Source organism: Harpia harpyja, chromosome 21 (assembly GCF_026419915.1).
Source record: "Harpia harpyja isolate bHarHar1 chromosome 21, bHarHar1 primary haplotype, whole genome shotgun sequence".
NCBI classification, from domain to species: Eukaryota; Metazoa; Chordata; class Aves; order Accipitriformes; family Accipitridae; genus Harpia; species Harpia harpyja.
Window position 1 is genome coordinate 4313249 of NC_068960.1, and position 208752 is coordinate 4522000.

A 208752-nucleotide genomic window follows, 5' to 3' on the forward strand; every position below is an offset into this window, starting at 1 on the left:
AGTGTTTTAAAAAAAAAAAAAAAAAAATGGAGCCAAGGCAGCTGGTCTCCCTGTAGAGCTAGTGGGGGAGAAGTGATGCCAAGAGAGAGACTCTGAGCAGGAGTTTAACTGACTTGCTCTGAACTGATTCCTGGAGATGCCTAATCCTCCCCACTGAGGTTAAAGGGAACATCATCCTCCCAGGGTAAAGCTGGCCATTGTTAATAGTCCCCTAAGTGAAGTGCTCAGAATTAGAGAGAATGGTGGTAGCCAGAACTGGGACTGCAGCCTGTGTCTTATCTAAGCCTAATGCCATAACCAGTCCATTATTCCCTTATATGGAGCTCTGTTGATGATACCTGGCCCAGCCTGGAGTGATGACCTCCTAGTATAACAGAGAGTACAACCAAGCTGCTATTGTGATCACACCTTGAGGGTTCAGAAAGGACCTCGATTCTGAATGTTGTCCCCAGAGTTGGTTCCCTGGAAGCAGTACACTGGTGCTAATTACAATCTTGGGTGATCCAACAGGGGTGGTGTGTGTGTGAGTGCAGACTGTGTCCCAAGAGCAGAATCTAACCTGCGATTTCAAGTGCATCAGAGTGAAAGCACTGCTAGAAATAAGAAAAGTGGAACTGGTGCTGGAAGACACTACAAGAGATCATTCACTAGGAATCAAGGGGCTTATGATTTGCAGAGTTTTTTAACATCAAACCAGTACTTACCCTGAAGGGCCTTGTTCTCCTTCTTCATAGATTCCAGGTGCTCCAAGGATTATTCGTAGGCACTTTTAAGCTCAAAATTTTCAGTTGTGTACATTCCTTCTGGGAACTATACACTTCCACCTGCAGTAATTTGCATTTTTTGTTGCCATTCTGCTAGCATCTTATCAAAGGCTCTCTGCTTCTTGTCCAGGGCAGCACAAGCAGCACTGGCCTAGAAAGATAAAGCCAAGCATTCACCGGACACAAGTTTTCTTTACACTTCGCTTCTCTGCATGTCCTGCCAGCTAGTCACAGTTAAATTGGCAGCCACTCTAATGACTGGCAGAGTTTCTCTTGGTCACTGTGAATGGATGATTAAAATGTTTACGATGCTTTCTTTCCTCACCATTAGGAATTTAACAAGATCACCCAGTTCCCATCAGTGTGATAGTCTTCCTTGCTCCTGCGGCTATATAATGATGCTGCTGTGGAGCAAATGTTTTCCACTTCAGATATTCCTTGTGCAGATGTGCTGTTAGTAATTGCCTGGGTTGATGAGTGTGACTCTTTCTATTTCAAAGATGATTTGGTTACAAACAAGATGTTATTCAAGACTATTTTAGACTGTGTTTAACTGCTTGTCATGAAGGGAAAGAATAAAGGTAAATTTTTCTTTCCTAGGAGCTTTTAATCACAAATATTCTACATATCCTTATGATCCACACATGTGTTCAGATACCATGGTGACAAGCACACCACAGGAACCATAGAATAAAGAACTGCTTCATTAAAGAAAGTGATGGTGAAACAGATTTTTTTCAGCCCAGTAACGTAATGCTGTATGTGGGATTTTCAGCTCTTGAGACCTGTTCTAAAGCTGACTGCAGTCACTGGCAGATACCCAAGGACTTCAGTGGATTTGGAGCAGCCTTTGTGCCTATTTTAAGTAACATTTTTATTCAAATGTCCCACAGTTGCACTACTATTCATGCTCTTACACTAACACTAGCAAGAGTAGAAATACTAATTTAATGAAGGAACATTCATTGCTAGTGTTTAAACTACATGTTGTTTAGATCTGCTTTGAGTATGGTAGTTAATAACCAGTGGTCAACCCACTGGTACTGCAACACTGAAAAGTTCAAAGCAGTATATCATTATCCTTAAAAAGAAGATGAATACCTTGCCTTGCAGTAAAGGGCTTTTGCTTTAGCTGTACTCTTGTTTCTGGAAGTCAGCTAATGAGCTTATGAGAAGCATGCTGTGTGCTCCTAGGAATTAGCTGCGGCTCTCATCTGGGTTTTCTCTTGATGTGATAAATCTTAGCCTTGCTTCTCATGGCTATACAGATTACTTGACATTTAATAGAGAGATCTTAAAATCTTAAGAAATAAGGGACTAGTCCAAAGCCAACCTGAGTTAACAGAATGACTCGAGGGCTTCTGGTACCAGGTCTTAATCTTGCTGGTCAGGCTTGTGCTGGATGCACTCTTGAATGGCTGGATTTCTTGCCTTCTCAAGGTCAACAGTGAGGTCTTTGTTCTGAAGCCTCTGCTTAGTTTTCTTTGTGTTGGCAACCCAGGCTTGGACTGATTCAGCTGTTACCTCTGCTTCTTGGAGCTTCACAGCCAACTTTGTCCTGAGGGAAGGAGGGCAGAAATATCCTGGTTCATGGAATGAGGATTGGTAGGAGTCAGCAGCACTCTTCTCCTAGAGCACCATCACTGTTTTCACCAGTGAAAAGGTGAAATCCTGGCAGCAGTCTCAGAAAAGGGACTGTAAAACCATTAGTAGGATGTGGCTGGTTCTTCCCCTCCACTGGTAGATATGGCATATTGGGCTGCAGCTCAGGTCTTTATTGCTGCATTCTTACCTGGTGACAGACACTTCAACCTTCCATTCAGGTAGGATATTGTCTAAGAGCAAAGTAGCCTTGCTCCCTTGTGAATATCTCTGGGTCTCAGTACAAAGTCATGCAGAGATGTAGTAGCTTATTCCATTTGTCTCAACTTGTTCAGGTGCAGAGTGAAACCCTCCAGATGCCTTAACTTTTGTTGCTATTATGTGAAAGCGCCTTTATGTTACCTCTGTTAGAGAGACTGCTGCAAAGATTGGCTCAACTTCTAGCCTGTAATACCAGATTCTAAGGGGTTTAATCTGGTTTGGTGCTTGCTTTATTCTTAGGAAATGCTAGTGGCTTTTGTAGGGCTGCTGGAAGAGTAAAGTCCTTGTTGGAATAAAGAAACGCTATCCAAATTCAAGCTTTTATCAGAAAGGATCAGTGTTGGTTTTCTGTTGTCAGTGTACAAGTGTTGGTTCTCAATAGTCTCTGTTTATTATTGCAAGTATTATTTTCTTTCTCTTGGCTGGAGTCCTTTGCTTTCTCTCTGTCTTACCAAATTGAGTCCTAGTAGGTCACATCTATAAGCTGTGACTCAGCAGCCAAACTAAATAATGAGACTGCCATAAGTCCCATCCCAGACTCCCCGAAAGCCGAGTGCTCACTTGGTTTCTTCCAGCTCTTTCAGTGGCATCAGTCCTGCATTTAGTCCTCCAGATTGTGACTTCCGTATTGAGTTTAGAGACCAGGCACTGCAGTTCAGCTTTGCTCTCCTCCTCTTCCTCCAACTAGTCTTTCATCGGGTCCAAATCATGCTTGGTGTTGGCCAGGCTCGCTACAGCAGCAGTGCAAGAGGTAACACAGCCATTACTATGCATCCGTCCTATTGAAAGTATGAATACACTGATCTCACTCCCCAGAGCTGGAGTGCTCCACTTGAACAACTCAGTTCTGGACCAGCTAGAAACATCTCAGGCTTCAAAATATCTTCCTGGTCAGGAGCCAAGTTTCTGTTCTCTGTACCTGTTCTTTGCTGTACTGCAGTGAATTGAATTGAGCTCATACAACTGAAAACAGACTTGGCTTGTTGTCATCGCTGTTTTCTCTCAGTCTTTCAAAAGAATTATGACAGCAAACCCATTTGGTGATTATTCTGGACACAGAGAGAATTCTTGCCAGACTTTTGATATACAGGTGCAGCACTAGAATTACTTTTTGGAGGTAAGCGGAAATTTCCAAGACAGAGGTGTCAGACAGAGAGCTGAAATACTGGTATATTTTGAGCCAAACTTGTGTGATCTAGGCAAATAAACTGATGTATGATCCATTGAATGGACAGTGGACTGAGAATCAAAGGTGTGTGTTCTGCTCTTTGCTGCTGACTCGTGGGAGATTCTGCATCTTATTTTCATATCCATACAAGGCTCGTGTCCCCCACACTGCCTCCAAGATCAGCTGGTAACAAGCCCAGAGATTAATTTGGATGAGAAAGTTTTCCTTTGTGAGAGCTAACACAAAAGATCTGTTACTCTGAAGTGGACAGCATGCAAAAGAGCAGGCATTGCATGTCCCATGACAGCAGCAACCTCTGTAGGCAGTTGGTGTTCCCCAGTACCTGTGACTCTTCATTCAGGTGCTTCTTGAAATCATCTGCTTGCAAGGGGAGAGAAATCTTCATGTGGACAGTCTGGTTAAGCCTGCTCCGAGCTTCCTTGTGCTCCCGACTCAGCTGGCTGTTTTCGGCTGTGGGAAAACTGCATAAAGAAGTAGGAAAGGAACTAATTCAACCTGACTGGAGAGAGAGAGAGAAGTGAAGGCTAGAAGGATTGGGCAGATTTGCTAGAGGAGACAGGGCAGGGCTGCCAGAGCTGGATGAAATGTAGGGGAAGAGGAGGATCAGAGGGAGGTAACATTGCACAAAGCTGTCAAGAAATTTACCTTGGAGCCTGATGGCATTAATTTCAGCCTGGCTCTTTTCCACCTCAGCCAACTGGGCATTGGCTTCAGGCAGGTTATCTTCTAGCTTGTGAACGTGAGCATCTGAGTTCAGCTGTAAGAGAGAGGTCGGTCATATGATGCTGAGTAAGGCTTGAAGGGCTAAAATAGCCTCCCTCTCTTGCAAATTCAGTTTATTCCCGTTGGTTGTAATTACAATGGGATGACCGTAATAGCCAGGGGGAGTGCAGAGTGTCCTGACCTTTAGCGAGGGGGATGCCCGCTCCATCAGCCAGGACGGGCAGTGTTCAGCACCACCTGCAAACAGCTGCTCTCTGGTATCAGTGAGCTCCCAGTGCAGAGGGCCGAATTCTGCCTTGTACTGCACCCTTGGCTGCATTGGGGGTTTGTTGAGGCCCTGGATTGGGCAGCTTGGATTTCTGCAGAGACTCCGTGCTTGCGCTGAGGTCATCCATCTCTGCTTTCATGACCTGTTTGTCCATCTCCAGCTTCACTTTCACTCTGGGGCTTCTGCGCGAGCTCTGCCATCTCAGCCATGGCAACTGTGTGCTTCCTGAGCAGGGTAGAGCCCGTGGCCTGGATCTGCAGGGCTGCCTCCTCTAGCTCACAGAGCAGCTTCAGCAGCCCAGCTTCCTGGGAGAAGGGGCCAAGAAGGTGTTGTCAGCTGGGATCTGGCAGCCCTGGAGTCTCGATAAGGCCCTCAGGGATGCTTTATAAGAAAGGCTTCTGGAAGCCTGTTATTTAGCTTTAATAGTCTCTGTATTTGGGACAAATCCTATCTTTGGTATTAATCCATTAGAAGGTCGGTGGCTGGTATCTTCCAGAAAGATTAACCATCTCTAGGCCTCCTTTCTAAAGCTCAGAGTAATTCTCTGGACTGAAGGCCATGTATTTTCCTTGCAAAACAATAGAAAATACACATAACAGTTCTGCCTCCTCTTTTGACTGTGTGCTTCTGAATTAGCAACTTTCTAATGAATCTCTGATCACCTTCCACTCCAACACAACAGGAAGAGCAAAGCTCACAGTGAACTTCATGGAACCTTGGTGCTTTACCGCTTCCAAGGTCTGCAGTGTGAGGGGTAGGTTGGGTAAGGTCTGCAGGATCTGGCCTGCTTACGAGCTCAGAGAAGCTGCTGAAGAAGCTACTCCTTTGGAAAGTCCAAGTGACGTTTCTCATTCTCTGAGGAAAGAGACAAGATGCTCAGATGCTAGGAAGGTGTCTGACCTGAGCTGTTGTTGCAACACCAGCTTCTTCCAGGCAATCTTCCTTGTTTCTCCACCTAGTGGGAAAGAGGGGAAGAAATTCTTATTTCATGCCAAAGAGCCTGTGTATACTTAGAAGCATAACCATTTTGGAAACAATGGTAGCAAGCGTGAGGCATACTCAGAGAGGGAATAGGAATTCCCAAATGCTATGCTCTGCTTTAACTGACATTGCTGCTTTTTCTGTCACTGGACAAGTTCCTTCACCTGTGTTTTCTCACCTGTGCAAGGTGTCTAACAACACTGACCTATCTCCTGATACGGTTGAAAATTAATTAGCTAGCATTTCTAAAGTGAATTGAAATGGAAATGTTACTTATTATTGATGCTATCCGTTTGTACTAGTCATTAGAATGTGTTCAGAGTATTCTATTAAAATATAACCTTTTCGGGACTAAATTATCTTCAGGCTTTTCCATTGTTAATGAAGCTGATTATATATTTAAGAACTGCATCCTGGCAATTTACATAAGATTTATTAGAGTAGATCCATCCATCACTACAGAACTATAAAAAGTGGGTGGAGTGATTTGATAGCTGAAGCATAGGACAGAGAAATGCCCATTTTCCCTGACCTGCTACTCTCTTCCTCTGTGGAGGACTGTCTCATCAGTAGCTGGCTTCTTCAGAGGTTTCTGTGAAAGGAGTAGCATGTGCAATTTATAACAGTGAGTTTGCATAGGCTAAAACTAGAGTTCAAGATGGTTGTCCATCTTATTACTCCTTCATGAGGAATTTTTTTTTAATTAGTAGTTTAATGTTGTTAGGGGTTTTCAGAGGTGTAATCACTCCCCTGAGGCGTTTTTTTCCTCCTTAGATACTGTTACCTGTGTTCTTATAGGATGCTCAGCTTCCAGGTCTTCTTCCAACTCTTTGATACAGGGGCCTGGAGGGTGCACACAAGCACAGCAGTGTCTTTGAGCAAGAGATGTGAGAGAAATTTGTGGAAGTACAAACAAGAATCTTAATTTCTTCACTCCCTTCTCTATATGTTTGTCAGGTCTACTGGATTTTCTTTCCTGGGAGAGATCTACAGCTGGGAATACTGAGCCGAAAACACAGCAAAGACCTGGCCAGGTGTCTCAGTAGACAACTGATGTTATCTGCAGCATGGTTAGCTTCCTGTACCATGTTGGAATTTGGCCTTCAGGAATATAATCGAGCTGATTGGGTTACTTGAGGAAACTAGAGGCTTGTTCATAGAAAAAGCTACGATTTAGGTTTGTGGGTCATATTGTTGTTGAAATGCTGAGTTTTTAGTTAAGTATTTGGGCACTGAAATACCTTGGATGAAAGAAATATTTGAATTCAGAATGGTAACACTGTGCATCCTGTGAGCTGTGGCTTTACTTCTGGCTTTATTTACCACCTTTCCTTCCATAGTGAGAAGGAGAGTGCCTTGCAGGAGCCTTTGGCATTAATGTGGATGAAAAGGCCTATCAGCTGTCTTTGCTGGCTGCCTACAAGCAGAAGAGGAGGTCCCTGCAGCAGATCACCTTTGTTCTGGCCATAGCAGCATGGCAGGACATCTGCAGTGAGCATACGGTTCCCCAGACTTCAAAGAAAGTGGAGTTTAGAGTGAGTGGATAATATACAGGACAAGCTGAATCTCAGAGCTGGCTGAACTATTGATTCACTGGAAGCTAAAAAGGTAAATGTTGCCAAGCTGAGGGGTTTCACAAGCTCATAGAGAAGTAGTCAGAATCTACTGTAGAAAAAAAAGTCAAAATTCACCTAGGGAAAAATAAATACTAGCTCTCGGCTGGTTCTGTTATTTAAGGGTTTAAAGACGGATAGGCTCCAGACTCCATTTTAACAGGGTAGGTTTAAAAGGTCTGTATTAATCTTTTACGCCAACTCAGTCTTACAAAAAGACAAAGCTGCGCAAGCAGGCTACTGTGGGGTAAGAAAAGGTAGGATATTACAGAAAATGAGTTAAGCCAAGTAAGTGTTTCTGCCCTGTGGCAAACAGGTTAATCTTTGTTGAAAGTGGGTTGAGATCTAGTGTCCCGTCTCCTTAGTGGGACTGGCAGGGCACTTAAGTCCCTTTTTCCTTTGTTGAAGCTTCTCCTTACCCTATCATTAACTAGTCTGCAAGTAAAGGCACAAGCACCCCAGGAAGTTGAGTTGTCTGTTTGCAGCTCTGAAGGACCAACACCAGCATTTAATTTTTCTTCTGTCACTTAAGCATCCCAGTGGCCTTGCTCTGAAGCACAAGTATCTTGTACTCCCTGTGGAGCGCTGTGTTAGAATTTGAATTAGCAAAGCTTGCCAGTATTTATTAATGATTGTACACATTGCCTTAGCTACTTAGCTCTTTAACTAGGTAAATTAGTGGTTTGGATAATGTAGAGTTGGCTATTTGTATTCTGGGAAGTTAATTTCTAATGGGAGGTTTGTCAGAGAAGTGCTGGCAGACCCATCACTAAAGTAGTCAATAGTAACGCTGAAATAAAGTTCTAATTTGTGATAATATTTTGCATTTCTAAAACCGTTTTTGTCTGAGGATCATAAGGCCTTACATAAACATGAATCATTTAAGCCTCATAACTTCCCGGTGATTATACACATTTTATATGTGGGTGAGTGTGGAAGATGAATTACAAATATCAGACAATGAGTCAGAAAAAGACTTAGGAAACAAAATCCTGTATTTCTGATTCTGCTTGCCTGAACTACTGAATTGGACTTCTGCTTGTCATTAGGTTAATACTGAAGAGATCAGGGTATGACTGTGGGTTTTCCCAGTGACTTTATGATCAAGCGACTTTTCAGGTGTAGCTAATACTGTCAGAACTATGATGTAGCACAACTGCAGCCAGTAGGGTCCTGTACCCTGGAAAATTCTGTTACAATTGATACTTACTTCCTTAGAACATCATCCAAGTTTGGCTCATTTCATCTCATTGAGGTTTGCAATTATCATTTCGAGGTCATTCTCTGCTTTACGATGAGCCTTTTCCATCTTGCTGTGGATCTTTGTTTCTTGTTCCCAGTTCTCCTAGGAAAAAGTTCTCCTTTTTTCACCGGCTAGTTGAAAAAAGTGGCATCAGTGTGAAAAAGAACTTTGTAACAAACATACAGGTGGTGTTCATCAGAAGGGCCCAAGATGTCAAAAACAGACCGAAGAGAGACATCTAAAATATAGACCGTAGTGCAACTGCACCTCACCTCATGCATCTGAGTTGTAGGTTTGCCGTTGTTCTTGGTCAGGTGGTTCACATTGTTCTCCTCGCCTTGCAGTTTTCTAGGAAGGGAGGGACTAAGCCTAGTGCACAGAGTTGGGTGAGAAACTAACTACCCTGCCCTGGCAACAGACTGAAAACCCAAAGAATAGATTCATCTGAGGTGCTTCCTGAAAGCATTATGCGCTTTGTGCATTTTCAATAGGCCCAGAGAGTCTTGGTCCAGCATTGAGTCTTACAGAAGAATCCTGCTTGCCCTCAGCAATTCATAAAGCTCTTTTGGGCAGTGGCAGAAATTGGCAACACTTCACTGTGCTGCCATGAGTTAATACCTAGAAACACACAGCCCCCTTCGTGTTTGTGCAGCGCACTGTAGTCTCGCAGTATTTAAACAAGCAGACAATGTTTTTTTTTCCTTTTCCCCAGACTGGGAGAATGAGAATGAGAGAGAGTAAAGAAAAATGGAACAGTTATTTCTGCCTGATGAACTTCCTCCAAAGCCCTCCTCTTTTGGAATTTAGTGACTGAGTCATTCTGAACAGAGAGATCTGAAGTCAGAGTTTGAACTCTGTGGTCTAATGCCTGCAGACAGGAAAGGGAACATCATGCAGGTTTTGTGGATCACACAAGCCAATAGCAGCATCAGGACAAAATGTCACTGGAAACTTGTATTTCTTGAGAAGGAATCTGAGATTCAGTTAATAAATTCTGAGACATATGAGGCATCTGTGAGTTTAACATCCTGTGGATGTTAACACTGACTTCAGAAGAAGCAGCAGACAGCCACATGGCTGCTACAGTACGGATTTAAAACTTCTCCAATTACATTAAATAAAAAACAGTTCAGGTGCAGGAGAGGGAGAAGTATTCCCCAAGGCTAGGTGGAAAGGCATTGCATGGCTGCGGAAGGGAGCATTTTATAAGTAGAGGCCTACCAGCATTGCCATGTAAAAGTGGGTATAATTAATAAAGAACGTAGAGGAGATGCAGATGTCTTTGTGTAGAGGGGTCTCTAGAAATTGCTGTGAAATGACTATTACTCTGGGGTGGAAGAGGGAAGTGTTGAATTAAATCCATCCCAGGTTATATGAGATGCTGGAAGACAATATAAGAAACTGTGGGGGAGATCAGCTGAGTGAATCTGAGCATCCCAAAGGGTGCTCTGACTGGAGGAGCTGTAATGGTTGTCAGAGTTCATTTCCCTGAAGAATAAGGCAGAAAAAACCTCTCTATCATGCTTCATACCTGCTTTTCCTTCTCAGTTTTATGCAAGGTAGTCTCCAGCCCTTCCAAGTCACATTTAAAGTCGCTGAACTAATCCTCCAGCATCTGCTTGCTGGCACTCATGTCAGCTCCTTCATATCCAGGATCTGGCTCAGTAGGTCCATCTTTGATTATTTGGGCCAGGCACTCCTCAGCATCCAACAAGTCCTCTTGTTCCTAATGAAGAGGTGGGAATCCAGTGTTCATCCTATGAAAGGCTGCTAAAACTCCTGCCTCTTATGGCAGCAAACTTCCTTTTGCAAGAAATGCAAGATTTTGCCTCTTCTGCAGAGTTTAGTAAGATTCCTTTAACATACCTGTTGTTATAGCTGATCTGAATTTCCATGACTCAGGCCATAGCTTCTTAAAGTTAAGCATCAAAAAATCTGTTTGTTTGTACACACACAGATCCTTTAAGAGGAGTTTGCATTTTAAAAAGATGCCACCCTGACTTGCTGTAGATCATACTGAGCATCAGTGGTTGACCGGGAAGTGAACTCGGGACTTGTGACAACAGCTCCTTTGCTTTAGCCGTGAGGCCTTTCAGTCTCCTCTGTTTTCTAAGGACTTGACTTTACTAAAGGTACAGCCAGGCTGTCTGTGAATCTCATGCATCATCCCCATATGCTCTTTATTCGTTTCATATTCTGAAAAGGAGCCTCTTATGAGTCATTTGAGAAAGCCGATGCTCTGCCTTTAACCATCCCCTATTGATAACACTCAGCCTGCAGTTGGATGGGGAGGTCATTCTTCCCCTCACTGAGGGTGGCTGGCTGCTCCTCTGCTCTTTTCTGTGTTCTGTGAGCTCCCAAGTCTTTGACATGATGCTTCTCGTGTCCAATTCCTTCAGTTGTATTTCCTCGTCCTGCTGGGCCACATTCAGCAACAGTTTCACCTGCAAGTAAGGAGTTCAAGCAATGATGTTCCCAAAACAAGACTTTTCTATTATAATGGTTCCTGAAAGCCTTGAGGTGATCCTTTTATTATCAGATCCTAGTATTTTTTGCTTACCAGTGGGAGGCCTGGTGTTTCCTGAAATGCCTGTTTAGTACAGAGGGTTTCATATCTATAGCGTGAGCAATACAACTCCGAGAAAAGGTTGTTATTCTGCACAGTAGCAGATCTGCGTGCCAGCATAGAAATCAGGACTGTATTCCAGATTCTGAACTGATATAAATGCAGAGTGATTCTTATAATGATCTAGATTCATACCAGTTGAAATGGGACCAGAACCCTTTGAAAGCTCTTTCTTTCTAAGGCTATGGAAGTTCATTTGGTTTGCACTGGAGTTGGGAAGGTGTGTCCCCAGGTAAAAAGGCAGATTTTTTTTCATCTATATGTAGAAAATTGGCTTTGATATAGTTTTGTTTCACTTAAGCTTGAGTGTCTTGGTCAATGCTTTCTTTCCTCTCTTACCAGAAAACCAACTGACTTACCCATCCTGGGACTAAGTGAAGAGAATCTGAGCTGGAGCTGCCCCTTCATGCTGACAATGGGGTCCTGCTTAAGAGAAGCGAACCAAGCAGCTTTGTTTCAGCTTTTAAATGTTAATGAATTGTGAAATTTTGTATTCCCATCCTCATAATCTCACCACTTCTCTCTATGCTATTTTGAGAAGTGGGAAGTCCAGGTCTTGAATTTCTAAGACTCTCTCTTTCCACTCCCTGGAGGTAGCAGACTTAGACTCAGATTTCAGGGCTTTCTCCATTTACTAACTTTTCTGGCATTGATTTGGAAAGAAGTAATTCAGGCCCCTTGCCCTATTAATAATTAACAAAGTCACTAGCTTTCTCAGTGTCTTTACTTAAGTGAACATGGCCGTTATTTTTTCTCCCAGCCCTTATCTTCCCTGCCCAGACATCCCAAGGTTCTCAGTGCCTGTAATTGCCACTGTTTAATTCTGCAGAAGAGGACAACCTCAGAGTATTTTCCTCACCCTAATGTACAATTTCCACCTTCCCCAGAAAAGCAGCTGCAGAAGCTTCTGGACATTCCTCTGAATTGCCATCAGACCTAGCTTGTAGCAAACAGAACATGTGGGGCTCAGAAACAACTGTGTTTCCAGGCAATGTATGTAGGGGGACTCCTGAGTGTTCACGCTCAATCATAGGCAGCAGAATGCTGGAGTCAGTAGGTAGTCTCAGTCAAATGGGGTAGGCCTCGATGCCCCACAATTTTTTGGCATGCCAGAAGAGTCATAGCAGTTTGCTGACGTAGGAAAAAGGACAACAGAATTAAAATTCTTTAAAAAATGCTACTGTGGATGTAGAAATTGAAGCTTTTGTGCACTAAAAGAAACAAATACTGCTGGAAATATGCAAATAAAAATACACAAATATAGAAATAAACTGGAAGCTAATTGAAAGGGTGTTTTTTGCCTCCTGTCTTCCTTCTCCTCTATCCTGCAGCCACAGATACCATAGGCAGTGACAGAAAAAGTGCACAGATCGAAAGCAAAATCTTGTGACTCGAACACATGTATTGTGGTTGAGTTCCAGGAGACTCACAGCATCACCATGTGAGTTAGGGTTTCTTGACAGTGATAGTTCTTACTACCAAATTACAGAGATCCTCCAGCTGTTGGTCTTTGGAATGGATGCACAGGAGGTAACAGAGCTACCCAGCTGTCCAGCTGCAATATTGTTCTACTGCATGGAGCCATGTGGAAAAAGCAGGAAAGCTTTATTGCTTTGCTGTGTACTGGGATGTAGAACTTGGAAGTCCCAGTTTCATTTCATGGTTCTTGCTAGTAAATTGATTACATTGGTGGTTGGTTTCTAATGCTGCCTTGGAGTCACAGAATAGTTTCTAGTTTTTTTCCCCCAAGGAAAACTTCTTTCCAGCATCTTTTTGTACTCAGTCCTCATCAGGAAGCCATGAGCATGACATTGCAGCACAGTCATGATATTTGCAAGAGGTTCGTGTCTCATGTCTTCCAGTGTGGCCAGGATCCCACCACAGAAATATATCTTGGAAGGCAGGAGACTGTTAGAACCTGGAGTTCTAGGTCGCCTTTGGGACTATGAAACTCGGGACGTGCCATGTGTTAGCACTCAGAAATTAGGATATTTTACTTCTTTGGTCTTTACATGTCAATTTATCCCATTGTGATCTTGTCTGGTTCTCTGCTTACATTTTAAAAAAGGATAAAGTTTAGGGAGGTTATGGGAATGGAAGACTAATATTTAGGAATCTGATTCCTTTCACCTTTAGCATGGATTTGCCCAGAGTTCTTTAGCCTTTTCTGTGCCCAAGGTGTCTAGCTATAAAAAATAACATCAGGATCATCGTAAGATCTAGCTAAGTGGTATATAGTAAAGCAGGGGTGGAAATCTTTTCCTTGATGAAACCCAAATATACCTTGTGCTCTCCTGTGACAGGAAACGCACTAAGTAGTTTCAGTCACAATTAAAAAATAATAGTAGTAATCTTGTGGCTGTTGGCTTTAAAAGTAAGATCAGGGCAGTGTCTGGCGCACTTTAACCTCCATCCGTAAGTTGAAATTTAAGGATAGAATAGGCTGGAGGAGTCATGACTATTGTGTAATTATTATGAAAGTTGGGACATGCAGATTTTGGGTTCATGCAAAGAACAGAATGCTCCCTTTTGCATGACTGTTACAACAGCTACTTTCATTATGTTATGACAAAAACATATGTGCAAAATTAATGATATATGCTGCTAATATTAGACAGCTACAACAGTCTCTCTCCGTTTTCCTTTCCAGTCTTAAATTGGATAAATGATCAGTTAGTAGGATTTTTGCCTGACTAAGGAATAGTAAAGAGCAAGTGAGATTTATCGCATAGCTGAAGGTGTACTTCATTTGCATTATATTAACTTGCTGTCTGATTAAAAGTCAGTTTGGGGAGCATGTGTAAGAGAGATCATTATATGCATGAGGAAGTGGGTTGCTGTAGAAACTCTAACTCTGCAGCTATATCTACACCAAAGGCATGCTGAGTCATAACTGCCATCAATTTATTTAGCTCGATTTGGTAGGAGTAAACAGTACCTTGTTATATCCAATTCTGTACTCCTTTTCCCCCAGGTCAATAGAGCCAAGCAGCAACTCTGATGCCTTCTTATTGTCCGCAAACCCTGGAGGGATTATGCTGGGATTCAGGCTTTGGTATCTAAAATGAGAAAGACAGGTATAATGATATAAGAGCTACAGTTAGCGGCAGTGCAGAAAGGCTAATCATTGCTTAATATCTTCTCTGGTTTAGCTTCCTAGCCCCATGGGCATGGCACTGAAATACTGGTGGTAAGGAAGTTTGTGGACATTTCTGCCTGTCTGTGCAAAGTGGAAGTTCTCGGAGGGGGATGCAGAAGCACTAGAAGTAGGCATTCATACCCACTCCCTCTCTGATTTCTCATGGATAAGATCACTGCACAGGATGCATACCTCTGTCACCTGAAAGTGGAAGATGTGCATTCAGTAACAGTGTTGGGATTCAAACAACATGAGTAACTGCCTATTCATAGCAGATTTGTTTGCTGTTCACTGCTTTCCATTACTTGCCCTTCCACTTTATTATAGATCATAGGTGAAAACTTATGTGGCTCTTCCCCTCTTCAACTCACTCTGTGGTCGATCCTGCAAAAAAAGGATTGCAGGAGGGAATGCAGCCTAATAAATAATGGTGCCAATTTGTCTAGTTCCAGGTTGTGTATTTCCTAATTCTTTGTGCTTCTCTCACGAAATGAGAGGTTTATTAGACATCCTGTCTCTAGCCCTGGCGCTTGGAAGCATCTCTCAGACTAACATTCCCTTGAAGGGGTACAAGGTAGTCTGTGAAGTGATGACCCAACTTCTTTCATTCCTGAATAAAGATCTGTTGTTGAGCCAGCCACAGCTTGCGCTGAAGGCACTGTGTGGCTTTGCCTGAGGATTGCTTTACCAGACTGAATTCATTTGGAACAATGCAGTGGATGAAATGCGGGGACGTGCTGTGCAAAGCGGTCATCAGCTAGTTCAGCTGCTCCTGGAATGAGACAAAGAGGAATGGAGTGAAAAAACTTAACAGGAGTTACCAAGGCTGGAGAGAGAAAACGAAAACTTTCTGGTTTATACAGTCATTTGTGTTTCACAGCTGGGGAGAAAAAACCCAAACAAAAGAACCCCACACAGTAGGAAGTGAGCCTGGTCCTACGTGGCCTAGGGGAACAAACTTACATGTATGGACACAACCTTGGGCATGGTGTGAACCTGAAACAATTTCAGGTAAATGTTGTTCATGATTCTGGCTTATGGTGTTATATAACTATTCCTTCAGGGATTACCGTCGTACAAAGAGTTAACAATGAAAAGACCTGCTCTCCACTAGCAAGCCTAGAGGAATAGCTCCATGAACTGATAACAGCAATTGGCTTTTATTTGCTGGGTGGACCAGCCCCTAGAGACAGAAGCGTGCTAGAGAGGACAGGCAACACGCAGTAATCTCTTTCAGGCTTCTGTGGACACCCCTGCATGGCTGTCAGCAATCAAGAGTGGGTGAAATGGCAGCACGGTGCATGATAAAAACAAACAAGGATGTCTGAAAGGATTGGATTGAACTCGTCCATAACCATATCAGCTGGCATTCAGCTTTGAATACCACAGAAACAGTAGCACAGGACTTTCACTATAATGTATTTCCCCTCTTCATTTGTGACTTTCAAGGCAAAATACTAACAAGCTTCTGTAGACCTTTCTTGTCCTGTTTCTAGCACTCATGACAGCTAAGGTAAGTAAGTACTGTGACACCAGCCTCAGAAAGATGTACTCCAGGTGCTGGCCTGCATCTCAAAGAGACTGGGATGTAATTCTCTGCTCTGCCATATCCTCCCCGTGTCACCCTGCAAGCCTGTTGGAGGGTTTTCAGTTGCCTAAATGTAATGACATTTTAGATGCATTCATGTATCACCAGCCATCGCTCCAGAAGAACACAGGTCTCTTCTAAGTCCTGTGTTGTATCTTTTTGCCCTTTGTGGATGTCCCAGATACCCAAGGGCATTTTAAATTACACCAATGCCACTAGATGCCAAAGTTTCAGTTAACTGAACGCCACCCTTCTCTCTTTTAGTTCTGCTTTAGTAAAATCAGGGTAACGGCATTAGCTAGCCTTGGCCAGGGTTGAACATAAACTAGGGGGACTAGGCTGCTGGTGGAATACAAAGGCATTGATGGCAGTTTATGTACAAAGGCATGGATGATCTTTTACCCTGTAGAAGTTGGAGGCAGTCACAAAAGAGGACCCTCTTTCCTGCCTCTTGCTGCCACCAGCTAAAATCAGTATCATTGCACAGAATACATGAGAGATGATCTTGAAAAGGAGTCACACTGAAGTAGTATACTGTAGCCTCCAACGTAAATCTGTCTTAACTGACTTAAGTGAGCAGTTCAGTGCTGTCTGGATAAACTACTAACAAAAAAAAAAAAAGCATCATTTTAACTGCATTCTGCTTTGGTTTAGAGGTTGTTCTTTCATTGTTTACTAGTCTAAAGAAATCCTCAAACCAGAAGTGAACATAGGCCTTGGAAAAGAAGAGACTCTGCATTCACAGTATGTTGGCCTACAGTTTTTTGCACTCTACATCAGTCTCCTCTCTCTTACGCTGGTGCCGCTTTACCAGTTTAGCATAGGCTGAGATGGAGTTGCACATGCAGGTAGTAGAAGTAAGATTTGACCCTGTCTATTTGGTAGCTCGAAATCTGAAAAGCAGTTTCCTAAACTGTTTCCCATTCACCTTTCAACTGCAGAGTCCTGGGCTGGGCTGATGACAACCCTAGTAGGCAGCAAGTTTTTCTGGTTGATAGAAACCTGACATTTGTCTGGGCAGCAGAAGGCCACTGACTGCCAGGAGGGGATTTTGTAGCCTGTCATTAAGCCGGGACTGCGCTCACACTCCCATCTGTGCAAGCATGTTTCTGCAGCAGTGCTCGGTAGTGCCTTCAGTGAGCAAAGTGAACACAGTGTGTACTGTCTGCCTCTCGTAGTGCTGGAGGGACAGAATTTTCAAGGACAGGGCTAGATTGTCTTTCAGCATGGAAGAGAAGTATGCAGAGGCAGACACAGGCTGTTACCTGGATGAAGAGAGTGTTACAATGACAGGCTTAATCCTTTCCGCAAAAGAACTATGGGGAAGCACTGGGCACCAGAACTGATGACATTTGCTTGCCGACACATTGAGCTGACTGTATTGATTGTACTGCATAATGTTCACTCCACCTGCAGCCTCCTCCTCTTTAAAGAGGACCCAGAGCAGGGGCATGCTGGATTTCTGGAGCAAGCCCACCACTGCTTCATTCTGGGGATCCTTGTTCTTCTGTAGCCAGCCTGTGATACGGTGTCACACCTGGAAAGGAGCAGGGGAGAAAAGGCATGACCAGTTCAGATACAGTGAGAGAATAGCCCAGTAGCAGTGCATGAGAAAGCAGATTTCTGATTGTTAACCTGCAGAGAGGGAGACACAAATCCTCTGTGGGTCTAGGGAAAGGAAGCGATTTAATGCTGGCATGGAAATAGCATTAATGCACTCCCTAGAGTCTTGGGACTCATGGGGGGCCCTTACCATGGAAAGACCATTTGCCCTGAATAAATGATTCTGCAGGTCTGCCAAAGGAAAGGATGTTGCAGAGAGATTATATTTTTACCTTTTAGGCTCATACTTTGATATGCTGAGAGAGGGGACAATGTGGCTTATAGATTGGTATAACCAAGCACAAACAGAACATATTTTGGCACAGTCAAATGTCACTTTCAAAAACCTGCTTGGTAGCAAAGAGAGGAAATAGTTGCTGAGTGTAAAAAAGATAGAGCAAAAGGCCTGTGATTCATGCTCTGATCATGTTCTGTCAGTATGTCTGTGCAGTGGAGTATATGAATAACTGGTGGAGTTTGATAATATGCTTAAATACTGTTCCCGCTGCTAAGCATTAGCATGGCTGCTTGACAACAAAGCAGAGAGGCAAGTCACATACACCAGGAAAGGCTAGACAAGCTGCAGTGAACTGCAGGCCTCTGGCTCTTCCAGCAACACGTAAGCAACAGAAGCAAAAATGAATTTAATCCTTTGGCTGATGTCTCTTTTGGGTAGCTTTCCTAGAACTTTGTGTTACTAGAAACAAGCCTTGGCTTGAGTTTGGGGGGTTTTGTTCCTTTTCAGAATATCTATAAGGATTATATTTTTAATCAAGGCCAGTGGCAACATGTTGAAGAGTCATGAAACAGCCTTGCTGTTCTTTCTACGTTAAAATGTTCAACTGTTGCGTCACTGGACAGACATTTGCATAATCCGTGTTTTCAATGAATTGTTACTGGAAGGGATTTCTGAGGTGCACATTTCTGTGTGGCAGAGCCAATCTCTGGCTGCGGTACTTCTTTAAGGCAACAGAGACACATTAATTTGCACCGCAAAGTACTTTTCCCAGTGTTGCTGAACGTTAAAACCTATGGAAGTTTGATCTGTTCATGCAGAGGGTTTGGCCTCTACGTCTTGGCCTCACGTCTGACCTCGGTAAATGCATGTTCCAGCTTACTCAGGGTTAGCGACAGGGCTGTGGCAGAAACAGCACCAGTCTGTCCTTACTGTGCCAATGTAATGCACCGCGGTGCTCAAAGCGAGCTTCTTCCCCGTTGCCTTTGCCTCCCTTGGGCTTGAGGGAGTTGGGTGATTTGCCCAGATGGTTGTTACAGTGGCAGCCTTCAATGGCCATCAGTGGCCTTGGGGAACGTGCACACTGGCCAAATCCCTAGTTCTGGCACTGTAGTGCTGAGAGGATTCCCTTCTGCTCCAGCTTGTTCCCTGTTTTCACCCTGGGACTGGTGATGGTCCCTCTGGAGCTCTCCAGACTTCAGACTCATGAACTGAGTAACTTTGTCAGCCACTATTGGAGGGAAAATTAAGATGTTAATCTGAGTAACAGGAAGAAAATCACTCATTGTCCCCATCCCCTTGCTGCATACTCAGAAAAATGGTTACGAGCTCTGCTTTCAGGGGCCGGCAAGCTCTCCAGCCCTGCCGGGAACTCCCTGGGAAGGACAGAAGGGAAGCAGGTCTCAGCTCTGTCCCTTCACACACACACTGTTCAGCAGAGCTTGCTGGATGGAGCAGAGGCAATAATACACACCTCAAACAAGGTGTCTGGGCTCCCACATGCTCTGGGAGGTATGCGCGTGTTTGCTCCACCATGGCTTCAAAAACACCTGCAAAGCAGGGCTCTTCAACAAAGAAGGATCAAGTCCTTAGCTGACAGCTCAGCCATCTGGCTAGGCCTGCTGCCCTGTGGCAGCTGTGAATGCCAGCTCTGACTCTCAATAGCACATCTGTTCATTTAAAAAAAAAAAAAAATCAGTGTGTTGTTTAAGGTCACTTTATATTCCCTGGAAACGAGTCTGGTTTTAGCGGCTTTTTCAATCTTAACGAACTGGCTGAGCTCTTAGCATGCTGGCTTTATCCTGGTTTGCTGTCACCAAGCGTAAGATCTCAACTTACCTCTGTGTTCTCCACCTCTGCCTGCTCCTCTCTTGGCTTCTGCTTGAACTTCATAGTGCCCAAGTGCATGATACCCCTAGTCAGCTTGTAAACACAGATCCTCTCTTCTGGACAGGAGCCCAGGACATCAAAGGCCACCTGGCAGGAGGGACACAGACCCACACAAGGGAATTCTTAATCTGCGCCATAAGCTAGAAGCCAGCCCATAGTGCTAAACATCTAAAATAATTTTCCAGCCCATTGAAATTTGACCAGCCAGGTTCCTTCAGACTAGCATGGGACAGAGTAGCTTAATGTTGCTGTAAACCAGGACTCTGCTTTTCTTTCGTATACTGATTTATGCTAGCTAAGAACCATGTGCTTTGACAGCAGTTGTTCTAAGTGTCTCTGATACCGTGAGCAAAATGCAACGTATCATGTGGGATATCAGCTCATTCCACTCTTCACCATGCTTTTTAAAATCAGCAGGACGTGAGCAGCAACATCCCCTTATAGCAATTATCCCACATCTCAGCTAGCACAGATAGGGAGGAAGCGTAGCTCTGCTGGGAACATTGTGCTTTGCTCTCACAGCATGCCCAGAGAAGGGAGAGCGCACAACTCTGAGCATGCCAGAGAATCTTGCATTGTGTTACTCATGAGCCATGATTTGGGACTGCCTGTCTTAGTGGCTGTGAAAATCATATCTGCTTTGTACAAAAGGCTTGTTTGCAATGTACAAATCCTGGAAGCTGTAAAATACCAACGGCTGCTAGAAAGGGCACTGTAAGTTCAGCAGCTGGAGACTGTTTGATCTCTCTGTAGCTCAAGTCCTGCTTATAATAATAGTCTCAGGAGCCAGCAGATATTCCCAATAAGCTCTTTTCAGTAACAGATACTCTTCAAAATGATATTAAAAAGGAAAATGTGTGTAAAAACTAGACAAAGGGTCAAGTCTTCCTCTTACAAAAGCTGCTCCTTGAGATTACATATATGTGCGCGAGATGAGCAGGTTTTAACCCATGGTCTCTGCCACAGCATTCAGATCTGTCAGTTTTCAGGCTTCAAACAAACCCTATAACTAGCTCGTTTGAAGTCCTGCAAACCCCAGGCTTTTGAATGTTAACCAGAAACTCCTACGTCAAGTTCATTTGCTCTGGAGTAGATCTTTTAGATTCAGGCTTCAGCTCACAGACAATTGAACAAATCTTTAGGCTATCTCTAGCTGCTCTTTCAGTAGCTTATTTATCCCCAGGTTGAAGAAGCTGAATTTTATTCCTAGGGGAACTTAGGCTGGGGGGGCAGCATGCTGTTTGCTGTATTTTCAGTTTCACTGATGTTTCTCTGGACTCACATTAGTGAGAAGTGGCTCTTCCCCATCATCCGTGTTGTCTGCTGCGATCACACCTTGATGCACCCAGTGGTAATGATTAGGCTTGGGCAGAAGCAGCAGTTTCTGCAGCAAGAGACAGACCAAGAGGTGATTACACCAAATGCCATCACTACAATCAAGGCATAACGTGAGCTTTAGGACTGGAGAGTGAGGATTCTTCTAGGTTTCAATTCCTGAGCACGTTTTGAGTGTATCACTTAAGAAAAAAGCCTTTTGTGGGATGAGTTGCTTAGGCTACCTAGGAGATTTTGACATAGCAGCCACGTCAAAGTAAGTGGGATTGAACGCCCAAACCTTTTCAACAGTATTGAAAAACTTGTCCTGGCTGTCTTTCCTGTCCTGGGGATACGTAAGCAATTGACATGAAGCAGCTCAACACTTCAGTTTGAAAATGATCATTTTTACCTTAGTGGCAGCCCTGCCAGATCAAGCGGGACCTCACCATGCATTGATCAAGATAAGAGAAGACAGCTTTCTTTTCTCACTCTGGCCTGCCTAAGGAAAAGTCACTTGCAATCCTCTTCTTCCTGGATAATTAGTAACGAACCCCCACTGCAGAGAACCTATTTCAATCTCTAGCCAAGTACAGTTCTGGTGAGTAGGTTTCTTATTCTAGAAACAGAGGATTGAGCAGGGATGTGTGCATTAAAGGGAGTGAATAACACACAGAAAGTGCCATACCAGTAAGTTCCAAGTTTCTTCTTGGAGAGAATCTGGTGGAAGATATGATAATCTCTCTCAGCTCTTCCTGGGAAATGACAGGTGACTTCTCTAGACCTGAAACAGAGGGAAACACATCCAGGTGCAGGTGGCAGCCAGAGATTGAAAAATCATGGCCCTGTGAATGTCAGTGAGAATTTTGCTTTTGATATCAGTGAAACCAGCATTTCTCCAATGTCCCTTGGAAGTCCTGTGAGTGCAGCAAGAACCATAGTGTCCTTCAGTGATGCTCTCAAAGCATGCTTTTAAGCTTCACAACATTCCCACTGGCCCAAGTTTTAGTACAGCTATTTTGGCAGCTGGAGGCAAAGATGCCATCACTTGTCCAGTTATGGGTTCAGGAACAGATCTCCAGACTAACTCATCCCACTTCTAAGCAGCCTCTGAATTGTCAGTGCATGGTTTGTAAGATTGACCCGTGAAATGTGTCCTTCTACTGCCCTTTCTTTCTGAGAAGAGCTCTGGAAAAGATGTTTTGTACCCTGTAATCACTCTGTCCATACCTCCTGTCAGGCACTAACGTGCTTAGTTTGGCTTCTGGCCTCCACAAAAAATATCCTCCTGTAGACCTCACTGTATCAATTCATTCAGCTGTACCAAATCACCAGACCTTGCTGGCCGTCCCGACTGGGCATTTTTCATCCTTGCCTCTCAGCTGAAGTCTTCTGTCCATATAGCTCTGCTGGTGAATGGCATCATGTGAGTTCTTCAGACAAATTTGGGTTGACTCAAACCACCTTTATTGTCAATTTTAGTTAGTCCAGGTGACTTCAGGGAGCACTCATACAATCCCGTCTGCCAGCAGAGCTCCAGCGAGGGTACAGAAGGACCTTGTGCCAGTGCTGCTGCTTGCACATGAAGGTCTGTCCATGCCCGTGCTCTCCAGGCCAGGCTGGAAGAAGCTGCAACCTGCCAGTAAACAACCTGAAACTTGCCTTGGCCCACTGTCCGGAGAGGCAAATCCAACATATGGTCTCTGGGTGTGATGCAAATCTGGGATGAGTTGAAAGTAGGAGGGATGCAGACAATCCCACATTAATGAATAACCGGTCCATATGTTTCCTCTCTCCTTTTTCTGCATGCTAAAGGGCTTTAGTCAGGAAACATGGTGGGGTCTTTTTACCTTGAGAGCTGGGATTTGTGATTCTCAATTTAGTCTTGGATGCACGTGTGCAAACAAAGAACAATGCACCTTCCCTGGATAGCTATTTTTAGGGTCTTGGTTGCAAGACAATTATAGTGTTGTGCTGATGAATGTGAGTAATGGTTGCAATATAATTGTAGAATGAAAAGTGTACAGCTTTTGGGGGAGGCATTGTGCCGTTTATGTGCTCACAGAGTCTCATAGGCAACTGAAGAAGGAAGAAATAAATTTGTCATCATCTAAAGCACGTAACTTCACTGTGGAAGTAGGGGCAGATTTTGGGTTTATTTACAGCAGCGCAGATCCCGCAAGTTAACAGAATTCATTTCAGATTTGCACGTGTCTGATGTAATCGGAACAGGTTCCATTCAACACAAGAAAAAATCCAAAGCAAAATTAATATAAAGAATTATGTGCTTGCTTACTTACAACTCGCAGTGTTAGCCCAAGCCAGCTCGCCTGTGCTACCAAAGTGAATTCAGATAAATTTGCCCTAGATGAGAAAATAAAAAATGAGTCTGTTAATCAAGATTGCAATATCTGTAGGAAAACAGAAAGTGGCTGGGAGGTTCTGAGTGTTCATCAGGGACAGACAGCATTGCCTGTAGGGGCAAATTTGCAAGTCAGTGAGAGGAAATTTAATCTTTTCAAAGATCAGATCTATAAAAAACCTCTTTCTTCTTGGATTCTGTATTAGAGCTTAAAGAAATCCTCCTTTCTCTGCAGCATATGGCAGAAGCATGTAGCACACAGAAAGAGAGGAATGAGACTTCAGTTGAAAACCCCAACGTTTTACATTTTCACTGACAATTTCAAAATTAAAAATGATCTGCCAAAAATGAAAGCATTTTGAATCTTTGTAGAAGTAAACAGTTGAAAGGGCATTGATTTGGGGTTGATCAAAACTATTTTTTTCTTTTGACATATAAAAATATGAAGTCAACACAAAATCGACCGACAAACTTGGTTCAAGAAAATGGGAACCAATAATGTTTCATGTGAAATGTTAGTAAATATAAACTAACTGTAATGCTTAAGGAAGCATTTTAAAATAATTTTTATTTTTATTTCTTCTGAGGGAGCATCTTTGTATGACCTACCAGTGACCTATCAGTGAAGGTACTTACAAAACGGGAGGAGTTGTTCTTCCTCGTAGTTTTAGCATTACCAAGGGTCTCCAGAACAGGATTCACCTGGATGATTTGATCTTCCAGGGATTCTTACAAAAAGAAGATAAAAGTCAGCATCGGCAGGATGCTCAACACTAAAGACTTAGGCTTTGAGCACAGCTACTCCTCACCATCCAAAGCAACCCAGTAAATACATTTTCTGTCAGTCAGCTCCCACAGAAAGCTGAATTACTGCTGCGAGCAGTAGTTCCTTTTCAGGTTCAGCCCTACCAAAGGCTCTCCACAGAGGTCCAGCCTTGTGGATTTGGAGCAGGCAGGAGTCTGGCTAATCTCCTGAGTTCCAAGAAGGAACACCCAATGCAAAGTGTAATGCAGTTTTCAGTGCTTAGTACTTCAGTCTTCCAGAAAAGACATTTGGGGACGTGCCAGGATTGAGACCCACGGGGGAATGGTAGGGCAATGCTGGGGTCTGCAGGCAGAAAGCTAGGAAAGAAGAGTGAGGTTTATTGCTTGTAGGAAGAGGAAGGTTATTCCAAGGATAGAGGGCAGCATAAGACAGGCTAGGAATACGTGTAGGGTAGGGACAGCCTCGCAGGGAGAAGTTGTGGAGGAGGAAACAGGCGCAGAGGTACAAGCTGGGACATGACAATCCAGAGCTCTGGTGGTGAGGAAGTTGGAAGGAGAAATAGGAAGCCACCGAAGGAATCCCACAAGGCTAGAATAACAGGATTTTTGCTGCAAGACCAAATGTAGCTGCTATGTATGTCTTTAAATTCCGAATTGTTTTACTGACCCCCAGAGCCGAGTCAGAGGGGAGAGGAAAAAGAAAAAGAAGAAGAAGAAGAAAAAGAAGAAGAGAAAAAGAAAAAGAAAAAGAAGAAAGAAGAGAAAGAAGAGAAGAGAGAAGGGGAAAAGAGAAACCACTGCTCTCAGCCTTACAAGCTGCAATGCCTCTGCATGCTGAAGCAGCCAGTAGCATGGAGGGCTTCTTTCTGTTTGCTACCAAACAACATACTTCATTGCTATCATGAGAAAAAAAAACAGGTCTCCCTCCCTGATTGTTGATGCTTACGTCTCTTTTATTATTTGGATAACGTGCTCTTCACAATGTTTTACCCAGATAAAACACTTTTTACTGTGTTTTGGTTTTGCAGGTGGCAGGAAATAAAGTGCTGGGAAATCCCACCTGGCCGAGGATCCCTGAGGCTGCTCTACAGCACTGTTTTCTCAAGAATCTCCATGCTCTCTGCAAACACTGTGATTATTCCTCCCACTGCTATTTATTTTAGTTTCCAGACCACCTGCAAGCCCCCAGAGCTCTGTGTGAGGGTAGATTCATTGCAGCCACAGATCAGTATCACCCCCTGTTTTATGAATGGGAAAAAAGAAAGACAGGGAATTAATTTGAAGACAGGGCAGAGCAAAGCAGAGAACTCAAATGTCCTGGTGCTTTGCCATTTGCTTTTAACAAGTGACAGACAGGCAGGGAAAAGGGGCTTGGATATGAGCTGACATCGGAAGATTTAAGTCACACACACACACAATTTTCCACAGCACAGGCTGGCCCTCTGAGTCGGGACGGGTTCCTGTCCTGCCATTACCCCACGCTGCTTTGTCATTCCCCTCTGCCCTTTCAAATCATAGATCCTCGTTTGGGTGTAGTGCTGACATAGGTTGTCCGGGACGCTGGCCTCATTCAGGAAGGTCATGTTTGCCATGTCATCGATCTGGCTGAACTCGGGTGGGTTCATCATCCACCATTCCATCCATCTGCTGGACATTCTTCACTGTGATGGTCTGCAGCGTTGGGGAAGAGGAAGTAGGTGATGTTATCCCAGATGGGTCTCCGTGGACCACGTGGGAAGACACTCTCTTGGACATGTTTCCACTCCAAGTCTGGTTCTAGCAGCCACTGCCCCTGGCTGGTGGCCTCAGGAAAGGTGTCCCACAAATTGGCTGACCCACAGAGCAAAACAGGTCTGGACTCAGACGTCATTGCACTTCCTCTGGGGGCAGCAGGCTACAGCTTTCCTGTTGAACCCATAAAGTAGAGCTTAGCTGGTTGATTACTGTCTTCACCATGGCTTTGTCGTCCTTTTCAGACTGGATCTCCCCAGCAAGGAAACCCCCTTTCCCATCCTTCACCCAGCAGGTTGTCTTGATGTCATAGGGCTTGTTCATGGCCTCAGTTTTCTCTTTCTCAGGAGGACCCAGGAACTGCATGGGGTCAGTGTCATCCACACATTCTTCCTTATAACCATCAGACATCTTGGCTTCTCTTTTAGGCAGAAGGTAAAACTAGAAGGAAAGGAGAGGGGGAACAGTGCTTCCCACGTTGCTGAGAAAGCAGACTGAAGAAGCCTGGAATCTCCTGTGGTGCTGTCCTGTTCACACCAACAATACCTTCCAGTTCTATAGGAACCTGCAGCAGAAGGAACAGGCAAGTCAACATCCCAAACCTGGGTGGTAGTTCCTAAGAGGGGCCAGAAAGTGAGAGATGAACTGAGGAGACATAGGGAGAATATTCCCACTTTCTCTTCAGCCTTCCTCACTGTCCAGTGCCGGGCCACCGGCAACCTGCCTATGGCTGAGAAGGAGGGTATTTCTTCCATCTTTTGCTCCTGAACACCACAAGACCCTAAGGCCCAATTCTGGTGAGGGCAGTTCTTGGATGGGGGGTGCCAGTGGGATTTCAGGAGTACCGAGGGTGTTGGTGGTTTTCTGTGGTTCCCAGAGAAACCCCTGAAGTGGCTGTAAGTCAGGGCAACCACAGAGCTTCTCACTCGCTCCCTGGGGTAAGGTAACTCCCATGCAGATGCCTCCTGTGCAGTATGGGCATAAACCCTCTTATGCAGTATGGGCATAAACCCCCACACTCCTTTCTGCTGTGAAAGGTTACAGCAGTGCACAAAATAGCAGAAATGCAGGCACAGCTGTAAAAGGGGTTCAGAGGAACCTGAAAGGGAGGACCTGGTTTATCAGCTCCTGTCCTCAGGCATCAAAAACCACCAGGGTCACCCACAAGAGTCCACGGCACATCCACTTCACGTGCCCCTTGGTGGTTTTCACCCCTGTCACAACCTGAGACCATACCTGTGGCAAAGCCATTCCACAAGAGGGAACAGGGGAGTTCAAGGACATGACTCATGTCCCAGGGCTTTGCATTTTTGGGGACCTGTTCCTTGTTGGGAGCAGACTATGTCCCACACTCCAAGCAGTCTTCCTTCCCCCACCCACACATCTGAACTAGCTTTAATGTTGTCAAGGCAACAGTCAAACTGCTGATAGTGAGTAGTCTTCATTAGTGTCCAGCTACCTAAAGACATGCTTCCTTGGGACCTACGATACCTGCTCAACTTGTTGCTCCCTGCAGAGGCAAAGCTGATTTCATCACTACTATGCATTACTTAGATTAAAGGGAACACGGGCTACGCTCTGGCTTTGTTTCACAGTGCGGACACACTGCCCAGGCCGAGGGCTGCTCTCCGTTCCACCTCTGCAGCCCCCGTGATGACAGCCCCAAGCAATGCTTCGCGCCAGTCTTGTGAGTCACAGCCAGCTGCCCCGGAGTTAGTCTGGGGTAACTGGGGTGGGCGGGGGGGGGGACTGTTTGCCAGCAGGGTTTGGTTTCAGAGGCTACTGCTTGGGCTGAAATCAGAATAGCTCGGCACTGGTTAGAGATGATGACGGCGCTGGCCCTTCTGGTGATCTCATTTTCGCCACCATCCTCCTGAAAACCTTGGTGGTCTAAAAATATACGCGTGCAAGGACTCCAAGGCAGCAGTGCCGCACCTTCGGAAACCAGTTTTAGGGCTCAAGGAGGTCCTGGTGTAACAGCGTCAATTGTGATCTGCTGCTCTGGGATGAATTTCATCCATAAAAAAGGAAGGAGAAACTTTTCCTCTGTCCATTTCCACTTCTGATCAGGCAGCAATCATTTCCCCTCTCAATCTATACAGTTAAATCTGTAGACTTGCCGGTGTTAGATGCCCAGATTGGCAATGTATATTTGAGACTTGATGCAGGTCTACACTTTATCTGTCACCTTCCTGAAATACATGGACTTGCATGGTCTCTGAAACAGATCAATGAAATGTTAAACCAAACACCTACAGAAGATAAATGCATGTGACTGAAAATAGTTCATACTTGCATCAAACAGAGTTTCTTGGGTGCAGGTCTCAGACCTTAATGGAACTTTACATTCTTTATGCCTCACCATGCTTTTACAGCTGAGGAAACTGAGGCACAGCATGAAAACTTAAATCTTCAGAGTTGTCCACTCGTTGTCAGTCCAGTCTTTGGCAGACTAAGTACCTATAAAAAGTCTATTTTATTCTGGCCTTTCACTCTAAAGTCAGTAGGAGTGACTGGTGTTTAGCTTCTCTAAAGGCAGCCCTCAACTGTGTTGTTTAGGTACCCAGAGGCAATATATGTTTTTAAAAGCTTAGGTGTAAATGTAGTTCCAAAAGCCATAGGTCAAGTGGTAAGGCCATGCCAACAATTGGGGGTGAGTTAAAATTCTGAAATTTCACTTCCCCCAAATCACACGGAACTTAATAAACTTATGGTTAAAATACCTGTGAGTTCAAGTCTATCTGTTATAAAACAGGGTGAATATAGATCCAGACGGGCTTCATGTACACCTGCGGGCGCTGTGCTTCTCTCTTTCTGCCTCTGCTTGCGATTTCTGCCACGTGGTCCTTCCTGATCTCCACCCCACACTCTGCAAGTACCTACCTGGCTAAACCCACGATCCTGGAAGATGTGTGTTTACAAGGGCTGGCCAGGCTCTTTCACAGCTGCCCAAAGGGCCTGAGCCAGCACTTACATTTTAAAAGAGACAACACATTCCTTATCCATAAGTTCAGCGGACTGTAGCGCTGGGAGCCCGATTGGGAAAGCTGTGGTCCCTCAGGAGGGATCAGATAATGCTTCGTTTCGTGGGGATTTCTCCTTGTCTTTCCTTTCCTTATAGGGTGTTTTATGAACCCGGCTGCTGGAGTATAGGGACAAGAGGCTGAAATAGAAAGACCGTCTAATAAAGCCTTCGTTCAAAGTCACGTCTTTGGCTGTGCCCTTCTTGCCAAGGCGGACTGGCGGATTTCATCGGTGAGAGGAGCTGATCTTTGGCAGACAAACCTCAGGCTGAAGCTTTGGCAGGAGCAGCCTTGTTGGTGATAGAATTAAAGTTTCATTTTTAAATCATTTCTAGGCCTCATGTTTATGATGAATAAATTCTGTGTGTTTCCTACAAGCAGAGAGGATAAAGGCTGTTGTCATGTTATGGTCTTGTTTCAGTTGCTTAGGGGATGTGAACTGCCCTGAAAGGCAACTGCTTCTGTATCAGCTTTAAGTATTTCTCTGCTATATTTGCCTCAGCTGGAGTGTCTGGGATGTGGTTTCTCTGCAAGTATTGCCATTGTGGGTGTTTCGGGTGAATACGCTTGGGATAGAGTTTCCAAGCAGGAAGATTCAGATAAACAGCCGCTTTGAGGTGAAAATTAGAGTTCATGTTACACCCACCTCTTGAATTTGTAACTGACTATTCACCCTGAAAATCTGATTCTAAGAACTCAGCATGTCCCATCAGGAGCAGGATAATACCACAGAAACTGTGGCCAGCTCGAGTCTTGAATATTGAGAATTGTGATTAACGTCTCAGGAATGTATCCGCAGCAAGTCATATTTTCTGGGCTTTTTTAGGTCATTATTTCAAACCCTGAATCTGTGAATGGAGATCGTAAACAGTTCTCGGACAAACATCTTAGAGAAAGACGTGAAATGCAGCAAATAAATAATGGGTTCTGACCTGTTCACTCATGTGTAACGTGCATAAATGTCTGTTCTGAGCGCATAGGAGGAGTGAGCTGCAAAGGGAGCAATCGGATCTCTCTATGAAGTGATACAGGTCAAAATGGCAAACCTTAAATAGCTACAAGCTCACTCAGCCCATGGACAGATCAGCAACGACTAGAACTCAGCCAAATTGCTTCCTGAGTAACTAGGATGCCTCTTGCTGAGTTTAATGAAATGTCATTGCAGTTTCTATAGCACAGACCCCGTCCTGTATCATCCCTGGCCACGCTGTTCTCCAGCACATCACCGCCCTCTGTAAATCCCACTGTGACAGCCCGCGTTGGGCTGTAGCTGGTTCATCCAGCCACATCCCGTTACAATGATTACATGATCTGGTAAGGAGGTTTTTGAAGGTTCTCTTAGAAAATGAAGGAGACGTTGTGCAGTAACGTGGCCTGATAGCGCTGCACAGCAAGCTCTGCGGCCAACAGATCACGGGGAGGGAGTTGTCTGCTAAGCAGGATGTTTGCCTTCGGTGTGGGCTCAGTTTCTTGCCCTGACACAGATTTCTTCATCATGTTAAGGTGAAACTGAGAGTCCAGCCTTCTTGCCCGAAGGGATGAGGAGCATAACTGTGTTTTAGATTGGAAAACGGTCTTCAGATAATGGGCAAACCAGCCCATATAATACTGACCAAGTGGAAGAAAGGCTCTGGTCTCTCCCTCTTAGTGCTGCCAGGGATCCCAGGCTAAACACAGTAGCCCAGGTGTCCATAGTGACATTCCCAGTTACAAAGGAGGAGGTTGTAAATGGAGGAGGGCAGGGTGAGGAACAGAAAATACAAAATCGCTTTTGACGGCTCACTCTAGAGCCTCAGCCTTTGTGCTGTAGTGACGAGCCTTGGAGTAACAAGGAACTCGGTTCAGATGCTGCCTTTTGGGATTGCGTTTCAGTAGCAGCAGCAGCAGCAAACTGATTTCTGGTGGTTAGGGGAGGAACGGTATCCGGACCAGAAAGCCCTGCTGAAGGATCACTGGGTTATATAAAGATCTGGCCCAGGAGACTGCAAGATGTTTTTGCATTTATTAGTCATTTAAAAAATAATGCTGGTTCTGTAATGAAAGCTGTATCCTCATTCTCAGCTGTCGTCTGTTGCTTGCTTGGGGAGGATCAGTGTATTCCTGTGAGGGCTGGAGGGGCATTGGCTGTACGGAGACAAGACCAGTCTCTAACCAAACAAGGGCAGATCGCTGCTCGTGAGGCATGGAGGGTCTGGTGGGGACAATGCCAAGCAAGTACTTTCAAATCCCACTAGGTGCTCAGTGAGTCACGGGTCCTGCAGAAGACAGTCTGCAGTAATACGATCAAAAACTCTACGGGGAGGTGTATGCACATGAAAGCGAAGTTCAAGTCTCTCTTTCTGGTGTCTTCACTTTTCAGTGCTCAGCTTTTCAGTTGTAGCACTCTTTTAATGCAAGGAGTTATGGAGGCAAAACAAACAGCCCCAAAATTTCTGAAGGGTTTTTTTAAAGGAAAAAGAGGGGAAAAAATCCCCTGAAACCTCTGGCATGTGGCGTCAAATTGACCCCACACAGACCGTTGGCAAGGTTGGGAATTTTTAATCCATAGCACAGACTTTGGCCATTTGAGCTCATGGAGAGACATAGAGCTCTGCCGAGAGTCTCTGCCCTAGGTGGACCAGCTGTACAGAGGGCTAAGCCAACTGTTCCACCAGGGTTTAGCTGTGTCTGCCAACAGCAGAGGAGCGTTAAGTCAGAAAACAGGTCTCTGCCCAGATCTGGAAAGGAGCGGGGACTAACAGCTCGTGCACCTGCCCATGCCTTCCTGTCTGTCCTACCTTAGTTCTCCAAATGTTCCTGACACAGAGGTCAGGAATAGCCAAAACCCTCAGAGCCCACCCTAAACCTGAAGCAGGTCTATCAGTTAGTCCTCACCTAACCCCAACCGTCAGCCTCAGGGCTCTATGTCTGGTTCTGGCCAAGGACCACCACCAACCAAATCCTTATGCTTAGCCAGAGGCCATCGGGAGCCCCAACCTCATCCCGGAGAGGGACCGTCTCCCAGCCCCCAGCAGTGGGACTGGGCCAGCCCCAACCCACAAAATGGCCCCGAATCCCAGCCCCGTCCTGGGACTGTCCCTGGGTCCATCCCTTCCAGCACAGACCTGGGGCTTCTTTCCACCCCATCTCTGACTGGCCCACCATCCACAGCCCTGGACGAGGACACCAGTAAAACCACAGCCCTAGTCCTCACCATGAGCTATGATTGCCGGGGTCTCAACATAAGCCATCAGCAGCTTCGTTAGCAGGTCTGCAGGGCTTTCACTGTCTGTGTTTGGGAGATCACCTGCTGGAACGCTCCGTTTGTGGTGTGGGCACCTCCTGTTCACTTCACTCTGTAACACTGAGGAGCAGAAAAGACAAGACAGAGCAGGCAGGAGAGGGCTCTGCCATTCCTCCTCCCCTTGTTGCCCTTTTTCCCAAGGAGTTGTGTGCCTCAGCCTCAGAAAAATGGACCACGCCGATTACCTGCCCACTTGGAGCGACATGCAGAATTTGAGTACATATTTTTACGTATCTAATCCCCTAATACAAGCCACTCCAGTTAAAACAAATCTGCTTGGAGGATCACACCAGCTGGATGGTGCTGCCCAGGGGCTGTGCCGGTGCGGACGGACCTGCTCCCACCAGCTTGTCCAGGACAAACCTCTGAGCCGTGGAGTGGCAGGAAGGAGATGGCACGGTGAGATGTAATTACTGCCCCCCCCCCCCAAAAGCTCATTACCAAATCAGTGTGTGTACGAGATGTGAAGCAGTAGAAACAGAGACGAATATTGCCCCTGGGCTTAGCAAAAAATTATCTTCAGCTTCTGGGATCAGGTGGAATATGCATGTTGAATCCTCTTTTTAGCATTTCCTAAGCATGGCTTTCAAGGAAAGGCCCCTAAATACACATTTTAAATGAAGACAGTAATTTCTGTTGAAATGCTGTGATAATCAGAGGCATGGGAGCAAGGTGAACAGCCATCTGGCAGCCCTCCCCGCCGAGGAAAACCGCAGGACCAGCACTGTGTGCACAGGAGAACGGGAAAGCTCATCTCATCTAATTAAGCTGCATGTGGGCTCCCTGACAGCAACGTGGCATCCAGAAGCTCAAGACCCCATGATTTATGTGGGTTTTCTGGGGTTTTCATGGGGTTTCTCTCCCCTACGTGATTTACAAGGTACTCCACTCCTTAGCCTTTCTCCTGCTAGGTGCCATGGAGCAAGGCCACACATGAGTTATACAAAATTATGTGTTTTTTCATGAAGTCCAAGGTTTCTCCATCACTCTGTTGTGCCTCATCCCCAAATTCACCATAGATTTCTCTGTTTCAGTTCCTTGAGTTACAGAGTCAGGGACTAAAGGAATAATTATTACTGGGCTCCGTTAGGAAAAAAAAAAAAAAAGTAAGACTTTTGGCCATAGGTGATTATAGTTTCTGCAGCTGAATAAATCAGTGTCCCATAACTGACAGAGGATAATGGATTTAATAAATAGCTATGATTAAGTCTGATGTTATTTTTAAATAATTTCAAAAACTGTTACTCTAATCCCTCCGTGGCTGGCAGAAAGGATGCTGCTTAGAAGTTAAAATTAGTTCCTTAACGTTCAGCCTGGTGTGGAGTTACAGGCCCTCCAGGGCTGTGCTGGTTTTCTGGGGCATCCGCTTACACCGTCTGCCTAATGGACATTAACAACTGCATTTGGCAAGTGGGAAAGGGCTCCCACAACTCACACCATTAGCTGTGCTCCTTCCCCAGGCTCAGTTAGCTCCGCAGCAGCTCCCACCGACTCCAGCCCAGCTGATGGGATAATCGACTGGTGTTACGCTTCCCGGCGTTACCCGCTTTACAAGCTGTCTTCCCGCACAGCAATTCCCTTCTCCTTAATTCCTAGGGAATTCCCAGCTCTGCCAGGCTTCTTTGTCAATAAGTATAGATCTCTCCTGTATAACAGCAATGTGACTTTTTTTTAATTTTTTTTTTTAAGCACCTACATTCCTGAGTTTCTGGGCTGGAAAAAGGCACTGAAGAACACTTTGCCTTAAAAAGCACCACACAGAGGGACAAGTTTTCTGGTCCGTATAACCTCATAGAAGTGTTAGGCGTGAACAGTCTATTTGCTCAACCCCATAAAAACTCCTGGCAAACTTGAACTAGGATCGCGGGAGTGGAGATGTCCCACAGCACAGCGGGCGACCACGGCAGAGTTGGTATTTATCAAAACCGCTTAAATGGGCCAAATTCCCAGGTATCTGGGAGAAAATTAAGCTGCGTTTAAGACAGGCTTCCCTCCTCTTGGTGTCACCCCATCGCACAGCCCTGGTACGTTCCTGTACCGACCGCAGGGACGAGGCACTGGACTGGGGACCAGTTTGCCCTGACCTGCCGTAACTGCTGGCAATGCAAGATGCGATGCTGCGCTGCTGCCTGCCCTCGGGGACACCTCTCCTCCTTGTCCACCAGCTCTAACGATCCCATGGCTACAGCAGGAGCTGTTTCAACCAAACTGATGGAAAACCATACTTCTTTCTTTATTTTCGTGGGTTGCTTTCCCTGCAAATGAGCTGTCTGAACTGACGCATCCCCATGGCTCCCCGGCTGCAGAGGAGCAGGGGGAGAAAAGCCAGGGAGGGGGAGAAAAGCAGGACCACTTTTTTGAGGCTGCTACACTAAATTAGGGGAAACAACAAGCTGCACCTTGAGCCTCAGAAAATCCAGCTGCGGAGCTCAGCTTTGCCTCTGGCTCAGCAGTAAGACGAGGATAACAATAAATCCCTTCTCCCACCTTCTGCATGTCCTGATTAGATAGACTGTAACGGACAGGGGCTGTCACTTATTATGTGCTTGTTTAGTGCCTGGCACAATGCGGCTCTGATCTCGACACAAACCCGTGGCTGCTGCACGAACAATAGGACTGAAATGAATCTAATGCCTGGCGGTGGGGAGGTCACTGGCTGCCTGACGTCTGCCTCCCCGGGGGGAACCGGTACAGGCTGCAGAGTTAGCACTGCCTCCCTCCGGGATCGTGTGCCGGGAGGATGCATCCCAACCGAAAAAGGAGGAATTTCCAGGCTCCATCCCTGCCACGCTTGGGAATTGCCCCGCATCCACCAGCAGTTACCTCGGCAGCTGGTTCAGGAACCCAAATGGATTATTTCCTTGGTGTTACTGTAACTAATAAGTAAAATTAATTTGTTGATATTAACTTAATGGACTACATTAGAGCTGATGGAGAAAATACGCTGTCTGAGAGCAGACGTTCAGGGGATTGGCAGGAATCCCTACCTTTGCTCGCTCTCTGCCAGGTGAGGTTCTCCTTTCACAGAGGGATTGCTCCGACCAGCTGCTGTGGCCATGCAACCTCCTGTGATGGAGCCCGGGCTGTTCCTGCCTCTTCTAACCCTGCTGCGGAGATGCCACACACCGATATTTTTCCTGACCAGTACCTTACTCCGCATGCAGTCAGGGTAAACCTATTAAAGAAACATGAAAAAACAGAGAAGGAAAAATCAGTGCTTTCATCTCAGGGCTTAAAACTGGTATTTTCCGATCTACCACCAGTCCCAGTCTAACTAACCTGCAGTGCCGTGGTGGGAGCGCAGGGCGAAGGGTGGCAGGGTGGGAGAGAGCAGCCCCAAAGAAAACCTCTAAACTAGAACTGCAGCTTTTCATACCTGTCATGATGTGGATTTTCAGCTTGAGCACACAAGGCTGAGCTCAGGGGACACTGTCATGTAGATTTAGGGTTTTATCTCCTTTCTTCTCCATTAGCCGTGATACCCTCTTATTATGCTGAAAACCAAAACGTTTTTTTTTTTCCCTCCAGCGGTTGTTCCCTTTCCCGTTGGGCAAATATTGATCTGCCCGCGTCCGCAGCACGGGTTGAAATCAGCCCCGCTCATCCTCTGCCTGCTCCTGGGGCCGAGCGCTCGGCGATGCCACCTCTCATGCCATCAGTGACTGAAGCGAAGGCTGGGAAGGGGGGCTGCTAATCAATTTGCCCGTGTTTTTCTCTCCCCATCCTCTCCCTCCCCTTGCTGGCAGTGACGGAGCAACTGAACGGGATGGGTCTGATTGCACGTGGCAGGTGGAGATGGAATGGAAAGGGCAGAGAGGGAAAGAGCAGCCCAGGATAACGATAAACTTCTCCGCAGCCTTGTTGCACAGCCGTATCCTGCAGCACCTTGGGCAAGAGAGCTCTCCAGGCAGAGGAGCAAATGCTGAGGGCTGGCCTATGCAGGAGCCTGCCCCCACTTATCTTGGGGCGTGATTTTAAGCCAATTTAATTAAACTGCTTGGCAAGGTTGTGAGGACTCATCTATTTCAGCTTGAACCAGGCCTGTTTTGATTTAGCGTTGGCTGATTAGGAATTAGCGGAAACAAACGGCTCAGAAAACAAAATTAGAGGGTGCACACTAACTTTTGCACCAGATTAAGCTGAATTAAAAAGCAATTGAAATGTAATTTTCCTGTCTCAAGCAGCCAAGAAACAAGATAATGCAACCGGTGGCACTTGAAGCTTAAAAATATAGCATCTAGGATTAGCACAACTGTCTTTTTAATGCCCACAAACAACAGATTTATCTGAAGGTCTTCTCTCAACACCCCCCACATCATCTTCCGCACAAAGCTTTGTACAACTTGTTTCATTTGCCTTGAAAGGGAGAATTGGTATGACCCCAGGATTTGAATCCATGACTTAAAGCCGCTTGGGTATTGCACAGCGTATTTCCATAGGTATTTCCATGCTGGAAATAGCCACACAGTGAACTAGTTGTTCCCTGTAACTCATATAACTTAGTTTGAAATGGCTCCTGTGTGCGTGGCTGGCAGGGTACGAAGGCCCAGGCTGTGTTCCCGGGGTGCGGAGGGTGCAGACCCCGGCGGTGGGTGCTGCTCCCCCCTGCCTCCCAGCACCATCTCATTCCCACCCTCCTGCAGCGAGCCCAGGCGCCCGCTCTGAATTACTGTGCTCCCCATCTCCCTCGCTGAAAAAGATGTCAAGTAATTTAAAATCAGGTTTTAATTAAATATTTTAATAGTTGCTTTCCCTACCCATTTGGCAAACGCTGCTCCTTCTTTCCCCATCAGCTGGACCGGGCTGGCACCTCTGCACGCGTGGAAGTGTACGGAGTGAGTTTTACAGGGCTTTGCTAAAAAAGGCGATGGCTCGGAGGGCTTGCAAAACCAGGATGCCTTCAGCACTTCAGAGTCCCCAAAACTGCCCGTGGTGCTGTAGCCAAACCCCGCTGCGAGTGGTTATTTTGAGGGTTATTTTTGTTAGCCCTGTTGGCCACAGCGGTGGCACAGGCAGGAGGACAAGCTGTGCAAGCAGCCCGAGCATCAGCGTGTAACTGGTGTTAGGGCACCGCAAAAGCAAACAATTTCTTGACTAAAGCTGATGGAGACTGTGATAGGCACGTAATGTAGTGTGATAAGAGCTGCCCAGCAGCTCCTCGCCAAAATCTAAAGGACTTACGAAGATAATAGGTTCCTGCTGGGTTTCTCTCTATGCTACCTCCTGCTGCAGCCCTGCCGGGCTCCCGCCTGTGCCAGCCAGCAGCTCAGCGCCTGCTGCGGCTCCAAGTTTTTTAATCCTGTCTTAGCCCACTTGCAAGCTCTTTGCGGCCAATTCCCCTCAGCTACCACCTGGCTGTATAGTCCTGGTCCCCGCTAACAGAAGGCGGCTGCTCTCCTGGCTTGCATGCCCGCTCACAAGGACCTTCCAGCTACCTGGACAAAAAAGGGGCATCCCCAGACCGCCCGTCCCCTGCACTCCCCCTGACCCGCACGGCGATGGGGAGGCAGCACCCGGATTGTCCCCTGCGTCACAAGATATTGCATGGGTGCAGGCTGGCATCTCCCATGAAGGGTCTGGCCACAGACAAGGCCAAAATGGGCAAAGCCTAAAAGTATGGAGGAGGTGGGTGGGAGAGGTGAGCGGGGCAGCTCAGGAGGGAAGGCATCACCATCCATCCTCCTCCAGGTGCATCCAGGTGGCCATGGTAAAGGAGCAGCTGGAGATAACGGGGAGGCTGTCCTGGGAAGAGCCAATCCTGGGGGAGAACCGGGGGGTATGTGGCTCCATGGGGGCAATAAAAGAGGCAGTCTGAGGGTGATGGGGTATGAGAGAGAGCTAGGGTAAGTGTTTTTTTTCCATCTTTGGTGTGTTGGGTGTCTGAGTGTTTTCTTTCATCCTATGATGAGTATGGGGCTGCTGGTTGGACTCTGCTGGGTCTTTGGGGCTGTGCTGGGTCTCCTGCTTGGCTGGTGTCAGGGTGGGGGAAGGTCCCCCAAAAGAAGAGGCCTTTTGGGGGGTTACTGTTCTCCTCTGTTGGAGGGGAAAACAGAGGAAGGGACGCTGAAGCAGTTCTTGAAGTTTGACTGTTGGGTTTAAGGCTATGGGGTGTAATTGGCTTGAGCCAAGAGGTGGCTCATCCTGGTCCCTCCAGGAGCTGGGGGATGTCTGTGGCTTGGTGGCTGGCTGCTGTGTTGGGGTAAAGAGCTGATGCTGCTGGTATCTAACCTTGGTTCCTGGGGCAGGAAATAGGGAGAAAGGATTAAAAAAAAAAAAAACAAACCCCAAACCCTTGAACTTGGAAAGATGAAGTAAGGAGAGTTCTTGGAGGCTGGTCTGAGCCCCAGGTGTTGGCTGTAAGCCTGGAGGGGAGGTGAAGATGTACCACCTGTGGGTGTTTATGCCCAGCCTGGCTTTGGGGGGCCCTTGGTGGTGTCTGGCTGCTCTGAAAACACCACTGCTTCTGCTGGGTGGAAGCCTTGCTTTTTCTGACAAAAACTGTCTGAAGGCCTGCTCTCAGTCTTATTTGTGGGTATGTCTGTGGTTCTCTCACTAGAAGAATTTTAGAAATGGTTTTACCTGTCCCTATTTAATGTTTTTCACCTGGAAGTCCTTACTAGTAGCTGGGTTTCCAGCAGAACTCTTTGCCTAGTTGAACTTGGTCACTTAGTGCCACTGTATGTGACCTTGTGTCTTTCCTAGTGGGGGGACCCTTGTATAGGAAGCCAAGCTGAGCTGTGTGGTGGGGTGAGAGGGTAGGCTTGGATGTGGCTACTCGTCCTTAAATCAGATCTTAAGCTGATCCTTTTGGAGGCAAAAGGCCTTGCCAGGCTTGGGCTCTGTGTCCAAGTAAAACTAAAAGCCCTGGGACCAGACCAGGAGGAAGGTGGTGTTACTATAACAATGAGAAGTGGTGTGTCCAGCTCCCTCCTGGGATTACAGCAGCAGCTGTAAATTTTGTAGCCTGGTATTAAGTGGTAGTTTGTGCTTGCATTTATTTCAGTGGCTCAGCTGCAGTGTGTGAGGATCCTGCTGAGCCCTGCTTAGGGCAGGGGGACCCCCAGCATCTCCTTGTGCTGGGGAGGTGGGGGAGAAAATGTGTGGCATAAGCTATTGGTGGGAGTAGGGGACCCCTCTGTGGATGGGGGTGGATGTTGCTGGTGTGGTTGTGACCTGACCCTGCTCTGTTCTGAACCCCAAAAGCACGTAAAGGCTTTCGGCTGGCACTTCTCTCAAACCTGCCAAGATGCCAGTTGTGAATGAGCACAGTGAGCGGATGAGGAAGTTCAAGAACAAGGGCAAGGATGCAGCTGTAAGTACCCACCTCCACCACCCGCCTGTGCCATCCTCTTTGGACGATGGCAGAGCCCACAGTGGCTTTGCCTGTTGGCAGGAGCTGACGTGAAGGCTTCTGAAGGGCAATTGTCCCCAAATCTACCTGTACGGGGTAGCAAATGGGGGTGGGAGGGTGGCTCTGCCAGCAGGGATGGTCACTTAGCTTTTGAGAGGTGGTGAGGAGTGTGGTGGCACAGGCAAGGGGGACGTGAGTTTTGGGTGGGTGACTCTGAGCTGCACCAGTGAATGTGCTGGGGAAGGGAGATGGTTCAGCCCCAGCCCGCTGAGCTCTCAGCAGCAGTTATCCCTGCGGAGAGGAGGCTGGTATGGGATGTCAGACCATGGGATCTGTCAGCTTGCTTTAAACCAGTGGAGGAGATGAGGGTTTGCCTTTCAGGTTCAGCAAATCTACTTTTAAAAACACCCACTGGTTGCTGGTTCATCCAGCAGCCCATGTCCTTGGGAGGCACAAAGTGAGAGGCTTTACTCTGTCCCATCTCCTACACAACCCTCCAGGCCATAGCAAAGGAGCTGCAGGAGAGCAGTTGCTGGCTCTCTGCACTCCTCATGTAGGGAACTTGGGGCAGAGGGTTACACAGCTGAGCAGAGATGAGCTCCTCGGGGGAATGGGGTGATGCAGACACCGGTGGGATGGTGTCCTTCTCCTCCCCTCCAGGCCCTGCGGAGGCAGAGAGTGGAGGTGAACATTGAGCTGCGAAAGGCCAAGAAGGATGAGCAGATCCTCAAGCGCAGAAGTATTTCATTCAGTTTAATGGATGAGAATATCTCTCCAGTAGAAGACAAAAGAAATGAGGTGAGTGCTGGGTGCTCTGCACCTGGGCAGGATCAGTGCTGCAGCCTGTGCAGTTGGTATCATCTACTTGGACCACTACCAAGTCTGGCTCGGGTGACCTGGGTTAAATAGCCAGTGCCATTCCTGATCACCATGCCCAGTGCTGGGGAGTGTTTTAGACTGCCTAGACTTTTTCAGCGTTGCTTTGCATGGAGATGATGTCCCATGTGGCTTCCCTCGATGGCAGGTAGAACTGGCTGGTGCTGCAGCTAGCTGGGAGCTGGCAAAGCTCCTTGTCTGGCTCCCTGTGCAGCGAGGGGTAATTACTGAGTTTGTAGGCCCATTACGGTGTGTCAGTGACTCTTTCTGTGCTTGATTATAAGGATTAGTTGCCTCGAAGGCTTTTGTGGATTCTCTTCCTCTGCCTCATCTCGAAACTGCATTGCATAAAGAATAGACATTGCTTAGATATGAAGTGGTGACTGACTCGGGTCTAGACAGCTGATTGACTGCAGAGATTAAACTGGAGGGAGTCCTGGCTTGCCATCTGACTCTGAATCATTCCCTGTGACACAGATTATTCAGCTGTCCTTGGAGGAAATCGCTGAAGCTGTGAATGGGAGCAACACTGAGCTGCAGCTGCAGGCTACGCAGGCCACCAGGTATGCTGCCCGGCTGCTCTGCGCTGGGAGGGAGGTGGCTGATGGAGCTGTGGTGGGTCCTGTTGGCAGAAGGCATTTCTTCCTGTTAGAAGAGCTCTCTGAAGAGCTGATGAAGGGGGAAGGAGCCTGGTAACCTGAACTGCCCTGAGGAACCTCAGCTGGTGCCTGTTTTGTGCCCTGGATGCCTTGCTTGGCTCTGCTGTGGTCCTGGGCAGTGCTTGTGGCAGGGACCTGTGTGGTTGTTGGACCTAACCAAGGGTTTGGCTGTGGCCCCTGGAGCTGCCCCCCACTCACTGTCCCTGTGCTGGGGCAGGGATCGTGTTGGTTCCTACAAGAAATCAAGTGCCAAAGGCTTGGGCAGGACAAGGGCTGGGGAGCCTGGCTCTGTAAGGGTCAAAGCTGAGCAAGGTTGTCCCCAGCTGGGGGTGGGTAGGAGGGATCACAGGGTGCCATCACCCAGCTGGCAGCAGGGATGTCTCCTGGGGGTCCAGGAGAGGCTGCATTGCTGCTGGTGCTTCCTTGGCTGGCTTGACCTGCCACATCAGTGCTCTGCCCCCATGCTGGGGGACCAGCACTGTTCCCGATGGCTGTGAGGGTGTCTGCTCGTGGTGAGCAGATCATAAGCTTTCCTCCCAAGATGTTAACTGGGGGCTGGCCAGAGCAGACCCTTCCTGAAGGCGCATGTCATGACTAACTCCCTAATCTGCTGTGCAGCACAGAGCTGGCTGCCTGCCTGCCCAAACCAAGCCTGCCTGCACCCAGGGTGCCCTGACAGCCCACCGAGCCATGGTGGGGTACCAGTGGCAGCACTAATGCAGCTCTGAGCTGTGGGTTCACACCTCCCTGCTACCCTCTGCCAGCACTTGTGAACTGGGCTGGAAAGCAGATCTGGCTGAAAGCATTTTTTTTTCTGGCTTTCTTTGACTTGATCAATGCCCTGATCCCATCTCCCTGGCAGCTCCACATGATTCTGTGCTGGTGTGAGGCAGAACAGCAGCAGGGAGTTGCTGATTCTGGTTTTCAGCTGGAAAAGCAGTCTGTGGAAAATCATTTAAAATGTGAGCTCTGGTCTGTGTGGGGCTGGCCAGTGCTCCTGGGCTGGGGAGCAGCAGAGGCAGGCTTGCAGGCTGTAAGAGAACAAATTGCAGGTATTGATTTTTTTTTTCACTGTCTCAAACCCCTGCAAGGTGGGGAGCACGGAATAATGCTGTCATGGTCCCAAAAGGATGTGTGAAGTATTGCACTCTAACACACACTGCTGTTGCTTCAGCATCTTAGATGTGTCTCCTGCAGAAGCCTCTATGGCAACTCCTCTGCCAGAGGGTTTGGTGACATGGGATGCTGAACAAGCATCTCTTAACAGGGGCTGCTTCCCTCGCAGGCCACACGCAGCCTTGTACGTGGCCGCAGGATTATGGTCTGTCACGGCACCACATGGCTTCTCATGGCAGGCTGTGCGCTCTCCTCTCTTGCAGAAGAATGCTGTCCAGGCAGAAGGACCCTCCTATCAATCAGATCATCGAGCTGGGGATCATCCCCAGGCTGGTTGAATTCCTGACCCATGCTGACAATGCTCCTTTGCAGTTCGAAGCAGCCTGGGCACTGACTAACATTGCCTCTGGCACCTCTGACCACACCAGGGCGGTGGTGGAAGGAGGTGCCATCCCAGCCTTCATCTCCCTCCTGTCCTCCCCGCACATGCACATCAGCGAGCAGGCTGTGTGGGCACTGGGCAATGTCGCAGGTAAGCAGAGGTCTCCAGGACTGGGCTTAGGGATGTGCAGAGGGGTCACTGCCCAAGCCAGTGCTGGGGAGCTAAAAATATTGGTGCTCCTCAAGATAGCCATGTCTCCCTGCAGCTTTGTCTCCAAGATGCTGCCCCTATTGAAACCCTTAGCCCTTCAGTCCCTTCATGTGGCCTGGCAGCCTTTGAGACCCCGTGTTGGTTCTGCAAGAGGATTTTGGCCAAAGCCAAGTGCAAGACTCCATCCTGCTGGGATGGTCTAACCCACTAGTATTGTTGGTAGGGAGAACAGAATGGGTCATGTCTGGTTAGCCTGCCACAAGCTAGCCATGATGGCACTCCAGTCTACCTGGAAAATCCTCCCCACCTGAAAATATTTAATGGTGTGTGGCTGGTGAGTGAGCCCAGATACCCAGCCCTGGCCTGTGCCTGCAGGTCTGATTGCTATTTGATGTTGACTGTCTTGTGACTTGGGCAGATGCAATAAACAACCCTTTTTCATCTCTACAGGTGATGGTCCTCTGTACAGGGATGCTCTTATCAATTGCAATGTGATTCCTCCCTTGCTGGCTCTGGTGTCACCTGTGACTCCAGTAAATAACCTTCATTTTCTTGACTTAACAGCTCTTAATCACTTGGGTAATGGGTGAATGGTGGTCTATCATCTGCCTTATAAACCACAAGCTGTTTGTATAATTGAATGAGACCCTGTCCTAACTGCTTTTAATGACCCTGCCTCTCAGCTATATACAAAGCCGGGGATGCCAAGCAGACAGTCTTCGAGTCAATGTGATGTCTTCTAGTCTTAGCTTTCCTATCCAGCTTTGGCCACCTCAAGCTGGGAATAAGATGAAACTGGTGCAAGGTAGACTTGCATATGCATGTGGAAGGGCTGAACTTGCCCTTCAAGCTTCTTCCTGCTGCTTTTTGGGTAGCTCTAAACTGTTGGGTTTGTGGCTTATCTCTGCCCTTCTGCAATGTTGCCTGCCCCACTGCTTTCTTGGTCTCTGGGGGAGAAGGACCTTCTCAGAGAAGCATAAGGTGGACTGAGAAGCTCTCAGGCTGTAACAGCAGTACCAATGCCTCCAGATTTCCCACCCCTGGGTGCGGTGGAAGCTGTAGCCTTTAGGCATAACTAGGGCCTTTCAGGCTAGCATTAAGAAAACACCCTCTAGGCCTTCTGTGAGTTTACATTGCAAGATGTTTTTAAAAATAATCAACTTTTCTCACTGCTCTGTTCCTAGCCCAGCTCACCCTTGCCTCCTCTTAGGGAGCCATGTGGAAGAAACATGACAAAGCACCAGTTCATATATACACACACGCCTTGGTAGCTGCAATGCTTTCGATGTAGCTCCACTGCTCTCCTGGGAGCATCCTTATTGGGATGAACTGTCTGAATGATGCAACTTAATCAAATCCTTGAGGGGCCCTACTCTAGAACAATGAGCTGCTAATATTTAATAATGCTAGTATTAAAAAACAAATTCCTGATTGTGTCTGAAGAATGCTCTGTAACTTGTCCCAGGGACCCAGCAAGTAAGCTGTTTGGCACCTTTTTTTAGTCATAGTAGCTTGTCACACCACTAGAGCTGAAGTTATTGGAACTTAGTATTGGGGAGGGAGGGAGGGGGTGAATCTACTGTTTTAGTCACCTGTTTTGTGTCCCTTCAGCTTCTGGCTACTGGATAACATCTCTGAGCTGTAGGGACCAGGGTGCTACCTCTTCCTCACTTGTTACTGCAGTGAGAGTCTTACAGCTCCCTTGTGTTTCAGGTTGGATTCCTGAGGAACATCACATGGACACTGTCAAACCTCTGTAGGAACAAGAACCCCTACCCTTGCCTGGATGCGGTGAAGAAGATGCTGCCAGTCCTCACCTGCCTCATGGAACATGAGGACAAGGAAATAATTTCTGACTCCTGCTGGGCTGTTTCCTATCTGACAGATGGCTCCAACGATCGCATCCAAATTGTGGTGGATACAGGGATTCTCCCAAGGCTAGTGGGACTCATGGCCAGCCCAGAATTGATTGTTATGGTAAGAAACAATCAGCAATCTCCAGCCTCTGGTCCCTTCATGGAGGAACATCTGAAGAGAGGGAAGGCATGTGTCTGTACTATAAGTGGCTAGTGTGGTCTGCTGTCTCCTCAGATGGCAGTACTACTTGGTTGTTGGTCAAGCCACAGCTCTGTTCCAGCTTGCTGTGGCTGGCAGACTGGATGGAGACTGTAAAGCAGCTTAGAGCAAAATAGGAGGACAATAGATCTGTAAATACAACAGTAATCACCCACAATGCTTTCCTTATTTGAAGGATCAAGCACTTAGTGAGGGATCTCACTGGACTTTCTGGCATGTATCCCTTGAGGTAAGGATTCTCCTCATCTCCTTTTAATCTCTGTCTAGACTCCAGCTCTCCGTGCCATTGGGAATGTAGTCACAGGGACTGATGAGCAGACCCAGGCAGCTATTGATGCTGGTGTCTTGGCTGTCCTGCCCAGTCTCCTGCGACATGCAAAGCCAACTATACAGAAGGAAGCCGCGTGGACACTCAGTAACATTGCAGCAGGTCCTTGCCGGCAGATCCAGCAACTCATCACCTGTGGGTTATTGCCACCTCTGGTGGAGCTGCTCGATAAGGTAAGGGATGGGTGCGGAGCTGCATGTCCAGCTGCTGCAGAAGCAATGCTGAGGTTCGTGAGGTCCATGATGCCTCGTTTGTGAAGCACTTGGCGTGTGCCCACCTGAGCAATCTGCTTCAAGGCTGTTGAGAGCCTGGGCACTCAGACTTGTGAGTACGCCTGTGTGAAAGCATGGCTTGGAGCTGTTCTTGTAGCTCTGCTAGGTGTCCACCCATCACTCAGTGCTGGGAAAGGTGGGTCAGCCCAAGCTGAATAAAAGGGAAATAGCTATCCTCACCTCACACTGATCTCAGAGGGATGCTAAAGCTTGGGAGTGCCTTCACTGTGCTGCTCTTCCAGGGGGACTTCAAAGCTCAGAAGGAGGCTGTGTGGGCAGTGGCCAACTTCACGACAGGAGGTACTGTGGAGCAGGTGGTGGAGCTGGTCCAGTCTGGGGTCCTCAAACCTCTGCTCAACCTGCTCTTGGCCAAAGACAGCAAAACTATCCTGGTCATCCTGGATACCATTTCAAATCTCTTCCTGGTAAGATCTCCCATCTCTTGGCATTCCTTCTCCAAAAGAGCAGCAAGGTGTGAGCTGAATGCTTACATTGTGTGGTTAGAACAGCAGCTGCTGATCTTGCAGGAGTAAGAGGTAGACTTCATGTTGTCTAACTTGTTCTTGAACACTCTTGGGTTGTCCAAAGGGCCTGACAAGATTAAGTTCCCAAAGTGTTTGTCTTCCCCTTTTGTGACTTTAGTCTCCTTCTGGAAAGGAAAAGAGGTTATGTGTTAAGCCCTGAGCTGGACAGAGGTGAAGGTCTTGCAGAAATGCAGCTGCAGAGAAATCAAGTGGTCCTGGGGGCATCTCAGCTTGGCTCCCTGCCAGCTGATGTATATGTGCCTCTCGCTTGAAAGCCTGTTTCTTGTAGCACCTTTGAACCAGTGAAATGGCTTTTGCAAATGAAATTCTGGGTGGCAGGTCACACCTGCTCCTTCTCAGTGTGTGGATGTGACTGAGTAGGGTTTGGCTAACTTGTTTGGTTGGCAGTCAAGCCACTGTGCAGTAATCCCAGCAGGGACTGATGTTTCATATACATAGTAGTCATATCCCTGGGATCAGGTAGGGACTGTGGTCCTTTGACTTGTAGATCAGGGTCTTACAGTAAAGACCTTCTCAGACCTGTTACTGATGTAAGGTTGTATTTTCCTGCTTGGTTATCTGATGGTACAGGCAGCTGAGAAGCTGGGAGAGACAGAAAAGTTGTGTCTGCTGGTGGAAGAGTTTGATGGTCTGGAGAAAATTGAAGCCTTGCAGACTCATGAAAACAACATGGTCTACCAAGCTGCACTGAATATCATAGAGAAATACTTTTCTGGTGAGGTATGTGAGCTCTTGCTGTTTCTCCTCTGCAAACATGAAGCTATTACACACTGGAATGAAGCACAGACTTTAAGGGTGCTGAAACAGGCTATTGGAAGGAGACCTCTACATGACTAGAGTAGTCCCTGTAGCTTGTTCCAGTTGCTTTTAAAGGTCTGTAAAAGCTCTGAGTTGTCAGCTGATGAGTTGCACAACAGATATGGATGCCTTGATAGCATCTTGCTGCTGGAATTTAAACTGGCATCAGCTGGAGTTACTGCAGTTGCTGATATGAATACCAAATGTGGAGAAGTTTCCTCCTTTGGAGCTGAGCTAGCTTGTCACTATGAATGGAAGCCTCCTACTCAGCTGATAACCGTGCTCAGGTTGCATTTGGATTACTTGACCCTTCTCATGCTAATGAACTTATGGAAAAAGAGGATAGGACACCAGCTAGCAGTTGCAAGAGTCCCATGACTGTCACAGATGCCATGCTTGGTCCTAGCCTTAGTCTCACAGATGAGGAAACATCAGGGAAGAGGCTTAGCAGTTTGGCAGGTCTTGGAGCCGCGGCTCAGTCTAGATGTGAACTGCAGCAGCAGGGAGCAAATGTCTGTTGTAGTCCTTTGCCCAGAACAGGGTCTGTAGGATGTCCCTGCGAAAGGGTGTGGAGGATGCTCTCCTACACACCGGCACCTGCCTGAGGGGCTGGATGCCAGGGGGAATATCTCTCCAAAGCAGTCCTGGCTTGTTGCTGTTCCAAGCAGGCTATTTAATTGGAGTGAGTTCTGCCACTCCAGCCGCTCTTTTCTTCTACCTCTGGTGTCTGAGCCTGTAATCTTGGCTGCTTTTTGTGTGCGAGATGCAGGGATGCTGCAAAGTGTGCTGTAAAGGACAAGAGGATCTGATCTGGTCTCCAAGGGTCCTGTTAGAGTCAAGCTGATCTTAACAGCTTGTTACAGCAGCAGAGTTTTTTTAAAACAAGAATAAAATGGTAAGCTGCTGTAAAAAAAGCTTCAGGCAAATGCTAGTGCAAAAAGCTTAGGTTTATTAAGATGCAGAATGTTTAACTGATGGCTATCAACCTCCTCCTAGGAAAATCCAGATCTGCAGCCTGGGACTGGCCAAGATGGACTATATGATTTCTCAGTGGAGAAGCAAGACTTCAACTTCTGAAGATGAAGCACTACACAGCTCTGGTGGGTGGAGGTGTCTTGGTAGAGCTCAGACATCTAAACCAAGAGGAGCAAACATGCTGAGTCTTTTTACTTTTGAAACTTGTCAATAAATTGCACTTCTGGCTTTGTAATTCTTGCCTTTTTTTTTTCCCCCTTATAAGCTGCTGTTGCAAATAGTATAGACTTTTTTCCATAGTGTCTTAAGGCCCTGCAGAAGTGTTTTGGAGTCCTGGCCATGTTTTCTGGGTGGAAAGCACAGCCAGAAACTCCCTAACTGCATTAAGCTGCTGGAGAGCAGGGTGTTACCACCAAATTCAGTTGGTCTTGGTGCTTGTGCTGAAACTTCTAGGCTTGACTTGGAGTGGCTGAAGCAGCTCTGAAAAGCTATTCAGAAGGTGTTTCCACCCTTCTGCAGGTGAAACCACTTCTGTGAGAGGACATCCTTCTAGCAGAGAAGGATAATTGGCCAGGGGAAGGTGGGTCACTGTCACCCCTATGTGTGCTGCTCCACTCCCTGTGGAATTATTGGGGTCTGGACACAGGAGCTGCTGAACAAATGCTGGTTCTTTAGCAGGAAGGCTGTGTCGGAGGCAACTATTGCAGTAGGAGAAAGAAACTCGCTTCCCACTGCAGCTTCCCAGATGCTATCCACTAGCCTGGAGCCCATTGATCTAGAGCTGCCCTTTAATATTGAGGACCTGTATTTCAGGTTTCCATGGCATGTCAGTCACTGCCCCTTGCTGAGAGGAGTCCTCCCTCTCCAAGCCCTCCAACTTTGGCCTCTATCTGCAGGCTGAACTGAAGGCAAGGATGGAGTTGATGTGGCTCTTGAGTCCAGCTTGCAGCAAGCTCCGGTGCCCTGCATCCATCCCTGCAGCTATATGCACCGCTCTGCTAGCAGATGCGTTGCACAAATGTTATGTGTTGCAGGTTCACAACAAGCTGCTGGATACTGCTCCATCTTTGTAGTGCTGATGGATTGTGGAAGGTTCTGCTTAGTACCTTTCAGTCCCCAGAGTTTGAAGCTATCTCAGGGGCTTTGCTCAACACAAGATGGGGGTGGCAGCTTCCTTCTCCTTGCTCTGGGGGGGGGTTGACTCTTCAAAATGACCCTGGCTGGGTTCAGGGCTTTGCTTCCTCAGATGCAGTGGGAGGTGATGTGACAGGTAACTTAATCTGAAGGGAAAACCTCTCCAGGAAGCAGAACTTCTTCCTCCACCCTGGATCTTTTCATCAGAGGATTTATGCATTTCTCCTCCAGGCCACCTAGGAAAAAGGGAGTTGGTAGTTAAAGCCTGGTTGCGTTCTGTGCCCTGTAAGGAGGGGTGCAGCCCTGATGGTGTGTGCCAGAGCTGGGTATCGCTTATTTAATACTAAAATGCTGGAACTGATGAATCGCAAAGTGCTGCTTGGTTTTTATTTCTTGGATCCAAAACTATGTACTTAAAACTGCAATAAAGCAATGCCCGAACATGCAACTGAAACAAGTGCCTGTGAAAATCTTTTACTTGTGCCCATGGGTTAACACAAAGGGCTCTGGCTCAGCTGTGTGTGCTTTCCTGTAGCATGCTGCTGCTGACAAGGCTGATATGGCATCTGGAAATGGTCAGATTTCACCAGGTAAAACGAATCTGAGGCAGGTGCTTCCTCAGTGTAAATGGAGACGCAGACCGGAGCTGGGGTCCGTGCGGCCGCCCTGACTTTGGATCGTGGTCCAGCACTGGGCATCCCACGTGGCTTTTCCTACAGTTGAGCAGGGCTGTCCCTTACGGGTGCTTGGGCACCAGGGTTGCTGTTTGCTGATGCTCTGCTGACTAAAAGCAAGCTAAAAAGAAAAAGGGCAGAGCTATTTGACTTTTTTCCCGCTCTCCTGCATGTGCTGGACATAAGCCTGCGGTAGATGGTGTTACGCAGAGCCCTGGGACCAAGGACCAAAGCTGCTCGCTTCCACTCTCGCATCCTTAAGGTGCAATAAAATAGTGTCCCTGTAGCCCTGAATGCAACGGAGGGAAAAACATGCCCCTTTTCTTAAGAGTATAGGTATGTGCTTACCGTCCTGCGCCGCAGGGCAAGCAAAGCGGAGGAGGTGTTTGGGGCGGCACCGCCGCTGTCATCCCACGGCGGCCAGAGAACCGGGACCGATGCCCGCTGGAACGGCGAGGCCGCTGGGCTGTACCTGCCTGTTGCTGCGTCCTGGGCGTGTGAGAGACCTACAGGCGTCTGCTTGCCTGGTTAATTGGAGCTGCTCTCCTCTGATCACTGCTGGCCCTGGCTCTCCTGCCCGGGGCGCAGGCAGCAGCCGCCGAGGCAATTTTGGCTTCGGTGCTTTGCTCCGGGGGATTGGAGCCACCCACTACTCCTGGTGGGATGGGATGGGGCATCTGTGGGGACCAGCGAGGGGGAGATGCTGCTGTGCTGCTTCCCCAGGGCAGCTCAACCTCCCTCTAGAGATGCACAAAAAAGGTAGTTTTTCTAATTAAACATCCTGCATCCTAACCCCAGAGGAGCACGGTGATGGCTGCTCGGTCCCCACGTTGCTGGAGAGCTGGAAAAGGTGCTGCCAGTGCCAGCGGTGGCCTGTTTGCCCCAAATTAGGACCCAATTAATTTATGCATATGAAGCAGGGTCTCTTCTAAAGCACTTTTATGCCTAATTGTTCGTTTCCTACCACCACGGGTGCACCCCGCAGCCTCCTCAGCACCGTGCAGACTTGTTACCTGGGTCTGGCTTTGCAGAAGGGGGTTTCTGTGGCTGTCCCTGAGGCTGCAAACCCAGAGCCCGTGGGTGCCAGTTTGGGGAGCTACGTGAGCCAAAAACTGATGGTTGGTGAGAAGGAAGAGGAGGTGGGAGAGATAGATGGCTTTGGGCACGTTCGGCTGGGCAGGAGGCAGGGGTCTGCCTGGGATGGGCAGCATCCCGGTGTGGGGACCAAGCCAGGTTAGTGCTGCAGGGCAGGGGAAGGCTGGGGAGGGGGATTTTAAGGAAGAATTTGGATGGTGAAAAGCACCACCTGAGCTTCCAGGTCTGCTGCTGCACCTGATGCTTGGCCATAAATCCTTGAGGCTTTCCCCTCTTTTCCATTGCTATTTTGCTTTCTCCCTGGAAATTACGGGGAAAGGCTTTTTCCTCCTCTTGCCCCTGGGAAGGGGGTGGGGAGAGCAAAGAAATAAAAGCCAGGTATTTAGTACTTGTGCCGGGCCGCGGGTACCCTCGGCATGCACCGGAGCAGACAGCCCAGCCCAGCCTCAGCTGCTCGGCGTGAAGCAAGGCTGGCCCCAAGGTTCGCCTCCATATGGGGAGCCGGGATGATGCTCGTGCCTCTGGAGGGGTTCTGGATTTAGGGATTCTTCCATTGAATATCATTTCATTTCTGGTGGGAGTGGGAGGGCTGGTTTATGGGATACTTTGAGGGTTTTTTTGGCAGTTCATAAATCAATAGCTGGGGTTGGGTCATGAGAAGGATGGAGGGATGGGGCACGGTGGAGCTGGCGGGCAGCAGCACCTGAAGTTGTGGCCGTTATCCTGCAAGGTGGGGGACATGGGGACCATCCAGAGCGGGGCCTGGGGACTGCGCCGGTGGTCCCAGCTGCCCAGGGCTGTGGGCGTTGATGCGCACGCATTCATACCCCTTCCCTGCCACCGCCAGGTCACCCCATGCCATCTTCCATGGCACCCCTCTTCACCCTCCATGCCACCCTGAGTGCCACGTCACCCCACGCGCTCCTATACACCCACCACGCCACCCCGAAGTACCCCCACGCACCTCTATCACCCTCCATGCCACTCCAACGACACCCTGCATGTTGCCCCCCCCCATGCACCCCTAAATACCCTCCGTGCCACAGCTATGTCACCCCTATGCCACCTTCCATGCCAGCCCTGTACGCCCCCCCCCGTGCACCCCTGGGACCGCTGATACACCCTCCATTCCACCCCCAGGCCCCCTTATTCACCCTCCATGCCACCCCCGTGCCCCCCCATTCACCCTCTGTCACCCCCCTCCGCCATGTCACCCCAACCCCCTCCCCCCCCCCGCCTCCAGGGGGCGCTACACCCCCCAAAGCGTGATCCTCCTGCGCATGCGTCCCACCCACCCTCCGACCTTCCCATGATGGCGGCTCGGTGTAGCCGCGCCGCGCCGCGCGCTGACGTCACCACCCTCCCGGCGTACGCTGGGCGGGGGGTGTGGGCGTGGCCAGCGCGCTTCTCCGCGGCCGGGCCGGGCCGGGCGGGCGCGTCGGTCTGTGGCGGCGGCGGTGGCGACGACGACGGTGACTGAGGCGAGCGGCGGAACGGGGAGGCCGGAGATTAACGGCATCGAAACGAACGGGCTGGTCCGCATGGGGAGGTCGGTGCTTAGGGCTGCCGGTTGATCTCGGCGTTGCCGCCGTTTCCCGGCGCGATGTCGAATCCCGGTACACGCCGGAACGGTTCCAGCATCAAGATCCGCCTCACAGGTAACGGGGCGGCGGCGACGTTGGGTGTATCCGTGGGCCCCCCCCCACCTCTCCTGGGGCCCGGTCTCCCCTCCCCTCACGCCGTCAGGCCGGGGAGGGGGCGGCAGCCCCCTCCCCGGCCTGACGGCGTGAGGGGAGGGGAGACCGGGCCCAAGGCGGAGGGGGGGGGAGGCCGCGACCGACCTCCGATCGTTACTTAACTTTTATCCGCCGGTTTTGTGGGTTTTTTTCAGTCCCGCTTCCACCTCCGTGGCCCGGTGGAGCCTTTCTTAATTCTTACTTATTTATATTTTTTTCTCTCCCCCCCCCCCCCCCCCCCAAGTGTGAACTCCACCAGCTGCTTTGGCCCTCTTGGGCTGACATAAATTTGGGGGGGGGGGGGGCTTTTTGAGGAGGGGGTGTCCCTGTCCCCCCCTCTCCTTCCAGCAGGCCGGGGCACCCTGTCCCTTCTGGGGTCTCTTCTGCACCTTCCCCCATGGGGGGGGTCCCTGTGACACACACACATCCGCCCCCCCCAGCACCATGCCCCTTCCTGGGGTCTCTTCTGCACCTTCCCCGTGGGGGGTGATCCTTGTGTCCCCCCCTTCCAGCAAGCCAGAGCACCTCGCCCCTTCCTGGGGTCTTTTCTGCACCTTCCACTTTGGGGGGGGGGGTCCCTGTGTAAACCCCCACCCACCCCATTCCAGCAAGCCAGGCCACCCTGCCCCTTCCTGGGGTCTCCTCAACACCCCTTCCCCAGGAGGGTTTCCAGGGCCACCTCTCCCACAGACTGGCTTTCAGCGAAGCCTTTCGTAATTTGCCTTGCTTCGCTTTAGTTAATAAACCCCCCCAGCCTCCCATGTACCACAGACGACTCGGTTGCTAATGGCAAAACGTGCATTTAGTTGCTTTTTTAGTGTTTTGGGTTTTTTTTTTTTTTTTTTCCTCCTTCCTTGCAACTTGGTCTCGCCTGGCAAATCGTGCATTCAACTTTTGAAGTTCCTTCCCCGAGCGAGAGGTGACACCAGAAGCGGTGCGCGTTGTGCCTCCTTACGAGGCCTCTGCGAGGGTGTACGTGTGGATAAGCCAACTTATGCTGCACCCTCAAAGATCTGGCTTAAGTCTTCTGGAAGCTGCTCCGGTCGATGCCGAGACTGCTTCTTTAATGGGAAGAGACACAGTTTCTGCTTCTTGAGACTGCTGTGTGAATTATTAATAAATAAGGTCCAGTCCAGCCTTTCAAAGGCAACAGGTGGATGCTTGAAGGTCTCTGGGGCTGAAGGAGCCACGGTGCTACTCCGAGTCACTGGCATTGATCTATATAGAGCTGTTTCTGTGGGTGCATAAAACATTGTCAAATAATCAGAAAACGGCCCTAGTTAAACTTCACTTACAGGTTAACTTGCTTCTGGCATACAACGCAATCAATCAGAATCAGCTCTTCAGAAAAAATCCTGGTTTTCTTTTAATCCTGTTTTTGATTCTGCACTGCTTGTGCTTTAGAGGACCAAAGTTTGTGAGGATAATGTAAATCTGAAAATCCTTTTCTTGGACGTGAGAAGGCTGAAAATATTTTTAGGTTGTATGGATGATGTTTGATCTGAAATTAGTTTTGTGGTGATGTATACTAAATGTCAACTCAGTCATTAATGTGGCTTATTTTTATGCAAGTCAGTCAATAAAAATGTTGTGAGTTAAGTAACTTACGCCGTGGTCATAGCCCTTATTCTGAGCTGGAGGATATAATTTAAATAACAGAGAGAAGCTGTTAGTTTTAATTTTAAAGGATGAACGCTGCATCAAAATGCTTTTTTACTTTTAGCATGCACTGTCTTCTCTCCTAGCTGAGAACATTTTCTGGAAGAGACTGAAGTTTCAGTTTATTGAGCAACTTCATGGATTTTTTTTTTTTCCCCTCTTCTTTTTTAACTATATTGAAGAAATATCCTGCTTGCTCAAACACATCTTCTGTTTTTACAAGCAGGAAACCTGGGTGGTGTGACAAAAATTGCTGTATTTCATCAAAAAATAAATTGCTTTGGGAGAGGTTTAGCTTTAGAATCATTAGGCAATGCTGTATTCCTGGCTTCACTGGAGACTAGTGTGCTGACTTACCTGTTTCAAATAGCTGTAGCTAGCGTGGCTTTGTTTCCTCATCTGTTTTGCTGTTGAGAGATTTGAGCAGATTTAAATCAAGACAGAGGACCTCTTCTGTTATGATTTACTACCTGCATTGTGTTTCCTATGATTAGAAACCATTTACATTTTGCACTACTGAAAATAGCTGTGTAAATACCACTTAGTCTGAAGATGCCTGTGAGCGTTACTTTGTAAATGGGAAGCAAATGGTGGTAGAATCTTTCATGCTTAAAGACACAATTTTTTTCTTGTATGCTGGAAAGGTATTTGTATTAGCAGCGTGTTGGGATTATTTTATTTACGTGAATATATCTAAAAGTTCTGCATCCTGTGATGATTATCAGAAATGATCTTCCAGCTTATACAGAATGGTGTCGCTCCTATTCTGATACAAATCGTAATGAACTAAAAAGGCAAATAACGCATCCTGTTTAAAAATACATTAAAAAGCCCAATATCAGCAAGTAAGTTGGATGGTGGGTTAAAATGACTTTGTGTCCGATGGATCTCAAACATGCTAATCTCTCGTCGTATCTCAGTTTCTCCAAAAGCCCATTCCTCTTATTTCCATTGGCGCTTTCACCACTGCTGGTGATGTAGGAGCTGGAGATATTCATGGCCTTGTCTCTTGCCGGTTGGAGCAGTTCTAGGCAAAGTAAGGTAAAACCTATTGTTAAGTCTAACACAGACTCTTTGTATCCGTACCGTCATCGGGGTAGTGCAACAGTGGTGGAATTGTCAAAACAGGGATGGAAATAATAAAGTGATATTGTGAGTACAGGTGCTCGAAAAGTCCGCTCGGGATCTGCTGGGTCAGGGAGGAACACAATCCACAGGCCAGGGGACCTTTGCAGAGCACGTGTCCCTTTTTTTACTGATGTACTTCTCTGAAACCTTTGTCTGCTGCTGCAGTTGCTGCTCCCTGGGGAAGTTCCAAAGGGTTCATCATCTCCAAGGCTTACACGCGTCTTGCTCATACTGTTATATCACCCAGAAGTACTCGTGAAAACTGCAGTCTCACTGTGCTCGGTATCGGAGATGTTCCTATTCCAGGTAGCTTGCAGGCGAAGGTTGCAGATGGAATTGGAAAGGCTGTGAAGAAGTGGACTAAACATGTAACTTTTCTACCAAAAAAAGCTGCAAGTTGTGTTCTGGCTTCATCGGTACTGGCTTTTTCAGCAGTGTCTCAGCTGAGGTGTTAAAAGCTGGCTGGCTTCTGGTACCATTGTGGAACTGAGAAAAGATTGGGAAGGAAAACACATTAGTTTAAACTTTATGGATCACTTCATAGATGGAGCAGGAAGGGGGAACAATCTCATGTATAAGGTCAGATGGCTGTGTCAAGGGCTGATGGCAAAACCAGTTTCTTTAACAGAAAAGCAGGAGTTGGTATAACAGGAGAATACAAATAATCGTCTCCAAGCATCTTGCTTAGCGAGGTTCAGAGTACTCAAGAGTATAAAAATGTTTTTCTCTTTGGCAGACGTGGCCTGGGAAGATGCTGGGCTGCTGGTGGTTGTTGTTGCAGTTTTGGAGGGAGGGTATAGGTGAGAGTCCTCCCAGGCGTGAGGGGGAGGAAAGTGCAGCGTTGGAAGCATGGGGAGGAGTGAGGAAGATGATGAGGAAGCGGGCGGTTTCTGTGAGGTGAGGGGAAGAGTCAGAGGGGATTTGTAGGTGACAAATTTGATTCCTGTAGGAAAGGTGGCAGTGCTTAGCAGTGGCAAAGAAAGGGAAAGAGGTGATGCAGACAAGTATCCTGAACGCCACTTTCAGTTCACTGTAGTCAGCACGGTTTAGGGAAGTCCCATCTACAAAACCTGACCACTTAGTAGCTGGTGAATGGGTGGCTTCGGGTCTTTTTGCAGATATGCATTTGTAATTTAAGGAATACATAAAAGAAGACAGCGACTTCAAGTAGAAAACAAAATACTACGTTACCTTAAGAGCAGTGTTCGCATAGGATTGTTACAAAGGCACAGGTTAAAATGTGTCACAAACGTCAGTATGTTTTGCTTCCCTTTGCTGCGTTGATCAATACATTGGTCATGAAAGTTAACTGACTGATCAATAGCAACACTAATATTGGTGACCTGGGCAGTTTTATGTCCAGTGTTCAGAAACAATGAATATCTGTGTAAGGATCTCTATATCAGACAGACATCGTAAATACTTCATAGGCTGTCTGTAGGTTTATGGTCATACATTAGAAAGACTACGGGTTGCAGGCTAAGAGCGCTGGAGCAAGAAGGCAGAAACGGCTGGCCGCTCAGCCCAGCCCGCCGTGGCATTTGGAATTTAACATTGAGCCGGTTTTGTGCAATGGGGGGAACACAGTGGGAAGTGGCAGTTTAGTAGCTCCAAATTTATTTTGCACGGTAATCTGGGAGTATGTCGAAATCTATGTCTCGTTATTTTCTTCTCATAAGGATTTTCTCTACTCCACGTCTTCTGGGAGCGGGTTGCCTGGTTGTGGTTCGAGCGCTGGGCTGGAACTCGACGCTGAGCTTTGCCGCAGATTTCCTGTGCGATGCTGAGCAAGGCGCTTAATGTCTCTCTGCCTCTCTTCCTCATTTGTGTTATGAAGTAGTAGCGTTTTCATGAAGGTAGATTTGTGGCTGTTCGGAGCCCCTTGGATAGGGATGGCAAAGAGGCTTGGGGCATATAACTATGGGGACTTTAACAAAAAAAAAAAAAAATCATGCTTTCATGGGGGGAAGTGGAGAGCACAGCCTTTGCAGGCGGCCAGCTGGCATCTTTGGGCTGCCAGAGTGGGAATCCAAAGAGCAATCTTTTCCTCTGGGCAGGCTATGGGTAGCGAGTCTCCTTTTTTGTTTCTCCCAGTAAGTCAAAGCTGTGCCAGAACCATTGTCCTAGTGGAAGTAAATTAAATCTCCAAAAGGAGTTTGTTTGAATATCTCCCTCAGGCAGGGAAAGTAGAAACAATAAGTACTTTATTCCTAACTTGAAACTTTCTTTTCTCAAATTGAATGTCTTCATATAAAGAAATGCAATTTGGGATGTGGTTGTGCAGTTACTTAATGATTTCTTCTTCTTTATTCCATACTACCCACCAGTCTAAGAACAGTTTTCTCATCTATTTCCTTAAACGGCTTTATCACATTTCTAAAATTTTGTAGCATCATACTTTCTCTTTGCGTTGCAAAATTAAGCATCAATTCTGGGTAACGAGCAGTGTTTCCAGTTTCTCAGCGAGGAAGTTGATTTTATACCGCCATGTTATATGTGCTGGGTAGCTGACCTCTTACTGACAGCAACTCAGAGACTGCTAAAACTGCCACTGTAAATACAGACAAACGAGACCCCTCGGTTGTTTCTGTAGCTGGCTGGAGGTGTGCTTGGTGGGTCACAGAATGAAGAAGTACTGTATGGAAATACCATCCGTGTGTGTGTTTTGGAGGTTTACCTGGATTGCTGCCCAACTTGAAGCAAGTCCAGTGGATGTGCTTAAAGTTGGATTAATCTGGTTACATTACTTGCTGCTATTTATGGTTCTAGACTTAACTACTCGCTCGTCTGCCTTGTTGGTTTGGGCCATGTTGGTTCAGGTAGCGCGATAAGGCAGAGTGGTTTGGAAAAGACGCGGTTAAATTGGTTGGTGTAGTATACTTGTGAAGTTTAGGTATGTACACAGCAGAGCAACTCATTTAAGACTTGAGTGAAGAGAATGTTAAAAAAAAAGGCTAGAAGAGACAGTTCCATCTGCCATCTTTTTCCCTAAATTAGGAATTGAATCTCTTTCGTTATGTTTTTCCATTATGATTCCTCTGGAAATGGTCAAAATATTACTGTGAAAAGGACCAAATTCTGGAATATCATTGAAAGCTTTTACCTGTATTAGCGCTTTGATATTTTTCATGAAAACTGATGCTGATTTATTCTCCCAGAGTGAAACAAGCTGTTTCTGAAAATGGTTTGTTCTTTCCTATAGCAGCAGTTGCAGGAGGAGAAAGGAGTTGGTGAGATCTTGAGTCTCAAGATACTTGTTGACAACCACCACGTCGTTCCTCCTGTTGTGGATCTGTTTAGTTTTTAGGGTACGTCTGTGTCGAGGTTTCACGTATAGTCCTCGATGCTCTTGCCAATGCCAGGATGCCTCCTCTTTTGACGGTGAGGACAGCACTACAGTTGATCGAGTTCCAGCTTTCTTTACCTTGATATCATCTCGCCTTCTTTAGCATGTACGTTGGAAAGCTTGAAGTTAAGCATGCGGGTAGTCGACATTGAGCACTCATGTTATGGCTATGCAGAGGAAGCTGCACTGCTCTCAGATTGTGATGTTTCGGGTGCCTACAAATGAGTTCCTGCAGATACTGCTGCAGTAACTCAAGATGTTATTTCCTTGCTAGTCTGCTGACCCCCATTGCCAAAAATTTGTCACCCACCATGAGGAAACTGGTTGAAGAAAACCTGCGCTCATACTTCAGCTGCTTCAGTACAAATTCAGCTTCCCAGTGTAAGTTTAGCTCAAGAATTTAAACTAAGATGCTGGACTTTGAAAAGCTGAGGTATGTGCATGTGTTGCCTTTTGTTGGAGTTGATTTTGGGAGAGAAAAACAGACGTGAGAGCAGTGATTTCTTAAACCATGCAGCAAGCTTTGCTAGAGCTTGTTTATTAGTATATATCAATTTACAAAATATTTATTTAAGTATTAATGTAATACAGGAAGAAACCAGCACATATGTTTGCTAAAGGAGAGTCAGTAGGTCCCTAACAGGTTAAGATGCTACATGTTTTTAAACTTTGTTTCACATATCTTTGAAGGGAAATTCAGGAATTTCTGAGAGAGGTTCCCAGGGGATATTTTTCTGTTTTCCATCTCTATCTTTCTTTGTGAAAGTCTTAAAATGCAATGGGAGGACATAGCAAAAAATGTTGACAGTTTTTCTTTCAAATATTCTCTTATGAACTGGCAATACATTGGGAATATTTGGGGGTATAGGAGCTGGATGATAAATTTGACGATACTCTAGTTGAATTGGCAGAATAAGCATGCATGCTGTTTTAGAAAGAATCTCTCCACAGGGCTGTAATAGCTTGATGCCTTCCTCTTCAGTAAGTCATTTTTGTCAAGTTAAAGGCCAAAATTCAAACTGGCTTGTTGTCAAGGACACTAAGCACAGCAGGCAAAAATCCCCAAGGCTACCCAATTCACAGCATAGATAGATAAAGCTGGCAGAGCATGGTTTACTCGTTTACTCTTCTTCCCCTCCCCCATGAAAAATCCTCTTGCCTGGGTTTTTTTGAGGATAGGGACACTATTACGCATACTAATACAATTTAACAGAAAGTATTTAAATGGAAGGTTTGTTCATCTGTTTGTGGGTAAAACAATCCATTATTGTGTGGGAGTAATGCAAAAATAATGCACAATCCCCCCAGTAACTGCGTGGTGCTGCAGGCTGCTCCGCCTTCCAGCTGTGCTCACCTCTGCCACAGCTGGAGGGAATTGTCATGGGCAGAGGATTGACTCCAGCATTGCATCCCGGTGAGCACCAGCCCTTTACGTTGGCTGTTGTGTGATGAAGCAGTTCAAATGGGTTAAGCTCATAATCCTAAATCGTGCTGTTATGACCATAAGAAATGACGGAAAATCCTGTGGAATTAGGTGTTTGTAATAGCTTTGTGTTTTACACTTTGGTTCCTGATGCTCTTGTAAGAATATACAGCAGCCCATTTAGGAATAAAGGGCGATGTTAAACCATGCTATTAACTTCGAGTATTATTGACCACTAGAACTCTCCAGGAATATTATGTGTCCCTGAATGTCCTCGCTAATGTGCAGTTTTAGCCATGGTTGGTTCTTTTGAATGGTAGATGTTTCTTTCCCAACTGATTGCGAAGAAGCTCCGCTGAAGAAAATAAAATTTGTTTCTCTTTCTTTCGTAGATAACCTGGTATTATCTTTCTCTTGCAATAGTTTTTGCTTTTACAGTTTTTGCTTCTACAACGAGTAGTAGGTAAAGAAACATTTTCAATAGGATGCAATCTTTTTTCCTCAGGTTGATGAGGTCTTTCTAGATACATTTTATTATTTGGAGTAAAATGGCATTTTTGTATGAGTGAATTAGGAGGAATAGCGTTTTCTCTGACCTTTTCATATGTTTGCATTTTTGTCTTTCATAAAAATCAGCCTATTTCCTCTGAGGGTTTGACTAAAATAAAATGCGTGTGTTCTTATCAATTTGAAGTTTCCATCTCTTGTTTACTTCACAAAATGGCAAATTAAATTTGCATGTGTAAAAGTCTATTCTTCTAATTAATCTCCCTAGTTTCCAGGACAGTATATGAAAAGCTCTCCTTTGTATTTTTCTCCTTTAAAATAAAAGTTAAAAACCCATTGAAGATAGTTGCCTTTTTTATTTATTTTGAATTCAAGGCAACTACTAACATCAGTCTGAACTCTCTTTTTTCATGGTCCTGACTTTTCTTCCTCACACCCCGAATGTGGTCTGTATTGCATCCCCAAAGCAAACCAGACATTACAGCAGAAAATTCAGTCCCTGTGGTCAGTGTTTTTACATCTTCTAGTACGTAGGGCGTATGACCTGAAAAGTTTATTGAAAAGTAAACATCTTTTGAAATGCATGTGCTCCATTTTCCTGAAGAGCAAAAGAAAAAAGTAGTCCAGACTGCATATGAAAATTAACTGAGTGTATGGAATGTGCTGTTGCTTTAACATCGGTTTTTGACTACACAAGTGCAGAATTTAGAAGAGCAAGGAATTTCAATTTGATTCAGACTTGCAGTGATTGATATACTTCCAGGGGAAGCCTTGTTTTTTATCCTTGCAGCTGATAAGTTTTGGTTTGGTTTTTTTTTTTTTTTTGCATGTGCAGATGTTTTTCTGAGCGTGTGGGAACTTCAGTTTAAACTCAGAATTAAAATGCAGAGGTGTCATATTCTACAAGTAGAAGTCTAATTAGCAGATACCCATTGTTGAAAAAAGCTTCTTTAGTGTTAATGGGAAGAGAATCTGTTAGATTTGGTAAACTTTGGGTTTGGTATCAAGTAGGTAAATGTAAGCTAAAGCTCTGATGTCAGCCTTTGAAAGAAAAATTGGGTGAATTTTCTGGGCTCTTGAAATGACATTTACTTCAGCGTCATATATAGTAGAAATTCCAAGCAGCAGGTAGCTGTCATGCTAAGTACTATGATGGGCCTGTTTGTATTTCACGTGTCTGTAAACACCCTACTAAGTAACAGATCAGAGAGAACAGAAATGGCTTGGTGGAAAAAGAAAAACAAAATACCTGAAGTGTTGGGAATTTGCTTTTGGAATTTGCAGAGAATTTCTGCGTACGTAATTTCTCATCTCCCAGCTATTTCTTACTTGAAGCATTTTTATGCTGTGATCTGCTGATGCGTTTAACCCACTCCTGAAATTGTTTTTAAACCAGAGTGAAAATACTTGTGTTGAGGTCCCCCTTTCACAGATGAGTGCTGAAATAAGATGAGGTAAGGTTAAAAGGCATAAGTGAAGTTAGGGAGCTAGTAGGTGCCAGCGAGTGGCACAACTGTTTGAAACACGGTGTGGTCCATCAGCCTGTGAATGTACTGGAGTCAGAGAAGGGCTCCAAATTGTGAGCTTTTACACTTTAATGACTGTTCATCTTGGTAGTTGTGTGATGTAATCACACTCGGGTTTAAATCTCTGCCCCTGCACCTTTTCCTAGATGCACTATAATTCATTAAATAATCCAACACTAAATTTACTACTGTAAATAGGCTATAGGAATAAATGTCTGGCTTTTTGTAGGACTGACTTCTGCATATTGTGCAATAATTAACTAAAATATGGTATGCTACATGTACAGCTAATATGCCATAATAGGAGCACCTACATCTTTTAGTCCTTCTTTCCAAGATTTTTAGGGAATTGAATGTTAATAGACTTTTTTCAAGACTTATTAATTAGATGTATCTGCTACAGCACGATAAATGAGCACAGGTATGAGAGTCAGTGGGCCAGACTGACACCAGTGTGCAACCCCTAGATCTGCTTAGGGTAATGTAATCCGTTCCAATAATTGCGCTGTCACCAGCTCTTATTAGTAGTGCTTTTACATGGTCTAGGAGACTTAGGCAAACGAAACATGTAAATGGGCGCTTTTCTATGTTGTGTTATTTAGTTTAAAATTAAATACCTTCTCAGCGTTAAAGGTCTGTCTGGTAACAGGATAAATAATACTTCAGTATTAATCCAACAGCTTGGCTTGGACTTGCAGTCACAGTGGTGGCAGTTTTTTAGGGTTGGGGTTTTCTTTTTTTGTTTTGTTTAATCACAGAAATAATTTGACCGGTCTACAAATAGTGTTTTGATAAACTTCAATAGAAATTAGCAAACCAGCCATCAAATGGGATTTATAAAAAGTTGCATGGGAAAATGTGTTGTAAGTAGTCTGCAATTCAAGGCATTTCCTTCGCAGGATGCTTATCAAGTCTGCGTATGCTACTTTCAAACTGAACTAGAGCATAGATGAGAACTATTTTTGATAGAAGGGGTAGGGAGGGGAAAGAAAACAAAGCCCGGTTGGAAAGTAGTACCAGGGTTTTTTTATCATTGCCTTAGGATGTAAATCCTACAAGTGTGCAGAGAGAAAACAGACTTTGAAACACCAGAAGGAAGCAGATTAATCTGTGATGTTTGAGATGATGCTGGTAGTGTAAACGTGATTGAAATAGTCATTGTAGGAGCGGTGAGTAAATATACTAGAAGCCTTTGGATAAATTGACTTCTCTTTGATAGTCTGTATACCAAGTAAAGACAAAATGTCCTGCTTGTTTCTGTGATGTTTCTTCACTAGGGAGGCTGTATCAAGTGGAGCAGCTGCCAGTTTTATGGACGGTCATGCTTCCAGATGCCTATGTAGAGCTCTTTTTTTATGATAGCAGCAACCAAAGACTCGTGCAGGAGGTCCTGGTCGTGGCTGCCAGCCTCTTCTGGGGTGGTGGAATTAAGATGTTGCAAGACCAAGGGGAAAAGGATCCAGCAAATATTTTTGCGGGGATTTCTTATGGGCTGGAAAGCTGATATTAATCAGTTTTCTAGGCTTTCGGTGGTTTCACAAATCAGCAGTGAAACCTGGTACACGGAAGCTGTCTACAGAATTTGGGAGATGGTGCTGCCTTAGTTGACCATCAGGCTGATGGATAAACTTATGGGACAAGCTTAATCTTCTTTCCAGACTGAAAAATTACCAGGCTGAAAAAGGGATCGCACTTGTTGTTCTCCTCTAACTTATTTTTGGCTCTTCATCTGGTTTCAGTCAAACTTGATAAGGGCAGAGATGTTAAGCATACCGGGTCTCCAAGACTCCTGGAGATGAGTAGCTTGGTAGAACAAATCCCCCCTCCTGTGGTCCGCTGGAGCTGCCGGAGGGGGCAAGGAGGGGTGCCCAGTCCCAGCCCCAGCCGTGTGGACAGGAGATGTGGAAGGAGCAACCTGGGAGAGTGGGAGAGGAGCTCTGAGGCACGAAGGGGAAGGACATACATGTATTAAGTCCACCACACACCTATAGGTAAATCAGGCTTCATGAATTAAACTCCTAATCGCACAACTAGACCGAGAGTGGTTTGGTTTTGGGGTTTATTTTCCCCCAGAACTTATCAACATTCTCCAAGAGAAACATCCAGATGACTTTATCAAGCACCTGTAATAACACTCCCTGTATGTTTGTTTTGACTTAGGGGGTTTGTTTTGCTTTTTAATCCAGATGAAATTGTGTGTTAATTCCTTACACAAAGATTCATCTGTGTCCTGTGAGCACGTCGCTTACAGCATCAGCCAATGCATCAACCTCCTACTGGCATTTTTTAATTAAAAGAACAGCACTATCACTTCAAATTAGTGCCACATAGCTTATTTTAGTAAGGCGTGAAATGGTGTTTAAAGGTTTTTCTCTTATGAAATTTGTTTATTAAATTTTGCTCTCTTTTGGTTCTATCTGGTCGTTTGTCATTATTTGGACAATATCAGATTCCTAGGTGTGTGAGTCCTGTTAGTGATATGAATGCAAGTAAAAGGCTTGCTTTTACTATCTCAACTATTTGATAAATAGGAATCACCTTCTTAAAAAAACCAAACCAAACAAATATTATATTATTTTATGGTTCCCACAAAGCAAGTGTTAGCCTGTTTTCAAGTGCATTCCCTGTGTTGAGAAGGTAGTGAAGAAATAGATATTTCTGGGAGCTTCTGTGTCGTGAACTGTGAAGAGATGTTTTTTGTAATCCTGTTCAGTGAAACTGTTAGGCCTCCGCTATACTAAATTACTGTGAGAACAAGTAATGTATCCAGTGAGACCTAGCCCTAGTGAGAATTTTCTTCATACAGCATTTCATTTTATCTGCAATATTAGCACTGTTAACCATCCGTGCGAAATGTAATGTATTGAATCTATTTAATCAATTTAAAATGGAAAGCAAATGTCTTAGGCTTTGACTGAACCAGCTGTCCTCATGTATTGTTTTTTTTAGATATTAAATTTTGGACTTTGGATGTGTTAATATAGTAGTTTGATAAAGAACTTTTTGTTTAAGAGAACTTCCTTCATATTTTTTGTTGCAGGATCCTGCAGCCAAGTGGTGTCACTTGCATAAAATCTTATGTCTGAACATGAAACACATACATTAAGGTTGTATAGGAAGAGGCATGGTATCTTTTTGTTCCAGCTCCAGTTTATTTATATAGTACCTTTGATCGAGGTATCTCAGAGCAGTAGTGGGATTATAATTCATTGATGTAATGGACACTGACATTTTGTACAAGTAAAACAACAAACAGTTGCTGTTGCAGGCAAAGTGATGAATGTATAATGTATCCTGGTCAGAATAATGCACTGAAACATTTTCATCAAGATCCCAGCCTTTGTGACTGCAGATTCACTTGGGATTAGAAAGGGGGTTTCCTTTATTGAGTAGTTTGCAAGTTGTTCTTAAAAAAACCTGCCAGGGGTGTGGAGGAGGTCCACATATGTTGCTGTTAAGCTACTGCAGAGAAACTGACTTTGCAATGAAAGTGTTTATTTTTTTAATTTAAAAAAAAATCTTAGAATGCTACACGCATGCTGTATGTTATCTGTTTTCATTCTAAACTCTATTTTTATTTTGCTCTCTGAAGCCAGTCTATAACTAAAACATTCTTAGCATCTTTTGGCTGGAGATTTACTCAAGGACGTTTTTCATCCTGCGTTCAAGAAGATGGTTCCAGCCTTTCTTGAAGCTGCTCCAAAGGAAATTTCCTTCCTTAGTGGGTTCGGTGACAATGAGGGAAGTCACTGCTTACGATCCAAAGGCTTAGTGACATCCTCCTGTTCTTGTCATGTTCTACCACACTTAATCTGAAAACAAATGGAAATATTTAACATAGCTAGATGGTACAGGGTAAGGGTTGGAGTCACTCTGTATCCATGATGTTAGTTCTGCTTGAGCTCACTCAACTCACGAGTTGGTTGTTAGCAGAATAATGTGGATAAATGTTTTATGGGCATGAAGGAAAGGGACTGCATGAAGGAAAGGGACTGTGTCAATGTCCATAGGCGACAGACCTCCCTCCCCACCTTCCGACTAAATCGAAGGGTATTTGCCGTCGTGGATTGGTTTTTCTTGCTCAACCATAGATTGGCTCTGACCAGTCTGTTTGTTTTGTCGTTCATCCCTGGTGACTGTCAGTAGCACTGGGCTGAATAAACAGAGACTATTGATCAAATTTGAAGTCATTAACTTGGCAGTTTAAATAGATGCTGTCCTATATAATTAGAACAAGGGAGTAACACATAGGCTGATACAGCTTTATTCTGAATAAAAGCCTCCTTTTCATGAAATCTTGTTTGGTGCTATTCAGCTCTCAGTTTTGTGCCTTCACGTAGGTCACACAAGAATTAGACATTTCGTTTAAAATACCTAAAGTGCAGAGGATGGCTTTGCTTGTGTAAGAGAGCGATGACACTGATATAACATGGATCTGCTAAACTTTGATACTAATTGGAAATCGTGTTTGGAAGAAGGGGGTGCTAACGTGAGGTTATTGGTTAACCACATCCAGCTAGAGTGTGTCTCGGGGAGGAATACCGCTCCGAGCAAGCGAGCAGCATGACTGCCAGCTCTGAAGCAGTAGCGGTTTTTGATTGTCCATCTTGCTGCTGCTCAGCTGAGAGAAACACATGCCTGTTAGATCTGGATGTTTATACTCAAACACAACGGGTGATTAATTATTTCTGAAGGAAGACGTTTCCTTTCAATGGCTACTGTCATGCGATGTGCCTGTCAGCCTTCTAAATCATTTTAACATTTTAGATGGAGCATGGCCGTAAGAGACGCAGAGTATTTTGCTGTATGTGTGCTGGACTCCTTGAAGATCCGTTACAGACGACTGGCGGTGTAGTGTGAACGCACCGGCAAGGAGCAGCGATAATATTAATATATGTGCAGCGTGTGCCTGCAGACAGCCCGGTGCTCCTGAGTCACACTGCTGCAAGTCCCTAGAGAGCGTGCAAATTCAGCAGTAGGATGCACACGTATTGACCCACATTTCCTCGGGCAGAGCAGCAGTCACATGCATCTCATTGCTTGGAAATCAGATGAGAACTGATGTAACTTGGTTCATCCAGCATTTGCATGACCCGAGCCAAAGTGCTTTTAGGGATTTACCACTTGTGTGACTAATACGTGATTAGGTGGATTGTAGAGAGTGTGTGTATGTGCTCCTTGTAGACAAGACTTGCCGTGTAACAGCAGCAGCAGCAAAAAAGTCTTTTATGCATCATTCTCTTATTGTAGCTTTTAAATAGGACTGGTTATTAAATCAGGGTGGGTTTTTTTTCTCTACATAAAAGCTTTTGTACTAATTCCTCAGAAAGTTTGTTATGTAGGGATGTTTTTCCTGCAACCAGTGCACAAATGTCCTATAGAAGAAAATAGTGATTCTGTACTGGGGTTAATGGAAAGAACAAAAGTAGGTGAATGAATGATAAAAATTTGGCTTCCAAAAGTTATTAATATCTCTGTAATTGCAGTCTTTTTTTGGAACAAGCCTGGTTTCTGTCCCGTTCTCCTTTCCCCTCTGCCACAGCTTTCTTATTCCCGCACATACCCACGCACAGCCCCCCTCCTTCCCCATTAACTGGTGCCACCGCTGTCACACGCACCCCCTGCGAGCTCAGCAGTGCTGGCGCGGGGCCCAGGCTAATAAGCCGAGACGAGCTTATTGACTGGCAGGTATCCAGCATCGCTGCTCACCTTTTAGCATCGGTGCCCTTCACAAATACAGTCGTGCATTTGGGGCTTACTGTGGTTTTTTCGTTTGTAAACAAGGAAGGTTTAAGCAGAGCTCTCTGAAAAAATGAAAAAAAAAAAAAAACCCACATAAAGAAAGCGGAGAGCGATTTGTAACATCTTGGGTGGATGTTGAAAGGGATTATAACTGCCTGAATAATCACAAAACAAACTGCTGAAGATTTTAGAGTTGAAAATTTCCAAGAATTAAAAACAATATTCTAAAAGAGCTGATGTACTTTACTCAAAATCAGAAGTGTTGCCAAGAAATTAATTTGGGTGAACACAAGTTTTCTTTCCTCTTCCTGAATTTAAACTTTGCACCTTTATTTTAGTTTTTGTATTGGAAATTTTTCCCTTTTTGTAGCTAAGCACTTAATCAGCCTGAATTATTTTTTAAATTTTACCGGGACAGTTAAGCTGTCTTTTTTCCAGTTTTTTGCATGTGCCTCTTGAATCGTCTGGAACCTGATGGATATAATTTGAATATGAAATGGTAATGAAGACAAAAATAGATGTGTGGCTGTATTTTGCCCAATGTCAGTACGCAGAGTTGCTGTAACAGGCTTGTGGTTCGTGTTCCTGCAGAACACCGGTCTGACGGCAGCTGCTGCAAGGGCAATCCTCCTCCGTGCCAATCGTGGGGTGGCTGTGCCCATACCAATGACCAAGCTCTGCTCAGCCCAGCTGAATGGACTTGGAAAAAATACTGGATTGTCCTTTATGTGAACCCCTGCTCCTTTCTCGACATACAGTTGTCAGTTGTGTGCGACAAATAAAACTGCTCACCTCCTCTTTAGTACAGATTTGCTACAGCAAGGTATCCAAGTGCTATTTTGAACAACTCTGGCTTTTTTTTGCGGTAATAGCTTTACTTGACTGAGTATTTTTAAAACAAATGCGGTCTTCCCCTTTCAGTAATCTATACTGTCTGTTCTGTATTGACAGCAGCTGAAACCCAGCAAAAGAATGGAGGTTAAAACTGTTCACTAAATCCTACATGTACAAGAGCTGGTAACAAGGTAGTCATCAAGAAGAGAAGTCAGTAGAATGTTTTAATTCCATCTAGCTTGGGCAATTCCTACGCTTTTCCCCACAAGAGACCAAAAGCATTTATACCTCAGTACTAAGATCCAAGTTAGGATCAAAACTTCATTTATTATGGGCTATTAGGCTATGCCACTTATTTCCAGCACCAACTCGATCTTGAAGATCTGTATGTTTGTTATCCTCAGGTTGATAATGGCAGCCTGGGGAGCTACGGGAAGAAAGAAGTACTTCTGAATGAATTCCAGCTGGTTCAATTTTTGGCTGTCCATTCACTAAGTAGCCTAGAACAAAATGAACTCATTGCTCTAGGCTTTTGTACACTGTTAACTCTTTGCTGAATATTGACTTTCACCGCCCTGATTTTTTAAATCTGAGCTCGCTCTCAGTCTCTTCAGAAAGTACTACTCTATCTCATCTGTTTGTTATCATGCTTACTGCAAAACGAACGACAGATCTGCTAATAAAGAAGGCAAAAGCTGAGGGAGCATGAAAAAGTTTCTTTGGCAGTGAGGCCCATAGCTTTGAAAAGCTTTATCTGACAAGACTTGAGGCTTTTTATGTTTCTATCCAAACATGCCAAAACGCACTTGGCATACCTCAGTTAAAATACAAGCATGGAAAACAACTAGATGCACTAGAAATTAGGGAAAGTTTGTAAGTAATTTGTTAACCTTAGGTATGTGGTTTTAAAGCAATGATACCGTACTGATGCCTTGTTTGAAAGAAAGAATGCTTTTCATTTACTTGCAAAAAAAATTTGGGGTGTTTACTGTGCCTCTTGAAAAGTCATCCAGTACCTGTTGGAATTTGTGCTGGCAGCAGTTGCTGAAGTTGTCAGTAATGCTAGAAGAGGTGCTTGGTGAGTGCTACTCTTTACAGTACATTTCTAGCAACTGCATGTTATAAGATTGTCCAGTTATTAAATGCAAAATGTGTCTGAGTTTTACTAAAACAACTTAAACCCAGTGCACTGTTTTTCTTGAGGCTTGTTCTTTTTATGTACCTAATATTCTATAGGCTAAATTTCTTTTTCTTGTGGAATTTCTGTATTGGAGATTCTTCACTTGAATGTTTCAGAATGAACAAAAACGTGGATTCTTGAATATTGTGACCATGGTGGTCACCAGTGTTTTGTACATTTAACTGCAACTTCTAAAAATTACTCTGGCAAAATATGTTGTTTCTTATTTTCAGTATTTTTAAAGATTTTTTTTTTTTTCCCCATTTTGCTGGCAGTTAATTTCAACATCAGCAGTGTCCTAGCTCACCTAAGCAATTCTCTTGCCAGCTTCCTGTTCTTGGTTCACAGTGCAGCTTTAGTTTAACACTGAGTTGAGCAGTCCTCCTTTGGCCAGAGCCAAACCTGTATATTTAGCTTTAAGGCAATGTTCCATGTGAGTTGTTTAACTAAAACTCTTCTACTGATACATTTAAGCCCTCATGGGATGAACTAATAGTTTACATAGTTTACAACTTACACAAAACTTAACGCCATTCATTTTTTAAATAACAATGTTCTTGCTTTTAAGCAATCTACTCAGAGCTTGATGAAAACCAGACATTAATTTTGTACTGTTTATTAAAATGTCCCCATTGGAAACTTTTGTTCCTATAAAGTTGATTTTGTACCTTATTTAATTGCAGTAAGATATCAAAGAAGTGAAATACTGGTTCTGGAAAAACAAATCTCAGTTCTTAAATTGAGATGTGTTAAATTGCATTTGGTTTTCCTCCTTTACAATTGTGTTTAACGTTCAAATTGCTTTGTTGAAATATTGACACTACCTGTATGTGAAGGGATGTAAATACCAGCCACTCTTTGGAGATACAAAACATATGTTTTAGGTATTCAACTGAAAAACCTGCTTTGCTTTAGCTTGGAAGTTTTAGACCTTTTACTGTTTGACAGAAATTCAGTGTTTCTATTGAAAAGTTGCTTGGCTGTATCTAGTCAACCTTTGCCAAGATTTTCAATACTGAGGTTTCTGCTTTCACAGGTTTTACATGTTTGCAGTGGCAGGTCAGTCTTTTTTTTTCTGCTTTCTGCAAGACAATATGTATATGAAGAGAGCTGGAGATAATACTGGGTTAGAAAGTTCAAAAGTTGTGTGTTCTGTTCCTATCATTTCAAAAATGTTTTGCTCCATGGACAGGACCCAAGGCTGGATCTGTTTTAATTGGTCTGATTGCTTGGGCTTTCTTCTAATTCTAGGTATATGGTAAGCATCCACAAATGTGTTGCTTCTGGTTTTGGTCTCTCGTCCTGTACTTTTTCCTCCTTTATAAAGCAGCAGAGAGCAGTTGTGCAGGTTTTCCTCACGGACTTAGGAAATTAATGTCTTGTAAAAGCTCCAAGTCCATTAATTGGATGATGTTTTGTGGGGGAAGAAAAGCTGCTGTTAATACAGAAATGTACTTGTAACTTGAGTCTCACAAACTGGTTATAAAACATATAGTTGTAGTAGTGGTGTGGGTAGCCCCATAGAGAATATCTGGGAAGAAGGGGAATCTAAATTTCTGTGGTTTATAGTGAACATAATATTTATTGGAAAAGCCTTTTATGTACTGAATTAGTAAGCAAATGATCAGCTGCACGGGAGAGTCCTTATAAGCTTCTTTTTGGTAATGAAAATAAGGTGTTTAACACTTTATACATTTAACTTATGAAAGTGGAGATCAGAGACACGTTATATGAAACACACCTAAATTAAATGCTGACTGAGCAGTAGACTGTGCTGCACAGGGGCTCTCATTCTCTGTTACAGGAGTGTCAACTATGTGTAATTTCTGCCTAAGTAATATCTAGAGTGTTTTGGGTTTTTTTTTCTATATTTGATTAGTAATTCACTGTTGTTTGTCTAGCATTTTGCAGGGAAACAGATCTATATGTCTGAAGAATTGGACAGTATTTCTAGAAAGGGCCTTTTGTTTACTGGGAGTATAGGAGAAGGGCTAGGTTTGAGCTTGATCCCCAGCTCTGCCTGGAACCTGTTGTGAGCAATGTTAGATTGAGTATATGGTCCTGTTAGGTATTGACATTTGTAGAGATTTGAAAAAGGTGCTTTGAAAACTCCAAGTGTTAAAAGTGCAAAATATTTTTGGCAATCTTAGTAAAATTCAGTTTGGAATCTGAGTTATGAGTGCATGTGGGTGGAGGAACATGTTTTTCATGCTTTAGGAATTTTTTTCCAGATGCTTTTTCAGTGCTTGGGTAACTATAAAAGCTAAGTATTAAGACTTCAGTGTAGATTTATTCCTTAGTTTTAATGTAATTTAAGAAAATTGAGCCACATGGTTTTGTGGTGTGTTTTTAACTTTATTATGGGGATGATGTCGCACAGCACAAAATGTGAACACAAGTATGTGCAAGCTGTGCAGATAAGCCTATCTTGATAGACACTACTTGCTTGAAAATATGAATTATTCAATGCAAGTGCACATGGTTGGAGATACAAGAGATGTAAGGGAAGAAATCCAGAATTGTGTTGACCTCAGTAACTATAACTTGCACAATGAAGTGTAGAGTAAATGTAAAATGCCATTTTGTATTTCCAGTAGGAATTTTGTCATTGAAATTGTTTTGTTTCGCTGTCAGCTGAGGGATTGTATTTGCCCTGAGAACAAGATACTATTCTGTGTAGTTTTAACAGAAATTTTGAGTTCTTTCCAGATATTTCTATTTCTTACTAGCGTATAGAGAACCTGATACTATAGCTGAAGCCCGAGTGTATACTCTGTTTTCAGAGAGTTGGGAGACCATTTGTGGACACTTCAACAAAGGAAAAACTTGACTGAATTTGGTAAATCCCTCTCTCTCTACAAAATTATTATTCCACTTGGTTGTGGTTCTGGCAGATGTGTTGGTGGGGGTGGAGGACTGAGTTTTAAAAACCATACAGTCAATATAAATGACTTTATGTTCTGTTAACATTTTCTCTGGTAAGACTGTGTAATTGATAGGGTGTTTTTGAGAGTGTAAAATGGCAATAGTAATAATTGGCTTACCTCTTGAATTCCAGTTGTCAAAGAAAGTGGTTGTGCTTTGAACATGTTGGGAGACAGTCTGCAAAGAAAAGGTGCAAGGATGTGAGGGAGGACGGTGCTTCAAGGGCATCTTCTTGATGACAGAGGAGTCTTCATCAGTTACGGTCTCACTCTTGCCCCAGCATCTCTGGCTGTATTTTTTACAGCTTTGCAGTCACTGCAGAGCCAAGAAGAATAAATAACTGAAGGTGGTGAAGCAGCAGTTTATGAAATGTTTGCCCTAAAAAATAAACTTAAAAAAAAAAAAAAGCCCCTGAAGGTACAATTTGAGTGAGAAATAGGAATTTAATGTAGCTGGAATTTGCCCCATGGTACATGGGGCAAATAAATCCCATGGGCAGCTTCTGCTTTCGGAGCTGAGGCTGGGCTGAGGGCATGTCTGTAAGACTCAAGCAGTCGGGGATGCTTGGGTTTTATGTCTATCTAGGAAATAGGAGACTATATAGAGAATATGAGAAGGTTCTTGGCCTGGATTAGAGGAAGGCATAGCAGAGTCATAAGAAAACTGATGTAATAGCTAGAATTTAATGAAAGATTTAATCTGGGAGGTAGCCTTTATATCAGGCATTTGTTATGGGTGAGCAGAGGGGGAAGAAGAGAAAGAACAGTTAGTATGAGGGATAATTGGATAATGCTTATTTCCACCTCTCTGATTTGTGTGCCTTTCTCTGATTCTGTACATCAGCATTCATTCAGTTTCCTATTGATCTCCCTTTTTCACCCCTGCAAAGTTCTTGAACCTATTCCATAAGTATTAGTGTTTCTCCAAGTTTTGCATCTCAGTCAGTTCATTCTTAAACTTGCTTTACTGGTCTTGTGTTGCACATGGTCTCGGTTAACTGGGAATTTAATGAGTCTTGTTCTTCCAATAGTCCTGTGCTGGTTTTTAATGACTTACATTACTGCGAGCTAAATCAGCCCTTGCTGGTGTGTATATGAAGACTTACTGTTGGTCAGTGCCCAGGAGGATTTTTCAGTTTGAGTAATTCTTAGGAATCCTGGAGATGAAACTCTTCTGTTCTGTCAACTTGGTATTGTTTGCACTACGAGGACTGACTCTTGTTCGTGACTGGTTTCTGCTTAGGTAGGACGGAATTTTGATTCCTGGCTAAGTAGATACTTTAATGACATGTTAATGGACTAATAAAAATGGCGGCTTCTGGGTGTGTGGTTTTTTGAAGATCTCTTCAAAGTTGTCTAGTGTTTGCAACTGGCTACATGAAGCCAAGTTCCAACCCACGAGGAAAGCATGCCTTGAAAAGAGGCTTTGATTTTTACTGCAGCCTACACAAAAGGGCCACAAAAAGGCTTCGTGTATCAAATCTAGCAACTCTTTGAGAATTGAGGTTTTTAAATGAAGCACTGCTTTAATCTGGTAGTCAGCGTCTGTTTTAGCATGAGTTCAGGCAGAGTCTTCCAATGTCAGGGCAAGATGGACGCTGGTCCTGAAGTCTGAGGGGTCTCAGGGGTTTTTTTGTTGCCTTACGTGTCAGCTTGCAAATCTCATTGGCATCATAATGCTAAGATTGTTAGTGAAGGCCCCTCAATGTACACGTCTGTATAAAATTAGTTCTGTACAGCTAATTGGTTTATTTGGCAAATGTAACTGAAGACTTCAGTTTTGTTTATCTTTTCTCTGCATGCTAGGCGCTGCAGAGATTCAGATTTGGTTACTGAGAAGTTAAAGCAGTCTGTGGATTTATGCGTTTCAGTCTCAAGCAGACGAAGAGAAAGACCAAAAGTATTCCTAAAGCAAACAAAAAAAGGACTAGAATAGAAACCTTGGCCTTTGTGGTGACAATTTAAACTCCAATTTGTGAATTGTGAAAGTGGTATATTTCAGCTAGCTGTAAAGAAACTGCATTCTTACACACTTGGTGCCTTCAGCCATCTTTCCTTTCCCAAAAAGCCCTTTCTCTTGTACCCTACCAAATAAAAATGATCATCACCTTTAAAATAAGCATGGGTTTTTAAACTCCATGGGTTGCCTAGTAGTAGAAATAAAAACAGACGTTTATCTGCAGTGAAGTCTCATTTAAAGTTATGTGCAGAGAATAGGAACAGTAAGCAGAGTCATTCATAAAGGCGGTTCAGGAGAGCTGGCTTGTGGTATTCAGAGTATTTTCCACAAAATACACCAAACCCTTTGGATGAGACGTGATTCCACATAACAGATTCAGCAAAGATTTTAATTGTGGGTCACAGCGCTTTGGGGTGTTAGAGCAGCATGTGGTAAATAGCTGATGTTTGCTTTTTTCTTCTTTTTGGAGGCTTTTTTACACTTCAAGCACATTATTTTTGCCATGCAGCCTTCTGAAAACGGTTTTTCAGAATGGCAGAATTTTTGCTGTAGAAACAAGCCTGTAAGCTGGCGTGCACAGGGGGCTGTCCTGCTGTCATACAGTAGAGCTGAAGCAACCCTACCTCCAACACAGCTTACCAGCTTCACAAGTCAAAAGCTAGGCAGAATTTGAAGCATTAGCAGAGATGTTTCCATTACTTGGATGCATCAAATTTGACCTGCTTTGTGGCCTTTTTTATTTTTCAGTGGTATGCAGTAATTTTGGTTTCATATTATGTCGAGATCGTTATTCCCCTCTCCTCCAAAGCCTCATTGTTCTTTGCTTCTTGCTTATATCTTAAAACAAACCAACCAACCTGTAATGCTTTTAATGATTATGCTACATATCTCTATGATTAAAGATGGTCTACACAGAAGTAAATATTAAGTAAAGTCCTTTCTACGTCATCAGCCTGCTGGCCTGTGTTTATCTTCTGTCAGAAAACAAAACGAATGTATCCTGGAATCTAGCTGCCTGTTTGTACAAGCAGAAATGATTAACCTGGAATATCAAAGGGAAGGCCAAAGATGGCTGAAAGGTGTATTTGCTAGCATCGTTCAGTGTGACCTTCCCCCCCTCCTTTCCTAAGGAAGATGTGGACGTACTGCCGATTTGTCTTGTCTTCAGAATTAACCTGAGTACTAAATTGAAGGCCATCGTTAGCTCAGATCCTATCCACATGTAAAAGTCCTTAATTTGAGCAAGGAGGCTCTTACCTTTAACTCACAAAGTGTGAATGAATGCAGTCCCAGGTGCAAATTTGCCTGCTATTTTGCGTTGGTACAGGCTGGGACCTACGTAATATTTTCATTGCTTACCTTTCCCCCCCCCGGTCTCAAAACACGCCTACCTAGTTTTTAGACTGTGCAGCTGAAAACAGTTGTAGCATATTAGCACCGTGCAGCTGAAAATCGTTGTAGCGTCTTAGCAGTGTGCTATGGGATGGGATATGGAGTGTGTGAATAAATCCGGCGTTGATGCAGAGACAGTAATGTGAGGACTCTCTTGCAGACTAGCAGCCATCCTTTGAGTGCTGACAATTCAGAAGGAGGAACTTGGCCACGAAGGCTTTGGTTTTGTAGGCTGGGTCTGTTTACTTGGGGATGTTTGAAATGGTTCCTCACCCAGGCTGTCTTTCTCTGGCTCCTTTCTGAAAATGCTGGTCTTGCTGCAGAGATAGGTGTCTCCGTGATGAAGCAGCAGCTTTCTGATGCAATTCTCAACTGGGTTGTTCAGACATTGGTGCCACTTTGTGCTTGCCTTACTACACCCGTCTGTAGCTTGCTCCTGCGGCACCTCCTGAACCACAGCAGATGATTCATTTCTGCTTTGGAAGCAGGGTGGACAACCGGGGGCTGGCAGAGGAACCGCTCAACTCGCTCAAGTTACATCTGCATTGAAGACATCCCCAGGGTGAATACTCACTTTGTATAAGGCTCGTCCTTTCTTCACCTCCTGCCAAATATGCTTTCACACTAGTACTTTACCCAGCTGGCTAATTTGGCCTTTGAAATTATCTCAATAATGTCAGGTACTTAAAAAAACATTCCCATCCCTTTATAAATATTATAATCTAGATGTAAAGACATTGTTTCAGTGTTGTTTGGGATCTGTTGTATTAAAACAAATAGTTCTTCAGTGCTGTGCAGCAATCCAGAGCGGAGTATAAACAAATACCATGTCAAGCTGAAACAAGTCGGTTGACTTTGAGAAGGCAGAATGTAAATGCCCAAGTCAGGAGAATTAGTACCTTCTGTAACATTGCAGCAAATGTGGGGAGATTGCTCCTGCTGACAAGCCCTAAACCTTTCTTGTTTAAAAAAGAAAGAAAAACGAAAAGAAAAAGCACTTTGGAAAGATGGAAAGTAGGAAAAGGGAGGGTTGTGCAAAGCGTGTCTCAGTTGCCTGGTTTGCAGATAAGTATCCGTCCCATTCTCCTCCACTGACTCTGATGCAGGGATAAAATTAATAACTTTTTAAGCCTTTGTTGCTAAATCTACCCAAGTTCATGGGTTTTGGGCTTGAAGTAGCAGCGGTCAGATCCTGCTACCAGTCTTGCTGAAGTCCTGTTGGAGACAATGCATTTAAGAAGCAAATCTGGCGTATACCCAGCTTTACAGAGCAGGGAGGGGCAGTCTGCTCTGCCGACGGCATGGTTTCACGTCCAAGTCTCCCGTTGCTGACCTTTGTCACCTGTTTCTTTACTGGAATTTAGAAATCTATGGCTTTTAAGTGATAGAGCACTTGACAATATCTTTTTGCTCTAGTGGGTTTAATATGCACATAGTGGAACAGAGCCAATGGTCCATCTCGGGCAGCCTTATACTGGAGATTGCTCCATAAAGGTTTATTTCGGCTATTAGCTGTTGTGCCAATATTTTTCTTACAAGAAAGAGTAATGATTTTTGCAACCTAAAATTGAGGGTTTCACAGGCTGCAACTGGAAAATTGGCAGCTGTGCTCATCTACTGTAAACCAAAAGCCTGTGGCAGAGGCAGAAGAGTTAAATGAAAAAATATAATTCTTCAATAATAGCTTTAGAAACTTATGCTGCTAGTTAGCTTAGAAAGCACACCTGAAATATAGAATAAAGGTAATAATTATATAGTCAGACTATATGCAGATAGTTACAGATGGTATACTTTTCCAGCTCAATGTGTTCTTAAAATTGGAGATGGGGAAGTAAAATGACTTGTTTGATTTTAAAAAAAAGAAAGCTCCACCACTCACAGGAGCTTTAAAATTCATTTTCGCTAGTACCAGAACATACAAGTTCTGATTTTACCTGTACTTATTCCCTGTTTTTCTGGTATTTTTTTCTTCTGAAGCACTCGCAACAGGAAGAGGAAATTAAAGGTTGCCCTGTCGTGCTTCCATAGAACAGCGGATGGCGATTCTGTAATCCTGTTTTGTTTCAAATTGAATTGCCATAGTCCTGCAGACTTCTCTTTTTTGGTCAGCTGTTTAAAAAAAATACAAGAGAAGCTTTCTCTGATTATGCAGTTTGCCAATGTAAGAAATAAGTAATTTTTAATCCATTCTAAAAATAGTTTCCTGGTGTGGCTGCTTTAGTTATTACTAAGACAGAGGATTTGTGTATTTTTTTTTCCATGAACATCTGGGTTAAAGAGTGGACAACTTTGGTCTGTTTGCTTGACATGAGGTGAGGCAGTTTTTATTCTGCTAGCTATGTTAGGTGGGGAACGTTGCTCTGGAGTTGAGAGGTGGAATTCTAGTAGAAGTGTTTAAAAAAAGAAAAAAAATTGCCATATCTTTGCTACCGCGTCTTCACTTTCCCCAATATAGGGTTAAGGTGAGACTGAGTGTAAGTAAGTCAGGAGCAAGGTGTGGTGGAGATGAGGAGGAGAAATGGTCTGTACCAGGGGAAATGGCCATTTGAGTATCTTCTGAGCATTCATTCTCATGCTGAAAGATCAGAACTGGGTGGGAAACAGACTTACCTCAAAAATAGTTAGGTCTTTTATAGTTATCTTCCTTTCTTGGATCCTAGTTTTAGATAAGTTAGAGCTCTAATATTTTCATCTTTGGCTCTGTAGTTATTTTTCCTGGCCTGTTATAAGAGTTTAATGGATACTGAACAATTTGGATTGCTGAGATCATACTCAGCAGTCCTTATTGAAAAGCAAAATTAGACTTGTAGCTGGTAATAGACCTCGTAGAAATGGAGATTGATGTGAGTTTCCTGATCTAATTTTTGCTTAAACTACTGTGCTATTTAGTAGAATTGGAAAGAGGAAAATGATGTCTCATTTGTGGCCCTTTCAAAGGAAAACATCTTGATGCACTTTTTTTTCCGGTATATTTTTTTTTCTCCTGAGTGAGGTCCTGTCATACTTACCACAAACCCTTTTTGTATTTGCAAACTGCTTATGCTGTTATAGCATACCTCCTATGTTTTGTTTTACGATGTATCACGTACCTTTTGTGTGCAAAGAGCAAGAGGTTGCACTGTGTTTGATGGGACTTAGCATAGAGGTCTCATCCAGGAGCCTCAGAACTGTTCTTGGTTCAGAAACTGCTTAGTCCTTATTCTAAAATGGGTGGGTTCTGAAACAACAACAAAAAAAATCTGGCTTAGCATTTGTGTAAGTATATGGTATAGAGAATTAGGAGGTTTTAACACACAGGGACGTTCATTAAATCTTCTGTGTATTGTAACAATAGAACAAAAGCAGCAAAGGAATTTTTCTCTTTATGTGAATTTTTATCTAACGAAAACAATGCTTACATTGTTGTTTTTTTTATGAATTATGATCAGGTAGTATTGTAGCTGGTATGATTGCCGGAAAGTTTTTTTTTATGGTTTTAAGATTTCTTTATCTGATATTTTGTTTTGCAGTATTATGTGCCAAGAATCTTGCAAAGAAAGATTTCTTCAGTAAGTATGCCCTAATTGTATAACTTTCTGCTCTTGATTAATCAGATTTATTTGTGGATTGTGCATTACTGTCGTAGCTCATCTATGTATGTCATTTGTTCTGTCGTTCCATTCTTGCAGTAACATTGCATTACTACATGAGTACACGTTACCCTGTATTGTATTTAGATGGCGTAGACTCTAGGGTTGGAAAGACCAAGGACTCACAAATTCTGGTTGAAAGTCTGGCTGATGAGACCGCAGGCAGGTTGCTGCTTACAATTCTGTGTTGTGGGATACCAAGAGCATCAATCTCAAAGGGGGCTTTATTTGTAAAGAGTGCCAAGGGTACGAGTAAAATATCCCAGTGCTGCAGTCTCCATATTATGTTAAGGACTGAATAAGAATGACTACTTATCAGTATGCATGGGTTACTTAAGCACTGTTAAATTAAGCACGTTTAACCTTTTGTGTTCTAAAAACTTTAACAATTTATGGCAGATACCAATCTGTATGACAGAAGTACATTATCTAATTAGGAACTCAATTCCCTGTTTTGGATTTACTAAAATAGTTTTAGGATAATGGCAACTTTCCTTTCTTGACGGGGGGGTGGGACACAAGTGGGAGCTCATGATAGCATTATATTGGAAGAAACAATCCAAAAAGTATTATGTTTCATAGCACCTTTTCCCTTCTACAGGACTTCCTGACCCATTTGCAAAAATAGTTGTTGATGGGTCAGGTCAGTGCCATTCAACTGACACTGTGAAGAACACACTGGACCCCAAATGGAACCAGCATTATGATCTGTGAGTTGTTGATAAAGTCATAAGTAAAAAATATTCCAGGGATTTATCTAGTAAACAGAATGCAAGGGTTGGCACTGCAGCTTCATTTTGTGTTAGCAAGAAGAGTCACAGTTGCTGAGGAGGACTGATTTTTTGCAACAAGAAATTACCTGTTAATAAAGGAGTGGTACTTTGCTTTTAGGCACTTGAATTTGGAAATATTTATGTGTCAGGTACACAGCACAACTGCTTAGAGTAAGCTCTATTGGAGCAGTGCAGCCCAGCTTTTACAAAAGATTGTCCTTGTTGTAGTGATTTTTTTTTTTCAAATTATTAGAAACATAAATTTTAAAAGTTTTGTACATTAATCAGCTTGTTGCATAGCTTTTAATGAGGCTGGCTGTAGTTAAATTCATGCTGCAGCAGTAACAATTTAACATGTTGTGTGAAATCACGGTGCAGTAATTCATTAATAACACCATTTCAGGCTTAAGCACTTCTGTATTGATAATAAAGCAGCATGACCAATGCACTAAAATGTATCAGAATTTGTACCAAATAAAGCATAAATTCTGTGGAGTAAAAAGAGGTTATTTTTTCTAAAATTACTCTTCTAATATGTATTTTTCTAGATATGTTGGGAAGACAGATTCCATAACCATCAGTGTATGGAACCATAAAAAAATCCACAAGAAACAGGGAGCTGGCTTCCTGGGGTGTGTCCGACTCCTCTCCAATGCCATCAGCAGGCTAAAAGATACTGGATGTAAGAGCAATTCCTACCTGGTGCAATCAAGAACCTTCAGTGCCTTGTATCTGAGTAGTGAATAGTATTCCCACCCACCCCTGGTGTTTAGTTAATCTTCCCTTTTCTCATTTGCAGACCAGCGTTTGGATCTATGCAAACTAAATCCCACAGATACCGATGCTGTACGAGGCCAAATAGTGGGTAAGAATCTTCTCAGCTAAATGTTCCTCTTCTTGGGTAAATACACTATCTGGACAAATGTTGTATTAAAAAAAAAACCAAACCTGTAGTCATTATTGCTTCTGTGCCTTTTCTGTGTTGTTTCTTCTGACTTTAATGGGATTAAATTACATAACCTGAAAATTTTCATTGTACTGCTATGTAGGAGTTTGTTTTCTCTCAGCTGATAATGGGAAACAATATTAAAAAGAGGGAATGCATCTGGTAAGGTTTCTAATGCAGCTCCGGAAGGGTAAATGTTACTGTGAAACTGATTGCATTTGGACCAAGGTGACAGGCAAAGAGAATCTTACCTGGAAAAGAGGATCTGGAGGAGTTAAAACAGCAATTTGCAAAATTTCTTTAATACCTTTGACTCATGTAACCGATTTTCAAATATCAACAAGGCAGTGCTAGTTTTACGGCTAGTTTACCCCATTTTACCACCTTTTGCTGCCCCCCACCCAACCCAAGCTTTTCATTGATACGGTAGTGTATTCGGCAAACCCCAAATTTTCACCGTAATGATGACATCTAGTGGTGAGTAATTTCTTTCCAGCTTAGCTTTCTGGATCCTCATGAAACACAGATGTAGAACCTGACATGTTTGATATTTACAGAAATAGGCTCAGCTTAAGTTTTGAGGGGGTGATGCCTCTGGTTTTGCTTCTCCCTTTTTAAAAAAATCAGTAATGCTTTAGGGTTATAGAAGGAGTTTTGGTAAGTGGTGTGCTGTTGTGTGTAGGCTATAGCTTTCCTTAATATTTTACCCTGTAAAAATGTGGGGGTTTTGTCTTTATGTTGTTTTTAAGGGAACAGTTGTTCTTTTATTATTAACTTGTGTTTGTTTTTTTTATTTCAGTCAGTTTACAGACACGGGACAGAATAGGCACAGGAGGTTCTGTAGTAGACTGTAGAGGGCTTTTGGAGAATGAAGGGTAAGGATTGTTTTCTTTACACTTAATTAGAAGAATAGTTTATATGTGGAAAGAATGTAATTAACACTAAAAATATTAAATATCAGTGTGACTAATATGTTGTCTGGGAATACATATCAGGTAGTAAGGTTGTAGCTGGATACTTGAACAAAATAAGCTAAACTGGGTAGGACTTGATATTTTTTGTTACCACTGCTTCTGGCACTTCCATGGGAAATGTGGGGGATAAAACCATTAAGAAAGTGGCATGTCTTGGGTTAAAAGTTGCAGTACTTGAAGTAACGGAGGGAGAGAGAGAGAAACAGTTATTTCTGCATTCACTTCTCTTGTGATGGAAACTCTTGAAGTTTCCCCATTTTCAGAACGGTTTATGAAGATTCCGGGCCGGGAAGGCCGCTGAGCTGTTTTATGGAAGAACCAGCACCGTATACAGACACTACGGGGGCTGCTGGGGGAGGCAACTGTCGCTTCGTAGAGTCCCCCAGTCAAGATCAGAGGCTTCAGGCACAGCGACTTCGGACTCCTGAAGTCAGAGGTCATGTACAAACACCTCAGAACAGACCGCATGGTCACCAGTCGCCTGACCTACCAGAAGGCTATGGTAAGAGTTTTCCAGAACTACAAAATTGAAGTTTTTTTCAAAAGACTTCAGAGAAAAAGCCTCCCATTTTAATATATAGATGTGGTTTACCTGTTAGAACATGCAGCATCCACGTGCATCTAATGGTCTGTATTTTGGAAAAGGAACTAAGCAGTGCAGATGGGAGTTTGAGATTGGCTAATTAGCAGTTGGCTACGCCAGGATACACTGAGAGGTTGACGGTAAATTAAACATGAGGTTGTGGTATGATGCTGTTAGAGAAAATTCACTGCTAATCTTGGCTGTGTATCTAGGGAGAACAAATGTAAAGAGCTCTTTAAACTAGAGCAGTAATGCTATTTTTTCCTTCCCCCTTGGCATGTTGTGTAGGTTTGAGCCCACATTTGAGAAAAGATCAGGAATATATAAAAGCAACAAAGAAGCCAGTAGTACAGAAGATTAGGGAGGGTGAGATTAAGGAGAATTTAAATCTCAGAAAAGAGCACACCAAATTTAGGAGTAAAGAAATCCAGTTTGGGGGTTTGGGTTGTCTTGAAATCTAAAAATAAAAATGCAAACTAAAACATACTGGTGCATGGATTTGTGAGTTTCAAAAAGAACACAGAAATGTGTAGTCAAGTAAATTTGCGAAGACAGCATTTAAGGACAAAACAGTCTATGCTGCAAGAGATCAGGATGATGGCTCAAGTACTTTCTCCTAGCTCTGACAGAAAGATAATATGGTAATGGCTTTGAACATACTGTTTATTCAGATTTTTTCAGATTTGTAATTAAGAATAATCTGTCTTCCCTTTTCATAGAACAAAGAACAACGGTACAGGGACAGGTTTATTTTTTGCACACACAGACTGGAGTTAGCACATGGCATGACCCGAGGATACCAAGGTATGTACTTATAGTTACAAAGTCAAGGGTTTGTTTGGGTTTGGGTTTTTTTTTTGGGGGGGGGGGGGGGTGGTCTATGGCAGTAGGCTGAATCTTTAAGAGCAAAAATCTATTAAATGGCCTGTCTAAATTTAAAAGGAGAGCTACGAGCAGAGGAATAGTTTTGGATCTTTCTAGTTACCTTTTCACCAAACATTAACGATTGCTTTTTTTGAAAGAGAGAGTTATCTACTTGTGAATCATGTAAAACGAAAGGGAAAAAAATACGTAGTCCTTCAGGAATTCCCATTTGACAAATTATTCCTAAAATGTCGATATGACTTTTGGTGAAGCTACAGAGATCTGAATCTTACCTAAATTTCTTTTTTGTATGAAAACAGTGGACTGCAAATGCAAGAAAAAAGTGACTACTTTGTTAAAACCATTGTTTCTTGAGTATTGAACTTGTAACTTTTGCTCTCATAGTGCTCACTCATGTATAACTGAAGCAGAGATTACTTGTCATCTTTAAACTTGAAGTGGTGTTGGGGTTTTTTATGCTTTAGACCAATGATTTGCATCTAGAAAATTTGAATCCTGCACATGATTAATTTAGTAAAGCTTCTTTAAACCTTAAGCTGCAGTTAATCCAGGTCTTTGTGACTAAGGTCTGGCGCTCTTCCTTGAGGAGCTCTGAATCTGGGCTGTTTCACTGGACCACCTGCGCACCAGATTCAAGAGTGAAACACAAAGTTTGTAACTCCTTCAGCTGCTGCGCTGGCTGGATAATACATGGATGTGATACAGGATATTAGAAAACTGATATAAAGTAGTGTGGGCAGAAGTGTTGATAAAACCACAGTATATGGAAGGATATGAAAAATAAAGTTGAGAGAGAGAAAATAGCTGATGTTAGATTAGCTAGTATCGCTGGAAGAAGAAATTACAATGCTCATTCGTTCACGTCACTCATGTCAGGCTTGTGCACCCAAAGCCTTGTCTCTTCTTCAAGTGGTTTTGGTTGGCCTAATGAAAGGTATTGCTACTTCTCTCAACAAACCTTTGAGCCAGGTTTTCAGGACCAGCAAAGTAAGTGGACACAACAGTATCTTGTGAGCCACAGGTCACTCTTATTATAGTTGAAGGTGGCTTTCATACTACCAACTTGCAGTGCCAAAACCTAACCTTGGCATTTAGCACAGATGTAGGTTAAAACTTGATGTAATCAGATCTCTACAGTACTTTCAGATGCACAGCTGATTGAAACAAATGGTTACAACCATAATCTTCTTTAAGGAGCCTAACAAAGGCTTGTCTGTCTGCTTGTGTATCCCCTGCTGGCTTATACTCACTGGGACGCTAATGAAGCCTTTGGTGTACAAAGTGTTTCTGCCTTTCTAAAGCCTCTCCATTTACTCATTTATACTGATGTTGCACTCTTAGATTTAGGTAAGGAAATATATAGAGTCGTGTCTTCAACCCTGGGTAACAGATGAATCCATGCCAGCAGTTTAAAGAATACTTTACTTAACAATAGCTTTTCTGTCTAAAAATAATCTTCAGGTTTCCTTCCTTCCTTCCTTTTCTTGTCACTCTTGGTGTTTTCCTCTATTAGGTGGCTGGCGCCTTAAGTGTTTTCAATTTTCTAGGTGTAAGCACATCCTACGTATTGAGTTTGAACACTACCTGAAAGTGAGTGACTACCTTTAGCAGCGCGTAGAGTGATACCCAAAATTTATCTAGGATGAAAGGGGTGAATGTGTTGGTAAAGCCTTACTCTCAGTGATTTATCAGTAAAATAGTTAGTATTCTAACCTTGTCTAATTAAAGAGGTGACTTCTTTTTTTTTTTTTAGGTGATCTTAGTATTTGGCTGCCTTAGCCTCTTAACTTACTGGGTGTTTGGAGACAGTGGTTGGTGCAGAGGCATTTGGCCTTTGGTTAATTGTTTAGTTTTCTGCATGTGGATCACATTAGTGTTAATGGCAATTTTTCCGTGAAATTTTTGCTATGAAAAAATGTCTCTTCCTCCTTTTACAGCCCCCAGAAGCCCTGTCATCACCTAAATGATGATATTGCATATTGAAGTTACTTTTAAGCTGTATGGCTTTGTTACTTTCCAAGCCTTCCAAAGACAGAAGGTGTTTTGCTGATTTACCTTTCTATGCATGTACCATGCATACATAGGGAGTTGCACTGCTTAGATTGAGGATTCTAAAAAGACAGCATTAAAATAGCTATTCTCTCCTTCCTAAGACTTTGATAGCCTAGAATCACTGAGCACCAAATTCATTCCCCCGTCTCCTCTTAATGTAAATTGGTCTCATCTTAACTTCAGAAGTGCTTTAACATTTTGTTTGCTTTTCTCCTTAGAGACCTTAACAGCGTGAATTGTGATGAACTAGGACCTTTGCCTCCAGGCTGGGAAGTTAGAAGTACAGTTTCAGGAAGAATATATTTTGTAGATCATAACAACAGAACCACACAATTCACAGATCCACGACTACATCACATCATGAAGTAAGAACCTTGCCTGATAAATAGTTCATGTCAAGTTTGGATTCTTAAATCTTTTATTTTTGTCCAATTTTAAGTATAGTCTGGGAGTCATGAGGAGCTGAAAAACTCCATGATAATGATATTGGAGAACAGATGCAACCAATGCTCTAGTCAGGGTCTGAGCATTGGTTCTCAGTGCTGGTTTTATCTAAGCTTTTGGCAGAGACTCTTCAAAAATGTTTTTACTATGCTTTGCAGCCCTCAGATTTAAGGGAGGGCTTGCTTATTTTGGCACAACACTAATCTCTTTAGGCTGGTTTGACAAAATTGCCCCAAGCTGTGCTGGAGCGAATATGATGCAGTTCTGGAAATGCTGGGATGTGGGGTAGAGGGACTGCCAGGTGGTTCCACAGCAGTCAGCTCATGCCTGTCTGGATTAGCAGTTCTAGTTCTGTGCTAGCTATGCTAGACCTGAACTGGCTTCATGTTCCCTTGAGCTCCAGACAACAGGAGTATAAAGCCAGCTGGAGTCTGGTCACCTGGTACTGTGTACAGCCAGTTTGGGTTTAGCAGGATTTAATAAGCTCAAGCTCTGCATCATGCAAAGGCAGCTGAACTGTTACAGAACTGACCCTGGAAGCAGCTTGGCAGTGGTTGTTGAGTGCAAGATGAGACTTTTTCCTGGATCCAAGTTGTCCGTGCTTAAAGCCAGTTGGGGAATCTCTGTATCTAAAAAATATTGCTCCATAACCCAAATAAAGCACTGATGGGTAAGGAGACTTGAATGTATGGAGCTGCAACTATTTAGGACAGGTACATCTTTCTCTTTTAATAACCATAGATGCAGTACTTTTACTGTGTCAAGAATCCCCAGCCTTATTTTGCATGGAGCTGGAATAAAATTCATTGCGGTTGTTGGGTAGTTCCATTTATAAAGCTGTTGTTTGTTCCAGTAGAGGTCTCTTTTCGTGTTATACTCTTGAAAGTTGTCTCCATATGGGAGAAATACCACACAAACGTTTTAATTACTGCTCAGTCAGCATTCAGTGATCATGCTCCACAGCCTTCCACAATGTATTGCCATGTAAAAACTGAGCTGAAAAATGCTGAAACTCTTTATTGTAAATATCTGTATTCCTTAAGTCCCTGAATGTAGAGTAATGATGCTATAGAAGTTACCCAGCTGAATACACATTTCACTCCAGGTGTCTCTTGGAGAAGCTTAATCAGTTCTTCCATCATTGTTTTACATATTCCTTATTGTTAAGCTTCTAGAATAAATATTGTACTTTTCTTTCAAAGTCATCAATGCCAGCTAAAAGAGCCGAGCCAGCAGCCTCTGCCAGCTCCAAATGAGGGATCACTAGAAGACGGTGAGGAGTTGCCTGCACAGAGATATGAAAGAGACTTGGTACAAAAGTTGAAAGTTCTTAGACATGAGCTCTCTCTTCAGCAACCACAGGCTGGTCACTGTCGCATTGAAGTATCCAGAGAGGAAATATTTGAGGTATTTGATTGACTTTCTACTACTAATAGCAGCTGTTGTCACTCAAGAGTTAAGTAAAACTCATCTTTGATTACAGCAAGTTTGCTTCACCAGAGAGGTAGTGAATACCATGAAGTGTTACAGAGTTGTCCTTGGAATTTGCTTCACAGACTAATGTTTTCTGTAGTTGAGTAACAGTCTAGTTATTACAGTAATCCATATTAGTAGACTTAATTATAGGAAGGAAATAAAATATCTAATTGTAAAAATACACATACAGGAATCCTACCGTCAGATAATGAAGATGAGGCCAAAGGACTTGAAAAAGAGGCTTATGGTGAAATTTCGAGGAGAGGAAGGCCTGGATTATGGAGGAGTAGCAAGGTGAGATTTGGGGGTTTGTCTGACACTTTTTAACTGTAAAATTGTTCTTAAAGTGACCCATGGCTGATATCATTCCCTTTCAAATTATCTGTTAATGGTGTAAGTAAGTTATTTGTGATCTAGTTTATAGGTAGTGGTTGTAGCTTCAGTCTTCATATCATGGTAGATTGGAAAGTGGAAGCATGCGATTTAACAGTTGTCCCACCGCCCTCCTGGTGTCAAAGGCTCATACTAAATGAGTTGGTATGCCTTGTATTTGGGAACGTTACTGGAATTAACACCGGATTGAGGTGTTTCTGTTTCCCCTCTTCTCCATAGGTACTCTGTCTTCATCACCATTATGCAGTGAGTGTAAAAGGCTTGTTCAGGATAGGCTATTGATCTTATTGGAGGAAGTGCTGATCCCAGCAACAGGCTCCAGTTTCATAAGTGAAAGTGTGATCAGCTCAAATTGTGAGGTCTTTCAAGAAGCGTATAGACTCTGAAGTAAAATCCAAATCACAGTAAAGGTTTTGTTAAATACACCTGTCTGATTTTCAGCAAATGGATTGCAAGACGATAGGGGTTCCTTTTTGTTACATCTCAGCCACATTCAAGAGAGTCCTCTGATCTGTTGGAGCAGGAGTGGAGATGAACTAATCCTAAACAAAGGCTAAAATTTTAGAGAGGACTTGCCTCACTCTTAAAAATAATAATTCCCTGTGGGTTGCATCAGATCTGAAGTTCTGGAGCTGATTGTAGCATCACTAAAATGCTCATCTTTGCAGTGGCTCAGATGCATTGTGTAAATTCACTGAGAAATTTCTCAGATCCACAAAGGCTGCATCACCCACTTAGGTGTCTTTCAGTAACCCATCCCTGGACAAAGGAAAGAATTTGGAACTTTCTGAGCTGCCTTATCCGAGGCAACCTTGAGTGTCTCCACTGTTGACATCCTGTTGCCCTGATGGCTTTCGTAATTGCTCATTTGCTGTAACAGACTCTTTCAGATCAGTATGGCTCCACTTCTAAGCATTAAAGTTGATAGTTCTCAGAATATTTTGGACCTGGGATAGGTGTCCAAATTTAATAATAAAGGGGTATTTGTCATGGTGAGTTGTGAGGTCAGAAATAGCTTTAGTTCCATTCCAGTCTTCGTATGTTACTGAGGTGAGAGAATTTACCTAACATCTCCTCTTTCATTGCTTTTGGTCTCTCTGCCCCTTCTGGCCTCTCTGCTGAAAGCAGAGCTTCTCTAGTCATCAAGCATTTGCAGAAAAACAGCTTTTCTGAAGACCTCCAGTCATTGAGCTGATTTTAAACAACAGAGTTTTTGAGTATTTCTTTATACTGTACAGGTTGCAGAGGAGTGGATGTCTTAGTCTCCAAATATCTGAACTCTGTACAAAGTCAAGATTTTTTTGGAAGTGGGTCTTGTTCAGACTCAATTTGTTGATGGCGTTGTCTAACAGCTAGCTATAGCTTCTCTAATTGATGTTAATCCCTTCAGTACTTCTAAACTAAAACAAGTCTGCCTGTGAGTGAAGTAGGACACTTTATGGGTTTTTAAGCATACCTTTTTGGTCTGTAAATGGCGGGCAGTACAAGGTGATCTGATTTTGAAATAAGCATTTCATAACTGTTGATTCACAATAATTGTGTTGTCTGAAACTTAAGTGGAAGTTGCACCCTTCTAAAATACCTTTGGGTTTTTTTTGGGCAGAGAATGGTTGTATTTACTGTGCCATGAAATGTTGAATCCCTATTATGGACTCTTCCAGTACTCCACAGATAATATTTACATGCTGCAAATCAATCCAGACTCTTCTATCAATCCTGTAAGTATTAACTTCTGAGCAACATACCTACTTTAACAGATGTCCCCTGTAGTTTTTTGTTACAGCTGGTCTTCCATGACAAGAGTGTGAACCGAAGGGTAAAGCAGAATAAGGATGTGTTAATGAGTCTTATATTGATATAGTATGAAGCAGAGGGGTTTTGTTCAGAAATTAAAAACATGACAGAGGAGTTATCCTTTGATAAGTATCCGATTTCTTTGAGATTCCTTGGTACTGGTTGGGATGCACGGTGGTTCTGAGAAGATAGATGTAGGTGAAATTCATCTTCACTATGAATGCAGGTAGTTGTGTAGACAGCATTTGTATTTCTAAGGAGTGTTCACCCCATGACTGTAGGGGCTTGTGTGCCTTGCCTGCCCTTTCTCAGTAAGCTGCTGTGCTTGCTTTCTTTTCTTACTGGAGGATTTGTATTGGTGCAGACCCTAAAAGAAGTAGCAGTTCTGTATTAGTACAGGGGAATTTTTCCTGACATGACATTTCCTGACATTTGCTCTATAAGATGGGGAAGATAGATTGGAAGAATCTCATCCATAGGACTTATGCCTCAGTTTTCAGAAGTCAGTTTATAAGCAACATGAAAGACATGAAGGAAACAAGCACATGGCCTGCTTTCTCAAGAGCAAAAAGATTTTGATGGTTAAACAAAGAATAAACTAATTCATTTGGAACTGTCATATCTTCTTGGATTCTGGGAGTTTCATGGGGATTTTCTTTTTCCGAGTTTTGCCCTTTGAGAGGTCTAGAGGACTTGTATCCAATTTATTAGTCAGGTAATGCACAGAGACATGTCTGAGGCATTTAATCATTAAATGCTTCTGTTCTTGGTTATGTTATGAGGAAAAATGGTGGCTCCTTTTGCCCAGGGGGTTGCAGATAACTTGCACTGAACATAGAACTGATGGCACAGATATAACCACAAGATGTCAGTGTCTTCCTGCTGCCTGATTTTCTCTCCTCTCTGCCTGCAGGACCATTTGTCTTATTTCCATTTTGTTGGTCGGATAATGGGTTTGGCTGTGTTCCATGGACACTATATCAATGGGGGTTTCACGGTTCCCTTTTACAAACAGCTGCTGGGGAAGCCCATTCAGCTCTCTGATCTGGAATCTGTTGACCCAGAATTACACAAAAGTTTAGTCTGGATCTTGTAAGTACTGTATTTATCAATTGTCTCACTGTAGAGAAGATGGGGTAGAGTATGTTGGCAATAGTGAGATAAAGCCTTACAGAAAATGTTTGCAAAAAATCTTGTAATGGTGGAGATCTGTACAAAATTATTAAACTACTGTTTCTGTGTCAAAAAGCTCGAGGTACTTGAGGAAAAGTCCTCATTGCAAACTCTGTGTTAGCTCTCCTTGCAGCAAAGTAGATACTAAATCATTAAACGTTGCGTGGGTATGGTAGAATATCACAGTATCAAACCCCAAACTCAGGACAGAGTTCTGCGGGGAAGTACAGCCCTGTTCAAAAGAAAAACAACTTTGATTAAAATGGAAATAAATGGAAGTAATGTGGGCTTCTGTATGCTTACAGTTCAGAACAAAATCCAACATTCGGTGTAGCTTTGGGACTCCAGCACGGCTCTGCATTGTCTCGATTTCTTTTCCTAAATGCTGTTTTGAATTTTGTATTTAAAGTTACTGATGTTGTTGAAGATCACTGCATGTGATCTCTTCCGTGCTTCACACTGATACATGACAGCAGATCAGATTATTGCTGTATATATGTATGTGTATGTTGTTTTGTGTATATAGGGTTTTATTCATTATCCTGAGTACTACTAGAATTAGATGGATGACCCATATCTGATCAGGCTCTTCAACATGCATTAAGCTATATAGAAATTGGTGATTGTGGCAATATTCGTCTAGTGGTGTGAAATGCAGATGGCTAGTTACTAGGTTCATCCTGAAGACTAACCAAGTGTTCAGATAACAAAGTGTCAGCATCACCACTGAGAGTTATCAAAATATCAAAAATCCTAGGTTTACCCTCTGTCTTTCCATTGCCAGAGAGAACGATATCACCCCAGTTCTGGACCATACATTTTGTGTGGAACACAATGCTTTTGGGCGGATTTTACAGCATGAGCTCAAACCAAATGGCAGGAATATTCCAGTGACAGAAGAGAACAAGAAAGAATATGTCAGGTATTGCAGACCAAAAATGTATCTTGCAAATGTAGTGGAAAGAGGGTAATAAACAAATGAATTTTTTTTATATAGTGAAACTAATCAAGTAAGTATTTTGGGGGGAAACACCTGAATCGTAAATGCCATGAGTGTTTTCACACAATGCACTATTGTAAGACCTGGGAAGATGAAGCTGTGAATTGTACTTTGGTTTTTCTGTTGATAGTGCAATAATTAATTGTGGATGGAAAAAAGGAACTGATAAGCATTTCTTTCATAGTACAAAACGTGTGTATTAAAACAAGTTCCTCAGTAATATGGGCATTTTCCAGCTCTGCTATAAAAAGCCCAGTCCTATCTAGCTCATCATCCCTGACTTTCTTTTTTCCCCCCAGGCTGTATGTAAACTGGCGATTTATGAGAGGAATAGAGGCACAGTTCCTGGCTCTGCAGAAAGGTTTTAATGAACTTATTCCTCAACATCTCCTTAAGCCTTTTGACCAGAAGGAACTTGAGGTACAAGTTTTATCCACATGGAATATTGTTTTGTAATTTGTTTGATCCACAGTCAAGCACTGATTTTAAAAAAAACAAAACAAAAAACAAATGCACAAATCTTACTCCAGTTTACATACCAGAAAGCTGTGTATTTGTTTAGCCAAACCCTTTTTGGTTTATTCTAGACATTCTTTGGGTTAACATTATTGAGAGGGCTACTTAAACAGGGAGAGACAAATACTCCATGTTGTCTAACCAAGGACTAATGCTCAAAGCAGGTGGTCTGGGCAGGGAGGAAGTATTGCAAGTTTGAGGAACTGTTGGCAAGACCTAACGTGTTACCTACCCCAGAAATTGTTTTCTTCAGTAACTGTTTTCATACATGGCTGTTTCCATATGCACGTAGGGCTTGGTTTACAGGGGCTAAAATAGAAGTGTAGAGCATATAGAAAAGAAATTAATTTGTCTTCTCATTTAATCCTGAGATGCAGAATGCTACCTCTTAAAATAATTCCTGTTACAGCAATTTTTCCTCTGTTTTTGCCTTTTCAAAAAAATAAGGCAACTTATGGAATATGGACCATTTGTGGTATTGGAAGCACTAGCTTTGTGCTAGTTGTTCGTGCATACTCATTAATCCCATGAAGTTATTGCATTCCATTTGCTAGCTGCTTGAAAAGGCAGATTAAAAATCCATTAAATATTTCAATACTGTCTGCGTCAGAACAGTCACAACTGTCCTAATAATGTAAATGAGTGTAAGCGGGTGCTGTCTTGGTGGCACAAAAAGGCAGCTGCTAAATGGTAGCTCTTAGAAACGTGATCCTCAATATGTAATACTATGGGAAATTTAGAATATGACACACATTTTGAGTGATGAAGTTTTCTCTATGCCATTTATTATTTGTCGTTGCCATGGGAGGTGGTTAGATTCATGACCAGCAGTGACTTCCTTTTACAGTATTTTGCAACCTGGTGTCATCTGGAAAAGAGATTGAAGTAGTATGTCTGGTCTGTGTCAGAGCCTCTCTGAAACGACATCAGAAAACAGATGAAAAGTTTCTGTAGTTTGTTCTGGAACAACAAACCAACTAGGATGTTACTGTAAGCTGAGCAGGATTCTGTCTTAGCTGGTATTGGCACCTCTAGGACGAACCTGCATCAGGACAATGATGTTGTGTAGCGCAGTAGATGGCATGCCGCCTTCTAAGTCTGTGCTGTGCCCTCAAAGATATGCTGTACTTTTCAGGTAGCGTAGATTTAACAAAGCAAGTCTTGAATGGCCTTCTGACTCTAGTTCCTTGTGAAAATTCTAGTTCTGATAAGTGTACTCCTTGGCCTCAGTTTCATTGCAGTTAAACTGGAGAGATTTAACATCCGTTCTAAACTGTTTTGGAGTGTTACCTTGCACCAAAAAGGCGGTTCAAGCGCATAAAGAATGCTAGGCTCTGCAAAATGGTTGGATGTATGTTTTTATAGCTGCAAACCTGAAATTACTCTGAATGAATGTTAAAGCATTTTCTAATCCTTTAACAGCTAATCATAGGAGGCCTGGATAAGATAGACCTGAATGACTGGAAGTCAAACACACGTCTAAAGCACTGCATGGCAGATAGCAATATTGTGAAGTGGTTCTGGCAAGCAGTGGAAACATTCGATGAAGAAAGAAGGGCAAGGCTGCTGCAGTTTGTGACGGGTTCGACGCGCGTCCCACTTCAAGGTTTCAAGGCTTTACAAGGTGACTGATGTGGAGGCCGAGTTAATCTGTGGTGGGAGAAAGAGATAAAAATTGTGTGGTATTTACTAGCCCCTTGTAAAATATCAGTGTATTACTGGACAACTCAAGCACTTACAAACTTTAGATCCCAAGAGCAGTTTTACATTTGTCAGCAGCTCTGCTGATGGCGAACAGTTTAGCCATTGCTGATAGTGGTAGAAGCTGGTAAATCTGTCATCATGTAGCGCTTTGACTGGTGTCAATATTAGCTAATCAGTCTCCTACAACTCTGTGGACTGATATTAAAATCATTGGGTGGAAGCATGCACATGATTATAGAGCTGACCGAACATTTTTACATGAGAATTGTATTCCCTTCATTGTTTGGCAACAAACCATTAGACTTTAAAACAAGTTCCTGAAAATTGCAGGTTTTGTCATCAAAAGGGGTGGCAGTGTTGTAGGCTGTTGCGATTCTCCTGATAAAGTTCCATCTGTTGGCTGACAGTAAACTGATGTTCAAAATTGAAATACATAGTTCTGTTTTACAAGGAAAACCTTCTTGCACTTAAGTCTTTTCATTTTTGAAGGTGCAACTTTGTTGATACAAAATTTAGCAGCTTTCCAAAATACTAGTCTGCAAATTAATTGTCATGACCAGCCCTATCACTTCTGCCATCCCTTCATCAGCTGCAAATCTGATCTACAGATTTAGCCTATGACATACTTGTGTTTGCAGCTGTAATTTTCTCTCTTGCCTTTTTATAAGTAGCAAAATTTGTGTCCATGAATGATGTTTTGTTGAAGTGCATTAACTAGAATGTCTGTCTGTAAGGTTCTACAGGCGCTGCAGGACCCAGACTGTTTACCATCCATTTAATAGATGCAAACACAGACAACCTTCCAAAAGCCCACACTTGGTAAGATGAAAACATTCTGCCTGTCAGTGCTTGCTTTCCTTTTGTCTTGGTTTAAAGGAGTCATCTCTGTTTGTCCTGCGTATGGATTAACCATGTGATATGCATAGATGACTCCAAGTGTGCTCTGCTAGCTTGGAAATATCTGTGCTCTGCAGCCAGCAAAATAATCGACTTCTTTTCTTATAGCTTGATTTGTCTTCTATCTGTGGTTTCATTTATCCCAGAGTTGATTATTCTGGATAGTGAGGTGTTTGTAAGTTTATTTCTATGTGTTCAGCAGAAGTATTCACTGAGAAATGACTCACATCATTGAATCCTCGTACAGGATTACAAAGAATAGTTTTCAGATGTAAAATGTAGGAAAAGCGTGCTATTGGTACAGTATAGGCACAGAACTGAGCTCTCGTACGGAAGTCTCACTCTTTCAGAGACAGGAAATCATTTCAGCAGTGGCACAGATTGTCTGCAGGCAGAGCAGGGAGTACGCCTGTCTGATGTCTTGCTTTATTTGCAAGTCTCCTGCATCTGCCACCTGCCTCCTCCTCCCAAATGCTGCCCTATTAAGTCGTGCATTCCTGCTGCAGAAATGCAGTTGTTTTCTATCTTGTCTCATTTGGCCATGGAAGTGGCTGAGGCTTTCTTTGATTTTTTTTTTTTTTTACTGATCTAGCTAGTCTAGAAATTGTTTTTCCAATAAATATTTTAGATTCATATACTGCAATGTGTTGTTATTTTACCTCTAGCTTTAACCGGATTGACATTCCGCCTTACGAGTCATATGAGAAGCTTTATGAGAAGCTGTTGACAGCTGTGGAAGAGACATGTGGGTTTGCTGTGGAGTGAAAAAGCAACCAAAGGAAACAGATGCTAGCTCATGGACCACCAAATCAAAAGCTAGAAGAAGCTTGCTGTGAACTTCCTGCTAAGCTGTCTGAAGCATCGGAACTCTAGACAACTTAGAGATGGGGCTGTTTCCCTTCCGCCGCTGGTGGATGAGGGTGGGGGTAGGGGCTTTTGTTGGTGGTTTCCAACTCTATTTTCTCCCCTTTGTTACAATAACCCCTTCCCTCTTCTTCCATCCCCCATAAAATGAAATGCAGCCAAGTTCAGCATTTGGCTTTGGTTACACAGGATATTCTGCTAGATTTGTAACACATATTGTGATAGGGTCAGTGACCTGTGGGGTTTTTTTAACAGGAGAATCAAAGTATAATTAAGAATGAGCTTAATTGCTGAGGACTTGCAACTGGTAGGTGTACCTGGTTAGTTTGTCTTAAATCAAGCCTGAGCCCTTGTAAAGTCCGGCGGGTGCATAGTGTCTGACTGGCACTAGAATTTGCATTGCACATTTTAAACACCTGTTTAAAAAGTAAACTTCTAGCAGAAAATACCTCCATATGAACACTTAACTGAAAGGTAAAGAAATCCAAGTTCTGCCTTAGCAGGAAGCTCCCAGTGGAAGCTGTGGCTCACCTTGAGAAAAGTGAAGGAATCTGGGACAGCTTAAATGGTATTGTGTGATTTCTTTTTGGTCGTCCTGGCTGAAATCTAATTGTTTTGCACACGAAAACAATTATTTCCTCCTGCAGAATTACTTTCCATAGTTCATTCAGATGTAAGTACCTTGCAGAGAAGCCTTGTAAGGAGGAGACAGAGGATAAAAATCTGTTCAGTCCCAAAGCTGTGATTTCTGTGCCACTGTTTTACCCGAGATGTGTTTGTGTGACTTCAAATTCTAAGACTCACATGGAAATTGCTGAAAGCTAAGTTAACAGAGCAGACTTCTGAAGTTTTTGGCCTTGGGAAAGGTTTATTTGGAGGTTGAGGTAAAAGGGTAACTATACAGTGAGTACATTTTAAATGTTATGGAAAGCTATTGGAAGAATTTATGACTTCAGTTCTGTAGGGATGAAAATTTCTCTAGAGAGCCATATAAGGCTATTTTGTCAAATATCTGAAACTAATATTGAAAGGCTTGTTCTCTAACACATTGCTAAAACAACTTCCCAGGGGAAACAAAAGCAAATCAAATACCTGAATCTCTAACAATTTTTCCAGTTTGCACACCAAGATGAGACAGTATTTTAACAAATAACACGGCTTCAGAAAGACCCAGTTATCTATCAAACATGTCTAAACTTAAGTAAAGCAGACTTGCTTGTATAGGATTTTTTTCTTTGGCAAGCCTGATTTTTAGAGAGATTCATTACTGAAACATTTAACAGATGTTATGTTTATGGAATAGTGCATTGAAATTCAGCTGTGGGTGAGAGATCGTTCTTAGAAGATGTCTACTGGAATACTTCTATTTTGTCTTTTTTTAATTGAATTTGATAATAGCTTTAAACTGTGATAGGACAGAAAGTAGACACTTGTCAAAACCCTGGCATCTTTCTCTGTTTTGTTTGTTTGTGGTTTTCTTTTTTCCATTGACCATAATTCTTGTGATTTGTTGTTGGGAGTAAGGATTGCATTGGAGGTGTAAAATTGTACCATATTGTGAGATTTGCACGGGGTGGCTAAAGATGCTCATCCTGCAAGACTGTACAGGAGAGGCATATTTAGACCCATGTTCTGTAGGAATCTTTTGGCACTTGGGGACCAGTTTCTGCAGTAGTGGTTGTTGGGACGTAAATGAAACTGTGTGACACTTCTGCAGAAAAGAGAGGAAATGCAACTGTCAGCAGACAAGCATCTGTACGGTCTTGGGCTGAGTAGCAGAATCCCCACAGCCCTGGCTTTTCAAAATGGCTATGAAGTCATACCTGTTCATAGAGTGTATTTAATCCTTTCAGTACGTTTGTTTGAATGTGCAATAAACCAGTCAGATAGGAAAACTGCAAAATGGATTATTGCCCAAAAGCTTTGCATGCAGTCTCATGTGGATTTTTCACTAAAAGAGTTTAAAAAAAAAAAAATACTAAAGCCCACCACTAACAAAAATCCTATCACACAAGCTCTACATGCAGCACAACTGGCTCAGTAAAAACCAAGCGAGGTGAAGGTAAAGGCCCTTGATTTGGAGATCTATAGGTCAAGTAGCTTTATGTCAATGACACAGTTGACATATGATAGTTCCTAATGTCTTTGCTAGGTCAGTGTTTTATTGAATGCACAAAATAAGAATAGGCAAGGATTGTTGTTTTGAAAAGTCCGTCTGTTTTTTGCTGTATTTAAAAGCCCTTGTGAAGGTACCTCCTCCATGCTGACAGTAATGAGAATAGGGCACTGTCTTCTTAATTATTTCAGTTCTCTTTTAAACAGCTTCACCACCTCTCCCATCGTGTTGTCTTTGCAATTTTGTGCCACTTCAGTGACGATGAAGACATTTTTTTGTATTGTTCTGTACATGCATTTGAGGCAGGCCTTAAAGCTGGTTGGCTGGATGGAGGAAAATAAAGAAGTGAGGCAGAATGGGTTTTAAGCGATGGCTTGTTCTTCCTATGGCTGGTTTCAAGGCCAGGGAAGGATGAAATGCAAACAAGAGTTTGCGTGGCTTGAGCCATTGACTCTCTGATTTCTCGGGAGCTGTTTGGATAACCTCAGCTGTCTGAATTTGTATGTTCATTCCCACTTGGTCTGCCAGCACTTGAACTGGTTGTTACTTCTCAAACTTGCCCAAAGAATAACATCAAGTCTGGCGTTCATTTTGTCATTACACGTTCCACCTTGTACATGGATACTCTTGGATCTGACCTGAAGGAAATACAAGGTACAGTGTGTCTTTTGTTCCTGTCCTAAAGGCAAACCTAAAAGCTGGTCCATTGGCACAGACCTTCAGTGCTTGCCCTGATACTGCTCATCAGCCTATACTATATGCTCAGGGATGTAGGAAACCACCACTTTGCTCGTGTTTTTAAATCGGGAAGAAACGAGACTGTTTTATGAATGTTAGCGTTAACTTGGGCATTATGTTAGACAAGACCCTGCTTCAAAAAGGCTGCTCGAAGCTCCAGATGGTGAAATCAGCGTTTGCTCAGCAGTATGTACTTAGTTCAAGTCGAGGTGGTTATGAAATCCAACAGATTTTGTAAATTAGTGATCCAGCCACCGGGCCCTCTGGAGCCGGTGCCCAGGTTCAGGGCTGCGTGGTACAGCAAGTTCCCAGAAACACAGTATGGATCTGTTTTTAATTTGTTAATTTTTTGTTCCTCAACCACTTTATAATGTATTTTTTTTAATTTATTATTTTGTAATGTCATGTTTAAGTATTGCTGCTATCCTTGTTATTCTTCCCACTGTTTTTATTGCAGATTTATTTTGTGAAAGTTGTACACTAATGTTTCATTTTATGTCTAAATCAAAGTATTTAAAGAAATACTAGTTCTATTTAATGTGGTTATGGAACCAGCTGGAATAAACAGTGATTGTATAGTAGGCTGGACCCAGGAGGTCATGTTCATTTTTGTTACATATGCAATAAACTCACAACTTTAAACTCTTGGTATCCACCATTTTGTTAAAATATTTATGGAAGTCACAGGAAAATTGATATGCTCATGATTAAAGAGTGTGGTAGTGCTGTGCTTAGCTTAGCTGGAGGTGGGGGTGGAGGATAAAGTCAAAGTGTTAAAGGCAGCAACAAAAAAAAAAAGTATTGCTGTTATTGAAAATTATGTAGCATTACCAAATAGTGAGTAAGGTTAAAAAAAAATCCAGTTTATTTAAGAGTTCTGTGTGATGAAGCTGTCCTGGTGTTAGCACTGGTCTCTCATGAATATCGAGCATCATTTGCTCCCAAAACTGGCTCACGCTGTTTTGAGTACCAGCACCTCTGCAGTGGGATTGTGGTTGTGGTAGTTAAACTCGGTGGCCAAGGTATGGAAATGCAATTTATTTAACAGATTTATATGGGCTGCCCAGATAAAACTCCTCCTTTCCAGATAGAACACTTTGTTTCATTCATTCTTTAACTGATTAATTACCAGCCTTAATCTTTTTCCCTTCTTACTTACTTGTCCTGTTATTTTTCCAAAACCTCAGTTTTCAGGAAAGAAATTATAATCCCCCCCGCCTCCTTAATGAGAGTTGGAGAAAGATTCATTAATGCTGATGAATTTCTGCTTTCCTGTTTGTTTTTCTTTCTAATTAGTAGTGTTTTGCAAGTGGAGAAAGACAGTACGAGTCTGAGGATGGTGCTGGCAGTGATCATTCAGTGCTCAGTGTCAGGGTGTGCGCTTTCTAAAGCTGAAAGCTAGGATTTCTTCAATCTCTGCATATTTTGTTTTTTTTAAAAAAAGGGGGGGGAAACAATTCAATAATGTTTTTTATTCTTTGGGTAACTTCACAGTATGATCAAATGCACTAATACACACTGAGCAAATGACTGGGGAGCTGGTTTTGCCCACCCCCTCATTTCAGCCAGCAGCAGGGACTGAACAATTTTTGCTTGATGATTTGGAGCAAGAATTGCTGTCGGTCCTTCAGTGCTCTGTCAAACACCGGTCCTGCTTTGTTTTTTTCTTTAATAAATACTTTTTGCAAAGTATTCCTGATTTCTGGTATCCTTTTGGTATGTGGACAGAGCTAAGAGAGAGAAGGATTCCTGTAGCCTGCTCCGGTGGCTGCGGTATGCTGTAGAGGGGTTGCTGTAGGATTTCTGCGCTATGTGAACTTTTTGAAAACATGATAAAAAATTAATGCTTCTCTTAGGAAATCTTACAGAGCTCAAGGAATTGACTGTCTCTTTTATGGAAGCTTGGCAAGTCAATGAAATTCCTCAAGTTAAATTTTCCAGTCTCTGCCTCTTTCTGCAGGATGTACAAAACCAGACTCTGAGGAGGAGCACTGGTCTCGTAGCGGCAATTTCTTTTCTGATTGATGATGATGCTCCTGTGTCCTGGGCACTCTGCCCGCTTGGGGAAAGACGGCCCCTGCCCACTAGCGTGCGCTTTAAAAAGGCATGGCGGAATGGGTTTTAATTCACAAGCAAACCTCTTGTTATTTTCTGTTGGTGCTTTGCAGTTCGATGCCTAGCTAAACCCTCCCTCTCGCCTCCCTTTTCAGCCTTTCTTCACATGTGGCTTAGGGTAAAACTAAAACCCCAAAGCTTTGCCAATAAATAATCACAGATTAAATCCTTCCAGGTGTGGTGGGGGATGGAGGGCAGGAGGAGAGGATGCTGCCTCTCTTTCTGATCTTGCTAATTTGAAACAAGGTCAGAAGGGGGTTATACATTTCTATAACCCCCTTCTGCAATCTCCCAACTACTTGCTGGCTGGATGATGCAAACAACTCCCACCTCTCCTGCAGACCCTCTCCCAGCCTTGGCCACAGCATTATTGTAGTGCTTCTATCCCTCTAGAGAACAAGAACCCCTGACATGGGACCAGGACGCTGCTGCGTTGCAGAGACACGCAATAAAAGAAAACCTGCCTGGAGAGCTCACGGCTGGATGTAAGATGATGGGAAGGAGGTTAGGCACCAGCAGGTTGAGCAGGATAGATGTTTTCTTGCACCACAACCGGGCTTTTATGGCCTGCAGAAGAGGGGTGTTTCAGGGGCGGGTAAGCGTGGCTTTGCAGACAACCGCAGGAGAGTCGTGCCAAGTTTGCTGATCTCTGTCCCAGATTCAGAAACAGTTGGCATCCGCAACGGAGGTCAGGCTGCGGCTGGAAACCATATGGCTGGGCCACAGCGGTCCCTGTGCAGGGAGGAGGGAGAGAAATGTTACTGGAGGGCTGGGGAGACCCTCGCACTGGTCATGGGATTTGGCCGGGTTTTAGAAGATCTGAGAGAGAAACTTCTGGATGTGGTGATGAGGAGGAAAAGATAAGCGAGCAATGCGAGTCTTGCCGGTCCAGCTTTGTCTCCTCTATCGAGGTAACCTGGGTCAGGGAGCATCTTCCTGGGCTGGTGTAAAGCATTTGGTCTGGGAGGTTTTGAAATTAAATTTTAATTGGATGCTGATTAAATGAGCCTGGCTGCCTCCCCCGATTCCAGTCTTAGATACAGCCAGGCAGGACCTGCCATCAAAGTCCCGCAGTGGTGGGGTCCAGGAGTGTGTCTGGACGGCTGGGAGTGATGCTGTGTATCGGTACGGATCTGGAGGGGGCAGTGACGGCGACGTGCCTGCGCGATACGGATCTGGGCTGGATGCTCCCATGGGTAGATCCGCTTGGTCTGGCTCTGCAGGAGAGCAGCAAGCGAATGTCTTTTATCCAAAGAGACCGATCCCTGCTGTCTGATGTGGGCTGTGTTTATTGTCACCGTACTGTCCTCTGACACAGCCTCGCGTTTGGGATTTGGGAGGGCCAGGGCACTGCCCCACGGCGGGGTCCCCGCCTGAGACAGCCGCTGGCCGAGAGGGAAATGCAACGTCCTGGGTGGCTCCGTGCCACTCGCTTCACCTCCACGAGCATTGACGGCCACGGTGCGGGGGGACAGGGTGGGATCCCCCAGCACCCACACGCGTTTCTCAGAGTGGGAACCCACCGTGCCGGGGTCCCTTATGCCTTTGCTTTTTGGTGGAAATCCAAGGGGACACCCCCCCCCCCCCCCCCCCCGCTTCCCAGGCACTGAAATGTCGTTCCCCTTTTGCGGGATGGGGGAGACGGTGGTGGTCTGGGGGGAGCCCTCGGCAAACGGCTCGTCTCAAAGGGTTTGGCTGAAATGATCCGGAAAAGCCGTTTCCAGAGGACTTGCAGTGGGAGCCCAGAGCCCCGATTCCCTCTGGGAATTTTTTTTTTTTTTTGGACTGATTTGGCAATAAACTAGTTTTCAATAGAACTCCTAGATAAAAACTTTACTGTGAGAAAGACATTTTAGCAAAAGGGTCAGCGTGAGGTCAGCGATCGGAGCTGCTCTGCTGCCAACTTCCATCTTTTTATTTATTACCATACTCGATAGCGTTTACCGGCCTCCCACAGGCGCCAACAGCACCGTGTGTCCCGGCAGAAGGGAGAAAGCAAGCCCAGTAAGCGAGCACGGTGCTGAAAATCTTACGTGGGACCTTCTGCCCGGGACATCGGTGGGTTTCCTCGGTGCTGAGAACAAGAGCCCGCTGGGACCTCCGGTAGGTCCTGGGCAGCTCGGTGCACAAGCAGCAGACGATGGTGCCCGGGGCGAGGATGCAGGTGTCGAAGAGGATGGCAAGATACACCTCGTACGTCCCCATCCGCCACGCGGGGTGGCACGTACGCTCGGTCGCCCTGTCGCCGTGGCCGGCGCGCGGTTCGATGAGGATTGCGGTGGGGATGGCGAGAAGGAAGGCTACCAGCCGCACCAGGCAGGTGGCCGCCCGCCGGTGGTCCCTCGACCTGGGCAGGGTGGCCAGAGGCCTGACGACGGCCAGGTGGTGCTCAGCGCTGACGACGGTGAGGATGAAGATGCTGGCGTGCATGGTGAGGAGGTGGAGGCTGAAGAGGATCCTGCAAGCCCAGGTCTCCGAAGTACCGGTCCTGCACGAAGGACGTGCAGAGCACGGAGGGGATGGTGGGTGAGCACAGGAGGTCGGCCAGGGCCAAGGTGACGACGTACGCGTCCGTGGAGCTGGTGCACCTCATGGAGACCACCAAGGTGGAGATGTTTCCTACCACCCCAACCACGCATGTGGCGGCCAGGATGCAGCCGAGGAAGGAGATGACCAAGCCTCAAGTTGAGGCAAGGGAGATTTAGGTTAGATATTAGGAAAAATTTTTTTACTGAGAGGGTTGTCAAACATTGGAATGGGCTGCCCAGGGAAGTGGTTGAGTCACCATCCCTGGAGGTATTCAAAAAGCGAGTGGACAGGGTACTCCAGGGCATGGTTTAGGGGGCATGGTTAATGGTTGGACTCGATGATCTTGAAGGTCTTTTCCAACCGAAATGATTCTATGATTCTATGATTCTAAGAGGTCACCGGAGCTTTTGGAAGAGGTGTTAGGCTGGGCGGTGGCATTTTTGGGCTGGCGGGGCACCGAGATGCACGTGCTCGGCTCCGTCCTCCCTCGCCGAGAGCCGAGGAGCTCTTCTGGAGGAAATCCCGAGCTGCAGAAGCGGGAGCTGCCGGCTGAGCCGTCCCGGCGGCGGGCCGGCAGCGGGACAGGGCGGCAGCAGCTCTCGGCTTCGGTGAGCACCGCTCTCCCCGGCGCTGCCTGGAAAAACCATTTGCCTTCCCCGCACGCGGCGACGGCGAGGAACCAGCCTCAGCGGAGATGGGATTCATCCCTCTGCCCTCACGGTGGGGATGCCAGGGACGCCCCAGCTGCCCACCCGCCCTCCTCCTTCCGTAACGTGCGTTGCTGCAGACAGATCATTTTCTATGAGATTTGTTTTTAATTACTATTCTTTTTTATTTTTCCCCGTCTCCCAGCTCTGCGGTGCTGGTTTGATCTCGGGCTGGGGGGCTTCATGGGAGCGGGATGTGGCCCAGCCCTCGCCCTCCCGGGGGTCTCGGCTCCCCGTAACCAGGTATCAAAGGAGAAATTAATGTCATCAAAAATTCACAGTGGTGTCTTGTCCCCAAAGCTGCTCTGTCCTGTGGCCGGGTGGGGGTTGCTGGATTTTGAGGGCATTTTGGGGATGGTAACCGATCCGGTGCTGGGAAGGAGGCAGCTCGACGATCCCAGGAAGGTGAGAAGAAGAGTCCATGGACCAGCTTCGGTCCTTACGAGCAACGTAGGGGAAATAGGAAGCTCCTGGCTTCACCCGTGCTTTTGGGCTGAATTAGCAACGCTGGTGATGGGGGAAATAAACCCGCCCCAGTCTGCAGGCAGCGAGGGTGCAGAGAGCCCCACGGCTCTGTTCTACAGCCGCTTTGCACCCCAAAACCAGAATTTAACACCTCCAAAGGCAGCAGAGCCCCTGTGGGGGCTGGGGGGGGGATCACCCTGGGTCTGGCTCCCAGCCCACAAGGGCGGCCAGGCCGGGCTGGGCAGTGTGTGCCCGCGTTTCCCTTCCAGCAGCTTAACCGCTGCGGTGGGGCTGCACGCCTGCACCCCACCGGGGACCTGCACACCCCCCCTCCATGGCAGAGGACCCCCATGGGGGGTCTGCACCCCCCAGGGGACCTGCATCCCCCTCCCATCGCAGAGCACCCCCATAGGGGACCTGCACCCCACAGGGGACCTGCACCCCCCCCATGGCAGACCACCCCCAGGGGGGATCTGCACACCCCCCATGGCAGAGGACCCCCCCAGGGGACCTGCACCCCCCCCATGGCAGACCACCCCCACAGGAGATCTGCACCCCCCCCAAGGCAGAGCACCCCCACAGGGGACCTGCACCCCCCCATGGCAGAGCACCCCCACAGGGGACCTGCACAGCCCCCCCACCCAGAGCAGAGCACCCCCCCAGGGGACCTGCACCCCCCCCCAGAGCAGAGCACCCCCACAGGGGACCTGCACCCCATAGGGGACCTGCACCCCCCCCCCCATGGCAGAGGACCCCCCCAAGGGACCTGCACCCCCCCCATGGCAAAGCACCCCCATAGGAGACCTGCCCCCCCTCCCCCAGCAAAGCACCCCCACCCCTAGGAAACACGTGCAGCTCCTCGCCCCGCCCCTTCCCCTCAGGCCCCGCCCCCGAACCCCTGAACGCCCGGAAGGGGGCGGGGCCACCTTGGAGGACCGCCCCCCCTTTCCCCCCCCGCCTCTATGGTAGGTGTGCCGAGACGGGACCACTCGGGCCGCCCGTCTCTCCCTCGCCGCTCTCCGCTCCCCGCCGCTCCTCTCTATGGTGCGGGGCGGTGCGGTCACGTGGGGCGGGCAGGCCGGAAGGAGCGGGGCAGCGGCGGCTAAATGAAGCGGGGCCGGAGGGGCCCGGTGAGTCCCGGTCGTGGTCGTCCGTTCCCGCCTCCCCTTCCTGCCTCCCCGCGGTCTCGGTGCGGTCTCCGCGTCCCGGGTGGGGTGGGGGGGAGAACGGCGGTAGCCAGGCGGCGGGGGAGGAGCTCGCCCCGGACACCGGGGTTCACGCCGGGGCTCCCCGCCTCGTCCCCTGGGCCTCACCGGCCTCCTCGGCGGGGGGGGGGTAGGTCGCTGCCCCCCGGTTGGGGTCCTGCCCGGCGTGTTCCCCTCGCTCAGGGCCTGGTCCTTCCCCTCCACATTCCCCTCAGGGCCGGGGTCGTCGTGTCCCCCCGTGTCCCCCCTCCCCGGGGTCAGTGGCCCTGGGGTCCTGCTGAAGTCCCGTGTGTCCCCCCCGCCCCACAGGGAGGTGAAGAGGGTGAGGGACACCCAGGTACCATTGCCCGGCGCTGCTCTCCGTGGGCTCTTTTCAGCGGCTCGTTTCAGGTACCCTGGGCTGTGTGTGTTTGTACCGGGGAAGAAAAATAGCGTCGGCTCCCAGAGCTGGTGGGGAAAGGCGGATGTAAGCTTGTTCTTCTCCTTTGACCCCCGTCTTGTTGTGGAAACACTTGGTGCCGCTGGGACATCTTGACATTTCAGGCATCTGCTGTGGGAGCCGCTGCAGAAAAGAAACCCAAAACACAGCTGTCCTCGGAGTTGAGAGATCTGTGTAAGAGATACTCCTCCTTCTCTTCCCCTCTCTCTCTATCGATTTGAGTGCTAGCTCAGCTTGGTGGGAGAGAGCAAACGCTGGAAGCGCTAACGTACACGGCATTTATATAACGGAGGTGTCCTATGGGTGTTTCTGCCCCTGGAGCTGCGCTCGTTCCCCCAAACGGCTGGAGGAAGGTCGGGGTTTCACTGAAGTATTCCAAGACTGAAGAGCTGTAGCTAACTCCAGCGTGCGTGCAGAGAGAGGAGCACGAGTTCACCCAGGCAGCGCTCCCGCACGCCGGTTTGGGATGGGTGAATCGTAGGTCGGCTTAAAAAGTCGCCGTTGTCTCACGGATCCGCTGGCTTTGCAGCCACGCTCGCTGGAACCCCTGTGCAGCCGTTGGGCGGGTAATGGCCTCTTGCGCCTGCGAGTCTGGCCCGGGAGGTTTTTCTTTTCATCTCACCTTCGCTTTATGACCCGAAGCGTTGTCTTCGAATACCTTATCTTAGAGTCTTATGGAAAAATACTTATACCAGAAACATAGCTTTCGTATGAATAAGTTTAGGTGTCGATGTTTCTATTTATCTTCCTTACTGCGTGTCAAGCAAGATTCGGTTTCTCACGTGAAGTGTTACGGTTCGGTCACTGGTTTAAGACCTCTGACGCTTTAAAAAAGAAAAGCTAATGTTGCTGCTGTGCGCTTTTATTTCCATTATCGAGGCGTAATGTTGAGGGTCTATAACTTGGCTGTCTGTGCGTCTTTCACAGCGTCTCTTCTTGTGTTTCTTTTCCAGCTTACTGACTGCTACGCAGAGCAGCGGACTCTTGCTGTATTTTGGGCAGCAATCCTAAAAGCAATAGCCAATTGCTGTGATGGCTGAAAGGCATGGGCAGCCTTAGTGCTAAGACCTATGAGCAGTCCCCTGTGTCTCTATTCTGTCTCTGTGGTGGTTGGTTCCTCTTTCTTTCGATTTCTGCTGTCTTGATCAACCTACTTTGGAGCTGTTGCAGGTTTCCAGCGGTAGCAATGGAGGAGAAGGCAGGTGTCCCCCATCAGGTGGACAGACTGGACTTTGCATGCTCGATTATAAAGTGTCCTCCTCCAGCTTCAAGAGAGGATGGCATGTGAGCTTTTCCTCCAGCGACCTGTTCAGAAGGTGAGGGGGGCATGTTTGAGACCCATCATTCTGCAGACCCAAATCTTGAGCAGGTTCTGGTACGTCCCTGTACAGGTACTGGGCTGCAGGAGCACGCAGCACAAACCATATGGTGGAATCCGTTTTCTTTAGGACTAGTAGAGTTGCAGGGACAGCGTTTAATTACAGAACTGTGGGATTTACAGCTTTAATCTGAGCTTTTCATTTCTAGGACGAATGCTGTGCAAAAATTCCACTGCCTTACATCAGGCCTTTTGATACTGTAAACATCTTAATAGATTTCATGTGCTGGGTGTCTGCATGGTGTGACTAGATGTTAATAAACAATCATCTTGACAGGAGTTTGTGCCTGGAATACCAAGACTTGGGAAAGGACTCAGACCCACTTCCTGAAGATCTGTAGAGACATTCAGCCCATCTGGTAGTGCTGCATTTTGGTAACGGGCCTTCCATCTCTTTTTCTTTCCTTCCTAGGATGCTTTCCTGTCAGCCTGGCTGCAGGCATCCTTCTCAGGCAACTGCATAAGTCAGGGCATGAATAACAGTTCCTGGAACAGCGGTTGGGGCAGGCTTTACTGATGATAAGGTACATTCTGGTTTCCAGCAGGGTGCTGGCAGCCTGTTCCTGGGCTTGTGTTTCAGAAGCTGCCTCGGAAGTCCAGATTCCTGGGTAGTCCATGCTTTGTCTGCCTGAGAATGCAGTGGGCGTTACTGCCGCCGGCGAGCTACGATTGCTGGCAGAGTGGCTTGTGCTTTGAAATAGGACACAAATCGCTAAAAAGTCCTGTGGCAAAAATAGGTGGAGCGAGCATGCAACTCCGGTGACTTTGGCGCAGCTGGAGAGAGGCAGGAAGCATATCTCGGGGGCCAGGAGCTGTTTAGCAAGCCTGAGTCGCCCAAACCTAAGTACAAGAGATGTGGAGCCCTTTGGGTGTTTTTTAGTGCCTGCTGGAAGAAGCTCCCATTCATTAATTTGGAATGGGTGTCTTATTTTTATTTATTTCTTTTTAAAGTCATTGTGAGTGGTTTACTGTGTCATAGCGCCGGCAGCTCGGCGCAGCAATGGGCGTCAGGGCTTGCCACCGGCTGCATTCTTTTCGGGACAGTCAGAACTGCGCCACTAATTCCTCTCATCAGAAGCTTGGGGGTTTTTTTTGCACGTGGATTCAGTCTGGAGATATTTTAAGTCTCCATTTAAATTATTGAATTCAGACATCTTCTTAACTACTTAAAGGAGAGGCGCTAACAGTCTCAGAAGTCTGTGCGTGCACTAAAATAATAGTGTTGTGTATTGCCTGCCTTGGTCAATGGGTGGGCTTTTCATGCTGCTACACGTAATGTCAATTACTCGCAGTAGGATCTAACCCTGGTGGGGTAGGTGCCTTTTTTTAATACAGTGAGCAGTGGAAGGTGCGAGACATGCAGCTGACTTGGGACACTAGCTATCTTCCAGTAGCAGCCCAGGAGATAAGGTTATCTGTGTACTGACGTGGTAGTTCCTGTGTTTGAAACTGAGCTAAATAACATGCTGATCAGCATTATTCTGAGAAGAAGTAGAGTAGTTTTGTTTTAAGCAGGTTACTGGGACAGGGAAATCTGGGAAATTGGGGGGGGTAGGCAGGGAGAGCAGGAAAAAGAGAAAAAGGCCACTTAGCAGTGTCCTGGTGGCTTGGTTAAGTTATCCTTGCCAAAGCACCGAGATGCGAGATAAGAAGGAATGCGTTACTGAGCTGGGATAATCTCGCGCTCAGCAGCCTTCATGTTGCTTTTATAGAATTTCAGGCTTATTTTGGAATATCTCAGGAGTGATGTTTTCCCTCTGGGTCAGTGCTTAAGAGCTTGCGGTGGTTTTAAATGCGTAACGGTCCTTGAGGAAGCTTAATTCCTGAGGACTAGAAATCATATTCCTGCTGAATGACACCTTTCTCCTAATTACCAGCGCTGCTGTGGTTCCTTCCCTGCGTTCGTGAGGGGAACTGTCAGTGCCTGATTAAGTGGAAAAAGCATTGGGCTTTGGGGAAAGATTTCGTCACAGGGCAGCTGCTACCCCAAGTCACGATGCCATCTCACAGTGTTTCTGACCCAGGTCGGGGGAATTTAAATTAAGCGTGGCTTCCTTGCTGGCTTTGGGGGAGCCCAGCTCCTTTGCTGATGCCGATGGTGCCTGTCTGTTCGCAGGGTGACTTTTGGAGGCTGTCATCGTTGCTCATAACAAGAAGCAAAGTTGATGAGCTGAAATAAATCTGGGAGCGTATGTAGGTGTCAGGGTGACCTGAAATGTTTTCAGTTGGCTTCTCAGGACAAGTGCTGTATTGCTCACACTCGGTCTGTTTATCTCTGTGAGAAGGCCAAGCTACTGTTTGCATTATTTAGATAAACATTTGGACAAGATCTGTAGAGGCATCATGTGATATTACTCTGTAGTATAAGGCGATCAGGATTTGTACTAGCTAGAATCTTTGTTTGGGGAATACAAGGATGGAAAACGGCCTCAAGTAATATATTTTGTCTAAATCACTTCTCACACAAGGCTCCTGTACAATGCTTTGTCTACACTGATGTGCTCTTACCAAGCTGTGGCCACTGTTATTGCTGTTTCTCAATAAGAGAAAGGAAGACAGCGGTTGGCTTTTGCAGCCTTTGCAAAACGAGAGTTAGAAACAGATTCATGCTTCTACTTCCAAATACCATCCTGAAGACATGATGCATTTTTATATTTGATGGAACGGGGGAGGGAAACCTCTCTTGCAGATCATTTTTGCTTGAAGGTACCTGAAGGCCGTTAGCGGAAGGAGCACTTACCCACATACCAGTGGCAAGTACAAAATGTTGTTGGCCAGACGTGTAACAGTGGGATAGCAGAGTGAAACAGGCAGCGATGTTGACAGCTGCCTGCAGCAGAGCGGCGATGCTGCCTAGAAGACTTTCCTCCTCTCCCTGCTCTCGCTGTAGTGCACTGTAATGCAATTTGAGGAAGATGACAGCAGCAGCATAATGGGGAGGCAGGAAAAGAAGCTTTTTTTCCCTTACAGGAAACCAGCAGCGTGGGGTGTTTCATACCTCCCCTGCTGCTAGGATTTCCAGCTACAGATGAAGAAGACTGGCAAGACCCATTAGCAGTAACTTGGCTAGCAGAAATAGTTCATGTCCTCTCTATATTGTTAAACCGGAATCCTATTGTAGTGGAGCAGGCTTCATTGTGTATAAACTGGGAGGTGCCCTTGGATCAGCCATGACTAGCACAGACCAGCTTGCAACGGCTGGAATGCACCCCTGACTTAAGCACAGTGTCTGAAGAGTGCTCCTCAGCTTAATGTTTTTGTTTGTTTAGCAGTTTGTGGCTGCTTTTACTGACCCTCCGTCCCAGATGGTTAAATAATCTGTTTGATGTTGTACTGCTGCAACACCCAGGAAAAGAATTTATATTCTGCAATGTGAAGGCTTAAACAGTGTTGGACACTTGACTGTGATGACTAAGGGGTAGGCATGCAAATTTGCAGCTTGAAAACAGTCGTGTCCTTAGCAAATGGTCTGATTGCAGCCTGTGTAACCTCCTAGCTGTGGTCTGTAGTGGGTTTTGTAGTCTTGCATATGCAAAATGTTTGTTTGCCTTGCGGTGAAATTGTTAGGTACCCTGCAGTCTCTTAAATCTGCATGACTGTGGGCCTGGAGAATTAATGTGCAGTGCTTCTTTCCTTGCTTTTTAGCTGGCCAACTGGTAACTCATTCATTTGTGAACTTCAATAGGCTCAGAAAAGAATAGTGCTGGATGTGGCGCATCTCTAAATCTGGCCGTGATCCGATTTCACCCGTTTCAGTTCTGATGTAGTAGTATGCTTACCTCAAATACAACCCCTTTTCTTTTCTGCTATTTTAACATATTCTGTTTAAACCCTGCAATGGCCACTGCCACGTGGCGTGGATGAAGTCAGACTGGACAACTGTCATGAGCCTGGAAGGCTGCCCTCAGTTTCTGCTGCTTGAGAGCCTGCTTGCTGGGCTGGAATTGGTTGGCCACAAGGCTAACGCGTGGCTGCAAACAAAACTAAACCCAGTTTTACAAAAGCAGTTGCTGGCTGGCTTGAAAAATCTTGTAACAACTGGTCATCTGCAGTGCTTGAGCAGTAAGGACATAGTTACTGTTCTTCAGATGGGTTGGTGGCAATCCTTCTCCTGCAGCAGTTGTTGGGTGCGTGTGCTGGTTTTGGGTGGGATGGAGTTAATTTTCTTCATAGCAGCTAGTATGGGGCGATGTTTTGGATTTGTGCTGAAAACAGCGTTGATAATACAGAGATGTTTTAGTTATCGCTGAGCAGTGCTCACACAGAGTCAAGGCCTTTTCTGCTCCTCACGCCGCCCCACCAGCGAGGAGGCTGGGGGGGCACAAGAATTTGGGAGGGGACACAGCTGGGACAGCTGACCCCAACCGACCAAAGGGATATTCCGTACCATATGACGTCATGCCCAGTATATGAAGCTGGGGGAAGAAGAAGGAAGGGGGGATGTTCGGAGTGATGGCGTTTGTCTTCCCAAGTCGCCGTTACGTTTGATGGAGCCCTGCTTTCCTGGAGGTGGCTAAACCCCTGCCTGCCGATGGGGAGTGGTGAATGAATTCCTCGCTTTGCTTTGCTTACGCGCACGGCTTTTGCTTTACCTGTTAAACTGTTTTAATCTCAACCCACGAGTTTTCTTGCTTTTACTCCTCCGATTCTCTCCCCCATCCCACTGCGGGGGAGAGTGAGCGAGCGGCTGCGTGGTGCTTAGTTGCCAGCTGGGGTTAAACCACGACAGTGCAATAGGCAGCTTTTTTTACTCTTTCCAGCAGGAATCGGTGCAGAGCGTGGACTTGCTGCTCAGGTCCTGCGTGTACCTTACAAGGTTTCTATCGGTATTTTACTTTCAGTACTTAAGGCATTTTAAGACTTGTTTCACTGCGGAGTGAACCTGGCCTCTTGGCCCAGTATGGCTCTAAGCTGACTCTTGTATGTATTGAAGCCCTTCGATTGAGTGTGTAAAAGCATCTTTGAAAGGCAGTTCCTGATCTTGGACTAGGAGCACGTATAGTTTGAGTGCTAGGTAGGTATCGGCTGTGGTTGCATAGTGTCAACTGTTAGGCTGCAGCTTAAGATCTTCCCCCTTCTTGCAGTTTATTTTCACATCTGATTTCTGTTCTCCCAGTTATGCCGTGGTGGATGTGTGAGCAGAAAAAGTATCTATCTGAATCCTACAAAAAAGTTTTCCAGGGCATTTCTTTTCAAAGCTGTAGCAAATGCTGGTGGAGCTCAGTGTGAGAGGAGGTGACAGGCTGTGGTGTGGGAGTGTGACCGTCTTAAGCAGGTATGGCAGTGAAACCCTTCTTAACATGAAGCCACAGCTTCTGGCCACCGACCTTTGAAATTATGGCAAGTGTGGTTGCTTAACATGGCACAAAAAAAAAGGGTACGGCTGTAATAACCGGAATACGTGACCTGTGAAGTCGTTTTTTTTGGAAGTCCCTAATTCTGGGATGTTTGACACCTAACTTTTAAGTTGATGCTTCTGAAAGTACTGTGCAGATCGGCACAGAAACCTTCCTTTTTACTAAGGTGGGCTACAGCAACAGGTCAGAGGTTTTTTTCCTTCTGTGCCACCTCAAGGTCAAGTCTTAGCTTTTTATATTGTCAGCAGCTTTGTGAAATGAGGTGAAGTGTGCTTTGCAGACTGCAGCCATCCTTGAAAGCAAAGTTTCTTGTGCTAGGTTCAGGTCACATTTAAAATAAAATAAAATAAAAATTCCCCCTTCCTTTCCACATTTGCTCCTGCTGGTGCATTATATTTTTTTCTGGAACATAACTTCCCAAGTACAGCTTAGATGTTTGTTTCTGGACTTGCTCTGCTGGGCAGCAGCTTAACATCTAGGATGCCATAGCAACCTATCAGTCCTTTGTGATTTTAAGTCTTCTGGCTGTTACTGCAACTAAAACTGACTCTTTGTGCTTTCCAGCCCTCTTGACTTTGGTCTAGTTAGTCCCTCGCTGCTGCTTTTAATAGCAGTTTGCTGGTTGTGTGCAGCCTGTCTCTTCTTCTTGCTCCTAGTGCCCCCTGCAAACAGGGCTGCGAGCGGAGCAGGCTGCTGGTTGCTCATCTGTGTGAATGTCAGTGCCATAGCCTGTCTCAGGGTTACTCGAACCAGCAACCTTAAACTCCTTTATTTCTGTTGCCTCTCCAGTGAAAAATGGTGTTAAGATGGTAACCTGAAGGTTCCTGAAGACGTGCATCCAACTTGTTAAATAACTACTTAAAAGGTTGCACTTGGTTTTCTTTGTTCTGTTATACCTTTTAAAGGTGACATTCAGGATCCCTTAAAAAAGGAAAAAAAACTACTAAGGATTTGGAGAGGAAATGCTGTGTCCTTTCCCCTGGAGAGCTGTATGAAGTACAAGTAACAGAGGAGCACTCTCGTGTACATCCTGGGGCACATAGGGCATTTCTCTTGTTCTTTTCTGTGTGGCCGCTGGGTTGATGGGGAAGAGAAGGCAGTTGCAATTAGCGTTATGTAGAGCTGTAAGAGGTATGTGCAGCACCTGGTAGTGCACAGAGTCCGCTCTTTTAGACACCAGTGGATTCAATAACGGTGCTGCTCAGAGAAAGGAGCCTCTGCCCCATTCTCTTGGGATACACGTGAATTCGGGGCAAGTAAACTGGAAGTAAAGCTCGCTCTGGAAGCAGCAAAGCTGCAAAATACATGGTTTCACGTGCTCTTCCGTTTGTCCCCACCCTTATACCACAAAATCAGAACAAAACAGTTCTTTAAAACGATGGTTTGGGAGATAGGCTGTGAGCCCAAAGGGATTGGTTTTGTGTGTATGTGCTGCCGTAGCTAAGTGCTGAGCTGCTAGTGTCTGAATTGTTGCTTGAACACGAAATGCCAAGCTGGCACCTGTGTTTGTGATGTGGGAAGGAGGTTTTGGATTGATTATACCATATGATCTTGCACGTGCCAGAAATCTGAGGCAGGCAGAGTAGCACCCTTTACAGGACCTAACTGCAGAGATGTGTCTTCCTCCCTCAAAGCCTTGAATTTTCACTTTGCTCTTAAAATGAGCTGCTCAAGGCAGTGGCATTAACTCTCTAACCAGACTCTGTAAATTTAACTTTTTTTTTTTTTAAGGACTCAATTCGATAGGGGAGGCAAATGACGGATCCAAAGCTCCCCACCTCTTGTGCAGAGCGTGGTTTTTTGCATACATCAAAATTAGCAGTCTCATGCTGGTCAGAGAGGTGTGATGATATGGACCCCTGTTATTTAGAAGAATGACTAACAGGCATTGTGGGAAGGCACTGAAATGTCCAGTGGTTGACCTTGATGCCAGTCATCAGGGAATAGCTTGAAGGCATCAGAAACTTTCAGCTGAGTTGAATTAGTAGTTGCCCATTTTTGGAAAACACATACGTCTGTTTCAAAACAGTCTTACATTTTGTAGAAGAGCTCACAGAGCAGAGATCAGTTTTGCTAGGAAAACTGGTATCGTTGTAGGTGGCCAGCTGTTAGATGAATAAGATAAAACTGGGCAGATTTCTTTCCTCTTGTACTTTGTGTTAATAGCTGGAATAAAAATGGAGATTGGGTATCTAAAAAAAATTATGATTAAGTGATACTGTCACCTTAATGGAATGACGAACTGCAAGTGACATTGATTAGAAGTCCTGTGATGTACAGACAGTCGAGATGTTTCCTGTAAGTCCTAAGCTGACTTGCAAAATGGGCATAGGGATTTGAATCCATGTAATCCCTAAAAATCTGCTCTCTTAATTGCTCCTGACTAAGCAATTTTCATTAGACTGGAGCAGTGGCACATAGATGTAGCTCGTACCCTTTTAATCCATAGCCTCTCTTTTCAAAATATCTTCTGATGTGTTCTTGGTAATGCCGTTGACTGAGGCTTGACTGTAAAAATGCACAGCAGAGCTCTGAACAAGGCTACAACACACCGTACAGGATTTTAGTAAAGCTGGACAGCCCCGTGTTAGTGAGCTCGTAGTTTGCTTTTTGTCGATGCAGTGATCCATAAGCACTCTGCAGTTACCAAGAGAGCTCGCATCAGTGTTGTGCCTTGGTGGAATGGGCATCGCTTGCTTCGGTGCATGTTTCTTCACAGGGCGGCTCTTCTTCTTGGGTAAGAGAGGGTGAGGAATTGGGAACTTCTGTGAGATAACTAGAAGTTGTGATTGCTGCCAGAGGAACTTGAAGACCTCCTGTCCCTCTTGTCCATCTTAATAATGTTCTAGCCTGGAGCACTGCTTCTGAAGACAGTTATGATGCTGGTGTGGCTGCAGAAATAGTGGCCGCTCTTCTGAGGTATTTTCTGAACAATGTGTGTGTTGGCTGTCTTGTACATATGGGGCAGTAAACATTCAGTTTTATTTGCCACAAAATGCTTCTAGTGTTAAGTGGTCTTATGTTTTGGTGTGACAAAATCAATTCTCTGGCTTTCAGCAGAACTGTGTTACCTGGCTCTTAATGGAGAAAAAAATGTTCATCAGTTTAAGTTCCTTGATTTTGCTTGGATCTGAGGATCCTGTTGTCTTCTTACAGGGTGTACGTGTCTGTCTAAAATCATTTGGTAAACCAAGCCAGCTGCTAATGTCTTGTGAAACAGTTTTAAAACTTACAAGCAATTCTGTTCTTAAATGATGTTCTGGTATGTTGTTCCTCTTCAGCACATGTTAGGGGTCCAAAAATCGGTGGCAGACCTGTATGGATGCAGTTGCCATAAGTCTACCCCTGTTCTGCGCTCCTAAGAGGAGCTTTTTGTGTGCTATCTGTAGCCGGTTGTGCTGTTTTCTTAGCAGCAGACGGAGCCGCTGCTGGAAACCAGGTTGTCTTGCCTGCGAGCCGCTGCCCACACATTCCTATCTTCAGGAGGCCAGGGGTAAAGCTTTTGGGCTGGGGCCAATGCTTTTGTTTTGGCGTGGTTTTCCACTTTTTGCCTGAGCCACAGGCAGGCCTCCGTGCAAACCTGCTCAGGAGAAGCCGTGCTGCAGGTCCGCATCTTAACCTCTGGCTTTATTCCTTTGCTAGGTGCGATGCAGTGGCAGTAGCTGCCTTGTGCATAGCAAATAGGACTTGTTTGCGTACAGCGGTTCTTGTCGGGCTTATGATCAGGGGATTTCTAATTTTCGGTTGGGATGATGCCGCTTAACATGGTCAACCGCTGTTAAACTCTCCCTGCTTTTGCTAAGTGACTGTTACAAGGAGCAGCCCCCAGCAAATAGTGAACCCTTTGAAATGTTTCAATGAAATGCTTGACAGTTAAGTCGGGGTGGTTTATTTCCCTTCTGTTGTGTGGGGTTTTTTTGTTTTTTTTTTAAGGGCTGAATTTTTAGCTTTTCATTTTGCTGGTTGTCACAAGCCATGCATTATTTAAGTAGCTTCTCTTTGTTTTAGCTGCTTGAAACGAGCCAGAAATTCACCTTGCTCGCAGGCTACCAGCAGATGCGTTTGCTGCCTGCAGGCAGAAAGTAGGAGTTGATGCTCTTCTGTCAATGTAGGTGAGCAACGGTGGTGTTGCTGGATGGGGGAAAGGCTAAAACACACGATGATTTGATGTTGCTGACATCTCTTTCAAGTTGCTCTTCCCCCCCTGCTCCCTGTTCAGTTGGGATTTCAATTCCTACCTCCCCTGCAGTGCTTTCTGTCTAGTCCTGTTGCCTTGAGCTAGAGCCAGAGAAGAGCACTTTGAATCTAGTCCCGTCTTGGGTATGTGGGAGTTCAAGATTTCAAGTGCTGTAAGTGGGGGGGGAAAAATACGTTACACTGTGTCTCGGAGGGGGTCTCCCCTCGACTGTTGCTTTAAATTCCAGCACTGTCTGAAGATGCTCTTTGCAGCACAAATGAGAGGTGGAAGGAGCGGATTTGAGTTCTGCTCCAATTACTGCAGTCCAGAAACGCCTGCATATACTGGGAGTTTAAATATATGTACAGTTCTGATGCTTGCTATTTTTAGGTTGGGCTAAAAATATGTGACGTGGTGTTTGCATGGATTTTGAATGGGTTTTGGAAATCCTTCTGTTAGCATTCTGTGTGCACCTGAGACCTGCTTCACCTCTTAGCAGCTGTTCCATCAACTCATAGTAGTGGTTGGGACCAGTGGTTTTGTAGATTATATTTTTGCGTGTATGAGAAGCTTGTTTGTAAAGTACCAGCGACTTCAACTGTCAGTCTGAGATCTAGTCAGTTCAGAGAACAGTTACATGTAAGTTCCTGATAGTCTCTGATTTTTCCAGTAGCTCTTCTGTTAATGGGTTCTTCCTCTCTCGAGCTGCTGTAGGAAAAACCTTAACAGGGCGGATTTTATTGCCTGTGCAGTGAAACTTGGATGTGCAGAGTCATGAATACATGGAGTAATGTGGAAAACAGAGGGGAGATTTGGTGGAACCGTGTCTTCAGCATGGCAGTCTTAACTGCACTGTCAGCAGGTGGCTTCAAGGTCGTGACAAGAGTTTTGTGTCACCCTAATACTGTATAGGGATTCAAGTCCCAAGTCCACTTTCTGTGCTGTAGTGCAGGCGGTAGTTTTTAAGAAAAAGAGGGGGGGAGCTTGCTGAGTGTCTTTCAGCCTGCTGCCAGGTCTTTTTCTTTTAAAACGGTTCTAGTATCCTGTCCTTGACTGTGTTGCAAAAAAGCTGATGGTAATGTTAGAGCTTGGTTATAGGTAGCCTTATTCTTTACCTATAAATAGGCACTGAAATCACTGAGGTAGTGTGGGATAGCTTCCTTCCATCTGTCTTGCTTGCTTTTTTATTATGTTGTTTATGTAGGGCAAGACCCTAGAGTGGCTTTGATCTTGTTACTTCACGTTCTTGGCGGCCTAGCGCTATAAACATTAATAAACTTCTTTTTCATGCCACTAGATGGAACTGGCTCATGCTTATAGATATTTGTTTAAACTTGAGCTCTGTATTGAGTATTGACAAAATGAATTGCTAGCTCTTGGTGGGAGCTTGGCTTTTACCCTCAAAGCAGTGCTTTATTAAGCTGCTTGGGTTTTTATGCAGTCTGTTTTGAAATAGAAAAGTGGTACACTGCCAGTTCTTTCCAGGCTTGGCTTCCCCCCCCCCCCCCCCCCCCCCTTGACTGCATACTACAGTTAATGCTGTTTATTATCTTCCTGCTTTTAAACCACCATGAGTCTTTTGGTGATGTGTGTGCGTGTTTCTCCTGTACGGGGGGTAGACAGTCTGTTATCCCAAATTTCATTTCACATTATTTCCTGTTCCTCTTTCTTGATGCTCAAGGTCGAAGTGTGTAAATTCCTCTCTATGGGAACCAGACTTGCCTACAGAGAATACAGTTTTAATGTCAGTCGTGTGGTTTATCCCTTGTTCTTGGATGTGAACAGCTGTGGTTTAGCAAGCATTGGACAAAGCACCATTTGAGCTGTTTGGGAGAAGATTTTTTGGTGACTGTGCTGAGCATTTGCGGTATCGACCCACCCGTGCATACATGTGTGCCCAACTCTGCTAACGCATTGCATGCCCCTGTACGGGAGAAATATCCAAGCCGCTTAGCTTTGCTCAGAGCAAATCCAAGCAGACACCTGTCTAGCCTCTGTCCGCGCCGCTCGATGCTGCGAGGGCTGATTTGTGGCTTTCACGAATGTCCTTGTTCCTCCCCAGCCAATCTCGGAGTGATCCTTTGCCGGTTTTGCCTGCCAAGAGGTTCCTTTGTTGAGTGTGACCCTGCGTGAAGGCAGCTGAGACAAGGGGGGTGTTAGCTATGCAGGGGCTGTTGGTTGTTGCAAGGAGTGCTTTGAAGGACCAACCTGCTGGGAAGCAGAAGCGCTTGGCATGGGTACGTGAGCTGTAGAAGCCTGGGTGCCGATCCTGGCTCTGCTGCTAGCCTGCTTGGTGGCCTTGGCCACGCTGGTCCTTTCCGTGCTTCCATTTCTCCATCTTTTAAATGGCAGGAAGCGTATTGATCTTGTTTTCTAAAGTACTGAGAGGGCTAAGAATTGAAAAATGCTATGCGGGACTAGGTGGTAGCTGTTCACGAGTACCAGGGAAAATACAACTGTAATAATGTGGGTGTGACCTTTTTAAAAGGACAGGGTCTTCACCAAGTATGCTTACAGTGAGTGACCCAGCTGCTGAGCTGCTGCTCCAGCACCTGTCTGCAATGATGAGAGCAGTGCTTTCATGCCATTCTGGCAAATAAAGGAAGATTTATTTCTCCTTGCTTATAAGGCAGAAGCTGAAGAACCTAGTGGAAATACTCCCCAAAATCTTGCTTTTGAAGTGTTTTCAAAGCATCAGTAGGCCCATGATGCTCTTGGCGCTGCTTACTGGAAATAGGGTGTGCTACTGAGGTTTCAGGGTACAAATATAGGGGTAGTTGCATATTTGTAGTAATGCTGGCTAGAAGAGGCCTCTGCAGTTCCCTAGCCTGATGTCCCACTCAAATTTGGACCATCACCAGTGCTGGGACCAGGTGAGCGTGGGTGTTTGTAGCCCAGCCTTGAAAACCTTTATGGTGGAGGTTCCCTCTGGATAAGGCTGCTTCAGGCGCTGAGCCATGCTGCTGGCATCCTTTGTGTGTGTTAAGCAAGCGTCCTGCCCTGCAAATGGGAAAATGCTGCTGCCTTGCTTATTTATCCCACTGCCTACAGTGCGAGGCTGTGGACTCTGTGCAGGCTGTTCCGCAGAAGGAGGGTGCGTTTCTGCCCAAAGCCGGCTGACTCGGTGCTGCCATGCAGCGTGTGCTTTCTGTGAAATGTGGCTTGGGTTTTGGCTTTTTTTAAGAGCTAAATTATACTTTTTAATTTTTATTATTTTAGCCTGTATTAGAATATTTTTAAGATGGTAATAACTAGTTCCTTGGGCATGGGGGGGGCATAGATATGAGTACATAGTATGCATCTGAACTGATTTCTTCGTTTTGCTGTCCTATCCTAGCTGCAAATTCTGTTCCCTGTGGAGGAGGTTAAGTAGAATTATTGAGGAGGAATTTATACTGCTCTTGTGTACTAGCAAACAGGATTTTATAGCAGACCCACCATTTTCTTCCAACTTATGCGTCAGTAAATATTTAATAATACAGATTCCTCCGTGCTCTAATAATGAGACGAATACTTCTCAATAAAAAGACCTCCTTTCTCATTCCAGTGATCAAATTGTGCTCAGAATTCCCGTATGTATTCAGCTGCTCTGTGATAGCAGGAATTGAGAGCTGTAAGCTGACAGAGCATAAAATGGAAACCTACTGTTCAGGTTGCAGTGATTCCTCTGACCTCCTAATCCTGTTTGGGAGCCTCCAGCCGGCTCATTGTGCCTCTCTGACAACAGGTGGGGGTAGCAAATTTTAGTCCCAAAAGCTCAGTCCTGTGAAGGAACCTGATCCCTGTTGTGGTCTCTTTTTAGTTTGAGAGCAGGTGGCGTATCCTGGAATTTGTACCAAACCCTCATTGAGGAGGGAACGTGTCGTAAATCAGGAAAGTCTCTTCTTTAAAATAGCAGATGGTGGCAAGGAAGTGTGCTCTAAATGTGACTTGTTCCCATGCCGGTTCACAGTGCAGGCACAAAACGCGCACTTATATACTGCCCTGCCAGGGGTGCAGCTTCCTTCTGACATGCCAACAACACGGACGTCGTAGAAGTGAGCTCAAAGCATCTCTGGTCCCTCTGAAGTTGTGCCTCGGCTTGGTGGCACACAAGGGAATTCAGGGTGTGATGCTGGTGTCTCCATTTCAGCAGTGTGGCTCGCTTGTGACATTAAGTGCGATAGGGGATGGTTGTAATGACATCGACTGGTACGCTTGAGGTGGAGGCTGACGTGGTGTTACCCTGTGGCAGCTCAGGCAAGTGGCTTTTGCACCTCTCACCAGTAGATGGTGGCAGAAACATCACTATGTGAGTTGATGCATCAGGTTTTTGACTTCTTGGAAACAGGAGAAGATCCACATATGTGGAAGGTTTGAGTCCTGGCTGGACAAAATTGCATCTTGTTGTGTTTTCCTCCCCTGCCCCTGCCACCCTCTTTCTGTGATTGCATAGCTATAAGCATCTTTGTGTCTTCTCCAGAGAGGCTTCTCGGGCCTGATTTGCACTCCTCAGTCAGCTGTCTTAACTGTCGGAACAGAAGATAACAGAAACATGTCTGCTTTTAGGCACTGAGGAGGTGGTACAGAAAAACATCCTCATGGAGACACTGTGCTGGGAGAGCCAGGAGAACCCCCAAAATGATCTAGCAGCTTAGTCTTGGGAAAACCTGATTAGGGTGCTGCTGACTTTGCCTAACTCTCTCCTGGTTTTATTTTGTCTTCTAGTTCCTCATGCGAGCCTGACTGCCATGCGTGGACATTGATACTTTTGAGTACAGCTGTTTAAAATGGCAGAGAGAGGTGGAAATGAAGAAGTAATTAACTTGAACAGCTTCCGTAGTCACAGAGGGAAAGGTGAGTACTGACTGCTGCATATTTCCAAAACACTCTTTGTAGAACTTGGCTTACAAGCAGCAGGATTCATAGATACTAAACTTGGAAGAGCACTGTTAATGGGAACCTGATAGTGGTCTGTTTAGCATGTCATATGCTGCTCTGTTACACTTACTTCACAGCCACCTACAGAAAATTCTTTCATTTTATGCAGACATGCAAAATATTTGGCTCTTGTGTTTCTCATGTTGTACTGCCTTAAGGCAGATTGCTGACTTCTTGAGAACACCATGTAGAGGTATTTCAGCAGATCTGAGGGGCTTATGGTGTTCCACACTTCTGAGGACCTCAGAGGAAAGAGGCTGGCTCTGCGTTTATATCCTCGTAGGGCTGTATGGATGTATGGCACCTGTTCCTCCAAGAGTGGAATTCAAAATGATGCTTTCTGTGTATGCCTGAAAAGTGATAAATGAATACTCATGAGTACTTATGCTAAAGCATGAGCAAAAAAGTTGCGTCAAATCGTAGGGAAAGCATGGTTGTATGCTGTCTCTGCAGTGCAGAAACCCTCTGTTTCTGGCTTGAGTGTCTCTCCTGCGTTCAGCAGCTGTGTTCAGTAGCATCTATATTCCACTCTTGACAAGCCGTGAGGGACACGGTTGTCATCTAATAGCAGGATATCTTCTGCACCCACAGCTAGGGGTCCTATCTCAGTCTCGCATAAGGTACTCCTGCAAAGTCACACTTTTTCAGAAGAGGCCGAATTGCACAGGGAACCTTATCTCTCCATTAATAAAAGAAAATGTGTCGTCCCTGAGATAGTGAAAGTTCTGGACTTCCCTGCAAAAATTAGGAAGTACTCTGTACATGGCCTTTCCAGAATAATTTTTGCAGCCGCTTGACTCGTGCTGAAGTTTAGGATAGAAGATTATCTGCATAAGTGTCAGTGACTGTTTCATGCATGTGCCGTTGTGGTGAGCTACAGTTTGTGCAGGTGTTTTGCTCAGAGGGCCAAGGGAGGTAGGAGTGGCTGTAACAGTAACTTGCAGAGGAACCAGTGACCTTTGAGCGCTTCTTCCCTGTTGCTGCAATGCAAATGCAAAGATTGCTTTTTCAGATGTTTCGGTGCTTGTGTCCTGTAATTTCAGTTATTTACCTTCAGCAAATAGCTAACTTTACTTACTTTACTACAGACTGGATAAACCGCAGGGACGAAGGTCTTATCATGATATCAGATTCCTCAGACGAAGAATTACCTTTGTTGCTGGAAATGCCAGCAGAGCAGCAGCGTGAGGAAGATGACGATGATGTAGTCATCTTGGCAGAGGTAATTTTTCATTCTTATACTTGCCCTGCTTTATTCATGGCCTTTATAGCCAACTCTTGTGCAAATATCTGATGCATTCCTTTGAGAGTCATGTCTGGTTACAGTAATTTACTTAGGATGTCTGAAATGCATGTTGAAATGATGGCATTTTGCTGACTTTAAGTGTTTAATCATATTTTGGGCACAGGAGGGGAGAACAAGGCTGTTAAACTGCATTGTAGTTGAAGTTCTACTTAACAAAGGCTGTAGCTTCCATAAAGTTATCTATACAAATCCAGAACGGCGGAGTGCTTTGTAAGAGGACTTGATATTCCTTAGAAGGCAGTTTTTCAAAACATGCGTTGTTTGACCTTGTATGCTTTATATTCCTCTATGTTATTTGGATTCTTGTTGGGCTGTGGCAGGCACTTGAATTTTTGCGGTTTTACAAAGCCAGCCCACCTGATAAATCTCTTTCCACTGGCACAGGCAGTCACACTGAGGAGGGCCAAAGTCATTAGCCTGCCCTGATTATTTTAAATGTCTTATTTCATATCTAAGCTATATTAAGAATATATTCCACTTTTCTGTTAAAGTAACCAGAGGCATTGAGAAAATGGGTTGTGAAGCTGACCTTTCTGTTTCTTAGTTGAAAACAGTAGCAGAGAATATTCAGACTCTGTTGGCATACAGCAGTCTGTCTGCCAGAGGCAAGGACAAGGCCAGAGATTAATGTTTTGAGCTTTGGTTCCTGCCTGTTTAAATAAATTGTGAGAATGCAAATATGCGATCAGTTAGTTCCTCCTTCCCAGACTGTTTTACTGGGAGGGAAGTGGGGACTGAGGTGAGCTCAGGAAATTATTCCAATCTGAAAGTCCTGTGCATCCCCAAATTGTGCCAAATGTTCTCTTACTACCTGGGGACAGACTGAGGATGGAGTTTGGTGAAACAAAGATAGGTGGGTTGCAGTTTTATGCCTTATTAAGCACCTTGCTAAACAGACCTTTCATCTGCTTCCCATCAGAAATTTGATTAGATGCAAAAGATCATCTGGAGCAAGGATTCTGACATGCAGACAAGAACTCCTACTTACTCTTGTCTGTCTTCTTTTTAGACCCCAAAGCATCAGCAGCTTCTGCGTCCCAATGTCATCAGACCTGCTGCTCAATGGCAGGGTGCAAACACTGTGGGAGAAGGAGGATCTAAAAGTGCTGTCGAGCCCTTGAGGAGCACATATCTGCAAGATGAGATCTCAACTCCGCTGTGCCAGGGAGACCAGAATAATCACATGGTGGAAAGCAGTGCTGGATCAAGCAGGGATGAGAATATGAACTTTGCCTTGCAGCAGCCCGGACCATCTGAGCTTAATGGCCCCAGGTTTGAACTTACAAGTAATGAGGAGCCTGGCCCAAGTTTGCTTCCAGCAGTAAAGACGAGTCCACAGCCTGCTGTTAACAGAGAAATCATTAGTCTGGAGAATGCAGACCTTCCACCACAACAGGAAGAAAAGGTAGAAGCCCAGGGATGGCAAGGGCAGGACTTGGAGCCAGAGCAAAACCTCGGAGGAACAGCTGTTGCACCTGCCGCAGACCAGGAGATCCACAAAAACAGCCAGCTGGATCACCCATACTTCCAGACGTTGGAAGACGAGCCACGTGCTGTAGTAAACGGTTGTGCTCCTCAGCAAGGGCAGCCTGAAGCAGACCCAGGATCTTTGAGGGCATATGGAGAGGAGGCTCCTGGGCCAGCCTTCCCCCGACCTGAACCACAGCAGGATGGGATTCCAGGTCCTGCTTCACCCCAGCCAGCGCATCCACCAGAAGAAACGGGTCAGCAGGCAGCTATAGACAATGAACAGCCAGGTCCAGCATTCCCTGCACAGGGCTCTCACGAAGTTGGCTCTAGTAATGTGCCAGAACAAGGAGCTGCTGGGCAGGACCAAGACCCCACTGCACTGCTCATCAGAGAGACAGTAAGTATTCCCAGGGCTTGTTTGCCTTCTGTGTGCATGTTATTTTCAGACAGGTTTTTCAAGGTGTGTAGTGTTTCACATGCTGAAAGCACAGCCCTATTGACTTCAGCTGCAAATCCTCCTTGTTTTGGCTGAGACTCAGCTATGCGCCAGGTGAGGAGCATGCAATGAACTGTCTCGGGAAACTTTGGTTTGAAAGACTAACCCCAGCACTATGGCAGAAGTGGTGAGAGGATGCAAATCTTGAGGGCACCGTTTGGCTTGGGATGGGCTCTCGGCCAGAGAGATTTAGCAGAACTGATTGCAGGGTCTCAGGGGCACAGTGAGGTGAAATAACATGGGTCTGTTCCCTTAAAGGCTACTGCCCTCTCAGTTCTGCTAGTTTGTTTTTGTCTGGCTGGTTCCTAACCCAACTCTGTAGAGCTGGTTTAGGAATGGATGTAGAGCTAAATGAGCAAAACTGAGACACTAAACACTGGCAGAGGGATAGAGGGTGGGGTAGAGAAGCCTTAGAGACATGGCTGCTAGCCATGGCTGCTTTCAGCTGGCTCTTCTAAAGTAGTTTGGTCTATGGCCATGTTAAAGCCACCATGGTGGTCGGGGGTAATGGTTGCCCTTGCAGTGTGGATTTCCAAGCAGTAGCACTGAGGGTTTACTGGATAAGCAGCATGAAGACTTGTGTATGTTAACTCCATGCGCTCCTTTCTGACTCTGTGTGTGAAGCTTAGCATGAGGGGCACTAGCTACAAGAACCAAACCGCCAAGGATGGTACTCCTTAACCTTTGGTATGTTCAGCAGCTTCGGTAACATGGTGTATATTTAAAAATATTAAAAAAAGTGGTCTAATGTTTTTATGTAGTGGTCCAATTTTTCTAATGTCTAATGTTTTCCATTCCAATGCACACTCCTCCCCTTGATTGCTAGGAGGAAGGGTCTCTGTTGATGCCTTATGGAATACTTTTTTCCAAACAAGCGTATTTTACTGTATCTGTATCTTACACCACCACCCCCATCCTCTCCAAGTCTTCCCTCCCCATCCCATATCTGATTCTATTTGTGAAAACTGGGATTGAGGAAAATATTCTTTAAGTAGCAGTCCGACAAAATTCAGTTCTTTCCAAGTAAGACCTTGTTGATCAGTGACTTGCTTTTGAGATGGGTAAGTAGAAACTCTTGCATTTTCAGGGTTGCTTGACAACCCTGACCAGTCCAGTCTTGCAAAGCAAAATATCATCTGGTGGAATTGATTGCAGTACCTGTACAGCAACCCAACAAGAGAGAGCAGCAAGGGGTGCTCTTTGCTATGTGGCTAATGCTGGGAGAGCTTTCACAGAAATGCCAGTAAAGGTTTGTTGTCTGTTCTGATCTCGTTGCTAGTGTGTCTGGGTGCTTTGGGTGGGTATGTGTATCGTTTGTTTTTTTTCCTTTTGCTTTGGAATATTGTATTTCAGCACATGATCTGGAACTCCTTAGTCTTCTGTCTGAAGGTAAATATTAGCTTTTCTTGTGTTGTAGATCATACCTATGTGCCTTGCCTCTTTCCATCCAGCCTGAATCACTCGTTAGGCCAGCTGCTTATGGCCATTCACATCAGTACCCATACTCTTTTTGTGAGTAAGAGCTGTTAGCGATCATCCTGTGGAGCAAAAGAAAGCCAGCAGCTTGCGGTATCCAGGCTGGATGGATGTAAATGGTCTCTTGAAATCCATTTTGGCCCTTGTCTCAGGAGCGTGCTAGATAATTACCTATAAATCTCTGTCTTTGGTGCTGTTGCTAGGTTGTGCTACGCAGCTCCTCTAATACCTATGTAACCTTTAGCCTTTCCTACTATAGGAAGCAAGATTCCCAGATGTGAAGAAGGAATATATTGAAGAGCTAATCAGTATCAAGAACTGCTATGACTTAAATGTGTAAGTATAGATCTAAGAGCTAGGGTGTATCATACAACAGTCTGGCTGTAGTCACATTTCCATTTCCCTACCCGCTAATGATGCTGTTCTAGAGCATATCCAGGCTGGGAGTCAGCACTGCGTTGATAGTGCCAAAGAGCAGAGTACTTTTTTTTTTTTTCTTTCTTCTAATAGAGCTTTTCTTAAATCCTCTCTAATTCTGATGTTGTGCTGTAGCTTCTTTGCTTTTAAGATCATTTGTTCATTTAAAGATATTACATATCATTTCCTCTTAACTGTTACTAGGGTTCTTAAAAAGGGTGAGTGTCAGGATTAAGGTGTTGAGATGACTTCTATAAAATATAGTACGAAGGTGGGTTGGTGAGTTTTGAGTTGGAGGAAAGAGTTTCCTACCTCTTCATTTCACTGGCTTCTGGCTTTTTCCAGGTAAAGCTGACCTGATCTGGACTCCCTTATTTAGTGTCACGATGTTGGCTTTTATCCCCTTTACTTAATCAAGTAGTAGTGGTGCTGTTTGAGTTCTCTCACATCGCTTGTTGCAGAGAGAATAGAGCAAACACATTTAAGGGCTGGTAGGATTGTTTCTAGATATCTGTCAAGGGACTGATTTTGGTCAAACTGAGCAGAAACATGAGCCAAGAAGGGAAGTAAAAGGAGTGGAAAATCAGCATGAGGACTGTTGATTTCCCAATTGTGTTAGCAGCTCAAGAATACCTTAGTGTTCATCGTGCTTGATATCTCTGGGAGTCATGTTAGAATCAAAAGTTTAAAAAAAGTCATTAACCTTATCAATAAGTTGCATCATGTCCCTGCCCTTGTGGGTGAAGCTTGCACAGCTGAAGAGTGAAGGATTGCGTGTGTTGGCACCAGCAACACAGAGGGGAAAGTGGTTTGAAGTAAATCACTTGTGACTTGTCTGATGCTAGGTGGCCCCTCTCTCTTTCTCCCTCTCTGCAGCTGTCACTGCTATCTCAAACATGTTGAAACTAGTTATTATGTGATACAAGAATGAAGAATAGGTGTTGGTTGCCAGAGTATTCGCTCTATCTTGTATGAATCCAATGCCCTTTCCAGTTAACTAGGGCACTAATTAAGCAGCATTCAAATGTGTGAGGCTTAGAATTAGTTATTGGACCATAAATAAGTTAACTGGCAAGGAACTAAGGATGATCCCATCCGTTGGGCATAGATTTCCTATTCTGCTGCCTTTGCCTGTGTTATGAAGTCATGTCTCCAAAGTAGGGCTTCTTGGTTAGAAAGTCATCAGGCTGTAACTTCTTTCTTGTCTTTTGAAAGTGCTGTCCCTGCAGCAGTGACGTGGTCAGCATGAGAGAAGCTTTCAGGTGCCCGCACTGCATACTTTGTGCACCTCAGCGTGGATGGTTGTGTTGGGAGTGTAGAAGACCAGTAGGGCCATTCCTTGGGGCAACTGGGCTGTTGAAGTTGGGCATCTGACTGCAGGACCCTCTCACAGATTGTGTGAAAAAACTCGTCATTGTGTCCTGCGGGGATTTAGCGAAGCCTGATAGAATTAAATCCCACTATCGGCTTCTATCTGTCTTAATGTGTTCCTTCCCTTTTTGCTCCCGAAATCTCTTCTCTCCTATTGTGTGCCACAGACCCAGTGAGATGAAAAGGTGCTTACAGGCTTCCCTGTAGGCCATCTACAGTGTCTGCTCAGCGGTGCGTTACCCACTTACTGGATGATAAAGATTTCTTCTCCATATTTTTATTCCTTTAACCAAACTATCTTTTGAGTTGTCACTGCATCTTTTGTATGAGAACAAACGGGTCAAAGCACTGGTCAGCCTCACTGGCAGGGTCTCTTTGATCTCCATGGTATGTCAAGCTGAATCAGGCTTGAAATATAATAAATAAGGGTGGCTGGGTTTGGGCAGGGATGAGGCTTTTAACCGGCTCTGTGTCCTGTGGTGCAGATATTAATGAACAGTGCTGCAAGTGTGCGTGCATTGCGCGCTGGGACCCACTTAACTAATTGTCAGACATTGAAGGTTAACATCTCTGAAAATCCTGAGCATTGAAATGGCAACATGCAGAAAAGTTCAAATGTATTCTGACTGTGCCCCAGCTGAAACCCTTGCGTTTGAGCTGCAGTGATTTGAGCTCCTTGAAGTTTCTGTTTTGTTGGATTAAAACAGTTATCTTTTACAAAGGGATGGGGGTAGGGCTGGAAGCTATTAAATGCTCAGTGCCGAGATATTTTGTTGTTTTCTGAAATGATCGTCTTAAAACTTTCAACTGTCGTGAAAGATAAGATGTGGGAGCTCCTCTTAGCAGGGTATCATCTATTCAGCTTTTGTGTGCAGAAGCATTCACACTCAGTCAAAAGCTTCTGGCTCAATATGTCAATACCTGATTAAACAAAAAGAAATGCCTCTGCTTTGAATGTGAAAGCAGGGCTAAAGTAATCATGCCTTGATAGTGGGTTAATGCTTCAAGCCAGTTCAGATTTCTTAATTAGGGACTGATTTCTGACATCAGGAATGTAAATTAGCTGCAATTACGTCTTTGCTGCAACCTAGCACCTTCTTGTTCAAAAAGTTTTACAAATGTTAATTGCTTGTCCTAGCTCCTTTCAGAAGGATTTTACTCTACAGCTGGGGAAACTGAGGAACAGCTTATATTACTTGACCCCCAGCTAGCACAGCTGGTTAGTAGTGGTTGAGAATAAGCTGTGAAAGTCTGATTCAGACAGATAGCCTACAACAAGCTTCCCTTTCAAAAGGGCTTCTGAAGTACTTGTGGATCTCCGGCAACTGGGTATTCTGAAACTACTTGCTAGACTCTTTTCTAAGCTGAAACACTCAGTTAAACTAAGTCTACCTGATAGTTATGGTTGTTTGTGATAGGACCTCAGGTATGCTGCATTTACAGGCTAGTATGCAATTTTTTCAGCAATTTTTTCAGCAATTTTTAGTGATTATTTTCTAAATGCGGTTCTCACTAGACCAGTTTCTAGTGGAAGCTGGACAATGCTGGTGTGATTTCAAGCTTTATTACAATGAAACCTCTATTCAGAGTACATATTGTATGTAAACACAGTTTAAACAAGTTGCTGTGTCTGCTCTAATGTGAAAGTAGATCGAGACTGGAGGCTTTAATTCAAATTTGAATCTGTAATCTTTTGTTGAGGAATACATCAACCTTTCACGGGTTTTGTAGGGGTTGGTATGCTTCTTTTTCTGTAGACGCATTTGTGTTAGCCACAGTAGATGACAGCTAGATTTCAATTACTGCTGCTAATGCTGTGACTGTTCTTTCTTGTATGGTCTTCATAATGTTAATTCCAGAGTAGCAGAAAGTTAGTACACCTTAACTCTTAGTCGTGTAGCATTTGACATGTGCTCGAAGGAAGTACCACTTCACATGGTTTTACCCATGGATGTGAGTGGGGAGGTAAGCCTGATTGTTCACCTCTGGCATGGAGAGATGTAGGTTGATTAGTAGCTCACCCATACAAGCTTCATGTATGTAAGTGTAATTGTTGGAAAGGCAAATCTATTTGCTTTTCCTTCTGCAGTCATGCAGCTGATCATTATTTACTTAATTCTCATTTACTTGCAGTTTGCTCTAGTCTAGGACTTCCCTTGCTTCTTACAGGGCAGTCTGTGACTTGCCTGCCTAGCCTCATAATTATAGGATACTAACAATTGGACAAGCGAGGAATGAACCTGAGCTCCCAAACTCTGAAGTAACTATATTTATCTTTTCAGACTTTGTAACTTTCTTCTGGAAAATCCAGATTACCCAAAGAAGGAAGGCAGAGTGGTTTTAAATCCCAGCAGCAGCCTGCTCGCCAGCCAAGATGAGACAAAGGCAAGTGAGAGTATCCTCACCTACAGCATGCCTTTCATCCAGTCGGTTCAACCTGAGCGGACCTTGGGATGTCTGGTTCTGTTAGTGCGCATTTGTAGAGTGCTTGGTTGAGCCATACTTTCATAGGAGGCCTCTGGGTGCATTTCAGAGACTGTTAAATAGCAATAGTTAGTTGCTTGCAAGATGATTTCCAAGACTTTCCTGTTTTGCTGTTGCATAGCTGAACAGTGTCTGCTCTTTTGCATTCAGCGAGACCCTCTGCCCTACCTGCCTGTCAGCTATCCTGTCTGAAGTGTTCATTTTGGTAACTGATATGAGAATTCCATAGTCGTTCTGTCACATGAAGTAGACTTGGCCCTCAGGTCTCTCTTGTGTGGCCTTTAGATATTGCCTTTCAGCCTCCGAACTGGAAATCTCCCTGCAGCTTCTTGAATTTTTTTTTTTTTTTTTTAAAGACCAGTTGACAAAAAATTCTCTCTGAGCTGCTTTGAGTATATTGAAATAGCTGTGTGTGGCCTGAGAGAGAGAAATGTTGAATACCTCTTTCTACTCTTGGAAGCATCTCTCAACCTCGAACCCATAAAGTTGTTCACCCTTTATAGTAACCTAAATGTATCCTCTCCTTGCTGTCTCGTGCAGCCACACACAGTGGCTTTAAACTATGTGGCTAGGAGCAGAGCTGCAGCGTGGTGCAGCTCAGGGCAGGTTACCCGCACAAGTGCATAGACCAGTAGGCTTCACACCCCTGCTGTGCTCTAAGCTGATGGTTAGATAGGTGCTCAGAACTGGGTGCCATGTAACCTGAATTTTGGGTGGTCTTGCAGAAGGTCCTGATCACTGAAAGAGTGGTTTGGGGTGTTCTTGTGTGTATTTATAGCAGCCTTTTTATATCTTTTGCATTTTCTCCTTAGGTGCCTAAAGTGGACTACTTCGACTTTTCCAAACTTGCCCCACTTGATCAGCGGTGCTTTATTCAGGCAGCTGACCTCCTTATGGCAGACTTCAAAATGCTGAGCAGCCAAGACATTAAGTGGGCACTACATGAACTCAAGGGACACTATGCAATCACGCGAAAGGTTCTCCAGTTCAAGTCTGTTTTCTTTCCTAGGGTTATCTCCTGTGTCTGCGGAGAGCAGCGCAATGTCTTTTGCTTTACTATGCCATCTGCTAGTGTGTGGTTATGGGCTTTTTTAATAATCTTCCTTTCCTTTTAAGAAGTATTAATCCATTTAGTAGACTTGCAAAATTTATTGGCCAGACAGCATGCTGCAGGAAGTTTTTACTTTTCTCTAATAGGAGAACTGGGGAAACACTAGCTAGTTGATGGTAGGCTATGGATTAAACTGAGAAGTGTTCCTGTACATCACCGCTGAAGTGCGGTATAATTGCCAATAAAGCCTAGACATTTAGCTAAATCTTAAAACATTTAACTGCTGCTATTAGTTAACTGACTGCATGTAATTGAGAAGAAGCCCAGCTCTCACTGTCCTGTCTCTTCTTATTATGACTTGTGGAATGAGTCCTATATTCCTTGTAAAAGAGTTTCACTGTAATGGAGCTGCAAAGACACTTGTTTTAAGTATCAAGAAACTGGATGTAAATGTGGTTTCAAGCTTTTGACTTGGATTTACTCCTCTGATATGCTCCTCTTGCATGAGCTTCTTTCTCCATTATTCCAGGACTTAACTAAAGCCAAACCTCCTTCTCTCTTCATTTGCTTGATTGAGCACTGAGTATTTCAGCTTTGGTTTGTTTTGTTGTTTTGTTGGGTTTTTTTGGTTTGTTTTTTTTTTTTAAATTAAAAAACCAAACCCAACCAAAAAAAAAAGCCAAACCAGCTCTGTTGCATCAGAGTGGACACCAGCTGTATTAGAATTAATAGCTGAGGTGCTGTTGAAGTATCATTCAACTATTTTTATTTTTTTTTTTTTTTATGGAATGATTGCTTTATGAGTAGATAAAGCAACAAGGTGAGTAAAGGAAAGAGGTATACTTGCCTCTATATGGGGTGTTTGGCTTTCCGGTTTTGGATCAGTCTTATGCGCATGTTTGTACTGTGCTTCAATTTGAAGTACGTGCTTCTGCTTTCTTCCAGGAACAGACAGGATTTAAGTCTGTATGTTGTTTTCTAGGCCTTTTCAGATGCTATCAAAAAATGGCAGGAGCTGTCTCCCGAAACCAGCGGGAAACGAAAAAGGAGGAAAGAAATGAATCAGTATTCATATATAGACTTCAAATTTGAGCAAGGTAAATACCAAGCTGTATGTATTGTGGTCTCTGCATCGTTATTGTAAGCAGAACTGGCTTGCAGCAGAAGGGTACTGTTCTTGAAAAGGGATGTGGTCCCAGAACAGCTATGTTTCTGTCACTGTCTGGTATCTATTTTGGAGATATTCTTCATTAGTACCTCTGCTTGGTACAGTGCTGTTTGAGATGCTGAAGTTATGCAGCTGGTGGTGTGTGGAGGAAGAAGGATTTAAGCTTTGTTCTGGCTGCCCCATCCCATTTCATTGTGCCTTTAACTCTGCTTTAGGGGATGTGAAAATTGAGAAGCGCATGTTCTTCCTGGAGAATAAGAGACGGCACTGGAGGTCCTATGACAAGCTCTCTCTTCTCCCACCAGTGCTACTGGAGCAGGAATTCTATGAGCAGAAAGTTAAAGAGATGGCAGAGGTGAGTGGTAGGAGCTGTTTTGATCTTGTGGTGCAAACGACTTCAACTACTGTAGAGGTCTTGGCCCTAAACATGGAAATCTGCCTCTTAAAGAAATTCAAACGCTGAACAAAATGTTGAATAACTGACTACCTTTGCCCCTTTACTACCTGTTAACTTGTATGACTCTTCCCAAGTAACTCATTTTTGAAGGAAATAAGCCAAGCACGGAGTTTCATATTTACTTAAATATATAGCTGCTACTTTTGCAAACACTGTTCTAGACCTTTTTTGCTACAAAATAGTAAAATCTCTACTAATTAATTGTTCCTCTAATTGTTAGCAGGCTTCTCTGCTGCTTTAGGGCTTGTAATTGCAGCTCACTGTTGGTGGTGAATAATGACCAGGCCCAAGGCAGTCTGTCCACTCACTCTGCCTTCCGCAAGTTGGCAGTCTCCGGAACGTCTTGTCCTGTGCTGAGGACCATGTGTTTCGAAGCAGAACCCTGCAACACCCGCTGGTGTGTTGTCTTCCCCTTGTAGTCTGAGGAAAGACTGAATTCACAGCTCTGCACCTACGGTCCTTTCTAAAGTAGCTTCTTAATGATCCTTGTCTCTGAGGCAGATGGATAGTGTCTCCTTTTAAACACAAAGCTAATGTTCTTGGGGCTTTCTCTGGAGGGGTGCATTGGGTGAGATCATCTCTGCCCATGGAAACCTGAACCAGCAGCCCTCCATAATACAGAATTCGGTTCTTTGTTCTTGCTGCCTTTGCTTCTCCCATCTGTTTTAGCTGAATCATAAATAGCTTAATGGTTTGGAAGGATGGGCTGAGTGATGTTGTAAGCAGACAGTGAGCCTTTTATGGTGGTTTGTAAGTCCTGAGATAATGTAAAAGAGTGTAGAGGCTGGAAAATTGCTTTATCTATTCTGTAAACACAGATGCACATGTCTCTCTTACAGCATGCAGACTTTCTCCTTGCTCTGCAGATGAATGAGGAGCAGTATCAGAAGGTCAGTATCTATAATGTGGTCCGTTGAGTTCTGCTTATGCATAGACACTGTTTTGCACTTACTACTTCACAGACTCTTTTGGCTTCTGGAATGGAGCTTCTCTGAAGCTGCATTTGCCCTGCTCTGCTTTTGCTGAGCTGGCAAAACCTGCACAGTGTGTGTTGGCTGGCTTTTAGAAAAGGTAGACGAGAGCTCAGTCCAGCAAGACAGTATTGATGCATGTAATGATTTGTAGTAATTCAGTCAGCTGCTGCTTGTATCTTTACTGGCCAGAACAAACATTGCAATAGAATAGTACCAGGTTTGCTCTTGCTACCACCATTATGGCTGTTTAAAACAGATTTGCTGTTGTTGGAGCTCTGCCAGTGGAAAGGCCTTCGTAATTTGCAGAAAGGACTCTAAAAACCTGAAAATCAGGTCTTTCCCTTTAAACAAAGAGAGAAAAGTTAGAGATCGGTTCAGCAGCTGTGGATTACCTTTGTTGTCAATGCCCATTTCTCTTCAAACTTTGGAGAAGATGTTGGACCTTTGAAGAAGTGGTCATACATACTTTTTAACAGTGGCAAGCTTCTTCACCCCTGCAGTGAAGAGGCCAAGACAAGGTCTCTCCAGGCAGATGGGTAAATGTTCCTTTAGAAGGCAACAGATCTGGAGCTTGGTTTTCCCCATATGAATGGTGTGTACTCTCTGCTGCTTCCCTGCGGTTGCAGCTTCCCAAACCCAAGATGCTTTTCTGCTTGTGAGCTAAGAATTATTAAACACTATGTGTTCTGTAGCTTTTTGGAACCTGTCAAGCAGGACGCATAGATATTAAGTTACTTAAAACTGAGTTTCTGGTTGTGCTTAGTGAGTTTTGACCACCAAATAGGATATCTAGTGGAATGGTGTATATCTGTTGCTCTTTTTTAGAATTATTGCTGGCATTGTTTATGGCTTGCAGTTATATGTGTCTGTGTGTTGCTATAGCTGTCAATGTTTTGATGATGATGCTAATACCTCTGTTTATGGCTGCAGGATGGTCAGATGATAGAATGCCGCTGTTGTTATGGGGAGTTTGCGTTTGAAGAGTTAACTCAGTGTGCAGATGGTCACTTGTTCTGCAAGGAGTGCCTAATTAAATATGCTCAGGAGGCAGTCTTTGGCTCTGGGAAGGTAAGAATTTCCCAACTGCGGGGGGAAAATGGGTAAACTGCTACTGGGAGATCACATTGCTGTTTGTGTAGTGTTGTTGCTTAAATTGGATCTAACTGCATTTCCCAGGAAATATTTGCATGGAATTGTGTCCTGAAATCCAAATCCAACAAGTCGGTCTCACCATCAAGTGAAGCCAACAACTCCACGATGGGATCTTTGCTGAACAGGATTTCACTTTTGTTAACCTCCATCTTTTGTGCTCTATGCTTAGCAACTTGGATTATTAGGAGAACCTTCTAACGCATTCGTAGTAACAACAATAACTTGCACTTGTCTGTTTGTTATTTTCTACTTAAACCAATGGTATCTGCACAGAGAATGCACTCTTGTCTCTGATTTGGCCAGTCTCCTCCTAGCTAAGAGTATTTGTCCTTCACAATATCACTGTGATCCCAACTTAATTTGGGAGTTGGTTCCTCTATCATACTACTAACCTTCTTGGTCTGCAATTTAGCTAGCAATTATCCTGGAACTTAGCTGAGCTATAAACAAGTCATTAACCTGCTCTGAGGTGTGCATGCTCCTTTGCCTTGAGGTATGATGATCAAATTGTGGGATGCTTTTGTACTCTGTGACCTATATTTCATGTAAACATAAACTGGCAGCTGTATTTTATATGACTGTATTGACAAGAATGCAACATGCTGTTTGTGAGCAGAGTGCTAGTTCTCAGCAGAGACCGTACAGTAATAACGGCCTGCTGTGTGGTCACAGTGGACTTGGAGAGAGTGAACTGTGATCCCAGCTATCAACAGCACCTATGTGCCCACTGTGTGTTTGAGGCCTGATCTGTTTAACTACAGATCTGTTTAACTACTCTTGTTCTTCCGTAGTAAACCCATTTTCTGGCAGTCATCTGCTGACTTAAGTTCTAGTCTCTCTAAGCAAGGCTCTGCACTGGTTTGTTTGGAAATGTTCTGGGTACGGAGTATTGCTTTTTGCTAGTATCATACTGAACCTGAGCTCTCTCCTTCCAACCCTAGTCAGAGCTCAGCTGCATGGAAGGCAGTTGCACGTGTTCATTCCCCACCAGCGAGCTGGAGAAAGTACTTCCAGAGAACATCCTCTGTAAATACTATGAGCGGAAAGCTGAGGAGGAGGTGGCTGCTGCCTGTGCAGATGAGCTTGTCAGGTAAGCATCCAGCAGAGGATGCAGACCGCACTTACTGTTGTAGAAAATTGTTCCCTGAAACCCTACATGTGTGCTGACTATGAGGTAGGTAGCTTTCAAAGAGCTGTATTATAAATTCAGGCTTCTGCCTTCCCAGGTCTGTTTTTATTCAGGTTGGTCTGCCTTTGACTAGGAGCAGATTAAAATTCAATAGACTTGTGTCCCCCAACACTTGCTTGCCAGCTCTGTGCTGATCCTCTAACTTACATGGTCAAAAGCAGTGCTGAGCATATAATATTTTGATTGCAAACAGGGAAGTGATCGAAGAAATATGAGCAAAAAGGCAGTAGTCAGCACATCCTGGTGGCAGGTGTTTGGTTGGCAGCCTTATTAACTACCACGTAGCTATTTGACTAAATCTGCTTTCAGCAAAGATATATGTTCGGTGCTCTGCATTAATGGTGTCTTATTTTGGGCTACAGGTGTCCATTCTGTAACTTCCCAGCTCTACTGGACAGCGATGTGAAGCGGTTCAGCTGCCCTAATCCCCGCTGCAGAAAGGTAATTGGGGGAATACTTTGCCATTTGGTCTTTCCTGAAGTATTGGGCAGGAGAGCTGGGAGGACAGCTCACACTTCCTAGTAGCAGGTGAATGAATATCTAATGTAGCTACGTGGGGCAGCAGTCAAAGTATTTGCTGGATCCTACTGACATCCTATAAAAGTGTGTGGCTGGATAGGTGAATTTCAGGGCACTGTTGATAAAGACAGCAGTATTCCTTTCTTTCCTTGGAAGATGTTGGCTAAAAAAGTTTATGGATACCATAGGCTGCAGTCGTGCATATACAGAAATGTTTTAGGCGAACAGGGAGGTGGGTGTTTAAAAGGCATAAAACCAAATTGTGATTCTTTATCTATTGAAACTTCTGGAGAATGAGCTGAAACAACGTTACATGCAATCCCTAAGAGAATTAGCATCTGCATCTTTCTTTTTATGCTGTTGGCTGAATACAGATTCAGTTGGAAGTGGCAAAAACTTGTTGGAAGAGCTCACTGAAATGTGAGCCATTCAAAGGGCAGAAGATCTTTGTGTTTCTCTCAAAATCTGCTAATAGCCATAACGGCGGAATCGTCAGGCCCAACGGGGGGGATGGAGTGGGGAAAACTTGCTGCTTCTGCACCATCTGTTCTGGGGAAAAATAGAAGCATAGAAATGTGTTTCACAGTCTCCTGAATGTATGCAGAACCCTGTTTACATCTGGTGCCAGTGAGCCAAGGCAGTACGGTATCAGTGTTTAGCACTGAAGCTACAAGGCTTCTTGTGTAACTTTAGCCACAACAATGAATTCTCGTGCAGTATTCAGGGATCTGCCTGTCCCTCAGCAGACTTTTCTGCTAATCACTGAAATTTCTCTTGAGTGCATTAACCTTATGCTTGTAGCTGCCATAGCTTTGGGTTCTCGTATTGATGTGATACCACCATTGCCTGTATTGAGAAATCAATAGGAAGTCAAATTCTGCTGTCTGGAGAAGTTGAAGTTGCCATTTTGTAGTGAAAATTTAACTTACTGGGGGGAGAAAGCTGCTTATGAAAGATGCACGGTTTCATTTGAGATCTCTAACGTGTCTCTAGATATGTTTTGCTAACATCTACCTCTAGCATTTGAGAAAGAAACGGAATTCTGATGGATTGTCCAAGTGTCATGAGCGAGGAGACTTGCTTGTCACTAGGTGGCAATGTTGATTCACGTTTAAATAAAAAAAAAAATTTTCTTACTGTTTGCAAAAACTGAGTTGTTTTCAAAATGTACATATGTCAGCACCACAGAACAAAATTCAGGCTTGAAGAACATGAATGCTTCAATGTGCAAAACGAATTGAAGTTGCTTTTTTTTCCCTAAAATGTGTAATGTGGCACAGTAACTGTGGTAAGAAGGGTCAGTGCTGAAATGGTCCTTTCCTTCTGGTTTGCTGTTTCATTTCCTTCCTAGCGTACTCCCTGTCCCCCCCCCCACCCCCCCCCCACCCCGGGGTTGCAGCATTCCAGTGGGCTGGATTTCTGGTTTCCTGGACAGCTTGTGTTGATTCATTAGCTGAAAATCTGCTGAGTAGCTTTGTGCTCTTCTTAGAAGTCTCGAACGACTTTAGGATTTGAAGTCGAGGGTGAGGAATTCGGATAGCAGGATGTGGTGTTGTCTCACAGCATCAACTGCAGTGGTTCTTCATATTCCTGCTATCTTGTCTTTCTCCAGAGTGAAGAATTTCCGTTAATGCTCTTGCTTGCAGGAAACTATTGCCCTTAGGGAGGAAAGGGCTAATCTAGGGAACTCTACAGAGGTTGGAGAGGATGCATTGGCTTTGCTAGCAGTACTTCTGGCAGCCTTGGTGGTGGTGATGACTGATCCTGGAAGGAGTCCCTCTCTGGTTGGAAGGACTGCACTTGCACAGCTGAACCTAAAGTGAGGGGAAGTGTGGAAAGGGAAAGGTCAAAATGTGCCTCTCCTGAAACCTCAAAGCTCTTCAAGGGTGGGCGGAGGAGGACCAGATGGTGGACCTGTTGTACTTCTGTGCTCCATCACCTGGATGCTTTGTCTTGCTTTGAGAGTTCATGTTGATACTCTCAGGCTTTCCTTTAAATCTTGCAGAGATGTTGCTTCATATTTGGGCAGCTATGGATGTATTGTAAAGTATGTGATGGGAACCAGCTGGAAGCCTTCACTTTGGCTGTATGTATGTATCTTGGGCTCAATAATAAGAGCTCTAGGCATCCCCAGGTCGCTGCTGATGCATCTCACCTGTAGTTCCCTTGCAGGGACCAAAATGTGGCTAATTGTAACCTCAGCAATGGGCAGAGCTGCTGGTCGCCTTCTGTGACTGAACGGTTGCACGGAGAGCATGCAGATGAGCCTGCACCATCTGCCAGGGCCACAGTGGCTCCAGCTGTGTGGCGTGAAGTTTGGCTCCTAGTTAGGTGGCCAGGGCTTGAATCTTAATATCATGAACTGCAGGGTGGAGGAAAAGCTTAATTAGCCAAGGAAAAACATTGCCCAAGCCACCCTACGGATGAGCTGGTGCTGGGGGAGAGGCAGCTTTTGCTTGGACTTGTCTGAGTTTGAGGTTTTGCTCTAAAACAGGTTGCTGACCGCGCATGGAGCCAGGCATCCCGGTGACAGGAGGGTTTGCCAGCCTGCTTGGTCAACCTCGATCTTATTCTGCGCAGGGATCGCTGCATGGAAGCAACGCTCGAATTTCTCATCTCTAATGATGCGCATTTCTCCTCCCAGTGCTCTGACAAAGCAAATCAAAGCTGGCAATTCTGGTAAAACTAGGAAAGGCACATGTTGCTTGTTGACTTGTGCAGCACTGGGAAGTGAGCGTGCACTTTTGCATGTTGGGGGAAGTACTGTTTCTCACCAGAAAAGGAAGTCCATCCTTTCTTCTCGGCTTCCCTCCTCCCAAGACCACTTATTGTTGGTGAAGACAAGGCTTTTGTTCCCGGGCTGCTCGCTGCTATCCCCAGCACCGTGTTGCGGGTGGGGGAGATAGTCTCCCCTCTTTGCAGTCTCAGCACAAAGCACTGCAGGGCTTTCAGCCAGCGAAGAGATGGGGAGGTGAAAGCTGCCGTTGCCATGGAAATAATGCATGCACGGAGCAGTGCTGTCCCTCCGGTGCTGGAGAGCTTGAAACCCTCAACACTCATTTCATAGCCAGGCCATACTGTAGGGACTTGCATTTCCAAGACTTTTCCTTAAAACTCCTTTGCGTAGCTTAAAATTTTTCTTACTTTATTGTACCGAGTTGTTGTGTGCCTCGGTGCTGGCTGGATGCGAAGAGGTGGTGGCATATGGTTGCATGGTGCTAAATCGCATTGCCCTCGGTCTGGGCAGCTGCCACTCTTGTTCAGGGCTCCTTAGTGCATGCTGTTAATGAGGCTGTGTTTGGGGAGTGGGTTTGCCTGCTGGGTGTCTGAACTGTCATGCTGGAAAAGTGAGCATTGATGTGCCTGTGTCAGATAAAATCTCCACTCTTGCCTTTTCGTCTTCAGGTTAGGCTCTCTGGTCACAGCAATCCTTGTGTGTATTTCTAATTTGCAGGACTAAGCCTTGGTGTTTTAGGGGACTTCGTTTTAAGCTGCTAGAATGTCTCGGGATTGATTTCAAGGTGCTGGCTAGGAACAGATGCACCCAGCTGCTTTTAACCTTCATTTTCTGTTGGAAGCGCGACAGGTTTAAGCTTGTACAGAGCTCTGCCTAGCAAGCTGTGTCTGAACATGGCTTCTCTTAGCAGGGTGCTAACACTGCATCCACAACCTATGTTAATAAGCCTAAGTCACGTTGTACGGTTTGCAGCAACTTTGACGTGAGCGGCCTTGCTGAAATAAACTGTTGCATGATCAACTGGACTTAAACTTACAGAAGCAGCTAAGGGGCACGCTGCAAAGCCTGTGATCTCTGTACCTGCTGCGGTAATGGGACACGCAGCTGCTTGTGATTCAGAGGTAGGTAATGAGGCAGCTCCAGCCACCTATGATCCAGTTACAAGTGTTTTATAGGGTGCAAGGGGAAATGTTTGTGTAATCAAGTACCCAGCAGCAGGGGATGTGTTCAGGATGTCGTAGCCTTCCAAGGATGTCATCTAACACATACCACAGGGCCCGTTACTTCTGTGCTAGAGGCTGGCCTGTTGCTGCCCGGAGCTGCCCTGCCTGACTCCAGATGCGCTGTGGTTTTAGGCTTAAACCGTATCAAGGTTTGTCACTGGCAGGGTGCGTGTGCAACATGGAGAAAAAAAAAAATAAATTTGTTCTGGTTGGAGAAATTGAGCTTGTCCAAAATGCCTCAGAGTAGGATGTGCATATGGAGAATTACTTAATTCTCCTTGTTTTGCAACATGTTTTCCCAGCTGTTGAAGTCTGCTGTCTCATTCAGCTTCCTGACAGCAGCGCAAACATTTGGAAGGTCCCATGGCCCTGTCTCATTCTCTGTTCAGCCATTCTTACTGCTGTTCTCTGTATGCTTTTCCTTGAGCCTGTTTGTTTAGATTTGATTGTTACTTAGAGCTTAGCCCCACAGCTTTAGTGGAGAGAGGAGCCAAAGGTAGCACTCGCTTATGGCAGACCCCTGTAATTTCTTTCTGGTGGCAATGACCTCAAGGCCCAACTCCCGCATTTAAATTACCATTCTCCTGTGTCTGTGTGAATGCAGCTTAGCAGAATTTGTTGGAATGAGGAAGAAAGGGAAATGCAGTGTGGAGGACCTTGCTATGTGTCTTACTGGGGGATGTTGGGAATGGAGCACTTGTGCCTGCATACGTTTTTGTCTGGAGGCCTCTCTCCCACTTGTCTGGGCCAGCAGAACGGTCTAAGCCATCTTTTCATGACTCTGCCATCTTCTTCCTCAGCACTGCATCCCTGAAACCTCCTGCTCTGGAGCTCTCAGCTTTCTCCTCCAGCTCAGTGCCTTCGCTGCACCCTTTTTAAATGAGCGGTGCGCATGGGAACACGCTCCACTCTATTACTGCCAAAACCACAACAAATGGCAAGTTTCCGTCTGTCATCTCAGCTCGGCTCTGAGGCACTCCACGGCTGGGCAGGCGATTTTCATTTTTCTTCCATAAAAGGACATTGAAACTCGTCTGCAGCGGTGGTGCTCTGTGCTGCAGGCAGGGCGAGCGGTGATGCTATCGACAGCAGTGCCGGCAGTACTGCAGCAGGAGTGCCAGTGATTTCCGTATCTCTCCTCAAAGGGATGGGCAGGAGGGAGGGACCAAGGCTGAAGGTGGGGTTGAGGTGATTGTAGGCGGCAGATAACACCCCACTACGTTTTATTGCCAAGTCCTAAAGGAAGATAGATAACAGGAAAGTGTTCCTGGTACAGCAAAGCCTTAAAAGTACAGTCCCATGTAGGAATAGTATGTGCGTGCTAAACCACATGGTCCGTCCCGTCGAGGCATGTAGGGTCGAAGTTGCATGGGGAGTGCTGAGAGTCGGGAGATTTTCTCACCCCCAGCTTTATGCTGGGCAAGATGCTTACCTTTTGCGGGGGGCCTGCAAGGGGAACAAGGGAAAGCCACGTGTCAGGGGCTCTCCTTGCTTCCCTGGAAGCTGGATGGTGCATGCCCACAGCTTGCTCCCTGGCTGAGAAGGAGCATCTAGGAAAGCCAGGGACCAGGAATTGAGTTGTCCCCCCGCCGGGGGAACTCCAGTAGCTTGCTTTTTGGTGTATGCTTGGTCTGGGCTGGGAGCAGCTGTAAGAATTGAGTGGTGCCAGCACTAGCTTACTCCCAAATGCCCCTTTCCAGGGAGGAGGCACAATGACCAGCCCAGAGTCACTTCTTGCCTTGTCTATATGCTTGCCACCCTTCCTTGGGACACATAGGAAGGGGCTGTAGGAGCTCTGAGAATACCTCACCTGGAAACAGGGTAGGAGCAGGCAGAGTTCGTTGCTGTGGTGGGGTGGAGAGACTCCATCAGTGGGAGCTCAGGTGCTGCTGCTTTTACAAGGTCAAGTTTGTTTATGCAGTGGTATGTGGAAATGCTTCACTTGATAAATGAGTCTGACAGAGGAGGAGAGGGCAAAGCCCAGCCTGGAAATGGACCTGAAGAAAGAGGTCAGTTTAAGTGGGGTATCTGTCTCTTAAAGGGGGGAAAAAAAAAAGCTGCTGAAAGCAAGAACCCAAACTAGTCTTTAAAAATAGACCATGTAAGTCAGTGCAATTTCAAGCCACAAAGCTTACTCCTGTGCTTGCTTTCTGCCTTATATAGCAATATTCATTCAGTGAAAAGGAAATTCTCCCACTGTTTACTGACTAGCAAATACCTCTTTGTCAGGTCCATAAGAGGTAGCAGCACTATCTTCCCTTTGTAGCTTTGTCCTTTGCCGAGGAAAGGTCCAGAGGTAATAAGCTGAACACAACTTCATGTGGGGATGGAAACTTCAGCCTCGGCAGTCTTGTCTCACCTTCTCTCCCTAGGCACAGCCGGCCACCCTTTAGGCAAAGGAGCCACTGAGAGCAGCTGCAAACCCGTGGTGGTCAGTGCAGATGTGCGATGACAGTGTCTTTGGACATAAGCTGATGGACTCTGAGGGGTTGGATAAGAACGCCCTGGGCAGGTGGTGCCGGGGCGTGAAAGGTCCTCGGCTATCTTGAACGTGGCGAGTTGCCGGAGTGGTCCCATAGCCAAACTGCTGGGGCTGGAAGGACCCTGAAGGCTGTAGTTATGCTAAGGGTGGAGCAGAGGCTGAGACCTGCTGCAGGCTGAGATGAGCTGTAAGCTTTGCCTTTTCCTCCTAGGTCCCTTTGAAAAAGAAAGGGAGGAGTGGTGGTGTTCCATTTCATGCAGGGAACAAGAGAGGGAGTAAGGTAACATGATTGCCCTGACATCAGGGAGAAACCCTAAACCTCTGTATGGACCAGAGTGCTCAGATTGCTTGGTTTGTTTGATTTTTAAACAGTGAAGTAACTTAGCCTCTGTCACTTGCCTGTCCTTGCAACAGGTAGCGATGCCACTGAGCTGCCCTGGGACTGCTGTGGGGGCTCAGTACAGGTACCCTCCATGGCAGCAGGGGCAAGTTTAAGGTTAAAACTCTGACTGGTGTTACTTGTATTTGCAGAGCATCGGAGCAGGGTTATCGTTTTGCTGTCGCAGTGGAAATGGAGGTTGGAGAGGATGGAAAAAGGCTGTTCCCAAGCCAAATTAAAAACATTGTTCTGACCTTACTCAAGAAGCTACATCTTCCCTCTCTTTCCTCCCCCTCACATTCCTGTCGTAGTAATCACTGATCTCTAACCTCAGCTTCATCTGCCACAGCTAACCACTTTAAAAATGCACTTTAAAACCCCTGACTCTCTGCATACACCTCATCTTACCGTACCGTAGCGTTTCCAGGGCAGTTATCTTTGGAGGGGTGTGAGTCAGCAGTGGAGGTTTTGAATAGTATTGTGTCAGGGCAGCTGATGACTGTCTCCTTGGGGCCAAAGCGCTGAGATGGCCTAACCTGGCATGTGTAGTGCAAGGAGGTGTTTTGCTTCTCCTTTCTATTTGCACATAAACAGATTTCAGCAGATGACACAGTCATCAGACTTCCTGAGCTAATACAAGGCTGCTGCAGACAATGTCCATTTTGGAGGCTGTCAGTAGAGTTTGTTTCCTAATTTGGTCACAGTGTGCTCAGGGCTGGCCTGCTTTCCTTTTTTCTTTTTTTTTCTTCTTAAAAACACCCATCCTTTTATATCATTGTTGCAGAGGGGAAGCTGTTTGTGTCGGAGAACCTCTAGCTCCTCTCACTTCCTCTCTGCAGAGGAAGTGATACTTGAAAGGTCTCTCTGAAAAAGCAGTGTAGTTCAGAAGCTGATCTTTCGAGTTTGGCTTTTTTTCTTCCTTTTCCACTCTCTTGTGAGCTCATCTCCATGAGCCTGCTGGCTTTTTATCCCTTCTGGGTGGTCATCTGAGCCCTTAGTGCTAGGGGACTTTGGAATGGTTCTCTTAAGTGAGAGAGGGAGCTATGCTGCAGTTAAATAATAACACTGAAAAGCTGATACATTGGAATATATATTGCAAGGGGGAGCGATATGTGTGATTTCAGCTAATGGAAAGACCACATGCTTTGTTTTGTTTTGTACATCCCTACTAACAAGGGGCCTGGTACCATGGAGAAAGCTGTAAATGCTGAACACAGGGAGAAGAAATAGCGTGGCTGGTCAGTTCTGCTAAATGACCTCTAAAAGTTAGCTCGAGTGTCTTGCAAATCATTAAGAAAACTAGGGACCACCAACCCCTTGAGAAGATGCCTGCTTTTCAGTGTTGGACCAGAGTCAGCCCCAAACAAGCCGCCTTCCTGGTGTGCAGGAGACAGTTTAGCCCTTCTGCTGTCAATGTGAGTTTTCATTCAGCAATAGGAACAGCTGAGGAATCAACACCAAACCTGTAGGCTCCTTTATTCTTTTAACTCTGTGCTGGACTTGGCAGGAAAAGGAGGGAGATATGAAAAAAGTTTCCAGGTGATGCAGTTGAGGATGCAGCTTTAGCAGCTTTACTTGGTGCTGTCAGGAGGCTTGTGTGCCTTGCGTGGCGGTGAAGCTATTGCTGTTGAGGGAGCTGCCGTCGGTGTTGGAGAAGACTCCCTGGCCTTGGAAGCACAGGGAGATGCTGGGTCACCTATTCAAATCCAGCGCTATTTTAGGTTCAGAGTACATGTCATAAACAGCTTCAGCAGAGCCTCAGGTTAAGGTGCACCAGGAGCAGCTTGATTACTGGCATTAAAGGTTTGGCTGTAGATGGGCAGGTACAGGCTGGTCTCTGCAGAAGTCTTTCTGGAGAGAGGAAACTTCAGTGTGCGTCGTGTGTTGGATGCCAGGTTACCGTTGACCTCTGAAACATGACTAACGGAGAAATGGGAACATGAAGTGGTGAGGCAGCAAGTTTAGAGGGGGAAAGGGAAGGTGGAACAAGTTTTCTTCTGATTTAGTAAAAATCACCTTTGTGTGTAACTCTTATTTGCATATTATCTTCTAATTAGCCATGACTGACTCATCCACCACTTCCACCTGAAAGGAATAATATGTTTTGAAGTTTATGGTTTATAATCTCAGTAGGCCAGCATTTCTCCTCCTCCCTCCCCTTGCAGTGCCCCCCAAAATGCATTCTCTTACTGCTTTTAACCTTCAAACCTCTTTTCTTCTGCTCTCTCTCTGTTACTACTCTTGCATTATTAATGGGACTGTAGCAATTCAGCCAGAACACTGACATTATTAATTACTACTTGTAGCAGAGGAATGAGGAGCAAGATAGAAACTGGGTCATGAAATGTTGTCATCATAAAATGATAGCATTAGAACTGGGGTGCAGAACTCTCTGTACGAGCAGGTTTGCATTGGACATGGCCTCCTTCACCCGGTAGCCTACCTGTGCGTGTTCACCATGCGTGTCCTCCGTGCTTATTTGCTGCATGCAGATGGGAAGACCATCTCGTGCACGCAAAAAGGTTAATGGCCCTGTAATTTTCAGGAGCAGAGGAATGAAGCGATACGTTGTATTCTGCCTGGTAGTACTTCAAGCATCACAAAATTCATGTGCTCTTCACTGCTGGTGCTGTGGTAGGAAGCCCCTTCCCTTGTTGGTGTCAAAGGCTGAGGAAGCATAAGTGGCTGCGTTTTATTTTTGCATTCAGTGAGAGCCTGTCACACTCGATGCGTTCGGATTGTCCTTGGTAGTACCAAGGGCATCCTATAGCAGCAAACTGCTCTCCATGCTCCATGTAAGAGAATATGGCTGCTGTGAAATCAGAATGAGAACATTATTTGGGGGATGCAGCAATTAACCTGTGAATACTGGGCTGCTGTAAGCATAAGGAATTGCCTGTCTATCGTGCTTCTGGTTAATGGAGCTGTGCCTCTTCAGTCAATTGGGCAGAGCATCCGCTTGGGAATCTGGCATCCCTTGGAGGCTTTGCATGAACAGTTGTGCTGTTGTGTTAGCTTGCTCCTTGAGAGAGGGGCAAGTGTGAAAAGGGAAGTATCGTTTACTGTAAAATGTATAAACTCTTATGGTAAGTGACAGTTAGAGAAAGTGATCTCTTTAAATGCATGCTGTCGTCTTTGAAATAGTTGAAACAGCTGAAACACATAGGTCAGCAATAAAACACAAATACAAAATCGATTAACGTGTGCTGGCAAAAGACTGAAGTCTGTCTCCCAAAAAGATACTTTAAAATAAAAAAGACAAACTGAGGTCTAATCTCTCCCAGAGGTATAAATTCACTTGCTAGTGATGAGGGGACGAGAGCATGTCTCTGGGTGAGATGTTGGCTCAAGGTGGCAGATTCCTTAGAAGTCTCTTGGAGACAGAGGAAGGGACTGTGTGTTTCTTCCCTCTCTGCGTTGTTGGTCCCAGTATGCGTGACCGCCTGTGCGTGCGTCAGTTGGGTGACACTGCTTTTGGATAAATATGGGGAAGCATCAAAGCAATTTGTGTTCAGTCCCAGCTAAGCGGTCGTGCATCCAGATGAACTAGTAGCGTGCTTCATTTATATTCTTGACAAAGCCGGGAGGCCAGCACATGAGCAGCACGACTCCCTCGCAAGTCAGATGGTAACTCGCACAAAGCGAGCTGGATATTTCAGCTGGGCAGACTTGAAAATATCCCCTTTCAAAGATTATCCTTTAAACTGTCCTAGTCGCACACCGCCTTTGGCGCCTGCCTGAGCCTTTTGTAAGGATGAACAGTATTTAAAAGAGAGGCTGGCTACTCTAATCTCTTCTCCGTGGGCTGAAAAATCTATCCCGCTGTAGCTAGCCAACTTCATTTCTCTAACTGATCATAAGAAGTGTAGGGCTCTTAAATCCTGGCTCATGTTTTATCCGTGGTGTTGGTGGGGCTGCCTGTTATCTTGAAGCGAGCCCAAAGCAGAGCTTTGCTAGTGCAGCTTAGGGCATTTGAGGGAGAGCAGACATTCCCGTGAAGTGGGAGCTGATGATAGGCAGTAATTTCTACCACGTATTTAATAAAGCCATTGCGGAGCTGGAGAGGTCTAGAGTTTACAACCCCAGTATTCTTTTTTTTTTTTTTTTTTTTTTTTTAAAAGGCAAGTACTGATTTGCTGTTAAAACTGAGCATTGTCAGTAAGGCAAATGCTTTCTCTGTCCAAAATTTCATGTGCACGTATTTAATTAAAAGGCGACAGGGTTAATGAAGCTTTGAGTGCATAAGGCCTCGTTCCTTGAATTTAATTTTCTTTAATTGCTCCAGAGATTGAAATTCCCAGCTGTGGTTGTCCCCTAACATGTGAATTAAGGAAGTGGAAAGGGACAATTTGAATTGTCTCATTCAGTGCCAGCTTCTTCCTCTTCTACTGATTTTTCATCTCCTCGGTTGAAAGAGGATTAGATAAAAATGCTTTAAGTCAGCGTTTCAGCTTTGCGGTGGAATTGGCAAAGCTGCGAGTTGCCGACACCTTGGACACTGGGAATGAGGTGAAAAACAGGGAGTGTTTGTGCAGATCGTGTCAGTCATCCCTAATGTATTGCAGAAGATAGAGAGCAAATACAGTTTTTATTCTTCTCCCACCCCAGTACCTGCCATCACGTTCAGGATTGGAGGGGTTAAGTTAACTGAATTGCATGCCACAGCCCAAATCAAACCAGCCTTCATTAGCATGCAGTTTAAAAAAAAAAAAGAAAAAAAAAACCCGAAACCAACAGTGGTTTGGGGTGGATTTCTTGCTTGTGTACAGAGGTGTTTGAGCCGTGGTTTTAGTGCCTAAGACCTCTGTGAGAATCAAGGTCTTTTTGTGGTCTTCTCGTGTTGACTGTTGTGCGAGCTCGTAGTCCAAGCTCTGCAAAGCTCTTTAAAAGGGCAAAAATCTAAAATGCAGCAAATCTATGAACCAGCGAAATGATCAGTGATGGAAACAGCCGATCGTGTTCCTGACTTCGTTATAATAAAAACTTATGACCCTTGCTGAATGCCCCTGTATGTGGCACTCTCTGTCTCTATTTGTGACAGATGCTGTCAAATACTCCAAGGCTACCGTAGGTTTTTATGCATCCTCATGGGCTTGTTAGCAACTATAGCCTTGACTAGATGGTTAATAGAAAAGAAAGCTTCCAGCAGCAAGAGAAGATATCGGGGGTTAATTGAATGCACATCTAACATTGGAACAATAGGAGCAACAAGAGTTTTAGGGTTTTGCCTTTTGGAGGTCTTAGCTGTCAAAAATCCTTGGGAATACGTGTAGTTGCATCCTTTTGATCTGGTGGAGACTTGCCATAACCATCCAGCCTGTGGTACTGACAGATAAGCATCCCCTACGTGAACAGGTATTTCAGAGCTGTCAGGCTTTCCCAGTAAGAAGCTGGTGGCTGCTGGTAAGCTGTGGTGTACAAGGTGGTGTCTGGGGTACATTTGGGGGGCCGGGGGGATTGTTTTGGATGGACTATGCTTTGCTCTCAGGAAGGTGTCCGGTCTCTTGCCGTCACTGTGGGAAGAGCCGCCCTGCAGGTACCCCTGCCCTGGCCGTGGAGCCGGAGGGGTGCGAGGGTGGGTATGGCACCCAGCATCCTAGCGATACGCGTTTTGGAGAGGTGGCACAGAGCCAGGTGCTGTCCACCTGTGAGCTCTAACCTGCATTAATCAGCCGTATCCATTGAACCTCTGCCTGAACAGACGAATCCGTAAAACCACTGGGGTTAAAAAAATTTAATTATTTTCTAGCGTTCTTTAATCCTTCCTTATTTCCAATCAGCCTGCTCATCTTCAGCTGGAGTCAGCACAAATACGTCTCTCGAGCTTGCACTTCTGGCCTGAAGGAAACCACCTTCTTTACTACTACATAACACCTCTCCTGCGCCTTGATGGTTTAAGTGACCTCTGCCCTGTCGAATAACTGATGGTCAGATTGTCATGCTGGGGGCCAGGAGGTCCAGGGCCTGGCCCATGTGCGGCTGCTTCTCCCGCCACGGGCTCAGGGAGCAGAGGTGATGCTTAAGTGGTCTCCGTGCTGCTACCAGTGTAAACAGAGCAGATGTTTCCCGGAGTCGGAGGAGCATTAATGGAATGCATCGGCCCCGGCTGATGTAAAACACTGCTGCGAGTTTTGGGGATGAGGTCAGCGGTACTGAAAGCTGATGGGAGTTTAATGTCGAGTCTGTTTCTCCGAGCTGAGGGGTCAACTGAGAAAGCCGCGGCTAATGGAAACGCAAGTACACTTGTCATAAATCAGTGCCAAAATACTGAACGGGCATAACTGCCGCTGGATCCCGCAGCCAGCCACGTTTCTGTAACCACCCATTAGCTATTCGGTGGCTGCTTTCCTTGCTGGGTGCTCTTAGCGTTAGTGCTTGACTTTAGAAGGGACAAATAGAGGCTGAAAATGGAGGGTTTGAGGAAAGCTGTACCTCCATGTACTGGGAAAGCCCTGCCTGCTTCACTGCCTTCCCCCCGGCGTTTGTGGGGTCCCGTAGTTACTGCATCCCACCCGTTTGGGGAATGGCAGGAGGGCAGCTGGGATTTTGTTTTAAACAAGTTGTCCTTCTGGTAAAAGGAGATGGATCGTGTTTCTGCCGCGAGGTTGCTAGGAAGTCCCGAGGCATCCAGGAAGGCATTGAGAGTAAGAAGGCAAAGCAGGCTTGGCGCTGCTTAGAGATCATACGGTTTTTTTAAAAACAAACAAATCTTGTAAAAGTAAAGAGCAGCATTTTTCTAGACAATGAGAAGTCAGTTTGCTCTCCAGACCAACCAACATATTTCCCGTAAAGCTGGACACTGTAATGTACCATTTGCCAACAAGATAAAATGGTCATATTTGTTCTGTGATTTATCCTCTGTGAAGCTAATCTGAAAGAATGCTTTATTGCTCTATTTATTTTTTCAAAAGAAGCTGCTTTGACCTCATTTTTTGTGTTGGGAGCATGCATGCCTTTAAGCTAAATCTCAAAGCCCGGTCGAAATTGGGGTCTGTCTTCAGGGCTGCTGCTTAAAACACAATATCTGTGGGCTGTTAATGGTAGAGATGCCATTCAGAAGCCGAGAGGTGAGCATTTCTCCCCAAGGCCTTTTCTGTATTGAAAAGCCTCGCCACGATACCCAGCTTCGTACAAACCAACAAAGCCAGTCTGCAGCTAGAAGGGTTTTGGTTTTTTTTTCCTTTCTGGGTCCTCCTTAAAGGGCAAAGGTTAAAACAAAACAGATGCTCTTGGATGGTGTCTCTGCTAAGAGGGAGTTGCTGTAAGAGGCCTTGCCTTGGCTCCTGGCACGTGAAACGAGGATGCTACCTCGCATTTGCAAGCGGATGTCAGGCTTAATAAAAAAACCAATCTAAAAGAGCCAGATGATCCCCCTGAGTGGGGTGAGAGAGGAATATCGGTGGTGGTGTTGCGTTACCTCCATCCTAAAGTTTGTGTATGCAATTATCCATGTAAGTAAAACCCGAACGTGCCTCCTTATGGCATGTTCTCCCCAAACAAGGGAAAGGATTGCAGCTATCGGAGTGGCCTGCGAAGAAAGAGATGGATCTTTCAGGTAGCTGGAAGCCGTGCCAGTTAGTGTGTTTGCTGGTAGCCTGCTACTATATTTAGTTTCTCTTGGCCTCCCAGAATGAAAGCGTTGAACCTTTCTAGATATGGAGATAGGCACAACACCAACCAGCTCTGAACAACGGCTTGCCAACTTCTTGGCTTTATAGTTGTTGTTTTCAGCCTTGGTGCTCACCATTCCTGTTGTTTTTGTAGCTGTTCTGTCTGCGTGTGAAAGCTGGCGTATTTTTTTAATAAAAGCTGCTTTTTGGAGTATTTTGTTATCCGGTGGCTTTAACCCTTTGTGGTATATTTCAGGCATGCAGAGTGAAGAACAGGTGCTTTGCAGGAGTCATTAGGTAACTTTTCCAGTTTTGTACCACAAACAAGCACGCAGATACTTTCAGACACAAATTTCTTTTACTGTAAGAGATCCCTGTCTTGAATAATTCTGACCTACCCATGTATTTAAATGAAGCTTTTTTTTCTTCCTGGAACTTTATTCTGGTTGCAGCTGTTGTACAAGCTATAGATTTCTAGATTTGTGTCAGAAAACCATGACTTCAGACCACTGGGATTTTTGTGGGTGGGTGAAAGTGATAACAGATTAATGAGTTTTACTTAGCATCTCCATCTGCCAGACTAAACTATGTTCTGCATAGGAGCCTTAACACAGCTGTTTTGAGCTGGTCCTCTAAAAGCAAAGCGCCCTTTACCTAGTCGAAGCTGACCCCTGATCTAAAAAAACAAGCATTGCTTTTTCGAAAGGCAGTGCCTTACATATAATTATATTTACTTTTGTTTTCCTGATCCAAGCGCTGTGATGAGCTCAAAGTGTGCAAATGAGGAAAAGCGATGATCATATGGAGAAATTCAGGTGATCCCCTAAGGACCAGGTACAAGCCCCGGGTACTCACCAAACACGTGCATCAGGTTCCTTGTCTGAAATTTGAACTCTTACTTACTGCTGTCACACTTGCAATTGCCTACCTTATGCTTTACCTCCATAAGCAGATAATTAAAACATGTAGTATAAAATCAGTTTTCTCAGTCCCAATGTAGGTGACTTGTACCAGAGGAAAATGACTGGCAAGCGATAGCTGTGCATGGCCTTATGTGTAAAAGTGTACGCGCTTTCTCAAATTGCAGTTGGCTCAAATCTCTGTTGCTGTGAGGGGCAGCCTTAAAGTCCAGCTGCGAGCAGAGCCAGGGTGAGGAATGAGATGACCTGATCAGGCAAAAGCTGCGGTGCATTAGCTGTAGCTGTTAGCTTTTCTGTTTCCCTCCTGTGAGCTCTGAAAGTTAAATGGTAACGAAGGAACTGCTGAAGAAGGGACATGTTATCCTTTGCCTGCGTCCTGTTATAGGTAGCAAGTTGCCATGGCTAAGACACCCATCAATTACTGTTATTTTGAAATAGAGGATTTTTCTTCAGCTTTTTAATAGAAATGGGTATCTGTCATCTCCAGCGCCCAGAAAGTATCTGCAAAAGCAAGTGTTGGATGTTAGTGTGTTGCGTGTGCCCTCACATACACGCTCCCCTGCTGTTCCTGTACACCCTTTCTCAATTTTTTCATTGCCTGCAAGACTGGATAAACAGCCCTGACCCTAAGGAGCCCAAAGGCACTGGAGGGTGTGGGGGAAAGGCTGGCTTGGCTGATTTGGCTATGTAAAACTGAAAGGTATTTACTCAGTGCACTGGGTGGACTGTTCTTGTATGTAATGAGTTGTGCAACTGCACAGCTGTACCAAAACAGAGTGAGGTCCTCTGACTTGTCTCCCACATGGACTCATTACAGCTGCTTGTCAGGAAGATGCAAAATTCCCGTGATCTGTTTGCATATGTTACTCCAGATTCCTTTCTGTCCAGAGTGCCTCTCTGTTTCATGCCTGGAGTATCGGTGAGCCTTCTCGTTGCTTTCTCCGGGCTTGATGACAGATGCTATCCTTAAAATTTGGACTGGACAGTTCCTCTGAAGTACCTCACATCACCATGGAGAAGTGAAAGCGAGCGATGCAATTACCAGGAAAGCTGATGTAGTCCTTGGACTTGCATTCTGGGGCTTGTAGAGTCTGAGAAAGATCTTATTTTCTTTTTATTATGGCATTGGTGACACCAATGTTTTGTTCTGATTCTTAGTCAAGAATGACAGGAAGCTAGAAGACCCTTAGAAAAAGTTTAAAAGCATTCTCTGCAGTCTAGAAATCCTGCCTTGTGGTAAGATGTTAAAGCTAACTCCTTAAAGAGAAATGTTATGAGATCACTTGAGAAGTCTGTAAATGTACACCTTCCGAGATGTATGTAACATCTTAAATGTAACAGGTAATGATAAGATAGTATTAAAAGTCCAAAAGCTAAAGCTGGTTGAAAACCCATGCTTTGAGTCAGCCTGGAGCTTTTGGATCAAGTTAGATATCTTGGTTGAGAAGGAGAAAGGGAGATTTTAGACTTAGTTGTAAATGGAATTTTTAATACAGGGAATAGCTGCTTTTATAGGGCTCCCTACTTTAATGGTGACTTTTGGCTTCATTCTGAGTTGAAGTCTATTGCTTTAACATCATTATAGTCTGTAGCCCCACCATTTCAAGCTGTGATTCAGCTAGATTGTCCAGGCTAAGCCAGACTAGGTGTGAACAGATGTGGCTGGCTGACAGCCAAGGAGTTGAAGAACTGCAAGAAGCGGTAGCCTGGATTCAGTAGGTAATGCTCTCCCGGGGATTGTGTGCTGTGTACATTAGCACTACCAGGGGAGAGACAACTTTGGAACATGTGTGATTCAAAGGCCACAGGACAAACTCAAAGAAGAAAAATTTATAGAGAGCCATTAGACGAAGTACCACCAATGGTGCAGGAAGTCCCTGGCCCACTGAGAGCAGCATGCAGGAGCAGTATGCCTGCCCTGTCCGTAGGATCAGGACTAGATGGACTTCTAATGTAAGATACCACACTAGGTCACGCTAATTTTGCTGGTGGAGAAAACTAGCACCTTCTTGATATACAGAAGTAAGAGATCTGTATGGAAAAGGGCTGTAGGTAAACACTGCACCTAAAACCCCGCTTTTGGCCTGAACTCTGCAAAACAGCCTTTGTTTCAGCACAGTGGTTTGTTAAATGGCTGTTGTTCCAGCCTGATGGTAGTCATTTCTGTACACATATACTAAGAGAAAGGTCATGCTATAAACTAGGGTTCCTCGATTTCTCGTGCTACTGAACTGATGCGCGTGGATGTGGGCGTGCGGGAAAGTCCTGCTCTGAGTTCTTCTCTCTGCGTTTCTGTTAGTGACTCTCTGCTTAGCGTTGAATACAGATGTTTATGCATATACTTAGAAAAGGCTGGTGTGGAAATAAACTCCTCTTTGCAGCACTCCATCTCCTGCTTCATATTTTAAGACTCTTCATTCTCTCATAGTAATTTTCCAAGTGGATTAGCGCAGGTCACCAAGGCATCCACATCAGTAAAATACAGCGAGATGTTACTGTCATCTCCTGAAACACTCCAGCACTCCACACCGTTGCTTATCAACCCGCACTCCAGTAATCCTAATAGCTATGTCACAGCAAGATTAATAGAAAATCCAGGCAAATATTTATGGTTCCCTTCAAGGTACGTATTAATCCGAAAATGTGAAGTGGGGTAGATGGGTTACGAAGAGAGCTCGGAAACCTTGCTCACGTGGGCTGAGAAGGGATTCTGCCAGGCTGGGTAAGCTGCTGCTGCCGGCTTGGGGAAGAGGCGCGGGGCAGCTGATGCTGTTGGTTGCGGTGTTAGTGAGGGTGCAGGAGGGGACGCAGGAGCTGGGCAGCCTCGGTGTGTAGCATCCCTCAGGTGGGGATGGGGAGAGGAGCGGTTGCAGCTCACAAAGGGAAAAAGGGGGAACGAGAACCAGCGTCTCGGTTGCCCTCGGTGCTATAGCAGCATCATACAGCAACTCGGTAACGAGAGAAAGGAGAAGAAACATAAAGGCAAAGCAAAGGAGGAGCTGCTTGAGGCTGGAAGAAAGAAGCAGAAGAGCTGTATGGCAAAGTGGCATCTGATAAATGCCTGGGCAGGCAGTATTGGATGGGAGGCGATAGTTTTAATCATGGTGAAGTCTGGTTCCTTTTTGTCTGTGAGGCTGTGCAGGTTTCTGGAGATTGGGGGAGTGACATGAGAGGGCTAAGGAGGTATGGCTTCCTCCCCCAGACTACAGCTAGTCCCAAGGTGATCGGGTGCCAGGCTCCAGCCTAGCTAATGGTGAGAATACTGTCCTAGTTTTAAAATCCCTGTGCTTGTAAAAAGGTCTAAACTAAGATTTTAATAGCAGCATGTTAACACATGTGAACCGTGCACTTGGGAGCTGCTCTGGAGGAAGATCTAGTGAAGAGCATGGTGGATGTGGCAGTTCAGCTAAAGTCAGGAGAGGCCAGTCTCTGAAGGGGAGAGCTGAAAAAAGAGAAGGAGACTCTTTGTGGATGTAGCTCTAAACTCTAGGAGATATCTGTAATGTCCTTAGTGTGCCATAGTTAAAGAATGCTTTGTGCCTGGCAAGGCCGTGGTAATCGCTAATGCTTATAAATATTGCCCCCCCCCTTTCCCAGAGGCGGGGGGGGGGAAAGCAGGATTCCTTGTAGTTTGTGTGGGTTTGGGGAGTGTTTTTATTCTGAATCAGCTGCAGACCAGTGACAGCAGAGGGAGCAAGTGAGCCTGAAATAGTTGCTTTCAACAAAAACCAGCAGCAAATAATCACAGCCTTTGCAAGAGGTAAATTAAAACCATCTCCAGCCTGGGAAACATGCACAGCTCAGCATCTTTCCTCCATAAATATTTCCCTGCTGTTGAATCTTTGTAACCCCTTCGGAGCCCAGCAGCTGTGCTCTTCCCTGCTAGCAGCAAGCTGCCTCTTCACCGTGTGCTCCCCGAGCGTCTGCTGGGCAGAGATTTTGACCCATCAGTAACAGCTCTGTGGCTCTGTTGGATCTTACTGGCCTGGAGAAGTCAAGAAGGGATTGGTGTGAAACCAGTCTGGCCTTCCTGCATGGCACTGGGCAGCCTGACACCCCTATGGAGCAGCTGTTAGTACTAGAGCAGTAGATTTAATAATTTCCATAGTAGCCCTCATGCATTTCTATTGCTAAAGCAACTTCAGCTTCGCAGGAGGTTGGTCTCACTGTCTTCTGTCACCCCCTTTAAACATGGGGGTTGTCCAGTCTTTGCACACTCATCAGGAGCAGTCAAGTAGCTGGAAGTGTGGGGTTTTAACGTTTGTGTTATCAAAGCTCAGTCCCAGCCAGATGATATTCTTTCCCGCCCTGTCTCAATGGCATTGCATCCTTGTCTACACAGAGATTCTGTGAGGCGTACGTGGGATTTTGCTCCGAGGAAGCTGAGAGCAAGCTGCCATAAGAGGGCTCCAGAGCCCTGTTCTTGAGTACACTCCTTTGTGGAGCGATTTTCCCCTTTTCCTTTACCAGTATGTCCAAGCTGCCTCGGCAAAACCCCCATACACCTGCTCTAAATATTCTTTTTTTTTTTTTTTCTTGTATTGCTCAGACTGGTTATGAACCTGATCTCTTCATTTTAACCAGTATAGTTGTATGTACTGCAAAAATGCCTTGTACTAATAAAGCTTATTTCTTTGTCTGAATAGAGAAATTTGACTTAGTAAGACTCTTCCCTTCTGTTGCAACTATACCCCGTAGCAGGAGCTGTGTCAGTACAGCAGCAGGGAGAGGAGGCCTGAGACCACTTTGAGAGGTGCCGTTCATCTGTATGCAGCGTGCTGCATGCCCGTCTGGTAATGAACACAATGAGACTCAGGGATGGGGGTTCGGGCAGGGGAAGGAGTTGTGTTGCCATGACAATATAAATTGCAATGGATGACTCTTCAGATAAAAGCATCACGGTTTTCAAAGGAGGGGAAAAAAAAAAAAGTGGTGTAAAATAATAGCAGTTGAAATATGGTGTGAATTCTAGCTTCAAGTAGATGTGCCTTGCTAGAAAAACGTGGGGCTGTAGGTGTTAATTCTGGAAATGTTCTTCCCCTTGGGGTGTTGAGGGAGCATTAAGAAGATCATGCAGAAGCCAGGCATCCTATGAGTAAGCGTCCAGCAAGTTTTCCATGCAAATATTTGGATGTGCAGTAATGAGTTCCAGTAATAGCTGACTCGCACCATGGGAGATAGTGGGAGAGTAGGGACCATGCACTGATAGCGTGCTTACCAGTGAAGATACAGCTGCCAGTCTGGTACAGTCAGGCACAGTGCAGATGGCTAACTATTTATATTTCTGTTGTGCCTAGAGCAGATTCCTCAGTGTTACCACTGTCTGGGGGAAAGTGAATGTCCCCTGGAAGCCAGAAGAGGTAAGGATGCATTTACAGGAAAGATAATGAAGTCCGGGAGACCTGGTCCTGCTCTAGGGGCTTTTCAGGAATCTCCTTGTTGATCCTGTTTAGGCGGAACATTTCTAATCCGTGTTGGAGACTGGTTTTGTTTTCAAGCATGGCCAGTGCAAGATCTGTTTCTACTTTGATCTGGTACCCAGCTGTACACTAGGGTCCAAAGACCACAGTAAAACAGGCTTTTTTTTAAACTATCATTCTCCCCAAACTGTTCACAAGGTGAAACTAAACTTATCCAGTAGCCTGTAATTCAAGATGTGTGATGATTGCACTGGTATTGCAGCCTGTTGTGTCTTGTTGAGCACAAATAGAAATTCCAAGGAAGGATGGGATAATTAGAAGCAATCCAGTGATTCTTGTGACTGTATAAAAATAACAGGACTTCTTAAGGATGAGTTATTTTTAGCAGCCTCATGTCAAAAAAGGTTTGTGGGGTTTTGTATCAGAAAATAGTAGACTGCGGTATTGTACCTGCTTTTTTTTTCTTTTTTTTCTCTGAGTATGATGTGTGCTGAGGGTCTTGCTTCATAAAATAAATTGGCGTTGGAAGTTGTTGGGGTAGCTAACACAGCCCACAGCCCGCTGGCTTGCTTGCAAGGCGTCATCAGCATCAGGTTTAGCAGTGGGACCCACAACCAGCCAAACACTTAGTGGGTAGTGAAGATCTGATTTAAGAAGGATATGGTTCAAACAATACACCCAAAGAAACCTTGCAGCCTGAAGCTGTTTGGTGTCTATCTGATCTGTAGTTAATTTTGGTGGTGTATTGTGTCTTGGGGAGGGTAACTTTCTTCTGTTCGCCTGTCTTGTAATGAGACTCTCCTGTAAGACAGTGTTTTTCAGGCTTGTTCTGAAAAGCTGCTTTTCCAAGGGAGAGGTTCCAGACTGGTAGCCAAAACCAAAAAGTGAAGTTTTTATGGTTTTCTGTTATAGAATATCTTCTTTGTGCTCCCGGGAAGTCAAGTAGTTGTGCTTATATATTAAAAAAAGGGAGAAAGGGGTTGGGGGTCTCAATAGCTTCTCACTCTGGCTGCCAGGCAGCATCTAACCCACCACACCGAACCATTTCACAAAGGTACTCAGTTGTAGTATGTGTGTTACCAAAGATTAAGCTTCTGCACCTGAAAAAGGCTAAACGAAAGTCAAGATAAATAGTGGAAGTGGTCTTGGGTGTTCTGCTAGTGGGACTGTCACTGGAGAGCAATTGGAGGCGTTTGGGAGATGCCCAGAGAGAAGCAGCTTGTCCTAAGGTCTGGCACGGGACAGAGCAGTATTTTCCTTCGGTATAAAGGGGAAGGACACAGATCCTTTAGTGTTGTCTGGCTCCCTTCTTGCTGGAAGTGTTCTGGTTTGAGAGGCTGGTACTGGGGAGAGGGGGATGCACCAGGGTCATGCATGTGGGAACCACAGTAGGGAAGAAACTTGGAGACATTGCGAGTACAGAGCAGCGATTCTTTTACTTTCTCTAAAATGCCTTTTTAACATAAAGCTCTAACTACATAGATTCCTCAGTAATAGCAACTTGCCCCCAGAAAAACTACAATAGATGATGTCTTGGGATCTTAACATGCCCTGTGAGCATTACACTGACTGTTCTCCCCAAATGCCGTTGTGCAGACATCATCTCCCTTAATAAGACTTGACAAAGTGAAGCTCGGGTTCATTTTTACTTCTGGAGTCATAATCAGTTTTGTGGTTTCTACCCAATACTGCTGCGTTGTTTTATATGATTCTGAAAGTGAAACTAGAGCCAAACAAAAATGAAATTGTCCTGTCAGCTTTTGTTGTTGATACATCTGAAATGCAAGGTGTAAAGCGCTGATGGCAACCAGCAAGTGATTTTCAGTGTAGGGCCATTTGGCCTTCACTTTTGCGTAAGTGGGTTTAAGTATAGCTATGTTTAATGGTGTAATGGTAAGAGAATACTTTTTCATTTAAAAAAAAAAAAATGTAAAAAGAAATCAAAGTTAATGTTCCTGAATAAAATAGCTTCTGCCTGTTCTTATTTTTAGATTGAGTGTGTCTGCATTTAAGCTCAGGAATTTGGAATAATATCTGGTGGAAGAAACTTAGGGGTTTGTTACACAAACGTAAACACCTGCTAACTAAAGAGGTAAATGTGTTCCTGATTTATATGACATTCTCAGCTTGTTAAACATCGTTTTCCAGCAGATGCATAACTCGGGTTGCGTGGAAAGGAGCATCCCGGGTCACCTGGTGCGACGGTGCGTCGTGGGTACGAAGTGCTCTCGCCGAGGCTTCCCGGACCACGCGCGGGAGCCCAGGGCAGAGCTCCCCGAACGCTGCCCGACTCTGCCTGTTTGCTGCCATCTTTTTTTGTTTCCCTCCCCTTTTGTCTTCCTTTAAAACGAGACAGCCGTGCTCCTCTGCGGTCGGGTGTCGTTGCCCATGTGCATCCCTGACAGAAGCGGGAGAAAAACCCTTTAATCCTTACGGGGAGGACAGCGGCGGCCTGCGGTGTTTCCGGAGTTTTAAGGAAGTCGCTGAAGTTCCTCCTCGTTGACTGCCCTCCGCAGAAATGTGACAGATGGGTCTTTTCCTTTTATGGCCAATAATGCTGGTTTCCCTTTGCAATAAAATCCTGGGTCAGAAGTGGAAGGGAGAAGTCAGGCAGGGGGAAGGGGCTGGTCTTACCAGCTCTGAATGGGTGGGGATGCGATTTGCGACATAGTAAATTCTAGGCTAAAATAAACCAAGTTACAACATCTACCCAGAGGCGCTGGTTTTGTTTGCTTGAGGGGTGCCTTAGGTTTCCAGTCCTGTTGCTTAAGACAGTAATTAGGAATTGTGACTCACCTTGATTTCATGGGGAGAAGTTTATCTAGTCCAACCCCAGGATGGTTTTCAGATAGTGTGATTGAGTCTAGATAACTCTGAATCTAGATAAGCATAGAATCTAGATAAGCATAGGAGGGCAATACCCACTTCTTCTAGACAGTCACCTTCTGTCCTTTACACCAAGCAGAAATGTCTTGGCCTTTTATGGATGTCTCCAACAGTTTTCTTCCTGGACCCTAAAGAGCCATTTTCTACAGCAGTTAATGTGGTCTTTGTGCCTGGCACTTGGCACTGGCTTCACTCATTAGCTGAGAATAGGTAATGTCCCTCTGGGTGGTAATTGCTGATGGTGTTGGTAAGCCAAAAGCCAGCTTTGCCAGCCAGTAATGTCTTTTACAAATCATCTGTGGCTGCAAATGGTTCGATGAATTTGAACCTTGAAAGTATTTTTCTAATAAAGTGAATCTCCTGTTCCTTGCTACAAAGTGCTTCATATCCTGTTTCACGACCTTAATGCAAATGGTTCGTTTGGCAATCGGTTAAACTGCTCGATTTTTAAGTGGTACAGCTCGTGTTTCTTCCCTGCAAAACCTGCTGGCTGCCACTTTAGTTTGGGTTCTTATTCAGCACTTGAGCTCTGAAATTAGGAGGGAGGGGAAAAAAAAAAAAAAAAAGAGTAACTGGTTAGGAGAGTCTGTCGTGATGTTCCCGTGAGCTTCCTTTGCTTCCAGGAGCTGCTGACCTAAACAAAATGGTTCATTTACAGGCTCCCCTGCTCTTTCCTCTGGCAGGCAGCTGAAAGACGGTTCTTACCCTGGTCCAACTGGTTGTTATTTCCCTACTTGCGCCTTTGAACATCCAACTCATTTGTTCAAAGTTGAGCGGTGGATGTGGGCTCATGCAACCATCTCAGTATGTTATGGGTCTGGTGTTGAATTCCAGCCACCCGTTTCCAGTTGGCAAGGTGTGTGGCTGGGGCTTCTTGTTTGGCGAAAGGTGCTTTGAAGATCTCTGTTCCTTCGTGGTTGACTGTAGGAAAGGCAGCAGGTTTTGCTGACATGGCAGGCCTCTTCCCCGGGGTTACTAGCTGGTCAGTAGGAGCTAAATGCTTCCCCACGTGCTGGGGAAGCACTTTGGAGATGGTTTTCAGTAGCATCCGCATATTCTTCAATGCTGTTTTAATGAAGGTTTGTCTGTGATCACACTTTTTTTTTTTTTTTTTTTTTTCCCTTCCTCTCCTTGTCTTTACAATAGAGGTGCCGGGAAAATGAGGACAGGATCTCTAAGCTGCTCTGGGGCTGGGAGAAGGCTGAAACCAGGCCTGTTTCTAAATATTTCACTTGTGCTGCCAAAATTGTTGATTTAATCTTTCACTATCCCACACTCTGCATTTTTGTCTGTGGTTCCTACCCCTCTGAGGGTATCATACTTAATCCTTTCAGAGGAACTGCATGTACAGCATAACTTAATAATCTACCCTCTTGATAAGGTAACCCCCAAAGCACCAGTCTTGATCCTTACCTACATTCAATCATACCAAAGCACTCCGTACCTGCAGTTCTTTTAATTTTTTTTTTTTTTTTTTTTTTTTTTTTTTTTTTTTTTTTTGCTGTATGGGTGTAGAAGGAGGGAGATGGTCTGCGTGTGGTAAAGGTGAGCACGCAGTGGACCCCCATCTTGCAACAGGAGCAGCATTCCTCAGTGGTCTGGGGTGGTAGGATGGCTTTCCTTCTCCCGAACATTGATGTCAACGATACAACATGAAATATTCCGTTTTGTTTTGCCATTGTGGTTGGGTCGTGGCAGAAATGACTGTTGCTACTTGGGAATGACTGCTGGGTCTCAAACGGATCCCTGATGAGGTGGCTTGTGCCCCTTTTTTTTTTTTTTTTTTTCTGGCTTTTACAGAAAACAGGCTTGTAACAGCGCTGGTTTGTAGACAAGTCATGCCGTGCAAATAGTTGAACAGTGTGCTTAATTAAACCTGTGTGCTCTACTGAAGCAGGGGAAGAAGAGGGGAACGGGTCTTTCTGATCAGCGTTTGTAAGCGTAACAGAAAGGGAACTTCTTGCCTTGGCATTTCACAACGCTGAGGGTTGCAGTGCACTCTTCCCGTCTCACTTCTGTTGCGATGGGCTGTCTTCTGCATGGCGCTGGGACCTCACAAATATTTCAGGGTTCAAGGAGTTGTTTTCGGTCTCGTTTTCCCTGCCTCTTGCCTGGTCTCACATGATTGTGCGGAAGTGAGCCTGTCTTGCTGGATTACCAGTTTTTGTTTCCAAGCTGGTGCAGGTGGAGAGGCTCCCCTTGGAATTGCTAACTCAGTTTAGCTTCAATGTTTGCAGATCTGAGATGGTTTTCCTCTTATTCCAAAATGTTTCCAAGCCCCACACTTCTCTGTGACTATTTAAAAAAAAAAAAAAACAAAACCAAAGCAAGAAGTGAATTGAAAGGGATTATATGACTGAAACAAAAATTAAATTACAGATTAAACAGTTCTTCTAATTAGAAGATAAACGTGTCCTGAGTTACCCTTGTTTGGCAGGATATTGCAGCCGCACTGTTATTAACCTACCCGTCCTCCCTCGGGAGTTAAGGCGACTGATCTGCTTTGGTCAAGATTAGACTGGTCTGGGGGTAAGCAGGCACTTTGCACGACGGCCTCGGATCGCTGTATCCCCTCTGCCACGCTCCTTGCCAGGGCTGGCAGGTTTGCGGGATGTGTGCTGGGAATTCCTCCGTTATTTCAAAGCCTCGAGGCTGGTATGGTCGTGCCCGCAAAATACCTCTGTTCATTCACACGGTGCCGGTGCAATGACCTGTGGGGATGTGACGGTGTACGCCTGGCAAGGGCTGAAGCTGGTGTTTTCCCCCATTGCAAGGTGTGCTTTGGGTAAGAAACACTTTTGATCGCTGCAACCTGTGCCTGATGGTTTTGGTCATCACTCGTCTCACTGCATCTCCTTCCCAGTGTCCCTCTGCTCCCTGCAGCCCTGGGGAGGCAAGTTGCATCTACTGAAGCTGCGGGGCCAAACAGCCTTAGCAGGGCTTGAAAAACCACCCCCAAATTACAGTTTTGAGGCTTCTTTGCCACCTCTCCACCAAACAGAAACCCAGGGTCAGCTGGTGTTACGCTGGGCTGGTGGGTGCTTTAGGTATGGGACGGAATGGAAACATCATCTGGGGGCTCTGAAGGAGGAATGGGTGAGTTGCCAGCACATCTATTTCCCTGATTAGTTTTCAGTGCTTTACTCTGCTTTATTTTGGTGCATACTCATTTGCTTGATATCTTATTATTTTGAACAGGCATCTGAATAGCTTTTGTGGTGCAGGGGGAAATCCAGTGCATATCTGCCCTGGAGCGTCAGGTGTAAACTCTTCCATCACGCTGCACTTCTCGGTGGTTTTGACTTTTTAAAATCTCACGCAGCGCTCTTTCTTGCTGGGAAGTTTTAGCAGGCTGCTGGTACGGGCCATCGGCTTTGGTTTTACCGCTAGCTTATTTTAGCATAGCAAATGAGCTGCAGATGACTCACTGTCACATTGGTGAATTTGGAAGATGGAGGTTAGCAGTTCAGAGGGCCATTTTCAGTTTATCTGCTGTAAATACTATAGCTATAAATACTATAGTTACAAGGCTGGCTGCTCTGGCTCTTGCGCTGTGTGGCAAATTCAGGGGCTGCAAAGCTGTCCTCTTACTGTCTGCACAGAGCTCTTGTGGGGAGCAGCAGGTAAGAGGTAACTGTACCACAGAGGCATCAAAACAATAAATCAGCTGAACTTCTGAGATTTCAAGGAGGCCAAGTATCAGTTTGCTTTCATTTTTTTCTTTACCCTTGCTAGTTCCCCAACATTTTTTTTATTTGTTTTGGTTTTACTATGGCCAGTTTAAAGCTAGGAGCGCCTTACTTTAGGGTTTTCCCCTCGTTTGGGTTTAATTTCCCTGGCAAAGCAAGCTGTACTTTCCCGGTTTCTGAGGGAGTATTTGTACCTAGACTAAAGATGCTCTGCTCAGACAGTTCACCTTTTCTCATCCCTTGCTGGTGTTATAATGACCTGGAGTGTTAACCGTACTCTCTACCTACAGCAGAAGTTAAAAAGGGTCTAAATTGGAAACGAAGTGTGTTAATGCTGCTAAATTACCATCAAAATTGCCATATTGCAGAGACTCATTAAAAGTGGTTGTAGGTGTATTACATAAACCTGGGTCTCCACGCAACTGTTGATGGAGGAGAGGACATCTGTAACCACGTTCCTTGTGTGATCCTTTCGTAATACAATAAAATCTGGGAGACGGTAGGGGGAGAGAGAACCACGAGAAAAAATAAGGCAGATCTGGAGGAGGCTTTCTCCAGTTCCTGCCACCGAAAGCCCTGGGTACGGATTTGTGTCTGGGATGGGGTGCAGGGGTGTGGGGGGGGCGGGGACGGATGGATTTTTTTATCATGGGGTGGTATAAGAGGGAAGTTTCAAAATTAACTTCAGTAATTGTTCCTCCTTTCAGTCTTACAATGCATCATTAGCAGATACCTCTGCAAATAAGATACCTCGCTTTTGTTACACCTTAACCTTCTTAATGTTGTTGGGTGCGTTATCCTTTAAAAATCAGATTGCTTGTCTTGAAATCTAAATCTGTTCCTCTTCTAAGGTCTCTATTGTTTCCACCAGTTCCACAGTTGCTGCTGCTGTTGTTTAGCCCTGCTAGATTTCATCAGTTAGAGTTCCAGCTGTTGGAAGCAGCATCCCTTTTTGTGTGAGGTTGTGCATAGGATTAAATGGATAACCTCTTAGATCTCCTCTGCTGAATGGGGTAAGGCAATCTGCACTGGGGGAAGAGCAAGAGGGTCAGCTGCTGAGTGCTTTGAACTAGTCTGCCAGTATTTAATTATTTACATTGGCTGGGAAGGCATATAGCTATTATCTGCAATCAGTCCAACAGATCTAAAAACTGTGCTTAACAACTACGGATGTGTTTCCAGTAGTATGTACTGAATCTCTCTTAACTTTCTGCCCTGGGAAGGAGCAATATGACCTCAGGTATACTGATTTAGACAACATCTTCAGTGTGAGGTCACAGACTATATTTAACTTGCCTTTATAAAGTAACCAAGCGGCAGTTTTCTCTATCTGCACTGCAGGCTGACTCAGGTTGGTGGGTGACCACCTCTGGGTAGGTCACAAAGCCAATCCACCCTGGCCGTATCCAAACTTCCCGGTGGGCTGAGCTGGAGAGATGCTGCTTCGTGCAATACCAGTCTGCTCAGGGCAGGGGACTAGCTTCTGAAAAATGTTATTTTAGAGGGGAAAGTTTATCCTTACGAGAAACACTTGTTTCTCAGTTTAGGGGAAGGGATCCTGGCGTGATGAATGTGTGATGCAAATACTCCAGTGCTCATTTACGCAGCCGACCTGCTGCCTGCAACTTTTGGTATATTCCTCACCTCTGGAGCTTGAGAGGAATTAGCTTTGAAACAAAAATACTTCTTTCAAAACATCCCAAATAATGAAAAAAACTTTAAAGTTTTGTACAAATTCAGATTAAATCATGATCCTTCTCAGTGAAATTGCTGTTTCTCTTATTCCGATTACACTGTGGTACATCAGCATGAGGTCAGTGAGCAATTTCTTGTGCTAGCGTGGTTTGCACCTCTGACCAACCATAGGGTGATATTGATGCTGAGCAGCACTTCTTGCATGAAGCTGCAGCTATTTTTGCTCTGTAGGTCTCTAACTGCTGCACCCAAACCAGGAGTTGATCTGGCCTTTTTCAGTCAAGCTCTGGGGAAGAGAAAAGCTTGCTTTGGTTTGGTATATGTGTTTCAGGAACGTCTGAATTACAGATACAAGATAGTCCTACTGACTTAGGCAAGCGTGGGGTGGGAGTTACTACGTGTTTCTGGTTCTCAGATTCTAAGGCAGATGACCCAAAACTCCATGGGAGCCAGCCTGCCGGTGTGTTTCTGGAAGCAAAAGGGCATTGTGTATCTCCAGTGTCTTAAAGGTGGGGAGGGAGTACAATGTGCTCAATTTAACAAGAACATGCAAAATAGGAGGCATTGGTTGGGGTCATTGTTTTTGGTAATGGGGTTTAACATATGGCCATAAAAGCTTTAACCAACCCTCCTGTTGGGTATTGGATATAAATGCCTATTTTCCTTATCCAGCTTTTAACTCTCCATCACTCATAGTATGTCTCTGTTTACACCCTGGCACATTCTTACTGCCTAGTCCAAGGCTTGTGCCTTTGCTTTATATCCTCCTGCAACCTCTCCCCTCCCAGAATAAATGACGGCTGTGCTAAGGAGAGGAGACTTTGGTTTTTCCTGGGTTTCTCTTAGCCACTTGTCTCCTCCTTTCTGTCCCAGGGCCCAGAGCTGCGGCGTGGCCGGTGGCCGCTGAGCGGCAGCGCTGCCCGGGGAACAGCCTTGCTGGGGGACCCAGCACAACTCCCCTGGGGGGGAGCAGCAAACCCACCCAGCACCCATGTCCTCCCAGCCCCTTGCTCTTTACCCCATCGTCTATCCGAGGCACGACGTTCGTTTCTCCACGCTGCGTGGATTTTGTGCAGTTGGGGTCGGTACCTGCTGACTATCTCCCCCGTTGCGTGCGGCGATGCCGACAGCTCCGGGACCGGAGGGCTGGCGCAGCAGTTTGTGCTGAAAGGAGCGTTCTCTGTACTGGGCAGTCGGATACCTGTGGAGTTGGGGTCCCGCTTCCCTGTGCTGGGTGTTTGTACATCTCTAAAGAGGGGTCTCTCACCAAAATGGGATTGGCTTGGGCTGGATTATAGTCTCTTTAACCCAGCTTAACATATAGGAAATCCCAGAAACAGCCCCGAAAGAGTTTGCTCATGAGGGCTTATCCATGCTTAAAGGTTGTATTCATTTAGTTACTTCTGCATCCATTTTTAGTTAAGGTCAGTGCAGCTTTATGGACAGTGGAGACTTTGTGGGGAGGAAGACTGTATGGTTCTTTGTTTTCCCATTAACTCATCTGGTTGGGAATTGCAGCCCTTTAATTAAACCAGCGCAGTATGGACTGGCCCTGAGGTGCTATTCTAAGACTATTGCATTCACATCTGCTTTTGGGTAAAACTTGGCCTGTTTGAGGTTAGCCTGTGCTATTGTGTGTCTAAAAGCAGGAAGAAGCAGAGAATCAATCACCGGGGCTCCGTCCCAGCGAGCATCGAAGGGATACACAGTGTGTTTTACCTCCCTCTCACTCCTAGCACGGAGCGCAGCAGCAAACGTCCCCGTGTGTGCAATCGGCAGAGACCGCTGGAGTGTGCAACTCGCCCTTCCTGGGGGACGCAGGGAGTCGCACGGCACAGCGGCAAAAGGTTTTAATTAACCACCATATGGAGAGCTAAGGCGAGCGCTGGACTCCGCTCAGAGCCACCACTGAGAGCTGGAGGGCGGTGATGACAGCCTAGTCCATTGCCTGTTGTTGTTTAAGTTGAGCTTCCCCCCCCCCCCCCTTTGCATTTTGCTCAATCAGTAAATGGCTTGGTGTAAACTCCTACAGAAGAAGCGGGCACACAGGAATGCTGTGGGCAGTCGGTCCGCGATCTGTGCGTATCATCTGATGTTTTTGTCCATGTGGCATTTGTTTGGGTTGAAACCAGGAAAGCTGGTGCATCTACGTTGCCGGCAGCGCGCGCAACAGCCTGACTGTAGCCAAAAGGACATGGAGACTGGCGGGGAGAAGTTGATTACTTCGGGAGGTTTTTTCCCCCTGATATGTGGGTTGGACCTTGGAGAGTTATTTTTAGTAGTAGATAGCAGAGTGGAAAAAAAAGTTTAGGCTGTGTTTTAAAACTGCAGCATCCACTGCAAGTACCAGTAGAAGTGCTGAGGGAGGAGGTAGGTTCACATAAAACCCTCCCTTCTAACTTCATTAGGTGCTGGGACAATTAACAAGGATATTTAAAGATTGCGATGCCCGTGCTAAAAGCAAACTGGCCACTCTTAGCCAGGCTGGCCCTGAGCACAGAAAGCTTCGTATCCGCACTGCTGACCCTGGGAACAAAGGATCCTCCTGAACCCAAACATGTTTGTGCTAATCCCGGCTGCTTCCTGGCGGCCAGCGAGAGGAAACGGAGCCACTACCTCTAACAGATGTACAGTGAGGAGATTACAGTGTGCGATTAAACACCCTCTCCATCACATCCTCCTGTCCGCCGTCCCAGCCCGGCGCATTAATGGACTGTCCCAGGCTGCCTGCCAGGCTTGGGCAGATGTAACAGGCAGCAGATACTTAATCTCCTGCATCCGTGCCTGGTTTGGAGCCGTTTGCTAATGCCAGGGCTCGTGCAAACACGCCGCCCCTCGCACCGAAAGCGTGAGCTACGTTAGCTGTACCTGCCGGCGAGGAGGAGTGGGCTGGGGAAAGGCAGGAGAAACACGTGGAATTCACACCATCCAGAAATGAAATGCAAAGCTGTTAAAACTAGAACAAAGCGTGTTTTCCCACGTCAGGTACCCCAACGTGAGTAGGCCAGGGTTTGCTAATGGACAAGGTGCTGAAGAAGTTGGGCAGGGTCTTTATTTTGGTGGACTGACTTGCTTTTTGTCTGCTACACTTGGAGTAGAAGATTTCAGGCTGGGAAGGATGCGTTCCCTCTTTGTGTGTGTTTAGGTGCTGCCTCACGTTGCGGTAGCCAGTCTTAGTGCCAAGTGCTGCTCTTACAATAGAAATAATCTAGGCTGATTGCAAAAAATCAGCTATCCTACTGTGTGTTTAGGTTAATTAATATGGTAATGGCAGAGTATGTTTCTTTATCAAACAAAAAGCTGTTTCTAAAATAAAAGAACCCCCTGTGGAAAATGTAGAGATCAGAATTGTCATCACGTGAGACGTGCAAAACTCTCATCAGCCGCGTGGGTTGAATTTGACTAAGAGTAAAAATTTTAAAAAGTCACCTTTCTTTTCTCAGGCGAGAGCTGCGACCTCAGTTATGGCACTGGAGCCGTTGCCTTTGTCTCAACTGTGGGCTTTCTCCCCCCTTTTGTGCAAAGGGGTCCAACACGGGTTCCTGTAACTGCCAACAATGTGCCATTGTCTTGGGTAGAACAAGGGGAGAAGTCGCGTTGAGTTCTGCTAATGGCGCATGTATTGTCCTTTTTTCCCCTGCCTCTGTTCTGGAGAGGACGTGGCTCGGTCAGAGGCAGCGCCAGGTGACACTCGGAGTTGGGAAGCCACGGGGACATCTCCTTCGCGGGGGTGCATTGGAACAGGCAGGCAGAGCTGCCCGTGGATTTGCAGATCCTCGTGGCCAACACGTCTTGGGAGGGATCCCAGAAATGTGCACAGCTGCGACGGCACTCGTTGTGCGGCGGTCACAGTAATGCGGAGAACCGAATACCTCCTATCTCATGCCATCCCAGCGCGTTTGGGAATCTGCATTGCCTTGCCTTTTTCCCTTCTCCTCGCCTGCACAGAAATCCCGTTTCCTGAGCGTAGGAGACAACTGTTTGGCAAATAACAGCAGCCTCAGCTTAAGGGAGAGCATTGTTTTTAAATAGCTGCAGCGTGCAAAGCAAGGATGGTGGCAGTAGCAAAAGGCAAAGGGAGTGACTTGGTACGAATGTATAAGCGGCACCATCTGCTTCAGAAGGGCAGCGTTTCTAATTCGGCAGCGAAGGAAGCTCCTGGAGTTAAGTAATTGGGAATAGTAGGCTCCTGGCTGGAAAGTGTGCCAACCCTTCTGGCAAAAAGCTGTTAAATCTTTGTTGCTGGCGTGTGAAAGTGGTTCTGTGTAGCAGGGCTCCAAAGACTGGTTTTAACCCTTGATGTATGTAAAAAAACAAAACCTACGGCACTTTTGATCTTGGAATGGCATGTGGCCGGGTGTCGAGAATAAAAGGGGAAGGTGGGTCCAAGTCTGATCCTCCCGTGCCGATAACAGCCAGACGTGGCCTGCCAACAAATGCACACAAAATGGTGCCTGTTTTAACAGCTTTAGCAGGAAAACACACGGTATGATGAATGATTCATGAGGATCAATAGAACCGAGGCATTTACTGCCCCTTGAAGCTACTGCCTGCCTGCCAAAGGGTGCATTTGCAAGGGGAGTGATCACAAAATCCTCTGCTGAGCTTTTGGGACAGAGTCACACGCTTGGCTCTCCTCTTACTACAGCCCTTACCCTGCAGTCTGCAAACATGTCCGGCTTACCAGCCAGGATGAGGAGCCTTTAATTCTCCAGATGAAAGCACAAGCTCTTACGCATCTCCCAGTGAGCACAAATACAAACAAGTCAACATTTTGCACTCCCCTCCGAGGGGTGGCTTCCTTAGAAGCTTTAGTCTTCATCCTGTTTGTCTGATTCGCGATCAAAAGAGTGTTGCTGCCTACGTGTATCTTTAAGCAGTTACTTCTATCGTATCTGGCATAAAGGTCCAATTTCTTCATTAAAATAAAATGAAGGTAATGCAATCAATTAAGATCTGTCTCTGCAGTCATCGTCTTTTGCTAATAGTGGGACCAGAACTGGGCAAAGCTCTTCTGGGACCTTCTTTGGCGTGGAGGGGAAGAGGATGCTTCACAGCTGAATGGGTTTTCCTGCCAGGGGGAGAAAGTTGGATTTAAAAAGCTTGAGCCCCAGCCATCCTGAAGATGAAACAGTTGGATTGTGAAACGTGTACTTTTTCCGAGTTTGATCTGGATGTTTTTTAATCTTCCTCAAATTAAAGGAAAATCTCTTGTTTGACCCAAAACAAAATTATGTTTTCTTTGGCTAGCCAACCAAAAGAAATCAACTCTATCCCCAGTGTTAGTCCAAGTTCCCTTGCCAGTAGTGCCTCCACAGCTCTCCCGCTCCATGCAGCTTTACCAGTCCCAGATTAGAGCCTTGTTGCTAAAAAGTTTAAAAGAACGGGAGAGTTCAGTCACTTGCTCTTAAGTTTATTTCAGCTATTCTGGTTAAATTCATAAACATTTGCTCATATTCCACCTCTGTTTTATGGACATTTGTCCACATCCTGCCTTTTTAAGCTGTTTACTCATGTAAACTGCTTTAACTTTATTTTGTGAGGTTTTACAAAGCATAATACGGATTTTTCTGTATGTATGGTGAAGCAGAGTTTTTTGAGGCAGCTGCAAGGTTTCTGTCGCCTGCTGAACTAGAAGCCCTTTATACCAAGGTGAAGGATTTTGGTCAGGAAACAGATGAACTTGATGTCCTTTAGCACCGCGTTTTCATCTCTGCAGTCTCCTCTGGGAAGTAACTGGTGGACCTGGCAGCTGTTCCATGAGTTTTAGGTGAACTAGGATTTATGGACTCATTTTGTACCTGGGTTCTTGTGCCTCGGAAAAACCCGTGGCTCCCATTATTTGATGGACTTACTCTGGTCTCTGGTGGAGGACAGACCTGCAGACCTCTATACCGTACTGCCAACCCCATCCTCAACTGAGAACCTGCAGCGTGATGGGCAAAGAGATGGGAATTCTTCCAATTCCTAATGCTGTTAGTGGTGTGCTGGGTCTTCTCTTCCTTTAATTGTTGCTATCCTCCTCAGGAAACGTGTCGGAAATGCCAGGGGCTGTGGAAGGAGCACATGAACCTCACCTGCGAGCAGCTGGCTGAGAAGGATGACATCAGATACAGGACGTCCATGTAAGTGAACTCCACAACCAGGCAAAAATGGGGGGGTGGATGAACTCAGGATAGCAATACACTCTGATGTGGAGGGGATGAGAAACCCCTCTGTCCCTGTGACTAGCAGAGGCCCTAAAGTTCTGCTGGATGTCGCTACCTTCCATCAGGGAGGTCCTAGAGCTGTCAAAGCGGAGGGGTCAGAAGGCTCCCAGGATGGATTTCTTTCTGTGAAAGACACTTGGCAGCACATCCAGCTGGTAATTGGAGAACGTGGGAGAGTTGTCACCAGACCAGCCTGTTCCTCTGGCTAGCCCGGTGTCTCGCAGGCTGGCACCTGGCCCTTCTCAGAGGTGAGAAACCCCCATCAGTGTTGCTTGGGGGGGAGAAGGGAGGTGTGGCACAGAGGCAAAGAAGTGTATTGAGTCACAGTAAGTCATTATTACCCTTTGAAAGTCTAGACCGGAGACGATGGCAGTTTGCTCAGCTACTGCTTTCTGGCTTCGTGGGAGGGGATGTGTTTTCTTACAGAAGAATGTCTCTAACTGGTTTGTAGGAATTGTTACAGAATGGAGTCGCATTTTGAAATACTCAGGTGTAAATCCTGAGTGTTTCCCTAAAATCTTTTTTAAGTTTGATCTCTTTTGTTGCTACAGTAAATGACAAAATCCTCTGCCTTTAGGAAATAAAGGAGGGTTCATCCGTGGAGCTGCATGTCCGGTGCAGTCAAATGGGACTTGCCCACATTGCCCAATCCTTCCCTCTCTGATTTAGAGTCTGTCTGGCATGAGTAGAGGTTGGAAAGCTCCACCACTGGGAAGCTGAATGACTGTTGCTTGCTCATCCTGCAGTCCCTAATTCAGAACAAAATCTTTACAGGTTTGATACGACTTTTTTCTCTGCCACTCCTTTCCCTGTAGGATAGGAAAGAGTGGTGAGAGGGGGGAGGAATGAGTTGTCATGTCCCTAATAAGGAAAAAAATATCAGTTTCAAAACCTTTAGCAGAACGTTGCTGTGGATAGATGAGTCTAACTGCCTGATACAATAAAAGCTTCCTTTTGAAGCACTGCGTAAGGAGAGGGAAGCACAGCTGGAGTTCAGGCCAAACTTCCTGCCTTGCTCAAAGTTTCCAAAAAAAAATCTGCATCAGCAGCATCCTGTTGAGTAGCGGAGGGAAGAGCAGCTGCAGCTCAGAGGAAAGTCAGGCTCGAGTTGGTTTTTTTTCATCTCTATTCTTAGTGTATCTCCAAATGGCTGGGTGCAGGTCATGCCAGGTATAACTGCGTGGGAGCTTTGGGTAGCTGCAAGGCAGCTGAAGTTCCCACCTCGCCATTCCCTGCTCCTCCGGTTGTGCTGACAGAGTGGTTTGTGGGGCTGTGCTGTAGCCTGGTTTGCTGCTGTGATCCTCCTTAAAAATGCCTTCCTGTCATCTCCCAAACATATGTTGACTTTGCAGGTCCACTTAAGTAGTTGGGTGGAGATGCCTGGCTAAGGAAGATTATTCCCCACTGTCAGGTCAGCACAGCCAGAGAACTGTGCTTCCCTCAGTGAAAACACAGTCTCTTTACTCTTCTGTCATCAGATTTCACTTCTAGGTTGTGAATTAAATTGTAATGTGATCTCCAGCGGTCAGAAAATTGGCCCTTAGGACGACAACTTATAGTCTTAAGTCTTTTAATTAAATGACCGAGGCTTTCCTTCATTTCTGTGCCAAAATAGTACTGCCGCTAGCTGAGCCTTTGCAGTGGAGCGCGTGTCGCTGCCAGGATGTCTCTTGGGGACAGGGACTGTGCTTTGTCCTGGATTCCCATTAGTGCTCCGTTAGAGTAAATCCCATCTCTTGAACCTAAAGCAATAACCTCTGGAAAACGTACGTAGGGAATCTTAAGAGAAGGGGGAAAACCCAGTCTCTGTGGGGAAAGACGTGATTATTTTTCAGTTACTGATTTAAATTTAACGAAAACCAAATAAATCTGGAGTGTAGCAGCCAGGGTTTAAAAAAAAATAAAAAATATGGTCGTGGCAACTTTGTAGCCAGAGCAACAGGCAAACATAAAACTTGCTAGCAGATGACAGCCAAGGGTTTGCTTTTCCTGAACTTTATCTCCCAGGCTGTATTTCTCCACAGCCAAGTCAAGCATCCACGTGCCCTTTGGCCCTTTGACTTACGGCTTAAATTCTTCCCAAGCCAGAGCCTGCCGCTGCGGCGTTTTGGCTCACATGGAAACCAGGATCGGGTCTGCAGCATGCAGCCAGTGATTGACTTTCTTTCACTTAATTTGTTCTTGAGTTGTCATGGTTTGGCTCCAAGTGGAGCTGAGCCCAGACCTCCTTGGAACAGCGGTGGACCGTGGGGATGGCGTAGGAGGGAAGAGGAGGGGGAGAGGTGCACTGGGGAGAGGGGGGTTAAAGCATCGCTGGGATAGCGTAACAGTAATTTTACCGCAGGCTGGTGACTGCAAACACCCCTTCTCTAATTCTTGTCCCTCCCCTTGTGTTGCAGAGAAGAGAAAATGACAGCCGCCCGAATTAGAAAATGCCACAAGTGTGGGACTGGCCTAATTAAATCGGAGGGTTGCAACCGCATGTCCTGCCGTTGCGGTGCTCAGATGTGCTACCTCTGCCGGGCTGCCATTAACGGGTACGACCACTTCTGCCAGCACCCCCGGTCGCCCGGGGCTCCCTGCCAGGACTGTGCAAAGTGCTCTCTCTGGACAGATCCCACAGTAAGTAACTTAGGACTTTTGTGAATGATTCGCACCCTGATTTCAATTACCGTTCGATGCCAGCGCGTTGAAATACATGCCTTCCACCAGAGGAAAACAGCCGTTTTTAGGCAGCACAACTTTTTTCCTTTCCCAAGGCAGCTAAAGAACACACTGGAAGCCTACATCAGCACAGAGTCACATCTGACCGCAACTTGGAAGGAACTGGTGTTGCTTTAGGGAAAAACAGCTCCTGTTAGATGAGGGCTTTGGCTGGAAGTGCTCTAAGCGTTGTTCTGGGGAGTGGGGCTTGTGGAAGGAGCTGGTGGGGAGCGTGTGCTGGCACCAGGCACGGTAGCCGGTGTTGGGATTACTGGGACTCGTTCCTAGTTTTGCAGCTGAGATGCTGTTTGGTACGGCTTTGCATCTGGAGGCAAGGGGAGTTGCGTCTTTTTGGTGCCCAGATCAGCTGATTGCTGGCTCTACGAGTCCCTTCGCAGAGATGGACCCACCAAGAAAACTGCCTGCAAGCCAACAGACCCAAGTTATAGTTGGGTCTGTTCTCACGGCTGTTGTCAACAGCTGCAAAGGGAGAACTGAAGCATGGACTGAGCTGTAAGGCAAGCTGTAGTAACTTAATACAGCTTGTAGCTGTGGCAAGCATGGGAAAACTTAGTGCAGCATCTCTGTAAACAGAAGTCTTCAATACCAGAAATCTGGAAGGAGTGTAGGAAGGAGCAGGAGTTGAATTTCCCGATTTCAGCAAAGCGGTAGAGCAAACATCAATGTGGATCTGCCTTCCCAGGGCATGTCTGAGCTTCGTTTGTCCCAACGCTTCTTTGTCTTGGGCTGCTGCAGCTTGCCAGACTGCTACCGGCCCCCTTCCTGCAAGGGATGTGCACAATTCTGTGCTTGCACAGAGCCAAGGAAAAGCCACTCTAAATCTTTCCCTCCTACCTGCAGGCGCTGGGGGATCTCCCAGCAGTGTCCCAACCAGTGTAAACTTCCTAGTCCTCTGCTTGCCTGCCTTTATTCCCTGTGTTATCCTATCAATGGAAGGTGTTTAAACTGAACACAGACAACTCCTTCTAGGCACCCCTGTAGCGTTTCCAACACCTGGTTATGTGCTTCTCGGATTCCTGTCCCACTCTTTCCCATCTACCAGGATGCGATTCAGGGTTCAGCAGCGCTGACATCCTTTGTTCCCATCAGGCTGCTGATTGTGCTGGGTGATGGCATTTGTTCAGAGCCAGAGAAAACATGAGGCCTCTCAAAAAGCTCATACTGTACTTTAAAATAAATAAATAAATAAGAAGCACAAAGAGGGCACTGTCATCAGGCCCTTTCCAGCTCTCTAATTAACCAATGTTGTGGCAAAGAAAAATTTCCCACCGTCAGCAAAGAGCTGGCACTGCCTGCTCTGGGTTGGGTTTTTTCTTTTTCTTTTCTTTTCGGGGTGATGGAGCCCTGGTGTGCTGGGGAGGTAAAGCTGGGTAACTGTCCTTGCTGCAGGGCAAAGAATAACATGAAACGCAGCTGCTGGCTTCTAAGGCTGAAATGACGGATGCCTGTGTGCATTGTCCCCCTTCGTAAGGGGCTTAGTGACACTAACGCAGTCCCACCCAGGTGATCTACGCTCTCGTGTGGGACACATAAACAGGAGTTAACGTGGTAGGTGTGAAGAGGGGGAATGAATTTGGATCTTGACCTGGGGATATGAAAGAGCAAAAGGCTATTGTATCAGTAGTGTCTTGTCCTTTGTCAGGGATGCTGTCCATCCAAGGGGATTACCCCATCCCTGCTCTGCGGGCAGCTGCTTTGGCATCTTCTTGTGCCTTTCTCAACTCCTCTGTTTCCTCTTTTGGCTCGATGTCTTCTATTCTGTTGAAGTAAATAGACAGCTGATACTGTGCGTATAGGAAGAGAGTATCTGTTACGGGCTCGCACGTGTTTGCAGCCATGCTGTGTGTGCAAGTACAGAGAAGACAAGACCGGGTTGTCTCGTCACCTGTGGAATTTGCAGCCCATCGCTTAGGAGCCGCTGCTCCTCTCCCTGGATTAGGCTCTGCTGTAAAATGGGGAGGAGGGCACACATGTGGCACCAAAGCCTGGCTTCCAGAGGGTGACAGGATGTTTTTGTTCTGATTTCCGATATATTCACATCCAGCCTTAACTTAAAACCATCTTTGCAGCAAACCGGTGGCATAGTCACAGTACCATGGTCTTGTCCACTTGCATTTCACGGATGTAGACTTCAGCTTTCTGTCAGAGCTGGATAATCCTTTGTGAAGGATCTGGTTTGGGTCTAACTCCCCATTATTTACAGCAAAATTCAGGTTTGTTTAAAATAGGGAACCTTTGTTCTTTTCCAAATGTTTAACGTTTTCTGAGTCTGAAATGATTCTTGCAAAAGTATAAGTAAACCTATTCATTAGCTTGGGTTAAAAACAAATTAAAGACAGTCCTCTAGGAACTGCAGCATCTGTTAGTCTTTGTCTCAAATGATCTTGAGAGAGTAAAGCAGACGCTTCAAAATTTCCCATAATAAAAGGTTGGCTAAAATCTTGTCCCTGTGCTGTAATCAGACTGGAGTCTAATTTAAAAGTATTGGTGCAATATTTGCTGGCTCAGAGACAAGCTGCAATCGGGCTGTGGTCAGCAGCTTCCAGGGTAGCAGGCGGTAATCGCTTAATCGCTGCATTTCTTCTAGAGCTAATCGGTGCCCTGCACCCCTGTAGGATATGAACATGTGCCAGGAGCTCTTCTCAGTAAGCCGCTTGGCCAAAAGCCCTCGTGTGCCTATTCTGCAGCCCGTGCTAGCTTTGGCTCGGCTCGCTTAGACGTTGCTGGCTGCAGGAGGGGCTGATGCAATATTGCCAGAGACAAAGCTCGGGACGGAGCAGCGAGAATTGGCTCTGCAAACAGCAGGCTCTGGGGCTCAGGGGCTGTGTTTTCCCTGTTTTCTAAACATCTGTAGCAAACCTGAGGCTGCTGTGTGCATTTTAGCCGGTTTGTACAAATCCCGTGATGCAATGTGACTAATGCATTCTGACTGTTTTGGTAAACCAGGTTCTGCTCTCGTATGTATTATTTTTATATCTCATATGTATTATAATTTAATACTCATCTTTGGACTATCAATAATACTGCATAGCGGCTTTTTTGGCTTTAAAGTTTAAGATGTTTTCGGTAAACTCTTAAAACACTCCCAAAGGCCCATCATTAAAGTTCAAAGCAGAAGACTAATCATTATAAGGTGTTTGCAGTTATCCCTCCTTCTAGCCTTATAAAAAGAAGATGTTGAGCGAAGACCGTGTAAAACTTCAAATGCATTAAGGAAATGCAAGAAGTACACAGCACTGCCTTTAGGATTTGGAGTGGGGGAAGCACCCCTAAACTTAGGGTGTGGTGTTTTTATTTTTTTTAGACATGCTATAAAATGCCTTAATCATAAGCACGCGGTTAATCCAGGGTATTCACAGAAAGCCGTCAATATGGAATCCCTGTTGCTAAAATAACTCTGCATTTCTTAAACGCCAGCGTGTGCTTCGTCCCCATCCTGGCCCCCCTTTTCCTGCAGCACTGCGGATGCCCTGTTCCAGTTACAACACAGCCGGCTTTTATCCCCTGCTTCCTGCTGCATGGAGGAACACGCTGGAGACAGCCGATGCCTGTTCTTGCTCAGGCTCTCCGCAGCTGATCTGGGAATGATTTGAAACAAAACCCCTTAGTCCTTTGGAAGCCTCCGTCGCGAAAAATCATTTCAAGTTTATTAGTAACGGCTGCGGCCACACGTACGTGGAAAAAGAAAGCAGTAAAAAGCCAGAAAGGGGGAGGCAATGGTGGTGAAGGCACTTTCTAAAGACAGGGGAGGGATTGCACAGCCCAGAAATAGTTACCAGGTCTCTTGTTTTCCCTCTTTCAGGAGGCGGGCAGCCGCTTTCCCGTGACACTTAATAATTAAAGATAACAAGAAGCACAGTAGATAAAAACAGCTTTCAAAAGCTCCATGGATGGCACTTTTGTTCTGGGCAGAGGAGGATTTATTTGGGGAGAGGTTGTCTCTGTATGACTGGTGGAGCTTTTATCTCCTTTGCTGCTGTGTTTTCATGTTCCCGATGGGCTGTTTGTTGCTCCGGCGGCTCTTTCTGTGCGTGTGCAGGGCCCTGCGTGGATGCTGGACGCAGCTTCTCAGGACCAGCGTTGTTGAAACGGGCCTCCTTGCCCCAAAAAGGTGCCTCGCTTAGCAACCCAACCCAGCTCTTTAGTTAATCCATCCACAGACCCGAGCCATCCGTTCTGCTGCGATTGGCTCCGTGCTCCCCGCGTTCCCTGGATTCAATGGGAGAGGGCTGAAAGGAAAAGCCTCCTCCGTGCCGAGATCCTTTCGCAGGTGGGGGATCGCAAGGGCAGGCTCTCAGACTGGCCGGGGACGAACACTTTTTTTGGCTATGGGACTGGGGATGGTTCCTACAAAAGCATCCTGCTGTTGGGTTTGGGGCGAAGCTTGGTCCCGTTTTGCCGCTTAAAAATACAGCTGCTATTAATAACAGCGTTTGCTTTCTGCAGTGTTTGCAGATAAGAAGGGTGAATACATCTCATAGATCCTTTGCATTTTTCTCTTGGCCACCTCCCTTCTCCCGTGATGCAACGGAGCCTGGGGAAGGGCCGTGCTATAGCATTGCACTGCACTTTCTCTCTCAGGAGGAGAGCCAAGTTACACCCTTGCTCAAAAATCATGCGGGCTGGCCAGTGCTGAGACCCCCCCAGGGGTTGGGGGGTTGCTTTTTTTCTTTTTTTCTTCTTTTTTTTTTTTTTTTCTTTTTTGCTGTAGGCAAGGCAGCTGACAGGAAGATGACTGTTAACTTGACAAGATAAGTCCTTTCAATCCACACAGCCTGTGAACAGGCTATTAAAATTATAATCTAATCCTTTATTAAGGGACTTGAACCCGCTCAGGAAAACGGACACAAGAGGCTTTTGAAATTGTACTGCAACCTCCACCCCATGTGACATTAAATGGTTTCTTACCACAACAGCCAGCCATAAGTGCGCTAATGAAAACTTAATTTTTGGTGTGGATGCTTTACCCCAGGTGAATCTGTCACCTCTCTCCAATTAACTGTGGAATCAAAAAAACAGCCTTTGCTTCTCAAAGAATTTGCGGTGTTTTGCAAAAATTACTGTTGTACGTGGTGAATATTTGCAGGACTGAGACTTTTTTTTTAATTCTGACCTGTGCCAGTACAGTATGTAATAACCAGAACTTGTGGCATCAGCTTTCCTTCACGAATATCCTAAAATTGTCTTACTATGCACATATCATCAATTTTTTTTGTTCCAGCTGGGATGTGGATCTTTCCTAAATACTGCAGGTATTGAACTGTGCTGTGTATTCATCACTTGCCAAATTTAATGTCAGCTTCTTAAGTAGGAAGTGCAGTGTATTTTTGTTCTTCCTTTATTAGTGGATACCAGTTTTTCAGAAATACTAATGCAAAAGAATTCTAAGCCAAGGCTTGGTATTTGGGGTTAAGTATAAATACTGCTTAACCTTCAAACGTGAGAATACACTTTTATCAGCAGAGAAGCAACAAAGCTGAAAACTTCTGTTCTTGGAGATGTAATTTGTTATGCCTCTGCTGTGATTTGCAGTCACGGAACTAGTCAGGAATTCATCATCCCGATCCAGGTCTGTTCTTGGCAGTTTTTTTGCATCCAGGGTGTGTTGCAAGGTGTGCCTCCTCTTGAAGACCAAGAGGGGATGGAGTTGAGTAGGGATTTCTGGCTACTGCATTTGAGGTGATGTGTTTTATGTTGTCCCTGCGAGATTGACGTCATTTCGGAGATCTGGCAGATGGGGTTTGCTGTTACGTGTTTCCCTGGTGCTCTGGGAGCTGCAATAATTGAAGCCAGCATCACCTTGGGTGTGTGTGCAGCTGGCTCGCCAGCCCCAGGGGCAGATGGCTTTGTTGATCCCTCATTAGTGTGGAGGTCAGCTGCAGTTTAAACTGGGAGGGTGGAGTGGCCCTCGCTGCAGGAGGATCTTGTAAAGTTGCGTTGTTGATGTGTCCGATTCCCCAGCCTTCTGCAGGACTGACCGGTATCAAGAGCAGGGTTTGCAGGAGCTGCAGCATCACGGGTGGTGGTGGCAGGATGGTGGTGTCCCTGGAAAGCACTGTTTCAGAGGGTTAGTCCCAGACTTAGACTAAAGTAAAAGGGTTTTTTTTTAAGTTAGAAGGGACTTCTGCATGTTTCTAGGCTTTAAGGTGAGGTTTATGCCTTTGTGTGAGGGAAGGAGATAGGGGTGATCTTGTTCAGTTGAGCTTAAAATACATTTCCTACTTGTCATATAACTAAAAACCTTTCAGGTGCATCTTTTCCAGCAAGTGGCAGTAAGATGGGAGAGGTGGCTATCTCCGTTTTCAACAGGATTGCAAACAATAGTCTGAGAAGAAAAATACTGAAATCTTGAAGCTTAGAGGCCACCCTTTGAGAGTGCTACTGGGGCAGCAAAGGAGCGGAGGATGTTTGGTTGCCTGTTGCGGATCATGCCCAGGTTGTTTTCCAGGCAGGGAACGTTGCAATCTGATACTTGGGGGGTAATCAGAAGTTCTGTATAGGCTCAGAAGAGCCATTCTTCAGCAGTTTTTATGGAGATAGATAGGCTGTAATTAACCGTCCATGGAATCAGCCTGTTTGGAAAAAAAAAAAAGCATGTCCTAGAAAGTCTTAATTTAACCATTGACTCACAGAATAATAAAAGGGAGGGAAGTATTGAGTTTGATGGCTTTCTGCAGATTAAGATAACTTCAGTCTCCCAGGGAAACCTTATCTGGTGGCAGGAGGAGGCGACATCTTAGCAAGCCTCCAGGCGTTGCTGCTAGACATGTGCAGGACCGTGAGATTGGAACTGGGAAGCTGGCTAGACTTAAAATAATTTCAACGTAGCTGCACACATGGAGCATATTTCGAATTTGGTCCCAGAGCACTCTTCAAAATAGAGGATATTTTCCACATTAAGAGTGTTCAGGAAGAAATTTATGGGGTTTGGCAGTACTGAAATTAGGATGAATAAAACGAAGCAGAGTCTTGCACATCGTGGGGTACGTGGGGCTTGGGGTTTCCCTCCTGCTCCACCATTAGTGCTTGCAGATGAACTGCTGAAGCAAACCAAATGCTTCTTCGTATGCAGGTAGACCTAGAGTGGCTGATGCCTGATGCAGGTGTTGTGTGTCATCCAACAGCTCCTGTTCTTGGCCTTCTTCCCCAATAACTTTACACCAAGATTACAAACACTGTCGAGGAGGCTTAGCTATTCTCATTTGTTTTCTGCAAGTGCCAGGTAGTTTTTCATCCCAACGGACACGAAGCAGCAGCAGATGCAACCCCGCAGAGACCGGGAGGACCTCTGTTGCCATCGCTGCACATATGGCCAGCAGAAGCATCTGCTGCCTGGCACTAGAAGGGAGTTGTCTCTCGAGTTGTTTGGTGTGATCTTTATTACGCTGATAGCTGTTGCATGCTGTGGTGCGGTGAAGAAGCTCGTTTTTCACAGCCCTGCTTGGGAGTGGACAGCTGATGCTGAAGCATGAATTGGGGTGATTCTCTGGTTTCATGCCAACGCTAGCATGGCCTTGTGTAAAGCCTGAGAGCTGCCTGGACCCTATGGGCTGTTGGTGCCCATGGCCACCATCCCTCCAGGCAAGCCTCTCCTGGCTCAGGAGTTGCATAGTCCTCTTCCAGGAGTTTGTCCATCGCGCTCCCTTGGTCTAGCGGAAGGTGGTGTAAATGCCATCTCTCTAGATACCTGCCGTCAGCCACCTGAGGCTTCACTGTGCTGTTTGGTCTCACTGCTGCTCCTTTGGGTTGAGAAAACTGAAGGTGATGAGAGGCAGAAGGATGCTTTCAATTTCTGGCTTGTCCTTGTGTTCTTGTTGAGCAGCGAGTCTGAATATGCTTGTTATAACCTCTAGATAGACATTAAAGAAACCCGTTGTGATTTATGCCCTCCTCAGAGTTACAGATAAGATCTAAATGGCCTTGTCACAGCACCATTTAGCTACTAGAGCCAGGATTTAAGTTGTGTTAATTCCGGCTGTTGGGCCAAAAACTCTAGAAGTGCTAGCATAATGTAAATATTTAATAGACTATTGCCATTTAAAAGATTAACAGCTCTCCAGCAACTCTTCAGATGGGCGTCGCTGGGTTGCAGTTCTCTGGTTTCCATCAAGTCAATGAATTTTAGCACTGATCTCCCTGGAAAGCTGATCTAAGCCTCTTCGTCATACTCCGTAGAGTAGGCTTGGCTCTGTGGAAGTTGCTTGTGCTGCAATCCCCCATGGCAGCCTTGCTTTCGATTAAACCTGGGTCAGCCCCAAATGAGGACAATTCAGCCAAATTTGCCTTTTTATTCCCATGCAAACGCATGCTGAAAAGAAAAGCAGCACTGAGAGAACAGAAGGTTGCTGCAGCAGGAATTAGCCCACTGACTCTTGATACTCCTGTGATTTCTAGGAAGATGATGAGAAGATAATCCAGGAGATTCAGAAAGAGGCTGAAGAGGAGCAAAGGAAGAAGAACGGAGGTAAGTCACAGTCTGGACCTGTGCTTTAAGATCAGACTGAGGACGACAGGAGACCACACTGTTCCCAGCTATTGACAAGACTCTGGATTTTCACTGGATTCTTCCCACGGCCTGACTGCTTGCAGGCTTCTCCGTGCATTGCTGTGCTGCACCAAGCATCACCCAAATCTTGCTCCAGAGAGGAGTGCAAGCCATCCCCCTGTTCCTCCTGGGAACCAGTCTAGCTTTAAAGTGCTGTTGCCTGCAGGCTTCAGCTGGGACTGTGGGGAGGCACGAGGCTTGTGTCCAGCTCTCGGTTGGCGCCGGGTGTCACGGCTGCACAGACCTGTCTCCTCTCCACTTGGCAAAGTAGCTGAAGGGCAGCATAACCTCTGTTCTTTGTGGTGGAGGGCACAGGGGCATGCGAGGAGCTGCCCCACAGCCCTGGAAAAGGAGGTGTTTCCCCCTCTTTGTGGTGTGGTATTGATGAAAGGAGCCAACCTGGAAAGCTAGCGCTCTGCTCCATGGTGTCTGGAGCACAGAAGGGGCAAGCAGTGATGCTGTAGAGAGCATGCTTAAGGAACATGCTCGGGGTGGAGGATGCCAATTGCAAATGTAAGACCACGGGCCAAGCTTGGTGAGTTTTTGTTTGTGGGATGACTGGTTCTTTTCTCTCCTCCCTCTGCAGAGAACAGCTTCAAGCGGATCGGCCCTCCTGCGGAAAAGCCCATGGAGAAGATCCAGAGAATTGAAGTCATCCCCAGACCTGTTCCTCAGAACCTCCATCAACCCCGGATGCCCCCTTACCCCTTTGTGCACCCTCCCTTCCCGCTCCCTCCCGTCCGTCCCATGTACAATAACATCCCCCTCAACATCGGCCCTATCCCTGCCCCCTACGTCCCCCCGTTACCTAACATGAGGGTGAACTATGATTTTCCCCAGATCAATGTTCAGCTGGAGCACAACTTGCCTATGCACTTTGGCCCTCAGCCTCGACACCGGTTCTGACCTGGTTCCTACAGCACTTGGCAGAGAGTCACTGCAGGGCAAAGCCAGCCCAGTAATGTCACCCCCCCGTCCTGCTCCAGCCCCTCTCGGTTTAGCCAGCTGCAAGGGGACCTGCTGTGACTCACGCGTACCTGCGCTGCACCCCTCTCTAGAGCTTCTCTGAACCTTTGCCATCAAACATTTCAACCCAACAGGGCTTGGTGCTGCGTTTCCAAGGGGTCTCTCCCTATGTTGGGCATCCAGGTATTTTGATTTGACAAAGCCTGTTAGGCAGCTATTGGGAGGGAAAGTGAGGCTTTGTGGAGTGCAGGGATGCAGCCGTTCCTTGGGGACTTTCCAAAAGTCCTACCTTCCTGCCGGCCAGAGCAGCTGCCGCGGAGTCAAATGAGTCTTGGGGCAAGGGAAGAGAGACTTGGCCTCTGAGTAAGACCTTCAGGAGCAAGATAACCGGAGTCGGCCGCCCTAGCCTTCTGCCTGCGGAGAGGCACGAGGCTGGGGTTCCCATGTTCTCCAGCATCCCTGTAACCTGCTAGCACCTCCCAGCAGAAATAAATTGTTCAAAACCAAATCAATCTAGTGTTTTTAGCATTTCTCGCTCTCCAAGTGGAGTGAGGGGATGTAGCAGCCACCTCCTTGCTGAGATCTTGCTAGGAAGCCCGGAGCCGCGTTCTGTCTCAGGGCTTTAGCAAGTAGCAGAAGACTCGGGCACCCTGATCTTTGGCTGAACTGAACTTGCCCCTTTTGAAGGGCTCAGGTTTTTTTTCCCCCAGAGGTGGGTGCCTCTCAGCTTCCAAAATGTGGCCTTTGCTTTGCCATTCTCATCTGGTACCCCAAATCTCCCCCTGCTTTTGGCAGCAGTCCCCAAACAGCTGGTAGAAGCACCCGGAGCCTAAGCTGCGCCCTTCGTTGCAGAAACTACTTGGGCAAATACCCGGTTAGATGCGTAGACAGTGGTGTGTGATGTGTGCTGTGGCAGAAAAATTAGGAACTACCCCTATAGTTGTGCGTGCAGGCGGCGGTGAGCCGGGAGCCCCCTTAGCTGAACCCCCTGCAACCGAATGGGCAGCTGTAGCTTTGTGCTTCAGGAAGCTGGCTGCTTCTGTGGTGCTTAATAACTTCTGAAGATGTGTGTTTCAGTTTAATTGGCTTTGGAAAAGCGTGTTAAAAGGCAAACGTTGAGTATTGCTGGGCTTAGGAAGCGAGGGTTTAGGAAAAGCAAAACTTCCTTGTAAGAAGCGGAGGGTGTAGTTGCTGGGCTGCGGGAGGAGCGTTGGCACAAAGCCCTTTCCCCACAGCCCTTGGCTGTACTGTCTGGTACAGGCCCCCTCTAGAAAAGAAAATGGTTGGAATGGAAAAAAAAAAAAAAAAATTCCTCCCAGAAACACTGGGCTAGCTTTTAGCAGCCCAGTTGTGCTGTCATTCCCTGGTTTGGTCTGGGCCACATCCTGCTCTGTCCTGCTGGGAACCTGCTGGGTGCGCTTCCCCTCCCGTTAATCCTCGCGGAATTTAAGCATCTAGGTGTCTTTCGGTTTTGTTTGTTTGTCAGGTAAAACTCCCTGCCTCTGCCTGATGGCCTCTGCCAAAATCCTTGCTTACCGCTCCCGGCACAGCACCTCCTCAGGCGTGCAGTGGGTGATGGGTGCGGGGCTGTCGCTGGGGTGCTCCCGGAGAGAGGCAGCCTCCAGCGTGGCCCAGGACAGCATCTGGGGACGGGTGTCCCCAGGAGGGTCTCCCAGAGGGGAATTCCACGCTTTTTGGAGCTGAGTCAGCATTTTCTCGCCTCTGGGTTGAACGTGCGGAGTGCTCTGTTCCAGTTCCTCAGTGCCATGGTCTCTCTAGCATTAATAACCAAGTGGTATTCCCTTGCTGCTATCGTTTGCTTTTTTAATTCTTATTTCTTTCTGGAAGTAGTCTGGGGGCCGCAGGAGCTTATCGCTTGCTGCTCAGCTGGGTTTTAGCCACGTCTAAGTCCTACCTTGCACCAAGTGATTCCTGCGGTAGCCAGGAGCAGGGTGTCCCGTTGGATTTGGGGAGGGCTGGGTTCACAGCATCAGCGGGTGGTGAGAAAATGGACCCAGGTCAGAAGCAGCATGGGCGGCTTCCCCTTATGGAAAGGGAATCCTGTTTGTTTTTTTTTTTAATAGCTGAGATTTTTCTGGGCTCCAGGGCCGGCTTGGATGAGCCCTCGAGGCTTTCTAAAGCACGTGCCTTTCTCTGGCAGGGCGGTCGTGGTTGTCCCCCAGCACGTGCCTGTGCAAAGGGGGGGTCACGCAGTGGAGGTGGGTCGGGCAGCCGGGGCTCAGCTGCTGAACCGGTGGCCCAAACTGCGAAGGAAACGTGACGTGTCGCACAGCACTGCGTAGCTGGGAGCACAAGCGAAAAAACGATGGTCTAATCCCATTTTTTGGTGCGTGTCGAGAGATGCGCGGACGTCGAGAACTAAGCCTTGGCAGAGGGAAGCGAGAGATGGAGCGAGAGGGATGGAGAAACGTCGGGCAGAGGTGGCGTGGGGAGGTTGGTGTCCGTGGTCCGTCCTGCTTGGGACGTGAGCGTCTTCTGCCGTGGTGCAGCGGTCACGGTCCTGGAGGAGCCCGGTAGAGGTAGGGGGAGAGACGACCGCTGTCCCCATGTCCCCTGCAAAACCGTGAGCTTATTTTGTGTCTAAGAGAAGAGAAATCGGTGCTCGGTCTGTGATGGGGAGATGCACTGCGCCCAGCAGCCCCGAGCGATGGGCTTAGCCCTCCACCCGGTCCTGGGGCGACGCTGGGCTCCCGGCGCTGCTTCTCTTCCTGAGGAAACACCCATTTCACCAAAAATTACTCCGCAGCCAAAGCACGTCGCTGCTTCTCCCCTCCAACCCGAGAGACCTCGAGTTGTGGTTGCTGATAGCACTTGGATCTGTGTTGATTTATTTTAAAAAAAGAAAAAAAAAAAACCAAAAATTTCTGCACAACCACCAGAGCGATCTGTGATCTGGTCTCTAACTCCTGCACCTGTTTTCCCACCCACCCCACCATCCTTGAAACCATTTGTCCTTTAAAAGGCGACTTGGAGGTTGCCGTGCCCGGGCTGATTCCATAACAGGTACTTCTTATGGTTAATTGCAGTGTCCCACTTTACTTGCCTTAAAGGTGGAGAGAGAAACTTAGTATTTGCACTTAGCAAAACATTATGTTAAAAGAAAGAAACCCTGTAAAGATGTGCATGTTCTGCAACTTTGTATAACAATAGCTGAAAATAAATAGGTGGTTTATTAAAAAAAAAAAAAAAGCCAAAAAAAAAATTTTTCTTTACCTTCTGGTAGTAAACTGTTCTAATATTCTGTGTGTAAAAAGTTCCTGTATTATATTGTAATTTGAATTTTTTGTAAATAAATTTGTGCACTCTGGCTTTTACCTCTGTGCTGTCGTTACAGCCGAAACCTTGTCCTTCCATCCTGACTGTGCCGGCTTGGTGCTGGGGCTAATGACAGGCAGCAGCAGGGACGAGGAGGCAGGGCTGTTTTGCCAGATCTCAGCCTGCGCAGTTGAAAACTCTGCAAGTTACGAGGCAAAACCCATTTGACCCTCCTGGAAAAGCTTAATACGTTCCACATGCTCCCGAGGAAGAACTGGACGGGATAGAAAATGGTTTCCAGTCGCTCCTTTAAATGGAAACCAGGATGTGTGGGGGGAAAGGATGCGGGGGGGCTTTTCCCCTCTTGCAGGAGCAATGGTAAACGCAGAATCCGGCCTTAAAAGCAAAAGGAAATGTGTGTTGGCGACTGGGGGAGAGGGGAAGGTTGAGGGTCCTCCCTGCCGCGGTCCAGCGGCTCCGGAGCCCCTTCCCTGTGCCGGCAAACCCCCCCGCCTGCCTCCCCCCCAGTCCGGGTGTCACGGCCGGGTTTGCTCGTGCACACGCGGGTGTCGCTGGCGGGACGAGGGCGAGCGCGTGGCAATGGGAGCTGCTCGGCGTTTCCTTAATTTTCCCCCTTTGTATTAAGGCACGAACATCCTTCCTTCGTTCGGCCCTTGCCGCGGTGCTTAAACCCGTGTCCGAAGTTGAAGGTCTTTCCTATACCAACTTTAGATTTTACAAACCAAACGGGAGCCCGTCGGTGACCTGCGGGAGATGACGGGCAGCGAAGGGGCTGGCTGCTCTCGGCACGGGTGATGGAGTCGGCCCCCGGCCCCTCCGTAAGCACGTGCTGCGCCCCGTCTTCGTCGCCGAAACTGAGGTTGGCTCAGCATCAAACCTGAGTGGGCTGGTGGAGTTTTAGGGCTGGGTTGGGCTGTCTCAGGAGGGCTGGGGGCACATCCCGGCTCCTCCGCCTGGATGTCCTGTTTTGGGCTGGGCTTCCCACCTCCCTCCCATCCTTACATGTGTTTTTTTTTTTAATCTTCCCCTTCTCCGTATAACCAAGCAGAGGAGGACGGGGCTTATTGCTGAACCCCACCATGCCATGTATCCAAACCCAGCATCCCATCGCTCTTCTCTCCCAGCAGGTGCCTCCCCCTCACGGCCATCGTATGGGGGGGGGAAATATCTGAGCCCGAGGGAAAAAAAGCAGCTTCTTCGCAGCGCTGCCAGGCTGAAGGGGGGCATGGCTTCGCTCCCAGCTCCGAGGGCAGGAGAGCTGGTTTATCTCCCTGACCCATGCGTGGGGCACCCGTCCTCAAAGATGCCCCTGGCCTCGGTGGCTTAGGGCTGCTCTGAGCATCTCCCGAGGTGATCCAGCCTCAGCTTTAAGCCTGCTGGGTGGAAATGAGCCTGTTGGTCGCTGTTCCCTTCCCACCAACTCATCTGAGCTTTCTAGACCCAGCTCAAGCTTCGTGAAACGATTTGGCCCCCAAAGGCTCCGCCACCCCAAATGCTCCATGCTCACGTTCACGCAGAACCACGCACCGCTGCTTGTATCCGAATGCAGGTTTTATTTTTTATTCATCTTTCTCCATTTGAAGCTATTTTTTTTTAAGTTATACAAATGGCACTTACAAAAAAATAATAATAAAAAAAAAAAAACCAAAACCAAAAAACGAACAAACCCAAAACTTAAAATTTTCAGAGTGAGATGGTTTTCAGAGTCACAACACCCGATAAGAGGAGACAGGAGAGATGTTGACCTAGTGTCACACGGAAGAAGCCGGAGCGGGAGTTAACATGGTTCGAACTGCGATGGGGGAACAGCGAGGAGGCGACACGGGGACGGGGTGAAGGCCAGCGAAAAGTGTGCGCGCCAAGTCACAGGGTCACTCAGGGCTTCATCAAGACACTCGGTCCTTCGAGGGCCAGCGCGGTCCCCGGGTGAGCCGGAACGCAGGCAGCCCCTGGATGTGAGCGCGGAGCCGAGGTAGAGTCCCAGCCGGGATCCCACTGCGCCGGCGAGGGACCCCGGCCCGGAATTGTGCCCCTGGCAGGGCGACGGGTTACTCGCTCTCCCAGCTGAGAGTTTAGCACCAAGCTCCTACGGGAGGGTTAGCCCTCCGCATGGCTTTAAGGCTGATGAGCCCCTACCTCGCCTCTGGAGATAGAGGACGAGCCCTGTTTTGGCACGGCAGCGATGCCGCGAGCACCCTTGGCGTGGGGCGGCGGGGGGGTGGGAGCCCGCGGAAGGGGCGAAAAGGCTCCTTGGTGTGTTTGCAGGGAGCAAATACCGACCCCGGGAAGGCCCCAAAGGATAAAGTGCCTTTCAACACCCTAACGAACACGTCAGCATCACCCGTTACAAACAGCGTTATACTCTAATGCAGACCTAGTACAGACAACAGCTGGTAACACAGTGCCATGGAGAGCATATATAAATAGAGACTAACAAAAATACTGTTTTGGTCTTTTTTTTTTTTTCTTTTTTTTTTTTTTTTTTTTTTTCCAGTAGGGTTGCGATGGCATGAGAGCCAGGCCCCGGGGGCGGCGGGACGGGGAGCTGCCCTCCTCGGGGGAGCCCGTGGGAATGGGCGCTTCCTAATTCAACATTAGGTGTTCAGTGATTTGCTTCACTGTTCCAGTATTTTAGGAGAGAAAAAAAAAAAAAAAGAAAAAAAAAAAAACAACAACAAAGGTACTGAGCAAATATCACTGTGCAAAGTTTGCTAAGGAACTTTTTTCTATTCTGTAAACCAAAATCTGCAGTTTATGCTTCCAGCCACCACCCGGGGATGGGGGGGGGGGGGGCTGCATTGGCCAGCCGGGCTCCCACAGGGACCAAAGCCCATCGGCGCTGGAGGTGGGCTGGATGAAGCCCCCCACCACCCTGCATCCTCCCCCCCCCCCCAACGCCATCCCCTCCCAGGCACAGCAGCCTTGGGGCAGGCGCCTGCCAGGCTGGACCCACCGTGGGGGTCTGAGATGCTTCTCCAGAGCCAGAAGCACAAGGAGGGGCAGAGGGACACAAGGAGCACGGGGCTCCATGAGATGAAAGGCTGAGGCTTTCCAGACGGGATCACCCTAAAAAAATCATTTCCAGATGCATGGGAGGGAGGGGGGCAGCTTGCTGGCCCTTCCGCAGGGACACGTGCCGGCACACGCCAGCCCCATCCCCAGGGATGCTGTGATATGTAAGGTCACCTCGTACGGCTCAGCTGGGGATGAATCCTGCCCCGAAAGGCAGGAGCGGAGAGAAGCTGCCGGGAGAAGCCGGCTGAGCCCAGCACCGTCACTCTGCCCCTGGTTGGAGCGGGACAGGATGGGACGGGTGCTCCGGGGGACACTGGCAGCACAGACCGAGGTGGTACCAGCACTGATATGGCAGAAGCGAGCACAGAGGTGATCTTATTCCCTTTTTTCAGTTGAGGAGAGGAAAATAAACTACCTAAGGTGATGCTCGGGGCTGGGAGGGGGGTACGGCAGTTTCCAAGCCCAGCAAACCTGGAGGGAGGCGGGGGGGGGGGGGAATAGAGACAGACCCTTCTACAAAGCTATAGGCAGGCTGCCCCATCACTTTTCCAGTTCTTACAGAGATTTATGGAGACCCACCTCCCACATAACGCACCGACTCTAGGGTGGGAGGGAGGGAAGGGCAAGCCGGTCGGAAAATCATTTTACAGAGAGGAGAAACAAAACCCAAAAGAAAAAAAGGACGGAGGAGGGGAAAGAAAAGTTGGCAATGGGAGGTACGCTAAAGTGCATTAATATTCCCAGAGGGTGGAGGCGTCAATGGCGTCGGCGGATGCCTTGAGGACCCCGGCATGGTCGCCCTTCAGGTATTTGCCATTGATTTTGATAGCCACTTTGTTATAGTCGCAGAACTCAAAAAAGAAGTCCACGGGGGTGTCGCTGCTGCTGGTGACGGACGACTCGCTCCCCACCATCCAGTACTTCCCGGTGGCATCTGCAGGCAGAGGGAGAGGGGACAAGGCGGCCCCGTGAGCCACCACGGGGACCCCAACGGCCGTCACCCCCCCCCAGCCCGTACCCACCCCCGGGGACTCACCCTTGATGTTGTAGGCTCCATCGTTGAACTCCAGCTGGAAGACGTCGTAGGAGGAGCGGTTGGAGTCCAGGGTGCCGGTCACCTTCCGGCACCCGATGAAGCCGTGCTCGCCGCGGAGGACGATGATGGGCCTGTTGATCAGCTTCATCACGAAATGCTCCGTCTCGCCTGCGCCGGAGGGGAGAGGGGCTGTGAGAGCGGGCCGGGGGGGTTGCAGAGCCTGGACGCTGGCTGAACCCCCCCCTTCCCCATTTCTCACCCACCCCATCTGTCCCCCCATCTCACAGCGTGTGAAACGGTCATTAAGAAAAGTTATTGCCTGCATCCCTGAGCATCACTTGGAAGAGAAGCCTGGCTCGGGGAGGGGGAGGACTTTGTTCGTCCCCTGGCACCCCAGCGTGGCGCGGGGGTCCCTAAGGGGGTCCCTTACCCGCCGTCTCCATGGAGGCCGCCAGCTGCCCGTTCTTCTTCGCCGTCACGTACTTGCCGTTGGCAGCTTTCAGGGTGATGCGCTTGTCGCACCACTCGATGTCGAAATAGCAGCTCGCGTTCCTGCGGGGGCAGAGGGGGCGGTCAGCGGGATATGACAGACGGGCGCCCTGCCAGTGCCACCCTGCCGGCTTAGAGAGGGCCACGGCTGGATCAGGAGACCCTGATTCGATCCATTTTTTTGTGGGATGAGCCACATCGTGGTGGCCATCCGGATGGGAAGCCCTCGCCTTGCAGGCAGGCAGCCAAATGCACTTTTGGGGTTTCCACCCGGCTCTCAGCTAGCGTAGGGTTGAACGGCAGGGTGAAGTATTTCGACAGCCCCAGCCAGCCGGGAAGGATTACGTGGCCCGAAGGACTTCCCGAGCATTGCGGGCGGCAAGCCTCAACCCGGCCCCAGCTCTCCGGGGAATTCACTGCCTTCGCTGGGAAGTGTTTCAGGGCAAGCGCCTCGGCTGGAAAATCCCCCTTGGATTCCCCTGGGAGAGGCAGAGAGGTCCCCGAAGCCCAGGCATGACCCAGAGCCGCCGGGGACAGGGGACTCACTTTGTGGAGGCGGTGGACTGGATGCCCCCGTTGGAGGTGAGGGTCCAGTACTTCCCAGTGTAGGTCCTGAAGGCGCATTTCTTGGTGTCCTTGTTGATCTCCAGCTGGTAGGTCTCCTGGTCGCCCTCCTCGTCTTGGTTGGCCGAGAGGTCCATCCCTGCGGGGCAGAGGCAGATGGAGGTTGGGGGGGACACCGGAGGGGGGACCCCAACCCACCTCCGGCAGGTCCGGGCGCGGGGGAAGCCAGGGAAACCCAACTGAGCAGACGTCCCGCTCCCCTGGGTGAGCTTTGGTGACTCCCATATCCCTCGCACGCATCTCCCCTCTGGCATTTTGGGTTCAAATCCAGGTTTTTATTTGGCTGCTTGAGTGTTAAGGCCATAAACGAGGGCTGGACTGAGCTGAGGCAGCCGGGAGCTTCAGCTCAGGGCTCTCCAGCTCCATCACGATTAAGCACCGAGCAAAGACCAACTTAGATATTTCACACAGGAAAGGGCTGCAGTTTTTTCCCCGGAGGTGACAGCCAGGTTATTCAATCCATTAGCAGAGGCCGCCACACCACCTATGAATCCCCAGCTCGTGGCATGTTTAAGGACCGTGGCACCGTTTTTCATCCGTAAATTGTCACAGCCCATTGGGACGGCGAAGTTTGCAGGGAGAGGAGCCTCGGGAAAGTCCTGAGGCAGCCAAGCCCTTCCCTGGCTCCCAAAAAACCATCGGCACCAGCCTGTCCCCCAGCCGGGATGACCCGTCCCTGCACCAAAGGGACCAGAGACAGCATTGCCCCGGCAGCCTCGGAGGTGGATGCAGCCGGTCCCGGGGCCAGCGGCCACAGTCCCGGGGCCACCACCGGCCCCCCCGGGGCCACGTGCACATCCACCCACAGGCACTGAGCCCAAGCAAACCTGCTTAGTCAGGGCTGGCGGGGCCAAATCCTCTCCAGAGCTCTCCCGCTCGGTGGATTTCTGCCTAAAAATACTTCGGGGATTCAAGTCACAAGCCGTAGCCCGGAGCCAAAGCAAAGTGGCCGAGCTGCCGTGTTGGGTTTTGGGGAGGGAGCCGTGGTGAGGTGCTCAGCCCCGCTCCTCTCTGCCTGCGTACAGCTACGATGAGCAGAGACGGGCCCCAGTACCACCAGTGGGGCATGGGTCTGTAACCAGTGAGAGCAGCCCGGGGAGGGGGGATGGCGATACAGACTGCAGTTTAGAGGAACTGAATGAGTTTTTCAGAGCAGAAAGCACCCGCGTCCATCCCCCACTGCATGGGTGCTACGGGCTCGAGTCCAGCCACGCACCTGGTCCTGGAAAGGACGCAAAGCGTGCGTGCAACCTTTCTGCCCAAATCTGCCTTTTCCTGGAGCCAGGAACCTGCTTGCGGGGCTGGCAATGCGTTCAGCCCCACGCACCTCCGCAGCGCGTTGCCTCCCAGTTTCTCGGCTGCTGGGATTTCAAGCATTGCAATACACGGTTGCTGGGAAGGCTTCAGGGACCACAGCCTCGGTGGCTCTTCTGCACTGGAAAGCCACCAGCAAGTCCCACCAGCTGTACCCAGCAGGTGCTGACCCACCTGGGGAGGGACCATCTACCTCCATACACCAGCTATCGGCCTTGGAAATGGAGATATCTTCCCCCAGAAACTGCAGACACGGCTACCTGGCGGCTTCCCATTGCCCCATCTCCCAACAGGCATCCCCATCCAGTGGCTTCCAGGGAGCAGCCTCCGCTTTGCAGCCTCTGCTTTGTGTATCAGCCTCCCACCTTTCCCAAAGGGATTGGGTTTTGAAGCCTTTCCTTTGTTAGCTGTAATCTTATCTCCCACGCCCAAACTGTCCTACGGCTGCCACACGGCTGCCTGTTCACAGCATCCCCTCTCCCACCCGGCATCCTCCAGCACCTTCCGCAGCTCCTGACGGATAACGCAGCCCCCCCGGCGCTTTGCTCCCCAGGGTATTTGGGGCAGCGTGGGGTTGGGGGGGGGCAGAGGGGTGCTGCACAGCCACCAACCCCAGCCCCACCGGCCAAGTCCTCGACTCGCGCGGTTGTCCCACACTCGCCGCCTCCCAGGGCTGCTGCCGGGGGCCGAGCTGGCGGATGGGTGGAAACATTTGGTTTTGATTTTGCACCCCCGCCGGGAAAGCAGCGCCGCGGCAGGCTTCTCCAGCCCCCTCGAGAGCCATACAACTGCCTGCTCGACGGAGAGAGGGGCTCTGCGGGGGCTCACGGAGAGAGACTGGGCTGCGGGAGGGGATGCTGGGGGATGTAGCCCACCATCCAAGGCTACCGGCACCCCTGAACCCCCCCAAACCTGCAAAAGCCGCTGCTGCGGTTTGCGGGGAGGGGAGGGAAGCGAGCGGCTTTTAGGGAAAGAGCTCCCTGACCTGCAAGGCACCATGATGGGGAGAGCCTAGGGGGGATGCTTTGTTCCGCGGAGCGGGATCGGATGGGCTGGCGACAAGACGACGAGTGCCGGGAGCTTCCCAACACCGTCCCCTCTTCCCCAGAGACCCCCGCCACAGAGCACGGCGAACCCACCAGCCTCCCCACCCCGCTGCCGTGCGACTGCCCACGCTCTCGCCGTTGCGCCGAGGTTTTTGGCTTTCCCCGGGCCCTCGGCGGCAGGAGGGTCTCCCACCGCCCCCTCCCCGAAAGCGGCGCTGGGTTGGGTTACACCGACTCAGCGGAAAGGAATGCAATTACGGCTGTAACCGAGCTGGAGCAGGAGGTTTGGGGGGTCAGAACCGGGCAGGATGGGAGAAACACTGGAAGAAGCATGGGCTGAGAGGTGGTAGGACCATGGCGGGTCCAAGAGCGATGTCCCCATGTCCCCACGGTGGAGGACAGAAGCTGTCCCTCCTGCCACCCCCCCACCACCCCCCCTGATTTTTGCAGCCCAGGGCTGTGGCAGGGAGCCGGCGTCCGCCCGCTCTCCCGCAGCGCCCGGCCGAGCCGCTGCAATCACGCTTTAATTACTGCTCTTGGTAAATTTACAGTCTGGAGCCGGCACCGACTCTGCCTGACCTTGACGAAGCTGCTAATTACAGCTGGAGGCGGGAGGGGGGCGAGCACTCGGAGGCAGGGCGGCGCTTCGGGAGGGGGGGGGAAGAGCGGAGGCACGCCTGTGCCCCCCAAAATTCCCCGCGTGGGATGGCCTTCGGCTGTGTCTGCAACATGCATTTGCTATGGGGGTCTCGGGGAGGATGCAGAGGCTGGAGGTGGGAGCTGGGGGGGGGGCTGAGGCGTGTGTGTGTCCCCCAGGGCTTCTTAACACTGAGTCCCCCCAAACCAGCTCCCTGGACTCGAGGTCTCAGCGAGCTGGGGCAGGGCAATGGGGAGGAGAGGCAGCGCTGGAGCAGGAAAGGGCTTCCCAAATCCTCGGCTGCCGAGGTTTCCAGCCGCTGCCAACCCCGCGGGTTTGCAGGATCGATGCCCCAGCCCTCGCTGCTCTCCAGCCCAGGACGGCGGATACACACGGAGGCCTGCGGCCATCCCAGAGCACGCACGCACCTTCCCCACCTCCCAAAGAGACAAGCTTCTCCCACCTCAAGGAGCAGCAGTTTGCTGTGGCCGTGCCAGCCTCCGTGCCATGAGGGGCTGCAGACCCAGCGTGGGGGGCATTTATGGCACGTGGAAGACTTTCCCTCTACGTTAAACTCACGCGGAAGGTGTCCTATGAGCCATCCCGGGATGCTGGTGAGACCCAGTGGGACGCGCTCCTCGGAGAGGAGGCCAAGAGCCTGGAGGACCACGGCCAACCGGTGGGACAAGCCAACCGGAGTAGCCCCCCATGCCCAGACCCACGGGGAGCAGACCCACACATCAGGAGCTGCCTGCTCCCTGCCTTTCTACGGCTGGGAGCCCACAGGGCTCGCAGGCAGCTGCCAGCCCTGCCCAGCACCAGGAGCAGACGGGACGCTGCACCTTTCCCATCCTCCAACTCCCCAGAGGCTCCCCTTCAAAAAACCCACGGTTATGCCTAAAAAAAAATAAAACCCGAGCCCACCTCCCTCCGAGGGAACACCGGCAGCACCCCGCAAAGCCCCCCGAGCCCTCGTGGGTGGCAGGGCAGGGTTTCGGGTCCTCGTGCCCCAGCAGCTCAGGGGATGCTGCAGCCAGCTCTGCCCGTGCAGGTCAGGTCCGGTCTCCCTGCAGGGCTTTGGCACCCTCCACCCCACGCCGCAGCCACGCACGTGCCTCGAGACTTGTCCCCTCCCTGCCCTTCGGATGGGCTTATGTTGTCCCCGTACATAAATCCAAGCACGTTGTTGTCTAAAAGCAAAGCCTGGAGCACCTGGGGACCGTGCAGCTCTGCAAGGGGGTCACAGGCAGGGGTGAAACACAGATTTCCTGGAAAACCCACCCCTCCTTCCCTATGGATTTCCTGCGGCTTCGTGGTATCGCCAAGTGCCAACATGCCACTTGGCACCTCTGGATGAAAACCTGCGGCTGAGGCCACGTGTCCCCCAGTTGTGCCCCCCCCGCCCCGGAGCTGCGTCTCCCCACCTCGCTGCGGCACTGAGATGAACCGGGGGGGGGGGACGGTGGAAATTGGTTGTGGCTGCACACCACCGATCCACCCCGTGCCCAGAGGACCCCTGGCCCCAGAGCAAAGCTCCCCATCACCAAACTGGCATGCCCAGGCACGTTCCCGTCACCGCACTGTTCCCTCGCCCCCCTCCCCGGACCCCTCTTCCCGAAATGCCTCGCTCCCGAGTCGGCCCATCCTCTCCCCCCATGCGGATGGGGGAGGCAGGCGGCACACCTCCGCCGGGCGGGGGGCTGGCGGGGGGCTGGCAGGGGCCCAGCGGAGCGGGGAGGACGCCAGCGCTCTGCCCCTGGGGACCCTCGCGCCCACAAAGGGCTCTTTGTTGCCGCAGCCGGGGCTAGAAAGGAGCCATTGAGCCGGGGAGGAGGCTGCTTTCTGCCGGCAGAACCCCGACTCGGCTCCGTTTGAAGGTGCAATGGGGAGATGGGGGCTCTCACGGAGCCCGGGGCTCCCCGGGGATCCCGTCCTCCCGCAGCTCGAGGCAGGGGAGAGGTGCCAGGGCCACCCCCAGCCCCAGCCCCGGTGCAGAGAGGCAGGGGCACCCACCGTATGCCCCCACCCCACACCCTGGGATGGCCGGCGTCGTGGTCCCCAGTGCCCTTGTGTGCAGGGGATGGTGACGCCGGCCATGCCAGGGCCAAGGAAGAGACTCCAAGCCAGGAGCTGACTCGGCACTCGTGGGACAACGTTCTCCCCAAGGCTGGACCAGCTCCAGCTCCCAGCCAGGGAAGCCACAAAAGCCCCGTGACCCCATCCCCGCTCCTCCCATGAGGCAGGAATGGGGGGGGGGGGGGATGACCACTGCTATCCCCGCTCCCTCTCCGACTCCCCACGGGCACGAGCTGCCTTTTCCCAGGAGCCTGCAGCGAGCCACAGCCGCTCCCTGCCCGCATCCCGCATCCTCCATCCCCGGCGGCCTCCAGCGCATCTGCCAGCAGCGCGGCGCTTATCAGCTCAGCGTGGGGAAAGGGCTGTCTGCAACCGCTTCCTCCGACGGCTGTTTTTCGGCTGCCTTCTCCGTAACCTTGGGAAAAGGCGCTTTCCCGACACGAGAAGGGAGGGCGAGCCCCGGAGAGCTGCAGCTCGCAGTCTCTCGCCGCTGCCAGGCAGGATAAACCGGGTGGAAACGGTTTTTCTGGCCAAAATGGATTTCAGCGAGGATGTGCAGACCCAGCGCACCCCTCCCCGCCGTGTTTTGCTTGGAAAGGGGCCGGGCACAGCCAAGAGCCCCCTGTTGCTGGGGAGATTTGCAGCCCCCCCCCTTTCCCACCCTCCACTCCCCCCTTCCATCCCGAATCACACAAAGCCGGCGGGTCTGCCAGCAGCGCTCCCACCCGCGCCGTGGGGTCCCCCGCTGCCGCCGCCCCATCCCGCACATCTCCCCCCACATCTGGTTTTCCCATCTCTGGTGACAAAGGGCTGCAGCAGCCCTTCCCCCACGGCGCTGCGGCAGCCTCCCGCCATCGCCATCCTCTTCTTCTTCCCCAAACCCCTGCGTCTGGGCAAATAGTCCCCACCGCCCATCTTTGCAGGCATTTTTCTTTTGTTTTGTTTTTTAAGGAGCTGCTTTGCAGGGTAGGATTTGCTCTCAGAAAGGAGAAAGGCGGGTGAGCTCCCTGCAAGGAGCTGCCCAGGCATGGATGGGGGTTAAGCTGCAACCTTGAAATATTATATATACACACACAAAAAGAATTCCCCGCTGCTTGTTCCTCCAGGCTTTGCTGCAGCGAGGCATGCTCGCACCCATCCCGCGCCCAGCGTGTGCCGGCCTGACTTGGCACGCCGGTGATGCGCCCCGGGGCTCCCACCCCGGCCCGGCCACGGCACGCAGCCGCGCACCTCCAGCATCGTCCTGCCTGCAGAGCGGGGACCCCCACCCCGTCCTCCAGCAAGCACCCCTTAAGCTGGGGGGGGCAGGATACACGCTGGGTGCTCGAAGGCGGGTGGGCAGCCGTGTGCCCGGGGAGCTGCGCCGTGTGGCCACGACCTTCGAGGCAGGCGGTGCGGTGGGCTCTCCGGCGAGCGGAGGGGACGGGGACGGGCGGCACAGCGGACACGGAGGGACGGCTGCCTTTGTGCGGGTGGATGTAGGTCACGGCTCGACGCGAGCATTTTGGCGAAGCCATTTTTGTAACGCCGCCGAGGCCGGGAGGGTGGGTGGCACCCACTCCCCCACCCACCGGGGATCGCAGCCCCATGGGGGGAACTGCAGCCCCATGGAGGGGGGGGGGAGCACAGCTTTCCCCCCCCCCCGGGCCCCGCTCTGCAGGGTGTGTGGCTCAGCGATGCTCGGGGAAGGGGGAGTTTGGTGGAGGCTTTGTTGGGTGAACAATGAGCTCTGCAGGTAGGAAGGCACGGCCAGCAGCCCTGCCTCCTTCACGGCAAGGGAAGACGCCATCCAGCCCCCCCCCAGCCCCCCCCCAATCCATCCCTGCACCCCAAGGCAGGCCCTTCACCATTCCTCCCCCACCCAGGGCAGCCTGCGGAGGCGATGCCGCAGGGATGGGGGTGCTGGAGGGATGGGGTCCCCCAGGCAGGGGATGCTGGAGGGATGTGGGAGGGGGAAGGGAGAGGAAGGTGGGAGGATGATGATGGAGGGATTGGGGGAGGGACCGCGGGCAGCCACGCTGGAGAGGTGCGGGGGGGGGGGGTGCCCTGGGGAGACGGTGACTTCAGGGGAGGGGTGTAGGGATGGTGGGTGAGAAGGGGGTCAAGCTGGGGGGGGGGGGGGAGACCCTAAAGAGGTGATGGCAGAGAGATGCAGGGGGGCACCCTGTGGGGCTGCTGCTGCAGGGAGGCAGGGGATGCTGGAGGGACGGGGAGGGGGGCTGGCAGTGCTGCAGGGGGGGCCACTCCGGGGTGGCGGTTCTGGAGGGACGCAGGGGGGACCCCCCGGGGCGGCGACCCCCCAGAGACCCCCCCTCCCACCCCGTCCCCTCGTACCTTGCCGGGTGGAGACATTCCTGTCGTTGCCGGCTCGGAGCACGACCTGCGGGCAGCTCTGCTCGAGGGCGAAGAGCTCATCCTTGCCCACCTTGGCGCTTTTGCCCGCCTTGAGGGTCCCGCTGGGTCCCGAGGGGGCGAGGGTACCGACCCTCCCCGTCGCGAAAGGCCACCTTCCCGCAACGAAACTCGAGGGTGAAGGCGGTACCGGGCTCGGCGGCGGGCACCAGGCGGCCGTCGCTGCGGAGCAGGCGGTGGTCGCAGCTCTGCAGGCTGTACCGCTGCTCCACGAAGAGGAGGGTGATGAGGGCGTCCACGCCCCACGGCACGTCGCGGTCCACGGCCAGCTCGTCGCGGCGGGGGTCCCAGGTGGGCGTAGCGCTTGCGGGCCAGGCTGTAGAGGTTGGCCTGGGGATGCATGGCCAGGTGGACGCTCCATTTCTCCGCGGCCGAGACGGCGGGGGCGAAGCAGGAGAGCCGGTCCTCGGTGCCGCCGAAGAAGCGGCGGTGGGGCTCGGACTGCAGCGACCAGCGCCCGTCGCCGTGAGCCACCACCAAGAAGCGACAGTCGGGACCCGGTTCTTCGCTGTCGCAGCTCACCCGGCCGTCCTTATCGGCTGCCAGGTACCGGCCCAGGTGGCTTTTGAGCAGCACGGCGCTGGAATCCTCCCCGTCCTGCTCCAGCGTCCAGATCTGCTTCTTCTTCATGCTGGCGGCCGAGGCGTTCACCTTGAAGCCGAAAGCCTCCGCCGTCAGGTACTTGTTGCTGCAGTTGATGAGCCCGAACTGGATCTGCACCGGCTCCGCCGTCCCGTTCGCCGTCATCCTGCTCCGACCGCTGCTCCTGCCGCCGCCACCGACCGCCGCGCCCGCCCCGCCGCCGCCTTTATAGCCCCGCCGCCGCACCGCCCCCCGCCCCCGCCCAACGGGGCCGCCCCCCCCCGCCGCCGCGACCCCCGCCCGCCCCTTCCCCGCCGGCCGCTCCGACCCCCCCCCGCCCCGGCTGGCCGCAGAGCCCCGCGGCGGGGCAGGAGCCCTGCCGCTGCAGCCAGAGGCCCCCCCAGTTGCAGGACCACCACCCCCCCCCCCCCTCCCTGCGAGACCCCGCTGCGCCGCAAGAGCCTTCCCTGCCTTGCAAAAGGCCCCTTGGAATTGCAAGACCCACCCCCCCCCATCTTGCGAGACCCCCACTGCGTGGCGAGACCCCTCCCAGCACCGCGGGAGCTTCCTTGAATTGCAGGACCACCCCCCCACCACCACCTTGCGAGACTCCACTGTGTCACAAGAGCCTTCCCTGCCTTGCAAAAGGCCCCTTGGAATTGCAAGACCCACCCCCCCCCATCTTGCGAGACCCCCACTGCGTGGCGAGACCCCTCCCAGCACCGCGGGAGCTTCCTTGAATTGCAGGACCACCCCCCCACCACCACCTTGCGAGACTCCACTGTGTCACAAGAGCCTTCCCTGCCTTGCAAAAGGCCCCTTGGAATTGCAAGACCCACCCCCCCCCATCTTGCGAGACCCCCACTGCGTGGCGAGACCCCTCCCAGCATCGCGGGAGCTTCCTTGAATTGCAGGACCCCCCCCTACATTGCAAGTCCCCACTGCATGGCGAGACCCCTTCTGAGAGAAGAGCCCTCTTGAATTGCAGGACCCCCCCCACACATTGCAGGACCCTACTGCATTGCAAGAGCCCCATTGAATTGCAGGACCTCCCCTCGCACGCACACACACACGCTGCGAGACCCCACGACACGGCAAGACCCCTCCCTGCATTGCAGGAGCCTCCTTGAATTGCAGCCCCCCCCCTCCCCAGTGCAAGGCCCCACTGCATGGCAAGACCCCTTCTGGCACAGCAGCAAGAGACTCCTTGAATTGCAGGACCCCCCCCCATACATTGCAAGACCCCTTGGCACGGCAAGACCCTTCCCTGCGTTGCAACAGCCCCCTTGAATTGCAGGACCCCCCAATGTTGCAAGACCTCCACTTATATAGACCCCTCCTTGCAAGGCCACCCTTTGCACACTGCAAGAGCCCCTCTGCATTGCAAGAACCCCCCCGCGTTGCAAGACTCCTCTCCGCATTGCAAAAACCCTTGGCGTTGCAAGACCCCTCCCTGCATAGCAAGAGCCCCCTTGAATCGCAGGACATTCCCCCCGTTGCCAGAACACCCCCTGCGTGGCAAGACCCCCACACACACTGCAAGACCCCCTATGCATTTCAGGATCCCCCCCCGTTATAAGACCACCCCCTGCGTTGCAAGACATCCCCTTGAACTGCAAGTCCCCCTCCTGCGTTGCAGGAATCCCCTCTGCGTTTCAAGACCCCATCCCATTGCGAGACTCCTCCTGCATTGCCGGACCCCCCCCCAGCACCCCTCTGCCCCTCCTAGGCTGTTGGCCACGCTGCAGGGCTGCAGGACAGAAGGGGAGAAGGGTGAAAAATGCCGCGGCCCCCCCACCATCTCTGAACCATCCCAACACCCTGTGCCAGGCACCAGCGAGGCTGGAGCATCTGAGCCCTGGGGAATCTGAATTCCCCCAGCAAAGCCAGAAGCAAAACATGGGCACTCCTGTGCAAGGGGGGGGGTATTTTGACGCCGTTTCTCAGGGTGTAGGTGAGTTGCGTTGCTGCACGCGTGCAAGGCCACCGCAGCCTGGGTGCAGCACAGGGAGAGCTGCCTGCGCTGCCCGGGAGTGCTGCCCGGTGCTCCTTGGGGACAGGGACACTTCCCATGTCTACAACGTGGAAACAAACCCAGATAAAGAGCAGCGTGGTTGGGGTCGCAGATTTGAAGCCCCCCCCGGCTGCACGCACGCTCCTGCACGCTCACAGAGGGCAGCTGGCTGGGGAAAATGAGCTGTTTGCTGGGGAAATGTGCAGAAACAGAAAATCGGAGAAAGAGGGATGGGAGGGACACGGGAGATGGTTTTCAGCCGGATCAGGGAGCTGAACCGCCTGCCCCAGCTGAAGCGGGACAAGGGAAGGGCTGGAGCACGGGTGCGGGTGGGAGGGTGCAACAGGGTGCTCAGGGCTGGCTGGCACAAAGCCTTTTTCCCCCAGGCTCACAGCCCCCCCCCCCCCCGGGGCAGGGCTGCATCCAGCCCCCATCTCCCCGGGTCCTCCAGGCTCCACTGGTTCTGCACTGGCCATACTGGTTAGAGCCCCTGTTCCACCTCAGGGCTTCACCACAACCACCCGCCCCTGCCCCGGGGGTCGCTGGCACAACCGCCCCGGGGCAAACCTGCCAGGTTTGGATGGGGTTTGTTTTCCTGGCTGCCTTGGCCAGACCTGCTCTGTGCTTGCGCTTGCCGCACAGCCCTGCGAACCCGGACAGACAGACCATTTGCAACCAGAACCAACCCCACAGCCTCTCAGCTGGGTTGGAAATAAATCCCCCCCAGCTCCAGCAAAGCAGATCCACGTTTGTCTCGCAAAGTCCTTTTGCTTCTCTTGCTAAAAACACCCCGGCGTTAGGACCCGGCCATGAGGCCGAGCAGCTGCCTGGGCCCACAGCTGCCGGGATCTGCCTTCTCCTGCCGCAGCAGGCAGATGGTGGCGAGGCTGAGAAAGAAACGGCTTTTCTGCTCAACAAAAAAAAAAAAAAAAAAAAAAAAAAGCAATTATGCAGGGGAAAAAAAAAAAACCACCCTGTTTTCTCCCCACCGCCCAGCAGCATGGGGTGGATGGCTGGCACTGCCTGGCTCAGCAGGGCCTGCCCTCATGGAGTGGGCAGCCTGCCTGCACCCTCTGCCTGGGGGGGGGCCGGGAGAGCCCCAAATACTGTCTGAGACGTCCCCACATGTCACTGTGGCAGCAAAGGATGGCCGGTGCCCCCTCGCCTGGGGATGCAGCGGCCAAAAGCAGTCGCCTGAGTGCATCCGTGCGTGCCGGGTGTGCTGGAGCAGCAAGGAAGGCGCTGGGTTTCCCACTATATATTGCGTTTCCCGTCGACTTTGCAAGCTGCCGTGACTAAACGCTTCTGAGGTCACCCCCCCCCGCAGCCCTCCCACCGCCGATCCCACAGGAGACCCAATCCCCGGCACACAGCATCCATGACAAGGGCTTTCCGGAGCGCGGCCGTGTCCCCTCCGGAGGGGCTGCGTGAGTCACCCGCTGGGACTTCAAATAAACCCCGGCTCCAAAAAAGAAAAGCAAAAAGAGAAAAGGAGCCCCGGTCATGGAGTGACCCTTGTCTTGCCTGCCTCGGGCACAGAAACGCCCTCAGATTTTCATGCGTGCCTGGACGCTTTTTGTTGCAGCTCGGCTTCGTTTGCGAGCGGTCCCGGGGCTTTTCGTCGAGTTTGTGAAATCGGGCTTGAACGCGGAGCTGGTGGCCGGGGCCGCTGCGGGGAGGGTGGGTCGCGGGGCACGCCGGCACGGTGCCAACGGCAGGCGCGAGGGGCTTGGCGGCGGGGAGCGGCGGCAGAGATGGCAAACGCGGCGTACGGCCACGTCTGGTGAAGCGTTCTGGGCGTGCAACGGGTTGTTTCGTCCGTTCGGAGCCGTCCCGGGGCAGCGGGAGATGTCTCCCGGGGGAAGGGGCAGCGTGGAGGCAGAGGCAGCAGCCCGAGGCGCAGCAGCCGGGGATGCTTTGGGCTCTGCGTCCAGCTCTCTCCTCTCCTCCGGCACGCACAGCCCGTTGGGTCACGGCGTGTCCGGACCCGGTGCCACCGCGTCACCCTTCGGACCGTGGCTGTCCTCTGGCTTCAAGCCACATAGCTGCCAGCCTGGCCTGAGCCCTCCTTGTCCTCGGTAGAGCGATTTTGGGGGTTCGCTACGCGGGGGCTGCTCGCAGGTTTTCATCCCAGCAGCGCGGGGGACACGGGCTGGCTTACGGCCCCCTGCTTCCCCCGGGACCCCTGCGCGCTGCGAACCCTGGCTCGGTGTCGCTGGCACGTGCAGACAGACGTCCCGGGGGTGTCGATGTCCCTTGCGGTGGTGGCAGCGGCTGCGAGATGGCCAAGGCCGGCCTGGGAAGCCCCCTCACCCCGCGGAGGGGCTTGGCAGAGATTGGGGACCGCACTGCCAGGTGATCACCATCTCGCCAGCCATCTCCATCCCCGCATGGGACAGGGCTTGGTGACAACAGGAGCCCTTGTGCGGGACAGGGTGACCTTGTGCAGCTCAGCGAGCTGTTCTCCGGTGGGATAAAGGGCTTTGCCAAAACCAACCGGCGGTCTGGGAGCGCTGGACCAGGGCCAGGACCAAGCTCCAGGCGCGGACCCAACACCGTGGCTGGAGGCTGCCATCTCCCCGGGGTCCCCGACGTGTCCTTTGCTGCTGCTGGGGGCCACGGGGGGGACACCCCGGGGTGCCTGGCTGCCCCAGCCTCGCTGCCATATGCCGCCAGGCAGCTCAGCAGAGGTTCTCCGGCGGCTGTCCTGACAGTTGGCAGGCGCCCCGGCCTCATTAAAATTGTATTAGGCAGTATTTAAAAAAAAAACAGCAGCAGCACCAGGGAAAACAAAGGGCAGTCCTAAGAGAGGGGCACGGAACAGCGGATCCTGCTCCCCAGGGGAGTTTTCCCATGGGATGATGCTGCCCCGAGGGGGCTTGCTCAGCCCCACGACCCGGGAAGCAAGGGATGGCAGCGGAGCATCGTCGGGGCTCAGACGTGTCCCCGTGTCTCGCAGCCGTCAGGAGCGGTCGTGGTACCGGTCATGCTGCTTGCTCGGCGCTTTATTGGCTGGGTTTATCCTGTTAGCTTAATTTAATTGCATCCAGAGCTCAATAAGGGATGGAAACGCTCGAAGCACTCTGTTTCAAGCAGTTTGGGTGTTGGGCATAGGCAAGGCTCAAACAAATGAAGGAAGAAAGTGGACGGAAAAGCACGTATGGCCGGGCAGTCCTGGGTCTGGGTTGGGACTTTGTCCCCTCTCTTCCTGCCCAAGCTTGTTTTCTGGTGTGGTTTTTACATTATCAGAAGCTAAGGTGAAAACCTGCCCCTTCCTCCAGCTCTCCCCAAGGACCTCACAGAGGTGGGATGGAGGCCGGAGGCTGGTTCATCCAGCAGGAGAATGAATTTTATTAGGAAAGCCTAAAAGACGTTTTGTGTAGCGGTTATCAACCTCGGTGGCGGGGACGATGCTCTTTGTCCTGGACCCAGTGCCCTGCCTGGTCCTCGGGGGCTCTGCCGGGGCACGAGGCACCCATAACCCCATGGCAGCTCCCAGGAGGAGCAGATGAGAGATGCGGGGCATTTTGCGGGCCAAAATAATCAGGTAGCAAGGGATGCTTTCCAGCCTTTCAAAAAAAAAAGGACAAAAAAACCCGACCCGCGGGCAGTGTCACAGTGTGTTTGCCTCTCGTTTGCTGCCCACGCGCAGCCCGGAGGGGAATTTTGGCCCCAAAAACCACTTCAGAGGAGGCTCCGGCAGCGGGCGATGCCGGCTGCCCTCCTCCCCCGGGCTGCTCTGGGGCGGAGGTTTCGGCCAGGGCCGGCGTCGGGTCGGTCCGTGGCGGCAGGAGCTGCCGCTGCCCAGAGGTGCAACGAGCGTGCATGTGCTCAGCTCTCGCCTGCAGCTCGCACCCGTCGGCATTGAAGCCGCAGCCGTGACCCAAACCAGGAGGCCAAGAGGAAGACTTCAGTGCCGGCCCCATCGCCCAACGCGCACGTCCCCGTTTTTAATTCCCCGCTGCAGCATGGAGTCAGCGCGGAAGAATTTGCAGGGAAGAAGAAAGTGTGTTATCAGCATCTGCCCACGCAGCTCTCCAAAATAACACGGTCCCAGCCGCTCGGCAGCGCCAGGCGGAGCAGGTGACTCAGCTTGCGACAGCAGCTCCTTTCTGCTCTGATTTTCTCGCTCCGTCATGGCCGGATCCATGTTTCCCACTGCGGTCGGTGCACCGTGCGCGATGCACGGCCTCAGAGCCGCCTCTGCTCGTGGCCTCATCCAGCGTTGCCGAAGGGTTTGGTGGGCAGGGGAATGGCACTGCCTGAATCCCCAGGGTACGGCTGCTTTCTCCGAACCCACAGCGTGCCAAAAAGCTGGGACGGCAGTCCCCATTGCTGGCACGTCACCGCTGCGATCAGACGCAACGCGGTGGCTCCGGCTTCACCTTGGGATGGTGCACGGTGCATCCCGAAGAGGATGTCAGAGGGATGGAGAAGCCTTGGAGTGGCTGGAAATGAGGCAGAGGGCGGTGGGGAGGGATGTCAAGAACAGGGGACAAGGCAAGCAGGGTGGGAGAAAGCCACCAAGGGTGGGGAACGAGGAGGAGGAGGCAGCTGATGTTTTTGCCATCTCCCCAGCTTCTTGCCGCAGGCTTGAGGTGCAGCTTTGGAGTGGATGCATGGACACCCTTTGCAGGATGCTGGTGCCAAGACCCCTGTCCCCTCAGGGGCTGCACCCATGGGTGCACAACTGTGTGCAAACCCCTCCGATGGGGTGAGAGGGCTGAGGCTCAGGTTGGAGAGAAACCAAGCCCAAGCCCCAACAGGACAAGGGGGTTCCCCCCAGGCACCCCCAGAGCAGGGGGGGCCATCTCTTTAAGGATGAGGTAGCAGTAATAGGAGCAGTAATAGGAGCCGGCTGGGAAGCCCCAGGGGATCCCTATAAAGGGCTGAGAG

General features: G+C 47.2%; 4 protein-coding genes across 11 annotated transcripts; 3 read left to right on the plus strand and 1 right to left on the minus strand.

Moving 5' to 3' along the window:
- The first annotated feature begins 39280 nt into the window (after positions 1–39280).
- KPNA7 (karyopherin subunit alpha 7) lies at positions 39281–48025 on the plus strand. Its single transcript, XM_052773357.1, has 10 exons — positions 39281–39514; positions 40214–40351; positions 40907–40992; positions 42468–42736; positions 43247–43329; positions 44510–44773; positions 45140–45373; positions 45715–45897; positions 46588–46737; positions 47812–48025. The coding sequence occupies exons 1-10, from the start codon at positions 39449–39451 to the stop codon at positions 47890–47892; spliced, it is 1554 nt and encodes a 517-aa protein (XP_052629317.1). The 5' UTR covers positions 39281–39448; the 3' UTR covers positions 47893–48025.
- A 4070-nt stretch (positions 48026–52095) lies between these two features.
- SMURF1 (SMAD specific E3 ubiquitin protein ligase 1) lies at positions 52096–99649 on the plus strand. 5 transcript variants are annotated; one of them, XM_052772644.1, is made up of 18 exons: positions 52096–52351; positions 79560–79598; positions 80281–80389; positions 81001–81134; positions 81252–81317; positions 82198–82273; positions 82621–82874; positions 83675–83759; positions 86111–86257; positions 87539–87743; positions 88003–88106; positions 89809–89923; positions 90913–91091; positions 91957–92094; positions 92472–92592; positions 94111–94312; positions 95127–95211; positions 95955–99649. In XM_052772644.1, the coding sequence occupies exons 1-18, from the start codon at positions 52297–52299 to the stop codon at positions 96052–96054; spliced, it is 2214 nt and encodes a 737-aa protein (XP_052628604.1). In that variant the 5' UTR covers positions 52096–52296; the 3' UTR covers positions 96055–99649. The 5 variants fall into 5 exon arrangements, with proteins under 5 accessions (XP_052628604.1, XP_052628605.1, XP_052628606.1 ...); XM_052772645.1 differs by having other exon boundaries at positions 95136–95211; XM_052772646.1 differs by having other exon boundaries at positions 82636–82874.
- A 6137-nt stretch (positions 99650–105786) lies between these two features.
- RNF216 (ring finger protein 216) lies at positions 105787–188524 on the plus strand. Of its 4 annotated transcripts, none has more exons than XM_052772631.1 (17): positions 105787–105953; positions 122087–122215; positions 123388–123521; positions 124615–125472; positions 127307–127383; positions 131118–131220; positions 132132–132296; positions 133353–133467; positions 133754–133893; positions 134835–134885; positions 135900–136037; positions 137063–137211; positions 137673–137751; positions 172898–172995; positions 175479–175701; positions 184198–184267; positions 184935–188524. In XM_052772631.1, the coding sequence occupies exons 2-17, from the start codon at positions 122149–122151 to the stop codon at positions 185252–185254; spliced, it is 2787 nt and encodes a 928-aa protein (XP_052628591.1). In that variant the 5' UTR covers positions 105787–105953; positions 122087–122148; the 3' UTR covers positions 185255–188524. The 4 variants fall into 4 exon arrangements, with proteins under 4 accessions (XP_052628591.1, XP_052628592.1, XP_052628594.1 ...); XM_052772632.1 differs by lacking the exon at positions 105787–105953 and adding an exon at positions 106281–106418; XM_052772634.1 differs by lacking the exon at positions 105787–105953 and adding an exon at positions 106529–106641.
- A 1620-nt stretch (positions 188525–190144) lies between these two features.
- On the minus strand, positions 190145–202048 carry FSCN1 (fascin actin-bundling protein 1). The gene is given in 7 exon segments (XM_052773134.1): positions 190145–192560; positions 192663–192830; positions 193093–193214; positions 193698–193854; positions 201183–201324; positions 201326–201547; positions 201549–202048. Coding segments are annotated over 7 exon segments (1473 nt in total). The 5' UTR covers positions 202008–202048; the 3' UTR covers positions 190145–192357.
- Positions 202049–208752: the final 6704 nt, after the last annotated feature.

What these genes read in the sequence shown, in the direction of transcription:
- KPNA7 (XM_052773357.1), top strand. Translation starts at nt 39,449, where the DNA reads ATGCCAGTTGTGAATGAGCACAGTGAGCGGATGAGGAAGTTCAAGAAC. An exon ending in CAGGCTACGCAGGCCACCAG is followed by an intron (nt 40,993 to 42,467) that starts GTATGCTGCCCG and finishes CCTCTCTTGCAG; the next exon opens with AAGAATGCTGTCCAGGCAGA. An exon ending in TGGTGTCACCTGTGACTCCA is followed by an intron (nt 43,330 to 44,509) that starts GTAAATAACCTT and finishes CTTGTGTTTCAG; the next exon opens with GTTGGATTCCTGAGGAACAT.
- SMURF1 (XM_052772643.1), top strand. Translation starts at nt 79,496, where the DNA reads ATGATTGCCGGAAAGTTTTTTTTTATGGTTTTAAGATTTCTTTATCTG. An exon ending in CCAGAGAGGAAATATTTGAG is followed by an intron (nt 87,744 to 88,002) that starts GTATTTGATTGA and finishes ATACACATACAG; the next exon opens with GAATCCTACCGTCAGATAAT. An exon ending in AACAAGAAAGAATATGTCAG is followed by an intron (nt 92,095 to 92,471) that starts GTATTGCAGACC and finishes TTTTCCCCCCAG; the next exon opens with GCTGTATGTAAACTGGCGAT.
- RNF216 (XM_052772631.1), top strand. Translation starts at nt 122,149, where the DNA reads ATGGCAGAGAGAGGTGGAAATGAAGAAGTAATTAACTTGAACAGCTTC. An exon ending in AAGTTAAAGAGATGGCAGAG is followed by an intron (nt 133,894 to 134,834) that starts GTGAGTGGTAGG and finishes TCTCTCTTACAG; the next exon opens with CATGCAGACTTTCTCCTTGC. An exon ending in ATCAGATACAGGACGTCCAT is followed by an intron (nt 172,996 to 175,478) that starts GTAAGTGAACTC and finishes CTTGTGTTGCAG; the next exon opens with AGAAGAGAAAATGACAGCCG.